This window comes from Pituophis catenifer, unplaced genomic scaffold (genome assembly GCF_029215685.1).
Source record: "Pituophis catenifer annectens isolate HBS135680 unplaced genomic scaffold, rPitCat1.0.hap2 SCAF_1, whole genome shotgun sequence".
Lineage (NCBI taxonomy): Eukaryota > Metazoa > Chordata > Lepidosauria > Squamata > Colubridae > Pituophis > Pituophis catenifer.
The window spans coordinates 8,396,926-8,685,283 of record NW_027256881.1 but is presented as its reverse complement, the minus strand read 5'-3'; the positions used below and the strand labels follow the sequence as shown (position 1 = coordinate 8,685,283).

The 288,358-nt window shown below is 43.2% G+C and overlaps 3 protein-coding genes across 4 annotated transcripts; 2 read left to right on the top strand and 1 right to left on the bottom strand.

Annotated features, from left to right (window-relative positions):
• Positions 1-23,941: 23,941 nt before the first annotated feature.
• Positions 23,942-58,755, top strand: CCDC92B (coiled-coil domain containing 92B). The gene is made up of 3 exons (XM_070945511.1): positions 23,942-24,071; positions 42,486-42,533; positions 58,001-58,755. The coding sequence occupies exons 1-3, from the start codon at positions 23,942-23,944 to the stop codon at positions 58,753-58,755; spliced, it is 933 nt and encodes a 310-aa protein (XP_070801612.1).
• A 36,413-nt stretch (positions 58,756-95,168) lies between these two features.
• Positions 95,169-204,610, top strand: CLUH (clustered mitochondria homolog). Of its 2 annotated transcripts, XM_070932056.1 has the most exons (26): positions 95,169-95,341; positions 137,251-137,435; positions 141,244-141,415; positions 143,848-143,991; positions 144,632-144,759; positions 150,366-150,520; positions 153,631-153,756; positions 155,116-155,263; positions 160,811-160,903; positions 163,926-164,620; positions 170,350-170,576; positions 172,587-172,691; positions 172,891-172,991; positions 175,328-175,480; positions 179,396-179,458; positions 180,939-181,183; positions 182,336-182,420; positions 184,377-184,530; positions 187,267-187,406; positions 188,551-188,631; positions 189,123-189,248; positions 195,420-195,541; positions 196,899-196,992; positions 199,162-199,296; positions 200,538-200,611; positions 202,949-204,610. In XM_070932056.1, the coding sequence occupies exons 1-26, from the start codon at positions 95,245-95,247 to the stop codon at positions 203,094-203,096; spliced, it is 3,996 nt and encodes a 1,331-aa protein (XP_070788157.1). In that variant the 5' UTR covers positions 95,169-95,244; the 3' UTR covers positions 203,097-204,610. The 2 variants fall into 2 exon arrangements, with proteins under 2 accessions (XP_070788157.1, XP_070788158.1); XM_070932057.1 differs by lacking the exon at positions 189,123-189,248.
• An 8,459-nt stretch (positions 204,611-213,069) lies between these two features.
• On the bottom strand, positions 213,070-283,044 carry PAFAH1B1 (platelet activating factor acetylhydrolase 1b regulatory subunit 1). Its single transcript, XM_070932055.1, has 11 exons — positions 282,570-283,044; positions 255,044-255,255; positions 241,837-241,921; positions 237,432-237,506; positions 235,072-235,278; positions 230,401-230,569; positions 227,597-227,699; positions 225,921-226,149; positions 219,835-219,936; positions 219,327-219,483; positions 213,070-216,399 (listed from the first exon to the last, which is right to left on the bottom strand). The coding sequence occupies exons 2-11, from the start codon at positions 255,073-255,075 to the stop codon at positions 216,326-216,328; spliced, it is 1,233 nt and encodes a 410-aa protein (XP_070788156.1). The 5' UTR covers positions 255,076-255,255; positions 282,570-283,044; the 3' UTR covers positions 213,070-216,325.
• Positions 283,045-288,358: the final 5,314 nt, after the last annotated feature.

Genomic DNA, 288,358 nt, shown 5'->3' with positions numbered 1-288,358 from the left:
AACTTTGAAGTGGATCCGAAGGACCACCGGCAACCAGTGCAGCTCGCGCAGGAGAGGTGTAACCCGGGAGTATCAGGAAGCTCCTGTAATAACCCGCGCGGCTGCATTCTGGACCAGTTGGAGCCTCCGGGTGCACCCCAAGGGCAGCCCCATGTAGAGGGCATTGCAGTAGTCCAGACGAGAGACTCGGAACTATGCCACTGGGGTCATGTGATTGGCATTTTCAACTTTCTCAGCTGACTTCCAACAAGCAGAATCAATGGGGGGGGGAGTGGATTCGTTTAATGACCATAAGATTCACTTCACAATTGCAATGATTCACTTAACAAAAAATAGCCAAAAAAAAGAGGGTGTGACTGACTTAACAATCATGTCACAGTAGTTCTATGAATTCTAACAGAAATTCTGATCCCAATTGTGGTTACAAGTTGAGGGCTATCTGTATGCAAACTCTATCTACCTCTGTGAAAGTTGTTACTTTTACCTCAGAACTGAAGGCGCAACTGCAGGCTTTTTTTTTAACGGCAGTTCGATTAATTTTGAGCACTCTCTATATCAGCAGTTTGTGTATCAGCCCTCCTGATTTTCTAGGCTCTGCTTCTGATCTGTCATTTTAAATATAGGCCTTTCTTTCCTCCATTTTTGTTTCTACATAGGACCTAGTTATCTTCGAGACCGCCTGCTGCTACCGACGGCCTCCCATCGACCCGTACGCTCCCACAGAGAGGGCCTCCTTGGGGTCCCATCAGCCAAACAATGCAGGCTGGTGACCCCCAGTGGGAGGGCCTTCTCTGTGGGGGCACCTACCCTCTGGAATCAGTTGCCCCCAGAGATAAGGAGAATCCAAGACCTCGGTGCCTTCCGCCGTGCCCTTAAAACCTTCTTTTTCCAGCAAGCTGGGCTGGCCTAACACTTTTTAAAATGTTTTTAATTGTTTGCTATTGTTTTTAATCATGGGGCCAAATTTATATATATATATTTTAATTGTATTTTAATGTTGTAGTTTATGTTTTTACTTGGCTGTTCACCGCCCTGAGTCCTCAGGGAGAAGGGCGGTATACAAATTTAAAAATAAATAGATAAAATAAATAAATAAATACATATTCCTACAGTCCATGTCTATATTGTATAGACTGCAGGCTGGACTTGGAGAGCTCTGGTGGTGCTTCAGTGATTGAATCCAACAGGATATTTACAGATTACATTAACAGAGTTGGAAGGGGCCTTGTAGGTCATCTAGTCTAACCCTCCCACCGGCCAAGCAAACCCTACACCATTTCAGACAAATGTCAGTCCAGTCTCTTCTTGAAAGCCTCCAGTGATGAAGCTCCCACAACTTCCGCAGGCAACTTCTGTTCCGTTGGTTGATTGTTCTCACTGTCAGAAAATTTCTCCTTATTTCCAGGTTGAATCTCTCCTTGTTCAGTTTCCATCCATTGTTCCTTGTCTGGCCTTCAGGTGCTTTGGAAAATAGCTTGACCCCCTTCCTCTCTGTGGCAGCCCCTCAAATATTGGAACACTGCTATCCTGTCTCCCCTGGTCCTTCGATCTCCTGTAACCGATCAGCTTTTGCTAAGTAGTAAAATAGCGCCTCTTAACAAAACTTAAGAAATGATCACTGCAAAAATGATGCTATCGCTTGACTGCCTGTGCCAAAGTAGCCAGCAATTTCTTGGATTGAGCATAAAAAAATCGGACCATCCCATCGTCCTGATTTATTTTTTTTTTAATCAGACTGTGTGGATACGGTACCACCAGTAAATCAAGATGATTTCCTGGTGGCCTCTTGTTCACACCCGAATCTGGCTTGAGCCTGCTTCTTTAAAAATCTACAGTTTGATCATCTGTGGAGAAAGGAGAGATTAATATGACAAACAGGCAGTTGAAATCTTTCACTCTTCAAAACGTTTTTTTTTTTAAGTGCCCAAACTAATCTTACCGTGGTGAAAACAAGTAGGATTTGGACACCACTTGAATTTCTCTATATTGCCACTAGGGGTCACCCTCACACCAAGAGTCCAGGATGCTGGACTACATGAAGGAGAAGATCAATTTTATAATAAACCATCAGAAACTTAACTATGCTGTTGGGAAAACACAGTGATGTCGTTTCTAAAAGCTTGTCCCACCTTGTTCCATCTAAACAGCTTTGCAAGGCGGTTCGAAGAAGAGTGGCGGTTTAAAACACGAAGAATGATTGCAGGAATTGGGTATATGGCTAGTTTAATGAAAAGAGGAACCAGGAGTGACATGATGACAGTAGTGGTGGGATTAAAATAATTTAACAACCGGTTCTTTGCCCTAATGACCAGCTGGGTAGGCGTGGCTCAGTGATCATGTGACCATGTGGGCATGGCCAACTCAACATCACTCACGTGGATGGGTGCTTCGCCTTAGCTGTTACAATGTAATAAGGGTTAAGCAGAGAGGCAGTTTCTATCAGCAGGGCAATAAAGATTAGGCTAGAAACACCACCAGAATGTTTCCTTCCTGCCTTCCTTACAGGATTAGCCCTGTAAAGTGGAAAAAGACCAAAATAAGATTTCTTCTCCAAACTGCTTAGAAAGTTAACAACCGGTTCTCCCGAATAGGTGCGAACTGGCTGAATCCCACCACTGGATGGCAGTGATCCAATATCTGAAGGGCTGCCACAAAGAAGCTACTCTCCAGAGCAGGGGTCTCCAACCTTGGCAACTGTAAGCCTGGCGGACTTCCAACTCCCAGAATTCCCCAGCCTTTGCTGGCTGGGGAATTCTGGGAGTTGAAGTCCGCCAGGCTTACAGTTGCCAAGGTTGGAGACCCCAAACAACCTAGAAATAAAGAGAAATTTCCTGACGATGAGAATAATTAATCAGTGGAACGACTTGCCTCCAGAAATTGTGGGTACTCCAACATTGGAGGTTAAGAAGAGAGTGAACAACCATTTGTATGAAATGTTATAGAGTTTCCTGCTTGAGCAGGGGGTTGGACTAGAAGACCTCCAAGGTTCTTTCCAACTTTGTTAATCTGTTATGGTTGTTGAGTCCAAAATAAGCTGCTGGTTTCTATCTATAAAGCCCTTTGTGGCTTGGCACCCAGGTTATTTACAAGAACAAGTATCATGCTGACTAGGGAATTCTAGGAGTTGAAGTCCACACGTCTTTGTGGCAAAGGTTGAGAAACACTTCTATATGACATCATAGCATCACAGATCAGTGGTTTAGGAAACCAGGAGGCTGTGAGTTCTAGTCCCACCTTAGACATTATAATCAACTGGGTGGCTTTGGGCCAATCACCAGGAGACAATGAGTTCTAGTCCTGCCTTAGGCATCATAGTCAACTGGGTGACTTTGGGCCAATCACCAGGAGATGCTGAGTTCTAGTCCTGCCTTAGGCATCATAGGTCAGTTGTTAAGGAAACCAGGAGACAGTGAGTTCTAATCCTGCCTTAGGCATCATAGTCAACTGGGTGACTTTGGGCCAATCACCAGGAGATGCTGAGTTCTAGTCCTGCCTTAGGCATCATAGGTCAGTCGTTAAGGAAACCAGGAGACAGTGAGTTCTAGTCCTGCCTTAGGCATCATAGGTCAGTCGTTAAGGAAACCAGGAGACAGTGAGTTCTAGTCCTGCCTTAGGCAACATAGGTCAGTCATTAAGGAAACCAGGAGACAGTGAGTTCTAGTCCTGCCTTAGGCATCATAGGTCAGTCGTTAAGGAAACCAGGAGACAGTGAGTTCTAGTCCTGCCTTAGGCATCATAGGTCAGTCGTTAAGAAAACCAGGAGACAGTGAGTTCTAGTCCCACCTTAGGCATCATAGTCAACTGGGTGACTTTGGGCCAATCACCAGGAGACGCTGAGTTCTAGTCCTGCCTTAGGCTCAAAAGCTGGCTGGGAGATTTTGCACCGGTCACTCTCTCTCGGCCCACCCCACCTCACAGGGTTATTGTTGTGGAGAAAATAGGAGGTGGAAGGAGCATTAGGTATGTTCTCCGCCTTGAGTTATTTCTAAAACTAATAAGGAGGGAGTACATAAATAAATCATAGAATTGAAAGGGGGCACATAGGCCATCAGATCATGGTACAACTTCTGCTCTCGGCAGGCATCAATAGCATCCAGACAGATTCTTGACTCTGCTTGAAGAAAGATTACCGCTCGCTGGTAATCGGATATTTATTTGTGCTCATGTTTTCATTTATTTCTTTTAGGCACTGAAAAAAAAAATCAATGAACAGCAATAAAAGAGCTTTGCATTGGGAAAGTTATGCTTCTCCGTTCAGCCTTTCCTTTCCACTTCCATTCACTCAAATTGATTCTTATTTATATTTTTCCCAGAAGAAAGGCACCACAAGGGCAAGGCAAGGCTGAAGAGAAGGAACATCTGGATCACAGGCCAGGCATGTAAGAGGCTAAGAATAGACACACACAGAGGAGAGTTTAGTCCTTTGGATCTGAACAGGCTTTCTCTGTTAGATGCGTGGACTTGAACTTCCCAAATTCCCAACCAGGACAGGATTGTTCTGAAAGTTGAACAATCACATGTCGGGAGTTTGTTCAGGCTAGGAAATTTTCTTCAGGCTAGAAAACAAAAAAAAGAAAGCTCAGCTGAGACATGCAAAGGAGCATGTATGCACATACAGTAGCGGCCAAAATTGTGGAAACCTTTTGGGAAAAGTGTATTTTCTAAAACTAGCTAATAACACCACTTTTGGGGGGGAGTACGATAGTACCATATAATTATGTATCAATGCAAAGATATGTAATCAAGAATGTAATGCAATAACTTTTATGAAGGATTTGCTATTAGATTAGCAGTTATAGTATAAAGAAGAAAAGTGAAACACGTAGAAAAAAATGAGATAGATGAAAATGATCACCATAGAAAAAACGAGATATACAAAAAGGATCACCATGTCCGTTAAGACTTAGTTAGGTAACCTTTAGCATGAATTATGGCCTTACAACATCTTCCCATGGAGTGAACCAAGTCTTTTAGTTCTGCAGCTCTTATAATGTTATTAACATCAGCTGCCTGCAATTACTGCAAGTTCAAATCTCACCAGGCTCAAGGTTGACTCAGCCTTCCATCCTTTCAAAGGTAGGTAAAATGAGGACCCAGATTGTGGGGGCAATAAGCTGACTTTGTATAAATATACAAAAGTATGAAGGCTATTGCTTAACGCACTGTAAGCCACCCTGAGTCTCCGGAGAAGGGCGGCATATAAATTAAATTTAAAAAAAAAATGTGAAACCAAGATTGAACAATTGCTTCTATTAACTGGGTTTTATTGCTGGGTCGTTCTGACTAACAAGTTTCTTTAGTTGGCTCCATAGATTTTCAGTTGGATTAAGGTCTGGGCTATTCCCAGGCCATTCCAGCAGTGGAATAGGATTATCTTGAAACTCCAAAAAAAAAAGTGGTGTTATTAGCCGTCAAACCTCAAAAATACACTTTTCCCAAAAGGTTTCCACAATTTTGGCCACTACTGTATACACAAAGACACATACATACATGCTGCCATTTGCCTAGGAACACCACCGTTGTATAATATCTTGTGTGAACATTTTCAGACTGTCCAGAACTCTTCATGTAGAAAGAATACTGCATTTTTGAAAAAGGACCGATCTCCTCTTGGTGATTTTATGGGCCCATTTATGTAGTTTGTTTGGCAGTAGCAGAGAACAGTTGCCCATTGGAAAAGAGGAGTAACAGAGACCCAATTGCAAAGGAAGGTGCATAAGGGTTTCAAACCTGACCATTTGAATGACAAAGCCCCCAACCCTTTGAGGGTTCCACCAGGAGTTGGAACAGATTAAGCCTTTCAACCCTTATGTTCCAATCTCTATGATCCTGACAGTGATTCACAGCCTTGCTGAAAACGATAAGGCAGGTGATTTATCACTCAAGCTAGCAGAGCTGGACCCCAACAGTTTTTTGTAAATTTTCCCATCAAATTTGGGGAAGAGAAATTGGACAGTGACAACCCCGCACGATCAGGGAAAAAGGGAACGTTTCCAACACCACCTCAATGACAAAAATTCCTCTTTTTTTTAAAGTAAGACTCTTTAAGTAAGACTCCTCCCTTTAAAGTAAGAGTCACGATCTTGACTGGAAAAAGTTTTTTTCCCCTGGACATTTCACAGAAACATGGGGGGAGCCAGGGAGGCTGTAGACAAGCCTTTCACACGAACACATGTAAGACCAGGCAGAAGCTGCCATACCTAAAAATGATGCGGGCACATAAGCACAGGGTTGGGATTCAGCCGGTTCAGACCAGTTTGGGCGAACCGGGTGATAATTTTACATCTAGTTCGCCGAACTGGTAGTTGCAAGGACTGGCTGGCCCCGCCCACACCGCCCCTCCCTTCCAGGAGTCTCCATGCAGCCTGTTTTGGATGCCAGGTAAGTGCAGCATCCATGCAGAGGATCTGGGAGGATGAAAAAATGGGCCTCCCGGAAGTTCTGGAAGTCTGGAAATGGGCCCGTTTCTGGGCTCAGGAGGGCCTCCAGAGCCCAGGGGAGGCTGTTTTCACCCTCCTGGAGGCTCAAGGAAAGCCTCCAGAGCCTGGGGAGGGTGAAAACGCCCCCCCCCCATGGTGCAGGAGGTCGAGTAGGCCACACCCACCATGGCCACGCCCACCCAGCAACCTGGCAGAGAACCAGTTGCTAAAATTTCTGAATCCCACCCCTGCATAAGCAGAGTGGCTGAACAGGAATCTTGTCTAAAAGATCCCTTCAGGAGATAGATAAGAAGGAACTAAGTCATTAAGGAAAGAAAGGAAAAATGTCACCTAAACCAGACAAAAGAAGCTGGGCCTGAGCAAGCGTGGGGAAAAAGGTAAAAGTAAAAGTTTCCTTGTCCAGTCGTATCCAACTCCAGGTGAAAGTTCTCATCTCTGTTTCTTGGAAGAGGGAACCAGCGTTGTCCGACAATTTTTCTGTGGTCATGTGGTCAGCATGGCTATACGCCAAAGGCGCATGAAACATTGTTACCTTCCCACCGAAGTGGTACCTATTTATCTACTCATGTTTGCATGCTTTCGAACTGCTAGGTGGGCAGGAGCTGGAGCAAGGAACGGGCGCTCAACCGTTGCTCAGTGCTCGAGTCTCAAACTCAGGCTCTCAGCTTTCCAGCTGGCAAGCTCTCAGCATCTTTAACCACTGCGCCATCTCATCCCCTTTTGCTCTTCCCAAATCCCATCAACAACTACCGGACTATAACAAGAGTAGCTGTAAAATCTTGTGGATCAACCAAGCAAGGGCTTTGGGGGATAAAAGGGATCCTGAAGCCCACCCAGTCTTTGAGCCCTCTTTGGATCCAGGCTTGGTGACTAATATCTGCCAGCCTACTTGAGGGTCAGCATGGATGAATGGGCTTGTGCGGGTGTGAATGAGCAAATGTATATACGTTAACTTGTAACCAATAAAGCTTTGCTATTATTTTAAATTCACTGGGTTTCCCTGTATTCTAAAGCAGAGTCCCCTAATGTTTCTGGCTTTGCGGACCGGCAGAGGGGAGGGGATGGTTTGTGCAAGCATCCGGCAAGCACATGCATGTGTGTACAGCTTCATTTGCACGAGCAGCGAGCAAGTACGCCTGCCACTCATGCAAATGGAGCGTGCATGCATGTGCTCGGCCACTGCTCACACAAGTCAGCATGCACATGCATGCACACGTTAACAGATGAACAGAGTTGGAAGGGACCTTGGAGATCTTCTAGTCCAACCCACTGCTTAGGCAGGAAACCCTACACCACTTCAGACAAATGGTTGTCCAACATCTTCTTAAGAACTTCCAGTGTTGGAGCATTCACAACTTCTGGAGGAAAATCGTTCCACTGATTAATTGTTCTAACTGTCAGGAAATTTCTCCTTAGTCTTGGTTGCTTCTCTCCTTGATTAGTTTCCACCCATTGCTTCTTGTCCTGCCCTCTAGTGCTTTGGAGAATAGCTTGACTCCCTCTTCTTTGTGGCAGCCCCTGAAATAATGGAACACTGCTGTCATGTCACTCCTAGTCCTTCTCTTCACTAGACTAGACATGCCCAGTTCCTGCAACCATTCATCGTATGTTTTAGCCTCCAGTCCCCTAATCTTCTTGATTGCTCTTCTCTGCACTTTTTCTAGAGCCTCAACATCTTTTTATAGTGTGGTGACCAAAACTGGATGCAGGATTCTAGGTGTGGTCTTACTAAGGCTTTATAGGGTGGTACCTCACTTGATCTTGATTGTATCCCTCTGTTAATGCAATTTAGGATTGCAGTGGCCTTTTTTTTTTTTTTCATGTTTTCTGGCTGTTACCACAGCCTAGTTGCAAACCCCTCATAGCATGTGATCCCATTGTGAATTGGTAGTAAAGGTAAGTAGAAGCCCTGGTTAAGGACTCAAGATGTTATGACCCATGGGTAAGGGCGTTAACCCCCTGGGTAGGGGGTTATGATCCCTGGATAAGGGGTTAGGACACCCTGCTGGGGTATTAAGACCCGTGAGTAAGGATCTAAGATTCTTTCCAACCAGATAATTCTATTATTCTTTGTTTTTATTATCCTATGATTCATCAGGATACTATGAGTAATGATTTAAGGCATTCTGGGTGTTAATAACCTTGGGCAGAGGGTTAATATCCCAGGGTGTTAATATTCCTGGATAGAGTATTAAGACATGTTGCGTGTTAGGTCATCCTAGGTTGGTTCCAAGGTCCCTTCCAATCCTATAATTCTATGTTCTTTGCTTATATGACTCTATGATTGACCGGGACATGAATCAATCACTAGAGTCATGCCCTCAACTTGGGCTTACAAAAGTATTATTATTATTATTATTATTATTATTATTATTATTATTATTAATCATATTTCTATGCCGCCCATTCTCCGAGGATTCTGGGCGGCTTACAACAATCGACAGTATACTAAATAGCATATTGCCCCTAACAATCTGGGTCCTCATTTTACCCACCTCAGAAGGATGGAAGGCTGAGTCAACCTTGAGCCTGGTGAGATTTGATCTGCTGATCTGCTGAACTAGCAGTCAGCTGAAGTAGCTGCAGTACAGCACTCTAACCACTGCGCCACCTCGATATATGGTTCTTTCATACTAACCTTCACACTGATTTCAACAATGTCAAACATGCATCCTTGGTATTAAAACATATGATGCATTCAAGGCTGAAAATACTGAACAGCTTTGTACAGTATTAAAGGATAGCATTCATGAGATCCCTGTCCACCAAAGACATTTTGGCTCAGCAGAGGGAAAGATGGATTGCAATGTAAAACATTTAGCAGGTTGTAGAAAATATTGCCGTATCGACTGCAATTTTTTGATCTTCCCATAGTAACTTAAGAGGGGTCTCAAGGAGAAAGAGAAGTGGGTCTCAAGCTTTAAATAGAGCTGGTTGAATTATTCATTGTCAATAAGAGGATTATGTTGAATAAATTATTCAAAATACCTCATACTCCCACCTGACTAGCTCTGTGAAGGTATGATTTAGCCAGTTTCATCAAGAACCTGAGAGATACTCTCAAAGAGGACGGGAACCGAGATATTTAAAGTCCATATCAAAGTTGCTCAAACATTATAACGAGAAATTTAACTGCACTTAGAATACAATCTATTCCTTTCCTCAAATGCAAACGCCAGGCTATTCCACAGTTCAGTGTGGCTTTGAACTAAGTGCAGACTTCTCTGTGCCAAGTACAAATAGCACAAGAGCGTATGGATGATGGTATTTTACCATGCCAAATGTCGCTTGAAGGAGACTGTGCATCCGGGTACAATGTTGAGCTAAGGGTGAGCTTGATTGGATCACTCCAAGGGTTTGCTGATGGAGAGCATTTTCAAATGCATCAGCACAAGGTCAAAAGTTGGCTTGGATTTTACTGTGTTCAAAACAGGAGGTTCACTACCAAGTCCAACTCATTGTGTGATTGAGAAGGAAGCACAGAAAATCTTGGTTGGTCTTTCCTTGTTAACCCCCATTGTTCCATTGATGTCATCACACTAAGGGGTGCATTTGATATACTGCAAGCTGAGAAAGCACTTATGTGTTTTGTATTACTGGTAATAATGTTGTCTTTTTAAAGTCTTCTAACAGCTGAAGGTAATAACCCTCACTCATGTTGGAATCTAAGGGTGTGTTTGTGTCATTTCTTCCTAGCATGATGTCTTTATTTACCCTAGAGACTGTTTCCAAGTCACAATATACACAGCAAAGCAGAAAGCGGAGGCCACTTTTTGTACAGTGTATCAATGTAAGCTATGGAAGCCTTGTCCAAAATTCAAGAAAAAGCAGGTAGAATAGTTTGTCCTCCTGAACCTGATATCATCCAGCTATCTGATACCACATCTCCCATCATACAAAACTGGCTTGGCCACACCCTGAATGACAGGTGTTGTTGTCTACTGCAGTGTTTCTCAACCTGGGCAATTTGAAGATGTGCGAATTTTAACTCCCAGAATTTCCCAGCCAGCATAGTTGAATGACGGGAGTTGTAGTCTATTGATGGGAGTTGTAGTCTACTGCAGTGTTTCTCAACCTGGGCAGTTTGAAGATGTGCAAACTTCAACTCCCAGAAGCTTCAACTATGATGGCTGAGGAATTCAGTAGACTACAATGCCCGTCAGTAGACTACAACTCCTGTCATTCAGCTATGCTGGCTGGGAAATTCTGGGAGTTGAAGTCCACACATCTTTAAACTGCCCAGGTTGAGAAACACTGCAGTAGACTACAACTCCCATCAATAGACTACAACTCCCGTCAATCAACTATGCTGGCTGGGAAATTCTGGGAGTTGAAGTCCACGCATCTTGAGAAATACTGGTCTACTGCAATAAATTTGGACGGCTGCAGATGAGGGGGAATAAGTTTTCAGTACCATAGACAGCTCCCATTAGACCATTAGCCAGTTTTGGACATCAGCTGAAAGATGAGTTATTCTCCTCCTTGCTGGTTTTTTTGTTTGTTTGTTTGTTTTGTTTTGTTTTGTTTTTATGTTCTAATCTGTTACTAGGCTATTTAGTTTTTCCTTTGCTATGCTTTCTCCTTTTCTTCCAAGAAGCTCAAAATAGCGTTAGTCATTTGGAAGCAACCTTTCCATCGCCTTTGGTTCACTGGATGTCGAAGAGGATTTCCATTCCAGCTGGCCATTAGGAGAGCTACCACATATTTTGCAGAAGTAGTGGATGCATTTGTTTTTCTGTTTTTTGTCCCCGTCCCTTCTATATATAAAGCTTACTCTGAAAGGTTGGGTAAACAAAATTAAGAAAGAAGCAATTGTCTTCACCACAACTGCCATGAAAGTATGGTAGGTTGCTTCCCCCTCCCCCCCATCATCAGTTCTTTAGCTGTGTGTGAAAGAGGAAAGTGAACTGAGTTCCTTATCACTAAATCACAGTGATGAGGGCGATCATTTTACATTCCTCAAATGGAGTAAGCTTGGCTACGATTGATACCCAGCAGAATTCCGTGGTTGTCTCTCAAAAGGACATTTTACTGACTTCAGTTGCATTTGCGCCCAAGTTAGTTCTATTTTTACAGATGATTGTGTAAGTTTCTGGGCTACACATATTTTTTTTTTATTGATCCACAATACCAAACCTTTCATCTTCCTTTTTAACAAAGATGTGATTCAGTTTTTGGCTGCCTGTACCCTCTGAAGGCAGCATGCCGCCTATCAATACCAATCACATAGGCAATCTTTTTTCCCATCTTGCAGTTGTATCAAATATGCACATGCCTATTAAATGGAGATCTGGTTAGGAGGAACTTAAATGCCAATGGGTGCAAGTTTTCTAAAGGTTCTTTTGGCAAATAGTCTGCTGCTACTTCTCTCTGCTTTGGGGGCATCTGGAAGACAAAGATTTCCTATTGTTATTTGACTGGTCAGATGGAAAGATTAGAAAGATGATTATACAATGCACAAATTCTGAATTTAAGCAACTTACAGGCTTTGTCCATGCAGGTCTTTTTACCAAGTCGGTTGCATTCCCACATCGTACAAAACTTGGTTTGTGTTGGTCTTAGTTGGTTAGAGTTTTGTGTGTGTGAGAGAGGAATATTGCATTCAGTTTTGGTCGCCACGATGTAAAAAAGATGTGGAGACTCTAGAAAGAGTGCAGAGAAGAGCAACAAAGATGATGAGGGGACTGGAAGCTAACACATACGAAGAACGGCTGCAGGAACTGGGTATGTCTAGTTTAATGAAAAGAAGGACATGATAGCAATCTTCCAATATCTCAGGGGCTGCCACAAAGAAGAGAGGGTTATTCTCCAAAGCACCCGAGGGCAAGACAAGAAGCAATGGGTGGAAACTAATCAAGGAGAGAAGCAATTTAGAACTAAGGGAAAATTGCCTGACAGTTAAAACAATTAATCAGTGGAACGACTTGCCTCCAGAAGTTGTGAATGCTCCAACACTGGAAGTTTTTAAGAAGATGTTAGATAACCATTTGTCTGAAGTGGTGTAAGGTTTCCTGCCTAAGCAGGGGGTTGGACTAGAAGACCTCCAAGGTCCCTTCCAACTCTGTTATCCTATTCTATTCTGGGGGGGGTAGATAGAGGGGGAGGGAGAGATGGGAGCTAATGAAACTCAGCCTATTTGGTTCACCAGATTATGCAAAACCAGGAACGGGGAGGTGTGGGGGCAACCAGGTTTAAATGGGTTAAGTCAACAACCCAAATGCGTGGATCTGGAAAGTGGGCAAATTGAGCAAGCGGCTTAATTGCGCTGCGTGAAGAAAACCTGAGAAAGGAAGAGAGAGGAAGGGAAGGTTGGATTTGGGCATTCCCAGATGCTTTTCACTAAGCTAGGCTCTTATCCAGCTCTGAGCTGAATCGGCAACCACACCAATGTATCACGTCGGGAGAGGCAGAGAGGGAGAGAGAGAGAGATGATCTCATCATCTCTGTCTTGTCAAGCGAATCCATCTCTCTCTCTCTCTCTCTCTCTCTCTCTTTTTCTCTCTCTCCATTCAACTCCTCCCTCCTTTCCAGTTTGCTGCTGCTGCTGCTGAAGCCAACCAGGGGCTGATCTCACCAGTTCCGGTCACGTTATTCTGTGTTTACGCCTTTGCTCCATCTCTCTCTCTCTCTCTTTCTCATCTGCTTCTCCTTCAACCGAGCAAGGCCGGCTGCAAAAGCATCTCCTCGACCCACCGCCTCCGTCTTTCCCCATCCCATCCTCGGAGGGGGGGAGAGGAGGGGAGGGAGAGGGGGTGGGGGGAGCTGGCCAACCATCAGCTGAGAGGCCGCAACTTTCAACCTGCTGTCCTTTTTACCCGTTGCACCAGGATGCTTTGAAGAAGGGGGGAGGGAGAGAGGGGGAGAAGAAGAAAAAACCAGCACACCAGCATCGGGTGGGAGGAGGGGGGGGGGTCTGTCTCCCTCTGCCTCCTCTGTGTTCACCCTCCCCCCCACCCTTCCTGGACTGTCAATCTTGGCGTACAGAGCGAAGGTGCTTGGATGGCCCTTGGAGGATCTCCAGAAGTCACCCTTGACTGTCCTGAAAGCTCCTTGGCTTGATGACCCCAAGTTGTGCCCCATCACATCTCGCTGTCGCCTCTTGATTTTGCACAGGTAAGCCCCAAGGGAAAAGGAGGAAGGGGGAAGAGAGGTGTGTGGATGATTTGGGGTGGGGGTGGGGGGGTGGGGCGAGATGAGTGGATTCAGGGGAGGAAAAGAAGAGCTAGCCTGCCCACTTAGAGATCTAAGATCTGTTTTGGAATAGAAGTGAAGGGATTTCAAGGAGGCAACCGCTGTGCTTCCTGATCTAGGAGAGTGATCACGTGATCAAAATCCAGCCTCTTGGCAACTGTAAATTTATATTTTGCTGATAAAGCGATAAAGGGAGACTAGTATAGATCTATTTCAAGCTTTTTAGCTTTCATCAGCTAGCCATACCCTTACTCGGATTCGAACTTGGGCTTCCTGCATGTTAGGCAGTTGAATTAACCTTCTGAGCCACAAGTTCTCCTCCCTTCATATATATATGACGGATGCAGTGTTTCCGGGGGGGGGGGGGTCAGGCGATCCTCTTTTGCAACCATCTGACGAGCAAAATCAATGGGGAAGTCAGATTCGCTTAAGCTTGGCTAGGTGGCTCGGTGGCCAAGACGCTGAGCTTGTCGATCAGAAAGGTCAGCGGTTCGGCGGTACGAATCCCTAGTACAGGTCTCCTGCATGAGCAGGGGGGGTTGGACTAGATGACCTCCAAGGTCCCTTCCAACTCTGTTACTGTTACTCGCTTAACAACCGTGTTAACTGACTTAAACCCACTGCGGTGGTTCCCTGAAGCAAGAAAGGTTGTAAAACAGGGCAGCAGAACTCCCTTAACAAAGGTCTCACTTAGCAACAGAAATGTTGGGATCAACTGTGGTCGTAAGTCGAGGACTACTTGAAACTCGTCTTCTCCTCCCTAGTGACAAATCAACGAAGATTTGCATTGCGTGGATTTAAGGACCAACTTGGGGGGTGGAACAGCAGGCTCCTAATGCAGGGAAGAAACACCTGAATCTCTACATCCAATTTCCCATTTGCCCCCCCCTTCCCCACTTTCCCTTCCCCTCCCAAAAAGTGCCCAGCTACAGTGAAGCAAACGCAGACTCTCTTGTGAAGCTGCCGCCTGCCTATTCTGGCTTGGAGATCCCACCGTCTGTCCTGGTTTGGGATTGTCGGCATTCTGTATTCCTGTTTATATATTCAAGTTTCAGCTGCGCACACCGCCCGGATCCAATAGAAGTTTAGCTGGGCAGATGAATCTCTTGCCGTTGGAGAAGAGGCTCCAAGAGCCTCGAGGGAACCATCCGGCTGAGTTGCCATGGCCGGGGGTGGGGGTGGGGGTGGGGGAAGGCTCCATAATGAAGGCTTCCTGTGAGCAGCTGCATTTAAATTCTGGGAAAGGAAACCCCTGGTGGGTCTAAAGAATGGAGACACTGATCCACAGCGCATCCGATACGATGAGCAATCTCACCATCTTTTAAACCTTCATCGTCAGAGTCTGTCTTTGCTGCAGCAAAGCCATTCATTCCCCCTACCCCACCCCCTTCTAGGATTTGTCTGCCTAGAGAAAGTAGAGGGGAAAAAACTGAGTATTTTTACTTTTCCCCCCCACCACCAAACCTACATCTCCCTGGAGACCCATGTCTCCACAGCGGTGTCCTTTTACAGTCCACATCAACCGGCAGCCAACAAAATCTGCATTTCTGAATCACAGAAGTTGCCTTCCCCTGATCTATCCCAAAGGTGCTTTTTTTTTCAAGAGGCAACTGCTGGACTTTCTGGGTTGTTGTTGTTTTTTTTTTGAAGAGGTTTTGCTTCTCATCCAAGAAGCTTCTTCAGCTCTGAAGAATTTGCATCCTTTTAGAGGGTCCTTGAAGCACTTGGAGGTTTATCTTGTGTCCTCAGGGTCCGTCAGCTGCAAATGTCCAGCAGAGAATATCAATCTTTCCATTCCCCACCGTCCAGGCAGAGCTGAAGAAGTAGGCTAAAAGTTGGGAGGCTGTGAGTTCTAACCCTGCCTTAGGCATGAAGTCAGCTGGAGGACCTAGGGCCAGTCACCCGCTCTCAGCCCTAGCAAGCAGGTAATGGCAAATGGAGCCTGGATAGCTCAGCAGACTAATGCATTGTAATTTAACTCCAGCTGTCTGCAATTAGTAAGTTTGAATCTTGCCAGGCTCAAGGTTGACTCAGCCTTCCATCCTTTCTAAGGTAGGTAAATTGAGGACCCAGTTTGTGGGGGCAATAAGATGACTTTGTAAAACATATACAAAAGTATGAAGGCTATTGCTTAACGCATTGTAAGCCGCCCTGAGTCTCCAGAGAAGGGCGGCATATAAATCAATTTAAAAAAAAAAAAACCCAATTTGGGAAAATGTTGGTAAGAAAACTGCAGGGATTAGTCCAGGCAATCCCCTGAAGTGAAAAATGACTTGAAAGCATGCATGGATATTGTACAAATGGGTCATCCACTGTACATTTTCCTTTCGTGTCAAGATGCCACTGTAGTCTAATGGCAAAAAAGGGAACTCTGTGGCCCTCTGACTATAACATGCTCAACTAGTTAGTCACCTAATCAATCAGGTCAAAATCAGGTCCTGTTTCAAGTTTCAAGTTTATTAGATTTCTATACCGCCCTTCTCCCGAAGGACCCAGGGCAGTGTACAGCCATATTAAAACACATAGATTTATAAAATTTAAAACCAAATTAAAATCAATACTATATAAAATTGGCCCGCAGATTTAAAACACACATACGCCCATAATAAAATTCATATTAGGCCAGTCCGGCTTGCTGGAACAGGAGGGTCTTTGTTTGAGCAGGGGGTTGGACTAGATGACCTCCAAGGTCCCTTACAACCTATTATTCTATGTTCTTAATTAGCAATTCCAACAGCATGCAAAGAACGGATGGTTCAAAATATATATATAGCTGCACTGGTTCCCAGTGGTCTTCCGGGTGCGCTTCAAGGTGTTGGTCATCACCTTTAAAGCGCTCCATGACATAGGACCTAGCTATCTTCGAGACCGCCTGCTGCTACCGACGACCTTCCATCGACCCGTGCGCTCCCACAGAGAGGGACTCCTCAGGGTGCCATCAGCCAAACAATGCAGGCTGGTGGCCCCCCAGGGGGAGGGCCTTCTCTGTGGGGGCTCCCACCCTCTGGAATCAGTTGCCCCCAGAGATAAGGAGAATCCAAGACCTCAGCGCCTTCCGCCCTGCCCTTAAAGCCCACTTTTTCCAAGTGGACAGCAAGCCGGGCTGTCTTAAGAAGAAATTTTTAAATGTTTTAATTGGTTTGTGTTTTTTAATTTTTGGGCCAAATTTATATATATTTTAATTGTTTTTTAATATTTGTATTTCATGTTCTTAATTCTGGCTGTCCTCAGGGAGAAGGGCGGTATATAAATTGGAAATAAAATAAAATAAGATAAGATAAGATAAGATAAGATAAGATAAGATAAAATAAAATAAAATAAAATAAAATAAAATAAAATAAAATAAAATAAAATAAAATAAAATAAAATAAAATAATAAAATAAAATAATATATATATATATATATATATCACTTTCTTGGTTCTGTGGAACCATGTTTCTCCAGAACGTCTCTTGAGTTTTTGTGTGAGGACAACATTCACAAGTCCCAATGACATCATATTAACCCCTTTATCGTTTGTTAGGGAAACGGCAGTAAGAGTAGCTCGGTTATTGCAGCTCCCCTGGGGTTTGAGAAATATGCTGTTCCGAGAGTTCTTGACAGAGAGTTCTGTCATAGAGAGACCTTCTTTTTTCAGCTGTTCTCTCTCGGCATCTCTTTTTCTTGGAGGTATAAATAGACACAATGCAAAGGCCTACGTAGAGTTTGCATAGTCTTTATAAAAGACTAGGTCCAGTGGTGAAATCCAAGTTTTTTTATTACCGGTTCTGTGGGCTTGGTGAGGCTTGGTGGGCGTGGCTTGGTGGGCATGGCAGGGGAAGGGTACTGCAAAATCTCAATTCCCTCCCCACTCCTGGGGGAAGGATATTGCAAAATCCCCATTTCCACCCCATTCCAGGGGAAGGATATTGCAAAATCCCCATTCCCTCCCCACTCCTGGGGAAAGGATATTGCAAAATCCCCATTCCCACCCCACTCCTGGGGGAAGGATATTGCAAAATCCCCATTCCCACCCCACTCCTGGGGGAAGGAGACTGTAAAATCTCCATTCCCACCCCACTCCTGGGAGAAGGATATTGCAAAATCCCCATTCCCTCCCCAATGCTTAACACATTGTAAGCTGCCCTGAGTCTCCAGAGAAGGGCGGAATATAAATTAAAGCCAAAAAGAAAAAAAAAAACACTCCTGGGGGAAGGATATTACAAAATCCCCATTCCCACCCCACTCTGGGGCCAGCCAGAGGTGGTATTTGCCGGTTCTCCGAACTACTCAAAATTTCCGCTACCGGTTCTCCAGAACCTGTCAGAACCTGCTGGATTTCACCCCTGACTGGGTCTGTTTGGAAGTTAAATTTCACCCTCTGGAGATTAGTTGGCTGCCTTAAAAGAATGGGGTCTATATAGGTAATCCTCAATTTACAACAGTTCATTTAGTGACAATTCAAAGTTACAACAGCACTGGAAAAAAAGTGACTGATGATCATTTTTTCACACTTACAACTGTTGTAGCATCCCCATGGTCATGTGATCAAAATTCAGGCACTTGGCAATTGGTTCATATTTATGATGGTTGCAGTGTCCTACTAGGGTTCATAGATGATCAGCTTTTGCGACCTTCTGACAAGCAAAGTTCAGTGGGGACGCCAGATTCACTTAACAATCAGGGTACTAACTTAAGAAATGCAATGATTCTCATAACACCTGTGGCAAGAAAGGTCATAAAACGGGGCAAAACTCACTTAACGACAGAAACGTTGGGCTCAATTGTGGTCATAACTCGAGGATTACCCGTATGTCCTCAGAGAGATTTTTGCCCATTTTTGCCTACAATACAAAATTTAATGCAATAATGAGAATATCCTGAGGGCTGGGCTGTTTCTGTGTTGATTTCTTTCAAACATTTTCCACCAGACCTGCCCAGTTTCAGGCAAACAGTTGAGCTGCTGAGCTTCAATATAGCTCTAAGATTATTTTAATTGAGTCACTTGAGCCTGCCCTATACCCAGGAGTACGAAACCTGGAATCTTTCAGAAGCTGATGCATAACCAGTGAGCAGGAATGCAAAGAGTTGTAACTGTAAAGGCTTACAAACCTTTGAGCGCATCTGTGGTGTGTGTGCAGGGGTGGGCTTCAAATATTGTAGCAAGGGGTTCTCTGCCCAGTTGCTGAGTGGGTGTGGCCATGGTGGGCGTCGCCTAGTCGGCCTCCTGCACCACGGCAGGGGTGGGGTCATTTTTGCCCTCCCCTGGCTCCTGAGGCTTTTCTCAAGTCTCCGGGAGGACGAAAATGGCCTCCCCAGGCTCCGGAGGCCCTCTGGCCTTCCTGAACTTCCGGTAGGCCCGTTTTTTGCCTTCCCCAAGCCTCTGCACATGCCCTGCACTTACCTGCATCCAAAACAGGCCGTGTGGGGGCTCCTGGGAGGGGTGGGCAGAGCCAGCCAGGAGTGGGATTTGGGGGTTCTCCGAACTGCACAGAATCTTAGCTAGATGTTCTCCGGAACCCCTGCGAACCCCCAACAGCCCACAACTGTGTGCGTGTATATTTGTGCATGTGTGCATGCGTCTACAGGTGTGTGATTCCAAGACACCTCAGGGGAACCAAATTCACTGGCAATTTTGTCCCACAAAGACAATCGAAATTCCTGCTGAAATCCAATGGAAGCCTAATTTGCGAGGGAACTCCTCAATTTACATTTATTTGTTTGTTTGTTTATTTACCCCTCTCACCGAGGAAGCAATTCTGGGCAGTTTACCAAGCGATAAAAAGATAATATAAAAATAAGATAAAGATAATATAAAACAATTAAAATTAAGGGGGAGTAAATAAGGACTAAACACCCTTAAAACTAAGAGAGACTAAATAGAGACTAAAAATCAAGAGGGTGGGTGACACAAAGGCGTGGGGAGTCTTCTCTTTACCCCATCAGTCACTCCTAGCATGTTAAGCTGATGCATAACCAGTGAGCAGGAATGCAAAGAGTTGTAACTGTAAAGGCTTACAAACCTTTGAGCGCATCTGTGGTGTGCGTGCAGGGATGGGCTTCAAATATTGTAGCAAGGGGCTCTCTGCCCAGTTGCTGAGTGGGCGTGGCCATGGTGGGCGTCGCCTAGTCGGCCTCCTGCACCACGATGGGAGGGGGGGCATTTTTGCCCTCCCCTGGCTCCTGAGGCTTTTCTCGAGCCTCCGGGAGGACGAAAACGGCCTCCCCAGGCTCCGGAGGCCCTCTGGCCTTCATGTGGAGCAGCAGCACTGGAACCCAGATCAGCCGGCAGAGTCAGGTTAGTCAGGCACAAATAACCAGGAACATTCGTGGAGTTCAAAGCGGAGAAAAGAGTTTATTATTGCTACTTCCAATACAAGAATCTAATCAACTAATGGTCAAAGCTCAATGGATGCTAGATAAGGGTCAATGGAATATATGTTGAACTTAGGTCTCTTGTGACAACGCAATGACTCTAAGCTGATGACACATTTAACCCCGCCTTCCAGTTCAGTCTATTCTCTTCCTAGAAGGTTTTAAGGCTCTTCCAGAAGGCCAGGAGAGCGGAGGTCAACCTCACCTCCAGCGGGAGAATATTCCAGAGGGCAGGGGCCACAGCAGAAAAGGCTCTTCTGCTGGACCACACCAGCCAAAATTATTTGACCAATGGGACCCCTACTATGCCTGTTCTGCTGGAGTGAATGGAACCCCTCCTATTTAGGTGAGAAAGCTCCTCATTCAGGTTCAGAAGTGTAGAAATGCCTTCGCCTTGCCTACTGGGTTCAATAAAATTAAAGAATGCTCCCCACCAGCGATATCCCTTGGTGAGAAAACTGAACTAAGCAAATATCCTGAATTTTGACAGGGGGGTTGCAGCCATTTCTGCAGAGGCACATTTCAGTGTCTTGGAGGTCTATTAACAATAATCAAGTTGGAAGGGACCTTAGAGGTCTTCTAGTTCAATCCCTGCTCAGGCAGGAAACCCTACATTATTTCAGACAAATGGTTATCCAACATCTTAAAAACTGTCAGTGTTGGAGCATTCACAACTTCTGGAAGCAAGTTGTTCCACTGATTAATTGTTCTCACTGTCAGGAAATTTCTCCTTAGTTCTAGGTTGCTTCTCTCCTTGATTAGTTTCCATCCATTGCTTCTTGTCCTTCCCTCAAGTGCTTTGGAGAATAGCTTGACTCCCTCTTCTTTGTAGCAGCTCCTGAGATATTGGAACACTGCTACCATGTCTCCCCTGGTCCTTCTTTTCATCAAACTAGACATACTAATGTTAGCTCATCCAGGACTCCCTGAAACAGACAGTTTGTTCTAATTTATAAAAAATATAAAAGAAAATTGGTACAGTTGGATGAAACCATCAAGGCTAGAAAGGTCCAACCCAGGGGTGGGCTTCAAAAATTTAACTCTGCCCGGTTGCTGGGTAGGCATGGCCTAGTCAGCCTCCTGTACCACAGTGGAGGAGGGGGTGTTTTTGCCCTCCCCAGGCTCTGTAGGCTTCCCTCGAGCCTCCGGGAGGGCAAAAATAGCCACCCCTGTGAAGTTTCCGAAAGATGCCCTAATTAATTCATGAGCCATGAGCCGAACTTCAAAAGAAATACAGTCATTTATTAGGAGCACCATTTTGGCAATATTCGGATGCAGTTAGAACTAATCCCACGTAGATTTACGTTCCCCTATGACCCTGTCTCTCCCCTGCTCTCTGGCCATGTCATAAATCACATTCTCCAATTAACCACTTTGGCTGGCTGTGAAATCCAACACCTTCCTTCTGATTGCGGTCAGGAAGAATGTATGGAATGCACTTCAGTTAGGGAAATCAATCAGCTCTATCAGTTCTCTATCCCTCCTGCTCATGGCAACTTGAAAGCTTTGCAAGTTGACACCCCAGGCTTCGGAGACCCTCTGGAGGCCAGAAATGGGCCCGTTTCCGACCTTCCAGAACTTCCGGTAGGCCCGTTTTTCGCCCTCCCTGAGCCTCCACATGCGCCCTGCACTTATCTGCATCAAAAACAGGCCGCGTGGGGACTCCTGGGAGGGGTGGGGTGGGCAGGGCCAGCCAGGAGTGGGATTTGGGGGTTCTCCGAACTGCACAGAATCTTAGCTAGAGGTTCTCCCGAACCCCCAGCAAACCCCCAGAAGCCCACCCCTGGTCCAACCTAAAAACAAGGAGAAATTTTCTGACCATTAAAACTATCAGTGGAAGGGCTTGCCTCCAGAATCTGTGGGTGCTCCAATGTTGGAGGTTTTCAAAAGAGACTGGGCAGCCAATTTCTATGGAATAGTACAGGGTCTCCTGCTCAAGCAGAGGTTTGGATTAGAAGACTTCCAAGGTCCCTTCCAAATTTAGAATTCTATGTTCTATGTTCTTTTTTTGCACAGGCTTTCAACCGCTGGTTTTAGCTGCTCATTTTAATAATTAACTCCTATTTTGCTAGGTTTTTCCATGACTGTTTTGTTATTCGACATTCAACATGTCCCCACTTTAAACGTCTTTTTGTTGTAAACCCCTGAAAGATTTGGGTAGTGCTCTGAACATCAAGTGAAATCAATAAAATTAATGACATGATTCTAGACGTCCTCAGACCTGAGTAGGCTGATCTCCTTCCGCTATTTTTATCCTCCTCCAGTCCATTTCCAGAACAGCAGCTCTCTTGCAGCACAAATAACCCAAAATCTTGTGGCCTTTTGAAAAAAAAAAAAATAACACATTAATTCCAGCAGAAGCTTTCATGGCATGTTAACCCACTTCATCGTAGGTTGGATGAAAGGGTTGGCAGTCCATGAAAATGTAGGACTTTACTTTGAGGTACCAGTAATGTATTTTTTCCACTCAAAACTAAAACTTATCCATGCAAGATCAGCAGCCTAGATTTTTAAGCCTCAAACTAGAACCAGAAATAGCCTGTGGCTCTGGCACAGCGATGGAGGTGTTCAGGAAAGAAAAAAGATTGGTAGAAATGAGGGGTGAAATCCAGCAGGTTCTGACCGGTTCTGGAGAACCGGTAGCGGAAATTTTGAGTAGTTCGGAGAACCGGCAAATACCACCTCTGGCTGGCCCCAGATTGGGGTGGGAATGGAGATTTTACAATATCCTTCTCCCAGGAGTGGGGAGGGAATAGGGATTTTGCAGTATCCTTCCCTTCCACGCCTACCAAGCCACGCCCACCAAGCAATGCCCACAGAACCAGTAGTAAAAAAAATTGGAATTCCACCACAGATAGGAATGCACGATAGATAGACATGATAGCAGAACTCTAGTATTTGAGAGGCAACCACAAAGAAGAGGGGGTCAATTTATTTTCCAAAGCATCAGAGGGCAGGTCAAGAAACAAAGGATGGAAACTAATCAGAGAGGGAAGCAACCCGGAATATAGGAGAAACTTCCGAACAGGACAATTAAGCAGTGGAACAGCTTGCCTTCTGAAGTTGTAGATGGCTAGTTTCTATTATTATGAAAAAGTAAAAAGTTGAGGGTAGATCTTAATGCCTTATTTTACTGTACTAAAGGAGTCGGAAATCAATACCCTTTTTTCCCCCTTGCTTTCCCCCACTATCCACTTCCCTTTTTCCTTTCCTAATTTACCTAATATTTGCTTTTGTATTCTTTTTGTATGTCATCTTATAAATTAATAAATCTATGAATGTAAAAAAGAAGTTGTAGATGCTTCATCACTGGAGGTTTTTAAGATGGGGCTGGACAGCCACTTGTCTGAAACGGTATAAGGTCTCCTGCTTGAGCAGGAGGTTGGACTAGAAGACCTCCAAGGTCCCTTCCAGCTCTATTCTGATTGGTTGAGGTTGATAATCAATCAATAGGAACCGAGGTGGTGCAGTGGTTAGAGTGCAGTACTACAGGCTATTTCTGCTGCCTGCTGGCTGCCTGCAATTTCGAATCTCACCAAGCTCAAGGTTGACTCAGCCTGCCATCCTTCCGAGGTCAGTAAAATGTCAGGGGCAATATGCTGACTCCGTAAACCGCTTAGAGAGGGCTGTAAAAGCACTGTGAAGTGGTATATAAGTCTAAGTGCTATTGCTATTGCAGGCTAACTCTGCCGACTGCCAGGAGTTCGATCTTGACCAGCTCAAGGTTGACTCAGGCTTCCATCCTTCCGAGGTGGGTAAAATGAGGACCCAGATTGTCAGGGGCAATATGCTGACTCTGTAAACAGAGAGGGCTGTAAAAGCACCGTGAAGCAGTGTATAAGTCTAAGTGCTATTGCTATATATTGATTGATAATGCAAGGTGAAAACCAGCAACTGCACAAGTTCACAAGTTCACCTCTGTTCCCTCCAGGCTTAGACTCTTCACTGTGTTGCGATGGAGACTTTGTCCCTGGAGCATCAGATCCAAAGCGTGCAAAGACACATCGCCTTCCTCAAAAAGGAGCAGATGAAACTTCTCCACGATTTGCATCTGGAGATCCTTCGCTTACAAAAATACTGCACAGGTGAGTCCCATATCTACAGGGTCCTCCAAGGAGGCAGAGATTTGAAGCCTTCAGCTCCATGGACTGAGAAGTAACTTGAAAAGATGGAGCCCCAGGCAGAGTGGCTCAGCGTAGCATTAATAAACTAAGGTCAGTCCTGCTCTGTCTTGAGTCTCCCAAATTTAGATGAGGTCAGCCTTCTGGTCCAGACAAGAAGCCCCTCCAAAAATACTACCCTGTTTCCCTGAAAATAAGACCCTGTCTTATATTTTTTTAAACCCTGAAATAAGCACTTGGCCTGATTGCCATGCACTCAAAAGCCCGATTGGGCTTATTCTCAGGGAATGTCTTATTTTGGGAAAAACAGAGTAGTTCTGTCTTTATTGTAAGATGACATTAACAAAATCTTGCAAATTTGAAAGTACAGCTCTCCCCCTCATCTTTACAATCCAAGAAATTAGGGAGGGTTCCCTCTAAGATGTTTGCCATGCATGATTCCTTCTGTGGGCTCAAATCAGTGGTGGTATTCAGCCAGTTCTATCTGGTTCAGGCAAACTGGTAGCGGCAGCTATGGGAGGCTCTGCTCACCCATCCGGACATCATCACGTCCCATTTCTGACACTCTGCACATGTGCAGAAAGCCCTGCACATACACGCATGAGCGCTCACATTTGTGAATCAGTAGCCAAGGTAAGTGAATACCATCCCTGTGTTGTGGCCCATCAGCGGCCTGTTAGTAGCTGATTCAGACAGCGAGGAGGTTGGTGTGGTGCTGCACTAGCAGCCTGTGCAGCTGGCACTCGAGTCAGACAATGAGGAGGCTGGAGAAGATGTGGTGCCAGAGGCGGGGATTCAGCCAGGGCCTTCAGAACCTCCAGAAGCTCCCATAAGTGAAGAGGAAGAAGAGGAGGAGCCTCTTCTCGATGCACGGGCGCGCAGAGCTGCCAAAAGGCAGGAGTGGCTCCTCAGGAGGAGGTCTCCTCAAGAGTAAGGCTTGGGGCTAATTGGCCACTCCCCTAGCCTATTTAAGGAAGGACAACAACTGATGCAATTTGCAGGAAACAACTTTGTTCATATTCCTTCGCGTCTTGAATCCAGAAACGTTTGATTCAGCTCTTGTTTCTCTCTTGTCAGTTTTCCTGCAAATTGCTTCTGAGCATTCTGCCAACCCCAATAAGATTACGGTTATCTAAAATACTGTGCCTCAGAATTGAGTTATTATTCTTTGGATTCTTGGCAGATGTTAATGAAGTTAAATTAACAGCCCTTGTTCAGAAAAGACTGATTTAAACTGTACTTGTGTTCGAACAACAACTAAGAAAGCGCATTAGTAGTCCTTAATTAGTAAACTAAGGTTTGTACGGACTTTGTGTGTGCTGCGTTCTTTGGGGTCCGTAGCTGGGGCAGAACACCCTGGCTCAGATGCCTCTTATCATTCCCTAGTCTGTGACTCTTCCTCCTTTCTCCCAAGCTTACTCACACTTACCATTACACTATAGAAGGGAGGCTTCTGGTTTTTAACATAATAACCCCGTAAGGCAGGGGTGTCAAACTGAAGGTCCAGGGGCCAGATCCAGCCTGTAGGGTGCTTAAATCTGGCCCGCAGGGTCGCCCTGGAAACAGTGAAGGACCAGCCCGTGGTGCTTCTGCCAGTGAAAATGGAGCTCAGGAGGGCTGCATACAGCGGCCCTCCCAAGCTCCGTTTTTGCTGGCAGTGGGTTGCAGCTGAAAATGGACCTCGGGAGCCTGTTTTCGCTAGCAGAGTGCTTGGGCCACCACAGGCCCAAGTGATGTTGATCTGGCCATGCCTCCCTGGCCATGCCTCCCCGCCCCACCCTTCTTGAGCTCTGATGTGGCCCTCAATGAAATTGAGTTTGACACCTCTGCCCTAAGGCTTTCACTGCAGGGGGAGTTGGATTTCTTGACATTGGTGCCACAATATTCCAGCATTGTCCAATAAGCCATTGCAATCTTCAACCTATGCTGTGTTCCCATAACATGCTGAACCATGTCAGTTAAAGGCCTAGCAGTTACATTTGCAAGAACGTGCTAAACTTTGGTGAGGATTAAAGTTGACTAAAGTTGATTGGTTGGTCAGCATGTTATACAAACCCAACCCATTTGGTTATTAGTTGACCCTTCCATGTATTGTATAGACACCCCCACACCCCATCAATTGGATTTAACTTTTCCCTGACCATATTAAGGAGGAATGCAACCAATGTAAGACTCATGGGTTCGATTCAACATGCCTTCATTACTGCTATAGCAGCTAACTAGGGAAAGAAACACTGGCCTGCATTCTATAGAACTGAAAGTGTTGAGAATAGAATAGAGTAGAGTAGAGTAGAGTAGAGTAGAGTAGAGTAGAGTAGAGTAGAGTAGAGTAGAGTAGAATAGAATAGAATAGAATAGAATAGAATAGAAGAATAGAGTAGAGTAGAGTAGAGTAGAGTAGAGTAGAATAGAATAGAATAGAATAGAATAGAATAGAATAGAATAGAATAGTAGAATAGAATAGAATAGAATAGAAAAGAGTAGAGTAGAGTAGAATAGAATAGAATAGAATAGAATAGAATAGAATAGAATAGAATAGAATAGAATAGAATAGAATAGAATAGAATAGAATTCTTTATTGGCCAAGTGTGATTGGACACACAAGGAATTTGTCTTGGTGCATACGCTCTCAGTGTACATAAAAGAAAAGATATGTTCATCAAGAATCATAAGGTACAACACTTAATGATAATCATAGGGTACAAATAAGCAATCAGGAAACAATATCAATATAAATCGTAAGGATACAAGCAACAAGATTACAGTCATACAGTCATAAGAAAACGCCACTGAAGCTTTTAATTTCAACATTAATGATTTATTTCCAGAATTTCCAGGAGCTGACATTCCAAAAATAACTTACTTATTATCTAATACTAGAACCTGGTCCATTATTAACCAGAACTTGCAAAGCAGGTCAGGATTGTGGGGTCCTTGGTGTTTTCTAAGCTTGGTTGGTCTCTTGCAAACAATTCATTATGAAACCAGAGAACATCATTTGTGCAGGTCAGAATTCCTAGAGCAAGGGGGCCCAACCTTGGCAGCTTTAAAACCTGCAGATTTCAACTCCCAGAATTCCCCAGCAAGCATGAGATGGAAAATAGTCAGGTCATGTGACACATATTGGTTGTTTATTTTTAGGGATTTGGTTTATTTCAGTGTTTCACAACCTTAGCAGCTTTTAAGATGTTTGGACTTCAATTCCCAGAATTCCCCAGCCAGGCTGGGGAATTCTGGGAGTTGAAGTCCACACATCTTAAAGCAGCTGAGGTTGAGAAACTCTGGTTTAGTTCATTATTTTAACAGATTTACATAATGTTTCCTTATGCTTCCCACTTCAAAACAATGAAAAATAATTATTCCACCCACTTTTTGCAGTTGCAGTCAGAAAGGAGTTCTGGTGGCTAAGTTGCCATTAGTTGACTCATTAGACAGCCATATTTTAAGTGACTTTCAGACTCACATGGAAGGTTGAAAAAGAAAGTGACTGCTTTAAAGAGATTCTGCAAGTTCCATGCATTATGAAGATACCTTTTCTCAATAGTTTCTTCTATGAGAGTAGATCCCCGGCCAGTAAAATCTGCTTAGTGCTGTCCAGGGTACTGAAGTTCCTCGTTTGGTCACGCCTGAAGCTGTCTTGATCATTGTTATTAGATTTTTAACCTGTTTTTTTATATATTTTGATCAACTCAAGGCAGTGAGCATACCTAATTTCCTGTCCCCTATTTTTCTCACAGCAACCTTATGAGATGGGTTGGGTTGGGTTGGGTTGGGTTGGGTTGGGTTGGGTTGGGTTGAGAGAGTGACTGGCTCAAAGTCACCCAGCTGGCTTTCATGCCTAAAGTGGAACTAGAACTCACCATCTCCTGGTGATTGTCCCAAAGTCATGCAACTGGATTTCATGTCTAAGGTGGGACTAGAATTTACCGTCTCCTGGTGATTGGCCCAAAGTCACCCATCTGGCTTTCATGTCTAAGGTGGGACTAGAACTCACCAACTCCTGGTGATTGGACCAAAGTCACCCAACTGGCTTTCATATCTAAGGTGCCAAAAAGGTTCTCCATCACTGGGATAGATGATAGATAGATAAGTAGGAGTAGATATATGATAGATAGGTAAATAGGAATAGATAGATAGATAGATAGATAGATAGATAGATAGATAGATAGATAGTTAGATAGATAGATAGATAGATGATGGATGGATAGAAAATAGATAGATAGATAGATAGATAGATAGATAGATAGATAGATAATAGAGATTAGAGATTAGAGATTAGAGAGAGAGATGTATATAGGTAGTCCTCGATTTACAAGTTTGTTTACTGATCGTTCAAATTATATAAAAAAAGTGAGATGGCCATTTTTCACACTTAACAACTATTGCAGCATTCCCATGATCACATGATCAAACCAGATGCTTAGCAACTGACAGTTGCAGTGTCCCGGGGTCACGTGATCCACTTTTGCGGCCTCCTGACGTGCAAAGTCAATGGGGAACCCAGCTTCACTTAGCAACCATGTTACTCACTTAACCATGGTAGTGATTTCTTTAACAACTGTGGCAAGAAAGGCCATAAAATGGGGCAAAACTCACTGAACAACTGTCTCACTTTAGCCACAGACATTTGGGGCTCCATTATGGTCACAAATCGAGGATTACTAATGTTTCCAATCGGATGCAGGCACCGTTCTTTGAAAAAATGAGGCAGGGGTGCCATTTTTCCCTTACTCAAGGCATTTTTCCCATCTGCAGTTTCTTTTTCTGGACCTGGCAAGCTGAGCATTTGCATCCCGTGATGCAGAAAGATGATTCCAATGTGCAAAGAAAATAATAATAATAAGTAAATACACAACTTCCTAATGCTTTCCCATTAGTTCAAAGGTACAGAAGCCACAGATTTCATACCGCAGCCATACACTAACCATCATCTTCATTTATTTATTTTATTTATTTTATTTATTTAATAAATAAAATCCGCCTTGGGTCTTTGGAGAAAGGCGGCATACAAGTTGAACAAATAAATAAAATAAATAAATATTTTATTTATTTTATTTATTTTGTCAAACATGTACAAGATAACAGGTATAAGTATAAACATGGAAAGGAAATGAGTACAAATAAATGGGGACAGTAGGACAGGGACGGTAGGCACGCTGGTGTGCTTATGCAACCCCCCCCTTTACGGACCGCTTAGAAATGGGGTGAGGTTCACGGTAGACAGTTGAAGGTTGAAGCTGTGAGGGTTTGAGGCTGTAACAAAGGAGTCGGGTAGAGCATTCCAGGCGTTGACCACTCTGTTGCCGAAGTTGTATTTTCTGCAATCGAGTTTGGAGCGGTTTACCTTGAGTTTGTATTGGTTGTTTGCCCAAGTATTATTGAGGTTGAAGCTGAAGAAGTCGTTGACAGGTAAGACATTGTAGCAGACAATTTTGTGTACTATGCTTAGGTCAGACCGTAGGCGGCATAGTTCCAGGTTGTCCAGGCCCAAAATTTTGAGCCTGGTGGCATAAGGGATTCTATTGTGTCTATTATGTTCTGTTATGTCATGCAGAAGAGTCTTTGTACAGACTCTTCTGCATGACATGTTATAATAAGTGTGAGTCATCCATTCATTTGGAAATCTAGCTTTTCAAAATAGATAGTGGAATGGAAGATTGTGGACGAGCCAAAACATGCTCTGAGCCCCTGTTTTGCCAAGGGTCGGGGCAGCGATCTGGTGCCCTGGGCAACTGGTTCTCTTGGATCCAGAGACAAAAAAAGCACAGCAGAAAATCAAGGGATTTTAAGCTTTATTGTGTGCTCAAACAGACAGATTTGAAAGCATAACCTAAAAAGCATACATACCAGTGGAGAAATTCAATTTTTTTTACTACCGGTCCTGTGGGTAGTGGCTTGGTGGGGTGGCGTGGCTTGGTGGGCATGGCAGGGGAAGGATACTGCAAAATCCCCATTCCCTTCCCACTCCAGGGAAGGGTACTGCAAAATCCCCATTCCCTCCCCACTCCAGGGGAAGGATACTGCAAAATCCCCATTCCCTTCCCACTCCAGGGGAAGGGTACTGCAAAATCCCCATTCCCTCCCCACTCTTGGGCCAGTCAGAGGTGGTATTTGCCGGTTCTCCAAACTACTCAAAATTTCCGCTACCAGTTCTCTAGAACCTGCTGGATTTCACCCTTGATACATACCAAGCGAGAGGATGCTCAAATTTCTTATAAGCTAGCTGCCAGGAACTCTTTAATAACGACAGCAGAGATTTCCTAAGGGCACCCAGTTTCCACAGTACAAATTGTCCTTGGCTTATGACCCCCAACTGACCTCAACATTTCTGTTGCTAAGCGAGGCAGTTGTTGAATGAGTTGCACCTCATTTTATGACCTTTCTTGCCAACATTATTAAGCGAATCACTGCAGTGGTTATGTGAAGCCTGCAGTTGTTAAGCGAACCTTTAAGTAAAGTCAATGAATTAAAGTCAATTATTAAAGTCAATTAAATAAAGCGGATCTTAAGGAAAATCAATGAATTCCCCCGTTGACTTCACTTGTCAGAAGCCAGCTGGGAAGGTTACAAATGGTGATCACATGACCCTGGGACACGAAAACCGTCCTACATACACGCTCGTTGCCAAGCATCCGAATTTTGATTATGTAACCCTAGGGATGCTGCAACAGTCGTAAGTGTGAAAACCGGTCAACAGTCACTTTTTTCAGTGTTGTTGTAACTTTGAACGGTCACTAAATGAATGGTTGTAAGTTGAGGACTACCTGTAAAGGGATTTTAAGCTTTATTATTAACTCAAGCAAATCAATTTAAAAGCATAACAGGAAAAGCATATGGTAGTGGCCAAAATTGTGGAAACCTTTTTGGGAAAAATGTATTTTTGAGGTTTGATGGCTAATGACACCACTTTTTGGGGGGGGGAGTTTCAAGATAATCGTATTCCACTGCTGGAATGGCCTGGGAATAGCCTTTTAATTTAACTATACAACCCCAGCTATCTCTAATCCCCCCTCCCTATCCCTCGCTCCAGCACTGGCTTCAGCCAGCCCAGCTTCAGGGTTGACATCTTAAATGAATCACTGCAGTTGTTCAGTTAGTGACCCGACGTCAGCGTCCCAGCACTGACATATAATAAAGGGAGGAGAAGCCTGAACTTTTGCCTGCTAAATCCCTTTGAAGATTCGGTCTCCTCAGAGATGGGGAGGGGGGAGACATTCCTGTGATCTGATGAAGAAGGAATCAGGAAAGTGACTTGGAAGATAGCCAATGAGAAGCAGAGAATTGGGGATCGGAAAGGGAGGGATTGGGGGGCAAAGGTCAGTACTGACTGTGAAAGAGTCAGGATCAGATTGCTGTGCTCGAATAAAGAGAAAATTTCCTTAAAGATCGGCAGTTTGGAAATTCATTTATTTTGAGATAGCATCGAAACCTTACACCCAGTTGTTATGTGAATCTGGCTTCCCCGTTTATTTATTTATTTATTTATTAGATTTTTATACCGCCCCCTCTCCCGAAGGACTCGGGGCGGTGCACAGCCAAAAGTTAAAAACATACAATATAAACTATTAAAATACGTTTAAAACAGAATTAAATCTACAATGGCTCCCCAATTTAAAATGCCTTACCCATACCCCTATAAAAAGACGAATTTAAAATTTAAAAATTTAAAATTCCCACATTTAAAAAGGGGGAAGATTTAGGCCAGGCCAGCTTGATAAAATAGAAAAGTCTTAAGCGCGCGGCGGAAGGTGCGCAGATCCGGGATCCTACGTATCTCCGGGGGGAGCTCGTTCCAAATTGTAGGTGCCCCCACAGAGAAGGCTCTCCCCCTAGGGGCCGACAGCCGACATTGTTTGGCCGACGGCACCCGGAGGAGCCCCTCTCTATGGGAGCGTACTGGCCGGTGGGAGGCTATTGGTGGTAGCAGGCGGTCCCGTAAATAACCAGGTCCTAAGCCATGGAGCGCTTTAAAGGTGATAACCAGAACCTTGAAGCGCACTCGGAAGACCACCGGGAGCCAGTGCAGCTCGCGCAGGAGAGGTGTCACATGGGAACTCCATGTCGCTCCCATCACCACCCGCGCGGCCGCACTCTGCGCCAGTTGGAGCCTCCGAGTGCACCTCAAGGGGAGCCCCATGTAGAGAGCGTTGCAGTAATCCAGACGAGAAGTAACGAGGGCATGAGTGACTGTGTGTAGGGAGTCCCGATCTAGATAGGGACGCAACTGGCGGATCAGGCGAACCTGATGAAAAATCCTCCCGGACACGGCCGTCACATGCTCTTCTAACGACAGCCGTGAATCCAGGAGGACACCCAAGTTGCGAGCCCTATCCGTGGGGGCCAATGATTCGCCCCCAATAGTCAGCGATGGCATTAGCTGACTATATCGGGACGTCGGAAACCACAGCCACTCAGTCTTGGATGGGTTGAGCCTGAGCCTGTTCCTCCCCATCCAGATCCGTACGGCCTCCAGGCACTGGGACATCACTTCAAGGGCATCGTTGGGGTGATCCGGGGTGGAGATGTACAACTGGGTGTCATCAGCGTACTGATGGTACTCCACCCCAAAACCACGGATGATCTCGCCCAGCGGCTTTACATAAATGTTGAACAAAAGGGGCGAGAGGACCGATCCCTGCGGCACCCCGCATATGAGGGGCCTCGGGGTCGACCTCTGCCCCCCTGTCAACACAGACTGCGACCGGTCGGAGAGAAAGGAGGAGAACCACCTTAGTACGGTGCCTCCCACCCCCAACTCTTCCAACCGGTGCAGCATGATACCATGGTCGATGGTATCAAAAGCCACTGAGAGATCTAACAGGACCAGGACAGAGGAGCAGCCCCTGTCCCGAGCCCTCCAGAGATCATCAACCAACGCGACCAATGCCGTTTCCGTGCTGTATCCAGGCCTGAAACCCGACTGGAACGGATCCAGATACGACACTTCATCCAGGTACTGGGGAAGCTGTCCCGCAACCACACTCTCAACAACCTTCGCCACAAAACGAAGGTTGGAGACTGGACGATAATTAGCCAATATTGCCGGGTCCAGGGAAGGCTTCTTGAGGAGGGGTCTCACCACCGCCTCCTTAAGGGCGGCGGGGAAGACACCCTCACCCAATGAAGCATTTATAATCCCCTGGAGCCAGCCTCGCGTCACCTCCCGGGAAGCCAGCACTAACCAGGAGGGACACGGGTCCAACAAACATGTGGTCGCGTTCAATCTACCCAGAATCCTGTCCACGTCATCTGGGGTCACAGGATCAAACTCATCCCAGATAACAGTCTCAAGACCTGCCTCCGTCACTCCCGCTGGATCTACCCAGTCGGAGTCCAGACCTTCCCGAATCTGAGTGATTTTGTCATACAGATACTGAACAAAGTCCTCAGCTCTTCCCTCCAAGGGGTCCTCCCGCGCTTCCTGGTGGAGCAGGGAGCGGGTCACCCTAAACAGGGCGGCCGGGCAATTATCTGATGACACAATAAGAGCAGCAAAATGCGTACATTTTGCTGCTTTTATCGCCACTAGGTAAGTCCTAATATGGGATCTAACCAGTGTCTGGTCCGATTCAGAAAGACTAGCTCTCCAACTACTCTCTAGGCGTCTTTTCCAGCGCTTCATCTCCCTCAGCTCCTCGGTAAACCAAGGAGCAAGGCGAGATCCGCGCCGGGTCAGAGGCCGCAAAGGCACGACTCGATCCAGGGCCCCAGCGGCCGCCCTATCCCAGGCGGCCACTAGGTCTCCAGTCGAGGCGTGAGCCAGAACCTCAGGAATTGACTTTGCTTGTCGGAAGATCACGAAAGGCGATCACACAGGACCTGCAACCGTCATAAATACAAGTCAGTTTCCCAGCATCTAAATGTTGGTCACTTGACCATGGGGAGGCTGCAACAGTTGTCAGGGTGAAAAACGGTCCTCAGTGCTATTCTAACTTTGAAGGGGCACTAAACAAACTGTTGTAAGTCAAGGACTACCTCTATGAATATATTCCGTTCCTTTCTTCTTTATTTAGCAAACAAAAGTGAAAGCAAGCAGGCTAGCTCAAAATCTAGGCTGCATAAATAGAGGGGTAGAATCAAGATCATGTGAAGTGTTAATACCACTTTATAATACCTCAGGGTGCCTTCGGCCAAATTATGTCAGCTGGCAACACCCAGGGGGAGGGCCTTCTCTGTGGGAGCCCCTGTCCTTTGGAATGAACTGCCCCCAGAAATTCGTAAAATCTCTGATCTCCGTGTATTTCACTGTGCCCTCAAAACCTTGTTGTTCCGCCAGGCTGGGCTATCAATGTAAAGATTTTAATTGGTTTTTAAATATGGGATTTTAAATTGAGGGGGGGTTTAAAATTGAGCCTATCATTTAATAATTTTAAATTTTGTCTGTCTTTGTGCTTTTAATCAGGCTGTACACTGCCCTGAGTCCTTCGGGAGAAGGGCGGTATAGAAATAAAATAAAATAAAATAAAATAAAATAAAATAAAATAAAATAAAATAAAATAAAATAAAATAAAATAAAATAAAATAAAATAAAATAAAATAAAATAAAATAAAATAAAATAATAAAATAAAATAAAATAAAATAAAATAAAATAAAATAAAATAATAAATATAATGCCTTGGTAAGGCCACACTTGGAATGCTGCATTCAGTTTTGGTTGCCACAATATAAAAAAGACATTGAGACTCTAGAAAGAGTGCAGAGAAGAGCAACAAAGTTGATTAGGGGACTGGAGGCTAAAACATATGAAAAAACGGTTGCAGGGACTGGGTATGTCTAGTTTAATGAAAGGAAGGACTAGGGGTGACATGATAGCAGTGTTCCAATATCTCAGGGGCTGCCACAAAGAAGAGGGAGTCAAGCTATTCTCCAAAGCACCTGAGGGTAGGACAAGAAGCAATGGGTGGAAACTAGTCAAGGAGAGAAGCAACCTAGAACTAAGGAGAAGTTTCCTGACAGTTAGAACAATTAATCAGTGGAACAACTTGCCTCCAGAAGTTGTGAATGCTCCAACACTGGAAGTTTTTAAGAAGATATTGGATAACCATTTGTCTGAAGTGGTGTAGGGTTTCCTGCCTAAGCAGGGGGTTGGACTAGAAGACCTCCAAGGCCCCTCCCAACTCTGTTATTCTATTCGAATCAGCTCTAAACTTCTACACTTTTCTTAATATGAGGGAAAAGTCAAAAAACGTGTCACTAAAACTCCTCCGGATAAGCATGGTCTTCCACATGGCCGCTTCCATCTCCTTATAGGAAAAGTGAAATGCACTTGAAATAATCACCGACCTAAACAGGTTACTAAGGAAATGCTTCAAGGATCTTTTGAAGTGGAGCCTCCTTTATGCCACTTGTCTTTGGTAAATCAATCTCCTTCTCTCTCTCCGGGGATAGCAATGGTTTTTGAATGGATTGCTAGAGAAAAGCTTCCCCCCCACCCACCCCCCAACTTTATGAAAGAAAATCACGGGAAACCTTTTGAGGACTCGTCCTTATTTGTATCAGTCGAGTGTTGTATTCAGTGCAGTAACATCATGCTTTAATTTCCATTACAGAGACAACACTGCCTCGCGGCAACTTACAACACAGGATTATATACTGATAAAGATGAGAAGGGCAGAGAAAAACGTATTTTGTCTGCCTTTTCGAGCACCTAAAGCAGGGGTCCTCAAACTTGGCAGCTTTAAGACTTGTGGACTACAACTCCCAGAATATTCCAGCCAGTTTAGCTGGCTGGAATATTCTGGGAGTTGTAGTCCACAAATCTTAAAGCTGCCAAGTTTGAAGACCTCTGATCTAAGGGCTGAGGATGGGAGAAGATCTTGGAAGTTGGGAGCAAACCTTTCTTAATCCTATCCTTAATCTCACTGGCATGCCCTTCCCCACCTCCAAATCATCATTTGGGGTATAGGGTCTCCTGTTGGACTAGAAGACCTCTAGAAGACAGTTAGAACAATGAATCAGTGGAATGACTTGCCTCCAGAAGTTGTGGATGCTCCAACACTGGAAGTTTTTAAGAAGATATTGGATAACTATGTGTCTGAAGTGGTCTAGGGTTTCCTGCCTAAGCGGGGTTGGACTAGAAGACCTCCAAGGTTCCTTCCACCCCAACCCTATTTTCTGCTCCTAGTTTTACTTTTAAAAAAGAAAAGTGAGTTACAATTTGCTCCTGGGAGGAGGGAGGAAGAAAACCAACAAAAGAGCACAAAATTCAGCAAATGCTGCTGCTAAATTAGTAGTAGTAAGGGGGGGGAGGAGGAGGAGGAGGAGGAGGAGGAGGAGGAGGAGGAGGAGGAGGAGGAGGAGGAGGAGGAGGAGGAGGAGGAGGAGGAATATTACATTGGTACATTGGGGGGCACATATGAGCATGCAATGGTGGTAAATGTGAGGACTGGTTGTAAGTCACATTTTTCAGCACCATCATAACTTTGAACCGTTGCTAGATAAAATGATTGTAAATTAAGGACTCCCTGAATTCTGTTCAGTCTTCTGAAAGATACTGCACCAACAATCAGACAGAACCAACCCAGTTTACATATTTTTCCTTCCAATGCTCCCCACCCCTCAAAAAAAAGAATAAAATAAATGCATCAATTACAACGGCACCGAGCTTTTTATCGTCCTGATATCTCCAGGTACCTGTTTTTTTCGGGGATAAAAGCACTATTAACCCATGTTGGAATGAGTCTTTTGGCGCAAATTAATCTGACATTTGCAGGGAAGAATTTGGCTCAGCTCCCATTCTCCATAAGGAGATGCAGGAAATTCGCGCTTTACTATTTCTTTTTATCCCATTATTTCTTAGATGCTGGATGAGTCTAGACGGTGCAATCTCAGAGGGGTAATTAGTGTGCATTAATTGTTGCCCCCGAACAAAGAAAAATGAGAGTCTTGGCTCACGAATCACAAGACTTGTTTTTTCCACCAGGAAACAATTGGCACGCTTGATATTTTAGGAACAAATAAACTGTGAAGGCTTGTTCTAATTGTACGATGAACGGTTGCAGAAACTAAGTATGTCTGGTCTCACAAAGAGATGGACGAGGGGTGACATGATAGCAGTCTTCCAACATTTGAGGGACTGTCCCAGGGATGGGTTCTAAATTTTTTTACTACCGGTTCTGTGGGCGTGGCTTATTTTGTGGGTGTGGCTTGGAGGTCATGTGACTAGGTGGGCGTGGCTAGCTGGTCAGAGTCATTTCTGGAAGGTCCTCGCACATACGACCTGACTCATTTGTTTGCTTTTAACACTGATCAGCTGCAGGACGGCCCTTTGAAGCCCCCCGGCAAGAGTTTAAACAGTTTTTTTCCCTCTAGTCATCAGCTGGGACTCAGGAGGCAGCAATAGATTGGGGGTGGGGCCAAATAAAAGGTAAGAATAACGTGGGGGGGGTGGGAGGGCGGGGGGGGGAGAACTGGTTCAGTGACGTCATATCGTCACCGCTACCGGCTCAGCCGAACCGGACCGAACCGGGAGGAACCCACCACTGGACTGTCCCAGAGAAGAAGGGGTCAACCTATTCTCCAAAGAATTTGAAGGCAGGACAGGAAGTAACAAAAATTTATCAGAGAGATCCAACCTAGAACTAAGGAGAAATTTCCTTACAATTAGAGCAATTCATTAAAAGTGTGGGTGCTCCTTCACTGGAGGTTTTCAAGAAGACGTTGGACAGCCATTTGCCTAAAATGATACAGGGTCCCCTGTTTCAGCAGGGGCTGGACTACGAGACCCTTGAGCAGGAGTGAAATGTAAAATTTGTTTCTACCGGTTCTGTGGGCATGGCTTGGGGGGGGGGGGGTAATGTGACGGTCGGCGTGGCCAACTTTTTTTTTTTTTAACTTTTCAAAGTATTTTTTCTAATGTTTTGAAAAGCCTCTGCCAATCAGGCAACTCAGCTGGGATCGTCAGAGACTTTTCAAAGCATTTTTTTTTAACCACCTCTTCAGCCAAGAGGTTGCAGAAAAAATTGCTTTGAAAAGCCTCTGATGATCCCAGCTGAGCCGCGTAATCATCAGAGGCTTTTTTTTTAACTTTTAAAAGCATTTTTTCGTCGAAAGAGGTTGTAGAAAAAATGCTTTTAAAAGTTTTTTTTTTTCAAAAAGCCTCTGATGATCATGCGGCTCAGCTGGGCATGGTGAGGGGGGGGGCGCGCAGGGATTTTTGCTACCGGTTCTCCAAACCACCCGCTGCCATCACTACCGGATCGAGCAATCCGGTCCGAACTGGGAGCATTTCACCCCTGCCCTTGAGGCCCCTTCCAACCTGTTATTCTATGTTCTATATTTCAGAAGAACCAGTGCGTGTTCTCTGGAAAGTGTACATCAAATACTGTACATACCAAACTACTTATCATGAATTTGCAGTATGTCATCACTTCTTTGGTAACTTGTAGCTTAGCATTTATTTTTTTTTAATTTTAATTTATCTGCCGCCCTTCTCCGGAGACTCAGGGCGGCTTACAATGCGTTAAGCAATAGCCTTCATACTTTTGTATATTTATACAAAGTCAGCTTATTGCCCCCACAATCTGGGTCCTCAATTTACCTACCTTAAAAAGGATGGAAGGCTGAGTCAACCTTGAGCCTGGCGAGATTCGAACCTGCAGTAATTGCAGGCAGCTGGTCTTAATAACAAGGTGCTTTAGACCACTGTACTACCAAGCTCATTTGGGGTGAAACCAATCACCAGTCTGTATAAACCATTGTTTCTGGCTCCAGGGGTGCTATTCAGCAGGTTCTGACCGGTTCTGGAGAACCGGTAGTGGACATTTTGAATAGTTCAGAGAACTGGCAAATACCACCTCTGGCTGGCCCAGAGTGGGGTGGGAATGGAGATTTTGCAATATCCTTCCCCCAGGAGAGAGGAGGGAATGGGGATTTTGCAGTATCCTTCCCCTGGAGTGGGGTGGGAATGGAGAATTGCAGTATCTTTCCCCTGCCACACCCACCAAGCCACGCCCACCAAGCCACGTCCACAGAACCAGTAGTAAAAAAAATACAAATAAGGAGATCCTCTTGTGTCTGGGAGGAAAAAAAAGATTTCCCAGCCTTTGCAAAAGAGAAAAAAGTGGTGCTTTTTAAAGAACACATCAGCTTGTTACAGCCAGGAGCAGGAAAGTTATGCCTAATTTAACATCAGGGTTTTGTTAATTTTCCCTCCGCTTGCACAATCAGAAGCCGTGAGAGGCTTTGCTCTCGCTTCAAGCCCTAAATACTTTAGTGAGAATGTTAGAAGATTGAGGATGAAAGATCCCTAAGAAAATTCTATTACAGGCAGTCCTCAACATACGACCACAATCAAGCCCAAATTTTATGTTGCTAAGTGAGAAACGTGTTAAGTGAGTTTTGCCCCATTTTAGGACTTTTCTTGCCACCGTTGTTAATTGCAGTTGTTAAATTAGTAGCACAGTCGTTAAGTAAATCTGGCTTCCCCGCTGCTTGTCGGAAGGTCACAAAAGGGGATCACGTGGCCCTGGCGGCACGGCGATTGTCATAAATATGAGTCAGTTGTCAAGCATCCAAATGTAAATCACGTGACCACGGGGATGCTGCAACGGCCGTAAGTGTGAAAAATGGTCATAAGTCCCTTTTTATCAGTGTCGTTGTAACTTCAAAATGGTCACGAAATGAACCGTTGGAAGTCGAGGACTACCTGTACTTGATTTATAAGTTTATAAAGGCAGAGGCAACTTGGAGTGGGATTCGGGGGTTCTCCGAATTGCACAGAATCTTAGCTAGAGGTTCTCTCGAACCACTGTGAACCCCCAGCGGCCCACCCCTGGGTATATTGATTCCAGGACATGTTTGCAGCAGATTTAGGCAGTGTTCTGCTGTCCAGATGTTGTGGGCTGCAATACCCAAAGCATTTTAGAGGGCCTCATGGTATTAATAAAAACCTCTGGATAGCAATAGGTCAGTGGTGAAATCTAAAATTTGTTACTACCGGTTCTGTGGGCGTGGCTTGGTGGGGTGGTGGTAATGTGACTGGGTGGGCGTGGACAATTTTTTTTTTTCACTTTTAAAACCATTTTTTCTACAACCTCTTTGGCGAAAAGGTTGTAAAAAAATGCTTTCAAAAGGCTCTGACGATCCCAGCTGAGTTGCCTGATCAGCAGAGGCTTTTTTAAAAAGCCTCTGTGGATCAGGCAACTCAGCTGGGATCGTCAGAGGCATTTAAAAGAAAAAAAGGGGTTTTTTCCTTTTAAAAGCCTTTGATGATCCCAGCTGAGCCATGTGATCATCAGAGGCTTTTTTTTTTTACTTTTAAAAGCATTTTTTCGGCCGAAGAGGTTGTAAAAAAAATGCTTTTAAAAGTTAAAAAAAAAGCCTCTGATGATTGTGCGGCTCAGCTGGGCATGGGTGGGGGCAGGGATTTTTGCTACAGAGTCTCCGAACCACCCGCCTCCATCGCTACCGGATCAGGTGATCCGGTCCGAACCAGGAGCATTTCACCTCTGCAGTAGATTCACTTATTGCCTATGTGGAATAAGATGCTTGATTATTACTGAAACTGGTATAACAGAATGTGTGCTTGTTACAGCTTTAGTCTGGCAAGATTCTGTCCATTAGGTTAAAACAAAGGATTGGACTGGATTGGATCTTACTGTCTCACCTTTGGGTTTCAGTCTGACAACCATCCCGTTGAACAAAAAATCTTGATTGATTGATTGATTGATTGATTGATTGATTGATTGAATTTGATGCATATTTACAACATGTCTGCCTGTCTTGTTTCATTATTTTTGCAGTGCCAAAGTGGAAACGATCCCCTCCTAGAAACTTCTCTGTTATAGCCCTTAATTAAAACCAGTTTACAAACCTCTAAAGTGAAGCCACTCAATTAAAAGCTCTTAATTAAAACCTGTTTACAGCAGCCCACTGAAACCATTTAATTAAAAGGTCTTAATTAAACCCATTAAATAAACCCAATAAACCCAACCTGACTAAGTCAAGAGAATCCCTAAAAGTTTGCATTTGAAGCCATAAAACCTTTGCAACGCAAAACATAGGCAGCATTACTATCCTAGTTATGACGTAACAGAAACCATGCAGTAACAGATTTAGTTTCTGTTTAGAACAGGAGATCCTGATCTTTTTGTACCATGGATTCCATTCCAAGTCTAATGAAATCGATCAGATCCCTTCTCAGAAAAACATCTCAAATATATAATTTTTATCAGAGATTTTTACATAAGTAAAAGATAAGCATGAAGTCATGCAAAGTCATAGCAAGAAAAAGGAAAGAAAACCTAAAAGAAGAAAGTGCTAAAAGTAGAATAGAATAGAATAGAATAGAATAGAATAGAATAGAATAGAATAGAATAGAATAGAATAGAATAGAACAGAACAGAACAGAACAGAACAGAACAGAATAGAATTTTATTGGCCAAGTGTGATTGGACACACAAGGAATTTGTCTTGGTGCATACACTCTCATTGTACATAAAAGAAAAGATACACTCATCAAGAATCATAAGGTACAACACTTAATGATAGTCATAGGGAACAAATAAGCAATCAGGAAACAATATCAATATAAATCGTAAGGATACAAGCAACAAAGTTACAGTCATACAGTCATAAGTGGGAGGAGATGGATGATGGGAATGATGAGAAGATTAATAGTAATGCAGACTTAGTGAATAGTTTGACAGTGTTGAGGGAATTATTTGTTAAAGCAGAGTGATGGCGTTTGGGGAAAAACTGTCCTTGTGTCTAGTTGTTCTGGTGTGCAGTGCTCTATAGCGTCGTTTTGAGGGTAGGAGTTGAAACAGTTTATGTCCAGGATGTGAGGGGTCTGTAGATACTTTCACAGCCCTCTTTTGACTCGTGCAGTATACAGGTTCTCAATGGAAGGCAGGTTGGTAGTAATTGTTTTTTCTGCAGTAATTTAGTAATATAAGTAATATAAATAACAAAAAAAGATATATAAATAAACTATTTCCAAGCTGCTTTATACAGTAGTAATTACAAACTTTAAGGCTACATACGATTCTCTTCTTATATTCAACCCCTTTTAATCAGTACATCCATAAATCACATTTTTTTCCCCATTTTCAGCAAAAAAATCCATATGAAGTTTCCAGTCTTTTATCAACGTACTTGTTTTCTTATCGCTGACCAAACAGTCAATTTTGCCATTTCAGCAAATTCAGAATAGAACTTAGGGATTTTGGCACACGATTTTCAGTTCTGGCTTTGCACTCCTGCAAAACACTTGATATCTAATAAACTGTCTATCTTTCTCATCTAACAGAACAAAGGATCGGTTTCATTTAGAGGCTTAAATTGTGGCCGGTCTGACAAGTCCTTGCATAATAAACAATCTCTTAATAAACAGTAAAGGAATTTAACCTTCCTGCTTCATTCTCTTTTTCATTTAGAATTGACCCATGATCTGGAAGTGAAAGAGTTGGAAGCCAGACAGCAAGGTAAGTGAGAAGATAATTCCCCCCCTTTTTTAAACTGAACTAACAAACATAAACTAGGAATAATATACTACGATCTACACATGCATTGAATCCCAATATGAAAAAGATATTTGAAGTTTGATTGGATCCAGCATGGCTCTTCTTGAAATTATACTAGCAGTTGAGCTGTCTACAATACTCCCTCTTAACCTAACAAGGTGGATGTGAAGCAGAGGTGGGTTTCAGCAGGTTCTGACCAGTTCTGAAGAACCGGTAGCGGAAATTTTGAGTAGTTCGGAGAACCGGTAGTAAAAATTCTGACTGGCCCCGCCCCCATCTATTCTCTGCCTCCCAAGTCCCAGCTGATCAGGAGGAAATGGGGATTTTGCAGTAACCTTTCCCTGGATTGGGGAGGGAATGGGGATTTTGCAGTATCCTTCCCCTGCCGCACCCATCAAGCCACGCCCACAGAAACGGTAGTAAAAAAATTTGAAACCCACCACTGATGTGAAGATGGAAAAGAGAGAAGAACCTGGGTGTTCAGTAAATTGTAAGAGCAACAGTAGTTCCAGCTTGATTTGTTTTTTAAAAATACATTTTACTAACTAAAGCAGGGGTCTCCAATCTTGGCAACTTTAAGACTTGTGGACTTGTGGACTTCAACTCCCAGAGTTCTTCAGCCAGCTTTGCTTTGCTGGCTGAGGAACTCTGGAATTTGAAGTCCACAAGTCTTAAAATTGCTAAGGTTAGATAACAGATAACAGTAACAGAGTTGGAAGGGACCTTGGAGGTCATCTAGTCCAACCCCCTGCTCACACAGGAGACCTGTACTAGGGATTCGAACCGCTGAACTGCCAACCTTTCTGATCAACAAACTCAGTGTCTTAGCCACTGAGCCTAACCCTAACCCCAACCCTAACCCTGAACAACAGGAGGGAAAGGAATTATTAAGGGAGTCAAACTGAGGAATCCTTAGTCTTTTCTTTTCTTTTCTTTTCTTTTCTTTTCTTTTCTTTTCTTTTCTTTTCTTTTCTTTTCTTTTCTTTTCTTTTCTTTCTTTCTTTCTTTCTTTCTTTTTTTTTGCTTTAATTTATATGCTGCCCTTCTCTGGAGACTCAGGGTGGCTTACAATGCATTAAGCAATAGCCTTCATACTTTTGTATATTTATACAAAGTCAGTTTATTGCCCCCACAATCTGGGTCCTCATTTCACCTACCTTTGAAAGGATGGAAGGCTGAGTCAACCTTGAGCCTGGTGAGATTTGAACTTGCAGTAATTGCAAGCAGCAGATGTTAATAACAGTGCTTTAACAGTGCTTGTTTTCTTGCAGACATTTCATTACCCAAAGTAGGTAACATCATCAGTAAGTGAGGTTTGCTGTCCATTTATATTCTAGTCTAGTGGCTTGCCCTGTTGGTGCGGTGGTTGTGGTCTTAGAGATTCTTTGGTTGGGCTGTTTACTGTTGGCTTCTTTGGCAGTTTCTTAATTGGGCTATTGTTTGCTTGATTGTTGGTCTGACTCCCAGTTGCCTTTCTCCTTCCTCTCTTGCTCCACTGAATGATCTCTTTCATTCAAGTCTCCAGTTGAAAGTAGCCGGCAGAGGGTGCCAAATGAGCAGGCATGAGTGATATTGTTCAGCTGGCTTCTTTGCTCACAGCATCTTCCCCAGACTTGGAGCGATTCCCAGTTGAACATTGTCCTGTCCTGGCATCTGGTTTTGCCTAGTTTCGTGGGTTTTTTTCCAGTGGCGTGAAATTGTGACCTAGTCTGAATGAAGCCTAAGCAAGCCGGCATTGCCGCTTTCAAAATCATCTCAAAATCTTCCCTCCTGCTCAGCGGTGGGTTTCAGATTAGGTTACTATCGGTTCGCCCTGCGCGCGCATGCTCGCTTTGTGCGTGCATGCGCCCAGTTGATGCACGTGCCTGCCTTCATCACATGCGCCCAGCCTTCCGCGCATGCACATGGCCTCAAAAATATGCCTCAGTAGGATGGCATAGAGCTGGGGCAAGCCCGCCCGCAATTTCTGCTACCAGTTCGGGCAAACCAGTCTGAACCAGCTGAATACCACCTCTGCTCCTGCTGTAGTGTTATAATGGGAAAAAAATGTAGCCCAGCTCTATGATCCATTGAGGGCATGTACAATTTGAAGAGCTATCATTGATGAAATGTTATTTTGGGTGAGTCCTAGAATCCAGGATTCTGAGGGTGACCTTGGTGGCTTGGGGGGCTTGGGGAAGAAACCACAGTCAGGTAGTGCATTCCAGGCATTGACCACTCTGTTGCTGAAGTCATAGGAGCCTTGGTGGTGCAGCGGACTAAAGTGCTGTTAAGTAGCACTTAGCTGCCACCTGCTTGCAATTACTGCGAGTTCAAATCTCACCAGGCTCAAGGTTGACTCAGCCTTCCATCTTTCCGAGGTAGGTAAAATGAGGACCCAGATTGTGGGGGCAATAAGCTGACTTTGTATAAAAAAGAACACCGCTTGGGGGGGGGGGCAAAAGCCCTACTAAGCAGGTATATACAAAAAGTATGACGGCTATTGCTTAACGCATTGTAAGCCGCCCTGAGTCTCCAGAGAAGGGCGGCATATAAATCGAGCCAATAAATAAATAAACAATAAATAAGTCGTATTTTCTGCAATCGAGTTTGGAGCGGTTTACCTTAAGTTTGTGTCTAGTGTGTGCTCGGGTATTGTTGCGGTTGAAGCTGAAGTAATCATTGACAGGTAGGACATTGTAGCAGATAATTTTATGTACTACACTTAGGTCAGACCGAAGGCGGCGTAGTTCTAAATTGTCTAAGCCCAAAATTTCAAGTCTGGTGGCATAAGGTATTCTGTTATGAACAGAGGAGTGGAGGACTCTTCTCGTGAAATATCTCTGAAATATGCAGTGCGGGTTCCAGACAGATGAGCTGTATTCAAGAATTGGTCTAGCAAATGTTTTGTATGCTCTAGTTCAGTGATGGCTAACCTTTTTGCCGTCGCGTGCCAAAAGCGGGGGGAATGCGGGTGTGTGTGTCATGTATGCATATGCCCACACCCATAATTCAATGCCCCCCCATGTCCTGCCCCCTGCACATGCACGTGTGACCCCCCCCAGCACTCAAAAAGGTTACCGGTAGGCCCTTTTTCGCCCTCCCCAGGCTTCAGAGGCTTTCTTGGAGCCTGGGGAGGGCAAAAACGGCCTACCCCATGCCCCTGGAGGCCGTCCAGAGGCCGGAAACAGCCCGTTTCCTGACTTCCGGTGGGACCAGAAGGCCTGAAAATCAGCTGGCCGGTATGCGCATGCGTGCTGGAGCTGAGCTAGGGCAACGCTTGCATGCTAACAGATATGGTTCCGTGTGCCACCTGTGGCACGCGTGCCATAGGTTCGCCATCCTGGCTCTAGTTAGTAGTACAATATTACCAGAGAAGAAGCTATGCAAGATTAGATTAACAACTCTTAATGCTTTTTTGGCAATGTTGTTACAGTGGGCTCTGGGCTTAGATTTTTAGAAATGAGTACTCCAAGGTCCTTTATTTATTTATTTGTTTGTTTATTTATTTAATTTAATTTATATACCGCCCTACTCCCGAAGGACTCAGGGCGGTGAACAGCCAAACAGTAAAAATACATAGATACAAAATTTAAAAAACAAAGTAAAAACGAATTAAACAAATTTGGCCCAAACGTATTAAAACCCCAATCATTTAAAAACCAATTAAAATTTATATAATTAAAAAGAGGGAAAAGATTAGGCCAGGCCCGCCTGATGGAATAAAAAGGTCTTTAGAGCGCGGCGGAAGGTGCGCAGATCCAGGATCCTCCGTATCTCTGGGGGGAGCTCGTTCCAGATAGTAGGTGCCCCCACAGAGAAGGCTCTCCCCCTAGGGGCCGCCAGTCGACATTGTTTGGCCGACGGCACCCTGAGGAGCCCCTCTCTATGAGAGCGTACTGGCCGGTGGGAGGCTATTGGTGGTAGTAGGCAGTCCCGTAAATAACCAGGTCCTAAGCCATGGAGCGCTCTAAAGGTGGTAACCAAAACCTTGAAGTGCACCCGGAAGACCACCGGGAGCCAGTGCAGCTCGCGCAGGAGAGGTGTCACATGGGAGCGCCATGTCGCTCCCATTACCACCCTCGCCTTAACAGAATGAGGGTCGTCTACGAGGTCATAGATGCCATATGATCATCAAGCACTTCAGGAAGCATACAAAAGTTACTGTATATAAACAGGAGGGAAAGTCCACCCTCACTAGCATTGATGATGTTATCTAGTTGGGTAATGAAATATCTGCAAGAAAACCACCAAGTTCAGGGAGCACCAAGGACACCACAGTGAGAGTTTCCAATCATCTATTAAATGCAGTTGGTGTAATTTTAATTGTATTTACTTTCTGGCTTTTTTTTTCTATGGATGTATGTCATCCAAAGTCACATTTGTCTCAGTTGATTAGCCATATAAATGTCATATGTAAATAAATAAATCATTTGTATTATTACTTTTTCTTCCAAAGAAGAATAAATATCTTGACTCAAGCAGTACAGCATTCGTAAACAGCGTCCTAAAACATATCTTCCTGTCACAAGAAAAACAAACAAAATTAAGTTTTTGTTAACAGCATATTTATTTAGTCATATTTCGTAGATTCATTTGCAAGATTTATAAACTGTTCAATCCCTTAATGGCACTGGAAGGCACACAGTACAACAAGACAATTAAAACATCCATTCAAGCAGACCTGAAATCATAACAGACATAATACAGAAATTAAATCAGTAGCTTTAAAATGGAGGAAGAAGGAAACTTGGTTCAGCTCAGGGGTGAAATGCTCCCGGTTTGGACCGGATCACCCGATCCGGTAGTGATGGAGGCGGGTGGTTCGGAGAACCGGTAGCAAAAATCCCTGCCCCCAACCCCCCATGCCCAGCTGAGCTGCACAATCATCAGAGGCTTTTTTTTTTACTTTTAAAAGCATTTTTTCTACAACGTCTTCAGCCGTAAAAATGCTTTTAAAAGTAAAAAAAAAAAAAAAGCCTCTGATGATCGCTCAGCTCAGCTGGGATCGTCAAAAGGTTTTAAAAGCATTTTTTCTACAACCTCTTCAGATGTTGTAGAAAAAAATGCTTTTAAAAGCCTCTGATGATCCCAGTTGCCTGATTGGCAGAGGCTTTTTTTCTTTTAAAAGCCTCTGATGATCCAAGCTGAATTGCCTGATCGTCAGAGGCATTTAAAAGGAAAAAAGCCTCTGCTGATCAGGCAACTGAGCTGGGATCGTCAGAGCCTTTTGAAAGCATTTTTTTACAACCCCTTCGCTGAAGAGGTTGTAGAAAAAATGGTTTTAAAAGTAAAAAAAAAAAAAATTGGCCACGCCCACCCAGTCACATTATCCCCCCCTCCACCAAGCCATGCCCACAGAACCGGTAGTAACAAATTTTAGATTTCACCACTGGTTCAGCTTCAGTGGTCATTTGTTTCCAAATACAAGTAGCCCTCGACTTACAACAGTTCATTTAGTGACCGTTCAAAGTTCGACGGCACAGATAAAAATGACTTATGACCATTTTTCAGACTTACGAGCCTTGCAGCATCCCCATGGTCATGTGATCAAAATTCAGAGGGTTAGCAACTGACTCATATTTATGTGTCCCAGGTTCCAGTGTCCCAGGGTCGCCCTTTTGCGACCTTCTGACAAGCAAAGTCAGTGGGGAAGCCAGGTTCACTTAACAACCGTGTTACTAACTTAAACAACTGCAGTGATTCACGTAACACCTGTGGCAAGAAAGGTTGTAAAATGGCCCAAAATTCGTTTAACGAATGTTTCACCTAGCAACAGAAATTTTGGGCTCAATTGTGGTCGTAAGTCAAGGACTACCAGTATTTAAGGTATTGTATCAGGGGTGAAATGCTACCGGTTCGCACCGGTTCAAGTGAATCGGTAACGGTGGCAGCGTGAGGCTCCGCCCACCCGGCCGGACGTCATTACTTCCTGGTTTTAACCAGGAAGTAAGCTGTTTTTTACCTTCTGCGCATACGCAGAAGGCTTTGCGCATGCGCAGAGGGTCTAAAATCGCACATGACGCACACACGTGTGCACTTCTGAACCAGTAGGGAAGGTAAGTAGATTTCACCCCTGTATTGTATGCAGTGGTGGGATTCAGCCAGTTCGCACCACTTCGGGAGAACCGGTTGTTAACTTTCTGAGCAGTTTGGCAAAGAACTTGTTGGAAGAAATCATTAGGGCAAAGAACCAGTTGTTAAATTACTTGAATCCCACCACTGATTGTATGTATGTATGAGCTGCAGTGGCACAGTGGTTAGAATGCAGTACTGCAGGCTACTTCTGATGACTGCCGGCTGCCAGCAGTTTGGCAGATCGAATCTCACCAGGTTCACCATCATGGATATAAGGTCTCCTGCTTGAGCAGGGGGTTGGACTAGAAGACCTCCAAGGTACCTTCCAGCTCTGTTCTGATTGGTTGAGGTTGATAATCAATCAATAGGAACCGAGGTGGCGCAGTGGTTAGAGTGCAGTACTGCAGGCTATTTCTGCTGCCTGCCGGCTGCCTGCAATTTGGCAGTTCGAATCTCACCAAGCTCAAGGTTGACTCAGCCTGCCATCCTTCCAAAGTCAGTAAAATGTCGGGGGCAATATGCTGACTCCGTAAACCGCTTAGAGAGGGCTGTAAAAGCACTGTGAAGCAGTATATAAGTCTAAGTGCTATTGCTATTGCAGGCTAACTCTGCTAACTGCCAGGAGTTCGATCTTGACCATCTCAAGGTTGACTCAGCTTTCCATCCTTCCAAGGTGGGTAAAATGAGGACCCAGATTGTTGGGGGCAATAGGCTGACTCTTTAAACCGTTTAGAGAGGGCAGTAAGGCACTGTGAAACGGTATATAAGTCTAAGTGCTATTGCTATTGCTATTCAAGGGCTACCCCACAAAAAGACTTTGCAAAAGTCTGTGCTTGAGATTGCCTGCACATTGAAGCAAGATGTTTCTCTTCCAGGTAGAGATGTCCCAAATTTATCAGCCAAAGCTGCAATAAAACCATGCACACACACACACACACACACACACACACACATACATATAGCATCTCCACCATAGTTGTTCTGCGCAGCTCCTATGTCAGTGCCAGATGCAGTAAGAGTCTTAATTGCCAACCTCTTTTTCAAGGTGGGCAGCCATCCAGAACAGATCTCTCTCTCTCTCTCTCTCTCTCTCTCTCTCTCTCTCTCTCACTCTCCAAACAAACAGGGAGCAGCTCGGAGCAAAAACAAAACTGAATTCCATTTCCTGTTACATTTGCATTATCTTCAAATACATTTCACGAAACAGTAGCCCTCCAATCATGTAGTCAGTCTTTTTTTCTCTCTCTCTTGGGTTGCAAGAAATTACAACGTAGGAACCATGCCCAGTGCTTCAGAAGATTATAATGAAGCCCCAGATCAACCTTGGCAACTTTAAGATGTGTGGACTTCAACTTTAAGATACGTGGACTTCAACTCCCAGAATTCTCCAGCCAGCTGGCTGGAGAATTCTGGGAGTTGAAGTCCACGCATCTTAAAAGTTGCTAAAATTGAGAAACGCTGCCCTGCACCTTCCTATTAATATATTTCTGTTTTCTGTTGTTAAGAATTAGAAATCAAATGAGAGATCAAAGCTAATGAACCCTGGGAGGGGATCTGAACGATGGGGGTCTCGAGGTTTCAACTGCACTCCACAAAGCCGTGGTTTTATTTGGGCATGCAAGGTTCCACCCTCAGCCTCGGGGCAAAAGGCGAGGCTGTTAGTGCAGCAAAGGAAGCGTGGAGAGCATCAGATGAATGGAATGCTGATGGAAGGCAGTGTTAGCAAGAGAAATGGCAGCATCCCAAGGAAGCTACCTCTGGCCACGCCTGGGAGAACACGCCTGGCTGATAAAAACATATCCAGTTGGTACCGCCTTGCCGACTTCAGCTGCTCTTTTAAGCTTCTTGGGTCAGAACAGAACATAATAACAGAGTTGGAAGGGACCTTGGAGATCTTCAAGTCCAACCCCCTGTTCAAGCGGGAGACCCTATACCAGTGATGGTGAACCTTTTCGGCACCGAATGCCGAAAAGAGAGCGTACGTGCGTCTGGGCCGCAACTTGGAAGAGGAGTTGTCCAGGGTGCATGCGCACGCCTGAAAATGAACTTCCGGTTTCAGCTACTGAACTTCCGGTTTCAGCCAGCTACACTTCCGGGTTTCTGGTGTGCATGCACGTGCGACGATCAACTAACCGGCGCGCATGCTAATGCAAGAAAATGGAAGACCAGCTCTTCCAGTTTCCGGCACTACCATATGCAAAAAGCCCAGCTGATCATTGCATGCGCATGTGTGCCAGAAACCCGGAAGAGGAACAGGCAATGCCGCGCGTACCAGGCAACATGGCTTCATGTGCCACTTCAGACACACATGCCATAGGTTTGCCAACATGGCCCTATACCATTCCAGACAAGTGGCTGTCCAGTCTCTTCTTAAAAGCCTCCAGTGATGGAGCACCCACAACTTCCAAAGGCAAGCTATTCCACTGGTTAATTGTTCTCACTCTTTAGGGAATTTCTCCTTAGTTTTAGGTTGCTGACTTCCAGAAGTGGTAGAAATTGGACGCTAGGTTGCCATCTCAGACTTCTGATCCTCGAGACTCCATTCTTCAAGCTTCTGTACCTGGCTCAATAGTAGTAACTGTGAGAAGGATCTTGGAGTTCTAGTGGACAACCACTTAAATGGGAGCCAGCAGTGTGCTGCAGCTGCCAAAAAAGCCAAGGCAGTCCAAGGTTGCCTCCACAGAGGGATAGAATCGAATGAAGGCAAATATACGCGTCCCAGGATGATGTTTCAGAATCTAATCTGGGTCGGTCACCAGGACCAGAGGTTTAGGCTTCCAAGCTTTCAGACTTCTGCTGGAGCCCATCCTCGGGGACCTTCTCTCTCTCCAGAATGTGTGTGCAGATGTGTGGATAGAATCCAGATCACATGAAGTCAGTGGTGGGATTCTACCGGTTCAGACCGGTTCGGGAGAACCGGTAGTTCCCACTTCCTGCCGAGAGTGAACCGGTTCTCAGTTGCTGTGAAAGTGGCCCGCCTGCCCACCCCCGGGTTATACTGACCTTTATTTCTGACCTTCTGAAGCCCAGCTGATCAGGCACGGCAGATTGAATTGGGTCTCCTCAGCTGTTTTCCTTGCTCCTTTCCTTGTTTGCAACACGAAAGTTCAATTTTAAGGAAACTGCACACGCGCGCAGTGCCCATTTGGTGCACGCACGAGCGCAGCGAGATAGCATGCGCAAAGCGCGCACTCAGACAACCGGTTGTTCAACTGGTGGGATCCCACCCCTGCATGAAGTGTTGGTACCACTTTATAATGCCTTGGTAAGGCCACATTTGGAATATTGCATCCAGTTTTGGTTGCCACTATAAAAAAAAGATGTTGAGACACTAGAAAGAGTGCAAAGAGCAACAAAGAGCCTTGGTAGTACAGTGGTTTAAAGCACCCTGTTATTAACACAGCTGCCTGCAATTACTGCAGGTTCGAATCTCACCAGGCTCAAGGTTGACTCAGCCTTCCATCCTTTCTAAGGTAGGTTAAATGAGGACCCAGTTTGTGGGGGCAATAAGCTGACTTTGTATAAATATACAAAAGTATGAAGGCTATTGCTTAATGCATTGTAAGCTGCCCTGAGTCTCCAGAGAAGGGCGGCATATAAATCAAATTTAAAAAAAAAAGATGATTAAGTGACTGGAGACTAAAACATATAAATAACGGTTGCTGGAATTGGGTATGACTAGTTTAATGAAAAGAAGGACTAGGGGTGACATGATAGCAGTGTTCCAATATTTGAGGGGGGCTGCCACAAAGAAGAGGAGGTCAAACTATTCTCCAAAGCAGCTAAAGGCAGAATAAGAAGTAATGGAGGGAAACTACCGTATTTTTCAGAGTATAAGACACACCTTTTTCTCCCCTAAAAGAGGGTGAAAATTTGGGTGTGTCTTATACACTGAATGGAGCTCCACCCAGCCTCTGAAACGGAGGTTTCAGAAGCTGAAAAAAGCCTCTGAAATCTCTGTTTGAGAGGCTGAAAAAAAAGCCTCTGAAATGGAGGTTTCAGAGGCTGAAAAAAAAGCAAGGCACAGAACTCACAACCAACAAACCTGTTGCTAAAGTTCACCTCTAGGAACAGCTGATTGGGGATATTCCGATCCACCTCCAATCAGCTTTTTTCTTATTTTCCTCCCCAAAAACTAAGGTGCGTTTTATACTCCGGTGCATCTTATAGTCTGAAAAATACGGTAATTAAGGAGAGAACCAACCTGGATATAAATTGACAGTGAGAACAATTAATCAATGGAAGAGCTTGCTTCCAGATATTGTGGGTGCTTTTACTCTGGATGATTTTAAGAAGAGATTGGCCAACCATTTGTCTGATACGTTTTAGGGTTTCCTGCTTGAGCAGGGGGTTAGACTAGAAGACCTCCAAGGTCCCTTCCAAGTTCCAACTCTGTTATTTTGTTATGGTATTTTGGGCATATGATGACAGAATGACTCAGCATTGTGTTAAATAAGTTCCTAAATTGGGCCTGTTAGGCTTAAAGAGAAAGGAGAATAAAGGATGAATCAGCATATTTATTCTTTTGCTGACATCTTTAGAAATGGCTGACTCACTGGACAAGCCTTCCCTTGGGAAAAGTTTTTATCTTCCACCCTTAACAGCTCTGTGGTTTCTTAACTTACATCATTTCTTCTGGGCCTTTCCTGCCTGTTTTCTTCTGACACGGTGAAAAGTGTCTTTGTACAGTTGTTGAAATCATTCTTTTATGGGTCCCTACATCATAAGTAATAACAAGTAATCATAATAAGTAATCATAAGAGGGACACGGTGGCTCAGTGGCTAAGACGCTGAGCTTGTCGATCGAAAGGTCGGCAGTTCAGCGGTTCGAATCCCTAGCGCCGCGTAACGGGGTGAGCTCCCGTTCCTTGTCCCAGCTTCTGCCAACCTAGCAGTTCGAAAGCACGTAAAAAATGCAAGTAGGAAAATAGGGACCCCCTTTGGTGGGAAGGTAACGGCGTTCTGTGTGCCTTTGGTGTTGAGTCATGTCGGCCACATGACCACGGAGATGTCTTCGGATAGCGCTGGCTCTTCGGCTTTGAAACGGAGATGAGCACCGCCCCCTAGAGTCAGGAACGACTAGCACGTATTTATCTTTACCTTTTTACATCGTAAGGGAAGAACTGGTGTCATTATGTGGTTGGGTGAACAAGAATATGTTAAGAAAGGAGGAAGGGAGGTTACAGACTGAAACATCATTTGGGCAAGTTTGAGCAAAGATAAATTCTGCGGCATGGATATAAATGCAGAAATGTGGCCTGTGGATTAGAAAGCCTTTTTTAAAAATGAAAAAAAAAAGGTAGCATGATAGATCTCTGCCTAGCTCTTGGATCTGCAGTCTGGACATGTTCCAGCTCACTTTTATCATACATGAAACAGTTTTTCTGGTTTGGCTACAGCTGTCTTTAAATTTGAGGGCTCCAACCTTGGGAACTTTATGACTGGTGGACTTCAACTCCCAGAATTTTCCAGCCAGCCATGATAGCTGAGGAATTCTGGGAGTTGAAGTCCATAAGTCATAAAATGGCGAAGGTTGGAGAACCCTGCTTTCAATGATTGAGAATTAAGAGGGAGGCGCTATTTCTAAATAGGCTTAACAGAACTTCCAAAGATTTTTTTTTAAGGAGAGGGAAAAAATGGAAGATTATCAACAACATTACTACAAACAAGATAAATTTATCAAGAAAAGATTGAGTTTTGATCTGATTTTTAATTTGGATAGCTTATGGAATTCAACCATAAAATTGTTGTGGTCTGCCGGCAGCCTGCGGAGCTGACAGCAGAGTCAGACAGTGAGGAGGCTGGGGAGGAACATGGGCCAGTCCTGGAGTCTGGGGAAGGCTCAGACAAGGGCTCTGCGTTGAAGGCAGAGATGGGGCCAGGGCCATCTGGGAGTTATGTGCTGACTCCAGAGCCTCCAGAGTCTGACGTCAGTGAGGCAGAGGAACAGGGGGAGCCTGTTCCCAGTGCGCGCATGCGCAGAGCTGCCAGAAGGCAAGAACAGTTAAGACAAAAGGGGCGACTCGGGAGTAAGGCTTGGAGATGATTGGCCCCTCCCATAAGACATAAAGGTGGAGCAAAGGGACATGAGCCTCTGCAGGAAGCAACTTTGTTGGTTCTGGTCAGTTTAAATTCTGAAGCTCCATTTTGACTCTGTGCTCCATATGGCCTTGCAAAGCTAATTGCCAATTAGGTCTTTGGTAGTGTGTCAAGGGAGATAAAGATGGATGCTTATCAGCCTTATCCCGAAGGATTGTGGCAGACTTCTGTTGGACTCTTTACAAACTATTTGTGACTCATTACGGGCTGTGAATGAACATAATTCACAGCCATTGAAATAAAAAGAGGGTTTGGGGGACTTATCGTGTGCTTTTTACTGTCTCAGGAAGCCTAGATCAGACCAAAAATATTCTAGGTGAAATTTTAGATAGTTCAAACAGATTGTGTACTTTCTTAGTAGTCTGGATGTTCATGATCGTTGGTAGTGTGTGGGTGGGTGTGTATGTATACATGCATGCACATTGTGTTGTGGTCCACCAGAAGCCTGTGGAGCTGGCAGCGGAGTCAGACAGCGATGAGGCTGAGGAAAAACATGGACCAGTCCTGGAGGCTGGGGAAGGCCCGGATGAGGGCTCTGTGTCGGAGGCAGAGATGGGGCCAGGGCCATCGGGGAGTGATGCCCGGACTTCGGAGCCTCCAAAGGCTGACAGTAGAGAGGCAGAGGAACAGGAGGAGCCTGTGCCTAGTGCATGTATGAGAAGAGCTGCCAGAAGGCAAGAGCAGCTAAAGCAGAGAGGACAACTCGGGAGTAGGGCCAAGAGATAATTGGCCCCTCCCATAAGGCTTAAAAGACCAGCAACGGCTCTAGGCCTCTTTGCCAGAAAATAACTGTTGAGAGATTTGCTTCGTGTATGGATGTATTTCTTGTCAGCGTCTTCTGTTCCTGAACTGTTTCCAAGAAAAGCCTTTGGCAGTTTGCCTAATTATCCCAAGGTCAGAGATAAACTGAAGAATGGTGTTTTGAGGACTTTGCTTTCATTTAATTTGGAATACGCTGAGAATGAGTTAATTCTCAGCTGTTTTAATAAAATCTGTTTGTTTTTTGGAACTGTTTTGCATTTAATATTAACTACGTGGGCCTGGGTCACAACACATGGTTTGGGTTACTTAAATTGCTAATCTTTGAATACAGAATGAAATGTGTAATCCATTGGAAATTCAGATTTTGCCTCATACCCTACATGCCAAATCTTAAGAAGCAAATATTGAAATATCCTGAAATGCACTCATTCCTTAGTCCAAGAGTAAAACAATTGTATATTTAAACAATATCTTTATCTATGCTTTATGGATTTAAAATACAGGTAGTTTGTTACAACAGTTCGTTTAGTGACAGTTTGAAGTTACAACGGCACTGAAAAAAGTGACTTATGACCATTTTTTCACACTTATGACTGTTGCACATCCTCATACAACACATGATTTATATTCGTATGCTTGACAACTGACTCATACTTATGACGGTTGCAGTGTCCCATGGTCATGTGATTCCCTTTTGCAACCTTCCGACAAGCAAAGTTCATGGGGAAACCAAATTCACTTAACAACCAAGTTACTAATTTAGCAACTAATTTAACAAGAAAAGTCGTAAAATGGGGCAAAACTCACTTAACAAATTTCTCATTTAGCAACATGAATTCTGGGCTCAATTGTGGTCGTAAGTGGAGGACTACCTGTATACATGGGAATCATTTAAAATTGGCTAAAAGATTTGATCATCGCACCATAGTTAAGATCTTGTGAAGTTTTGTGCCAGAATGTTGAGCTCTTGCGAAACACCATAGGATTACACCCAAATTCAAGGGAGATATTACTGGAATGGTCAGAGTTCACGTGAGCTTTCAAACAAGAATATATATTTTTTTAAAAAACTAACAATTTTTCATGCTGGTTTTCAGCATTCACACGAACAAATGCAGGGTAAGATGGTCAAAATCTCACCAGCTTTGAGAAATTCACGAGACTTCAGGCTGGTTGCAAGTTACATGCCATCATTCAATAGTGATTCCAGAAGACGTTGTCACACACCAAAGTGTGGATTTCTTGGTGCTCCCTGAGCTTTGTTGTTTTCTTGCAGACTAGATGACATCATCAGTTTAGAATTTAGAATAGAATAGAGATGGAAGAGACCTTGGAGATCTTCTAGTCCAGCCCCCTGCTCAAGCAGGAGAACCTATACCCGTGATGGTGAACCTATGGCACGCATGCCACAGGTGGCACTCGGAGCCATATCTGTGGGCATGCAAGCGTTGCCCTAGCTCAGCTCCAGTGTGCATGCGCACGCCGGCCAACTGATTTTCGGGCCTTCCGGGCCCACCGGAACTCAGGAAAAGGGCCATTTCTGGCCTCCAGAGGGCCTCCGGGCGGGTGGGGAAGGCCGTTTTCACCCTCCCCAGGCTCCAAGAAAGCCTCTGGAGCCTGGGGAGGGTGAAAAACAGGGCTACCAGGCCCACCAGTAACCTTTTTGCCGTCGTGTGCCAAAAGCGGGGGGGAGCGCGAAGGGGGGGGTCGCATGTGCATATGTGGGGGGGCAGGGGGAATTGAATTATGGATGTGGGCACACACGTGTGCGACCCCCCCCGCACTCCCCCCACTTTTGGCACGCGACAGCAAAAAGGTTCGCCATCACGGACCTATACCATTTCAGCAACCAAGTTACATCAACCAAGCTCAGAGAGCACCAAGAACCACACAGTTCAACCTTGAGCTACAAATACTGTACAGGTAGTTCTCGACTTACAACCACAATGGAGCTCAACATCATTGTTGCTAAGTGAGACAGTTAAGTGAATTTTGCCCCGTTTTATAACCTTATTGCCACAGTTGTGTAAAGCTCCATACCAGTCAGTCCCTAATCCTGAAGGTGAGGGTTATCTATGATCTACAGGTAATCCTCAATGTACAACCACAACAGAGCCCAACATTTCTGTTGCTAAGCAAGACAGTTGTTAAGTGAATCTGGCTTCCCCTATGACTGCTTGTCAGAAAGCAGTCATAGCATGATCCCGGGACCCTGCAACCGTCATAAGTACATGCCAGTTTCCAAGTGTTTGAATTTTGATCACCTGATCATGGGATGCTGCGAGTGACTACGGCGATGCTGTAAATGTGAAAAACAGTCATAAGTCACTTTTTTCAGTGCCATTGTAACTTTGAATGGTCACTCAACGAATGGTTGTAAGTCCAGGATTATCTGTATTCAGTGTTAAAGGTTGTCAATCCCTACCTGAGACCCTAATATTCGATGAACGTTTGTGGTGAATTTTGTATTCAAATCTGTTCTTTTGTCTTTCGTTTCTCGCTTGCATTAGACGTAATAGACCAGGAACTGGAAGAAAAGTGCAAAATCATGGAAGCCCGATTGAAAGAGAAAGAGAAGAACAATTTGGAATTGCACAAGGAGCTGAGGCATAAAGAGAGCTTGGTGGCCGCCCTCCGATCCAACCTGAGGAACAAAGAAAGGAAGTTCTTGGAAGAGCTCAAGAGGAGAAGCCACCGAGTAACCGTTCTTAACACGGAGCTGCAGAAACAGACGGAGGCGGCCGCTTACCTCTCCTTCCAGCTTCATTCAAACAAACAGAAACTTCACAGTACCCGGCAGAAAAGCACCGGCCTGCCCGAGAAACTCCCAGAAAAACCCTCCGTCCCCCAACCCAGCGCTGAGACTAGGCCCAAAAAAAGGACTCAGAAGTCTCACACCCGTCGGCAAGCGAGCACCGCTTTCCACTGCAAAGGCGCCTTCAAGGACATTGTGGCTCGCGAACGGCTCAGCAGTTTCGAAGACCTTGAACCCATGCCCGACCCGGCTCTCTTTTTGTACACCACGCGACCCCGGCCTCCGTCCCGTCGCCAGAAAACAGAGCATAGCACATCGGATTTGTCCTCCAAGGAAGGGCCCGAGCAAGGCAACCGGAAGGGCGCTTGGAAAAAGTCTTTTCAGCAACTCGCCGAAGAACCTGCAGGAGCTGCGAATAATGTCAGGACTTTGGGCCACCGTCGGCCGCCATCTTCCAAAGGGGAAACACGGAAGCAAAAGAGCACCAGCGCTCACCCCGCAAAAGACTGAAGGACTAGAGAGAAAGTTATGGCACCCTTTTGAAGTAGTTTGTCTATAGGAGCCACTGACCTGTCTTGAGCACATCTGTCTTATCAAGACCCACGGGGCAGGGAATACTCCACTCCTAAAGCCATTGAGATGCCATCATCTTGGACTGTTACCTTTGCTTCAACTACCAACGTGCTGTAGCTGTGCATCTCCTGGGAATGGCGTCAGCAGGAGTGGACTGACCCAACACCAGGAGGGCCCTGGAGTTATTGGCTGTAGTTATGATAAGCAACCTTGCTCCATAATTTGGCGGAAAAGGGTTCCGTAAAGGGAACTTCAAGTTTTTGTGCCTTCCTTGCTGGTTGTGGGTTTCATTTTTATTTTTTTTTTAACTCTGATGGAAGCTTTACCCTCGGCATTCGGGGATCTGTCTTTCATCAACAAGAACGAAAGTCAGTATCGGGTTTCCCCTAAATTGAACGGGTCCCTCTCTGTTGGATGTGGTTTGGTTTAATTTGAGATTGCCATGCTTAGAATACCATCCATTGCTGGAGAAGATAGCCAGAAAGGGTGAATGTCAGGGTCTGAGGGGAAAAAAATGGCTTTTCTAAGGATATTGATTGATGGGTTGAATTTATTTGCAGCCCATCTCATAACAAAACAATTCTGGGCAGCAAATAAATAGAAAGAAAGAAAGGATTGGGTATTTTGGAATCTCTGTTTTGAGCAAAGCAGGGATGTGTAATCTCAGGCCTAAGGTTACAATAGTTGTGAAAACCTTCGATGTCACTGCTCGCCATGCCACCAGGTTGTAACTCTTACAGCGGCTGAAATGGGAAATGATTAAAGCCATGGAGAAGAAATCGTACGAATTGTGTGTAATGCCGTAAATTAAAATGAGTTAAAGCGGAATATAAATTTATCTAAATTGACTTTACTTTGGGGATTTGCCTCTCCCAACAACCCCACCCCCCCAGTTTTTAATTCTCTCCCCTTTTTTACAATGCAGCCACATTCAAAAACGAAGGGCAGCCCTTGGACCAAAAACTATTGGGCATCCCTAATTTGTAGCAAAATACAGGCAGCCCTCGACTTATGACCACAATTGAGCACAAAATTTCTGTCGTTCAGTGGAGACATGTGTTAAGTGAGTTTTGCCCCGTTTTACAGCTTTTCTTGCCACCGTTGTTAAGTGAATCACTGCCGTTGTTATGTTAGTCACACGGTTGTTAAATGCATCCGGCTGCCCTTGTTTGTCGGAAGGTCACAAAAGGGGATCACATGACCCTGGGACACTGCAACCGTCATAAATATGAACCCGTTGCCAATTTTGATCATATGATCAAAAATGGGGATGCTGCAACAGTTCTAAGTGTGAAAAAAACGGTCATAAGTCATTTTTTTTTCAGTGCCGTTGTGACTTTGAACGGTCATTAAATGAAGTGCTGTAAGTCGAGGACTATCTGTATTCTAAGGGGGACTTTAGTTAAAAAACATAGGGAATCTGAGTATTGGGAATTGCCTTCCCAGTCCTCCCATTCACCATTCCCTATTCTCCGTAGAAATTTCCTCACAGGTCTTCCTAAAATGGCTCTGAATCATTGTTTCACAATAATGACAGGGTTTTAAATGACCAGATACTGAGCATTGTTTTAGCTTGGTGGTCGAAATTCTTGTTTCCCTTGCCACCCTTGGGTGTTGGTATCTTCTAATTCAGGGGTCTCTCCAACCTTGGCAACTTTAAGACTTGTGGACTTCAACTCCCAGAGTTCCTCAGCCAGCTTTGCTTTGCTGGCTGAGGAATTCTGGGAGTTGAAGTCCACAAGTCTTAAAGTTGCCAAGGTTGGAGACCCCAGTTCTAATTCATATCTATCTTTTCCAACTCTGCACTTTGCAAAGCATTGGGGGAGCAGTTCTCTCAACTGCACAATCCGAGTGATGGAAATTTGGCTGGAATTTGGTTGGAGGATTGTTGATAATATGTATGTAAATAAGCTTATAGGTAGTCCTCATTTTACGACCGCAGTTGGGACCAGAGTTTCCATTGTTAAGCAAGATGATTGTTAAGTGAGTCGCACTAGATTTTATGATCCTTTTTTTTTTTTTGCCACGGGTGTTAAGCAAACCACAGCAGTTGTTAAGGGAATCATGTGGTCGTTAAGTTTGCTTGTCTGAAGCCCACCAGGAAAGGTTGCAAGTGGCCATGCCGTGATCCCAGATCTCTGCAACCATCGTAAATGACGTGCCTGTTGCTAACCTCCCACATTTCGATCACCCGAGTGTGGGGATGCTACGACGGTCGTATGTTGAGGACCGATTTTAATTCACTTTTTGCAGTGCCGTTGTAACTTTGAACGGTCACTAAATGCATGGTTCTAAGTCAAGGGCTACCTGTGTGCGGAGGAGAAGTGGTAACTAGTGAAATTGCACAGAATTTGGGAAAAGTGAATGTAGAAGAAGCGATGAGCTTCGTTCTTGGGGTTTGAGATTTGTTTTTTTTTTTTTTTTAAATGTCTGAATGACAATCAAGATCGACAGAAGGATATGCTGTCAGTCTTTGTTTATAAGGATGAAGGAGCAACCGCTCATTATTATTAATATTGGTTCCTTGAACAGCCAGATGTTTAGACTGGGTTTGGCATTTTTATCCACCTATCGAGTCCTTCCCAAAGGCCTGGGATAGCACTGATGTGGATGTTTTATGGTCTTATCATTATTATTATTATTATCAAATTTATTTGCTGCCCATCTCGTGGTTCAAGAGGACTCTGAACCTGTCAAGCCAAGAAAGACTAAAAATAAGTCTATACCAGGGGTGCCAAACTCAATTTCATTGACGGCCAAATCAGGGGTTGTGTTTGACCTCGGGGGGCATGGCCAGCTCGACATCACTCATCATGCCACTTGTGTCAGGGGTACCTGTGGTGGCCCGAGCATGCTGCCAGCAAAAACAGAGCTCAGGAGGGCCCTTTTCGCTGTGCAGAGGGTTGCAGGAGGCCAGTGCAGCCGTGTGCAGCCCTCCCAAGCTCCGTTTTCACTGGCAGAGGTACCACGGGCTGGTACTTCGCTGCTTTTTTTTTTTTTTAATTTGATTTATATGCCGCCCTTCTCCGGAGACTCAGGGCGGCTTACAATGCGTTAAGCAATAGCCTTCATATTTTTGTATATTTTATACAAAGTCAGCTTATTGCCCCCACAAACTGGGTCCTCATTTCACCTACCTTAGAAAGGATGGAAGGTTGAGTCGATCTTGAGCCTTGGAGAGATTCGAACCAGCAGTAATTGCAGGCAGCTGTGTTAATAACAGGGTGCTTAGACCACTGTACCATCAAGGCTCTGCTTGCAGGCCAGCCCCGTGGGCCAGATCTAAGCACCCCATGGGCCGGATTCAGCCTGCCAGCCTTGAGTTTGACACCCCTGGTCTATACTGTAAGAATAGAATCATAAGGTGCATTTCCTTTGTCTTCTTCCAAACTGGTGCAATCTGAGGCCGTAATCCCAAGTGCTCTTAGCCTGTAGATTTCTATATAGCTTCCTCTAACGTGGGAACAAAGAGAAAACTAGAAGATATGATTGATTGAAAGAAGGAAGGAAATCACTGAAACATGAGTTGAGTCTGCAACAAAAATGTGTACAAAAGTGTAGAGTGGAGTTTCTTAACCTAGGCCACTTTAAGAGGAGTGGACTTCAACTCCCATGGCTGGCTGGGGAATTCTGGGAGTTGAAGTCCACTCATCTTGAAGTGTTGTGGCCCCCTGGCAGCCAGCAGAGCTGGCAGCAGAGTTGGACAGTGAGGAGGCTGGGGAGGAATATGGGCTAGTCCTGGGGGCTGGGGAAAGCTCGGACGAGGGCTCTGCGTTGGAGGCAGAGAGGAAACTAGACAGCAGTGAGGCAGAGGAACAGCTGGAGCCTGCTCCCAGTGTGCGCATGCACAGAGCTGCCAGAAGACAAGAACAACTAAGAAAGCAGGGTCGACGTAGGAGTAAAGCCACACCTTGGAGGTGATTGGCCCCTCCCATAACAAACAAAAGAGGAGCAAACGGGGAGTGGGGTTTTGCAGGAAACAATTCGTTCAGTCGGTCGTTTCAAGAGTGGGAAGATCTGTCCGTGACTCTGTGCCAAGTTTTGCCTTGCACTGCGTTTGGAAACTGGCAGCTTTCCAAGCAAGATAAGGTCTGTGTTGATAAATATTCCTCTGAAAGACTGTTTGCCAGGCCTTGCTGACTGTGAATGAATGGAATTCACAGTCATGTAAATAAAAGGGGTTAAGACTCTGCTTCCTGCTTTTTAAGGGAGCCTAGGTCAGAACATAAAAGTGGTCAAGGTTGAGAAACATCTGTCCCCAACCTCTGGGGCTTGGTGGCTTGGCTAGGGGAGAGGGGAACTGCAAGTGGCGAGCCAGCACACACACGCATGCACATGAAGCTCGACTGCAAATGGAGCTGCATGTACATGCACATGTATGCCAGTTCACCACTCGCACGAGTCAAACTGCATGCATGCATGTGTGCCAGCCTGCCGCTTGGACAAGTCGAGCTGTGCACACACGTGTGTGTGCCAGCCCACAGTCCAGTTGCAAATAGGCCATGGACTGGTAGTGGGCTGCGGCCCAGGTGTTGGGACCCCTGGTATAGAGCATTCCTGTTGACAATTCCTGCCAGCCAATCATCTATGTCCTGTTCCAGTATACCCCATTCACATTACCTTCCTCTACAGTCTTTATTTGGGCAATACAAGGGTGTGAATTATTGTATTATTATTATTTACTGTGTTGTTATTATTAGTAGTACCGTGTTCCCTGAAAATAAGACCCTGTCTTATTTTCAGGGGAGATGTCGTCCACTGACTCACCTCACTTGCGTGTATCGCCCCCAGCCTCCTTTTCACTGTCAGAGGCCTTCAGGAACTTCTGTGGCTGGCAAGTCTTTTCTGAAGGCCTCTGCAGCAATAACAGAACTCTGGATGGATCCGGAGCTCTGTTATCGGCTGCAGAGACCATCAGGAAAGCCTTGCCAGCTGCAGAAGAAATGGGCCAGCAAGGCAGCTGTCGGAGTGTGGAAGGCCTGGCTATAACTGTCCGAAGGTAAGTAGTAGGGCAGCTCCACCCCACCCACATCCCCACCCCAGCTTAATTTTTACCTGTGTATCCTGGAGTGGGAGGGGGTCTTAATTAGGGCTTATTTTGGGGGGTAGGGCTTATATTAGGCACACATGTAAAAATTCAAGCTAGGACTTACTTTCAGGGTAGGTTGTATTTTCGGGGAAACACAAGTAGTAGCAATAGCAGTAGTAGTAGAGGTAGTCCTTGACTTACAACCATGGTTGGGAGCAAAATTTCCAGAATTGCTTAGTGCATTGTAAGCCGCCCTGAGTCTCCAGAGAAGGGCGGCATATAAATCAAATTAAAATAAATAAATAAATTTAAAAAAAAAAGATGGAAAGTGAGTTGCACCCAATTTTACAACCTTTTTGGCCACACTTGTTAAGCAAATCACTACAATTGCTAAGTGAATCCTCCAGTTGTTAAACAAATCTGGCTTCCCCTCCTTTGACCTTATTTGTTGGAAGCTGGCTGGGAAAGTCACAAATGGTGATCACATGACCATGGAATGCTGCAACTGTCGTGAACACGTGCCCATCGCCAAGCACCCACATTCTGATCATGTGTCCAAAGGCGTGTTAACAATGGTTGTAAGTGTGAGGGTGGGCATAAATTATTTTTTTTCAGTGCCGTTGTAACTTTGAACGGTGTCTAAACTTATGGTTGTAAGACAGTGGTGGACTGCTGCCGGTTCAGACTGGTTCGGGTGAACCAGTAGTTCCAACCAGCAGCTGGCCCCACCCACCTGCCCTGGCGCTATCACGTCCTATATAATCACCGGTTTTTCAATGCCGCGCACATGCACAGAAGGCACTCATATTTTCGGTTCCGGGCGACCCGGTTGTTACAACCAGCAGCAGCCCACCACTGTTGTAAGTCAAGGATTAATTTCTTCAAACCGTAGGCTTCTTTAAACCGGTTAAAGTGCATAAGTATCACTATTTTGATCACACAAGGACTGGGTTCAGGAACTGAATATTCCAATTAGTCTGTTGTAGTTTCTAAAAAGGTTAAATCATGGCAACTGGACCAAAGTTTCTTAAACTGAGACATTTTGTTACTCATCCAGAAAACATTGAGTGCATTCAATTGCGACAAGTACTAATAGCAATACCTTTCTTTCTTTTCAGTTTAAATCAATTGAACAGGCTCTTTTTACAGATATATCTATCACTTTTTAGAAGACCACTGAATATATATTTAATAGCAACTCCAGAGTCCTTCCCTCTCCTCTAAAAACGCTGGCAGTGATGTCTCAAACCCATGGTTAGAGCCATGCAAAATTCAACATAATCCTAATCCGACGGGATTAAGATGCTATTGAAAGCCTAATTTATTACATTATGTTGAGAGGATCCCAACCCTGATTCTCAGTTGTATGACCTGGACATAATAACGGGATCTTGCAGTACCTTTTCTCCAACTTATGCCAATTTCCTGATGTGTGTAGATTTTAGTTCCTTGAATTCCCCAACGAGCATACCGTTGCTAATAATTCTGGGAGTTGGAATCCACCCACTTAGAAGTCCACCTACTTAGAAGTTGTCCAGTTTGGAAAATATTACTATATAGGCTTGAGAAAGGAAGCAAACTTTAGAAAGAAAGCAAATGAAAAAGAAATAAGATTGAATAACAGAATTACAGCGTTAGAAGGGACCTTGGAGGTCTTCTAGTCCAGCCCTCTGCTCAAGCAGGAGACCCTATACCCAGGACGACAAACCTATGGCACACGTGCCACAGGTGGCACGTGGAGCCATATCGGTGGGCACACGAACTCAGCTCCGCCAGCTGATTTTCAGACCTTCTGGGCCCACTAGAAGTAGGAAAACAGGCTGTTTCCTGCCTCCAGAGGCCCTGGGGGTGGGTGGGGAAGGCCCATTTTTTGCTCTCCCCAGGCTCCAGAGCCTCTCTAGGAGCCTGGGGAGGGCGAAAACGGCCTTCCCATCCCACCCCCCGAGGCCCTCCGGAGGCCGGAAACGGCCCATTTACCAACTTACCAGAAGTCGGCAAACGGGCCATTTCCGGCCTCCGGAGGGCTTCTGGTGGGGGGGTGGAGAAGGCCATTTTCGCCCTCCCCAGGTTCATAGAGAGGCTCTGGAGCCTGGGTAAGCAAAAAACGGGCCTACCAGGCCCACTGTGCCATTGCATGCCAAAAGTGGGACGAGCATAGGGGGGTCCCTAGAAGGCAAGACAAGAAACAATGGATGGAAACTAATCAAGGAGAGAAGCACCCTAGAGCTAAGGAGAAATTTCCTAACAGTGAGGACAATTAACCAGTGGAACGACTTGCCTTCAGAAGTTGTGGGTGCTCCGTCATTGGAGGCTTTTAAGAAGGAACTTGACAGCTATCCTGTCTGGAATGGTATAGGGCAGTGATGTCGAACCTTTTAGGCACAGAGTGCCCAAACCAGAGGGCATGCGCTCCAGAGCGCCAGAAACCCGACGACCAGCTGGCCAGTGCATGTGCGTGCGTCGGAAACCCGATGACCAGCTGGCTGAGCTGGGGTGACAGTGCGCATGCCCACAGAGACGGCTCTGCGTGCCATTGGTTCACCATCATGGATATAGGGTCTCCTGCTTGAGCAGGAGGTTGGACTAGAAGACCTCCAAGGTCCCTTCCAACTCTGTTAGTCTATGTCAGTGATGGCTATCCTTTTTGCCGTCACGTGCCAAAAGCGGGGGGGGAGCGCGAGGTGGTCGTGCGTGCATGTGCCCACACCCATAATTCAATGCGCCCCACCTCCCATGCATGCGCGCGTGACACCCACCGACCCCCACTCCCCCCGCTTTTGGCACACGATAACATGGTGGGCCCGGAAGATCCGTTTTTCACTCTCCCCAGGCTCTAGAGCCTTTCTAGGAGCCTGGGGAGGGCGAAAATGGCCTTCCCTACCCCCCCGGAGGCCCTCCGTTTCCCAACTTTTGGTCCCACCGGAGCTGAGCTAGGGCAATGCTCACGTGCCGACCGATATGGCTCCCCATGTCACCTGTGGCACGCGTGCCATAGGTTCGCCATCACGGGTCTATGTTCTGTAATTTCTTTCCTTCCTTCATTCAACAAACTCTAGGTGGCAGGCTACTTCTAAAAGCAATAATGAGAATTTAACATGTTTTTACAGCCAAGGGGAAGGGGGGAAGACTATGCATGCTTCTCCAGGTTTTAACGTCATGCTCAGAAGGTCTGTATTTCACTTTAAGGACTTTAATGGTGATTCCGAAAAGCCCTCTAACGAGTGGAGGGAAAGAGAAGAGTCAATATATCACAGAGATAATGAGAGTCCGTTAACAGTGAGCATGCTTTCTGTGGGGTTGTTTTGTTTTGTTTTGTCTCTCAGGGTTCATGGGAGGTTGAAGTGAGTTGAAAATGGAAAAACGAGCCTCTAAATAAGAAATAAAATAAGCTTTTCAGACGTCTCTATTTCGTCAGGCAGCAAGTGACACCGCACTCTTAGACAATTAGGCTGGAATTCAGATTGAAGGAGTAAGAGGCACCAGGCCAAGATATATGATAGGAGGGGGAAGAAATATCCTGAAAATAAGATGTCTCTTTTCAAAAATCAGTGGAGGAATTAAGATACCCCTGACTTAAACTCAAGGCACATGAGCTGGATCAAGGAGTGCTGTGGGGCCACCCTGGAAACAGCGAAGGACTGGCCTGGGGTGCCTCTGCCAGCGAAAATGGAGCTCGGGGGAGGCTGCAGGAGGCTGCGATGGCCTCCTGCAACCCTCTACCAGTGAGAACAGGGTGTGTGTGAGGGCGCATGTGCGCCCCCAGGCTCCATTTTTACTGGCATAGGGCTATCAAAACAAACTAAAAACAAAACAAAAGGAGCCATGTTTTCCCTTTTGCATCTAAGTATGCAAGAAGGGAAAGGAGAAAGGAGAAAGAGCCAAGGTGGCGCAGTGGTTAAGAGTGCAGTACTGCAGCTACTTCAGCTGACTGCTAGTTCAGCAGATCGGCGGATCAAATCTCACCGGCTCAAGGTTGACTCAGCCTTCCATCCTTCTGAGGTGGGTAAAATGAGGACCCAGATTGTTGGGGGCAAGATGCTATTTAGTATACTGTCGATTGTTGTAAGCCGCCCAGAGTCCTCGGAGAGCGGGCGGCATAGAAATATGAATAATAAAATAAAATAATAAAATAAATAAAGGGAAAGAGGAAAGACAAAGAAAAGGAAGGAAAGATGGGAAGAGAGCAAGGAAGGAAAAACAAGGAAAGAGGGGATGGAAGAAGAAAGGAGAATGAAGAGGGAAGGAAACAGAAGAGAAGGAAGGAAGGAGATTATAATGAGAGTAGGGGAGAGTGGAAGTCCTGCCTTAGCATTTGGCCACCACAGGAGCCCCCCTGACACGAGTCCCGTGTCATGCCCACCTTGGCCACCCCCCACCCACCCCCTAACCCTCCGAAGTCAAAACAACTCTGATGCGACCCTCAATAAAATCGAGTTTGACACCCCTGAGTTAAGTCAAGGAGATATCATTAGAGTTTGTTCTCTGGAGATGGAAAAGAAAACGTATGTAAATAAAAATGCCCCCCAAAATTTTCAGGTATCCAGATTTTTGAAAATGAAAGAATGTAAAGATGGGAGGGAATCATATATGACGTCTCTACATGGGGACCTTCTGAAAGACGTTATCACGGTTTACGTTCAATTGAGTTGTTTACGGGGACAATTCAGTGAAGTGTCCCGAGGAGGCAAATATAGAATATTTTTTATTTATTTATTTATTTATTTATTTATTTATTTATTTATTTATTATATTTATTATATTTATTATATTTATATACCGCCCCCTCTCCCGAGGGACTCGGGGCGGTGAACAGCCAGCAAATAAAATACATGGATACAAAATTTAAAACAATATTAAAATCCAATTAAATCAATTTGGCCCATAGTTAAAAACCCTATATTAAAACCCCTAATTTTTTTAAAACAATTCTTTTTAAAAAGAGTAGGTCAGGCCAGCCCGGCTTGATGAAACAAAAACATCTTTAGGGCAGTTCGGAAAGCACGAAGGTCAGGGATCCGCCGTATTTCTGGGGGCAATTCATTCCAGAGAGTAGGTGCCCCCATAGAGAATGCTCTCCCCCTGGGGACCGCCAGCCTCCATTGTCTGGCCGACGGCACCCTGAGGAGGCCCTCTCTGTGGGAGCGTACTGGTCGGTAGGAGGCTACCGGTGGCAGAAGACGGTCTTGTAAGTATCCGGGTCCTAAGCCATGGAGTGCTCTAAAGGTGGTAACCAATAACAGGTAGTCCCCGACTCACGACCAGAATTGGGGACCAGAACTGTTATGCGAATCACTGTAGTCGTTAAGTGAATCGAGTGGTCGTCAAGCGAATCCGGGTTCCCCCGTTGACTTTGCATGTCGGAAAGGTTGCAGGTGGTGAATCCGTGGGCCCTGGACTCTGCAACGGTCACAAATACCTGCCCTTTGCCAAGTGCCTGAATTATGACCATGTGACCCAGGGGTGGGTTCTACTTACCTTTACTACCAGTTTGCAACGGGATCGCACAACTGTTGTAAGTAAACGACTACCTGTAATAGATCATATAGTATGTATGTGGTTCAAAACAGCATGGCCTTTTTTAGTTAACAGAAGGAAATTTTATTTTATTTATCAAATGTTGTCAACGCATAGATTTTCTAAGCACCATCCAAGATTTTTTGGCATGGCCCCAATGTACCAATAACCACTGGGACCACCACGGCCAGTTTTTGCCATAATCTATAGTAAAATTTATTATTATTATGGCTCATCACACAGTCAAACAGATCTTGAGACTGGATTTGGCACTTTTATCTACCTATCAAATCCTTCCTAAGAACCTGAACTAGGCAGGCGAGTTCTTATTATTATTTCCAATTTCACCAATCATGGGTCACAGTCAATATTAGCTAATTTTCTGCTTTAGGCTTCAAACTCAGCCTGAGGCTTGGGAATCATAAAAGTAGCATCTACCGGTAGCAAAAACACTGTTGTTGTTTACACTGTGGGCTGTTTTTAAGATGTTCCAGATTTAGGCAAGTCCATTCCTATCTACATCCTTCTGTTATCGCACCTAACACCAATCATAATAATAATACCTCCAAAATGAAAATAAATTTCCCAAGCTTATCAGAGGTTTCCTATACCTCATTTGCCTTTTAACTACTGTAAGGGGAAACTGCAAAAACCATGTTGCTAAATGTGGGCATTTTACTTTCCCATTTTGATATTGCAGACCGGGGAAAGGTAGGCTTCAGAAAAAGCACCGGAAACATGCTGGAGAGGCATGTGGCTCACAGCCCTGGATTCCCTCCATCTGTTTTTAATCATTGGCCAAGAAAAGGAATACTATGGAAGTCTTGAATTATTGCATAACAATAATACTATTAGGCGATAGAGATTTTCTTATGCGCCTGCCTATCCATTTGCTTGCTATTCAATTCCTTAACACCCCTCAAGCAGAGGTCTTGACGCAATCCCAAAGTCCCTGTGATTCAAAGTGTGGCTGACACTTTGGCGAGGGAGGGGGGTTGCTGCGCATGCCCAGGGAAGGTTTTTCCAATTGCATGGCCACAGCTGAGCTCAGAATGGCACCGCTTTGGCCCGCATGACGCTCCATGTTTAAACCAGAAACCACAGAGAATGCAAGATGGCTTGGTTCATTTCAGAGCAGCGAGTTTAAACGAAATTTGTTTCAAGCAATCTAGCTTTTGTTGAACATATATATATATATATATATATATATATATATATATATATATATATAAAGAGAGAGAGAGAGAGAGAGAGAGAGAGAGTCCTTGACTTACGACTACAATGGAGCCCAAAGTTTCTGTGGCTAAATGAAATATTTAAGTGAATTTTGCCCCGTTTTACAGCTTTTCTTGCCACTGTTATTAAGTGAATCACTGCAGTTATTAAGTTAGTAACACAGTTGTTAAATAAATCTGGCTTCCCCGTTGGTCGCAAAAGGGAATCACATTTATTTATTAATTTATTGGTTCAATTTATATGCCGCCCTTCTCCGGAGACTCAGGGCGGCTTACAATGCATTAAGCAATAGCCTTCATACTTTTGTATATACCTGCTTAGTAGGGCTTTCGGGCCCCCCTAAGCGGTGTTCTTTTTTATACAAAGTCAGCTTATTGCCCCCACAATCCGGGTCCTCATTTTACCTACCTCGGAAGGATGGAAGGCTGAGTCAACCTTGAGCCTGATGAGATTCAAACTTGCAGTAATTGCAGGCAGCTGGTGCTACTTAACAGCGCTTTAGTCTGCTGCGCCAGCAAGGCTCTTGGTGACCCCGGGACACTGCAACGGTCATATATATGAGTCGGTTGCTAAGCATCCTAATTTTGATTCTTTGACTATGGGGATGCTGTAATGGTTGTAAGTGTGAAAAACAGTTATAAGCCGTTGTAACTTTGGTCACTAAATGAACTGTTGTAAGTCAAGGACAACCTGTATACACATATACACACAAACATAAAAATGAGTGTGTGCAGGGTGTATGTATTTGTGTATGTCTGTGTGTGTGTATACACATATATATTGTGTATGTATGCAAGTATACACATACACACACACACACACACACACACACACTATATATATATATATATATATATATATATATATATATATATATATATATATTGTATTTCTAGAAATACAATACATGCTCACTGTTTCCACATTTTTAATTCAAGAGGTCCCTGCATCTGAAGGAATAATACATAAACACACCTGATGAAATGCAGAATATCTCATAGCTGTGGATGGATGTCATATGGACTTTTTTGTGTAAACCACAATATTTACAAGATATTTTTACAATGATTTTCCCCCGCTACTTTCTGTCATAAGTTCCCTATGAAATAAGTATAAATAGTTGGTAGAATATACGTAATTATTTACATAGACATGTCTGTGTATGCGCAAACACGACATACACATGCATATCCTTATACTGTATTGACATTTATCAGGGAACGTACCAAATGAAATCAGTCATGCTTTGTATAAAAAAAAAAAAGACCAATGTTTCTGTGTGAAATTATCTTGTATCTTCTGGAAGACAGAAGCGAAGCAGAGCAATAACTTGTTGTTGAACCAAAATGTCATGTTTGATTTGCACATATCAGCTGGATCTGGGCTGTAGCTTAACCTCACAAGGACTTTGGCTTCCCGCCTTGTGTCTTTTGTCTCTGCCCTAGAATTGTACCACCAGCGTTGTACAGGTAATCCTCGACTTACAACCATAGTTAGGACCAGAAATTTTTGTTACTAAGCAAGGCAGTCGTTAAATCCAATTTTACGACGTTTTGTTGCCACGGTTGTTAAGCAAATCGCTACTGTTGTTAAGTGAATCATGCAGTCAGTAAGCACATCCGGCCTCCCCCATTGACTTTGCTTGTCCAAAGCCAGCTGGGAAGGCCGTAAAACGGTCATCATGTGACCCCAGGATGCTGCAACCATCATAAAATGCATGCCAGGTGCCATTTTGAATTTTGATCATGTGACTGCAGGGACTCTGTGATGGCTGTAAGTGTGAGGTTGTAAGGCACTTTTTTCCAATGCTGTTGTAACCTTGAACGGTCACTAAATGAATGGTTATAAATCGAGGGCTACCTGTACTTGTTCTTCATATTAGTTGCAAGTTTCCACCCCTGAAAATGCTCTTTGTTTTCTTCTTCCATCATATCTGTGTCAAGCATTTAACGTCTTTTAAGAATTGTTCTTAAAATGTACCTAAAAGGGAAATTAGGGAGGGGTTATGTCCAGTCCCTGGGAGAATCCTTTCTTTGTGTCTGTGTAACGTAACCAATGATGATGTACAACAGGAGGACATAAATTGAGATGCACAAGCCTCTGGACATGACCCTTTAGTACAGCTGCTGGAAGTCTCCGAAAGTTCCTACCTATTTTCAATATTTCACGTGTAGGAAGTGAGAAATTTCAAAAGACCAAATTCCTATCTGGAGCATTATCATACTCATTATACTTAATTTCAATTAAATTTTATGTGTAAACAAACTAAAAAGACCATGTCGTTTTTATTCCGGCTCTTGTTCACTACTTTATGCTGTAAATTCCTCAGGCTTACCTCTACATAGAAATCGTTTTCATCTAATCGGTCTCTTCCCAAAAGAAAAAGACTGGATAAACTGACAAAAGCAAGAGCTTGTCTTTGTCTCGAGGACAGAGAATTTTCTCCCCTGTTTGAGGATCCGGGGTGAAATCCAACAGGTTCTGGAGAACCAGTAGGGAAGATTTTGAGCAGTTCGGAGAACCGGTAGAGGAAATTTTGAGTAGATCGGAGAACCGACAAATACCACCTCTGGCTGGCCCAGAGTTGGGTGGGAATGGAGATTTTGCAGTATCCTTCCCCTGCACTGTTGAGGATGACAACATCAAACAGGACAGGACCATATATTCCAACAAGTTTCACATTGTGAACTCCTTCCTGGAATGGGGAAGTTCTCCTTAGCCTGATCTATGCAATCCACCTTCCTGACAGACAGGGATAGATGCTCTATCATTTCCTCATTTCATGAGCCACTCATCTTGGAAGGATGAGGGGAGGAAATGAGAATCACTGATCTAAACAATCAGTTGCCCAAACTTTGCCTGCAAGATGCCACTAACTGGATTTTGCTGTGGAATTCTAGGAGTTAAAGTCCACTCATCTTAAAGTGGCCAAGGTTGAAAAAAACACTGGCTTAGAGCACTAGATGGAGGCGTCGCTGAATGAGGCACGTCCACAATTCCATGCAACGCCTCCATTGGAATGTCTCATGCATAGGAATTGCATTAGAAAGACGAAGCTTCCTGCAGCACATTACATCTGGCACATAACTCCTCCCTCGCATGGATATACTTAGTTGAAAACCAATGAAACCACTTCCGTGTGAAGAGACCTTTTACATAAATTTAGAGCTGCCTTTGACAATAATTAAGTACCGGTAATTTTTAACGAGCTTCCCTCCCCATTTCAGTAATATCCCCCCTCCCCCCAGGGAAACACTTGTGCATTCATCAACTTTGCAGCTCAGCATTTATTTATCTATTTTTTTAAAAAAAATGATTTATATGCCGCCCTTCTCCGGAGACTCAGGGCGGCTTACAATAAGTTAAGCAATAGCCTTCATACTTTTTGTATATTTATACAAAGTCAGCTTATTTCCCCCACAATCCGGGTCCTCATTTTACCTACTTTAGAAAGGATGGAAGGCTGAGTCAACCTTGAGCCTGGTGAGATTTGAACTTGCAGTAATTGCAGGTAGCTGATGTTCATAACAGTGCTTTAGTCTGCTGCGCTACCAGGCTCTTTTTATTATTATTATGACAGTATACACACCAAACGAGATGACCATGCTGGATTTCATATCCCAAATCACTAGTCGAACACTTCCCAAGCGTTTAGGACTATGTGATGTATTGGCGGATTATGCGAGCAGATCCCAGTAAAGTGGCCTTCTGCAGCTGACCAGTGGTGAACTTGTCAGTGCCAATTGTTTTTAAGTGCTTGCCTAGGTCTTTAGGCACAGCACCCAGTGTGCCAAGTACCACTGGGACCACCTGCACTGGTTTATGCCAGAGTCTCTGCAGTTCGATTCTTAAGTCCTGATATCTGGTGACTTTTTCAAGTTGTTTCTCGTCGATTCTGCTGTCACCAGGTATGGCAATGTCAACGATCCACACTTTTTTCTTCTCCACTTTCCTTCTCTTTTTCTTCTCCACTCCATTAGTATTATTATTATTATTATTATTATTATTATTATTATTATTATTATTATTATTATTATTATTATTTATTGGATAATCTTTAGTGAGATTCACAGCCTTTGAGGCTGGTTAATAGCTCAGCAGCTCGAGTCCTAACCAAGGACCTAGGAACTGTTATTATTATTATTATTATTATTATTATTATTATTATTATTATTATTATTATTATTATTATTTATTGGTATTTTACTGACATTTATTTTGCATTAATTTCAAACAGGTGAAATTAATATCCATTTGTTCTTTGGAGAATGTGGTTAGCTCAGTTCCCTTTAGCCAGCTGCCTGTTCTCCAGACATGCTGGACTACTGCACCTGATCCGCAAGCTGGGATAAGCCTAGATTACAATTACAACGCAACAGCCAACCTTATTCCGTTCTTTCATTGGCCCCAGGTTTGAATGGGATTGTCATTTAAGAAGATGTTTTGCTGAGTCACTTCTTCTGACCACAGGCCAAATTTGCAGGACAGCCCTTGCCAAGAAAGGCGGGCGAGGAGGATGTACACACACCTTTTTTACTGTACGCTACAAGTTCGGGCTGGTTCTTTGTGTCAGCAAGTGATAGCAACAGAACTGTAGCCATAATAGGGAAGAAGAGACTTGTAAAAAGAACAGAACAGAGCCTTAACAGATTAACAGAGTTGGAAGGGACTTATAGATCATCTAGTAGTCCAACCCCACCCCTCAAGCAGGAGACCCTACCCCATTTCTGACAAATGGCAGTCCAATCTTTTCTTGAAAGGCTCAAGTGATGAAGCTCCCACAACTTCTGAAGGCAACTTCTGTTCCATTGGTTGATTGTTCTGTCAGAAAGTTCCTCATTTCTAGATTGAATCTCTCCTTGGTCAGTTTCCATCCATTATTTCTTGTCTGGCCTTCAGCTGCTTTGGAAAATAGCTTGACGCCCTCCTCTCTGTGGCAGCCCCTCAAATATTGGAATATGTCTCCCCTGGTCCTTCTCTTCACTAGACTAGCCATGCTCAGTTTCTGTAACCGTTTTATTTATTTATTTATTTTATTTTATTTGTATACCGCCCTTCTCCAACAGGACTCAGGGTGGTGAACAGCCATGGTAAAACACAACATATAAAATTTAAAAGCAGTTTTAAAAACATTAAATAATTTTGGCCATCAATTTAAAACAACCCAGTTAAAAACCAATTTCAAATGAAAACCGCAAGGATGGGATCAAGCCAGCCCGGCTAGATGAAATAGATGTGTTTTCAGGGACCGACGAAAAGTCCGGAGGTCTGGTATCGTGCATATCTCTGGGGGTAGGTCGTTCCAGAGGGCAGGTGCCGCCACAGAGAAGGCTCTCCCCCTGGGGGTCACCAACGGACATTGTCTGGCCGACGGCACCCTAAGAAGGCCCTTTCTGTGCGAGCGAACTGGCCAGTGGGAGGCTATTGGCGGCAGAAGGCGGTCTCGTAGATACCCCGGCCCTAAGCCATGGAGCACTTTAAAAGTGGTCACCAACACCTTGAAGCACACCCGGAAGATCACAGAAAGCCAGTGCAGCTCGCGCAGGAGAGGTGTCACATGGGAGCGCCCCGTCGCTCCCATAATCCCCCGCGCGGCCGCATTCTGGACCAACTGGAGCCTCCGGGTGCACCCCAAGGGGAGCCCCATGTAGAGAGCATTGCAGTAATCCAGGCAAGAACCGTTCTTCATATGTGTCCCGTAATCAACCTGGTTGCTCTTCTCTGCACTTTTTCTAGAGTCTCAACATCTTTTTTATAGTGTGGTGACCAAAACTGGATCCAGTACTTTTCAAAAGAGGCTTGCTGTCCAGCTTTCTAACCACTGGATGCAGAGATATACAAGTAGTCTTTGACTTACATCCTCGATTGAGACCAGAATTTCCATTGCTAAGCAAGGCAGTTGTTATGTGAGTCACACCCAATTTTACAAACTTTTTTTGCCACGGTTGTTAAGCAAATCACTTAACTTTTTAGTGAGTCCCCTTAAGTGAATCCAGCTTCGCCCATTGACTCAGTTTGTTGGAAGCCAGATGGGAAGATGATATATGGTGATCACCTGACCCTGGGATGCTGCAATTGTTGTGAATACATGTTGGTTGTCAAACACTCAGTTTTGATCACTTGACTGTGGAGATGCTGCCACAAGTCATAAGCACTGGATGAAAGTCACTTTTTTCAGTGGCGTGGTAACTTCAAATTGTCACTAAATGAAGGGTTGTAAGTCAAGGACTACTTGTACAGCAACTCAGAATATCCACAAAGAAGGAGTCAAAAGAGTCAAAATGGTGGCCACAAACATACAAGTGAAGTCCCACTCCCATTTTTTACATTCAATCACATGATTCTGGCTTCCAATTTGACTTTTTGAGAAGGCGCTGCAGATACCCTTGCTGCTACTGAGACAGTGGGAAACCATTTGGTCTAGTGGTTAAGGCACCAAGCTAGAATCCAGGTGACTGTGAGTTCTAGTCCAGCCTTAGGCATGAAAGCCAGCTGGGCCAATCACCAGAAAATAAAAACTATTTTCTGAATAGTTTTTATCCCAGAGCTATAATTACACTCAACAATGAACTAAAGGGCCACCATCAGTGAGCTGTTGGACAGCATTACTTGGTCTGTTGTGTGGATGTTTGGGTGGTTTAGGGGTGGGGAATTGTGGTGGGTGGAGGGGTGTTTGGCAGGGGTGGGTTCTAAATTTTTTTACTACCGGTTCTGTGGGCGTGGCTTATTTTGTGGGTGTGGCTTGGAGGTCATGTGACTAGGTGGGCATGGCTAGCTGGTCAGAGTCATTTCTGGAAGGTCCTCGCACATACGACCCGACTCATTTGTTTGCTTTTAACACTGATCAGCTGTAGGACGGCCCTTTGAAGCCCCACGGCAAGAGTTTAAACAGTTTTTTTTTCCCTCTAGTCATCAGCTGGGACTCAGGGGGCAGCAATAGATTGGGGGTGGGACCAAATAAAAGGTAAGAATAACGTGGGGGGTGGGGGGGGTGGGAGGACGGGGGAGGAAGAACCGGTTCGGTGACGTCATATCGTCACCACTACTTGCTCGGCCGAACCGGACCGAACCGGGAGGAACCCACCACTGGTGTTTGGGGATTGTTATGTGTGTTGGACCTGGTCTTTGGGTGTTAAGTGAATTTCGTTGTATGGGTATACTGTGTATACACGTACAATGACAATAAAGTTATTATTATTAGCAGGAGACGAGATCTAGTCCTGCTTTAGACATGAAAGTGGGCTTGATGATTTTGAGCCAATCACCAGGAGACTGTGAGTTCTAGTCCCACCTTAGGCACAAAAGTCAGGTGAGTGATTTTGGGCCAGTCACTCTGTCTCAGTCCAACCCACCTCACGGGGTTGTTGTTTCAGGGAAAATAGGAGGAAGGAGGAGTATTAGATACGTTCACCACCTTGAGTTATTTATAAAAATAATAAAGGCAGGATGAAAATAAATAAATAAAAATAAACTGGGGAGCTTTCTCATGGATAAGAGAGATGAGGGGAAAGTCTCATTTTCTGTTTTACTTTCCCAAAAACCTGGAAAGACAATGCCTATTATAATTAGAAAATTTTGCATCTTTTATAAATGTTTATTTTGTCTCCTGGATCAGCTGATCAGATTTGTTGGCTAGTCCCCAAAGTCTAACATTATGAGAAACAAAAGTGGGAAGAGTGTTCTCCTTGGCCCAATCTTTTCTAAACCAGTGCCCTTCAGGTGTGTTTGTTTATTTATTTATTTATTAGATTTTTAAAATCCCACCTTTATTGCTTTGTAAGTAACTCCAGGTGGCAAACATACATAATACTGGTATTCTTTCCTCCTCTGATTTTCTCCACAACAACAACGCTGTGAGGTGAGTTACATCCAGAATTGTAAATAATTAGGAATACTGGGAGTCGTAGTCCCAACATATGCAGAGGGTTTTGCTCTAGCCATCAATCATCTGATTTATTTCCAGCACATAGAGATGTTTCAGTTTTCTGCTGTGCAAAACTGAGCTGCAGATTGGTCACTGAATTCTGACATCATACCAAAGAACCCTGATGACAAAGACAAATAGAAAGTGGACAAGTGGCAGATAAGTCATCCAAGCTCAACTCTTTTCCTAAAACAAGAGTCAGTACCATTTACTGTGGTACCATACCCAGTATATATTGTTCGTAATTGGTTCGTATATGGTTCGTAATCTTGGCGTCCTCCTTGATTCTCGGCTGTCCGTAGTGGAACATCTGACGGCCGTGACAAGGGGGGCTTTTGCACAGGTTCGCCTGGTGCGCCAGTTACGTCCTTTCCTAGACAGGGATGCCCTCCATACAGTCACTCATGCTCTCATTATTTCTCGCCTGGATTACTCCAATGCCCTCTACATGGGGCTGCCCTTGGGGTGCACCCGGAGGCTCCAGCTGGTCCAGAATGCGGCCTCGCGGGTTGTTATGGGAACTTCTCGTTACTCCCGTGTGACACCTCTCCTGAGCGAGCTGCACTGGCTGCCGGTTGTTCTTCATGGCATGGGCCCGAGATACTTGCAGGACCACCTCCTACCGGCCTCCCACCGCCCTGTGCAGTCACATAGGGCTGCCCTCCTCCGGGTACCATCGGCCAGACAATGTCGGCTGGTGGCCCCCAGGGTGAGGGCATTCTCAGTGGCCGCACCAACTCTCTGGAATGAGTTACCCATCGGGCTCCGGACGGCCCCCGACCTCCGCACTTTCCGCACCGACCTGAAGACATGACTGTTTCAGCGAATTCCCTGATCTACTACAAGATTTTATTTTGTTGGGGTTTTATATTGGCTGTTTTTAGGGTTTCTATTGTTATATGTTTTAATTCTGTATGCTGCCCCGAGTCCTATGGGAAGAGGGCAGCATATAAATTTAATAAAAATAAATAAAAATAAATATTGCACATCCAGATAAACCAGGGTCTTCTGGAATAGCTCTGTGGCTATAAATCAACCAACAGATTTAGGAGAACTTGGCTATGGTCCTCCACAACGCCTAGAGCGGTGTTCCTCAGCCTTGGCAACTGTAAGATGTGTGAGCTGCCTGAGGAATTCTGGGAGCTGAAGTCCATACATCTGAAAGTTGCCAAGATTGAGAGAGAATTCTCTAGGAGAGGGCATATCCCAGAATACTCTGAGGCAGTGTATGCTCTGTCTTACACATTAGCAAAAAAAATCAGAACATCAAATACAAACTGTTCTGCCCCAGCTCCGTATCCCAAGGAGTGTGACACACACAAAGCTCCAAAAACTCCGTTTAATACAAACAGACCCCTTTCAAAATGCAGGCTTTCAGTGCAAATGTCCTTATCAGCCTACTATGAATTATAGAGAATAAACAAAGTTCGACAACGGTTGGCAACCAGCCCAGAAACCAAGATGTAACAAGAAACTCACTCTCAAAATGCTCTGCGTAGTAATTAAACATTGTTTCCAGCAGCGTTTGCTATCTGTTACCGAACTTAAATAGGCTAAGGGAGTGGCCAATTAGCCCCAAGCCTTACTCTCGAGGAGACTTCCTCCTGAGTAGCCCTGCGTGCTCGAGCATTGAGAAGAGGCTCCTCCATTTCACTCTCTTCACTCGAAGGAGCCTCTGGAGGTTCTGAAGGCCCTGACTGAGTCTTTGCCTCTGGTACCACATCCTCTTCAGCTTCCTCGCTGTCTGACTCAAGCACCGGCTGCACAGGCTGCTGGCGCGACACCACACCAGCCTCCTCGTCGTTGGGATCAGCCACAATCCGTGCAGGCCGCTGGCGGGCCACAACACAAACAGGGCAGATACGACCTCGTAGACGACCCTCATTTTGTCAAGGACCTTGGAGTACTCATCTCAAATGATCTAAGTGCCAGAGCTCAGTGCAACAACGTTGCCAAATGCATTAAGAGTTGTAAACCTAATCTTGGAAAGCTTCTTCTCCGGAAATATTGTACTGCAAACTAGGGCATACAAAACCTTTGCTAGACCAATTCTCGAATACAACTCATCTGCCTGGAACCCGCACTGTATATCCAGTGGTGGGATTCAAGTAATTTAACAACCAGTTCTCTGCCCTAATGATTTCTTCCAACAACCAGTTTGCCAAACTGCTCAGAAAGTTAACAACCGGTTCTCCCAAAGTGGTGCGAACTGGCTGAATCCCACCACTGTGTATATCGAACATTAATACAATTGAGCGAATCCAGAGATATTTCACAAGACGTGTCCTCCACTCCTCTGCTCACAGCAGAATACCTTATGTCACCAGGCTTGAAATTTTGGGATTAGACAATTTAGAACTACGCCGCCTTCTGTCTGACCTAAGCGTAGTACACTAAATTATCTGCTACAATGTCCTACCTGTCAATGACTACTTCAGCTTCAACCACAACAATACACGTGCATGCAATATAGATACAAACTTAAGGTAAACTGCTCCAAACTCGATTGCATAAAATACGACTTCAGTAACAGAGTGGTTAATGCCTGGAATGCACTGCCTGCCTCTGTGATTTCTTCCCCAAATTCCCAAAACTTTAACCTTAGACTGTCTACTGTTGACCTCACCCCATTCCTAAGAGGTCTGTAAGGGGCGTGCATAAGTGTACCAACGTGCCTACCATCCCTGTCCTACCGTCCCATTTATTCATATCCTTATCCTGTATTCATAATCATGTTATATCTGTTATTTTATACATGTTTGACAAATCAATTAAATAAATAAATAAATAAATAAATAAATAAATAAATAAATAAATAAATAAATAAATAAGTGTTTCTCAATCCAGGCCACTAAAACATTCATGCTGGCTGGGGAATTCTGGGAGTTGAAGTCCACATGTCTTAAAGTCACTTCTGTGAGAAACACTGCTTTAGGTGTGTTGCTGATGAGATCACCAACCTCACAAGTGAAGAGGAGCTGTTCTTGCTGTCGTGTTTTAATTTGCCCCAGCATTTCCACCTACCCATCCCTGCATAAATCCTCTGAGTTTTGAGAAGCGTGCCTCCTGATGCTGCTAAACTTTATCTGGATGCGTTTCTCAGATTACCGGTAATTACTTTCAAAAATATACAGAAGAACCTCTCTTTTGGACATGTCTGTTCTTGTCAATCATTCACCCTGAAATGCCAAGATTAAGTCTGATCTGCAGAGATCCCAGAAATGAAATAAGGGGAGAGAAAGTTTATTCCATCGCTGTCCTTGAGAATCTATTCTCATTTTCCTTGCGTCAAAACACCATCTTGGGGGAAATAAGATAAACTGCTGATTCATTCAGAACTTTTCTTGTGTGCTACCAGACTCTGCAAGACCATCTCATCCGGACTACACAATACATTTAAATCACTTTAAATTTTGTCTTAGAGAAATGCAAACTCTCACATAGGTCCCTCTTTAGACTATAGTTAATGTTACTTTACATGCAAACAACTCCCTTTTTATGACTCTCTAATTCCTTAATTCGGGGTAGAGTCAGGGCGATATGAGGTTATTTCACAAACCCTGCACTGAGTGGAATTAGTAGTACAATTAATAAAATTCTCTTGTAGTTCTTATGCATTCCCTATTGTTCTGCCTCATTACACCCTGGACCTCTGCCCTCAAGATTTGTCTGGAGGGCACCACAACATCAAAACTGTAGCTAGAATTCAGCACACAGGAAATACCTCTATATTTTCTTGCTGTTTTAATTAAGATGAACAAAAGCCAAACAGGTCAGCATTGGAATTTCACATCAATATGGAGGAAGGACCAGCCAATTCCACCACACCTGAAGGTAGCAAGCGAAACTGGGTGTGTAAGAAAGCTTCCAACAATAGAGAAATTGCTGGGGTGGAGCACCTATCCTGAGAATACAGAATATAGAATAACAGAGTTGGAAAGGATCTCGGAGGTCTTCTAGCTCAACCCCCTGTTCGGGCAGGAGACTATACCATTCCAGACAAATGGTTGTCCAATCTCTTCTTAAAACCTCCAGTGATGGAGCACCCATAACTTCTAGCTATCAGCCGTTCCACTGATTAATTGTTCTTAATGTCAGGAGATTTCTCCTTAGTATTATTTCTTGTCCTGTTCTCAGATGCTTTGGAGAATACATCAACCCTCCTCTTCTTTGTGACATCCCCTCAAATCCTGGAAGACTGCTATCATGTCACCCATAATCCTTCTCTTCATTAGACTAGACATACCCAGTTCCTACAACCGTTCACAGTACGCTTAAGCCTCCATCCCCCTAATCATCTTTGTTGCTCTTCTCTGCTTTTTCTCTGGTGAGATGCATTGAATCAGGGACATCACCTCCTGTTCGTGTCAGGGGCATCACTTAATGCGCTTAGCCAGTGAAAGAATTAGCCAGTGAACATCACCATTGCCCAGGGAACACCTATGGGGTCTCCTTTCATATCCCTGGAAGGAGCTGGAGCAAATGACGGGAGCTCACCCTGAAATGCAGCAGCTCTCGGGTTTCAAACATGGAACTTTGCTAACTTCCAACACAGCATTCTAATCACATGAGCCACCATGCTCCATCAGGGGCATAATTTGTTGGAACACCATTCTAAGCAAGTGCTTATTGGAAAGGATGGAAGCTACCAACAAAAAGACTTTTAATCTACAGACATTCTGGTCAGTTGTTCTCGTTTTGGACAAGCAGTAGCATCCAAATTATCCTGAGGCATGATGGTATGGCATAGATACAGTTGAGTGTAGATTTCTCTGCAGTTTTTGTATCTCTCTTAGGTTCCAGTTATCTAGATCATCCTACAGTGTAGTCCTCAGTTTGAAGCCACCATCTATTGGAAGGACTGTCAAAGGACAAGCCTTTATTTAATGGCCTGACAATGACCCATCAACTTTTAATAGCATCACAAGTACCATCAAATTGCAATTTTCTCCGCACCAGAGCATACTATGTTTCTGTTCAAATGGTAATTATAAATCTGTATTTAAACTAGAGATGGTGTACCACTCATCTGGCCTACCAGCCAAGCCCATCTGGCTTGCAAAGTCTTGAATTAAATCCTTCTCTTTATCAGGTCTTAAACTCAACCAGACTAGGAAACCAAAATCATGCAATACATTTATTATAAAGTTATGGTAACAGAAAGTGGTAGTATTCAAAAAATTTTATTACCAGTTCTGTGGGCATAGCTTGGTGGACATGGCATGGCTTGGTGGGCGTGGCTTGGTGGGCGTGGCAGGGGAAGGATACTGTAAAATCTCCATTCCCTCCCCACTCCAGGGAAAGGTTACTGCAAAATCCCCATTTCTTCCCAATCAACTGGGATTTGGGAGGCAGAGAATAGATGGGGGCGGGGCCAGTCAGAGGTGGTATTTCCCGGTTCTCCGAACTACTCAAAATTTCCGCTACCGGTTCTCCACAACTGGTCAGAACCTGCTGAATACCATCTCTGATACAGAATCTTGCCAATCTGAATGTGCCCCCTTCTTAAAACAAGGGAAGGTTTTGTCTGAGACGCTTACTTGGGTTACAGTTTTACCCAGACTCAGATTTCTTTTATCTGACCCTTGTCTTGATAGTGACTCTTCCTCCTGTTCCTCAAGGTTACTATTTCTTCTCATTATATGTGCATCTCTGAGTGAGGGTGCCTTTCCTGCGGCCTTGAAAGAGGCGGTAGTGAGGCCCCTCCTCAAGAAGCCTTCCCTGGACCCGGCTGAATTAGCCAACTACCGTCCGGTCTCCAACCTTCGTTTTGTGGCGAAGGTTGTTGAGAGCGTGGTGGCACGACAGCTTCCCCAGCACCTGGATGAAGCTATCTATCTGGACCCATACCAGTCGGGCTTCAGGCAGGGGTACAGCACAGAAACGGCATTGGTCGCGTTGGTGGATGATCTCTGGAGGGCTCGGGACAGGGGTTGCTCCTCTGTCCTAGTCCTATTAGATCTCTCAGCAGCTTTTGATACCATCGACCATGGTATCATGCTGCAGCGGTTGAGGGGGTTAGGAATAGGGGGCACCATTCTGCGGTGGTTCTCCTCCTTCCTCTCCGACCGCTCGCAGTTTGTGTTGGCAGGGGGACAGAGGTCGACCTCGAGGCGCCTCGCATGGGGAGTGCCACAAGGGTCGGTCCTCTCGCCCCTTCTGTTCAACATTTATGTGAAGCCACTGGGTGAGATCATCTGTGGTTTTGAGGTGAAGTGTCATCTGTACGCTGATGATACTCAGCTGTACATCTCCACCCCAGACCACCCCAATGATGCCCTTGATGTGATGTCTCGCTGCCTGGAGGCCGTGCGTGTCTGGATGGGGAGGAACAGGCTCAGATTCAACCCTTCCAAGACCGAGTGGCTGTGGCTTCCGGCGTCCCAATATAGTCAGCAGGTGCCATCTTTGCCCCACACAGAGAGGGCTCGCAATCTGGGTGTCCTCCTGGATGCACGGCTGTCTTTAGAAGAGCATATGACGGCCGTGGCCAGGGGGGCCTTTTATCAGGTTCACCTGATTCGCCAGTTGCAGCCCTTTCTGGACCGGGACGCCTTGCACACGGTCACTCACGCCCTTGTCACCTCCTGGCCGGACTATTGTAATGCTCTCTACATGGGGCTCCCCTTGAAGAGCACTCGGAGGCTCCAACTGGTCCAGAAGGCGGCCGTGCGGGTGGTTATGGGCGCAACTTGTTGTGCCCATGTGACACCCCTCCTGCGTGAGCTGCACTGGCTCCCAGTGGTCTTCCAAGTGCAATTCAAGGTGTTGGTCACCACCTTTAAAGCGCCCCATGGCATAGCACCCGGGTACCTTCGAGACCGACTTCTGCCACCAATAGCCTCCCACCGGCCAGTTCGCTCTCACAGAGAGGGTCTCCTCAGGGTGCCATTGGCCAAGTTATGTCGGCTGGCGACACCCAGAGGGAGGGCCTTCTCTGTGGGAGCTCCAGCCCTGTGGAATGAACTGCCCCCGGAAATGCGTAAGATCTCCGACCTCCGGGTATTTTGCTGTGCACTCAAGACCCTGTTGTTCCGCCAGGCTGGGCTATCAACATAATAATTTTAAATTGGGTGTTTTAAATTTCTGGGGTTTTAAATCGAGCCGAATTATTTAATAATTTTAAATTATTTTAATTGATGTTTGTTTTGTGCTTTTGATAGGCTGTACACCGCCCTGAGTCCTTCGGGAGAAGGGCGGTATAGAAATAACATCATTTATATACATACATACATACATACATACATATATATATGCAAACCAAGAATCAGACGAGGAAGAGAAGGATTGGTATCTGCTAACTCATCCAACGATTTTTAGACACACTTTTCATCTCCATGCAAAAGATCTAGACAACATTAGCAACAGCAGGGAAGTAGGGCAGGGAAGTAAAATAGTTGCTGATGTGATTCTTAAAGGTCCTGATGTTTCCTGGCCCACATACATAAGCCTACACAATGCTTCTACGCATAAATTACACCAATGCAAATACAATGCACATAAATAAACATGGGCCACTTTCATGAGTTACATCATGTTGAACTAGATGACCTCTGAGGTCCCTTCCAGCACTACGATTCTATGTCTATTTCTATAGGGGCATGGCGGCCAATGGTTAAGTTGCTGACTTGTCGACAGGAAGGTTGGTAGTTTGAAACCCAAGAACTGCATAAGCTCCCATTCCTTGCTCCAGCTCCTGCCAAACTAGCAATTCAAAAGCATGCAAATAGGTAAATAGGTACCAGTGGGAAGGTAATGGTGTTCTGTGCAACCTTGGTATATACAGGTAGTCTCTTCACTTATTTTCCCGGCCCCATCTCTGGCATGCCAAGGCCCAGTGCCAGTCCACAGACCGGGGGTTGGGGACCCCTGCCTTAGAGCAATGTCTCTCAATCTTGGGAATTTTAAGATGTGTGGACTTCAACTCCCAGAATTCCTCAGACAGCAATGTTTAAAATTTCCAAGGTTCAGTCCTGCCTTAGAGGACTGAAAATCAGGATTCTATAACATTGGAAATATATTTATTTATTTTGCCCAGTTAGGCTTCTCAGTTGTTTCGATTACCACTGACACTAAATGGCTTAGATGCCCACGTCAGACTCAGCCAAAGAACAATCTAGAACCCATATACAGGTAGTCCTCAATTTACAATCAAAATTGAGCCCAACATTTCTATCACTAAGGGAGACAGTTGTTAAGTGAGCTTTGCCCCACTTTACAACTTTTCCTGCCACAGTTGTTAAGTGAATCCCTGCAGCTGTTAAGGTAGTCACACGGTTGTTAAGTGAATCTGGCTTCCTGCTTGTCAGAAGGCCTCAAAAGAGGGATCATGTGACCCTAGGACACTGCAATAATCATAAATATGTGTCAGCTGCATGCCAGGTGGCATTTTGAATTTTGATCATGTGACTGCAGGGTCCCTGTGATGGCTGTGATATGAGTCAGTTGCCAAGCATCCAAATTTTGATCACTTGACCAGGGGATGTGAAAAACGGACAGAAGTCACTTTTTTCAGTGTCGTCGTTGTAACTTTGAATGGTCACTAAACAAATAGCAATAGCTTTTAGACTTATATACTGCTTCATAGTGCTTTACAGCCCTCTCTAAGCGGTTTACAGAGTCAGCCTGTTGCTCCCAACAATCTGGTCCTTCATTTTACCAACCTTGGAAAGATGGAAAGCAGAATCAACCTTGAGCCGATGAGAATCGAACTGCTGGCAGTTGGCAGAATTAGCCTGCAATACTGCATTCTATCAACTGTGCCACCACGGCTCTTAATGGTTGTAAGTTGAGGACTACCTGTAGTCATGCTGGCCACATGACCACGCAAAGGGTCTTCGGATAACACTGGCTCCTTCAGCTAAGAAACAGAGATGAGCACTGCCCCATAGAGTCGGGTGCGACTGGAAGGAGGAATCTTTTACCTCAGGGGTGTCAAACTTAAGGTGACCAGACGTCCCGCTTTTGGCGGGACAGTCCCGCTTTTGAGCAATTTGTCCCGCGTCCCGCGGCGTTTCAAAAAAGTCCCGATTTTTCTTGAGCCCCAGCTGATGGCTAGAAGAAAAAAAAACTGTTTAAACTCTTGCCCGGGGCTTCAAAGGGCCGCCCTACAGGCAATCAGTGTAAAGCAGTTTTTTTTTTCCCCTAGCTAAGCTTCAGAACCGAAACCGAAACCGAAACCAGGGTCTTTGGTGCAGCGTGACAAAATGAGGCAGAGAGAGATTTATTTTTATTTTTATTTTTCCTCCCCAAAAAAGGTAGGTGAAAAACTGCAAACAATGGGAAATTTAGGAGGAGACTTCAAGATTTTAAAACACAAAGGAAAAAAAGCTGTATTTAACTAGGGAATTGTAATAATTGAGATACTATTAATTGTATATTGTGTTGAAAGCAGAAATGGTTAAGTTGTGGTTCGGAGGAATATATGGGAGAAATTATTTGGTTTATTATTATTGGTAAATATAATTAATTGATTTGTAAGAAATTGGATTGCATGGAAATAATTGGAATATTCATGTTCATATTGATTAATATACAAAAAAGATAGTTTTATAACTAATTGATTTATATTAAAATGTTGAATTTGTATCAAACAACTGTATTATATAATTACATAATTAAACAATGTGAGGATGGATATAAAAATAGATGATAATGGGAAGGGGTATAATATAGAATAGAAGGGAAAAATTGAATTTGATTAAGATTAGAGATGAGGATGAAGGGTAATATTGGTTTTTTAAAAAAATAGATGAGGAATAAATATGGCAAAAAGGAAATATAGAAATTGTAAATTTAATTGAAATGACTAAACGCTGTTTAAATTTGTGAACCAGCCAAATATTCTGTTCAAAGAAAATACATTGTATGTTTGTATGTGTGTTTCTAATTATTGCTATTTATTCATATTTGTTCTCTTTTATTCTTTAAAGTTTAACAATTCATTCTTTATCTTAATATCTTTATATTTGCTTGGGGTTGGCTTTCTTCCCTTTCATCTTTTTTATTGTACAGCAATCTTTCTCCTCAAACCTACCGCCTCTCTCTTTTCTTTCCTTCTTACTTTCTCTTCCCCCCACCCTCTTTTTCTCCTCCCTACTTCCTCTTTCTTTCTCCTTCTCCTCCTCTCTTCCTCCCTCTCTTACCCTCACTCCTACTCTAATTTCCATTCCTTCATCCCTCTCTATTGCTGTAATCCTTTAATGCATATGGACTACTCAGAGGGCTGAAAAAGTTATTTTTGACTGGTCCTCACACTTTTGACTAGTCCTCGAACTTATGACTGTCCTCACATTTTACATTTTTGCCCTATCTTGTCATCATGGTGAAGAGAAGCAGTTGTGAAATGAGTGACATGGTTGTTAAGAATGCTGCATGGGCATAAATGTGAGGATGGTCATAAGTGTGAGGACCAGTCAAAAGTGCGAGGACCTGTCAGAAATGACTTTTTTCAGCTCTCTGGTTAGTCCTTTTGTGCATATGGATTACTCAGAGGGCTGAAAAAGTTATTTTTGACTGGTCCTCGCACTTTTGACCAGTCCTCGAACTTACGACTGTCCTCACATTTTACATTTTTGCCCTATCTTGTCATTATGGTGAAGAGAAGCAGTTGTGAAATGAGTGACATGGTTGTTAAGAATGCTGCACGGGCATAAATGTGAGGATGGTCATAAGTATGAGGACCAGTCAAAAGTGTGAGGACCTGTCAGAAATGACTTTTTTCAGCCCTCTGAGTAGTCCCTATACACATAGCCATGGCCACCCGGTCACATGACCAGCTAGCCACGCCCACCCAGCCACATGGCCTCCAAGCCACGCCCACACAATAAGCCACGCCCACAATGGTGTCCCTCTTACCAATGTTAAAATCTGTTCACCTTACCCTATACACATAGCCATGGCCACCCGGTCACATGACCAGCTAGCCACGCCCACCCAGTCACATGACCAGCTAGCCACGCCCACAAAATAAGCCACGCCCACAATGTCCCTCTTTACCAATGTTAAAATCTGGTCACCTTAGTCAAACTCGATTTCATTGAGGGCCACATCAGGGTTGTGTTTGACCTTGGGGGGCTGGGGTGAGCGTTGCCAGCTCGACGTCACTCGTGTCGGGGACGCCGAGCACTCTGCCAGTGAAAACAGGCTCCCAAGCTCCATTTTCGGCTTCGACGGCCTCCTGCAACCCTCTGTCAGTGAAAACGGAGCTTGGAAGAGCCAGCCACGGCCCTCACAAGCTCCATTTTCGGCTGCAATGGCCTCTTACAACCCTCTGCTAGCGAAAATGGAACTCAGGGGGCCACACGCAGCCCTCCCAAGCTCCATTTTTGCTGGCAGAGGCTCTACGGGCCGGTCCTTCACTGTTTTCAGGGCAGCTCGGCAGGCCAGATCTAAGCCGCGAGGCCTTGAGTTTGACACCCGTTTTATCTTTACTGTGTCTTTGCCCATATCTATGTCTTCTTTTAGGACTCAACTCTCTGAAACTCTCCAGAGCCCAGTGGCTTTTCGGTGCTCCCCAAAGCCACAGCATTACTATAGGACTCCCTTGTTAACACAGATTTTGTGCAATGTTCATGCAACCATGGGATTGTAGAAGTATAATTAGAAGGACTGTTCTTGTAATGTTTTCAGAAGGTTGTCCTAAGGAGTGCTGGTTCTGCTAGATACAGACTGCTGGTTTCAAGAATCTTTGCTTTAAACAGATTCCTCTCTCCCAAAGATCAAAAGGCAAGCTTAGTGACTAACCTCCCTCCTATTTAATTGATAAGCAATCAAATGACAGGAGAGAAGAGGCATTGAAAACATTGCAATCAAATTGGTCTGGTTAGCAGGACTGAATACTCTGTCAACAAAGATCAGCTGGGCTTTTGAACTGGGTTGCACTTCTATCTTTGATGGAGGGATCAGCTTACTTTTCTTTGAGGTTGTCCAATGACATAAAAGGGGGGAGGGAATAATCACTTGAGTGTTCACTGAACTAGGGCTGCATAACATCTTGGTTTACGTAGGTAGAACCTGGCTAAAGAGACATACACATAAAACCTACGAAAAAGAAAGAAAAACAAATATATATACAACATAAAATGTCTGACAGGCCTGAAAGCGATGATTAGAGATTTCATCCCACCATGGCCATTTAACATCTTTTTTCAACATAGGAAAAACCCTGATTGCAAAAATATCACACATTTATACCTATGAATTAAAAGGAATATATATATTCACTATATATATAGTGAAAGAATGGGAAAATTTGACATTACCCACTACGGTTGGTGAAATTGATGGATTTTGCTGAAATGGCTAGATTTGACTTCTACAATGCGAGAAAAGATGTTTATCCACATTTATTGCTGACAGAAAACTTTTTTTGCATAAAAATGGAGGGGGGAATGAACGTGATTTATGATTTTGGGGATAGATTATAAAAATAAAAGCAATATGATGTAACTTTAGAGAGGTTAAAATTCCGTGCATTCAAATGTATAACTGCTATGAATAATGTTGGATATTATATTGGAATAATAATATTGGAATACTACTTCTTTATAGCATCTTTCTTTCCCCTTTTTTCAATTTTTTTTCCATTTCTTACACTTTTAGCGCTTTCTTTAATTTCTTTCTTTTTTTTCTTTCTCGCTTTATATTAGTTTGTGTTTATTTTTTCATTCTTGTTTAATAATTTTAGTAAACAAATACAGTAAAAACACCAAAATATTTTTTCTTTCTCAGTCATAGAGGAAATACGAGAGGCAACGTAACAGAGCAGACAGAGACTAGGTGTGGAAAATGGGACACTTCCTCTCCATAATCATCTTTTCTTCTGGAATGTTCTGCGTCTTATCTACTATTCCAGATGGGGAAAAATAACTTTCTGTTAACCTATTCCATAGTGCTTGGGTTATTTGTTATTTATTTCCTTAGATGGCTTATGCAGGTAGCCCTTGACTTACAACCATTCATTTAGTGACTTTTCAAAGTTACAATGGCACTGAAAAAAGTAACTGATGACCAGTTTGCACGCTTACGACCATTGCAGTATCCCCACTGTCACATTATTCAAATTTTTGGCAACTGGCATGTATTCGTGACAGTTGTAGCGTCTCAGGATCATAAGAGCTTCAGTTGTGACCTTCCCAGCCGACTTTCAACAAGTAAGTCAATAGGGGAAACTGGATTTGCTTAACAGTTGTGTGATTCACTTAACAACCATGGCAAATAAAGGTTGTAAAATTGTAAAATCAGGCACAACTCACTTAACAGCCTTCCTTAGCAACAGAAACTCTGGTCCTAATTGTGGTTATAAGTCAAGGACTACCTGTAAATCCACAATGATCAACCACCCCTGAGTTGGGGTTGGGATTAAAAGCAATTTATTATACATTTTATGCCCATAGTGCAAGGAATGGCAGCACTTGATCTACCCAATGTTGTGGAACTTTATCAGCAATAGCTAGCATGAGGGAGAGATGGTACTTGTAGTTCAGCATCTGGAACAGTGTTTCTCAAATTTGGCAACTTCTGGTGAAACTGCATCCAGTTTTGATCACCACGTTACAAAAAAAAAAAGTTGAGACTTTGGGGAAAAGTGCAAAGAAGGGCAACTAAGATGATTAAAGGCCTGGAGAGTAAAACATATGAAGAACAGTTGCAGAAATTGGGAATGGCTACTGTAGAGAAAAGAAGAACAAGGGGAGGACATGATAGCAGTAGTCCAGGGGGTTTGAGGGGCTGCCACAAAGAAGAGCCGGTCAACATATTTTCCAAAGCACCAGAAGGCAAGACAAGAAAAAATGGATGGAAATTAATCAAGGAAAGAAGCAACCTAGAATAAAGGAGAAACTTCCTAACAGTGAGATTTATTTATTTATTTATTTATTTATTTGCTTTAATTTATATGCCGCCCTTCTCCGGAGACTCAGGGTGGCTTACAATGCGTTAAGCAATAGCCTTCATACTTTTGTATATTTATACAAAGTCATCTTATTGCCCCCACAATCTGGGTCCTTATTTCACCTACCTTTAAAAGGATGGAAGGCTGAGTCAACCTTGAGCCTGGTGAGATTTGAACTTGCAGTAATTGCAAGGAGCAGATGTTAATCTGTTAATAACAATGCTTTAGTCCACTGTACTACAGGCTCTTTCATTTATTTATTTATTTATATTTATATTTAAATTTATATACCGCCCTTCTCCCGAAGGACTCAGGGCAGTGAACAGCCAAAGGTAAAAAACATAGAATACAGAAATTTAAAAGCAGTTTAAAATATATTAAACAATTTGGCCCAACAATTAAAATACCCCATTTAAAATTAAAATTAAACAATTGGAGAAGTTAGGCCAGCCCGTCTTGTTGAAATAAAAAATCCTGAGGGCCTGGCGGAAGGTACGTAAATCCAAAATCGTTTGTATCTCCGGGGGGAGCTTGTTCCAGACGGCAGGTGCTCCCACAGAGAAAGCTCTCCTCCTGGGGGTCGCCAGTCGATATTGTTTGACTGACGGCACCCTGAGGAGCCCCTCTCTGAGGGAGCGTACTGGCCGGTGGGAGGCTCTCGGTGGCAGAAGGCGGTCTCGTAGATATCCCGGTCCTAAGGCATGGAGCGCTCTAACACCTTGAATCGCACCCGGAGGACCACCGGGAGCCAGTGCAGCTCACGCAGGAGAGGTGTTACATGGGAGCGCCATGACGCTCCCATAATCACCCGCACGGCTGCATTCTGGACCAGTTGGAGCCTCCGGGTGCTCTTCAAGGGGAGCCCCATGTAGAGAGCCCCATTACAGTAGTCCAGGCGGGAAGTGACGAGGGCATGAGTGACCGTGCGCAAGGAGTCCCGATCCAGAAAGGGATGCAATTGGCGAATCAGGTGAACCTGATAGAAAGCCCCCCTGGCCACGGCCGTCACATGTTCTTATAAGGACAGCTGTGCATCCAGGAGGACACCCAAGTTGCGAGCCCTCTCCGTGGGGGCCAATGACTCACCTGCAATAGTCAGAGATGGCACCAACTGACTATATCAGGACGCCGGGAGCCACAGCCACTCGGTCTTGGATGGGTTGAGCCTGAGCCTGTTTCTCCCCATCCAGATCTGCACAGCCTCCAGACACCGGGACATCACGTCAAGGGCATCATTGGAACAGAAATTGCCTTCAGAAGTTGTAGGTGCTTCATCACTGGAGGCTTTTAAGAAGAGACTGTATAGCCACTTGTCTGAAATGGTGTAGTGTCGACTGCTTAAGCAGGGGGGTTGGGCTAGAAGACCTCCAAGGTCCCTTCCAGCTCTATTGTGATTGACTGAACTTTAAAACACGTGGATTTCAACTCTTCAGAATTCCTCAGTCAGTCAGTTGAAACCTATGTCTTAAAGCTGCCAAAATTGAGAAACATTGATCTGGATGATCACACATTGCTACTGTCAGAAAGGAAGCAAATTTGGCTGAGCTAGTCTGGACTTGGAAACAAAGCAAGTTCATACTTGGATGGGGAACTAATTGGAAATCACAGAACTGTACACTAGGCTTAGAAACTGGAGGGGAAAACTCAGAACAAGAGGGACATGACACACTGTTGCCAAGAAAATGATGTAAATTTGTCCAGAGCTCCTATCTTTATTGTTTTTATAAATAACTCAAGGCAGCCAACGTATTTTCTCACAACAACCCTGTGAGGTGGGTTGGGCTGAGAGTGAGTAACTGGCCCTTAGTCACCCAGCCCATTTTTCATGCCTAAAGTGGAACTAGAATTCCCAGTCTCCTCCTTTCTAATCACTATACCAAACTCAAGGAGATTAAATGAATGTCTTGCCACAATTAAGTGAATCACTGAAGTTATAAAATTAGTAACATGGTTTCCCCATTAAGTTTGCTTCTTAGAAGATCACAAAAGGTGATCACATGATCCTGGACACTGCAACCATCAGAAATACATGGAAACATGCCAGTTGCCAAGCATTCTGAATCTTGATCCACGTGAGCATGGGGAACTGCAGCAATGGTCGTTAAGTGTGCAAAGCGGTCATAGCTCACTTTTTTCAATGCCTTGTAACTTCAAACGGTCACTACATGAGTGGTCATAAATTGAAAACTATCTATCGCAGTTTCTCATCCGGCCCTATCAAGAGGTGTGAACTTGAGCTCCCAGAATTCTCGGGGAACCCTCTCCTCTACATCAGAGGTCTCCAACCTTGGCAACTTTAAGCCTGCAGGACTTCAACTCCCAGAATTCCCCAGCCAGCAAACGGGTCACTACATGAGTGGTTGTAAATTGAAAACTATATGTATCGCAGTTTCTCATCCGGCCCTATCAAGAGGTGTGAACTTCAGCTCCCAAAATTCTCAGGGAACCCTATCCTCTACATCAGGGGGTCTCCAACCTTGGCAACTTTAAGCCTGCAGGACTTCAACTCCCAGAATTCCCCAGCCAGCTTTGCTCTACATCAGCTCTCTGCCCCTTTAAGGTACTGAGAAGCTTTCCCCGGCAAAAACGCAATGAATTTTGCCCCCGGCCGGCCACCGTCGGGCTCGATGGGCGAGGCTTCCGTGACAGGCGGGGGTGAGAGGGCGGGGCCAGCGGCCGAGGGCGGCGTGTCAGGGGTCGGAGCGGCCGCCGAGGTGAAGTGTCGGACCACGTGGGGCTGCGACGGGCTCGACTGTCCTTCCAGCGGCAGCGCAGCAGGGCCGGGCGGCGGTAGAAGAGCGCGAGAGGCGGCGGCGGCGGCGGCCGGCCATGGTCATTAAAGCGGACGAGATGACTCCTGCGGGAGGAGCGGCGGCGGAACAGCCCAGCCAGAGCGCCGGCAAGGACCCGCCGAGGGAACCCGCAGGTGGGCGAGAAAGCGGGCGGTGGTTGTCGGAGGATCCGGGGTGTTGATCCGAGGAGAGAGCCCCGTCCCGTTTCACCTTCCCTGCCTTCGGTCGGAGCGATCCCTCGGTTTGCTCCTGCGCCCGATCCTCACCCCGTCTCCCCCCCCCTCCCCACTTGGCGAGGTAGCTATCCTGGAATAAACTCCCTCGGTGTATAGTGTATGTGGGGGGGGGGTGTCCTGCGGGGGTCTTTTCTCCCACCCACCCGACACGGGCGATGCATTCCTGGGGAGTTTCTTAACCAGGTGGGAAATCACTCGCTTGCCGTCTTTTAAAGAGGGGAAGCCGTTGGGTTAGGATTTGAAACGTGGAGGTGGGGTTGGGGGGGGAGTGAAGCAGGCAAAGGGGCCTCTCTTTGCTGCCCCCCTTTTCTCGAGCTCCCTTACATTTGGGAAGGAAAAGGATTTCCTGGGGGCTCAGCTTCGGGATCATCTTCTCTTGCTCTTCTTGGCTGACCCGGGGCCTGTATTTTCTCCCTGCCTTTTAACCTTGCACGAAGCCAACCCAAGGTTGCACTTTTCATGGTTAGAGAGAGAGGGAGAGAGCCTTTGACTTTTGTTGGGTAGGTAAGTAAAAGATTGCAGGGTTGATTGAGACTTGGGCGGGCTGCAGGCTGCGCACCTAGATGGGGTGGGGAAGGGTTGGGAAGGAGTGAGATCTACTCCTGAGTAAGATCTCCTAGGTCTGTTTTTGGGGAAATGAGAGCAAGGGAAAGGAGCCTCCTCTTTGCTTTCTCTTCCCAACGTGAGCTAATCCTCTCTCTTGATTCCTCTCTTTCCACCGTGCAAGTCAAGTTTATGGAGCTGTTTCAATCCTGATATGTTTTGCAGGGTGCAGGTGAAGCAATCGTAGCCACAATAACTTTAACCTAAAAAAAAAAAAAAAATTCAAGAGATTGTGCAAAGGGAACAATAGTTTGCTCTTATTGCGGCCAGCCTGACACCCCCCCCCACCCCCCCAATCCTCAAAGCACATTAACCCAGACTTCTAATGCAGCAGATTTACTGAGTTTTCCATTTTAGGCAATTTTACTCAGGTGTAAGCCTCCAAGAATATGCTCTCGAAGGTTTAAACCCTTGGTGTAAGTTGGTTAGCGTGCAAGTGAAGGCTTAAGGGTATTTACATATTTGCATGACCAGAGGCTTTTGGAATAAGGTGGCCATAGCAAATAATAGTAATGATGCCTGTGATTTTTATTTTTTATTTTGCAGGTAGGATACTGTTGCTTTGTTGTGTGTGCTTTCTCTGCGTTTTAAAGCGATAAATGAGCCTGCATGCTTTAAGAATATAGAATGGATTAATTTTGGGGCCTGGAGCTTCCCCGTGTGATCAATCCTCTTTATTCTTCTGTCCTTCATATATGGAGGAAAGCGAGTGAAAAAGTAGGGTTTACCTGAACTGTACTACTCCTCTTTTACCTACATTATGAGTAGTTTTTGCGTGTTGCCCTTCTTGCATACGGGGGTTTATTCTTGCATGATTTTTTTTCTGGGGATAAACCCACTTTTACTGGTTACTGTCAGACAGTAGTGTGGTGTGTATAACATATATGTACACTCCTCTGTATCCAGAAAGATGGTCTTGAAGGGTAGTAGTGACCTTTGTCCGGCTTCCATTCGCTTCCCCCACTCCTCGCATGGCTTCCAGGAGGCCGGTTCTGCTCTGTAAATGTTGTGACCCCTATGTAACCTTCTGGGATAAAGAGCTTTCCTAGGACTCTCGGCTTGCAAAGGCCTAGCCCTGCGGAAACGGCTAACCTGTGTTTAATGTCCTCCAGATGCATGGGATCTCACAAACCCTTGACCATGCTGGCTGGCCCTGAGGGCTTATGGGAGTTGAAGTCCAAAACATAGAGGCCTCTTGGTTACGCGCTTCTAATCTAGGTTTGCGATTTTAGCGCTACTCTCGGTGAAAGAGTATACAATTTCTTCCACAAAGAAAAGCTATCCAGGATTTCAGCTCTCCTTTCCTCAGAAAATGCTGATTTGAATGAATTTTAGGAGTTTCTGTCCTTTGAACACCTCCAGATCCAATTTGAGTCTGCTTTTGCAAGGCACAGGCTCCTCACTACAGAACTAGGCCTCTGTTATGCATAGTTCTTCATCCAATGTACATATTTTGCAGGGGAATTCACAGTCTCCTTTCCCTCAAAATGCTTTATATATGTGTAGGCAGTGTCTCTAATCCAGCATTAGCATGGTAACATTTGTGGGGGTGCTAGGTGTCTCTTGATATTCCTTGTACTACCCTTTCCCTACCTTTCCAGGTGAGCTGTGCCTACAACTCACTGTAGAATTCCTCACCAGGTAGTCTTCAACTTACGATCACAATTGAGGACAAAATTTCAGTTGCTAAGCAAGACAGTTTAAGTGAGTTGCACCCCATTTTACGATCTTTTTTTCCCCCAGTCATTGAATGAATCATGCGATCTTTAAGCAAAATTGGCTTCCCCCATTGACTTTGTTTGTCGGAAATAGGCTTGGAAGGTGATCACGTGACCATGAGGAAGCCACTTTTTCCAGTGTTGTAACTTCAGTCACTAAGCAAATGGTTGTAAATCAAGGATTACCTGTATATAATCTAAATGCATCTGGAGTGCATCAGTAAACAAAGGTTTACAACATTGGAGGATGGCAACGTTATTTTGAAGGTGCTGTTTAGAAACTGTACATTTGGTCTGCTGCTATCTGACATAATAGTGCATTCTTGTAACTTATGAGAAACCATAACAAGGGCATACCCCTTCAAACAGTAAGACTTTCTTATCAAATCTGCTTCTCTCTGGTTCCCCGCTGACAGCCCCTTTCTTTATCTGAATATCTTTTTCTTCTTAAAGAGATTAGAAGATTCCAATCTGGACCAACTTCCTTTTGGATATGTCTTCCTGCACGATTATTTTCACATGCTGTTCTAAACCACAATTTGCATAAGCATGGTTCATTTAATAAACCGTGGTTGGCTGGGTTCACACATACTATGTCATAAAGCGTGGATCACCAGCCCCAAGGGATGGGTTGCAAATTATGCTACTGAAAGTCCCCAAAATACATTATAATTTAAGACACTCAGCCTCTGGAGGGGGATTATGTAGAATTTTCTCTCACCCTTTCATATCCAAACATTCTGCTCTCTAATCTACTCCTTTAAATACTTTCATCTTGATGTAAATGATTACTTCAAGAAAAAACTGATAGTTAGTCTTTGGGTGTGGTTTGCTATCAAAACCAAAGATCTACTAAGCATCCAATTTCCTGTAATGGCTAACCAGAATGGAAAATCGCAGAGAAAAATGTGAAAATAGAAAGTTTGTAGTATCTTGAGATAGACTGTCTTGGTATTTGGAGGTTCTGCTTGAATTGGTATCGTGTATACTGCATGCTACTATGCAGCATATAAAAGATAGAACTAGATTTAACTGTTGAGGACTGGAAGACGATAAAGTAGAGCTTGATGTATTTGAAGAATGGGTTTTTTTGCATAGTCAGCTTACCAGTAGTGTTCAGTTTTTATATTTGGAGGAATTCCTCGGCTCAGAATTCATTAAGACAGCAAATATGTAAAGGTAGTCCTCGACTTATGACTACAATTGAGACCAAAATTTCTGTTACTAAGCAAGACATTTGTTAAGTGAGTTTTGCCCCACTTTACAGTCTTCCATGTCATAATTGTTAAGTGAATCACTGCAGTTGTTAAGTTACTACATGATTGTTAAGTGAATCTGGCTTCCCCATTGACACTTGTCAGAAAATTGCAAAAGATGGTCATATAACCCCAGGACACTGCAACCACCATAAATGTGAACCAATTGCCAAGCATCTGAATTTTGATGGTCATAAGTATGAAAACCGGTTACTTTTTTCTGTGCCATTGTAACTTTGAACTGTCACTAAATGAATGGTTGCAAGTCAAGGACTACCTGTATTGTGGTAAAACATCATTAAATACCAGTCTTGCAGTCAAGCAAAGTGACTTTATCTTGTTTGCCCCTTCTTGGTTCTTTCACTTGCTTTTGTAGCTCCTTTCCCCTCTATACCTCTATTGATTGGAGCAATGTTTCTCAAACTTTGCAATGTTAAGATGTGGGAACTTCAACTCGCAGAATCTCCCATCAAGCATGCTGGCTGAGGAATTTTGGGAGATGAAGTCCACATATCTTAAACGTTTTCCAAGGTTGAGAAGCGCTGGAATAGAGATTTGACTGGCACATAAAAATAAACTCCGTATATGCTGAGAAATCGCAACCTAACCGTAGATTTCTGTTGACACATCATACTTGGAAGAGTTGAAATCTGGACACTAACGATATTGAGTCGTAAAACATGATTTATTCGGTGACCCCCATTTTTACATTCACTGTAAGCTGAAACAGCTACATTATTTGCATGATTAATGTAGTTCATTTGGTTGTAGCTTCTTGTATTGTATATGACTCAATTCATTTGGTGCTTCCGCTCCCCATGAACCAGGGTTATAACAAACCTTGGAGCAGCATGTATCATACTTAAGTCTTAATACCCAGACTGAGATAATGAGGAAATATTCTCCGTATTTGCATGCTTGAAATAACACTGCCTTTATGGGAAGGGAATAAGGGGAATTATACTATTCACCCACAGAAACAGAAACCATATTGTGTCTCTTCACAACCCCCATCTCACACATTCCCAAGTTTTTATATTATTATTATTATTATTATTATTATTATTATTATTATTATTATTATTAATTATTGACATTACAAGGCACTTTAAACTGTGTAACTTTTGAGGAAGACGGGTCTCCTTAATCACCTTTGGCGATTTCAATCTACACTAAAATGGCCGGATCAGATGCAATGGGACTGCTTTGTTCATAAAAATGTATAACACATCCCTTCGGCTCTCACAAATCTCTCCTTCACAACTTACAAATTCTACAGAATATCTCTTTGGCTCTCTTTCACATTATTTGTGAAAGGTTTGTGGAGGGGGTTGGGGGCAGGAAAGAAAGGCCTGAAATTGGCACATGGGTGTGTGTGTGTTAGATTAACTCCACATGTTGGGCAGAGGTGAACAGTTTCTGGATTAGTTTTTTTCTTCTTGGTGTGTTTGTTATGTGGCGCATTAGTGTCTTAGGTTGCATTGTATAAGAGTGCATTCTTTTATGCCTGTAACACTGGAAAAGCAAGCTACCTCTTTGGTTCTCTGCTAAAATGGATTACAGCCCCCTTTGTAGATCTCTATAAATTCCGCCTTCCACACTGCTTTTTGCAAGGAGTTAATGCTAACTGACTCCCCTTTCTCTCAGCCAATCATTTATGATCCTGGGAAGTTTTGAAAGCAGGAGAAAGTGTTAAGAAGGCAAAGGCGTTGGCCTCTTCCTGCTGCCAAGACTTAATCGGGCACCCTCTTCCCCTCCCTTTTTTCCACAACAGGGCTGGGAAGGTGGATAGAAGAGCCAAACACTTACCTATTGGATGTTGGTTGCACTAAATTAATCCAGAGAAGGAGCAGTCAGTGCTAACGTTCACACGTTGCTCCGTACCAGGGATCTCCAACCTTGGCAACTTTAAGCCTGGAGGACTTCAACTCTCTATATTCCCCAGCCAGCAAAGCTTCTGGGGAGTTGAAGTCTGCCAGGCTTAAAGTTACCAAGGTTGTAAACCCCTGCGCCATACAATCGTATCATAACCTTAGTTTTGGCTTAGTCTCTAGTTTAATGAACTGAGTGGTGAAGTTTGTAAGTCATGGCTTAGCAATGGTAGTAAATTGCAGGAGCCAAGAGTTTGCGGTTTCAGGAATACAGGTAGTCCTTGACTTACAAGCATTCATTTAGTGACCGTTCAAAATTACAACGGCACTGTAAAAAGTGTCTTTTGACCATTTTTCACACTTAAGGACCGTTGCAGCATCCCCGTGGTCACGTGATAAAAATTCAGCCGCTTGGCCGCTGGCATGTATTTATGACGGTTGCAGTGTCCCGGTGTTATTCGATCAACTTTTGTAACTTTCCCAGCCAGCTTCCAACAAGCAAAGGCACTCTGGTAAAGAGAGGCACTCAATGACCGCATGATTCGCTTAACAACTGTGGCAAAAAAAAGGGTGGTCGAGTGGAGCAAAACTCCCTTAACAATTGTTTTGCTTAGCGATGGAAATTTTGGGCTCGGTTGTGGTCGTTAAGTCAAGGACCACCTATGTCAGTGATGGCTAACCTTTTTGCCATCGTGTGCCGGGGTGTGTGTGTCACGCGTGTGCATGTCCACACCCATAATTCTATGCGCCCTGCCTCCACGCATGCACGCACGACCCTCCCCCCCCCCCGCTCCCCACACTCCTGGCATGGTAGGCCCATTTTTTGCTCTCCCCAGCCTCCAGAGCCTTTCTAGGAGTCTGGGGAGGGCGAAAACGGGCCTTCCCCACCACTCCCTGAGGTCCTCCGGAGGCAGGAAACAGCCTGTTTCCCTACTTCTGGTGGGCCCAGAAGGCCCGAAAACCAGCTGGCCGGCATGCGCATGCATGCTGGATCTGAGCTTGCGTGCCCACCGGTATGGCTATGCATGCCACAGGTTCGCCATCACGGACCTATGTTGTAAATCGAAGAACAAAATATGTTTTACCACAATGTACAGGTAGTCCTCGACGTACAATAACAACTGAGCCCAACATTTTGGTTGTTCAGTGAAACATTTGTTAAGTGAGTTTTGCCCCATTTTACAACTTTTCTTGCCACAGTTGTTAAGTGCAGTTGATCAGATACTAACACGGTAAAGTGAACCTTGCTTCCCCATTGACTTTGCTTGTCAGAAGGTTGCAAAGTCTGACCACATGACCTTGGGACACAGGATTGGTCATAAGTATCAACCGGTTGCCAAGCATCTGAATTTGGATCACGTGATCATGGGGATGCTACAAAGGTCGTAAGTGTGAAAAAATGATCATAAGTCACTTCTTTCAGGCAGCAAGCAATCATATGATTGCATTTTGGGCCCTTGGCATCAGGCGTGCATTTATGACCATTTGCTGCATCCCATAATTTTTGATGTTTTTTTTTCCACCAGTTCCAGAAACTTTCTGGCCTTTTACTTCTAATTTCTGGTAAAAAATGCCTTTGGGGAAGATGGACTCACTTCATGACCATAGTATTGAGTTAATGTGCACTGTAAAAAAAAAAAAAAAAGACTAGAAAAATCAGGTTGAACATGTGATGATCCACCAAATGGCCACTCGATTTATGGCTGTAATTCTGGGCTCAATTCTAGTTGTGATTCAAAGATAACATGCAGTTATCACACGCCTGGCTCACAAAAGAGAAGACAAGGAAAGGAGGTGAACTGATTGCTTGCCTTCAACATTAGATGAACTGCAGATTATACATTTTGGTTAAAAAGAGGTACATTCAGCACCATGAAGGCTTTCTATTAAAGTTCTGAGTAGATCGCAAAAAGTCAGACTGTTCAAATGTAATCATTCGATTCAGATCCTCCCCAAGTTCTCACCTCTGTCCATCTTCCATATCACAGCACGTTTTACACATAATACTGTGATCTCCATTTATCTTGGCTGTTTGTCCAACATACACCTGACTTGATTTAATGGTGTACTGAAAGTACATCAAGGGAAAACTCAATTTATTAGAAGTGAGATAGAGGTACTGACCGTGGTATTAAATTTTAATGGCGCAAACAGAAACAAATTCTGTCTGTTTGCACAGCCTCAATGTGTGTATATATATATGGGCAGTCCTCGATTTACAACAGTTCATTTAGTGCCCATTCAGTGACGACACTGAAAAAAGTGGCCATTTTTCAGACTTGCAGCATCCTCATGGTCACATGATCGAAATTCGGATGCTTGGCAACTGGTTCATATATATGACGGTTGCAGCGTCCCAGGGTCCTGTGATCACTTTTTTGCAACCTCCTGACAAGCAAAGTCAATGGGGAAGCTAGGTTACTAACTTAACAACTGCAATGATTAACTTATCAGCTGTGGCAAGAAAAATGGTAAAATGGGGCAAAGCTCACTTAACAAATGTCTCACATAGCAACATAAATGTTGGGCCCAACAGTCGTAAATCAAGGACTACCTGTATTAAGATCAGGAGTGAAATCCAGCAGGTTCTGACAGGTTCTGGAGAACCGGTAGCGGAAATTTTGAGCAGTTTGGAGAATTGGCAAATGCCACCTCTGGCTGATCCCAGAATGGGGTGGGAATGGAGATTTTGCAATATCATTCCCCCAGGAGTGGGGAGGGAATGGGGATTTTCAGTATCCTTCCCCTGGAGTGGGGTGGGAATGGGGATTTTGCAGTATCCTGCCACGCCCACCAAGCCACGCCCACAGAACCGGTAGTAAAAAAAATTGGATTTCACCACTGATTAAGATGTTAGCGGTTTGGTGTTTTAATGGCAAAAGAATTGATAGTGTGTTCTTCATACCTTTCAATATCTGTTGCTTGATTAGTAAATATCACAGTAGTTACTACACAGAGCACTAATGTCATGGAAGTCAAGAAATTGTGGTGGTTTGATCTTTCATATGTCATAAATGAGAACAGTCAAAGGTGAGGGGTTTTACAGTCCAATCTTGCAGGAATAGCCATTTTTAAACTTTGACTATGGGTGGCCCTCGACTTTACCACAGTTGGGACCAAAACTTTGTTTCTAAGCAAGGTGGCTGTTAAGTGAGCCGTGCCCCATTTTACAACCTTTCCGGCCACAGTTGTTAAGTGAATCATGAAGTTGTTAAAGCAAAATTTGTGAATTTGACATTGTGAATGCTCCAACACTGAAGTTTCTAAGAAGAGATTGGACATTTCGTTTGTCTGAAATGGTACAGGATTTCCTATTGAGCAGTGGGCTGGACTAGAAGACCTCCAAGGTCCCTTTCAACTCTGTCATTCCGTTCTATTCTAAATCCAGCTTCTCCCATTGGCTTTGCTTATTGGAAGCAGGCTGGGAAGATCACAAATTTATTTATTGTTTTGTTTATTGGTTCGATTTATATGCCGCCCTTCTCCGGAGACTCAGGGCGGCTTACAATGCATTAAGCAATAGCGTTCATACTTTTGTATATACCTGCTTAGTAGGGCTTTCGCCCCCCCCCCAAGCGGTGTTCTTTTTTTTATACAAAATCAGCTTATTGCCCCCACAATCCGGGTGCTCATTTTACCTACCTCGAAAGGATGGAAGGCTGAGTCAGCCTTGAGCCTGGTGAGATTTGAACTTGCAGTAATTGCAGGCAGCTGCTGTTATTTAACAGCACTTTAGTCTGCTGCGCCACCAAGGCTCTTATGGCAATAAGGTGACTCTAGGAATCAATACTGCTGCAAGTCAATTTTTCAGTGCTGCTATAACCTTGAACTGTTCCTAAATGAGTGATTGTAAGTCAAGGACTAATGTATCTTGGTTTAGTGTAATGATAAGGAATGTAAGAATGCTTTTTAATCCAGGATGTCCTTTAAACCCACATTCAATAAAACATTATTATCATAAATTTGCTTAGCACACTTTGGAAAACCAAGTCTTCATGTAAATTTGAGCATATCTTCTACTCTATACAATGCAAGATACCAGTGTTATAAATAATACCAGATTATTAGGGTTAAAGTATAGGATGAAGGCAGTCTTTTAAGTTAATGACCTGGTTAAGGCATATAAGTTTATCTTCCATTTCAACAATCTCTTTTCTATTGGATCAGGATATTAACGTGTGCAAGAGCATGCGAACTGAATGTATCTTAACTCAGAAGAAAACGAACAGAGAAAAATGTGGGGGGGATATGTATGTATGGGGGGGGGGGTGTCCTATTATCTGATTATTTGTAAACAGCTGGCTTTAACAAGGATTGCAAGTCCTAACAGCTACTTGGAAATAATCTTTTTATTTAAAACACTGACCTTTATATGACATTTCTTCTTTGGCCCCCCCAAAGCTAATCTGCCCACATCTTACCTCCTTCCACTTATGGAATATAATTCTCTGTCCATTTGACAATTCCTTTCCTTAAACAAATCTCTGTTCTCACTGACTTTTGAAACATAACTACAGACTACGACCACAGTTGGAACAAGCATTTCCATGGCTAAGCAAGGGGGTTAAAGAGAAAAGGCAAAAAGCTGCTAACCCCTGTTCTTGTACAATCTGCCAGTGGGCATGGCTAAAACGAGTCGCGAATGATCGGAACAAAAACTCAGTGAAGGGACCCACGTAGTCTTTTACCTCTGCAAAACCACCTGCTAGTGACTGCCAAGATAGGTTCAGATTACTGTTGCTGATGGGTTTTAGAGGGATTTGGGTCTTATCAGTCTGAGCAACATCAGTTCTTCACGCCAGCACAGCTTATCCATTAAAGAGCCCCTGGCTGGCCTCTCAGATCAGCCTAAAGCTGAGCCACACGAATCCTGGACGAGATCTAAAAAAAGTTAAGCAGGGTCAGACCTGGTTAATACTGGGATGGGAGACCACCAGGAAATTCCACTGCTGTAGCTTAGATTGGAAAGCTGTAAAAATATCATGTAAAGAAGGCCGTTGGCTAAGTACCGTATTTTTTGCACTATAAGATGCTCTAGACTATAAGACGCTCCAGACTATAAGATACACCTAATTTTTGGGGAGGAAAACAAGAAAAAAAAAATCTGTCTCTGCCTCCCAGCAATTTGCCTCCTAACAGCAAACAGCCTGGTCAGCTTCAGCACAGCCTGATTTAGCACAAGCAACTGATTGGCGGTTGGATTGGCCTCTCAAAATATTGCCAATCAGCTGTTCCAGGCTGCAGGGATCACCTCCGTGCGCCCCATTTTTGGCTTTCACGCATCCCATTTTCGGCCTCCACACGTCCCATTTTTGGTCCATTCCAGGTGGCAGAGATCGCCATCCCCTGGAACAGGCCAAAAATGGGATGTGTGGAGGCCAAAAACAGGACGTGCGGAGGCCAAAAATGGGGCACGTGGAGGTGATGATAGGCGGCGGCAGCGATGGGCAGCGTCGATCCCTGCAGCCTGGAACAGACTGAAAACGGGGCGCACAGAGGCCGAAAACGGGGGGCGTGGTGGCAATGGGTGGTGATGATCCCCGCAGCCTGGAACAGCTGATTAGCGATATTCCGGGAGGCCAATCCAACTGCCAATCAGCTGCTCGTGCTAAATCAGGCTGTGCTGAAGCTGACCAGGCAGTTTGCTGCAAGGAGGCAAATTGCTGGGAGGCAGAAGTCAAAGGGTGGGGGCCGGCAGGTGGGCAGGGCTTTGGCAACATTCACTCTATAAGATGCACAGACATTTCCACCCACTTTTTTGGGGGGGAGGGTAAGTGTGTCTTATAGTGCAGAAAATACGGTACTTGAGTACTGTCAGCAAGAAAACAATGTGAATGTGACCATGAATCCAGACAGACACAAGTAGTCAGGCCTTTGTAAAACTGTATTTTATCAAATGAATTTAGTAGGTGTTGGTTACCACCTTTAAAGCGCTCCATGGCATTGGACCTGGATACTTTCGAGACCGTCTTCTGCCACCAGTAGCCTCCCACCGGCCAGTTCGCTCCCACAGAGAGGGTCTCCTCAGGGTGCCATCGGCCAAATTATGTCGGCTGGCGATACCTAGGGGGAGGGCCTTCTCTGTGGGAGCCCCTGCCCTTTGGAATGAACTGCCCCCAGAAATTCGTAAAATCTCTGATCTCCGTGTATTTTGCTGTGTCCTCAAAACCATGTTATTCCGCCAGGCTGTGGGCTATCAATGTAAAGATTTTAATTGGTTTTAAATGGGATTTTAAATTTGGGGTTTTATAAATTGGGCCTATTATTTAATAATTTTAATTATTTTTAAATTTTGTCTGTCTTTGTGTTTTTAATTAGGCTGTACACCGCCCTGAGTCCTTCGGGAGAAGGGCGGTATAGAAATAAAATTAATAAATTAATTAATAAAATAAATACTTTCCATTTGATCTGCCGGAGTAATTTGCCTGTGACAACTTGCAAATGCTGAATGTGATTCAGTATAAGGCAGTTTTTAAGCTAGGGGAGATCATGTCCTTTAGCGACACTTCAAAATTTCAATGGACCCTGAAAAAGGGACTTATGGCCTGAATTTGAAGTTCCATTCCCGTCCCCCAGTTATATAACTAAATTTTGGGTACTTGATTATCAGCCTGAATTTACGATAATTTGCAATGTACTCACAGTCATGGCAATTTACAACTTTTTTCCGGAAACCAGCATTTACTTCTGGTTTCAAAAAAAAGCATACTATAGTGAATAATGGGTTTACTTAACAACCATGGCGTTTGCTTATGGACCACTGTATTTGCTTTATGACCACTGTGTCCACTTGCCAACCGCTGCAAAAAAGATCATAAAATCAGGGGTGATGGCCCACCTTACAACCACCATGACTTTTGACCAAAATTGCAGGTTTAATTATGGTCATAAGTCTACCTATAAATAACTACATATTGTAGTTTATCCAGGACTATTGAAGAACTAACAGTTGTGTGAAATGTTAAGCCTGTTTAGTTTAAACCTTGGATTGGGGGATTGTTTTCGTTTTATCCTGATGTACCAACCCAACCCATCTGGTCAGTTATATGAATCAGTGCTTTGTGATCATTGCAGAAAATCCCATCAGTTTGGCAAGCAAGGTGAGAATGCTGTGTGAACACAACAAAATCCTGTGGACTGCATGCAGTTCTTGCCTGGGTTCCTAGCTTGGCCCATGAATGAATCCTATTTGTGAACTCACCAGTTGTGACTTCTTCAGGAAACCTGACCAAGCAAACCATGATTTAGCAAACAATGGAAGCCCAATCATTGCCACACAGCAGTTTAAACTTAATCTTAAAAGAGCTTAGCATGTTGTATGAATCAGTGGTGAAATCTAAAATTTGTTACTACCGGTTCTGTGGGCGTGGCTTGGTGGGGGGGGTAATGTGACTGGGTGGGCATGGCCAATTTTTTAAAAAAACTTTTAAAACCATTTTTTCTACAACCCCTTCAGCGAAGGCTTTTTTAAAAAAAAGCCTCTGCCGATCAGGCAACTCAGCTGGGATCCTCAGAGGCTTTTAAAGCATCTGAAGAGGTGGTAGAAAAAATGCTTTTAAAAGCCTTTGAGGATCCCAGCTGAGCCGCGCGATCATCAGAGGCTTATTTTTTTTACTTTTAAAAGCATTTTTTTGGCCAAAGAGGTTGTAGAAAAAAATGCTTTTAAAAGTAAAAAAAAAAAAAGCCTCTGATGATTCTGTGGCTCAGCTGGGTATGGCGGGGGCAGGGATTCTCCGAACCACCCACCTCCATCGCTACCGGATCAGGCGATCCGGTCTGAACTGGGAGCATTTCACCCCTGGTATGAATGAATTTGCTAGGACCCAAAAGTGCTTTTTTTCAAGAGGCAACTGGACTTTCTGGTTTTTCTTTGAAGATGTTTTGCTTCTCATCCAAGAAGCTTCTTCAGCTCTGACTGGATAATGGGAAATGGAAGGATTTATATTCCTTGCAGACAGTTGGTCATTTGCATTCTTTTTGTGGGTAGTTGAAGCACTTGGACCCTCAACTATTCTCAGAAAGGATGCAAATGACCAGGTATCTGCAAGGAATATAAATCCTTCCATTCCCCATTATCCAGTTAGAGCTGAAGAAGCTTCTTGGATGAGAAGCGAAACGTCTTCAAAAGAAAAAGACAAGAAAGTCCATTTGCCTCTTGAAAAAAGCACTTTTGGGACAACCATGACCTGGATGACTGGGAATCTCTACAGAATTTGCTAGGACTTTACCTGGTCTGACACTCTCCAAGTACAGCTTACCTCATAGTAATCCTGGGTACCAGTAATCTTCGATTTACAGCCATTTGTTTAATGACCAAAGTTCCAACGGCACTGAAAAAGTGACTCACGACTGTTTTTCACACTTACAACCATTGCAGCATCGCCATAGTCACGTGATCAAAATTCAGATGCTTGGCAACTGATATATATATTTATGACGGTTGCAGTGTCCCGACCTTTTGCGAGGTGCTGACAAGCCAAATCAATGGGGAAGCCAATTTCACTTTACAGCTGTGTTCCTGACTTAACAACTGCAGTGATTCACTTAACAATCCTTCAATCTTGGTTTCACATTATAACAGCTGCGGAACTAAAAGACTTGGTTCGCTCCATGGGAAGATGTTGTAAGGCCATCATTTAGGCTAAAGGTTACCCAACTAAGTATTAATGGACATGGTGATCATTTTTGCATATCTCATTTTTTCTATAGTGATAATTTTTGTATATCTTGTTTTTTCTACGTGTTTCACTTTTCTTTTTTACTGTAACTACTATTCTAATAGCAAAACCTTCATAAAAGTTACTACATTACATTCTTGATTAAATTATATTTCCATTGATATATAATTTTATAGTACTACTCCCCAAAAAAGTGATGTTATTAGCTAGCTTTAGAAAATACTCTTTTCCTAAAAGGTTTCCACAATTTTGGCCATTACTGTAGAAATCGACATGAGTATTCATTTGCAAAAAAGAAGTGCAATTCGCTTGGTACCGTGTTTCCCCGAAAATAAGACCCTGCCTTACATTTTTTTGAACCCTGAAATAAGCATTTGGCCTTGCCATGCGCTCAAAAGCCCAATTGGGCTTATTATCAGGGGATGTCTTATTTTGGGGAAAACAGGGTATATTTTTCTTGAGAAGAGGCAGGAAACCCCCTTAAGACTTCAACAGATGTGGATGTAAATTAACCCAGAGACCAGGGGACATTTGAGATGTTCAGCCTCCTTTCCTTATCTGATTGTGCACACAGTTGGGGAAGAAAATCTTTGTCCATTCCAGGAATGATAATCCTAACACCAAGGAGTCTAGCAGATGTTTTGAAAAATAACCTCCAGTACTTCGAACAGATTGGGAAATTGTTGTAATAAATTGTCACAACATTGCTGGGATTAGGGAAGAGAGAAGCATTGAGGATTGCAAGTGGTGAACAGGAGAGAATAATACAGGTAGTCCTCGGCTTACAATGGTCCATTTAGTGACTGTTCAAAGTTACAACAGAAGTGAAAAAAAAGTGACATGACCGTTTTTCACACTTACAACCTTTGTAGCATCGTTGTGATCAAGTTGATCAAAATTCAGATGTTTGGCAACTGACTCATTCATACTTAGGACCGTAATGGTAATCCAGGCCTTGGCGAGCACAAATCAATGAGTTAAGGCTGGGTTCAAACGCCAATCTGCTCTGCAAAGGCAGCCCTTGGGTCCAAGGGGGGCAGGCAATGCAGTTGATGGGGGAACTGCAATACATGTGTATTTGGCATTGGGTAAGGCGGGCAGGGAGGGGGAGAAGGTCGTCTGAAGTTTGGTGGGTATATGTTGTAGGAAGAAATATCCTTCTGGGTTTTGCTCCAAGTGGGGAAAAAGACACTGGAAACATGGAGACTGCTTGGAAAGATGGTTTAATGGTGGACAGGATCACATGACTTGAGTTCCTGAACAGAAAAAAGAGGCAAGATACAGCGAGTCCCAAGGTTTTATGCTTTCTCTGGCTTTGAACTTCCTGGGGCCCAGAAAGAGTATCCTGATTGGTTGTCAGACTCCCAGGGGGTGGGGGACTTAGCTGGCCTTGCTGGCTGATGTAATCTTCCGAGGTGCCATGTGGTGAGTTTCTGTCCTAGATGGGTCCCATTGTGTTAGTTTCTGTGGCTATTGTGTTGCAGATTATGGCCCATTAACAAAGGTATGTGGTGGGGAGGCAGGAAGCTGCTTGTCTTTTAAAACATGTTTCTCCATTTCTCATCCAGGGAAATATAATATTCTGCCTTTTTAATATTTCCTAAAATATTTCATTCTTCCAGGAAAGGGGTGGGTGCTAACTTCCTACAATGTCTATGGAGATTCTCAATCATCCAGGTCATGGTTGCCCCAAAGGTGCTTTTTTCAAGAGGCAACTGGACTAGGCGGCTCCCTAGGAGGCTCAGGGGCTAAGATGCTGAGCTTGTCGATCAGAAAGGTCAGCAGTTCGAATCCCTAGTATAGGTCTCCTGTGTGAGCAGGGGGTTGGACTAGATGACCTTCAAGGTACCTTCCGACTGTGTTGCTGTTACTTTCTGGGTTTTCTTAGAAGACGTTTCGCTTCTCATCCAAGAAGCTTCTTCAGCTCTGACTGGAATATAAATATAAATGGAATATAAATCCTTCCATTCCTCCCCATCCAGTCAAGAGCTGAAGAAGCTTCTTGGATGAGAAGCGAAACGTCTTCAAAAGAAAAAGACAAAAAACAAAGTCCAGTTGCCTCTTATTAAAAAAAGCACCTTTGGGTCCTAGCAAATTCATTCCTACAACATGCTAAGCTTGTTTAAGATTTTAAGTTTAAACTGCTGCATGGCAAAGACTGGGCTTCCATGGTTTGCTTAATCATGGTTTGCTTAGTCAGGTTTCCTGAATAAGCCAGAATTGGGTAGGTAATACTTTGCCTGCTTTCAGAGGGAAAAGGGTGGGTGGGGGGGGGATCGCACGTTCAGACTAGCCCTGTGTGCAAATTGCAACGGCCCGACCTCTCTGGCTGGTTTCTCCTCCTCCTCCTCTTTTCCCCCCTCCCCTCCCGTCTCCTTTCCACCACCTCCTCCCTTCAAGGTCACCTTCACCGGGGTGCAAGTCCTGCGCAGCCAATCCGGACGGAGTGGGCGGGCTCATTTAAGATCGCAGGGTTCCTTTTAGGAAGGTGTCCTTTTGTATATGTACCTTTTAAGGGGGGGAGGGGGGAAGGAAGGATCCCCAACCCCGACCCGTCTCATCGTTCAAATAGATGTAACTCTCTTTCCCGCCCCCCCCCCCGTCCGCGACGCATGTCGTAAAAACCGCCCCCCCCCTCCCGGGATTGGGAATTGGGAGCGCGTGCGGGGGAATCCCGATGCCCTTGGGCGCGCGCCCGGTCTGGAGCGGGAGGGGGGGTGGGCGGAGCAGGAATGCCTCCTTTGCTCCTCCCTCCCTTCCCCGCGCACGTGGCCGCTTCTCTGTCAGGGAATATTCCACCCTTGGCAACAGTGGCTCCGCCCCCCCCCCCGCGTTGCCCGGAGAGACATTTAAAGCGACAGGCGCTATTTTATTTTTTATTTTATTTTGTTTTATTTTATTTCATTTCATTTCATTATTTTATTTTATTTTATTTTATTTTATTTTATTTTATTTTATTTTATTTTATTTTATTTTATTTTATTTTATTTCTTCTTCTTTTTCTTCCTGCATTATGTGGGCGTCCAAGTCACAGCAACAGTCGGCAAAGGATGCACCTCTTGCGTTCTGGTTAGTTTACGGGCATGGGGTAGCTGCCGCGAAACCATGAGGCGTTATGGAGCGTACAAAGATGCCTCTCTCAGTTTGCTGGTTGCACGCTGTCGGTCCTTGATTTGCAACGGTTCATTTAGTGACCGTTCAAGAGCACTTGGGGGAAAAAGGGACTTCTTATGACCGTTTTTCACACTTGCCACTGTTGCGGCATCCCCGTGGTTCACTTCACGTGATCAGAATTCGGACGCTTGGCAACGGACTCGTATTTATGACGGTTGCGGTGTCCCTCGATCATGTGATCCCCTTTTGGTGACCTTCTGACAGGCAAAAGTCAAGGGGAAAGCCAGATTCGCATTACTAACTTAACGACTGTGGCCGGACAGGGCGTAAAATGGGGCAAAACTCACTTAACAAATCGTCTTACTAACTTAACTGTGGCCAGACAGGTCGTAAAATGGGGCAAAACTCACTTAACAAACCATCTTACTAACTTAACTGTGGCCAGACAAGGTTGTAAAATGTAAAACTCACTTAATAAATGTCTTGCTTAGCAATGGACATATTGGGGTCCATTGTGGTGACAAGTCGAGGACTTGCCTGCATTATGAAGCAATTGATTAATGATCACTTTGATAAAGAGTGTTGTGATAAAATGAAAGGGGATGTTAGATGTATTTATGTATGCCACCTTCAGTTAGGGAAGGCAATTCTTTTTAATTTAAACAAAAACCAAAAAAAAATGAGGTGTGAACTGTCATGCTACAGAACCAGGCCACCACCTTATTTTATATTTCCAAGAATGTACAAATATAACAAAGTGAACAAGATGCTCTTCTCCTCTCCACACACTGCTGCTTGAAACATAAATCTGATTTATGACTCCAAGGACTCCAAGGATTGTTTTTCTGCTACATGCATGAATGTTTTCAAATCTCACCTTTGTTTTCTGAATTTAGCCTGCTTTAATTGTTAAATTAGAAGATTTGGGTGGAGACAGACCCTATTGCAGGACTGGAATCACTGCATGTTATTTAATAAACTAAGGAAAATGCATTGATTGAGATGAGGGAAGCCCCAATTAGAGGAAGAAATCCAGGCGGTTCTCATTTAACTATCAGTTGCTTCCCCAAAGGTGCTTTTTTTTTTCTTCAAGAGGCAACTGGACTTTCTGGTTTTTCTTTGTAGATGTTTCACTTCTCATCCAAGAAGCTTCTTCACCTCTTAGAAGAAGAAGAAGAAGCTTCTTGGATGAGAAGCGAAATGTCTTCAAAGAAAAACCAGAAAATCCAGTTGCCTCTTGAAAAAACACCTTTGGGACAACTATGACCTGGATGACTGAGAATCTCCATAGACATTTACCAGTTGCTATGTTTCAAGTTATGACCGACCTCTCCACAGCAACTTATGTTTGGGTTTTTGAGTTGTGCGTTGGCCTCTCCATCACATGATCGTATTTTGGCTGCTTGGCAACCAGCTTGCATGTATACCAATTGCAGTGTCCGATAGTTACACAATTGTGATTTCTTTTGTGGGTTTTTTTTTTTTTTGCCAGTTTGCAACAAAAAAAAATGCCCATTGAGTAAAAGGGCTTTGCGTAAGGACTTTGCCATTCACATAATGATTGCTGCAGAAGAGTTCATAAAATTGGCCATGATCATTTCGTGACCTGCTTAATGACCCCTAATTGCAACCATAGTTTTGGGCTCAATTACAGTCCCGAGTTGAGGACTAGAATACCTGTATGGCAAATCTGTCAAGAGTTTTCACATCTGAGGTGCCTCCCCGTTTAAATCTGCGGAGTCTTAATCTGTTTAAGCCTGGGTTTTAAATTCAGAATACAACTTTACAGTTTTTTCTTTTGGGACCGTGCATTGTTCCAGTTCAAGATTTCCAAATTTCTGTGTGTGGCATCGGCAACAAGTTAGTTTTTTTCTGGGTTATATAGGGGGCATTGAAAACTTCAATAGGGCTCACCTATTTAAAATGTGATGACTTTTCAAAACTCTCCCTCTGTTGCCTCACTGTATCTCCTGAGTTTTATTTACTCTGCCTAGAAGTATTTTGAAAGGGAATGGTAGCTTGGTGGTTTTGCAGTTCCTCCCCTGGAACTGCTCAGATTGTTTTATATGTTTTATTTTACATATGACCTGACAAATGCAAACACATATGATCTGAAGCAAAAATTCAAACAATGACAAAGTGCAGGCAGTCTATTTTTTCATTTTCGGTGGAAATTACTTTGTTCTTCATTCTTAGTGTTACAGAAGTGGAGGAAAAGAAGACAATTGTGGATTGAGGAAATGGAAAAGGCTGCCCAGAAGTATTCTGGTTGCCTTAAGCAAAGCTCACTCTCAATCTTCCCATCTTCGGAAGAGATGGCAATAATTGTGGCTTGCTTTGCAGAAGGCTTCCCTGATCAGATGCAGTGTTGGGATTGCCAAAAGCTCCATTAGCTGGGAATTGGGGTTGGTACATATACAGAGGGGACTAGGATAGAGAAGGTCTGTGTAGGATTACCGAAAGATAGAACGGTATGGTAAGTATGGCATGCTAGGAATAAAATGGAAAACTTCCCCTGGAATTGCCGAACCCCAGTTTTGTCAGTTGCAACCATCGGCAACATTTTGGAATTTGCAGCCTGGATTTTTTTTTTCCAGGGTGGTAACTAGAGATTGAATATGGGATCATCTGTGTACAAGGATGCTTTCCAGACAGGGGCATGTACAGATAGAGCTCAGTTTACAGCCATTCATTAAAAGTTACAATGGCACTGGAAAAAAGTAATTTATGGCAGCTTTTCACACTTAGCAATCATTGCAACACCCCCCCCCATGGTCATGTGATCAAAATTTGGAGGCTTGGCCACTGGTTCAGATTTATGATGATTGCAGTGTCCCCAGGGTCATGTGATCCCCTTTTGCGACCTTCTGGCGAGCAAAGTCAATGGGGAAGCCAGATTCACTTAACAATTGTATCGCTAACTTAACAATTGCAATGATTTACTGTACTTGATAATTGCAGCAAGAAGGGTCATAAAATGGGGCAAAACTCACTTAACAACTATCTCGCTTAGCAAAATAAATTTTGGATCCAGTTGGATTTGGTCATAATTCGAGGTCTACTTGTAATGCCTTATGGAACCCAACTCCAGATAGGATAGGATAGGATAGGATAGGATAGGATAGGATAGGATAGGATAGGATAGGATAGGATTGGATAGGATTGGATTGGATTGGATTGGATTGGATTGGATTGGATTGGATTGGATTGGATTGTAATTGGAAGGGACCTTGGAGGTCTTCTAGTCCAACCCCCTGCTCAAGCAAGAAACACTGTACCATATCAGTCTCCTCTTAAAAGCCTCCAGTGATAGAGCACCCAAAACTTCTGGAGGCAATTTGTTCCACTGATCGATTGTTCTAACTGTTAGGAAATTTCTTCTTAGTTCTAGGTTGCTTCTCTCCTTGATTAGTTTCCATCCATTGCTTCTTGTCCTGGCCTCAGTGATTAGCCATAATGGTTTGTAAAATAGGTTCAGATGCCCTGATGTATCTTTACCTGCAAAGATCAGAACTGTGCAAACTATTTTCTGTGATATTCTATGGAAGTAAAAGTTGAAGAAGCAAAACGGAAAAAAATATTGAGACTTTTGAACTTTGGTGTTAGAGAAGACCCCTGAGAATACCATGGATAGCCAAAAAACCCCCCAAACAAATGGATCATTGAACAAAATTAACTCGAGTTCTCAGTTGAGGCCCAGCTAGACCCCCTGCAATTTGCATACTGAGCAAATAGGTCAACAGATGATGCTGTTAATATGGCTGTGCACTACATCCTACAATATCTTGAATCTTCAAAGACCTAAGCAAGGGTCCTCTTTGTAGACTTTAGTTCAGCATTCAACACCATCGTTCCAGACATTCTTCTAACTAAGCTAAACCAGCTAGCGGTACATGAACACACTTGTAAGTGGATCATAAGCTTCCTAACAGACAGGAAGTAGCAGGTGAAGCTAAGCAGAATCACATCAGATACAATTAGCACAGGGCCCCCCCCAAGGTTGTGTGCTCTCTCCACTTCTCTCTATATCCCAATGACTGCATCTCAAATCTGTTAAACTACTGAAGTTCGCAGATGACACAACAGTGATCGGTCTCATTCGAGACAATGATGAATCCGCATACAGACGGGAGGTTGAACAACTAATCTCCTGGTGCGACCAGAACAATCTGGAACTGAATGCACTCAAAACCGTAGAAATGGTGGTAGACTTTAGGAGAAACCCTCCCTTACTACCACCTCTCACAATAGACAGCACAGTATCAACAGTAGAGACCTTCAAATTTCTAGGTCCTACCATATCTCAAGACCTAAAATGGACATCAAACATCAAAAACGTCATCAAAAAAGCACAACAAAGAATGTTATTCTGTATTCTATCTTAAAGTTGTCAAGGTTAAGAAACACTACATTATGCCAAGAGACAGCTCTGATGCTGGGAAAGATGGAAGGAAAGAGAAGATGATGTCTGTGGAGATTCTCAGTCATTCAGGTCATGGTTGTCCCAAAGATGCTTTTTCAGAAAGCAACAGGACTTTTCTTTGAAGGCATTTGGCTTCTCATCCAAGACGCTTCTTCACCTCTGACTGGATGGTGGGGAATGGAATATAAATCCTTCCATTCCCCACTATCCAGGCAGAGCTGAAGAAGCGTCTTGGATGAGAAGCCAAATGTCTTCAAAGGAAAAGAACGAAGTCCAGTTGACTCCTGAAAAAAGCACCTTTGGGAAAAGAGAAGAAGAGGACAACCAAGAGCAAGGTGGATGGACTCAATTACAGCAGTGACAAGTGCTTCATTAGAAGACCTGAAAGGACCAGGTTCTGGAGAAGGTCTAGGGAAGTCAGTCAGAGTCAACTTGATGGCACATAATCAGTAGCAGTCATGAGCTGAGTATTAATTCTGCACGGTGCATTCATTCTGATTCTTTAAATCACCTTAAGAAGGCTTAAGAATTGCTCCCACCCAGCCAGCAACAACATCTCCACTTCCCTAGATAAGCTTTTGGAAAATAGCATAATGAAAGCCGAAATGTGACTCATGCTTCATCATTGCACACAGAAATCCAATTTAAAATGCATTTCCCAGTCGCTCCGTTTTCCCACTTTATTCTCCTAGAACAGGTCTGGAGGGGGGAAAAAATAAACAAGAGGCATCCTTCCTTGCAGATTTTTTTTAACGGCATTTTTCTTCCAACCCTCCACCATTTGCATAAAAAAAAAAAAAAAAACCAGCTGCAGAAGGAGTTCAAAGCATCTGTTTCTGTCTCAACCTGTTCAGAACGAGATCTGCCTGGAAGGGAAATAGCCCAAAAAATAACTTTGCCAGGAGTTTTTGGCTACTGTAATGGAGACTGTTGAGACATGTTGGGGATATTCAACTTCTTATTTTAGAGTGATAGGAAGCCCCGTTGTCGGATTTTTTTTTTCCAGCCATTGGGATTAGAAGGGATTTTGAGGTGTGCAAGGAGGAAGGTGACGCAAAGCTGCAAGTTGTCAAACCCTGTTTGGAAATGGGGGAGAAAAAAAAAAAAACACCCCACCAATCTCTCCACCATCTCTTTAAATCTTCATGGAATATATTATAAGGTGCTAACAAGCTGATGTCAGCATAATAGGATCCAGGAGAACTACATCTCTAGGGTGTTTTCTTTTGCCCTTGCATCACAGATGAGCAGATGTCTCCTTCATATTAAGGACTGGGTTTGGTGGGGTAAAAGTGCACACTTGTTTACACCAACCCGTACCAAGGCAGTGTAGTTTGCGGTGTGTGGCAACCTACGCATGGAAACTATTCCTGAGGTTCCCAAAGCGGAGCGCCATCCAAGGAGATGTCTTGGTTCGCCTCTCCCAATCCTTGCAGGATTTGAACCCTTGCAAATGAATAAAAAGGAAAATCTTTGGCCCATCTGCAAGAAGGTAGGGGGGTGGAAAATTGGGGCTTGGGGGGGGAGACATGGGGTGGGGGTTTCCCCCCCAGGATATATGGGTCTTCAGATGTCCACCTGTAATGCAGTTGGTAGTTTTTGCTGAGTAGAGCAAATTGTTGGATTGAATAGGGAATCATAAAATCGTAGAGGGGAAGGGACCTTTAGAGGTCTTCCAGTCCAACCCCATGCCCAAGGCAGGAATCCTTATACTATCCTGGCCAAATGGTTGTCCAATCTTTTCTTGAAAACCTCCAATGATGAATCACCCACAAGTCCAGGAGGCAAGCTGTCCAATTGATCAATTGTTCTCATTGTCAGGAAATTTGCCCTTGACTGTGCTCTGTATCACGGCCACAACTGAATGGCTGTGAGAGATTGAGAAGTTTGAATATTGTAAAATTTAGCTTTCTGGGCCTTCACATTTGGTCAAAGGCCATGTGGTTGGCAGTTCCACTTAGACATCCCTAAAATACAGGTAGTCCTCGACTTATGACCACAATTGAGCCCAACAAGACAGTTGTTAAGAGGGTTTTGCTCCATTTTATGACTTTTCTTGCCATAGTTGCTAAGTGAATCACCACAGTTGTTAAGTTAGTAACATGGTTGTTAAGTGAATGTAGTTTATCCATTGACTGTGCTTGTCAGAAGATTGCAAAAAAAATAATCACATGATTCTGGAACACTGCTACCGTCATAAATATGAGTCACTTGCCAAATGTCTGGATTTTGATTACTTGATCATGGGGATGCTGTAACGGTTGTAAAATGGAAATTTTACGTGAAAATTTTACGTAAACTTTTCACATAAAAAAGTGAAAAATGTCACTTTTTTCAGTGCCATTGTAACTTTGAGCAGTCACTAAATGAACTGTTGTAAGTTGAGGACTACCTGTCAGTTGAGGTTCCTCATATTAAACCTTGAAGGTGCTTTTTGTTGCTAAGTGAAACATTCGTTAAGTGAATTTTCCTCCATTTTACAACCTATCTTGCCATAATTGTTAAGTGAATCACAATTGTTAAATTAGTAACGCGGTTGTTAAGTGAATCTGGTTTTTCCATTGACTTGTCAGAAGGTTGCAAAAGGGGAATGACATGACCTGGGACACTACAATGGTTATAAATGTGAGTCAGTTTCCAAGCGTCTGAATTTTGATCACATGACCACAGGGGTGCTGCAACGGTCATAAGTGTGAAAAACGGTCATAAGTCACTTTTTACAGTGCCATTATAACTTTGAACGGTCACTAAGTGAATAGTTGTAAGTCGAGGACTACCTGTAGTACTGTTTATATCAGGGGTCCCCAAACTTGGCAGCTTTAAGGCTTGTGGACTTCAACTCCCAGAATTCTCCAGCCAGCTATGCTATGAATTCTGGGAGTTGAAGTCCTCAAGTCTTAAAGCTGCCAAGTTTGAAGACCTCTGGATTATATACTGGCTTTCAACCTCCCCTCACCCCAAATAGTTCAGTAAACTTATAAATACTGTGAAGAATATCGGAAGCTATACATTTTATTTTTTCTTTCTTTTCCATGTTTCCTTAACTTTTCTTGCACTTTTTGCTTTTTCTTTGCTTTCTTTCTCTTTTTCCTCCCTTACTTTATATTAATTTATATTTCATGGACTAAGATAAGACTCCACCTCTTCCCCATGTGCATTTTGTTCCCTTCGTCCCCATCTTTGTCAATTTTAAACCAGTTTACTATTGATTGTTATATGAAAATATTGGGTTTTTTTTTTAATTCATTGTAAGCTGCCTAGAGTCACCTCTAGCAAGATGGATAGCATATAAGTTTAATAAAAATATTAGTTTAGTAGTAATATTTGTTGCTCTCTTCTTTTTTTAATGTTTCAATACAAATGATAAACAAGATGGTAGACAGAATCTGGCTAAAGTACAGCCGTGTTTTGAAAATGTGCAGACTTCAACTCCCAGAATTCCCCAGCCAGCATCAACTAAAAACAGGAAATCACTGGAAAAAAGCTGGAAAATTTCACACTAGTTTTATTTGCAGCTCAGACAAACCAAGCTTGACATAAGCCTTGCATGACTGCAACTTCTAAACAAATTATGGTTGCCATGCCATTTGCTGTTTGGCATGATTTTAGTTCCATATTGGGAATTGAGTTCTATACATCGTAAAGTTGCCAAGTTTGAGGAATAGCGACTTCACGACGATCTGGATTGGGCCCAGCACTTTTAAGTATTTGTAGAAACTGAACACAAAAAGGTCTGAATCTTCTCGCGAAAAAATTGCGCACTTGGGCTGTTGCCTGAAAAGGCCAGATTTGGGGTTTTCACAAGTCATATTTTCCACTCCGGTGATATTCAGAGCGTAGCATATTTAGATTATCCTGACTTGCAAGCAGGGCTATGAAGCAATGTTTAACTGCAATTGTTCAAGGTGTTAATCTTCCTAAGGTGGCTCATAATTACCTCACAATCTTAAACCCTTAATACATAACATCAGAATTCATAATAGCATCTAGGGTGGATTTGATTTAAATCGAGTTGATTTAAATCATGATTTAAATCACTAGTAAAAAGACTTGATTTAAATCAACTCGATCTAAATCATAATTTTTAAAGAGCAACTGTCATCTCTGCTACTCCTTTGACCCACTATTGACTCACCGATAGTCCCAGTGTTGCAGAATATACAGCCTTGTGCTACATAACTAAGCTCCATTTCATGCTGAATAAACTAAATTATTTATGTATCTTAAATAGAAAACTATCTTACGATAGACTTTTACCCCAAAAGTTTTTTATTAAAATAAATTCAATAAAAATAAAAAAAAATCTGATTTAAATCAAAAAAATCCATTTTTTTTATTTTTTTAAAAAAAATCATTGATTTTTATCCACCCTGATAGCATCAATACTATCTGAAATCTTCTGAAAAGCTACTACTGTGGTCAGCACCAGAGGCGGCAAGGGTGGGGGGGATCGGGATGGACCGCAGGAAAATCGAGACGGTGGGCCGGAACAGGCGGGCGGCCACGGGTGGCTTGTCTTCACATGGTGGCACCAGCAGCAGATGGAGGCAGAGGTGCAGTGGGGGAAGGCAGGCGATCCAGACGTACCACGCAGGCTGCAGGCAAGCCAAGAAACACAAAGTCAAGCCTTCCACAGCTGGCCGGCCAGCCGACTACTCTTGCCCACCGACTCTCACGACCCATGTAGCATGTCCAGATTGTGTGCCCCTCTGCCTCTGCTGCTCGGACAGGTAATCAACTCACCTGTGCTCTGTGGGCTGCGCAGCCCCAGGGGGCACCGAGCAAGGGACTGGCAGGCTGCAACTGTTGCTGGACAATGGCGGCTCCCACATGTTTGCAGCCTTTTGTGCGCGCACTGGGAGGGGCACCCAGCTGGGCTGCTCACCTTGATAACGTGTTTCCCTGAAAATAAGCCCTAATGCTTATTTTGGAGGCCCAAAAAATATAAGACCGGGGTCTTATTTTCGGGGAAACATGGTAATAGTACATATAATCCTTACTTTACAACCATTCGTTTAGCAACTGCTCAAAATATACTGAACAGTAGCCAAAAATAGTGGTTTATGATAAGTTCTCACACTTATGACCATTACAGCATCCCCCACATGATCAAAACTCAGGTGCTGGGCAACTGGCATGTGTTTGTGACAGTTGCAGCATCCCTGGGGTCATGGGATTATGCCTTTTGGGACCTTCCGACTAGCAAAGTCAATGGGGGATGCTGGATTCACTAACAGTCTCAAGAGCCTTGGTGGCACAGCAGACTAAAGTGCTTTTAAGTAGCACCAGCTGCCTGCAATTACTGCAAGTTCGAATCTCACCAGGCTCAAGGCTGACTCAGCCTTCCATCCTTTCGAGGTAGGTAAAATGAGGACCCGGATTGTGGGGGCAATAAGCTGACTTTGTATAAAAAAAAACACCGCTTAGGGGGGGCCAAAAGCCCTACTAAGCAGGTATATACAAAAGTATGAAGGCTATTGTTTAACGCATTGTAAGCCGCCCTGAGTCTCCGGAGAAGGGCGTCATATAAATCAAACCAATAAAATAAATGATTCACAGAATAACTGCAGTGATTCACTTAACAACCACGGCAGAACCATCGTAAAATCAGGCACAATTCACTCCCCAACTGCCTTGCTTAGCAACTGAAATTCTGTTCCCAATTGTGGTCATAAGTCGAGGGCTACCTGTTAGATGGCTTTCACATATATATTGTGGAGAGAGCAAACACGGAACACCTTTTGATACAAATATGACGACTCCCCACACACACCCCAACATACGTTTGAATGACTTAATATTAACTGTGTAATGTGCTTTCCCTGAGGCAAAATTAATTTACCACGCTGCACGTACGATGGCAGTTCTGGAAAACAGCCAAGAAAAAGAGATCCATGCCTAGATGACTTTTTCGTTCAACCCATCCCATACCTCCCCGCGTTATGGCTGTCAATCAACTGGGGTAACCAGCGATACCGGTTTTTCTGCTTTGAATGGCTGAGGATTGAGCTGGGCTGAGAAGACAGGAAGTGTTAAATGCACAGCTTCTATTAAAATGCAGGGAATATACCCATTAATTATTTAAACAGCCTCAGGAGGCTGATTAAGTCGCATTGGTAGATTCTCAGGCAAAATCTATTCAGCAATTGACACTTCTTAAATATTCCAATCCATTTTTCCACTTTCGTTTGGGTTTGTTGGTTAAGACAAGATGCCAAAATCTCCTGGTGAAACTAGTTAAATGCTTAGGGTGGGGTGGGAACTGACTAGCAAACTCCAGTTTTAAAATTCCCTTGATCAACCCTTTCAGTGGAGGTTGATGGCAGGGGTATATGCCCCAAATAAAATTTATAATGAGGAAGAAATGCTTTGTGTTCTCACAAAGCTGTGATTCCTTATTGGAAGTTTTTGAAAAAATTGTCATTAAATGTACATCCTCCATATCCTAAAGAACATTAGAATCTAAACTGAACTTTTGATAAATTAAGTATAATATGTATTTTGTAGTAAATTAAGGTGACATACTGCATAAAAGATACATAAGGATTTTTTGTTCCAAATTGAGATCTTTGATAAGAAAGATGGTTCAGGAAAATGTCCAATTAAAGCAAAGCTTTGCTCGAAGACAATTAAGGGTTTAAGCTATTAAAATAGTAATTGTACCACACCCAAAATCTTTATGTATAATGGATGCATAGTTTGAGGGAAGTATTTACTGAACACAAATGACAGTCTGGAATCTGTCTGTTTTGATTAATGTTATGTTCACATATTTTAATAAGTAATAAGTGTATTTTTAGAAAACGGGAATCTTCAGATAAATACAACGGTGGATTCTTTTTTTCCCTTCAAATGAAGCATCTTCCTTAGTATGTGATCAAATCCATGACTGTATGTAGTCAGTGCTCAATAAACACGGAACAACATTTTCAGTAATGCATTTTAAGAGCCCCAAGAACCATTGCTTTTTCGACATCTTGCCATTGCATTGGGAAAAGAGAACAGTCAAACTGTTACTCTCAAAAAAAAAAATCATGTAAATGCTTAATATTTATTTTCATCTGCTATTTTCAGTGCCTCTTAAAAGTTGTGAGACTGTGCTTAAGCTTAGACCGGTGTTTCAAAAATGGCAACTTTAATATGTGTGGACTTCAACTCCCAGAATTTCCCAGGCAGCATGAGGCCCTAAAGGAAAACTAGAGTTCGTGGTCTCTTGGTTTTTTAGTTCAGCATCTTCTCTGCTTCACCAAATTGGCTCTCAAAATATTAGCAGATGATTGTTATCCTAAGTGAAGAGGAACTAAAGAGCCTCTAGATCAGTGTTTCTCAACCTTGGTAGCTTGAAGATGGGTGGACTTCAACTCCCAGAATCCCCCAGCCAGCAGTGCTGGTGGAGTCCACTCATCTTCAAGCTTCCAAGATTGAGAAACACTGTTCTAGATGCTGGTGAAGAAGGAGAGTGCAAAAGTTGGCTTGAAACTCAAAATTAAGAAAACTAAGATCATGGCATCTGGCCCTCTCAATTCCTGGCAAATAGATGGGGAAGAAATGGAGGCAGTGACAGATTTTATTTTCCTGGGCTCCAAGATCACTGCAGATGGGGACTGCAGCCAAGAAATTAAAAGACGCTTGCTCCTGGGGAGGAAAACTATGGCAAATCTAGACAGCATAGTAAAAAGCAGAGACACCCTGCCAACAAAAGTGCGTATAATCAAGGCTATGGCTTTCCCAGTTGCAATGTATGGCTGTGAAAGTTGGACCATAAGGAAGACTGAGTGCCAAAGAATTGAGGCCTTTGAACTCTGGTGCTGGAGAAGACTCCTGCGAGTCCCTTGGACTGCAAGGCGATCAAACCGGTGAGTCCTAGAGGAGATCCACCCTGACTGTTCTTTAGAAGGCCAGATCCTGAAGATGAAACTCAAATACTTTGGCCACCTAATGAGAAAGAAGGACTCACTGGAGAAGAGCCTAATGCTGGGAAAGATTGAGGGCAAAAGAATGGGATGACAGAGAACGAGGTGGCTGGATAGAGTCACTGAAGCAGTCGGTGTGAGATTAAATAGACTCCAGAGGATGGTAGAGTACAGGAAGGCCTGGAGGAACGTTGTCCATGGGGTCGCGATGGGTCGGACATGACTTAAAATTGATTTTAAAAGGGGGGAAAAAAAAAGAACAGGAAGATTCTAAAAAAAACCCAAGAGATTTGGCTTGACTCAACCTACTTATGTGATTACTGGATTTCTTTGCAAGGCTCTTCATTGTTCAGCTCCAAAAAAACACAAAAAATCTTACGAAGCTCTAACGTTGGGAAAGGTAGAAGCAAAGAGAAGAGGCCACCAGCAGAGAAGGTGGATGGACTCAGTTACAGAGGCGATGGGCGAACCATTTCTCGACCTGTGTCTTCAAATCCAAAGTACAGTATCTTGTTTTGCCACCTGGATACATAAACCTTGCACATTTTCCTCGGCAAACCATTAAAGATAAAAAGGGAGAGACACGGACTATATGTGTTCTCATCCATGGCCTCTATGGGTAGTTCTCCACTTATGACCACAGTTGAGCCCAAAATTTCCGTTGCTAAGCAAGACAGTTGGGGAATGAATTGCACCTGATTTTACGATGGTTCTGCCATGGTTGTTAAGTGAATCACTGCGGTTCTTGAGTTAGTAACACGGTTGTTAAAGTGAATCCAGCTTCCCCATTGACTTTGCTTGTCAGAAGGTTGCAAAAGATGATCACATGCCCCCAGGATATTGCAATCGTCATAAATATGAGCTAGTTGCCAAGCAGCCAAATTTTGAACACGTGACTATGGAGGTGCTGCAATGGTCATAAGTGTGGAAAATGATCATAAGTCACTTTTTCAGTTCAAATGGTCAATAAATGAACAGTTGTAACTCAAGGACTACCTATATTTCCAACCTATAGTTCAAAGCACAGAGTGCAGGATTATCCCCAATATCAACCACTAATATTTTCCACAAAGGTTACTGAAGATGTAACGGAAATTGATGAGACTCAACCTTCTTCAGTCGGTCCCTCTAAGTATGTTGGGACAACACCTATCCTCCAGCTTGGCTAGGAGGCATCTGGATGAAGAAGGCTGGTCAGATGACCCTTGGCCAGAGAGATGAAAGAAAGCCCCTCTCTTAAAGGATGCTTCCTGCAAGTCGATTCCTGGGCAAGTTACCGGTTTAGCTGGTTGAGATGAAAGCCTAACATAGCAGAGTGTGGCCCTGTCACCTTCCTTGTATTCCTCCAATTGACCATGAATTTATGGAATTCATATAAGAGAAGGCTGGAGCCCAGTTGTTAAAGTACCATACTTTTCGGAGTATAAGACTCACTCCCCCCCCCAAAAAAAGAGGGTTGAAATGTTGGCGCGTCTTATACACCGAATACAGCCATTTTTTGCCTCCTGAAACCCTGCCCCATGCATCCCGTTTTCACCAAAAACAGGCCCGTTTTTTGCAAAAACGGGGCCTGCAGAAGGTTTGAGAGGCCTGCAGAGTGCTCCTGGGGGCTGAGGAGGGCAAAAACGCGACACACGGGGGGTTTGGGAGGCCAAAAACGGGCCCGTTTTTTTTGCAAAAATAGGGACTTTGTTACCCTCCCCAGCCCCCAGGAGCACTCTGCAGGCCCCCCAAACATTCTGCACACCTCGCTTTCGCTAAAAACGGGCCCGTTTTTGGCTTCCCAACCCCCCATGCATCAGGTTTTTGCCTTCCCCAGCCTCCAGGAGCACTCTGCAGGCCCCCCAAACCCTCTGCAGGCCCCGGTTTTGCAAAAAATGGGACACACAGAGGGTTTGGGAGGCCTGCAGAATGCTCCTGGGGACCGGGGAGGGCAAAAACTTTTTTTTTTCATGTATACCTCTTTGAAATCTTGGTGCGTCTTATACTCCAGTGTGTCATATAGTCTGAAAAATATAGTGGGTTTCTGTGTGTGGAAAAGTACAGGCAGTCCTCAATGTATAGCTACAATTGAGCTCAAAATTCCTTTTGCTAAGCCACACAGTTGTTAAATGCCTCATTTTACGACCTTTTTTGGCAGAGTTTTGCTGCAGTTGTTAAGTTGGTAACACCGTTGTTAAATGAATCTGGCTTTCCCGCTGACTTGACTTGTCAGAAGGTCACCAGAGGTGATCACATGACCCCAGGAGACTGCAACCGTCATAAATATCAGTCAGTTACCGAGTGTCCGGATTTTGATCACATGGCCACGGGGATACTGCAATTGTCGTAAGTGTGAAAAAGGGTCGTGTCACTTTTTTCAGTGCCGTTGTAACTTTGAACCGTCACTAAAATGGTTATAAGTTGAGGATTATCTGTACATTATTTTGTGGTTGTAAAGGGAAACATTGTATCCTGGACCTGATGCCCTGCATTTGAGGCAAAAGATTATTCAGAATTTTTAGATTGCTAAGCGAGGCAGTTGTTAAATCAGTCACACCCAGTTTTACAACTTTTATTACCACCGTTGTTAAGTGAATCACTGCAGTTGTTAAGTGAATCCAGCTTCCCCCATTGATTTTGCCCATTGGAAGCCGGCTGGGAAGGTTCAGAAAAGGCTGGTCACATGACCCTGGGATACTACAACCTTCCTAAGTACATGCCAGTGCCCGAATTTTGATCACGTGACCCTAGAGATGCGGTATCTAACATAAGTGCAAGGACATAAGTCACTTTTTTTCCCAGTGCTGCTGTTACTTTGAGTGGTTGCTTAATGAACGGTTATAAATCGAGGACTACCTATAATGCCTTTTCTGTTCATCCATTTGGTACAGATAAACATTAGGATATCTTAATATGAGGTCCTAATTGACTGGCTTTTCTCATTCTTCCCATTTCCTTGTTTAAAAACCTAGCCAAGTTGGAGCCCTTCAGTCTATATAACCTTTGTTGTGTGAGTCCTGAGCCTGTGCCTTGGGTTTTTATTTATGGCTGGCTTGGAAGCTGCCACAACAGTTCTTCTTGCAAATATTTACGGTAGGTTGAACTGAAATGCAGTTTTTGGTTTCTTTGCTGTCCAGAATAATGAGAGAAAACGAATCGATGTCTGCATGCATCAGGTCCTAGATTGGCCTTAGACAAAATACTTTGCAGGAACCTGTTTTTGTGCAGAGCAAAGAATGGAAAGCTAGCCAAAGGTTTCCAGTTTGTTGTTTGCTAAAAAGAAGAACCAGTCCAGCACTTGCTTGAACAGGGAGCACTTTGTGCTTTGCTTACTAAATAGTTCTAGTTTCCATATCATTATTTCCTTTAGGATTGGAGAATTCCAGCTTCCAGTTTGAAAATGTTTTAAGAATTCCTTGACTGAAAGTACAGGTAGTCCTCAAGTTATGACTGCAGTTGAGCCCAAAATTTAGGTTGTTAAGGGAGACATTTGTTAAGTGAGGTTTTTTTGCCCCATTTTATGATCTTTCTTGCCACAGTTGTTAAGCGAGGAACATGGTTGCTAAGTGAATCTGGCTTCCCCATTGACTTTGCTTATCAGCAGGTCGCAAAAGGGGATCACATGACCATGGCATATGGCAACCGTCATAAATCTGAACCAGCTGCCAAGCACTCAAATTTGATCACAGGACCACAGGGACACTGTGAAAAATGTAAGTCAAGGACTACCTGTATTGTTTTACACACAGATTAAACCACTAACGCAGAGAGCGTCTGTCGTGGTTTATTCTACAGGTAGTAGGCCTTGATTTACAACTGTAAGGGGCCTGCCCATATGCTCCTAAATCATGACATTTGTAAAGCAGGTAACCCACATGTCTGATCTTGATTTTACAATTTGTTTTGCAACGGTCATTAAATGAATGCTGCAGTTGTTAAAGGAAAGCTGCGGTTGTTAGTTGAACCCATGGTTCGCTCTGGGATATTTTTGCCAAAAACCAGAAGTAAATTTGGTTTATGGCAAAAACATCATAAATTGCAGTCACTTGACCGTGGGATGCTGCAAACAGCTGTAAATGAAAGCTGGGTGTCTGAGCACCTGAAATTCAGCCATGTGATCACAGTGGGGTGGCCCGGCCATCAGAACTTCAGAACCAGGTTGCAAGGCCTTTTTCCAGGGTCTGTCGTCATTTCAAACTGTCACCAAGCAACCAGTCATACGTCAAGGACTGCCTGTAGTTTCTCTTTTGTGTGGAATTGTCTGGAAATTCTCAGTCATCCAGGTCATGGTTGCCTCAAAGGTGCTTTTTCAAAAGGCAACTGGACTTCCTTTATTTTGCTTTGAAGGCTAATTGGTTAGAACTAAGGCCTTCTCTCTTCCCTATCAACCTGCCAGAACCAATGAAGCTTCTTGGGTGAGAAGTGAAACAAAGGAAGTCCAGTTAGTTGCTTTTTGAAAAAGCACCTTTGAGACAATCATGGGGAAATTGCTTTTTGGCCGATTGCTACTTAGGGCTTCTCCAATCTGATATTTCAGCATCATGGGGGGATTTTATCAGACAAAAATTCTGCCCTCTTGTTAGTGTTTTCTGTGGTTCTAGGGCAGTGATGGCTAACCTTTTTGCCGTCGGGTGCCAAAAGTGGGGGGAGCGTGGGGGGGTCATGTGCACGCGTGCCCACACCCATAATTCAATGGCCCCATGCTTGCACACGCGACCCCCCCACACTCCCCCCGTTTTTGGCATGTGACGGCAAAAAGGTTAACAGTGGACTTGGTAGGCCTGTTTTTCACCCTCCCCAGGCTCCAGAGGCTTTCTTGGAGCCTGGGAAGGGCAAAAACAGCCTTCCCCCCCACCCTCCAGAAGCTGAAAACAGCTCGTTTCCCGACAACTGGTGGGCCCGGAAGGCCCGAAAATCAGCTGGCCGGCGGGCATATGCATTCTGGAGCTCAGCTAGGGTAATGCTCATGTGCCCACAGATATGGCTCCGCGTGCCACAGGTTCACCATCACAGTTCTAGGGAATCTGTCAGAGATCCAGATCGGGAATGGTGCCTTTGAAATTCAGGTCACTAGAAAAGAGAGATGCCTGGAGATTGTTTTCAAAGGGATTGTAGTGAAAATCTCAGTGAGGCCTTTGATAATGGGTAGACACTGGATATACAGGTAAGTCCTTGATTTATGACCACAATTGAGACCAATATTTCTGTTAAGTCAGACACTTGTTAAGTGAGCTTTGCCCCATTTTACGACTTTTCTTGCCACAGTTAAGTGAATCACTGCAGGTGCTAAGTTAGTAACACGGTTGTTAAGTGAATTCGGCTTCCCCATTGACTTTGCTTATCAGAAGGTCGCAAAAGGGGATTACATGACCCCTGGGAGAGTGCAAATGTCATAAATGTGAGTCAGTTGCCAAGCGGCTGAATTTTGATTATGTGACCATTGGGATGCTGCGGTGGTCATAAGTGTGAAAATGGCCGTAAGTCACTTTTTTCAATGCTGTTGTAACTTCAAACAGTCACTAAATGAGCTGTTGTAAGTCAAAAACTCTACTGGTCTGTTCCAACAAGCTTGGGGATTTTATGTTGTGTATGTTCCTTCTATTGTCAGGAGTGAGACTTGATGTAAAGCAGGTCAGACTAAGCAACAAAAGTAGATTCTTCTTTGTATAAATGTTTGGTCTTTTAAGCAGGGGGTGATGCACAGACCCAAACACTCTAAACTGTCCCAGTTCAGTTGCCTAAGAATAATTTCTGATTCAGCTCTCTTGGACTGGGTTCACAAGCACATCAAGTTTATCGGTCTCATCAAAGTTAGCTTGTTGGGCAAACACTACAAGTGTGTGGAAACTCACATACAGAGACCAGTATGTGCTGTTTGATTGCTAGCATCCACTCCAAATTAAACTAGGAGCCATTAGGACACTACATCAGAGGGTAGAAAACATCCCCATCTCTAGGAATGCCCAAAAGAAGAAAAACAGGCACCGGAGGGCAGCTCTTAAAGCTTGCAGAGTATTCAAATTGGGCAATGGTAAATTCAATTTTTTTTACTATCGGTTCTGTGGGCATGGCTTGGTGGGCGTGGCAGGGGAAGGATACTGCAAAATCTCCCTTCCCACCCCATTCCAGGGGAAGGATACTGCAAAATCTCCCTTCCCACCCCACTCCAGGGGAAGGATACTACAAAATCTCCATTCCCACCCCACTCTGGAACCAGCCAGAGGTAGTGTTTGCTAGTTCTCCGAACTACTCAAAATTTCCGCTACCGGTTCTCCAGAACCTGTCAGAACCTGCTGGATTTCACCCCTGAAATTGGGCCTTTATAAGGAAAGAGAAGGGATGTGGTGCTTCAGTGGCTAAGACGCTGAGCTTGTCGATCGAAAGGTCGGCAGTTCAGCAGTTTGAATCCCTAGTGCCGTGTAAAGGGGTGAGCTCCCGTTACTTGTCCCAGCTTCTGCCAACCTAGCAGTTCGAAAGCACGTAAAAAATGCAAGTAGAAAAAATAGGGACCACCTTTGGTGGGAAGGTAACAGGGTTCCGACTACCTGGCTCTTCGGCTTTGAAACGGAGATGAGCACTGCCCCCTAGATTTGGGAACAACTAGCACATATGTGTGAGGGGAACCTTTACCTTTAAGGAAAGAGAAGAAGAGGATAACTAGCAGCAAGGTGGACAGATTTAGTTACATGAAAGTTGAGTTCACCATAGATAGACTTGAAGGATGAGGTTAGGGACAGGTTATCATGGAGAAAATCTATCTAGATAGTCGCTAGAAGTCAACACCAATTTTATGACACTGTCTAGATCAGAGATGGGGAACTATGTCACCTTTAGGACTTGTGGACTTCAACTCCCAGAATTCCTGAACCAGCATGGAAGCATTCATTGGAGGAATTCTGGGAGTTGAAGTCCACAAGTCATAAAACGGCCATAGTTCCCTAGGTAGATGCTAAAAGTCAGCACCCACTATCATCATCATTACCGTCAACATTAGTCCATCTTGGTAAAGAAGCAGAAGGGAATCTCTTCAAAGAGACAGGCCATTGACAGTACTGTGGGAATGCAAAATTAGGTTCATTCATCTTCCTCTCGTTTGTTCCAGCCTTCTGATTTTCTGGGTAAAAAACCCGGGAAGCCAGACATAAGATTAAAATGGATCAGACTAAGAAGGAATGCAGTACAGGTAGTCCTTGACTTACAACAGTTCATTTAATGACCATTTGAAGTTACAATGGCACTGAAAAAAGTGACTTATGACCATTGTTCACGCTTACGACCTTTACAGTGTCCCCATGGTCACACGATCAGAATGCAAATGCCTGGCAATGGACTCATATTTATGACGGTTGTAGTGTCCCAGGGTCATGTGACGACCATTCGCGACCTTCTGACAAGCAAAGTCGATGGGGAAGCCAAATTCACTTAACAACCATGTTCCTAACTTAACAACTGCCATGATTCACTTAATCGCTGGGCAAGAAAGGTGGTAAAATGAGGCAAAACCCACTTAACAAATGTCTCACTTAGCAACGGAAAGTTTGAGCTCAATTGTGGTCGTAAGTTGAGGACTTACCTGTATACTACAGCAAAAGAAGAGCAGAAAATGTTTAGCAGTCTGTGCGTAGTTCAAATTATAATTTAGACCACGTACCACACACAAACTGCTGCTCTCGGCACAGAATCTGAAAGAGGAATGTTCTGGAATGCACAACGTGCGGCTCCAGAGCAGCCTTGCCCCCTCCCTGTCTTCCTTGGCGAGGATTAACATGGCATTCTTTCCTTTGCCACCCTGCTGGCTTGATCTTTTATCCTTCCTTTTCTTGTAAGGAATTTGGTCTCCTTCCGAAAACGAGATTCCTTTGGGTAAGTAAGGCCGAGAGAGGCGGCCTGTAGTTCAAAGCCATCTGTCACGGGGCTTATACAGAGATTGAATTTGGAATTACTCTTAAAAAAACCCCAAAGATTACGACGTCATAGACTGGAAACGTTGAAAGGAACCGCGAAGATCATCTAGACCAGGGGCAGGGAAATGATGACCCTTTTATGAATGACTTGTGGATCTCAATGGCTGCTTCAGTGCTTCCATGCTGGCTCAGGAGTTCTGGGAGTTGGAGTCCGCGAGTCATAAAGGGCCCATCGTTCCCCACTTCTGATCTAGGCCAGGGGTCTCCAACAGGGGTAAAATCCAGCAGGTTCTGACAGGTTCTGGAGAACCAGTAGCGGAAATTTTGAGTAGTTCAGAGAACCGGCAAATATCACCTCTAGCTGGCCCCAGAGTGGGGTCAGAATGGAGATTTTGCAATATCCTTCCCCCAGGAGGGGGGAGGGAATGGGGATTTTGCAGTACCCTTTCCCTGGAGTAGGGTGGGAATGGGGATTTTGCAGTATCCTTCCCCCAGGAGTGAGGAGGGAATGGAGATTTTGCAATATCCTTCCCCTGCCACGCCCACCAAGCCACACCACGCCCACCAAGCCACGCCCACAGAACCGGTAGTAAAAAAAATTGGATTTCACCACTGATCTCCAACCTTAGCAACTTTAAGACTTGTGGACTTCAACTCCCAGAATTCCTCAGCCAGCAAAGCTGGCTGAGGAATTCTGGGAGTTGAAGTCCACAAGTCTTAAAGTTGCTAAGGTTGGAGACCCCTGATCTAGACGAGGGGTCTGCAACCTTAAACACTCAAAGAGCCATTTGGACCCATTTCCCACAGAAAAAAAAAACACCGGGAGCCACAAAACCCTTCCCGTGCCTGACTATTTCTTGAGCGGCCACAAAACTAGCATATGTAGTTGAATTAAAAGTTCTGTTTTCTTCTGAAACTTTTCTTTTCTTGGATTTATCCATGGTTGGCCTACCGGGGGTTGAAAAGCTCAATAAATCATGTGCCGGCGGGTGTCGCACATGGCGGTTGTGACGCATATTTTGAGTGACGGAGCTGCAGCAGAGGGGTGAGAGAGCCACATGCGGCTCCAGAGCCGCAGGTTGCTGACCCCTGATCTAGACCAACCCTCCATCTGGGGCAAGAATCCACTACTACTGCACGGATGGCCATCTGGTCTCTGAGCATGGATTGAGTTTGAAAAAAGAAATTGTTTTCTTTACAATGGAAAGAATATGCCACATGACACCCAGAGGTTGCTTTGAGGAAGACAGGGTTGGGTTTTGGGGTTGCTTGCTGTTCGTGCGTCTTGGCAGGAAACAGGTTAAAAGCTACATCAGGGGTCTGTCTACACCCGTTTTCGGCTTTAATTAAAAGAGGATGATTCAAGCCGAACTGAATTAGGTGATTTGTTTTCTCCTGTGCCTCTTTTTTACTCTGCTTCTTCCTCCATTAACTGCCATGTTGCCTCCTTTCTCTGAAATACGTTTCCCCAGGCAAAAAAAATTTTTTTTTAAAAAAAGTATGAGTCATTTAGGCGAGGAAAAATGCTAAGAAGAAGAAAAAAAAAAGATTGGTGTAATAAATCAATTTCTTCTAAGCATTCACACGCAAGAGCAAAAAAAAAAAAAAAAGCAAAAGATGTTAACTTAGGGCCTATTACAGATGGTCCTCGACTTACGACCACAATTGAGCTCAATATTTATGTTGTTAAGCGAGACATTGGTTAATGTCTCCCTTGTTGAGTTTTGCCCCATTTTATGACCTTTCTTGCCCCAGTTCTTAAGTGAATCTTCAGTTGTTAAGTTAATAAGGGCCCAGCAGAGATTATACTACATGAGACTTCTCAGGAAACAACAACTGGTTGAAAAACTGCTGGTGACCTTCTACCGCTGCATCATAGAGAGTATTTTAACTTACTACACCTGTGTCTGGTTTGCCAATTGCACAGTGGCAGATAGGACAGCACTCCAGAGGGTCAACGTCATTGCCCAGAGGATCATTGGTTACCCTTTCCCCTCTTTGGAAGAGCTTTCTAGCTCCCGCTGCCTTAAGACAGTTCAAAACATTCTTAAAGAGCCATCTCATCCTGAGCACCCCTTTTTTTTTGAACTATTACCATCTGGCAGATGGTACAGGTCAATAAAAAACAAGGACAAATAGGCTGAAAAACAGCTTCTATCCCAGGGCAATAACCATACTGAATTCTACGGTATAGTAGAATTCGGGTTTTCAATATCAATTATATAGAATGTAAAGGATGTGTGTTTGGGTTTTTATTTTTATAGTTCTAATGTACACCGAAGACGGCATTTATTTTTGTTAATTAAATTTGCAATGTAAATTTGCATTACTTTATTGCAATGACAATAAAGTAAACTATAAACTATAGTAACAAGGCTGTTAAGTGAATCTGGGTTTCTCATTGACTTTGCTTGTCAGAAGGTCGCAAAAGGGGGTCACATGATCCTGGGACACTGTGACCGTCATAAATACGAACCAATTGTCAAGCCTCTGAATTTTGGTCATATGACTATGGGGATTCTGCGATGGTCATAAGTCTGAAAAACGATCATATCTCACATTTTTCAGTGCCGTTGTAACTTGGAACAGTCGCTAAACGAACTGTTGTAAGTCAAGGACTACCTGTATTGTTTTGGAATGCCTTCTGTTTAAAGTAGAAATTTGAGTAGCTTAATGCTCCCTCTTGCTGAAAGCAAATTGATTTGCCACCTCTCCTTCTTCCTCCCATCTCCCATTTTTTTTCTTCTCTTCCTTCTCCTCTTCTTCCTTCCTTTCTTCCTCCCTCTCTCCTCAAATTACACCCCAGTATGACCTCATTTTGACCTAGAGGCAAGAATCTCAAATCCTGAGCTGCTTTATGAAAGGGCACAATTAGTCATCCCGCGTTCCCAAATAATTTCTGAGCCCTAAATGCTGATCTGAGAGGCAGAATAGTAGAGTGAGTATTATTCAAGTTGGGTCAGGTCACTTAAATCCTATAAATGATTGCGGTTATTTGCATCTGTGGTGAGCCATACTTGGTGGGGTGAGAAAAACGGGTAAGATGAGGATCCGGTAAGAAATTTGGCAGTGATCATTCATTGTGTATTATAAATTTAATGGACAGAGTTAAATGTGTTTCCCACAAACCCCCAAAGGCTTTCTTGAAGAGGGCAGAACGCAGATCGTAACCTTCTGATAAACGTCCAGGTAACTTAGATCACAAATTATTGTAATAATTCTCATGACTAGAACAATTCCAAAACAGCTGTTTTTATTACTAGACTATCAGAACCAAAGAAAATGTTGTCTGAAATTGAACCTGTTAATGTAACATATAAAAAAGAGAAAATTGTGGGGGTTTTTTTCCAATTGTTTTTAGGGCAGCCGTTCTGAAAATGTGGCTTCAGAAGTCCCCAGAAGTTTTCATGGGGTCCACGAAGTCAAATATTTTAAAATATCCCAAGTTTTAATTTCTAATACAGTAAATCTTGACAGATGTAGTCCATATAAACCAGAGTTCTGTGGGATGCTCAAGCATTTTTAAGAACCTAAAAGGCGTGGGAGAAGGAGTGGCAGAACCTAGCAGTGGGCAGAGTCAAAAAAGGAATCGGTCTAGAATCCTTACATAGCCACAAGTGGACTAAATCTAAACTCCCTTAAATCCCATGGACCATTAGCTAATTCCAAGAGATGCTAATCATTAGTTGAGAAGATTCCTGTGCGTAGGCTGTTTAGCAATAAATCAATTTAATTCACAGGTGTCAAACTCGCAACGTCACGTGACGTATCACAATGTTTTTTCCCTTCGCGGAGCTGGGGTTGGTGCGGCCTGTGTGTGACGCATCCGGCCTGCGGGCCGACAGTTTGACACCCCTGGTTGAATTGGACCTTCACCTGTGGAACTGATCTTTCTCACCTGACAAAGGGGTCCCGAGATCAAAATGTTTGAGGACCAGTGCTTTAAGGCATCCTTTCTGCAGGGCAGTCCTGGTCTAAAGCAGGGATGTCAAACTCACATTGTCACGGCGGCGTCATGTGACATATTGGGACTTCCCCCCCCCTTCATTAAACCGGGCATGGGCGTGGCCAGTGTGTGACACATCTGGCCCACGGGCCAGGAGTTTGACAGCCCTGGTCTAAAGCAAGAATGGGCAACTATCTCATAACCTGTGACTTTAATTCCCAGAATTCCTGAGTCAGCATGGCTGAGTCAGGAATTCTGGGAGTTGAAGTGCACAGGCTGTAAAGTTGACATAATGGCCCACCTCTGGTCTAAAGTTCATTGCTATGGGCGATTAGCACCCGGGCTATTCAAGGGCTCTAGATAGCTATAAACCATCTTTTTCTTCTTTCCCATGACCAGAAGTGCACCCTTCCACCATCGCTCTCATGAACGGGGACAGCTTGCACGAGAACGGCAAGGAGGAGACCAGGCAAAATGAACATGAAGATCCAAACCATACAGACGACCAAGAGGTCATTGTCATCCAGGACACTGGTTTCACAGTTAAAGTCCATGCGCCGGCGGTAGAACCCTTTCCCCTACAAGTGAGTATTTCTGCAAAGCCGTTTGGTCTAACTTTCTCTGCAAGTCCCCAAACCCTGATGCCAGTTTACTTAGCAATTGTTGCCTCAGATTCCTCTTCCCCATCCTGATGCCCTCCAGATGCATAGGAACCACGGACGCCAAATTTCCTATCCAGATGCGTTGGCATTTCCTGATGAAATCTCATTTGAGATGGGATTCTGAATTGATCCAGAACTAGGCTTTGAATTTAGACTACATTAGATTAACAGAGTTGGAAGGGACCTTGTAGGTCATCTAGTCCAACCCCCCGCCCAAGCAGGAGACCCTACACCATTTCTGACAAATGGTCCAATCTCTCCTTGAAAGCCTCCAGTGATGAAGCTCCCACGACATCCGAAGGCAACTTCTGTTCCATTGGTTGATTGTTCTTACTGTTAGGAAAATTCTCCTTATTTCTATGTTGAATCTCTCTCCTTGATCAGTTTCCATCCATTATTCCTGGTCTGGCCTTCAGGTGCCTTAGAAAATTGCTTGACCCCTTCCTCTCTGTGGCAGCTCCTCAAATATTGGAACACTGCTATCATGTCACCCCCTGGTCCTTCTCTTCACTAGACTAGCCATGCCCAGTTCCTGCAACCGTTCATCGTATATTTTAGCCTCTAGTCCCCTAATCATCTTTATTGCTTTTCTCTGCACTCTTTCTAGAATCTCAACATCTTTTTTATAGTGGTGACCAAAACTGGATGCAGTATTCTAGGTGTGGTCAATTTGTTGCATAGCTACTTGCTGATCCATGTGGAGTAATTACAGAATAAATGAAGCTTTAATTATCTATGGAGATTCTTAATCATCCAGGTCCTGGTTGTCCCAAAGGTGCTTTTACCAAAAGGCAACTGGACTTTCTTCTTGGGGTTTTTTTTTTCGTTTGAAAACCTTTTGCTTCTCCTTCAAGAAGCTGCTTCAGTTCTATTTAGCTTTCTCCTAAAGAAGGCTTCTACTTAATTTTTTCAGGTGTTCTTCAAAGAAAATGTATGAAAATGTATCCCACCTACAGCATGGTGGACCATTAAATACACAAACCCTCTCTGGGTAACTCAGTAATCTTGCCAGATCCACACTTCGCTTTCATCTCTTTCCTCTTTTAAGGACTGGAAACAATCTGAAAAGCCCAGGCTTCTGCAGATGTTGGCTTCTTTGACAATTCTGTTTACACAATCTTCTGCAGCTTGGCCAAAGTTCAAATAAGTGAGCAAAGAAAGTAAATAATTCTCCCCCGGGGGTTAAATTCTTCTAGAGCAGTGTTGGAACTGATTGAATGCATTTTTATTAGAAAAACAAGAAAGGCTGCATTTGGATGGAGTGACATATTGAGGATTTTCTATAGGGTAGGTTTTAGAGGAGAGATTGAGGCACACATAAACATGCTGGCTGGGGAATTCTGGGAGTTGAAGTCCACACATCCTAAAAGTTGCCAAGGTTGAAAAACACTAGCGTAGACTATTCTGAAAGAGAACCACTTTGGGACAGTGGTTAAGGCAGCAGGCTAGAAACCGGGAGACTGTGAGTGCTAGTCCTGCCTTAGCCACAAAGCCAACTGGGGAATCTTGAGCCAGTCATTCTCTCTCAGCCCTAGGAAGCAAGCAATGGAAAACAGCTTCTGAAACCTTGCCAAGAAAACTCCAGGGTCTAGTCTAGACATGAGTCAACACTGACTCAAAGACACACGCACAAACTAAACCCATTCTGTGAGAAAGTTTATTCACACTGTGTTAAACCATAGTTTGATTAATAAATCATTAAATGGCGAGGTCCACTAACAGATGAAGCCCATAAAACCGTAACAGCCAAGTACATATAACATTATAAGAGCCCTGGTGGCGCAGTGGTCAGAGGACAATACTGCAGGCTACTTCTGCTGACTGCCAGCTGACTGCAATTTGGCAGTTCGAATTTCACCAGGCTCAAAGTTAACTCAGCCTTCCATCCTTCCAAGGTCGGTAAAATAAGGACCCAAAATTGTTGGGGGCCGTAGGCTGACTCTGTAAACTGCTTAAAGAGGGCTGTAAAACACTGTGAATTGGTATATAAGTCTTAAATGCTGTTGCTATTATAGGCAAAGGGTAAACAAAATGCCTTACACCTTAGCAGGAGAGTCAGACATGTTTTAAAGCCGTTTACTGTAACTTTGCAGAGTTTAAGTATTTTGGGGGCCAAAGTATTGCAAGGTCTCTCATAAACACAGATATTGCAAGCTTTGACTGTTTATTTTGGCCATTATGGCCAGTGGATAATATCTAGATCTATTGTGGCCTACTTGTAGCAAAATGTATGAACCAAGCCAGACTAGTAGTTTGACTTGAATGTCCAGAGGAGCCAAATCAAGCCATCTTATGTATCCTTCTCCACCTCATTTTATTTATTTGTTCAACTTGTATGCCGCCTTTCTCCGAAGACTCAAGGCGGCTTACAATGCATTTAAAAACCATATACAAAAACATTAAAAATTAAAACATTAAAAACAATTAAAGCCCATTCAAACCATTCATGGCCGGATCTCGCCAGATCGTAACAGCGAGATCAACGGCCCCAGGCCTGCCGGAAAAGCCAGGTCTTCACCGCTTTTCGGAAGGCAATAGGGTGGGGATGGTCCAGACCTCAGGAGGTAACTGGTTCCAGAGAGACGGGGCAGCCACAGAGAAGCCCTCCCCCGCGGGTCCGCCAGCCGGCACTGTTTAGCTGACGGGACCCGGAGGAGACCAACTCTGTGGGATCTTACCAGTCGATGGGAGCTATGCAGTAGAAGGCGGTCTCGAAGATAACCTGGCCCTGAGCCATGTAGAGCTTTAAAGGTAAGAACCAACACCTTGAATTGTGACCATAGACCAATAGGGAGCCAGTGCAGCTCAAGGAGAATTGGTGTAATGTGGGTGTACCTAGGTGCACCCACGACAGCTCACGCGGCTGCGTTCTGGACCAACTGTAGTCTCCAAACACTTTTCAAGGGTAGCCCCATGTAGAGCGTGTTGCAATAATCTAACCGTGAGGTGACAAGGGCATGAGTGACTGTGAGGAGAGCCTCCTGATCCAAGTAGGGTCGCAATTGGTGCACCAGGCGAACCTGTGCAAAGGTCCCCCTAGCCGACAGCTGACAGATGTTGTTCTAATCTTAGCTGTGAGTCTAGGAGGACACCCAAATTGCGAGCCCATTCTGAGGGGGACAATTTCTCCCCCCCCCCCCGAACCAAGTTGAACAAATAATATAAATCAAGCCATCTTATGTATCCTTCTCCACCTCATTTTCCAGATCCAAAATCTGGTGATCTTCATTTACACAAAGGAAGGAATTATGTTCCTCTTTGTGCATTTAGGATTCTGCCTCTTCCGTAGGATTTGGGATGAAGTCCATATCTCTTCCTGTTCCTGCTTTCTGAATTAACGTGATTATTCCTTAAGCTTTTTATTTATTATTATTATTTTTGACTGTTGCTTTCAAAGAAAGTGTTTTATTTTAATATTCCCCCTTTTCTCCAAGAAGTTTATTATTCAACCATGTGGCTGAGGAATTTTGGACTTGAAGTCCACCTATCTTAAAGTTGCTGTGCTTGAGAAACACTGGCTTAGTGAATGGCTTACCACTGCACTTTTTAAAAACTTGGGTTTTATCCCTCATTTTTGAAGAGTACATCTGACTTCAATATGCGTTTTACTTTAAGTGCATCAATTGTATGTTTTGAAAACTCTTTTCACATGCCCTGTAAAAATCCTAAAGGAGAACTGAGGACAGTTGTGACCCTTCTCTCTTCTCTTGTCTGTTCCCTGCTCTGCAAGGTGTCTCCCCAAGAGATGGTTCAAGAGATCCACCAAGTTTTGATGGACCGCGAGGATACCTGTCACCGAACGTGTTTCTCTCTGCAGTTAGATGGCAATGTTCTCGATAACTTTGCTGAATTGAAGACCATTGAAGGCTTACAAGAAGATTCAGTATTAAAGGTAGTTGAAGGTAAGAACTGATATACAAGGAGTAGCTGAAGGCAAGAGTTGCTATCTAGAGCTGTGGTGGCGAAGCTATGGCACGCGTGCCACAGGTGGCACAAGACCCCTCTGTGTGGGCATGCATATGGTCGCCCCAGCACAGACAAAATGCTGCCAGACACGCACCGAAACAAGCGATGGGCAGAACAGGGCTCTGATTGGTGGATGCGGTTTCGTTTTGCGTCTCCCGTTTAAGTTGATAGACGGGCCTGTTTGCGAATGGTCCCGGCTCCTTTCCTTCTGTTTCGAAAAACCCTCCCCGGCCTTTCACTTTCCCTACCCCCGATTCCCTCCTGTAGTTGTCATTTGTTTGCCTTCTTTCAAAAATTACACAGATACACAAGCAAATAACCTGTGTGTTGATGAGACCTAATTACAAAGAATGGTGTGTGTGTGTGTGTGTGTGTGTGTGTGTGTGTGTAAGACTAGACTAGAGGGATCTTGCACACCGCTCTCTAACTCTGGAGCAATAACCGATCCCTCGCTGCCCACCTCCTTGCCCCGTGCTTGGTCCCCTTGGTGTGTTCTTTTCCTGTGGCAGGATTGTCTCAGATCATGTGCAGAGTGCCTTCGTGTGCAGAGTGCCTTTCAAATCAACCCCTGCAAATTTCAGCCCTTACCAGAGTAATAGAAAAGTCCTTCCTAGGAAGAAAACTGGAACTATTTCTCCTGGGTATTCTGGAAGGGAAAATGGGAAAAAATATACAATATATCATAGTACACATACGGTGAGTAGAATTGTGATAGCACAAAATTGGAAACAACCAGATATCCCTCTGGACCAAATTATAATTAAAAAAATATATGAATGTGCAGAAATGAACAGATTATCGATAGAGATGAAAGAGAGGGAGGACTCCGAGTTCTATTTAATATGGAATAAATGGTATTCCTGGCTGGAGAGTAAACATAAAACTTAAGGGATACTTTTGTTATGAGATCAAATTGTAAATAGAAGTTAAGATAATGTAAACAAGGATGTAAGTTTAAGATAGAGATTTTGTGTAAAGAGGTTAAATAGGTTAGAGATACCGATGCAGAAAAGTTGTTACTAGTATTGAAAATTGGATACGTTTGTCTTTGTTTATATTTTTTGTGTGTGTCTTGTTTTTTGTGTATTATGTTTCTTTTTCTACTGTGTATTTTAATCTTTGGAAATTTAATAAACATTTTTTTAAAAAAAGAAAAGAAAAGTCCTTCCTAAGAATTCAGTTAGCCATTTATCTCTAGATGGTGTCTTCCAGATATGGTTGATTCCAAGCATGTTGACTTGGAATTTGGGGGGATTTTGATGTATCTGGATAGACTATTTTAAAGAAGGTTGCTGTAACATCTGGTGCCGGAGGACTCAAGCATCCAGATGTTCCTCTTAATTTTCAAAAGATGGAATTGATCAAGAAAATCCTTAAAGATATGTAAGACTCAGGAGAAGACAGTGTAAAAAGAACAAAAAATGGAGACGTTGCATTTCTTAGATTCCAGCAGCTTGTAACTGCACCTGCACTATAGTTTTAAAGACATTCCGTGCAGAATATATTTTATTAAGTAACTTTGTATTTGTAACTTACAACATTAAGTGGAGTATTAACTTCAGTTGTTGCTCAATTGAAGCTGGTGAACCCAACATTTTTAATTTTGTCCATTTTAATGCTTCTTTTGGATATTGCAGTTAAGTATCCTAAGGCATGATTTTTTATTTTTTTTTAGTGTAAGTAAAAAGATTAGGGTATAAGTCTAATAAAGAAGAGAGCTGAATACAGCTTAAGTTTTCAACTTAAGACTGTAATGGAACCTGCCAATTATGGTCATAAGTCACGACAGATGTAAAACGGGCCATCGTATGACTGACCCAATTTTATGACTCTTTTTGTGGCGGTTGTTAAATGAATGCCAGGGTTGTTAAGCGAATCTATTGTTCATTATGGGACATTTTTGCCCAAAGCACATTAATTGTCATGTGACAACGGGATAATGCAAATTACTGTAAAAGAGGGGCCACTTGCCAAGTGCCCAAAAGGCAGTCACATGATCTTGCATGGGCTGGCCATCAGAACTGCTGATCAGAACTGATCAGAACTGCCATCAGCTGCTGTGGCCTAGAGGTGGAGCTCTTGCCTCACAATCAGGAGGTTGTGAGTTTGATCCTAGGTAGAGGCAGATATAGGGTCTCATGCTTGGGCAGGGGGTTGGACTAGATGACCTGCAAGGTCCCTTCCAACTCTGTTAATCTGTTAAAATTTTGGAACTGGGTTGTAAATACCTTTTGGGGGGGGGGCAGTCCTTCGTAATTTCAAATAGTTGCTAAGCTACTGGTCATAAGATGACAGTTATCTGTAATGATTTTTGTTTTTTTGTTTTTTACTTTTGTCTACTCCTCTACATACTTGAAAACCTTCCCAGAGCCATATACAGTTCGAGAAGCTCGGATACACGTCCGTCACGTCCGGGATCTCCTCAAGAGCCTTGATCCGTCAGATGCCTTCAATGGTGTTGACTGCAACTCGCTGTCATTCCTCAGCGTCTTCACCGATGGGGACCTTGGAGGTATTGAGAAATATGGGGCGCTTGTGCAAGTGGGAGGGAAATGTCTTGCTTAGTCTCTGGAGCTTCTCAAACATTTAGGTCGTGGTTGTCCCAGTTCTAAGATAGAAATGAAGAAGCTTCTTGGATGAGAAGCAAAACATTTTCAAGGGGAAAAAGCCAAGAAAGTTCACCCAAAGAGGCAACTGGACTTTCTGGTTTTTCTTTGAAGACGTTTCGCTTCTCATCCAAGAAGTGTCTTCAGCCTCAAGAGCTTTCTTTCTAAGGGCCAACTTTTCAATCTCTTCTTGGAATAGCAATAGCACTTATATACCGCTTCATAGTGCTTTTACAGCCCTCTCTAAGCGGTTTACAGAGTCAACATATTGCCCCCCCCAACAATCTGGGTCCTCATTTTACCAACCTCAGAAGGATGGAAGACTGAGCCAATCTTGACCCTGGTAAGATTTGAACTGTCAAACTGTAGCTAGCAGTCAGCTGAAGTAGCCTGCAGTGCTGCACTCTAACCACTGTGCCACCTTGACTGAATTGGACCACAGATGATGAGATAAATTAATTTGTTCTCTCTTCTAAATTCACCTGCTGGGTCTTGATGATGTTAATTTTTTTTTTAATCTCTCCTCCTCCCATGTTTTAATTCTAGAGAGCGGCAAGAGGAAGAAGAAGGGTACAGAAATGGAGCAGATTGACTGCACCCCTCCAGAGCACATCTTACCCGGGAGCAAAGAGAGGCCTCTGTGCCCTCTTCAGCCTCAGAATAGAGACTGGAAGGTAGCATCCGTAGATCTGCAAATGGGAAGCTGATCATCTCTTCTAGCACTTGTTCAAAATGCCTCTTTCCACTCACCTGTCTCCTCCCAGATAAACCCCACCTTTATTATCCCATGCCAAGGAAGCCCAACAAAGAGGCAGGCATTGCTTGGTCAACTGCATTGTGGGTATTTCCTATGTAAATTCCAAAGGAGGGGGAAAAACATTGAAACACTACCAATGGGACTGGTCCATACGGTAATGTTATTTATGTGTATTGCGTTTGTTGTTGTTGTTTTTTTGCTGATGGAGCGGGAGAGAGGGAAGGAAGGACAGAGAGAAAGAAAAAGAGAAAGAGACTGAAATGGAAGTAGAAAGCCAAATAACCCCACCTCCAAATGCAAGATTTATTTTCCTTCTAAAAATACAGGAAGCCACTAAACAAGAAAGCCACTAAGTAACTAAGCCACTAAGAAGCCAGGTAGTAGTAGCCCTTGTTTAGTGACCACTCGTCGTTTTGCCAAGGGTCTGAGCAGTGATTGGGTACCCAGGCCAATTTGTTCTTTTGGATCCAGAGAGGACATATAAAGGGATTTTAAGGGATTTCATTGTTACCTCAAGCAAACAAATTTAAAAACATAACCTAAAAAGCACATATACCATGAAAGTTGATATCCAGATCTCTTATAAGTTTCTTTAAAAAAAAAAAAAGTTGGCCACGCCCACCCAGTCACATTACCCCCCCACCAAGCCACACCCACAGAACCAGTAGTAACAAATTTTACATTTCACCACTATAACAACCCCAAGGTTTTTATCAAAATCAGGCACCTTGTGTCCCTGTTGTGGTGAGGAGACTGCAAGATCTGATCTTGGCTGGCTGGCACATGATTCTGGAATGGGAATCGAAAGTCAGAGACTTCCACAATAAGAAAAGCTTTGCAGCTTCATGACGGTTCCTTTATTCAATAAACCAGAATTTTAAAAAGCAGTTTATCTCAGAATGAGCTCTAAACATCTAGACTTTTAATTTAAAGGAGAAACCAAAATATGTCACTAAGCTCCTCGAAATAACAATGGTTTTCCACATTGCCACTACACTCCTTTAGTGACTGTTCAGCAGAGGTGGTATTCAGCCGGCTTGGACCGGTTCATCTGAACCGGTAGCAGAGATCTCGGGTGGGCCCGCAAGCTCCCTTTCAATGAGAAGGAGCTGCAAGGAATGAAGAGCAGAGTTTTACAGTCAGGTCCAGAAATATTGGAACATCGACACAATTCTAACATATTTGGCTCTATACACCACCACAATGGAGTTGGAATGAAACAAACACAATGTGCGTTAACTGCAGACTGTCAGCTTTAATTTGAGGGTATGTACATCCAACTCAGGTGAACGGTGTAGGACTTACAGCAGTTTGTATATGTGCCTCCCACTTGTTAAGGGATCAAAAGTAATGGGACAATTGGCTTCTCAGCTGTTCCATGGCCAGGTGTGTGATATTCCCTCATTACCCCAATTACAATGTGCAGATAAAAGGCCCAGAGTTCATTTCAAGTGTGCTATTTGCATTTGGAATCTGTTGGTGTCAACTCTCAAGATGAGATCCAAAGAGCTGTCACTATCAGTGAAGCAAGCCATCATTAGGCTGAAGAAACAAAACAAACCCATCAGAGAGATAGCAAGAACATTAGGCGTGGCCAAAACAACTGTTTGAAACATTCTCAAAAAGAAGGAATGCACCAGTGAGCTCAGCAACACCAAAAGACCTGGGAGACCATGGAAAACAAGTGTGGTGGATGACCGAAGAATTCTTTCCCTGGTGAAGAAAACACCCTTCACAACAGTTGGCCAGATCAAGAACACTCTCCAGGAGGTAGGTGTATGTGTGTCAAAGTCAACAATCAAGAGAAGACTTCACCAGAGTGAATACAGAGGGTTCACCACAAGATGTAAACCATTGGTGAGCTTCAAAAACAGGAAGGCCAGATTAGAGTTTGCCAAACAACATCTAACAAAGCCTTCACAGTTCTGGAACAAGATCCTATGGACAGATGAGACCAAGATCAACTTGTACCAGAGTGATGGGAAGAGAAGAGTATGGAGAAGGAAAGGAATTGCTCATGATCCTAAGCATACCACCTCATCAGTGAAGCATGGTGGTGGTAGTGTCATGGCGTGGGCATGTATGGCTGCCAATGGAACTGGTTCTCTTGTATTTATTGATGATGTGACTGCTGACAAAAGCAGCAGAATGAATTCTGAAGTGTTTTGGGCAATATTATCTGCTCACATTCAGCCAAATGCTGCAGAACTCATTGGACGGCACTTCACAGTGCAGATGGACAATGACCCAAAGCATACTGCAAAAGCAACCAAAGAGTTTTTGAAGGGACAGAAGTGGAATGTTATGCAATGGCCAAGTCAATCACCTGACCTGAATCCCATTGAGCATGGATTTCACTTGCTGAAGACAAAACTGAAGAGAAAATGCCCCAAGAACAAGCAGGAACTGAAGACAGTTGCAGTAGAGGCCTGGCAGAGCATCACCAGGGATGAAACCCAGCGTCTGGTGATGTCTATGCGTTCCAGACTTCAGGCTGTGATTGACTGCAAAGGATTTGCAACCAAGTATTAAGAAGGGAAAGTTTGATTTATGATTATTATTCTGTCCCATTACTTTTGGTCCCTTAACAAGTGGGAGGCACATATGCAAACTGCTGTAAGTCCTACACCGTTCATCTGAGTTGGATGTACATACCCTCAAATTAAAGCTGACAGTCTGCAGTTAACGCACATTGTGTTTGTTTCATTCCAACTCCATTGTGGTGGTGTATAGAGCCAAAGATGTTAGAATTGTGTCGCTGTCCCAATATTTCTGGACCTGACTGCATATAGAATAGAATAACAGAGTTGGAAGGGACCTTGGAGATCTTCTAGTCTAACCCCCTGCTCAAGCAGGAAACCCTACACCACTTCAGACAAATGGTTTATCCAATATCTTCTTTAAAACTTCCAGTGTTGGAGCATTCACAACTTCTGCAGGCAAGTTGTTCCACTGATTAATTGTTCTAACTGTCAGGAAATTTCTCCTTAGTTCTAGGTTGCTTCTCTCCTTGATTAGTTTCCACCCATTGCTGCTTCTCCTGCCCTCAGGTGCTTTGGAGAACAGCTTGACTCCCTCTTCTTTGTGGTAGCCCCTGAGATATTAGATCACTGCTATCATGTCTCCCCTAGATCTTCTTTTCATAAGACTAGACATACCCAGTTCCTGCAACCGTTTTTCATATGTTTTAGCCTCCAGTCTCCTAATCATCTTTGTTGGCCCTTCTCTGCACTCTTTCTAGAGTCCCAACATCTTTTTTACATCATGGCAACCAAAACTGGATGCAGTATTCCAAGTGTGGCCTTACCAAGGCATTATAAAGTGGTATTAACACTTCACGTGATCTTGATTCTATTCCACTGTTTATGCAGCCTAGAACTGTTTGACTTATTTGGCAGCTGCTGCACACTGCTGGCTCATATTTAAATGATTATCCACTTTGCTTGCATCAAAGTCATTTCGAGTTCAGATCTCTTTCTGCAACCCTAGAACCTTTCTCTTTCCAGTTGGAGATGCAGATACATTTGAGGAGTGTCACTTTTTGGAGGTTTCGTGGTCGCTTTCTCCGAAATCATCTTTTTCTGGTTGCCTCTGTGATTCTACCCATCCTAGGAAAAATCTCTGGATTTTACTGCAGGACAAAAGATCCCAAGTCTGTTTCAGGAAAATAATACGGGTTAACAATTTTCTGGATCCAAGTACCTTCCCAGAAAAGAGGCTGTTAATTATTCCTCTGCAATCGGTCACTAGATGGAACAAAGTCCAGAGCTGCTTCTCTGTTACATTTAAACCATTTTTCTACTATGATGCCACCAAGACTATATGAAGCATAAACACATTCACAACAGTTAAGCAGGAAAGTGGTTTATTGCATTGCACTAAATATAATATGCAGATAATCCTTGATTTTTGACTATAATTGGGACCAGAATTACCAGTGCTAAGCAAGGCAGATGTTGAGTGAGTCATGTGCAATTGTATGATCTTTCTTCCCACAATTGTTAAGGAAGTCACTGCAGTTGTTAAGTGGATCTCTTGGTTGTTAAGCAAATCTAGCTTCCTTCATTGTCTTTGCTTGTCGGAAGCCAGCTGGGAAGGCCACAGACAGTAATCACATAACACCACGGGTGGGATTCAGCTGGTTCGTACTGGTTCGGCGCACCAGTAGTTGTGACCTGCAGGTGGGCCTGCCCATCTACCCGGCGCTATGCTGTCCTATTTAGCTGCGTTTTTTAAGCCACACATATATGTGCAAGCGCACATGTGCGAGCAAAGCACATGCACAGAAGGCTGTGTGCACGCGCAGAAGGCGCACGCTCACATTTTCAGTGCTGGGGCAAACCAGTTGTTAAATTATGTGAATCCCGCCTCTGCATAACACCTAGGACACTGCAGCTGTCATAAATGTATCTGGTTCCTAAGCAGCCAAATTTTGAGGACATGACACGGGATTCTACAATCATCATAGGTGTGAGGACCGGTCATAAAGTCACTTTTTTTTTTTAGTACTGTTGTAACTTGGAACAGTCACTAAACAAAGTTGTAAGTCAAAGACTACCTTTAATTTGCAGTTTGTAAACTCTGGTTTGACATGATATATGATGAATCTCTTCATTCCAATCAAATCATAGTTTAGGGCAGGGGTCAGCAACCCGTGGCTCTGGAGCCACATGTGGCTCTTTCATCCCTCTGTTGTGGCTCCCTGTCGCCAGTCGGTGCCACAATTTTGAGAGGACCTTCCGGTTGGGGAGGGGGGGAAAGCACGGCGCACCAGGAGACTATGGCAAGGGGCGGGTTTTCCGGTCGGCTCCACAATTGATAGGGCTTTCAGTTAGGACAGGTAAAAGAAAAAGGATGCCACTCTATGAGGAGACTCTATGGTAGGGAAACCGGACTTCCGGTCGGCTCCAGAATTGAACGGGGAGCTTCCGGTTAGAACCTTTGTGGCTCCTGGTGTTTTCTTTTCTGTGGGAAACGGGTCCAAATGGCTCTTCGAGTGTTTAAAGTTGCCGATCCCTGGTTTAGAGAAATGAGTAAACCCACACAGTAACCATCTCAAACTATTGTGCTCTGATACAACGCATAATAATATCAAAGGCCACATTAGAGGTGTGGATGAATGAAGAATTCTGGGAGTTGGAGTCTGTGGTGTTGAGAAACAGTAGTCTAAAATTTGAGGCTTTGGAAAAATGATTGAGAATAGAAAGACAAGTAAAGACAAAGATAATTTGGGAATGTATAGGAATTCTTGCTGCTCTCCCTATGTAAGGAGTAATATACCAACTGGGAGCTTTGGAATTCACCATTTTAATTTAGAAGAATGTGGCTGGAATGCAGATCCTTGAGTTATTAACTACTAAAAGGAGACAGAAACCACAAAGCCATTGATTGATTGATTGATTATTTGAATTGTTTGCATGATGCTTTTTTTTAATAAAGACACTCCCAAGAGGGAATGTAAATCTGTGGCTCTTATTCACCTTTAAATTTTCTCCCTTTATCTCTTCCCATAACCCCCCTAAGCCTCTGCAGTGCCTAAAAGTCCTAACTATGAGTGGCTGGAATCCACCACCTGGCAATCGCAAGATGCACGGAGATCTCATGTACTTGTATGTCATCACGGTAGAAGATCGACATGTCAGCATTACCGCATCCACCCGAGGTTTCTACCTCAATCAGTAAGTAGCTAAACATCTGGCTTTTTTTCTCCGCCCCCCCCCCCCCCCCTCTTGTCAAATGCCAAATGTTTTGTTTTTAATGCCGGCCTCTCAGAGCCTCATTTTGGGGTCAATTCCATTTTGGGGACAGTCTGTCCCTCTTTTTTGGGTGCACAGTGTGCTTTGAACAGATGGCTTCTCTTTGATTTTGGGAGACAGTCTGTATATTAAGTTCACACTGTATGTAGAATTTGCCATTTCTGATGATTTTTCTATTTGAAATTGGAAAGTCCAATATCATATATATTTTATATCATTTATATATTGCTCCTGCGTTTCATTCATAATGCTTATGCGTATATCACATGCTGCTCATTGATAGAGGTATGAGGGCTGCACCAAAAGGACAGTGCAGGGTTTGGGTGATCTTTTTGAAAGAAAGGGGGGGAAATGGCATTTTAAGAGATAAAATGGGTTTCTTGTGCATCTGCAATACCAAAGATGCCTATTTTTTTTTTCCTTTAAACCAACCTCCACATTTGGGCCCAATTGGATTTTGGGTGGGACTTGGGCCACAAAATGAATGCTAGTAGGTTGCATAGAGATCCTATAGCAATAGCACTTACACTTATATACCGCTTCATAGTGCTTCACAGCCCTCTCTAAGTGGTTCACAGAGTCAGCCTATTGCCCCCAACAGTCTGGGTCCTCATTTGACCCACCTCGGAAGGTTGGAAGGCTGAGTCAACCTTGAGCCTGGTGAGATTCGATCTGCCAAACTGCTGGCAGCCGGTGATCAGCAGAAGTAACCTGCAATAGTGCACTCTAACCACTGCACTATCGCTGTATCACCATCTGTCAGGGTTCCAAGGAACACCCCCAACAAAATAAAGCTCTGAGGCCTGAGGTTCCTCAAAGTTCCAATTTATTAGAGATGTCATGTTGGCACACCTGGGAAAACCCGAATCTGAAAGCTTCCAGGTTTTCCCCACCCAGCTAGCAGTTCACAGCCCTGCCCCATACCCACAAGTTCATCACATTGTCCAATCAACTCTTCACACGCCACCAGATACTATCTTCAGGCAGTCTCCATCAGACGCAGGCAAAAGTCCTTGAATACGGAATGTTGTTATGACTAACTTTCTACCGCTCCAACAACAACCATCTCCCAACTTCCCCAGCTAAAATATGTGGCAGTTAAGAAGCAAAAAAAGAAAATTGTCTTCCAAACCTGACACCATCTTTGTCAGTGGTGGGTTCCTCCCGGTTTGGCCCGGTTCTCCCGAGCTGGTAGCAGTGACAATATGACATCACCGAACTGGTTCCGCCCCCCCCATGCCCCCCCCCCGTGTTATTCTTACCTTTTATTTGGCCCCACCCTTAATCTATTGCTGCCTCCTGAGTCCCAGCTGATGGCTAGAGGGAAAAAAACTGTTTAAACTCTTGCCGCGGGCTTCAAAGGGCCGCCCTACAGCTGATCAGTGTTAAAAGAAAACAAATGAGTAGACCAGTGCCTGCAAAAATACATGAGTAGATTAGTGCCTGCAAAAATAAATGGGTAGACCAGTGCCTGCAAAAAATAAATGGGTAGACTGGTACAGTTCTGCAAGCAGTTAAAAGCCTGGTAGACCAGTACCTCTGCTAAATCCTAAAGAATTGTCACATGACCATCAAGCCACGCCCACAAAATAAGCCACGCCCACAGAACCGGTAGTAAAAAAATTTAGAACCCACCCCTAGTGTACCCCCAAGTAGAGGAAGCAGGGGCAGGCAAAGAGAGCATCAGCTTTTGACATACAGATAGTCCTAGACTTACAACCTGTTGCTTTAGCGACTGTTCCAAATTACAATCGACCCGAAAATGGGGATTACAATCTGGATCCAAAGTTCTAACAGTCAGGCCCTCTCCATGGTCACACAACCAAACTTCAGGCGTTTGGCAACATGGGACATATTTATTGCCATTTGCAGCGTCCCTTGGTCACATGACAATGTTTTACAATGGTTTGGCTCAAAACTGACACTTCCGGGGTTTTTGCGAAAACCGTTCCCCTAGTGCAGGGGTCCGCAACCACCAGGCCATGGCCCACTACCAGGCCATGGCCTGTTCAGAACCAGGCCATGTGAGCAGTTGACTGGCGCATGAGCGTGCGTGCCACTTGACTTGTTCAAGTGACAGGTTGGTGTGCACACGCACCAGCCCGCTGTTTATGCGGGCCGGTTCCCCTCTCCCCATCCTCCCCATCAGACCTCCAAGCTGTACAGAACCATTGGTTTCTTCAACAACTGTAACATTCGCTTAATGACTGCTGCATTCACTTTATGACTGCTGCATTTGCTTAACAATAACTGCAAAAAAGGCCACAAAATCGTGACTGATCCATTTGATGACCGTCGTGACATACAAGCATAATAGAGTCTGGCCATTTCTATGGCAAGGACTACTCATATACCCAAAGAGCCAGGGGACTGACTGGAGAAGCTCCAAGCCCAAAGAGTGTTGACCATGGATCTGTTTTTGGAGGACATGGGGTGTTCCACTTGAATCCTGAACTTCCAAGCTGTGCAATGTACCGTATTTTTCGGACTGTAAGACGCACTTTTTTGACTCCCAAAAGGGGGTGAAAATGTCTGTGCATCTTATAGACCAAATATTGCCGAAGCCCCGCCCACCCACCAGCCATTTTTTGGCCTCCACACACCATGTTTTCAGGCCTCTTTTTTTTTTTTTTTTTTTTTTGGAAAAAACAGGCCCAAAAAAAGCCCCAGAAACAGGCCAAAAAAAGATTGGAAAAGGGCCAAAAAAACCTTTTTGTTGTTGTTTTCCTCTTCTAAATTTAGGTGTGCCTTATAGTCCAAAAATTACGGTAGTACTTCTTTACAGAGAGGTCAGTTTGGCAATCACAAGCAGATTAGTGGGACCTGGTTCTCCATGTGAAACCTTGTGATTTGAAGAGTTAAATTGATGAGGCGCCACATATCTAGCCTGTTACATCCAGAATCAAATCTGGGGTTGACTTCTGGTTTGCTGAATGACTTGGTGACTGTTTTTCTCGCTTTGCCTGGGTAAAAGTTAGGCTGTTGCTAGCTGTGGCGTTGCCACTAAACGTCTTTGTGTTCCTTCCTTGCAGGTCCACAGCTTATAACTTCAGCCCTAAACCTGCTAATCCCAGCTTCCTCAGCCATTCCCTGGTAGAGCTCCTGAACCAAATTAGCCCCACTTTCAAAAGAAATTTTGCAGCTCTGCAGAAGAAACGGTAATTTTTCTCTACAATGCATCTCTCTCTCTCTCTCTCTCTCTCTCTCTCTCTCTCTCTCTCTCTCTCTCTCTCTCTCTCTCTCTCCCTCTCCCCCTCCCTCCCGTCATTTTTTCATATTTTTTTTTCATTCTTTGTGTTACAAGCATTTTAAGGACGCACAATTTATTATTTATCAGATGTTTATCCCTGCCTTCATTAGTAACTCAAGGCACTGCACATACTTGTTACTCCTTCCTTCTCCTATTTTCCCCACAACAACAACAACAATCCTGTGAGGTAGGCTGGGTTGAGAGAGAATAGCTCTCCCAGCCAGTTTTCATGGCTAAAATAGGATTAGCTCTCCCAGCCAGTTTTCATGGCTAAGATAGGATTAGAATTTATAGACCAATACCTTACATGAAACTGGCTTTGTTTATTTTTTTTACATATTTCTTTGTAATCCTTGCTTTTTGCTAGTAGAGCACCCAAAGCAAATAACATTTTTAAAAAAAAACAGTGTAAATACTTAACATCTCATTTCAAAAGCCACATTGAAAAAGCCTACCTGGAGAATTATTATTATTATTATTATTATTATTATTATTATTATTATTATTATTATTATTATTACATGTATGTGGCAGAATCATTTGATGGCATACAGCTCTTGATGGCATACAACAATCAAGTACAGTAAATACTTCCACAATCAGCTCTGCTGGCTGGGGAATTCTGGGAATTGAAGTCTACACATCATCCAGCGGCCAAGGTTGAGAAACACTGTCCATAATGATCTAGAACAGGGGTGTCAAACTCAAGGCTGCTTAGATCTGGCCTGCGGAACTGCCCTGGAAACAGCAAAGGACCAGCCTGCGGTGCCTCTGCCAGCGAAAAATGAGCTCGTGAGGGCCCCGGGCAGCCCTCCTGGGCTCCGTTTTCAGCTGCGACGGTCTCCTGCAGCCCTCTGCCAGCGAAAATGGAGCTTGGGAGGGCCGCCTGTGGCGCTCCCAAGCTCCATTTTCGCTAACAGAGCACTAGCAAAACAAACTACCAGCAAAAGCGATCACACTTGATCACACGAGTGATGTTGAACTGGCCACGCCCACCCCTGCCCCCTGAGGCCCAACACAACCCCAATGCAGCCCTCAATGAAATCGAGTCTGACACCCCTGAAATAGATAACAAAACATCCACAGTAAACGGAAAGAAAAGCAGGATTTCTAAAAGAGGGACCTCACAGCAGAGTTACCACAACTTTTAATTCCATTTTTTTAAAAAATACGTTTATCTTAGTTTGGAATGTGTAGACTTGGGGGGGCCGGCGGGAGTCTGTTTTAGAATAGTGGTAATAATGTGTTTCATTTTATTCCAAACCAGGGTCCAGAGGCACCCACTAGAGAGAATATCCACCCCCTTCCAAGTATACGCGTGGACAGCTCCTCTAGCTGATCACGTCATGGATTGTGTGAGAGCAGAAGATGCTTACACCTCTAGACTGGGCTACGAAGAACATATCCCGGGACAGGTAAAGACACACTGGGCTTTGTGGAATTCTTCATTGGCTTTTACAGTTGGTCTCTACGTTCCATTTATTCTTACCATCCGTGAGGCACCTTTTGTTCTGACCCAGCTCCCCAAACACGACAAACCCTCTGAAGTGAACTCAGAAGATTCCTTTATTAGGAGTGCCGGCAGCCCCGTCTCTCACAGGTTGACAAGTCCGTCAGGCAGGGAGATGAATAGTTGTCTACCACATCTATTCATTTCTGTCCCCTGCCTTTTATCCCCAGAGCTAGGGTGGGGCCTCGCTAGCAGCAATGGCTCTTCCTTCCCCAGGATCGTCCCACAGCTTTCCACTGTTCTCCCCTTCTCAATTCAAATCTTTATTGTCAGTGCACAACGTATGTACAATGCGATTGGTTGAGCTCCCTCAGTGCACACACCTCCAACACAATACAACTCACAGTGAAGACAGAAAATCCCTAACCCAATAAATCATATTAACAAAACACCCAGTTCTGTTGCACCAGTGTGAATATGTTACACGTTGCACCGGCCCTGCAGTCCATCATACTACGTAGTTATGATGTTATTTCTCATTCAGGAATCTGGCAGCCCACGGATAAAAAACTGTTCTTCAGCCTGTTTGTGCGGCTGGCTATGCTTCTATATCTCCTTCCCGATGGTAGGAGGGTAAAGATGTGATGACCAGGGTGAGAGTCGTCCCTGAGAATTTTCCTCACTCTTCTAAGGCAACGAGCCTTAGCGATCTCATCTAGTGGTATCAGGGGACGGCCCATGATGTTTTGTGCTGTGCTTACCACCCTCTGTAATGTTTTTCTATCCGTGGCTGTCAGACCAGCATGCCATACTGTGATGCAATAAGTGGGGATTCTTTCTATTGTGGACCAGTAAAAGGTGGTCATCAGTTGTTCTTCCACCCTTCTGCACAGCCGCACGTCAGGCACTGGACCCAGCTGTTCCTCCTCTTCCTCATCAGCCACCTCCAGACCTGGGGGCTGTCCATCTGAGATGGCCCAGGCTCCGCCTCTGTCTCTCTCTCTCTCTCTCTCTCTGCCAGCTCCATTCCCTCTTCCCCGTCAGAGCTCTCAGGTTGCCTTGATGTTGGCCCTAACTCCCACGCTGCTGCCTCCTCCTCATCTGATTCGGCTGCTGGAGGGGCCGGCAACCGATAGGCCACAACACTTTTTAAGTCTCATGGGGGTTGAGGGGCGGGAATTACTTTGAGAACCAAATGTCTTGAGGCCTGATGAGACCAAAGGAAAACTGATAACCTCTGGTCAGTTTCTTGTTTCTACTATAATTAAAGATCAGAAGGAGAAAAGGAGGAAGAAATGACAAACTGAAGACAGGCCTGTGAAAAGTAGAGCAGTCAATCATAGCAAAAAACAAAGAGCTGATGAATAGATGGGCTCTTCACATCTCTCTGAACAAAGAGTGGATGGGAGATTGTCCACAAGTGATAGTTGTTCCTCTCTAGAACACTACAAAACAAAAATAAGTTTTGAGCACTGGGAGACAAAGTAATAGCCCTCTTGTTCAAACCATGGTTGGCATCTTAAAAGGACACTAGATTTGTGTCAGGTTTCGATGCTATCTCAAAATAAATGAATTTCCAAACTGCCGATCTTTGAGGAAATTTTCTCTTTATTGAGCACGGCGATCTGATCCTGGGTTTTTTCGTGGTCAGTACTGACCTTTACCCCTCAATCCCTCCTTTTCCGATCCCCAATTCTCTGCTTCTCATTGGCCATCTTCCAAGCCACTTTCCTCATCTCTTCTTCGTCAGATCACAGGAATGTCTCCCCCCCTCCCATCTTCGAGGAGACAGAATCTTCAAAGGGATTTAGTAGGCAAAAGTTCAAGCTTCTCCTCTCTTTATATATGTCAGTGCTGGGACGCTGACATCTTGCATACTTACTTTCCCAATCCCATTCAGAAATTGCTTACTAACTATTTCTCAGCTATTAGAAACCTTTGGAGAGACAGATATGAAAACACTAGTAATTCAATCCTTAATGAAAGGAATTCTAACTACAAGATTTAGACCTTAAAAAAGAAATTGAAATAAACAGCAAAAAGCTATTTTTAATTTTAGAAAGTTATAAATGAATTAAGGGTCCAAATAAATTTGAAATAAGATTTTTTAAATTAATTATAATGAATACTTCCTGTGGGAAAGTTAAATTGTTTTGATTTAAAATAATAATAATAAGATTTTAAAAATTGGACACTAGAGGGAACTAAAAATTTCAATTAAAGAAGAGCACCCAAATATGATTAACAGTTACAAACTGATGTAAAATATTCTTAACACTGGAAATATTGAATTTTAAAAAATTGAGTCAAAAATTAATATTAACAATGTCAACAGCGATATTTGCCTCAAGGAATAGACCAAATAATGTTAGAAAAGAGGCACAGGTTTTACCTGACAAAGACTGAGTGACAGGCTACAAGAATTACATGAACAAAGATTCTACAAAGACATACAAAAGAAACTACATGATTATTTTAATAACTAAAAGGGACATGCAATAAACCAAGAGAGTGACCTGGATAATTTTTCTATATTCCACTTACAAAAGAGAGTTGTTAAAACTTTGAAGATTCTCATGAGAAGGGATAAAGAAGAAATGAAAATAAATCAAGTCCTATGACATTGTTTGGGTGGACTAAAGATTAGGATTGTTCAAAGTAAAAGGAACAATAAAAAGTTGGTTTTTTGGATCAAGCTTAAAATAGCTATGCAGTTATTTCTGATAACTCTTAATGGACTTTTGCTGATACCAGAACTGAAATTCTGATAATGTATGGATTTGTTTATAGATATAGAGTTTCTCCATAATAGACAAAAAAGAGAATAGAATAGAATAGCAGAGTTGGAAGGGACCTTGGAGGTCTTCTAGTCCAACCCCCTGCTCAGGCAGGAGACCCTAAACCATTTCTGACAAATGTAGCAGTCCAATCTCTTCTTTAAAACTTCCAGTGTTGAAGCATTCACAACTTCTGGAGGCAAGTTGTTCCACTGGTTCATTGTTCTAACTGTCAGGAAATTTCTCCTTATTTCTAAGTTGCTTCTCTCCTTAATTAGTTTCCACCCATTGCTTCTTGTCCTGCCCTCAGGTCCTCTGGAGAATAGCTTGACTCCCTCTTCTTTGTGGCAGCCCCTGAGATATTGGAACACTTTTCATCAGACTAGAAATCACCTAGTTCCCGCAAACAAAGAGAACCACAAGCGAAGCAATGTTGTCATTCCATAAGTTGCAGGAATATCTGAAAAGTTCAGGAGGATTTTCAACCAACACGTCATCTGTGCACACTTTAAACCCAAGAATACATTAAAGCAGAAGTTTGTCCACCCCAAGAATAAAACACCCAGATACAAACTGAGCAATGTGATAGATTCAATACAATGCAATGAGACACATGCAGAATATATATTGGGGAAACAAAACAATCACTTCACAAACCTATGATACAACACAGGAGAAAAAAAACCCATCGTGATAAGATTCAGGAGTCCATCTGCATCTAAAATACAAAGATTGTTCTTTTGAAGACAGCAAAGTCCACATTCTGTACAGAGATGACCACTGGTTTGAAATAACAGTAGCACTTAGACTTCTATACCGCTTCACAGTGCTTTACAGCCTTCTCTAAGTGGTTTACAGAGTCAACAAATTGCCCCCAACAATCTAGGTCCTCATTTTACTGACCTTGGAAAGATGGAAGGCTGAGTCAACCTTAAACTGGTCAGAATCGAAATGCTGGCAGTCAGCCTGCAATATTGCATTCTAACCACTGCACCACCAGGGCTCAGAAAGAGGGATTAAAGAAGTTATCTATGTGAAAATTGAACAGCACTCTCAACGGGGGGAGGGGGGGTGGGGAGGGGGGGATTCGACACCACTTACCTCTTGTTTAGACACAATCCTTTCAGCAGTCCCAAGAAGATTCCACACCCATTTGCACTCTGATTCAGGTGACCCTGAGGATACATACAGATAATTTCCAGAGGTCTCAACGACTCTCAGAGAGCTAACAACTGACCTTCTGAGTGCTAACGACCAGATGACTGCAAAGGATATAAATCCCTCCATTCCCCACCATTCAGTCAGAACTGAAGAAGCTTCTTGGAAGAGAAGCAAAATGTTTTCAAGGGAAAAAAACCAAGAAACTCCATTTGCCTTTTCCCAAAAGCACCTTGGAGACAACCATGACTCGGGTGATTGAGAATCTCCATAGACAAAAAAAAAAGTGCAGTTTTACTAAAATAAATATTTTAGTTTTGAACTGTTTCATCTGTTTATTTTGACACACATTAACAGCTCTTTGCAGTCTTGAAAGGTGCTTTTAATGTATGATTTAAGGTTGTAATTCAGCTCCGTTTCACTTTAAGGTCTTTGTTTAAGTGCTTGTTATGTCTCCTTCCATTTAGTCAAGAGCTTTGAGAAGCCCTTTTAGGGACTAAAACCTCATTTTTTTACAGAAAAAAGAAAAGTGTACTGATCCTTTAAAGTCACTTAGCGAATAAGAGTACATTATGTGGTTCACACCCCATAAATAATTGTTTTAACAAACCTCAGTTAGCAGACATTTTCACGTTTGGATACTACTCACATTTAATACCATTTGTTGTTGCTGATATATTCTTGATTTTTTTTTTTCATCTTCGTTCAGCTGTGTCATTTGTGTCAGTTTACAGCAACGCAAATTATATAAATCAATGCAAATTGAATTTAAATGGCATATATTACCCGCTCTCTTCAAATCACATTAAACTATTTACTGTAGTATTTTTAGGAGCTGCTAAATTATGTTTACACACAAGGTTAATAAGGTAGATGCAAAAAAAATCAGTTCCCGCCTTCTTAAAATAAAAGCTGCTCTGTGAGAGAGATGGGATTTCCCCACCCCCCGCCTAAATTTGATATATAAATAAAAAAACGAATAAAAAGCTCATGACTGTTCTCTTGCAAATGAGCCACGTGCCCAGTTTTACTGCTGAGAAGCCACCATTTCTTGATCCATTTGAACTGGCAAGGCACAGATAATCCTGGTTAATACGGTAGAATGAAATGCAGTAGCTCAGCTGAAAAAGGAAACGTGGTTTCAAAAAGCCAGAAACTTTCAGTGAACCGAAGAGAATAGCAGATGGCCGTGTTCTGTATTTCTGCCCAATGTTGGAAAGTTGCAGAGGTGGGCTTCGCATACTGTTAACAACCGGTTCGCCCAGCACCAGAAATGTGAGCAAGCATACATGCGGTGTCACAAAACACGGCAATTCATGTGCGCCATCAGCACACGCGTGCAACGTCAAACAACACAGCAATTCCCTCGTGTGCGCCGTCCACACATTTGTGCGGCATCACAAAACACTGCGATATAGGACGGGATTGTGCCCAGGCGGGTAGGTGGGCCCACTTGCAGGTCGCTACTACCGGTTCGCCCGAGCTGGCCCGAACCGGCTGAATCCCACCTCTGGAAAGTTGGTGTCTTTGTGTGCTTGCATTTAATACAGTTAGTCTCTTCCCTGATCTCCTTTCAGACCAGAGATTGGAATGAAGAATTGCAGACAACCCGAGAACTGCCACGCAAAAATCTGCCGGAAAGATTGTTGAGGGAGCGAGCGATCTTTAAGGTAAATTTCAAACCCTGCAGGGAAATAGACAAAATCCAGAAAGACACAGCAATAACAAACACAAGCACAGGTTTCTAGTCCTTATCATTCTAAAGGATGAAACCCAAGTTAAATTTTACTTTTGTGCTCAATGCTAAATGAGAACTTGCTAATTGTCTCCTAGGCTGCTTTTCAGCAGGAGCATGGAGTCTGGTTTAAGGCAAGACGCAGAAGTAGAATTGCCAGTTATACAAGATAAATTTGCTTCCTTTGGTCAATAATTAAAGTTTACAGGACTAATCCTTTCCCTAAAATCGGTTGAAATAAGCCACTGGATTGCTGAAAGCAAAGGTAAATTGCAAAAGGTTGGGTACTCCTTGCATAAGAGGTGACCGCAGCTGTTTTAGTCCCAAACCTCTCAGATTCTCATTAAGAAAGAGATCACAGGTTAGCGGTCAAAGGTTTGCTGTTTGTAATTTGGCATACCAAAAGTTCTAAGGTTAATCCTTAGCTTCCCTAGTTAAATTCCAGATAATGGGAGATGCAAATTGTCCGTCTGACTAAAGGTGATAGAGAAGAATATCTACTTTAGCATCAGAACTGCTACTTTGTCCAAAGTTCAGTCAATAATATCTCCAGGAAGACTTGGGGGGTGGGTGGGGGGGGGAGGAGGATACTAATGGCCACTGCCAGTCAAGGTAGGTCAAGAATTGGCAGCCTAAAACTACTAGAATTAGAAGAATTGGCAGCCTAAATCTATGGGATTACAACTTTTACACAACCTTGTTTAGACTATGCTGGTTGGAATAGGTGGAAGGTGAAGTTATATACATCTGGAAGCTAACAGATGTAGTATTACCGTGTTTCCCCGAAAATAAGACCTCCCGGGATAATAAGCCCTCTCCCGAAAACAAGACCTCCCCAAAAATATTTAAACGCATGCACAGCCGGTCCCCGCCATTTCCTCTGGTTAGGGAGACAGAGCTGGAAATCAGGTAAGACGGCAAAAGGAGCCCCGTCTTGCTCCACGTGCCCCAAAATAATGACCTCCCCAAAAATAAGGCCAAGCGCTTGTTTCAGGGTTCAAAAAAATATAAGACAGGGTCTTATTTTCAGGGAAACACAGTAAATTGGTTCAGTCTTTCTCAATCCTGGCAACTTTAAGATGTGTGGACTTCAATTCCCAGAATTCCCCAGCCAGCATAGTAGAAGTTCATCCACAGCCAGAATTCTGAGATTAGAAGTCCATGTATCTTACAGTAGCCAGGGTTGGGAAGCACTGAGGTGAATCACAACAACTTCTAAATTCCGATTGTTGATGCAGTGAATGATTTAGTGTCCTTCAGTTAGCACCAGAGCCTTAGTTCCTGATTCTATATATCGGAGGCCTAAAATGTAAACGATAAGAAAAAGCGAAATTAGGTTGGTCCCTTTATTTTTTTTAAAAAAAAGTTATTTCATGATAGTATGTTTTCTGTTATATTCTGCAGCTTGACAGGATGGAATCTAAGAAAAAAGCTTTCCCCTTTTTGTTGTGATCTTGGTATATCTTGGAGGATTCCTTTTTTATGTTGTGTTTTTTTTTTAAAATGTACAATGACCAAAATGAAAAAAAAAAACCAAACTTACGAATGCAAATAAATAAAAGCAGGTATAAAAAAAATGCAGTATAAGCAAAGAATTGTTGTGGGAAAAATAGATATCGCCATGATCAAAAATACAGCTGAGATTAAAAGAAGGGAGGGGAGGAGGAAAGGAAAGAGGGGAGGGGAAAGGAGAGGAGAGGAGAGGAAAGGAAAGGAAAGGAAGAGGAGAGGAAAGGAAAGGAAAGGAAAGGAGAGGAGAAGAAAGGAAAGGAGAGGAGAGAAAAGGAAAGGAAAGAAGAGGAAAGGAAAGGAGGAGAGGAGAGGAGAGGAGAGGAGGCAGGGTAGGCCATGGAAATGATTAGGTTTTTGCATGCAATAGTTCTACTCCAGGTGGGCAACTGTGAAAACATTTCATTCATTTTTGCAACCAAAAACAAATCTGACCAAGCACTACTAGTCAATCTAAAAAAGAGGGGGGATTGAGAACCCACCATCAGACGTGATCTTCTGTGTCATCTGGAATGTGTTCACCGTTTGAGCCCTCGCTTCGTGAGTAGGGGAGAGTTGAACAAGGCTGGGAAAGGCAGGGAAACGATCGCAGGCGAGAGTCAGGTGAATGAGCTGGCAGCTTCTCTCACGAAGGGCAATTTAGCCCAGGTGGCCAGGAGCCTGGGAAGAAACTTTTCCTTCAAAGAGCTTCAGCCTTAATTATAAGGGAAGCTGGGAAAGTGATCCCAGCGTTTGCAAGAAGCTATATTCTCCCTAGCCTAGCATTAAAGGAGCTTTGCCAAAATCATGTGCAGTTCTGGCTTGCTTAATCTTGTCCAGGTGCATGGGATTTGACAGTGTGCTGCGCAGATGTGGGCTCTGGGACCAGTGTGCAAATCCAGCGTTTTTGATTGATAGCAGTCACCCAGGTTCTGTAACAGAGCATTTTCCAATGAAGTCCTTTTTAAGCAAAAGCAGAAGGGTTGGGTTATACAGATAGTCCTCAACTTACGACCACAATCGAGCCCAAAATTTCTGCTGCTAAGCAAGACAGCTCTTAAGTGAATTTTGCAACCTTTTTACGACTTTTCTTGCCACATTTGTTAAGCGAATCACTGCAGTTGTTAAGTTAATAACCTGTTTGTTAAGTGAATCTGGCTTCCCCATTGACTTTGCTTGTCAGAAGGTTACAAAAAGGGATCACATGACCCTGGGACACTGCAACCGTCATAAGTACAAGTCAGTTGCCAAGCAACCAAATTTTGATCACGTGACCATGGGGATACTGCAACCGTCATGTGAAAAACAGTCCTAAGTCACTTTTTTCAGTGCCGTTGCAACTTCCATTGGTCATTAAATGAAGGAGGAGCACCTGTACTTGGAAACAGACATGCAGAATACTTGACTAAAGTAAGGAATGTGACCGCTCTTGCAATCTAGTCATCCTTTGACTGTTTCACCCTTCTCAGGTTCACAGTGACTTCACCGCAGCGGCTACCAGAGGTGCGATGGCCGTCATCGATGGCAACGTGATGGCTATCAATCCGAGCGAGGAAACCAAGATGCAGATGTTTATCTGGAACAACATCTTCTTCAGCTTAGGTTTTGACGTCCGGGACCACTATAAGGACTTTGGAGGAGATGTGGCCGCTTACGTGGCCCCAACCAATGACCTCAATGGGGTCCGGACATACAATGCTGTGGACATTGAAGGACTATACACCCTGGGCACAGTGGTGGTGGACTACCGAGGGTACCGGGTGACGGCTCAGTCCATCATTCCAGGCATTCTGGAACGGGAGCAAGAACAGAGTGTCATCTACGGCTCCATAGACTTTGGCAAGACAGTTGTCTCCCACCCCAAGTATCTGGAGCTGCTGGAGAAAACCAGCCGGCCGTTGAAGATCCAGAAACACCTGGTACTCAACGACAAGAGCGAGGAGGTGGAGTTGTGTTCTTCTGTGGAATGCAAGGGGATCATTGGCAACGATGGGCGTCATTACATCCTTGACTTGCTCCGCACTTTTCCCCCCGACCTGAATTTTCTGCCGGTGGAGGGGGAAGAAATGCCAGAAGAATGTCAGAAGATGGGCTTCCCCAAGCAACACCGGCACAAGCTTTGTTGTCTCCGGCAAGAGTTGGTTGATGCCTTTGTGGAACATAGGTGAATCACCTTGGTATTTCTTTCTCCTTCGCTCCCTGAGTTTGCTCCCCTCTTACTACAGGTAGTCATCGGCTTACTACCACAGTTGAGACCAAAATTTCCATTTCTAAGCACGACGGTTCTTGAGTGAATTTTGCCCCCATTTTACAACCTTCCTTGCCACAGTTGTTAAGTGAATCACTACAGTTAAGTTAGTACAGGTAGCCCTCGACTTACAACAGTTCATTTAGGGACCGTTCAAAATTGAAACGTCATTGAAAAAAGCGACATGACCATTATCCACATTTACAACCGTTGCAGCGTTCCTCACGGTCATGTGATCAAAATTCAGCTGCTTGACAAACTGATTCATACTTATGACGGTCACAATGTCCCGGGATCATGCGATCACCTTTTGCGACCTTCTGACTAGCAAAGTCAATGAGGAAGCCAGATTCATTTAACAACTGTATTACTAACTTAACAACTGCAGTGATTCACTTAGCAACTGTGGCAGGAAAGATTGTAAAATGGGGCAAAACTCACAAAATGTCTCACTTGGCAACAGAAATTTTGGGCTCAGTGGAGTTGATGACTACCTCATGCAAGATCACGGCCTCCCAGAAGCTTCCAGTCTCTGCGCGAAAAGCGTTTGCAAGCCAATGGGAGAGTTGAAGCAATGCGATTTCATTGCCCCAAAGTTTTGTCAGCTTGTAAATGCTTTTCGCGCCCAGACTGTAAGCAGGCAAAGAACCCGCGGCAAAGAGGCTGAACAGGAGACAGCTCGCTAGATCTTCACAACGTAAGTGACCTTACGCGGTAGGATGGGGAGGGGAACAATTGTGGGGACCCCAGGGGAGGAGCATGAGGTATCTCAGTGGGTCAGGGGAGGCTTTGGGTGGTCTGAAGTAGGTAGCCTGTTCCATCGCTGGGTCCCCATGGTCTTCCCCACCCTGACATACCTCATGTGCACGTAATAACTTGTGAATGACTCAATTAGCGAATGCGTGGGTGAAAACAGGGAGTGATCATGTTCGTTTGATGTGATTCACTGCAACGAATCCTCGGGTTACGAATGTAATGGGCAGGCTCCATGACATTCATAACTTGAGGATTAACCATATAATACTTTATTTATTTATTATTAATTAAATGTGTTTTAATATTAGTAGCTTGGGTTGGTAGTTGGGCTATTGGTTTGAGCTCCAAGCTTGGCAGTTTGGTTGCAAACATTTCGTCACCATTCGAGGAGACATCATCAGTGCGCTTTGAGTTGTGCTCGTCTATCAGAACACTGCATCTCATAAAAAGGTATTTAAAGACCAGTATTCTGACAGACAAGCACAATTCAAAGCGCACTGACTATGTTTCCTCAAATGGTGATGAAACGTTTGCAACCAAATTGCCAAGCTCGGAGCTCAAACCAACAGCCTAATTATTAATTAAACTTGTATGCTGCCCATCTCGTCAGAGGGCGGCTCCAGGCAGCTTACAGAAATTCAGTTCATACACACTTTGAAACATTAAAATAAGGATCGTAAGTTTAAAATTTCAATTAAAAGAAAACTAAGCAGGAAGGAAAGGGTGGGGTGTTTTCTATCAGCCACCTCCCAAGTGCCACAACCCTGTTGGGGCCTGCAGGTTAGTTGGCACAAGGTTTTCTTCATGGCCTTTAAGAAGCTTTCAATTTTATTTGAAGGAAAGTTCAGTTTAATATATTGGTAAGCTTACTTTCCACCACTCAGGATTTCCCACAAAACGTCAAGACATCTATCAATTCCAGTACCAGTGTAATTTTGTTGAGGTATTGAACATGGACCAAAGAATTCCAGTACCAGATCCCCATTCAGCAAGGAGACTAGCTTAATGAATAATCAGATCAAGTGAAGTCCTAACAGTTGTGTGGCTTATGTTAACCACAGTTCTTTGGTGACTTAGCAGATTGTGTGAATTCAGTCATTTTTGTTCGCCGAGGGCTGCATCTGTTGCACAAATCTTGACAATGGGTTATTTCAAATATTAAATGCATTGTCAGAAAATAGCCGGCTTCTCAGTCTGGCCTACCCTCCCAAAAGAATTGTGGCAAACAAATTAAGAAAGACCTCCCTTGAGCTCTCGGAGGAAAGAGGTAATAAAAATGTAACCGCTGAATAATAAATAATAATTTACTACATACTTGGCATGTTGGACCTCCAAGGCATTCTGTTTCAACATGAAGGGAAGATGTCTGTGGAGATTCTCAGTCATCCAGGTCCTGGTTGTCCCAAAGGTGCTTTTTTTTCAAGAGGCAACTGGACTTTCTGGTTTTTCTTTGAAGACATTTCACTTCTCATCCAAGAAGCTTCTTCAACTCTGTACGGGAGTAGAAGAAGATCTAGGAATCCAGATTCCTCCTTTGAGTTTTCTGTTGTCCTTGTTGCTCTTTGCTGGAGTTCACCCAATGTCCCAAACCCTGAATCTAGGCTAGCGAACATGCTGTGCCTAAAATAAACTGAATCATAGCTTAAAGCCACGCATAGCCAATGCAGCATGTTCAATCTCCCAATCTCATTTTAACCTGGTGTAGTTTATTATGATGAACCTAGTTACAGGTAGTGATCGACTTACAACACAAATGGAACCAGAATTTCCATTGCTAAGCAAGGAAGTTATTAGGAGAGTCACAACCGATTTTATGAACCTTTTTTGCCACAGTTGTTAAGCTAATCATTGCAGTTGTTAAGTGAATCAGGCGGTCATTAAGCGAATCCGACTCATCCCATTGTCTTCACTTGTAGGAAACTGACTAGGAAGGTTGCAAATGGCAATCAAATGACTCCCCCGAATGCTGCAGCCATTGTAAATACATGCCAGTTGCCAAATGCCCAAATTTTGATCACGTGACAATGAGGATGCTGCAGGGGTCATAAGTGCGAAGTCATAAGTAACTTTCTTCAGCAATCTTGAAGAGTCGCTAAATGAATGGTTGTAACTTGAGGACAACCTGTATTCTCCTTAATTAGGAGTTGCAGGTGATGGTTGAGGTTCTGTTTGGGTACATCTTGTGATTGTGCAACATGCTAACTGTTCAGAGATCTTAAGGAGCCATTTCTATTCCGAAAAGATTTCTTGCCTTAAATATCAGTTGAAGCTTCCTGGAACCTCACAAAACAATTAAATTTTAAAGTCATTAACTCAAAAGATAATTAAAAAACAACCTAAGAGGGAAAAAAAAACCCCACCAGAAATACTTTATTTTACAGGTTTCACCTCTGTGTATTTACATTAATAACTTCATAGAAAAGGGAGGAAATATGAAACTGCTAATTAAAATTTTTGTTTGTTTTATTAGATTTATATAAAATGTATTTATATAATGTATATGCTTTACTGATACCTCATTCCAAAGGCAGCGTACAAAACATCTATTACCAACAACATTTAAGGTCATAGATTAAAATCAACCAGTGTTTCTTAAACACAAAACATTTTCATATATAACACTTTCCAAAATTAAAGGCTCCAGATTTGTTAGCAAAATTTCCTCTGCAAAGCTCTAAACTTAACCATCTCAAATTGATCCCGGTTGTCTATTCTAGCAAGGTTTCTTTTTATGACTTTTCCCATAAATTAAAGGCATTCTGGCCTGCAACTGAATATAAATTGGTTGTTGGTCAAAATAAGATAAACCAATATACAGAGCTGCACTTCTGTATTTTTGAAACAACATTTTTAAAACTATTCTGTGAAAGGAGGGGGAACTAAAATAATTCTAAGCCTTAAAATGTTAACTCTGAACATTTGTGCACAGTATTTCTGGAAAATTCAGGAACAAGAAGAGGCAGGTTCATTGCCCCTGAAAGTATCAAGAAAGCTGGAATCTCAGAGGTCCATTTGCACATCTGGCTTGGGTATTAGCAGACAGTTTCATTTTCTAAATTCAACTGGCACAAATGGATCTTTTTTTTAAAAAAAACCACTAGTAAGCAAGCAAAAGCAATCGTCTAGATTGGATGTGATTTCTGTGCTGCATCATACTGTGCTGTACCTTTTCAGGGGCATCTGTGACTCTTGGTCAGAAAAGTCCAGCTATAAATGATACGATCAAAGCCACGCCTCCTTTGGACACACTTAAAAGGGGACGTGGCTTCATTCGTGCAGGTGCAGCAGCCATTTTGAGGTGGTTCTTTTTTCTTTCTATTTTTTTAACGCCTGCTGTTAAATCCATTTGTAAAATTGGCAGTTAAAAGCCTCCGGTTCCAGAAATGTTTCTCCATTCATTCCTGTCTTCACAAACAGCTTTTTTTTTTTTCCAGTTGCATCAGTTAAACATCAAAATCTTACTCTTGCAGCTGGGAAGTGGCCCAAGGGGCTAAGAAATTCATGCTCCAGTGAGCGTAGGGAAAAGCCACACCAAATAATGGAGCATGGGTGTGACAAACAGGTTGGAGACAAAGAATACCTTGTTTTAAGCAGTCGGTTGCCTGCAAGAGCAGAGAATCTGGGTCTAAAAGGTGGGAGAGTCAGCGAAGATACGTTGCTTCTACACTTCTGAAATGTTTATTACATGGAAGCAAAATCCTTCCATAATTTGAATATAGGAAAAAGCAGATTTTATTTCAAACTTATTTTCAGAAAAACGAGGGGCCGTAGAGTTCCTTACTAATTAGTCCTCAACTTACAATAATTGGTTTAATGACCGTTCGAAGTTACAACGGCACTGGAAAAAGTGACTTATGATCCTTTGTCACACTTAACGACCGTTGCAGCATCCCCATGGTCGGTCAAAATTCAGACGCTTGGCAACTGACTAATACTTACGACCGTTGCCGTGTCCCAAGGTCATATGGTCACTTTCTGCAACTTTATGATAAGCAAAGTCAATGGGGAAGCCAGATTCACCTAACCAACTCAATTGTGTTACTAATTAAAGCACTGCGGTGATTCACCTTTGTTTTATATATCCTTTTAAATAAGAGATGTTCTGGTTTGTCGTGTTCAGAAGTACCCTAAAAACAGTGAGGGTCTGTTTGCTGTGGATTTTTAGAAAAACTAAGAAATTGCACCTCCAAGTTTTAATTGCTTTGATCCTGAAAATCTGCAGCTTGATTTTGGGCCGGCTTCTCCATTTCCCCACCCCAAAAAAGGTGCATCTGTGTGTATTTTTCAGGGAAATGGAAGGATCTTGTGTTGCTTATTCCCATCCTTACAATTTTTGCAGAGTTACAAAATCATTAGTTCAGCCGCTTTCTGTGATGCCTTTGTAGGCTCCTAAGACGCTGAGCTTGTCGATCAAAAGGGCGGGAGTTCAGTGGGTCAAATCCCTAGGGCCGCATAATGGAGTGAGCTCCCGTTACTTGTCCCAGCTTCTGCCAACCTAGCAGTTCGAAAGCACATAAAAAATGCAAGTAGAAAAATAGGGACCACCTTTGGTGGGAAGGTAATAGTGTTTCATGCGCCTTTGGTATTTAGTCATGCCGGCCACATGACCATGGAGACGTCTTCAGACAGCGCTGGCTCTTCGGTTTTGAAACGGAGATGAGCACCGCCCCCTAGAATCGGGAATGACTAGCACATATGTGCAAGGGGAACCTTTACCTTTTTAATGTTCTCCAGAAACTCCTGGTCCCTCATGCCTCAATATGCCCTGTCATCACAACAATAAAACAGACCGTTAAAAACAAAGTCCATGATAAAATTGACAAAAAATCCAATAAAACCCCATTCAGTTCTATAAACTTTTCTTCTTCTTCTTCCCCCATCTACAATAGGTATCTTATGTTCATGAAGTTGGCTGCTCTGCAGTTAATGCAGCAAAAGGCGAACAAGCCAAGTAGCCCCTCGGTGGGAAACGGCAGCAGCCCTACAACTTTTCCAGAGAACGGGGTGGAAGACAAGGAGACCTCTCTACTAGAAGACGGCAAGATGGAAGATAGTACTCCTGGTCTAGAGCAGGTGAAAGAGCTCACAGAGACCATCGCATCAGATGACGGAGCAGGTATCAACTCTCGTGGTGGGAATCCATTCCAATGTTCTCTATTTTCACATGCTAGGTGGTTTTATTTATGGTTAGATTTACATCCTGTTTTTCATACAGGAGCTCAAGGTGGCATATGTACCATGTTTCCCCGAAAATAAGACCCTGTCTTATATTTTTTTGAACCCCGAAATAAGCGCTTGGCCTTATTTTCGGGGAGGTCTTATTATTTTGGGGCATGTGGAGCAAGATGGTGCTCCTCTTGCTATCTTACCTGATTTCCAGCTCTGCATTTGAATATTTTCTGGGGGAGGTTTATTTTAGTGCACGGGCTCAAAAGCCTGTTTGGGCTTATTATCAGCGGATGTCTTATTTTCGGGGAAACAGGGTAGTAGTCCCTCCTTCCATTTTCCACCCAGGAGAACCTTATAAGTAGGGGTGGGCTTCAAAAATTTTAGCAAGGGGTACTCTGCACAGTTGCTGGGTGGGCGTGGCCATGGTGGGCGTGGCCTAGTCAGCCTCCCGCACTACAGCAGGGTGGTGGTGTTTGCCCACCCCGGGCTCCGGAGGCCCTTCCCGAACTTCTGGTAGGCCCATTTTTCGCCATCCGTGAGCCTCCGCGCGTGCACTACACTTATCTGCATCCAAAACGGGCCGCGTGGGGACTCCTGGGAGGGAAGGGGCAGGGTGGGCAGGATCAGCCAGGAGTGGGATTTGGGGGTTCTTTGAACTGCATAGAATCTTAGCTAGAGGTTCTCCCGAACCCCTGCGAATCCCCAGCAGCCCACCCCTGCTTATAAGGTAGGTTGAATTGAGAGAGAACAACTGACCCACAGTTGCTCTATGAGAGTCCATTTATTTTATTTATTTCATTTTATTTCGAATTTATATACCGCACCTTCTCCCGAGGGACTCAGGGCGGTGTACAGCCAGATAAAAACATACAATACAAACATTAAAAACAATTAAAAGGATATATATTAATTTGGCTCCAATTTAAGATAACAAACCAATTAAAAATATTTTAAAAATATGTTAAAAAATATGTTAAGCCAGCCTGGCTTGCTGAAAAAAAGTTTTAAGGGCACGGTGGAAGGCACCGAGGTCTTGATTCTCCTTATCTCTGGGGGCAGCTGATTCCAGAGGGTAGGTGCCCCTACAGAGAAGGCCCTCCCCCTGGGGGTCACCAGCCTACATTGTTTGGCTGATGGCACCCCGAGGAGGCCCTCTCTGTGGGAGCCCATAGGTTGGTGGGAGGCCATCGGTAGCAGCAGGCGGTCTCGAAGATAACTAGGTCCTATGCCATGGAGCGCTTTAAAGGTGGTAACCAACACCTTGAAGCGTACCCGGAAGACCACTGGGAGCCAGTGCAGCTCACGCAGGAGCGGTGTTATGTGGGAGTGCCAGGTGGCTCCCGTGATTACCCACGCGGCCGCATTCTGGACCAGTTGGAGCCTCCGGGTGCTCCTCAAGGGGAGCCCCATGTAGAGAGTGTTGCAGTAGTCCAGGCGCGAGGTGACGAGGGCGTGGGTGACTGTGCACAGGGAATCCTGATCAAGAAAGGGCCGCAACTGGCCCTTTCATGGCTGAGGGATGGACTAGAACTGGGTTCTTCTCAGTCCCAGTGAGATACCTTCAGGTCATAAATGTGGGTCTCCAGTCCTAGTCTAGGTCGTTCACCATAGCCTCACCCTGACTCTTGGAATGAGAGAGAGAGAGAGAGGCACAAATTCACCAGGTGCTTTGATGCTGTGGGGGAAACTACACCCTGGACCACTCCATTCCTAGTTCAGTTGGACCACCTGGGCTCTGGGACTGAGAGAAATTGAGTACTTGTGTTTCCCATGTCTGCAGTATTTATTTTGGGGGGGGGGGGCAGCAGGTCCACAAAAAGCAACAATTTTCCTCAAATTGGATCACGCCATAAACTTTGAGAACGATTTGCTTACGGATGCACCTTGATTTTCAATTTAATGTCTGTAAACGTTTCTCGGACCCTGATTCACATCATGTTCTCTTTTTCTCACACAGTGGACCCCAAAAGCAGAGAGGTGATTCAGAATGCTTGCAAGGCTGTTGGCTCCATCAGTAACACGTCCTTCGATATACGGTTTAATCCAGATATCTTCTCTCCAGGTGAGGATCGTGTTTGAGGTGGATTGGGATTTTCCAACAGGTCCTAGTCTTTGCTACCTTTGCTGTCAATCTCAACAGCCCAGCCTTGAACTGAGGGTGGGATTTGGTGCAGTTTGCAGATGGGGGGACAGGAGTGGTTTGCTTCGGTCTAATCTGAAAGAGGGAGGGGAAAAAAACCCACAATCTGCTTATCTCCCAGGTGTCCGCTTTCCAGAGTCCAGCAAAGAGCAAATTCAGGATCAAAAGAGATTACTGAAGGATGCAGCTGCTTTTCTAGTATCGTATCAAATTCCAGGCTTGGTGAGTGAACATTCGAAAGGTTAAGGAACAGACATGGGAAAGCAACATGGTTAAGAGGGTGGGGAGAAAACAAATACAAGGCCCACCTGGAGCTTGCAAATGAGGTCTGATATGCATAATGATACACATGTCTAACAAGATTTGATATTCCCAATTTCTTCAAGAGGAAATGAAATTAATTCCACCACATACTTCTGCTAAAACCTTCAGTTACAAATAGATACTTCACTGCAATATATGCTCCAATCTCATCACAAAAGCAATATAGCACAAGCACTTAGACTTATATACCGCTTTACAGTGCTTTACAGCCCTCTCTAAGCGGTTTACAGAATCAGCCTATTGCCTCCCACCTCAGAAGGATGGAAGGCTGAATCAAATCTTGAGCTAGTCAGGATCGAACGGCTGGCAGTTTGTTTGTTTGTTTGTTTATTGGTTCGATTTATATGCCGCCCTTCTCTGGAGACTCAGGGCGGCTTACAATGCATTAAGCAATAGCCTTCATACTTTTGGATATACCTGCTTAGTAAGGCTTTCGCCCCCCCCCAAGCGGTGTTCTTTTTTTTAATACAAAGACAGCTTATTGCCCCCACAAACCCGGTCCTCATTTTACCTATCTCGAAAGGATGGAAGGCTGAGTCAACCTTGAGTCTGGTGAGATTTGAACTTGCAGTAATTGCAGGCAGCTGGTGCTACTTAACAGCACTTTAGTCTGCTGCGCCACCAAGGCTTTTACTAGAGCCTTGTAAGAGCCTTGTACAAGAGCCTTGTTAGCAGAGTTAGCCTGTAATACTGCATTCTAACCACTACGCCACCATGGCTCTTATATTTAATATATTTAATCACTGTATATAAAAACAGAAATGAGTAGTATTGATATGGGTAATAATTACTTTGCATCTTGTTAAATATCCTGAAAGAATAATATGATAGACTAAACCAGACTCCCTCGTCCTGTGCATTTTCCAGATGTATAAACTCCAACTCCCAGAATTCTCAGCAATGGCCACCATGTTGGCAGGAGAATTCTGGGAGCTGAAGGTGACATGGCTGGAAAGCATCCAAGTTGGGTAAAGGAGGGACAAACCAAACCATAGCTATGTAATAAGAAGCCAACAGCAATGATTCTGCATCAGATCTGAAAGTTTTACACCAAGGAGGAAGAAAAACTGTCTTCCTCTTCTCTGCATCTTCTTTCCTTCCACTTCAAAGTTACAATCCTACTTTATTATTCCCCGGTGATTGACTGGGTTGAAGGATGTGTGTTCAGAAGCTTAATTTGAATATTCTGTGGTTGCTAAGCTGCTTATTTGGGGGAGGTTTTAAATCCCCTCCTCTTTTGTGGATGATCTGATATAAAAAGCTGACTTTGGCCTGTCCTCTGAGTCAGGGATTGGCAACTTGTGACACTCATCCTCATTTCAGAAGGCCATTGCAGTGGATTAGAACCTTCATCAGTAGCCTCATGGTTGAGGAACAGGAAAAGAAAAGAGTTATTGTTGAACTGTGGAGTTGGAGGAGGCCACTAGGATCCTCTAGTCCAGGGGTCTCCAACCTTGGAGAGTTGTGGACTTCAACTCTCATGCTGGCTGAGGAATTCTGGGAGTTGAAGTCCACAAGTCTTAAAAGTGGCCAAGGTTGGAGACCCCTGCTCTTGTCCATCCCAACAATGGAGAGGGAAAATAGAATAGAATATAATTCTTTATTGTCCAAGCGTGATTGGACACACAAGGAATTTGTCTCTGGTGTACGAGAGTGTACAAGACAAGCAACAAGTGATAAATCATTATCATAATCCTAAAATACAACCATCATCAATCCTAAAATACAGGTAGTTGTCAACTTACGACCACAATTGAGCCCAAAATTTATCTTGTTAAGAAATTTGTTGAGTGAGTTTTGCCCCATTTTAGACTTTCCTTGCCACAGTTGTTAAGTGAATCGCCTAGATAGGTGGATGTTCAGTTTCTTCTTAATAGCAATAGAACTTAGATTTATATACCGCTTCACAATGCTTCACAGCCCACTCTAAGCAGTTTACAGAGTCAGCATATTGCCCTCCAACAATCTGGGTCCTAATTTTACCGACCTCGGAAGGATGGAAGGCCGAGTCAACCTTGAGCCTGGTGAGATTTGAACTGCTAAATTGTAGGCAGCAGGCAGCCGGCAGGCAGCAGAAGTAGTCTGCAATACTGCACTCTAACCACTGCGCCACCATGGCTTAAGAACCTCCAGAGATGGAAAGAGGAGACAGGAAGCGGTTGGCCCCACCCTGTACTGCCTTGCTGTTCTCCAACAGAGACTTTTCCACTCTTCAATTTTATTTTCTTTTGAAGGTCAAGGACTGCCTCGACCACACCATGTTGCCAATGGATGGCACCACCTTAGCAGAAGCCATGCATCAGCGGGGTATCAACATGCGCTATCTGGGGAAAGTGGTCACCTTCATCCTGGAGACTCCCGCCCAGAATCAACTTGATCACATTTATGTAAGCCTTCTGGTTTTTCCCACTTGTCATCTAATTAATTAAACCAAACGTATATGGCCATCCAACTCCTATACGGATGCATCCAGGCAGCTTAAAATGTTAAAAATTCACAATGTGAGAACCCATAAAACCATCCCTTCCCTACGGCAGCAGCAACATAACCATATCGACCTTGGCTCCATCACCATTTGTGGTCCCCAAGTAAATCCTATGTCTTTGAGTGCATTCCGAAAGGCAGAAGAGGGTGGGAATCAATCATACCTCGGGGGGGTGGGGTGGGGGGAATAATTTTCCACGGAGAAGGGGCCACCACTGAGAGGGCTTTTTTCGTGGTCTCACTAGATGTACATTCCTAATTGATGGGGCCCACAAGATACCCTGCCTTCCTGTCCTGGTGAGCCAGGTGGATGAAATAGGGGAGAAGTAGCCTTTCAAATAGACTGGACCAGGGGTGGGATTGAAAAATTTTAGCAACCGGTTCTCTGCCTGGTTGCTGGGGGGGGCGTGGCCTACTCGACCTCCTGCACCATGCCGGGGGTGGGGGCGTTTTCGCCCTCCCCAGGCTCTGGAGACTTTCCTAGAGCCTCCGGGAGGGCAAAAGCGGCCTCCCCCGGGCCCATTTCCAGACTTCCGGGAGGCCCATTTTTCACCTTCCCAGAACCTCTGCGCGGCCCCTGCACTTACCTCACATTCAAAATGGGCTGCCTGGAGACTCCTGGGAGGGGTGGGGTGGGGTGGGGCCAGCCAATCCTTGCAATTACCGATTCGCCCGAACCGGTGTAAACCGGCTGAATCCCACCCCTGGACTGGACCCAAGCCATGTAGGGCTTTAAAAGTGATAACCAATACCTTGGATTGTACCTGGAAGCTGATTGACAGCCAATTCAGCACCCGCAAAAGTGATGACACATGCACAAGTCTAGGCTTGTGCAAAACTGTTCAGGCTACTGCATACTGAACCATCTGAAGCTTCCAGATACTCTTCAAAGGCAGCCCCATGTAGAGTGCCTCACAATTTTATTTTATTTATTTTATTTATTTTATTAGATTTCTATACTGCCCTACTCCCGAAGGACTCAGGGTGGTGAACAGCCACAGAATAAAACACATAAATACAAAAATTTAAAATAGAATAAAACGAATTAAATAATTTGGCTGAGACAAATTTAAAATACCCAATAATTTAAAAACAAATTAAAATTTACATTTAAAAGGGGAGAAGGTTTAGGCCAGGCCAGCTTGATAAAATAAGAAAGTCTTGAGCGCGCGACGGAAGGTGCGCAGATCCGGGATCCTCCGTATCTCCGGGGGGAGCTCGTTCCAGATTGTAGGTGCCCCCACAGAGAAGGCTCTCCCCCTAGGGGCCGCCAGTCGACATTGTTTGGCCGACGGCACCCGGAGGAGCCCCTCTCTATGGGAGCATACTGGCCGGTGGGAGGCTATTGGTGGTAGCAGGCGATCCCGTAGATAACCAGATCCTAAGCCATGGAGCGCAATAACCCAGACAGGAAGTCACAATAACCCAGACAGGAAGTCACAATAACCCAGACAGGAAGTTACTAGGGCATGGGTGACAGTGAGAAGGGCACGTTGGTCCAGGAATGGGCATAACTGGTGCACAACTTGTAGTTATGCGAAAGCCCTCCTAGCTACAACAGCCATCTTTTTAACTATTGCTGTCATGGGGATAATTTACCCCAATTGTGTTTCTTCTCCACCTGATGGCTTGTTGTCTATGGAGATTCTCAGCCATCCAGGTCATGATTATCCCAAAGATGATTTTTCAAGAGGCATTTGGACTTTCTTGGTTTTTCTTTGAAGACATTTCCCATCTCATCCAAGAAGCTTCTTCAGCTCTGACTGGATGGTGGGGAATGGAATATAAATATAAATGGAATATAAATCCTTCCATTCTCCACCATCCAGTCAGAGCTGAAGAAGCTTCTTGGATGAGAAGCGAAACATCTTCAAAGAAAAACTAAGAAAGTCCAGTTGCCTCTTGAAAAAAAGCACCTTTGGGACACCTGATGGCTTCCACATAAAAATAAAGGTTTTCCTGGTTAGAGATTGGTGGGTTGATAACAGTGGCTCAGGAACCATAGAGAACATCTCTCTCTTGTTATGGCTTCCTTACTATTTGAAACTGCAGAGCTTAAGGCTGGCATTTTGATCTGCAAAGCAAGAAGAAGGTTGAAAAGCTCTTGAAGGAATCTGCAGATCCTCTGAGATCCAGAGAAACTCAGAGAACACAGATGGATTTTGCTACCTCCAGTGTAGCCAAATAGATTAATGTGTTGCACAGGGTTGTCAGATGGAGCCTTCATATTCAGCAGCAGTTTACCTCTGAATACGTTAAGAAACAAGAACAGTCATATTGCCTGACTAACTTGCATGCTAAGATTGATGGGAAGGGATGCGGTGGCTCAGTGGCTAAGATGCTGAGCTTGTCGATCGAAAGGTCGGCAGTTCAGCAGTTCGAATCCCTAGTGCCGCATAACGGGGTGAGCTCCCGTTACTTGTCCCAGCTTCTGCCAACCTAGCAGTTCGAAAGCACATAAAAAATGCAAGTAGAAAAATAGGGACCACCTTTGGTGGGAAGGTAACTGCGTTCTGTGCGCCTTTGGCGTTTAGTCATGCCAGCCACATGACCATAGAGATGTCTTCGGACAGCGCTGGCTCTTCGGCTTTGAAACGGAGATGAGCACCGCCCCCTAGAGTAGGGAAAGACTAGCACGTCTGTGTGAGGGGAACCTTTACTTTAAGGCAGTGTTTCTCAACCTTGGAAGCTTGAAGATGGGTGGACTTCAACTCCCAGAATCCCCCAGCCAGCGTTGCTGGCTGGGGGATTCTGGGAGTTGAAGTCCACCCATCTTCAAGCTACCAAGGCTGAGAAACACTGCTTTAAGGTTTATGGGAATTGTAATCAAACCCCATCTAGATTGGATTCTCATCGAGTGCAACCTTGAAAGTTTTCAACAAGACTCTGTTTAGAAGTTCACACCAAGCAGTTTGTCTCAACACACAGATTGTAATCACACGCTGGTTACCAAATGAATCTATTTTTTTTTTTAGATTTCCCCAAAACTTGAATCATCAATTTAACCCAAAGCCTAGGTTTGCACAGTATGCTAACCTAGAAAAACAAATCAAGGTTAAAACTAATTATGCAGATACCTCCACTGTGTTTTTAATTGCTCTGGGAAAGTGTGCGGCGTGAACACAGCCCGTAGGGTAACTTGAGTCTCCATTCAGTGATGCTATGAAAATAGCAAAGGCAAGCAGGATTTGGGCTGAAAAGCTCCATTAAGAAAGCCAGTTTGGTGTGGCGGTGAAAGCACCAGGCTAGAAACCAGGAAAGTGTGAGTTCTACTCCATGACTTTATCATGAAAGCCAGCTGGGTGTCTATGGGCCAGTCACTCACTCTCTCTCTCTCAGCCCAATTCACCTCACAAGGTTTATCGTTGTGAGGCAAAATAAGAGAAGGAAGGAGCATTTTTTTGCCACCTTAAATTATTTATAAAAACAATAAAGGTGGGAGGAAAAAAATCTAAAAGGAATAAAATAAAAATTGGGTCTTTTGAAACTGTCAATTGCAGAACACCTAATTTAGAAAAGCCACCAGTCTCAAACGGGGAGTAGTTTTTGTGACTCCTGCAGCCTGGGACTTCTACCATTCTTTCTTTAGGGAAAGCCATACGTTTCCCGAATTTCGAGCCAACCTGAGCGGTGCCTAAGGAATTCTGGGAGATGTAGTTCTAACATACCAGTTGAGCCCCAAATCAAGAATCCAGAATTATTTCTGTCTTTTGAGAGAAAGAATGCCAAGCAAGATCATATGTAGAACTGGAGAAGTTTTGTTTTAATAGGCCAGCCCTATCCTTTTATAATAACTGCTTTTGTTCTTTGGAATACAGAAAATAGGAATCACGGAACTGATCACTCGGTCAGCCAAGCACATCTTCAAGATATACCTGCAGGTATGAATTGGGTTATCTGGCTCTGAATGTCATCACTTGCTGCCCTTTCCTTAGCATGATTATCTCCCCCCACCCACCCACCCTCCCCAGTCTCCTTCCTTGAACTAAGAGAAGCCATTTCCTCATTAGGCCCTTGGGACTGTTGCCTAGCAACTGGAAATGCAATCTCATTAGGACCTAAAATAGGTACAGGCCTCTGTGCGGGGGTGGGGGGAGGGAGTCCCTCTTGATGGCTGCAGCAACATTTGCATGAATGTGTGCGCGCATCTGTTGCAAAGATTTCTCACCCAGGTCCCCATCTTCCCTGGTGCTTCCTCTTTGAAAAGCAAAGGAAAGGGGGAAAAAAACAGATGAAGGTTGTGGATTCTGCAGCGATGTTTTTGGCACAGCTGAAAAAAAAAGTCGCTCCTTGAGTAAAGGGGACATTTAGCCAGCATTCTTGGTTAGCCAGATCTCGGGACACTGTGCAACCTTGTTTTGGATTTCTTTCTGGAATAAAGACACTTTGCTAAAAATGTGTTTTTTTTTTTGTTTGTTTTTTTTTGCATGCTAACTCTTGACTCCCAAATACCCCCGCACATTTATGTGTGGATGGAACACTTTCTAAGCCAGTGTCTCATCTACAAACCAGGTTCCCCAATTGTTGAGCGTGGTTTACAACTGTCAAATTCGCGGTCTGCGGGCCACACGCTGGCCACACTCACGCCTGGTTTAGCAAAGGGGGGGGAAAGTCGCGATATGTCACATGATGACACCATGATAATGCGAGTTTGACACACACACCCACAGACAGACACACAGACACACCCCGGTTTACAGTATAACACCTCTGTTAGGGTTTTGGGGTTTTTTTGCACTAGCTCTTTTAATAGTGCAGAAGAAAAGCAGTCCGTTTGGTTTAGTGGTTAAGGCACCAGACTAGAAAGCAAGAGACTATGAGTTCAAGTCCCACTTTAGCCATGAAAGTCAGCTGGGTGACTTTGGGCCCACCCCTCTCTCTCAGCTCAACCCACCCCAGAGGGTTGCTGTTGTGGGGAAAATAAGAGGAAGGTGTGTGTTGGGATCTGTTTGCCACCTTGAGTTATTTGTAAAATATAAGGAAGACGGGATGCAAATAAATACACCCGAGGTGGGATTCAGCCGGTTCGGACAAACCATTAGCTCTGACGATCAGCTGAGAGTGAACCGGTTCGCTCCGACAATCAGCTGGGCCCACTCGCCTGCCCCTGCACTATACTGACCTATATTTCCTTTGTTTGAAGCCCAGCTGATAGGTGGATTGCTGTGAAGCACTTGCTCAATGAACCGGTTGTTACACCGGTTGAATCCCACCACTGAATACACCCCCCCCCAATAATAATAGTTATATAGCATAGTCCTCAACTTCTGACTGTAATTAGGAATGGAATTTGGTTTGCTAAGCAATGTGGTCATTAAATGAATCCTAAACCAGCCCTGGTTCTTCTCTTTTCCCCTGCAGGGAGTGGAGCTCTCAGGGTTATCGGCTGCCATCAGTCACTTCCTCAACTGCTTCCTAAGCTCCTTCCCTAACCCCGTGGGTCACCTTCCTGCCGACGAGCTGGTCTCCCGGAAGAAGAACAAGAGGAGGAAAAACCGGAACTTGGGCACCGCCGACAACACCGCCTGGGCTGCGATGAGTCCCCAGGAGCTGTGGAAGAACATTTGCTCCGAAGCCAAGAGTTACTTCGACTTTGGTCTGGAAATGTGAGTGGAGAATTAAAGGTCGCAATCCAGTTTGATTTAGAGACCAAGCCAGCAGTGCCCGATTTGAGATCTCAATGCCTTTGGGTATTTTATAGGTGTTTTAATTAGAGGTAATCCTGGAAGTGACGGCCACAATTGAGCCCAAAATTTCTGTTGCTTAAACGAGAGAGTTGTTAAGTGAAATTTGCCTCGTTTTAATGAGCTGTCTTCTCACAGTTGTTAAGTGAATCTAGCTTCCCCATTGGCTTTGTCAGAAGGTTGCAAAAGGACATTGCAACGGTCATAAATACATGCCAGTTGCCAAGCAGTTGAATTTTGATCACATGACCCTGGGGTTGCTGCAACGGTCCTAAGTGTGAAAAATGGTCATAAGTCACTTCATCAGTGCCGTAAGAACATCCCCTTAATTTAGGATTAACATCTTTCTGGAGACTTTGGGAGAAGTTAGGAAGCTTTCTAAAAATAAGGCAAGCAGCGATCCTCGAGAAGGGTTTTTTGGCAGGGACAACTGACTCTGAAAACCCCACCACCATCATTAGGAAATGGGAAGAGCCCCTTAGCAAGGTCATCTCATTTAAATGTAAGCCGCCCAGAGTTGCTTTGCAAAGTGAGAGGAGCAGCAGATAAATTTAATAAAATCAAAGTTCCCGTTGATGCAGCTTTCTGTCCCACCAACATTTGTTGAAATTACTGTGCCGAAAAATGCAAATTTTTCAACTTGGCCAAAGTTCTTTGCCAGCATTGTCACTTTTATGTGCTGATCTTCCATTCTGCAAGGACTGGGATCTGAGCTAGATGTAAGTCTGGATCGCTTTTTTTCAGCATTGTCATTGTCATACTTTTGAATAGTCTAAATGAATGGTCATAAGTCGAGGACTACTAATACCGAGAAGTTGGGAAAAAAACATCCTACCCTGTTTTCCCCAAAATAAGACCTAACCAGAGAATAAGCCCTCTTTTGGAGCAAAAATTAATATAAGATCCGCTCTTATTTTCAGGGGGGAAATGGTAGAAATAGCCAAACTGCTTCTATACTGTTGCTACTGAATTGGATCTCAAAGTAGCATCTTTACCTTAATTGAGGAGATCGTCGATCCATTTGATCTGCTTAGTTGTCTGCTTCTTCCTCCTGACTTCTGTTTCCTTTTGCAGTGAAAGTATTGATCAAGCAGTAGAAATGTACAACCTACAGAAGATTACCCTCTTGCGGGAGATTTCTCTCAAAACTGGAATTCAGGTGAGATTGGCATGCATAAATCATTGCTCTGCTCTCCACACCTCACTTCTTCAACCTAATTCAAAGGAACCCAGTAAAGTGCTAATATTTCATGCCCAGGGTCACCTTTTCAACCGGCTCAGTGTGCAATTCTCCAGCCAGCATAGTTAACTGTGGCAGAGTTTTGATGTCAGGGTTCCAAGTAATAGACCCATAGCAAGCAAAACTCCGAGGCAGGTAGATTCCTCAAAGAATAACTTTATTGGATATATCATATAGGCGCTGATCTGGTGAAAACCGACTCTGAAGGTTCCCATGGGTTTTCACCTAATTAAAAGTAAAAGTTTTTCATTTTCTCGAAACAATCAGTCACATAGTCCAATCATGACTCTGTCTGGTTGCCTGGTGACATTGTTCCTCCTTCCTCTGACCAGGTTTGAGAATGTCCTTGGTTCCCAAGAGAAAGTATTTTATTTTGGCTACAAAGTCCCAACTATCTCAGATACCCCCCTCCCTTATCCCTCAGCTCCAGTGTGGCAACACTGAAGCTCCAAGATGACTTCAGTCAGGTCAGCTTCAGGGCTGACATTTGAAGTCCACGGGATGATGGAAAGCTTCCTTAGGTTGTCTCCTTAGGATCCGTCTGCCTGATTTGGGTGGAGACAATAATGAGATTATTTAGAATTCTTTTATACCAAGCCCAACGTTAGTGGACTCTTGAGTGGTGCACAGCATAAATCAGAAACATCACAAAATATAACAAGTGTAAAAGAATTGCCCTATTTTGGGCAAATCCTGTTCAAAGACCATCTTTTGGGCCTTCTAGAATAAGAGCAGGTTCAAGTCCAGCCAGATCTCCAAGGGAAGACTATTCCCAGGTGTGAAAGCTTTCACTGAAAAACCCTCATGTGCAAATGGGGATTCTCAAAAGATCTTTTAGACCAGCGTTTCTCAAACTGAACAGCTTTAAGATGGGTGGGATTCGACTCCCAGAATTCCCCAGCCAACGTGGAATTAATTAAAGGGAATGAAAGTGCTTTTAGTTCAGAGGGCTGCTATTGTTTGTGTCCATCAGGCCCAAGAAACCAAGTACGACATGAGGAATTACTACAGAGTAGTTTCTTTATTGTTGCTTAGGAATCTTGCCAGACTAAAACACTTCTCTGCAGAACTATTACATTACCAATTTTGCATCCAATTTTGATCACCAAAATATAAAAAAGATGTTGAGATGCTAGAAAGAATGCAGAGAAGAGCAACAATGATGATTAGGGAGCTGGAGGCTAAAACATATGAGGAACGGTTGCAAGAATTGGGTATGTCTAGTGAAAAGAAGAACTGGGGTGACATGATAGCAATGTTCCAATATTTGAGGGTCTGCCATAAAATAGAGGTGATTTAACCTATTTTCCAAAGCACCTGAAGGCAGGACTAATGGAGGGAAAGTAATCAAGCAGAGAAGCAACCTAGAACAAGCAGTAGAACAACTTGTGAGTGCTCCATCACTAGAGGCTTTTTAGAAGAGATTGGACAACTCTTTGTCTAAAATGGTATAGAGTCTCCTGCTTGAGCAGAGGGTTGGACTAGAAGACTTCTAAGATCCCTTCCAATTCTGTTACCTGTGAACTGCTAGAGCAGAGGTCTTGAACCTTGGCAACTTTAAGACGTGTGGACTTCAATTCCCAGAATTCTGGGAGTTGAAGTCCACACGTCTTAAAGTTGCCAAGGTTCGAGACCCCTGTGCTAGAGGGTATCTGCTTCCACCCTCTTTCTGCATTCCAAGAAGTCCAAGCTATGTTGTCTCTTTACTCCCTGGGAAAGTGCCCTTCCCTCTTGAAAATCTGGACTACCTTCCAGCACAGCGTCCAGAACAGCCCTACAGAACAGCTAAAGGTGATCTCCTAGAGGTCCTTTTCCATATTGTCTTCCTTTGGACATCAGGAAAGCATAGAAAATTTGGGCTTTTGTGCATTTCAGATCCTGCTGAAAGAATATAACTTTGATAACCGTCACAAGCCAACGTTCACCGAGGAGGACATCCTCAACATTTTCCCCGTTGTGAAACACGTCAACCCCAAAGCTTCGGATGCGTTCCACTTCTTCCAGAGTGGGCAGGCAAAAGTTCAACAAGGTGTGAACTCCTGATGGAATCCTCTTCCAAGCTTCACATGGGAAAGGAACAGTCAGTGGTGGGAGAAGGTTGCTGATTAAATCTGATGTTGGTTCCTTTTGAAATGAGTAAGGTACCATTTTTCCCTAAGTTCAGTTCCAGGGATATATAGGCAGGGGTGAAACCCAGCAGGTTCTGACAGGTTCTGGAGAACCGGTAGCGGAAATTATGAGTAGTTCGGAGAACCAGCAAATATCACCTCTGGCTGGCCCCAGAGTGGGATGGGAATGGAGATTTTGCAATATCCTTCCCCCAGGAGTGGGGAGGGGATGGGGATTTTGCACTATCCTTCCCCTGGAGGGGGGTGGGAATGGAGATTTTGCAATATTTAAACATTTTAAATAAACATTTCTATTCCAACAAGCTGGTCTGGCCTAACTCTCCCTTTTTAATTGGCTTTTAAACTGGCTTTTAAATTGGGTTTTAAACCTCTTTAGATAAATTTGGATGTTTTTAAACTTTGAGCCTAAATTACTTAATCTGTTTCTTAATAGTTTTTAACTTCTATATGTATTTGTATTTATTATGGCTGTTCACCGCCCTGAGTCCTTCGGGAGTAGGGCGGTATACAAATATGAAAATAAATAAATAAATAAATAAAATATCCTTCCCCCAGGAGTGGGGAGGGGATGAGGATTTTGCAATATCCTTCCCCTGGAGTGGAGTGGGAATGGAGATTTTTCAATATCCTTCCCCCAGGAGTGGTGTGGGAATGGGGATTTTGCAGTATCCTCCTGGAGTGGGGTGGGAATTGAGATTTTGCAGTATCCTTCCCCTACCACACCCACCACCTACCACATCCACAGAACCGGTAGTAAAAAAAATTTGGATTTCACCGCTGTATATAGGCCTCAAGGATTCAATTCTTTTGTCCCAAAGGTGCTTTTTCAAGAGGCAACTGGACTTTCTTGTTTTTCTTTTGAAGACGTTTCGCTTCTCATCCAAGAAGCTTCTTCAGCTCTGACTGGATGGAGGGGAATTGAAGGTTTTATACTCCTTGCAGGAAGCTGATCATTTGCATTCTTTTAGTGAGTCATTGAGGCCACCTGGAGGTTTATCTATTTCATCAGGGTCGCCTGAATGGCGCAAATGGGTGTGGAGCCCTTCTTGGAACTGTTGAAAGGATTGTATTGTAGACTAGAGATAGATGATGTCGTATCCCTCCGCTTCTGTCAACAGAGACCTCTCAAATGAGGGGCAGGGCTATGACATCTATCTCCGGGCTACAACACGATCCTTTCAACAGTTACAAGAAGGCTCCACATCCACTCAGGTGATCCTGAGAACACAAATAAACCTCCAAGTGGCCTCAACAACTCTCTAAAACAGTGTTTCTCAACCTTGGTAGCTTGAAGATGGATGGACTTCAACTCCCAGAATCCTCCAGCCAGCAGCGCTGGCTGGGGGATTCTGGGAGTTGAAGTCCACCCATCTTCAAGCTACCAAGGTTGAGAAACACTGCTCTAAAATAATCCAAATGACCAGCTGTCTGCAAGGAGTATTAAATCCTTCCATTCCCCACCAATCCAGTCAGAGCTGAAGAAGCTTCTTGAATGAGAAGCAAAACATCTTCAAAGAAAAACAAGAAAGTTCAATTGCCTCCTGAAAAAGCACCTTTGGGACAGCCATGACCAGGATGACTGAGACTCTCCGTAGAAAGAATCAATCATTTATTTTATAATTTAAGGCACCAGGTTAGAAAACAGCAGACTGTGAATTAGGCCTGAAAGTCAGCTGGGTGACTTTTAAGTCAGTCAGTCAGTCTCCCTCGCTCAACCCAAGCCATCTCATAAGGTTGTTGTTGTTGTAGGGAAAATAGGAGGAGAAAGGAGTATTAGGTATGTTAGCTGCCCTGAGTTATTTATAAAAATAATAAAGGCAGGAAAATAAATAAACGAATGTGCTAAAGTGGGCATGGGGAAACTCTGATCTTCCAGATGCTGCTGAAATTCAGCATTTCTCACAGCTGCATCTATGGGGAATTTTGTTCCCCACAGAATTAGTCGGAAGTTTTGAGTTATTGAGCCTTATAACCTGGGTATAAACTAAGGGTTAAAAAAAAAACCGTTGAGGAAGCTCTTAAACCAGGTTTGCAAACAACAAATCTCCTCTTTTAAATGCCCAGCTGTCATTAGCTGGCTGAACCAGGTTATCTATCCACTGCCATAAAGATTAGGAACGTGGATTTAAAATGAGCAATAAGAAGAAATTGATTTGGGTGGAGTCAGTAATGAGGTTAAATTATTTAGAATTCTTTTATACCAAGCCCAACATTAGTGGACTCCTGAGTGGTGCACAGCATAAATCAGAAACATCACAAAATATAACAAGTGTAAAAGAATTGCCCTATTTTGGGCAAATCCTGTTCAAAGACCATCTTTTGGGCCTTCTAGAATAAGAGCAGGTTCAAGGCCAGCCAGATCTCCAAGGGAAGACTATTCCCAGGTGTGAAAGCTTTCACTGAAAAACCCTCATGTGCAAATGGGGATTCTCAAAAGATCTTTTAGACCAGCGTTTCTCAAACTGAACAGCTTTAAGATGGGTGGGCTTCGACTCCCAGAATTCCCTAGCCAAGGTCAAAGTGTTACTTCTTAGAAAAAATGGATCTGCAAACGGGCAGAGAGCTTTCTGCAACTCCGCACATGAGGTTTAGGGTCTTAAGGGAAGGGGATCTTATTTTTCCATCTCTCCCCTAAGGTTTCTTGAAAGAGGGTTGTGAATTAATCAGCGAAGCCTTAAACCTGTTTAACAACGTGTACGGCGCGATGCACGTGGAGATCTGTGCCTGCCTTCGGCTGCTGGCGCGCCTGAACTACATCATGGGGGATTATTCAGAGGTACGGAGAAACAGGAATCTGAGTCTGCTCAAAGCATCTGTTTATATCCTACGTAATCGTTAAGAGCCTTGGCAAATCAAGACAAACACGTACAGCTGGTTTTGCATACCTGGCAGAGGGTTCTAATGATAGATGGGCTTTCCCGCTTAGCATTAGTCGGAAGACATTGCCACAACTTGCAGCATCCATAATTCATGCGCTTTTAACAAATGTTTCCTTCTGTTCTGCCTACCGTACTTCTTAAACCAGGGGTGTCAAACTCAAGGCTTAGATCTGGCCCACGGGGCCGCCCTGGAAATAGCAAAGGACCGGCCCGCGGTGCCTCTGCCAGTGAAAATGGAGCTGGGGAGGGCCACAAGCCAAGCTCCATTTTCGCTGGCAGAAGGTTGCAGGAGACTGTGGCAGCCGAAAACGGAACCTAGTTTGGTGATGAAACGTCTGAGGAAAACAACCAAATTCTCAGAACACCAAGGACTCCACATGGCAAGCTATGTACAAGTCCTGGTCACCGCAACCTTAAAAGGATATTGCGGAGTTGGAAAAGTTGCAGAATAAAGCAGATAAAATATCCAAGAAACCAAAGCAGTGTTTTACCTACAAGAAAATACTACAATGTTGGGGAATGAATGTGGGGAGGAGTAGCTTTGAATTTCTGGAAGTAAAGTATCCTGCGGAGGTGTCCATTTTCGGCCAAGCTCCGTTTTCACTGGCAGAGGGTTGCAGGAGGCCATCATGGCCGAAAACAGAGCTTGGGGGCCCGTTTTCGCTGGCAGAGCACTCGGGCCACCACAGAAGTGGTGGGTTGCCCCCGGTTCGGACCAGTTCGCAAGAACCGGTAGTAAAACCGGTGGAAGGCCATTGCGAACCGGTGGTAAAGGTAAGTAGAACCCACCCCTTCACCACAGGCACCCCCAACACTAGTGACGTCAAGCTGGCCACTCCCACCCCGGCCCCCGAGGTCAAACACAACCCTGATGCGGCCCTCAATGAAATCGAGTTTGACACCTCTGATCTAGAGGTTTACAGCAGCTGAAACCACACTCTGAGCTACAGCTTCCCCTGCGCAAAATGGGAGCGTTCCGATAAATGCCAGCCACAAGAGCTAATTTAGTTTTTCCCCAACTGCATTTTCTTCTTTTTTTAGGCCTTAAGCAATCAACAGAAAGCGGTGCTAATGAGTGAAAGGGTCCTGGGCATTGAGCATCCCAACACAATCCAAGAATATGTAAGTAGCATAACAAAGGAGGGGAGGGCCGCTGGGAAGAAGTTGGTTGCTTTCTGTCCCTTTTGTAGCGGAGATCTAAAAAGATTCGATCCACCACAAGCACAAAGTCCAGAAGTGGTTTCCAAGTAGAAATAAAAGTTTTGCATTTTTTTTTCCTTTGATCAAAGCAGTCATTGAACTCCATCAATGAAACTTTGCTTTTGGGTTTTACCAACTAGATAGGTTCGTTGTTGTTAAAATGGCAAGTTTATATTATTATGTAACAGTAAAAAGTTGAGGATGCTATTATCTTATCCTATTGCACCAAAGGGAGTCGGAAATCAATGCCTTTTCCTTTGTCCTACACTTTTTCCTCTCTTATTTTCCTACTATTTTCCTTGGTATTTTTGTATTTTATATAATAAACCAATAAAAAAAAAAAGATTCGATCAAGAGGATACCCTAGTGGATCAGCCGTTGTGCGTCTGAGCATCTTTCCCCTTCCTTTTCAGATGCATCTTGCTTTGTACTGCTTTGCAAACAGCCAGTTGTCCACCGCACTCAATCTACTGTACCGCGCACGCTACCTCATGCTGTTGGCATTTGGGGAGGACCACCCAGAGATGGCCCTTTTGGATGTAAGTCGCCTCTTCAGCTTTGCTGATGCTCTGAAAAACATGGATCTTTTTTCCCACCTTTTGATGCTGATGGGGTTTGTGGTCTTAAGAGGGAAAGTTCCCCTAGAGCAGGGATGGACCGGATGCACCATGGGGTGCTGAAGGCCTGTGCCAGATGCTTAAATCTGGCCCACAGGGCCGGCCTAGAAATAGCAAAGGATCGGGACACAGTGCCTCTGGCAGCCAAAATGGGGCATGGGGGGAGGGGTGCGTGCAGCCCCCCCCACCCACCTCGTTTTTGGCCTGAACAGCAGTGCTGAGTTTCTACCAGTTCACCCCGGTTCGGGCAAACTGGTAGTGGCGACAGCGGGAGCTTCCACCCACCCACCCAGATGTCATCAAAAACGCTTTGCGCATGCGCAGAAGTGCTGCATGTTTGTGAAGTGAGCGCTCGCTAGCACTACCAATAGCAAACCGGTAGAGCCGGATTTTGAAACCAGCCTCCTCCAGCAGTCTGCCAGCCACAAGGGGGCCACCTGCAGCACCCCCCGTACCCCGTTTTGGCCGGCAAAGTGCTGCAGGAGGCATCCATCCTGTCTCCTCCATCACCACTCCTCCGGTCGGCCCGTAGAGGAGAACTACAGTGTTGATCTGGCCCTCGAAGAAATCCAATTTGACACCCCTGCCCTAGAGACTAGGCTACATTTGCAGCCTCAGGCTTCAGTTTTGTTGTAACGGTGGATTTTTTGAACAAGGCTTTATTGCCTGACTCACATCTTACCGAGCCATTAAGTGTGATTTGCAAATCACAGTGGCTAAGGGTACTCACGGCATTAATTCAAGTAGGGCTAGTCCTCAACTTACGACCACGATTGCGCCCAGGATTTATGTCGCTAAGCGAGAAATTCGTTAGGTGGGTTTTGCCCCATTTTACGACCTTTTCTTGCCACCTTTGTTAAGTGAATCACTGCAGTTGTTAAATTAGTAACACGGTTGTTCAGGGAATCTGGCTTCCTCATGGACTTTGCTTGTCAGAAGGTCGCCAAAGGGAATCACATGATCCCAGGGACACTGCAACCGTGATAAAGGTGAGCCTATTGCCAAACATGTTAGAGTTTGTTGCAGCAATCACATCCAGAAAAGCACACACAGGTAACTAATTCAGCAAGATTCATTAACTTCTCTTTATATATAATATAACACATGAAATAAGTATACAATACCAATGGTAGGCTCTTCCAACGTGGTAGAGAGTACAAGCAGACAAAGACAGAGGAGAGAACAGATTTCAGTTTCAGTTCAGCAGACCAGTTTAGTTTACTTCCTTTTGCACAGACTCAGAGTTACAGAGCTAAACCACGCCCAGGCTCCAAACTGTTTCGGTTTCCAAACGGCCCTCATTGGCTGACTTAGTTGCTATGCCTATTCATTGGCTGACCTTGTTACCATGCCTTCCCAGTCATGAGCTCTCATACACACTGACAAAATGTCTGAATTTTGATCATGTAACCAAAATGGTACAACCAGGGCTGAAATCCAGCAGGTTCTGACAGGTTCTGTAGAACCGGTAGCAGAAATTTTGAGTAGTTCGGAGAACCGGCAAATACAACCTCTGGCTGGCCCCAGAGTGGGGTGGGAATGGGGATTTTGCAGTATCCTTCCCCTGCCATGCCTACCAAGCCACGCCCACAGAACCGGTAGTAAAAAAAAAAATTAAATTTCACCACTGGCTACAACGGTCATAAGCGTGACAAACGGTCATAAGTCACTTTTTTCAGTGCTGTTGTAACTTCGAATGGCCACTAAGCAAACTGTTGTAAATCGAAGACTACCTGTATATCCATAACCACAGCCGACAGAAATCTTTGCCTTTTAATCAAATTTTGTGAGTTGGAAAAGATGTGACTGGGTTCCGGATTTTCTCTTTCTCATCCTTAGTTTTTCCTTTTCTCACTGAAAACAAATCTGTTTTGAAAAACTAGACGTTTAAAATAAAGGGAACTGAAAAGGGAAACAACAGGAGAGAGGGGAAGGAGTAGCGAGAGATGAAGGGAGAGGAGAGGAGAGGAGAGGAGAGGAGAGGAGAGGAGGGGAGGGGAGGGGAGGAGAGGAGAGGAGAAAGAAGAAAGGGAAAGGGAGGGGAAAGAGGAGCAGAGGAGGTTAGAAGGAGAGAAGAAGAGAGGAGTGGGGGAAGAGAAAGGGAAGTAGGAAAGAAGGAGACGAAGAACGAAGGAAGTAGGAGAAGAAAGAGGAAGGAAGAGAAGGGGAGGAGAAGTAAAGGTAAAGGGTAAAAGAGCAGTCCCGAAAAAGTAAAAATGAAAAATGAAAGTTAAAAGAAAAGATGAATGAAAAATGATGGAAATGACTGTACATGTAAACGTGTTTATGAGAAATAAAAATAAAAAACTTTTTAAAAAGAAATAAATAAAATAAAGGGATTAAAAACCCTGAGCTTTACTACGAAAGGCTCTTCTGCAGATTCTCAGATGCGAAGGATGCGTTGTGCCCAGTGGGTAGGAAATTATGCAGTCCCCAAGCCCCTTTTTTTAACAGGCACCAAAACTCTAAATGTTGTTAGTATATTGTAGTTTTGATGCAGTGGAAGGAGGGAGACCATTAACTAAATAACTGGAAAAAAGTCAGAATAACAGTTAGAAGGGACCTTAGAGCAGGGGTCTCCGACTTTGGCAACAGAGTTGAAGTCCACAACTCTTAAAGTTGCCAAGGTCGGAGGCCCCTGCCTTAGAGGTCCAACCCCCTGCTCAGGCAGGAAACCCTACACCACTTCAGACAAATGGTGGTCCAATCTCTTCTTAAAAACTTCCAGAGTTGGAGCATTCACAACTTCTGGAGGCAAGTTGTTCCACTGATTAATTGTTTTAACTGTCAGGAAATTTCTTCTTAGTTCTAGGTTGCTTCTCTCCTTGATTAGTTTCCCTCCATTGCTTCTTGTCCTACCTTCAGGTGCTTTGGAAAATAGATTGAGTCTATCTTCTTTGTGGCAGCCCCTTAGGTAAAAGGTAAAGGTTCCTCTCGCACATATGTGCTAGTCATTCACGTCTCTAGGGGGTGGTGCTCATCTCAGTTCCAAAGCCGAAGAGCCAGCGCTGTCCGAAGACGTCTCCGTGGTCATGTACCCGGCATGACTAAACACCAAAGGCGCACAGAACACTGTTACCTTCCCACCAAAGGTGGTCCCTATTTTTTCACTTGCATTTTTTTATGTGCTTTCGAACTGCTAGGTTGGCAGAAGCTGGGACAAGGAACGGGAGCTCACTCCGTTACGCGGCGCTAGGGATTCGAACCGCTGAACTGCCGACCTTTCGATCGACAAGCTCAGCGTCTTAGCCACTGAGCCACCGTGTCCCCTCGATAGCCCCTTAGACACTGCTATTATGTCTCCCCTAGTCCTTCGTTAGACTAGACATGCCCAATTCCAGCAACCGTTCTTCGAGTGTTTTATGCTCCAGTCCAGTCCCCTAATGATCTTCGTTGCTCTTCTTTGCACTCTTGATTTTAATTTAAGCGTTGAAATGTACATGAAATTAAACAAAAGGTGTTTTTTTTCCCTTACTTCTGTACCCATTATTTTCAGAGCGCAGCCTGTAGCCTTCTCAAAGGTTGTGCAACCTCCTTGTGGGGGGTAAACAAATGGAATAAAGTCACATGGTCTGCCAAAGCTTCAATCTAGGTCAATCAATACAATGGATGTGTGTGCAGATTTCAAACTATGCCTAAATACATAAAGCATTTATGGCTTAACTGCTAAGACAGTAGCTGGATTCCCGTATCACTCAGGGCTCTCACAGTACAGTTAGTCCTCAACTTACAACACTTAGTGACCGTTCAAAGTTACAACGTCACTGAAAAAAGTTACTTATAACCAGAGGTGAAATCCAGCAGGTTCTGACCAGTTCTGGAGAACCGGTAGCAGAAACTTTGAGTAGTTTGGAGAACCGGCAAATACCACCTCTGACTGGCCCCGCCCCCATCTATTCTTTGTCTCCCGAGTCCCAGCTGATCGGAAGGAAATGGGGATTTTGCAGTAACCTTCCCCTCGATTGGGGAGGAAATGGGGATTTTGCAGTAACCGTCCCCTGGAGTGGGGTGGGAATGGAGATTTTACAGTATCCTTCCCCTGCCACGCCCACCAAGCCACACCCACAGAACCGGTAGTAAAAAAATTTGAATCCCACCACTGCTTATAACTGTTTTCCACAGTTACAAGCTTTGCAGCTTCCCCATGGTCCAGTGATCAAAATTCAGATTAGTATTAGTATTAGTATTTATTAAATTTTTATACCGCCCCCTCTCCCGAAGGACTCGGGGCGGTGAACAGCCAGAATTAAAAACACACAATACAAATATTAAAATACATTAAAACAAAATTAAACTATCTTTGGCTTCTCCAATTTAAAACCCCTTACCCATAAAATTTACCCAATTAAAAATTTAACCCAGCTGCCTGGTAACTGGTTCATACTTATGACCGTTGCAGCATCCCAGGGTCATGTGATCACTTTTTGCAACTTTCTCACAAGCAAAGTCAATGGGGAAGCCAGATTCACTTAACTAACTAACTTATTGCTAACTTATCAACTGTAGTGATTCACTTATTCCCTAACGACAGCAAGGAATGTCATAAAATACAACAAAACTCACTTGACAAATTCTTTAACAACATCGATTTTGGGCTCAATTGTGGTTGTAAATTGAGGACTACCTGTACACTGAACCAAATGCACTGGTCTTAACTCACTGAATTGCAATAGGGCAAAGTTAAGGTTAAACCTAGGCCAGGCATGCATACAGGTAGCCCTTTGCTTACAGCCCCAATGGCACCCAAAATTTCTGTTGGTAAGTAAGACAGTTCTTAAGTGAACTTTGCAACCTTTTTACGACTTTTCTTGCCACATTTGTTAAGTGAATCACTGCAGTTGTTAAGTGAATCTGGCTTCCCCGTTCGACTTTGCTTATCAGAAGGTCGCAAAAAGTGATCATATGACCCTGGGACAGTGCAACTGCCATAAGTACATGCCAGTTGCCAAGTGTTTGAATTTTGATCATATGATATGGGGATGCTGCAACAGTCCCAAGTCACTGAAAAACAGTCATAAGTCACTTTTTTCAGTGCCGTTGTAACTTCAAACGGTCACTAAACAAGCTGTTGTAAATCAAGGTCTGCCTGTATTTTGTGAATGAAGCAGCTAAATATTGAAACCAGCTTGGTTAATCCTGATGTATAAGCAGAACTTAAAAATTGGAAAATGTTGGGCCGGAAATAATAGGGTCAGATTGCAAATGCTTTGTTCAATCTTTGATCTTGAATCCAAAGCTGGTGTTTTATATAAGAAGTCCTCGACTTACAACCATTTGTTTACCGTCTGTTTGAAGTCACAGGAGCACTGAAAAATAATTTGTGACCAATCCTCACACTTAACAATTGTTGCAGCATCCCCACAGTCATGTGATCAAGCTTCGGGTGCTTGGCAACTGGCATGTACTTATGACAGTTGCACTGTCTTGGGATCATGTGATCACCTTTTGCAACCTTCCCCACAGCCTTCCAACAAGCAAAGTCAATGGGGGAAGCCAGATTCGCTTAACGACCATATGATTCATTTAACTGCAGCGATTCACTTAATAACCACGACCAAAAAAAAAGGTCCTAAAATTGGGCGCCACTCACTTGAGAACTACCTTATTCAGCGACGGAATTTATGATCCCAAATACAGTCGGTTTCAAGTTGCCATGAGCAGGAGGGAGGGAGAATTGATAAAGCTGATTGATTTCCCTAACTGAAGCAACATTCCATAGATGCTTTCTTACCACAATCAGTAGGAGGGTGTTGGATTTCACAGCCAGCCAAAGTGGTTAATTGGAGAATGTGATTTATGACATGGCCAGGGAGGAGGGGAGAGACAGGGTCATAGGGGAACGTAAATCTATGTGGGATTAGTTCTAACTGCATCCGAATATTGCTGCTCCTAATAAATGACTGTATTTCTTTTGAAGTTTGGCTTATGGCTCATGAATTAATTAGGGCATCTTTCGGAAACTTCACAGTCAGAAGTCAAGGACTACCTGTATGTTGAGATGGGTGTCTTCGATGGTCCTTTTACCCTTCTGTGATCTGTATATAGAAAAGTTTGCCCCGTTTGGTCTAACTGGCACATGATCTTCATCCCTAGAACAATATTGGCCTGGTCCTTCACGGAGTTATGGAATATGACCTCTCACTGCGATTCCTGGAGAACGCGCTTGTGATCAACTCCAAGTTCCACGGGGCCAAGTCCCTAAAAGTTGCACTGAGGTGAGATTCTCCCTCTTCCCAATAGCGTCAACAGGTGGCAACAGAACATCCATCCTCTGTAGAAACTTGCATGAATCTATTCAGGGTATGCCAGCAACATGTAAAGGTAACTGTGAAACTGAAAGTATTCAAGAATTACTGTTCAAACACACACACACGAGAGAGAGAGAGAGAGACAAATGGACACTTGGACAAAATGTTGCCGTGTGGGATGTCCTTGTTGTAGATTTCCAATAATCTCATTCCATTTGGTAGTTTCCCTTCTTTGTAAATCATCTAATGCAGTGTTTCTCAACCTTGGCCGCCGGACGATGTGTGGACTTCAACTCTCAGAATTCCCCAGCCAGCTCTGCTGGCTGGGGAATTCTGGGAGTTGAAGTCCACACATCGTCCGGCGGCCAAGGTTGAGAAACACTGATCTAACGTATTTTCCTAAACACTAAAGGGGAACCAAAGTCTTCTCTTTATAGATACCTATAGAAAATGCTGCAGAAGGCAAGAATTATGTACTTTTATATTTTTTATATTTTTACAAATAAAACAGTGAACAGATCCCATCATACCTTCCTCCTATTTTACAACAATCCCGTACGGTGGGCTGGGCTGAGAGAGAGGGACCAGCCCAAAGTCACCCAGCTGGCTTTCCTGCATAAGATGGGACTAGAACGCCCATCTCCTGGTGATTGGCCCAAAGTTACCTTTCAAGGCCTCATAGGCTCCTGGTGATTGGCCCAAAGCCACCTTTCATGCCTAAGCAGGGACTAGAACTCACAGTCTCTTAATGATTGGCTCAAAGTCACCCAGCCACCTTTCATGGTTAAGGCAGGACTTGAACTCACAGTCTGTTAGTGAATGGCTCAAAGTCACCCAGTTAGCTTGCAAGAGGTTTGAACTCACGGTTTCTTGCTTTCTAGTCTGGTGCCTTAACCATTAGACCAGAGGTCGGCAACCTTAAACACTCAAAGAGCCACAAAAGCCCTAACCGGAAGCCCCCCATTCAATTCTGGAGCCAATCGGAAGTCTGGTTCCCCCCACCATATTGTCTCCTCCTAGCACTGCATTTTTTCCCACTACCTATCCTAACTGAAAACCCTATCGATTGTGGAACTGACTGACGACAGGGAGCTGCAGCAGAGGGATGAAAGAGCCACATGCGGCTCCAGAGCTGCAGGTTGCCGACCCCTGCACTAGACCAAATTGGCTCTTAAGTATGCTAAGTAGGTTACCTCTAAGAGATGCTAAGTATCCACTTTTCCACTCCAGGCAGTTTTGCACTTCTCATTGTCTCACACACACTTTTCTTCCAGCGATGCGTAGAAACTTTTTCCCATCTTCCGTTCTTTTCTCTGTCTTTCAGCCATCACTTGGTAGCCCGTGTCTATGAGAGTAAAGCTGAATTTCGGTCAGCTCTGCAGCACGAGAAAGAAGGCTACACAATTTATAAAAACCAGGTTGGATTTTGTTTTTTGTTTTTCCTTACTTGGCTTAATAGAGCGAGTGTCTTCCATCCTTTCAAAACTAATCTGCAAGTTACTAAGTAACGTAATTTGAAAGTGGTTGTTCTACCAGGCTTATTCGCAAAGAGACGAGATCCAGTCATTGTTCTGACCTAGACCTCCTGAGTCAGTAAAACACACGAGTAGTCCCAAAAACCTCTTTAATTTCAACAGCTGTGAATTCTGTTCATTCACAGATGAGTCCCAAATAGTTGTAAAGAGTCCTTCGGGATAAAGCTGATAATCACCCACCTTTATCTCCCTTGACACGCTGCCAGAGGCCTAATTGGCAAAGCCACACGGAGTCCAGAATCAAACAGAGCTTCAGACTCTAAACTGAACAGAATTAACAACATTGCTTCCTGCAAAGGGCCCACATGCCTTTGCTCCTCTTTTAAGTCTTATGGGAGGGGCCAATCATCTCCAAGCCCTACTCCCAAGTTGTCCCTTTTGTTTTAACTGTTCTTGCCTTCTGGCAGCTCTGCGCATGCGCACACTGGGAACAGGCTCCTCCTGTTCCTCTGCCTCGCTGAGGTCCAGCTCCGGAGGCAGCACGTACCTCCCAGATGGCCCTTTCTCTGTAGAGCCCTCATCAGAGCCTTCCCCAGACTCCAGGACTGGCCCATGTTCTTCCCCAACCTCCTCACTGTCTGACTGTGCTGCCAGCTCCGCAGGCCGTTGGTGGACCACAACAGTCACAGAATATTCACAATGGGGAGGGGTGGGAGTGGTGGAGAAACAGGGAAATGATGTAGGAGTACATTGGGCATCCGGTAGCAAAGACCCCATACAAATTGTGTAGTTAACACTTGTTAAGGAGGGTGGGGGCTCAAGCGGGCGGGCCGCTAAGCAGGAGTTTAGCAAGCCCCTGTTCGAGACCCGTGTGCTGCTGTGGGGCGAGGTTGAGCTCTCATCCTTCGCTCCAGCTCCTTCCGGGGGGACATGAAAGGAGTCTCCCAACTGGGCGTCCCCAGGGCAAGAGTGATGTCACCAGCTAATCCTTTCAACCGAGAAGTGCCTTGGTGCTTCTGACACAAACACGGGCCTGGTGGCTCAGCAGACTAATAGCATTGTGATTAACACCAGCTGCCTGCAATTACTGTAAGTTCAAATCTCACCAGGCTCAAGGTTGACTCAGCCTTCCATCCTTTCTAAGGTAGGTAAATTGAGGACCCAGATTGTGGGGGCAATAAGCTGACTTTGTATAAATATACAAAAGAATGAAGGCTATTGCTTAACGCATTGTAAGCCGCCCTGAGTCTCCGGAGAAGGGCGGCATATAAATCAATTTTTTAAAAAAAATGTGCAAAAAAAAAAAAAGCACTTGTTTAAATGTTAGGATCTGTGGATAGCCTATTTTCTAGCCGAGTGGGATTTCTTACTCTTTTAAGCCTGTTCTGTGAAAACTTTGAAAAGAAAACAGGCAGGCCCTTTCCCAACATGTACTTTCTTCATGCTGTACTGAAACATTAGTAGTTGGACAACTTGGAGATCTCTTAGATCAACAGTTCCATAGGAGGGTGGGGCCACAGCCGAGAAGGTTCTCTTCCTAGACTCCGCCAGTCAAACTTCTTTAACCGGCAGCATCCTCAATATACCCTCCCTCCCTGCCCAGGTGGGATGTGTCGATTAATTGAGACAAGATGGTTCCTCAGATAACTTGGTCTCATGCCATGAAGGGCTTTAAAGGTAATAACCAACATCTTAAATTGGACCAGAAGCAAACTGGCACTCAGTGCAGCTTCCTTGGCAGAGATGTTACATGCACAACCAAAACTGAGCCCTTGTGGCACGGTGGTTAGAATGCAGTATTGCAGGTTAACTCTGCCCACCGCCAGGAGTTCGATCCTGACCAATTCAAGGTTGACTCCATCCTTCCAAAGTTGATAAAATGAGGACCCAGATTGTTGGGGACCATGTGCTGACTCTGTAAACCTCTTAGAGAGGACTGTAAAGAACGGTGAAGCGGTATATAAGTCTAAGGGCTATTGTTATTGCCCGTGCCGCTGCATTCTGCACCAGCTGCAGCTTCTGGATTCTTTTCGATGGTAGCCCCATGTAGAGCTCATTGCAGTTGATTTCCTCTTAATTTCTCTTTGATGCATGTGTGTCTTTTCTGTCTAGCTTGGTGAGCATCATGAGAAGACCAAAGAAAGCTCGGAGTACTTGAAATATTTGACTCAACAAGCTGTGGCCCTCCAACGCACAATGAATGAGATCTACAAAAACGGATCCAATGCCAACATTATGCCCTTGAAAGTGAGTTGCTGAAAGTTGTCCCCTATCACAGGGATCCCCACCTCCCCGATCCGTGGACCGGGTCCAGCACCGGGTCCGTGGCATGCCAAAAACCGGTCCGTGCAAACAAGTGAAATCCCATCGAAGGGATACAGGCAGTACATAAAACGACGCCTCCTCTGGTCCATGGAGAAATCTCTCTCTATGGAACTGGTCCCTGGTGCCCAAAAGGTTGGGGGAGGCACTGCCCTATCAGGGATGTCGGAGATGGACCTCCCCAATCTCTCCCCTTCCTCTCCCATTTTCAGAGTGGAGTGGCCAGCCTAGTTTTGGAAAGTAACCTGTGCAATGTACTTCAATAAGTTTGTCCAGTTAATTTTTTTAAGCTGGAAGAGTCCATGTTGGTTGCAGCCCCTTCTTGACTAGTCTCGCCAACATCTCGTGTGCTTCAAGATGTTGCCCAATCACATCTGGTCTCTAGAGTCCCACAATATTGCAAAATCAAATTTGAGGACAGAGTGTTCTTTTTCAGTAAGGAGTGGTGCGGTGGCCCAGAGGTGGAGCTCTCGTCTCACAATCAGGAGGCTGTGAGTTTGATCCTAGGTAGAGGCAGCTATTTCTCTCTCTGGGCACACTGAGAATATATCTGCTGAACGAAACTCTGCATTGGCGACAGGAAAGGCATCCGGCCATTAAAACACTCTGCTAGCTGCATTCAGTTGCCCAGGCTCCACCCCACAAGGGATTATAGGGTCAATAAATGATTATGATGATGAATGTTATTTTTCAGTAGCATCACTTTCCTTAAATAAAAATTAAGAGATGCACGAAGCATTTCTTAGATATATTATTTCACATTTATTTTGCCTTAACTATTGGAAATTTTTTTAAAAAATGGGCTTCAGATTTTTGCAAGAACATCCCTACCATGCACCCTTGCATCTTTTTGGGGGAAGAAGAAATCAGTTGAAAGACTTTGAAGATAGATTAGTTAGTTTGTTGGCTCAGCGGGGATTTGAACACAGCTCCCTTCTCCAAAACAAAATTTAATTCATGCTTTTGTCCCAAAGGTGCTTTCCAAAAGGCCAGTGGATTTTTGTGTGTGTGTTTGTTTTTCTTCTAAAACATTTTGCTTCTCATCCAGGAAGCTTCTTCAGTTCTGAGTTAGAACTGAAGAAGCTTCTTGGATGAGGAGTCAAATGTGAATTGGGGTTGTCATCTTTTCTTAATGTGGCACTAAATCCAGTTTGTTCACATCCTAGTTCACAGCTCCCAGCATGGCCAGCGTCTTAGAGCAGCTGAATATTATCAATGGAATCCTTTTCATTCCACTAAGGTAAGGAATCCTGACACTCGCTGCCTAATGTTGCTTCACTTCAGGCCAAATAGCAGACACAGTTCTCTTGAGGAGGCTTCTGTAATGTTTGCAAGTTGTATGTATGGGCATGGGTGGGATTCAGCCGGTTCGGACTGGTTTGGGCGAACTGGATGTTAATTTTACATCTGGTTTGGCGAACTGGTAATTGCAAGGACTGACTGAGCCCGCCCGCCCCACCCCGCCCCTCCCAGGAGTCCCCATGCGGCCCATTTTGGATGCCAGGTAAGTGCAGGGCCTGGGTGGAGGCTCTGGGAGGGCGAAAAACAGACCTACAGGAATTCCGGAAACAGTCCCATTTCCAGCCTCTGGAAGGCCTCCAGAGCCCAGGGAAGGCCATTTTCACCCTCCCAGAGGCTCAACAAAAGCCTCTGGAGCCTGGGGAGGGCAAAAAACAAGCCTACCGGAAGTACCAGTGGAAGCCGTTTTTGCTTTCCCGGAAGCTCAAGGAAAGCCTCTGGAGCCTGGGGAGGGCGAAAACACCACCACCACCACCTGCTGTGGTGCAGGAAGCCGACTAGGCCACGCCCCCAAGGCCATGCCCACCCAGCAACCGGGCAGAGAATCGGTTGCTAAAATTTTTCAGTCCCACCCCTGTGTAAAGGGGTGGAAGTCGGGCAGAGAGAAATAATTCTCTCTGCCCGACTGTCATGTTTTTACTCGCTTGAATTTTGCCTTAAAATTTTCCCCCTGCTTCTCTTCCAAACACCCCTTGTCCTGTATCTGCTTTCAGCCTCTGTTTCTAACTTGTAAACCGTGGTAGACTTTCCCAGGATGCCGTTGAGTTTATCAGTTAAAATAAAAGCATATCTTGAGGCTTTTTTTTTTTTTACTACACACACAGCTCATTTGTACAAAATTCTGCTGCTAGATATTGATTGGCCACCATAAATAACATTTTTATGAGTTTCAACGTACGTGATCAGTAGAGTGAGAAGATCTCACCTCCACTCCATTTATATATTGGTTCCTATTTTGCCCAGGTTTTATTAACTTTTAATGCTCATTTTTTTCCTGTTTTGACATTTTAACATTTTTATATTGCTATTTTTATGATGTGAACTGCCCAGAGTAGCTCGACTTTGGCATATAAATTGAATAAGTAAATCTGTCTATTTATCTCTATCATCTCTATCTGTGATGGTGAACCTATGGCAGAGCCCTCTCTGCGGGCACGCCACCCATCGCCCCAGCCCAGCTCCACTGCCCATTTGGTCTTCGGGTCTCTGCCGCGCATGCGCAGGGGACAGGGCCTTCCCCAATCTCCACAGTTTCTCCCCCCAGCATGACCTTTCTCCTCCATTTCTGCCGCCCATGTCTTCCCCAATCTCCGCAGGTTCCACCCTCCGCAGGTGCCTCTTCATGGCAGAAATGCAGGAGAAAGCTAGGATGCGCTGGGGGGAGAAACTGAGGAGATCGGGGAAGGCACAGACAGCAAAAATGCAGAACCAACCTGGAAGCCAAAACGGGGGCCGGGGGGCACGTGTGCGGGGAACTGGGGGCAGGGCACATATACGGGGGCGCTCACATTGCATTTTGGGGATTGGGGCACGTGTGTGTGCATTTGCACGCACATGTGCGCGCTTTGGGCACTCGGCACCAAAAAGGTTAACCATCACTGATCTATATCATCTATTATCTATCTACCATCTATCTGTCTATCATCTATCTATTTCTCTCTATCATATCTATCTATCTATCTATCTATCTACAGTATCTATCTATTAGCTATCATCTATCTCAGGGGTGCCAAAACTCTCAACCCACGGGCCAGATGCGTCACGCGCTGGCCACGCCCAGCTTAGCGAAGGGGAACAAAATCCGCGATGTCATGTGATGACGCAAGTTTGACACCCCTGATCTATCTAAAAGAAATAGAATAGAATTAGAATTAGAATTAGAATTAAGAATAGGAATAGAATAGGAATAGAACAGAACAGAACAGAACAGAACAGAATAACAGAGTTGGAAGGGACCTTGGAGGTCTTCTAGTCCAACCCCCTGCTTAGGCAGGAAACCCTACACCACTGTTTCCTTCATCTTTAGGTACGGCAGCTTAGGCCTAGTCTTACAATGCCCAAGTTGACCCTGGTGGCCTTCTGCATTTCAGGCTGATAGTCTTTCTGGCCAAAAAACATCCCCTCAGATTCTTGCTTTTAAGGAAGGGAAGACGGCCTAGCTTCCTTGGGTGCACCGAGTCCAAAATCATCCCTCTTCCTTCTGATAATAGCCTCCGAATGGGAGCTTCCCACAGAAGGAATAAATTCCCTTTTTTTTGCTGCTTTTCTCTTTCCACAGCCAAAAAGATTTAGAGAGCCTTAAGGCCGAGGTACAGAGACGGCAGCAGCTGCAAGAATCCTTCCGGAGCAGCGATCAGCCGGAGACCGAAGAGAAAACCCCCGAAGAGGAAGACCGAAGCCAGCCCATCTGTCCCAACACCCCTTAGAGCGTTAAAAGAGCTTTTTAGTTCACTGGTCCTCACCACAGAATTTGCCCCAGGTGGTTCAAACCTCACCCTGGGACAATTTTGGCAATGTTGTTTGTTTCTGGGGAGGGATATTTTTTTTTTCATTTTTTGTTTTGTTTTGTGTTTGATTTGCACTGGTACAATGAATTATACAATGCAAAAGAACAAAATTCTGAGAAGTGAAGTCTACCTGTCTCTAACCTACCACCCGCAGGCATCTCAGGTGGTGGAACAGCAAAAGCTCTGTGCCCAAAACGGCCCAACTAGAGTAGACCGAGGATGCCGCATCGAGGTGGCGAGAGAGGAAGAAGAGGGGCAGGAGATGTATGTTGCGTGTATGCGTGTGCGTGTGAGTGTATCATCCATCCATTTCTACTGTGTACATAAGAGATTTAATTCCAAGTGAGGGATAATATAGTATTTCTCAGGTCATTTTTATGTTGACTTTAAAAAAAACAAAAAGACATTTAACTTTGCAAAAAAAAATTTGGCCATCACCCCACCGCTATTGATTTTAGAGTGTATTTTTTTTTCCTTTCTTCCCCTTCTTTCTTCCTGCCTTTAAGCCTCAGCCCCTTAAACACTGTTTAGGTGTCTGCAACATTATAAATATTATATATTAAATATGAATTCAGCCATATTTTTATCTGAATATCAATTTTTTTAAAAAAAAGCCCAAATGGATTTGGTACGGAAGAGACAAACTTTCGTGGCACGTAAAATCCCCCCCTCCCCTCCCCTCCCCTCCCCGCTCATATTTAGGAAGGAAAAAGCCACGGTGTTCCATTCAGGTGCCACGTTTAGCTTTATTTTAGGGGAGGGCCAAAAAAAAACAAAAAACAAAACCGGGAGCATTTTATTATTTTGGTTTGCAACTTTTGTCCCATCCCAGGAAAAAAGAAGAGAGTGCCTAAATCAATTCCTTCGGGTATACACAAGATGGAATAAGATTAAAAACGTCCCAAAGAAAGTAACAGGAAACCGGAATGTTAAAACTCACTTTCAATATTGGTTGAATCAAGGTGTCCCCTTCCCCCTCCCAAGCATTTGCAAGTGAATGGTCAAACCTGGAGCCCAGAGTGATGGGAACGAGAGTGCCACTGACTTCCACTGACCCGCCACTGAGTTCCAGGGCTTGGGAAGGGCTGATCATCTCGTACCACCCTCGAAATCTGTCAACTTCCCCATCACCGCACTTGTCCCACCCCACCTCCTCAGTGCCTGTGTGCTCTCCCTGCCCCCCCCTCCCATTCCAGAGGAGGGGGGACAATTGGCACAAAAGGAAACCCACTTGCCCAGAGCATCCTTGGAACAGAGGGTGGGATTGGGAAGTGGGTGGGAGAATGGAACAGTGGACACATGCAACCAAGAATACCATCCATGGAGTGGGGGAAAAAAAAAAACAATTGCCCCAGCAGTAGAATCGAATCAATCAATGTCTCTTTTATTTCTAAGGTTTATCTGTGAATGTATTAAAAACCAAGAATCATGAATCTAATGCTGCATCTGCTTTCATTTTTCTTCTCTCTGTGTGAAGCCACATATTTCCACCAGGTAGAGAAGTACAGGACTGACGTGTGTTGTTGGGGGGGGGGCAGGCTATCACTCTTCTCGTAGCTTTGCCTTGGGGCCAGTCCTGCTTTCCAAAAAAGCGACCACCAGTGATGAAGACGGAGACCTCTCCCCACTGTGGATCCTTTTGGGTTTTTTAGGGCAGGGGTGTCAAACTTGTGTCACGTGACATATTGCGACCTCCCCCCTTCACTAAAAGGGTGGGCGTGGCCAGCATGTGACACATCCGGCCCGCGGGCCACAAGTTTGACCCCTGTTGTAGGGCAGGGGTCAGCAACCCGTGGCTCTGGAGCCGCATGTGGCTCTTTCATCCTTCTGCTGCGGCTCCCTGTTGCTGGTCGGCTCCATAATTGATAGGGCTTTCGGTTAGGACAGGTAGAGGAAAAAGGACGCTGTGCTAGGAGGAGACTATGGTGGGGGAACCGGACTTCTGATCAGCAGAGGAAAAAGGATGCCATGCTAGGAGGAGACTATGGTGGGGGAACTGGACTTTTGGTCGGCTTCAGAATTGAACGGGGGCTTCCAGTTAGGACCTTTGTGGCTCTTTGAGTATTTAAGGTTGCAGACCCCTGTTCTAGGGGAACAAAAGAAATGGGACACTTCTGCCAAGGAGCAGCATCCATCTTTGCCCACACTACAAATGCTTTGTTGTGGACAGGTAAAATTATGCTGTTCAGAGTTGTCAAACTCCATGGGTACCTTGTTGACATATTAGGCCAGAAAAGGTCTCTGCCCTGCCCCAAAGTCCAATAAGAAGAGCGTTTAGACGATGCCATAATCCAGCACTTCTCAACCGTGGCCACTTGAGGATGTGTGGACTTCAACTCCCAGAATTCTGTTGGCATGAAGCCCACACATCAAGTAACCACGGTTGAGGATAGACACTGCAGCCGTCATAAATGTTAGTTGCCAAGCATCTCAATTTTGATCAGATGACTAATGGTTGTGTGAAAAAAATGGTAATAAGTCACTTGTTTCAGTGCCATTGTGATTTTTGAACAGTCACTAAAAGAACTGTTGTAAGTCAAGGACTTCCTGTAATCCTCAATTGTCCATTCTGCTTAAAGCAGAATCCACTCTATGTGGCAGTGAATTAAGATTTTTTGGGGCTTTCTGAAACGAACTGAAAAGTAGTAGAGAGAGGGTCAAACTTCTGTTTTGCACTCTCCTAATTGCACTTCATTTTCCAATGTTATTTACTGGCGGGAGGGAATTTGGCTTTCCAGCTTACAGTAGTGGCCAAAATTGTGGAAACCTTTTGGGAAAAGTGTATTTTCTAAAACTAGCTAATAACACCACTTTTTTTTTGGAGGAGTAGCATAAAATTATATATCAATGGAAAGATAATTTGATCAAGAATGTCATGCAATAACTTTTATGAAGGATTTGCTATTAGAATAGCAGTTACAGTATAAAGAAGAAAAGTGAAACATGTAGAAAAAATGAGATATACAAAAATTATCACCATAGAAAAAATGAGATATACAAAAATTATCCCCATGTCAGTTAATACTTAGTTGGGTAACCTTTAGCATGAATGACGGCCTTACAACGCCTTCCCATGGAGTGAACTAAGTCTTTTAGTTCTGCAGCTGTTCTAATGTGAAACCAAGATTGAATGATTACTTCTATTAACTGGATTTTATTGCTGGGTCGCTTCCGACTAAGAAGTTTCTTTAGTCGGCTTCATAGATTTTCAATTGGGTGAAGGTCTGGGCTATTCCAAGGCCATTCCAGCAGTGGAATAAGATTATCTTGAAACTCAAAAAAAAAAAGGTGTTATTAGCCATCAAACCTCAAAAATACACTTTTCCCAAAGGTTTCCACAATTTTGGCCACTCTTGCATGTACCATCCTATATTCTGTGGAAGATCTGGAAATAGTCTGCTCAAGAGTCACTCCCAACTACAAGATTGGTGGCAAATACATTTGATGATCATAAAATAGTCTGAGATGGCCAATTTGCCAGTTTCACATTTGTGGGTTTGTGATGGCCTTGTGGAAGAGCAACAGATGTTGGATGCTATAGAAAAATAGGACACAAATTCTGGGAAGAATTTTCAGGAGAATTTGATTGAAGGGGGAAAGTGCACACTTCTCTTTGGGAACATTTGGATCCATCTTTAATATTGGGGTGCTGGTGGAGGCCTTTCTAGCAATATTTTCCATGTTGGCTGATTTTACTTTTCACATGATTGCAATCTGGCTAACAACATGGCATTTGTTGGCGGTGCAGTAGTTAGAATGCAGTAGTATTGCAGGCTGACTCTGCCAACTGCTAGCAGTTCGATTATGACAGGCTCAAGGTGGACTCAGCCTTCCATCTTTCTGAGATCGGGTAAAAGGAGGACCCAGATTGTTGGGGGTAAAATGCCAACTAAACCACTTAAAGAGGGCTGTAAAGCACTATGAAGCGGTATATAAGTCTAAGTGTTATTGCTGCTACTATTTGTTTTTTCTTCCAGAACAGAGGAATAAAGTATTTGATTCCATTTGCAAGTTTATTTATTTATTTATTTATTTATTAGATTTTTATACCGCCCCCTCTCCCGAAGGACTCGGGGCGGTGCACAGCCAAAGGTTAAAAACATACAATATAAACTATTAAAATACGTTTAAAACAAAATTAAATCTACAATGGCTCCCCAATTTAAAATGCCTTACCCATACCCCTATAAAAAAGACGAATTTAAAATTTAAAAATTTAAAATTCCCACATTTAAAAAGGGGGAAGATTTAGGCCAGGCCAGCTTGATAAAATAGAAAAGTCTTAAGCGCGCGGCGGAAGGTGCGCAGATCCGGGATCCTACGTATCTCCGGTGGGAGCTCGTTCCAAATCGTAGGTGCCCCCACAGAGAAGGCTCTCCCCCTAGGGGCCGACAGCCGACATTGTTTGGCCGACGGCACCCGGAGGAGCCCCTCTCTATGGGAGCGTACTGGCCGGTGGGAGGCTATTGGTGGTAGCAGGCGGTCCCGTAAATAACCAGGTCCTAAGCCATGTTCCATTAAGTGCCAAACATGAGTTTGGAGTTTACATTCTCTCCCCCCCCTTAGGATTTCAAATGATGGTGGAGTCAAATCTATCCAATTTGCCTTCACTAGGACTGCAGCCGTCATGCTATTTTATTTCTTTGATTAGAGTCAACCTTTTCCAACACGCAGTTACAGCTAGAAGTATCTACCTCAGGTCACTGGATCTGGGACCTATGTAATATGCAATGTCAGAACATTTGTCTAGAGGCCATTTTATAACACGAAAAAACTCCTCTTTGAAGACTGTAGGTGTTTAAATGATTTTGTTGCACTAGTGTAGGTAGTCCTTGATATATGACCATAATGGAGGTCTGCCCGTTGTGGGCATTATGTCATAAAGTTGTAAAACAGGTCAGTGACATGACTGATCTAATTTTATCTTTTTTGTTAAGAAAACCAATGCTTTGCTACGGCCGCACAAAAAGCCAGCAATAACCATCATAAAATGCAGAGGTGTGACCCAGGGGTGCTATTCAGCAGATTCTGGAGAACCGGTAGCAGAAATTTTGAGTAGTTTGGAGAACCGGCAAATACCACCTCTGTCTGGCCCCAGAGTGGGGTGGGAATGGAGATTTTGTATTATCCTTCCCCCAGAGTGGGGTGGGAATGGAGATTTTGTAATATCCTTCCCCCAGAAGTGGAGAAGGAATGGAGATTTTGTAGTATCCTTCCCCTGCCACGCCCACAGAACTGGTAGTAAAAAAAATCGAATTCCACCACTGGTGTGACCTTAGGATACTGCAAATGGCTGAATTGTGGCCGAGTGCCCAAATTTCAGCCATCTGACCGTAAAGTGGGTCCAATTGTCGGAACTTTGAATCCCGGTTGTAAGCCCTATTTTTCTGGTTGGTTGTACTTTCGAATAGCGGCTGAACAACTGGTTGTAAATTGAGGACAACCTGTAAGAGCCAGTCACTCCCAAATGTTCTTTGCTTATTATTGGGAAGGTGGGGGGGGAGGGAAGGGAAGTCAACAGCTTGAAGAGAGATACATACACCATGCTGTCTACGCTACACAGCCTAATGGTTTATTCAGAAATGATTATTCCAAAATGAATGTTACCTTATTTATAAAATTGGTGGTAATCAAAAGTTACCATTTCCTGATGTAGAAAATTAAGGCAAAGTGTGTGTGTCTAGGAAAAACCAATTTATTGGAGGAGACTATATGGGAGAATCGATACTAATTAGGTTAATTAAATGGTGTCTGCTCCAATTAACACCGTAATTCATTTGGGTTAGTTTAATTTAGGTCAAATCGCTGCTCTGAGGCTTTCCACTAGGATTTAAAATGAATTCCATTTATTCCTGCTAACCGTTAACCTTGCAGACATGGAGATCTGTTTCACATCCAGATAACAGATGCCTGTGCAATTCCTCCGACATGCCCAGTCTTGCTTAGCAGATTCATCAAGCCACAAGTGTGTTCTCTCTGTGATCTAAGCCCTGGAACAAACCCTTGTAGCCATGTGTGCTAGTGGTTAACACATGGATTTGCACAACTTAAACCTGAAGTTCAGACTTGCCTTGAGAGTTGCATGCCTTCTGGTATCGAGTGGCTTTAACTCCATGTGTTGGGATCATATATTGGAAAACCATGGAGTTCATAACCTCCGTATCAGAATAGTAAGAGTTGAAAGGGATCTTGGGAGATCTTCTAGTCCAACCCCCTGCTCGAGCAGAGGACCCCATACCGTTCTGGACAAATGGCTGTCCAATCTCTTCTTACAAAAACTTCCAGTGATGGAGCCCCCACTTCTGAAGGTAAACCATTCACTGTGTAGCAACCATAAATGCTCAGGTAAATGCTCATTCTCCACGATTGTATCGTTATCTGTGTTGCATCTGGCTTGTTGCTCTGGTCCACCTAAGATTTACTGGCCTGGGATATCTGCAGGGCAGGACCCATTGATTGAGTAGGCACTGCCCCTAAGGGGAGCAACATTGAGCTCTCTGAGCCTCTTGCTACACCTGGATGGACAGTGTAAAATCATGGCCAAAAGCATTTTTCGCCCAGCTTCAGCAGGTACACCAATTGCAGCCCTTCCAAGATTATACCTTGATCATCCCACAGAATTCTGGCATATTTCCATGGGGTTGTTTTTGAAATTCACTTGGACCTTACGACTGATCTGAAATGCAGCCATCTTCGCCGACCTACTTCAGCTATTGCCTCCATCCTGCGGGATATACCAATTCTCATTAAACTCTGGGTGCAATCCAAGGTGTTAATTTTTTCTCTTAAAACCCCATCAATGGCCTGGGGCCCTCGGGATTGCTTCCTCCAGCCTTGTCCAAGGAATTCCTCCCAGAAGTTGTGTGCGATTCTCTTTAATTTTGCAAGATGACCAGCACTGAATCTAGAATCATTTTTTCTGATTCTGGTTTCCATGCGTGCTCCAAAATAGCTTTCTTCTGGCCACCAGGCTGGTCCCCTTGTGGGATATCCTTCCAAAACAAAGACTTCTCCTGGAGAAGGTGTGGGAGAAGGTGTGTCACCTGTAAACCACATTTTATTTTGTAGTTGTTTATCTGGTATTATGGAGTATATAGCCGCTTCCAATCTCTGAATACAGGTTATCATTTTAGCACAGATGTCTTCTTGTGGTTTGTGTTGCTGTAGGTTATTGTTAAGTCTGACAGACGTGACCATAGATAAATAATCTATTTATCACTAGGGCCTGGAGGCAACCGCTTGTCAATCTCTCTCATATACAACATCCATACATCTCTCTCAGCGAGAATCTTTCTCTCATCATTCTCTCAAATGGATCCTATTACATCTCAGCGCTGGCCAGATGGCCGATTCCAGTTTTACTTTGAAAGGATCTGTCGGTTGCTCCCTGCAATAAAAAACCTAGTAAAACCAAAATCTACTACTCAGCCTCCAAGGAGACTGCTTTCTAAGCCCCTTTCCCATCCATCTTGTTTTTCCTCAGCTCTAGTGTGGAACTTGGTCTTGCTATAGGCATTCAATCATTTAACACAGAAATGCAGGCCTCTCTTTGCAGGTTCAACACTAACCTGGTGGTAGTGGGAACCCCTGGAGGGGGCAACTATTACTAGGGAAAGGCCATTTATTTATAATTGATTAGATTGCTAATGTTGCCTTTTTTGTCACGAGCAAGGCAGCGTAGATAGCACTGGCTTCCCAATTCCCCCTCTCCCCTCTACAACCTTGCTACCTCTTGTGCTGGGACAGTGACTAAGCCAAAATCACCCAGGTAATTCCCCACAGCTGAGGGTAAACTTGAAGTAAATATAAAAATACTGTGTAGAAATACAGAAAGCTCGTACCTCACCCTATATTTCACTAAACACAAGTGTTGAAATGTTCCTGGCCCCAGCAATTTAATCATTATGTCTCTTCAATTCCTGCTACAGGGATTATATCCAGTGACATCACAGCTATGATTACAGGTAGTCCTCAATTTACGACTGCAATTGAGCCTAGAATTATGGTTGTATGTCACTGTGGTCATAATTTGTGATGCCTGTGACTGTAAGTAATTTTCTGGCCTGTTTTGTTAAGCGAATCCATTCATTTGAATTGGCATCTTTTTTGCCAGAAACCAGCAAAAATCATTGCAAATTGCAGTCACACCGATCCCAAAAAGTCATGATCGAGTACAGAATGCCCCAACCGGTTATAAAACTGACCTGAGTCTGACATGCAGATATATGACCTTGAGTGGTCTCATTTACAACAGCTGCAGTGGGCTTTACAGCACCTGTTCTGTGGTGGTGTAACTGTGGTTGTGAAACAACCAATCATTAAGCAAGGACTACCTGTAAAGTTCTTAGCATTTCTGGAGGCTTAAGGGGCAATTTGTGCTTATTTCAAAGGCAGTTTAGCATAGTAGTGAAGGTGCTGGACTATAAACTGGGAGAGTGTGACCTGTAGTTCTCCCTCAGGAATGAAAGTTGGTTGTGTCCCTCTCTCAGCCCAACCCATCTAATGGGGGCCGTTGTAAGGAAAATAGGAGGCAGAATCATATTTTTTTTATGACCCTATAATCCCTTGCTTAGGTGGCATCGAGCGACTAAATGGAGCTGAGCATTTACTGGCTGGATGCCCTTCCTGGCGCCTACGTGGAGTTCACAGCAGATATTTTCTCTTTGCACCCTGCTAGAGAAAACATCCGTTGCTGCCTAGGATTGAACTCTCAACCTTCCAAGTTGGAAGGGCAGCATCTTCACCACTAGGCCACCACGCTGCTCAGGCAGGATCATTATATAATGGTGGGATAATGATGACGATGATCACCACTATCACCTTCTCCAAAGGCCTCCTATGTGCTACTTCAATCCTCTTTGTGCAGAAGAATCAAATTTCAGCAGCCCAGATAGGGAAGGCGCACATGGGCTCAATTTTCCACCCTAAAGATGAAGCCAATGTTGATGCCTGATGCCAAAGGTGGCATTCTCGATCCCGTCAACTCTGGCCTCCCTCGGAGGGCGGTGTGTAAATAAAAACGACAAGAGTGAAGAGGAGTTCCTTTTCTGATGGCAAGGAAGTGTGTGCAGCCCAAACTCATCAGCCGCCTGCCTGTCCCAAGCCTTGTCATTCTCTCCCCTCCATTAACCAACCACACAACTTTACAGCTCAGATCAATATTGTCCTCTACATTGACACTCGAGACCATTTACATCTGCTTTTTTCCCCTTATGGCAAGCACGGATGGCAAGCCGTAAACTCATCCAATCTTTTCTGCACCTAAACAAAAGAGAAACACGTTTAGTTTTATATTCATTTAATAGTTTACCAATTGGTACAATAAGATTTTTGTTTTAATATGCAGAAAACATGAATAAATTTTGTTTTACACAGTCTGAGAGCAACAAATCTTACTGTAAAACACAGAGCAGTATTATATACATTCCTTTACTGATTTTTTGTTTTTTGTTTTTTTTATTTTAATCGTGTCAATATCTTCAGTTAACTCCTACATTCTGGGGGGTGAGGAAAAACGTTCTCCAATAGCAATTTCTACATCGCTCTTACTGGATTAAAGAGAGAGAGAGAGAGAGAGACTTGTGTCTTCTTGTCAGTGTCAAACTTCTAAAACATGGACAATTTTTGCTAATTACTTCCAGAAAGAACTTTGGAAAAATTCAAAGGATGTGCTTAGGACAAGAAAGCAGTTACAAGGACAGAGGGGAAAAAAAAAAAGGAAGGGGAACCAACTTAATATCCAGTTGTGACTTGCTAAATCCAGTTCCACATTTTTTTTTAAAAAAAAATCAACCTTATCCTATTTCCTCCCCAATCACTTTTGCTAACTTTATACACCATCATCAATAGAGATTTATAGTAACTAGTACCTTGGGCATTTTTTAAAAAAAAAAAATTACATAACTGTGAAGTCATCAACAGAGAAGTCATTCTCTCTTTCTCAAAATTCGGTCCATTTTACATTCCAAACGGCATTTCAGGATTTTCAAGCCACAACTGTGTGCCAAACCCAACGCAAAATATTATCGTTTTTAAATAGCTTTCAATGGATCGGGTTGTGGAGTCACGGGAACAGAGGAACGAGAAAAGGCTGTTTAAGGATGAATTTGACCGACTCCTTCGACTGACATAAAGAAAGGTAAGAGGCAAAACAGAAAGAGCAGCAGACAGAACAGACCTGGAAAGAGATACGGGAGATCGGGGGAAGGAGATAGTGAAGCAATCGCCAAAGCTTTCAAAAGACTACAGTGCTCCACAGCTCTTGACAACTTGCTAGCAACTAGTATTTTGTGGGTTTTTTTTTTAAGTTTTTTCTTTATTAGTGCTCTGGGCACATCATTGGTCACACCACACACCAAAGTAGGACGGCTTTTAAAACAAAAAAAAAAAAAGAAAAAGTGTAAAGTGCAGATTGCTCCAAGACTTGAGTCAAGAGTATCCAATTTTGGCAACTCTAAAAAGACCTGTGGGCTTCAACTCCCAGAATTCCCCAGCCAGCATGGCTGGCTGGGGAATTCTGGGAGTTGAAGTCCCCATGTTTTAAAGTTGCCAAAATTGGACACCCTGACTTAAGTTTTTGGATTGTGTTCAAACCACCACCACCAAAAAAAAAAAAAAAAACCTAAAATAAAAGTTTGCACTTTTTTCAGGTGAAAGAACCAAAAAAAACCCAAAAAACTAACCTAACCCTGGATCTAGGATTTTTCACGGGCAGAGTCTCAGCTCCTGCAGTTCTGGAATGGTTCAAGAAAAACTGCTTGCAACTGAACAGACACACAGAACTGTCCGTACAGAAATCTGGCGTTTTGTAGCCACTTTGCCCATGATCGAAATGACCAAATGCTTCAACAGTGAACTTTTTTCCCCCTCACTCAGTGTTGTGTTGAAAAATGCGGCTTAGTTAACTAGTTAAACCCACAACCATCCCTGAGAATGCTTACTGACGATGGACTATTAATTAAGGGGCAAATTTGCAAGTTCCTTTCCCCCTAAATAAATTGGGGGAGGGGGGGGAGAAACTATTTGGCCTCAATTTCTATTTGCTGTTTTGGTAGAAAAACACAATAGTGGTAAGCTCCCATTAGTAAGGTACCCTTGTTTCACTGATTATGCAAAGACAGTTACTTCCACTTAAAAAAAAAAAAAAAAACCATTAGAGTCACTACATCTGGCCAAGAAATATTTTTCAGCTGTTAGCAGGAATTGTTACACGCTCAAAAAAACCAGAGCCATCGCTTTAAAATAGAAAACCTCCAATATCCAAGGTCTACAAGCAGGAAGTTCTTATTGACCACAAAATGACAGGATCACGTCCTGCCACTATTCTCGAGCTACCTTTGGTCACCTAGTTCCTGGATAAGAAACCCAAATGCCCTCAACACACACACAACACACACAGAAAAAAAAATCAACGGGGTGAACCAATGTTTGTGATGAAACCTTCTTTTCTCTTGGCATGCATTTCAAATCCTCCACTGTTTCTGTGACTTGGGTTTAAAGGGACGCTTTTTGTTTCTTTGTTAAATAAGTCATAGAACAAATAAAATCAAATAACCATTTCTTTTAAAATAGGTCCAACTGGCAGCTTGCTACATTAGTAAGTAGCGGATTTGGGAGTAGAAAAAGCTATGCCTGATCAGTTCAGATTAGACTTTATGGGGAGTAAAAGAGCAGTTGACCCATAATGCATAATAGGGTAAGTACATCTATTAGGAGATCGACATTAGGGACAATTTTTCTTCCAATTTTCCATATTGAAATAGGACTGTAGCCCATATTTCCTCAAGAATAGGTTGGGGGGCTTTAAAGGAACAAAATGTGGTTGTGAAATGATCTAGATCAGTGTTTTTCAATCTTAAATCACTTTAAGATGAGTGGACTTCAGCTCCCAGAATCCTCCAGCCAGCATAGCAAAGCTGGCTGGGGAATTCTGGAAGCTGAAGTGCACTCATCTTAAAGTGGCTAAGGTTGAGAAATGCTGATCTAAAAACTTGCAAGTTATCAGTTAGCATGTAACTGTTTTTCATTTGCTGTAACAGGAATTTTTGTAGTACTGTAAGAGCTTGCTACGTTCTCCACAAAACATTCCAAAATCTGGGACTGCTTGCTTTGAGAAGTTACTAAGTGGAAAAAGGATGGGAGTAAAGTATTGTCCCACTTAATAAACCTCCAGCAGCTTTTGGGGGATTTGGGAAGAGGGGGGAAGAGGGGTGATGGCTTTCCCTACCGTTGGCTTTGCACGAAACTGAAACCATAATCAAAACCAACCGAGAAGACGGCGTTGGCTGAACCCTCTGGAGTCAACTGGGAGATTCACATCTGACTGCTCCAAGTGGTAGCTAAGGAAGAGCAATGCTAGCAGCCTCCTATAATGGGTTTTGCGTAAAGCGTCAAATGTTAGAACGCAAGGATGTCGTGACAACCAAATTGGGAAGGGGAAAAAAAAAATACACACACATCATACCAAGGTTCTCTTCCTATTTTGCAGCCTGTTAGTATGAACATACTAACTTTCTTCTTCTTCTTTTAAACGCGATAGGAAACCAAAATAAATATATATCCTATTGATTTGGCAAATACCATGACGGGGGGGAAAAAAACCAGAAATTTTATTTGTTTCCATTAATTACATTTAAGATTCTAAGTTGCAGCTTTGTTTTAAATCTAGTATCTTTAGATTTCTTAAGCATACTTAAGTGATGTTACAGAGATACGTGTTTCTGAAATAACCCTCCCGCCCCCGCCCCCAAAAAGAATCCCCGTTATGAGTCACTTAGTAAATAGGCACCACCAACAGTAGAGTCGGGGATTCAGCTTATCCAGTACAGAATGATTTTGCTGTCACCAGTTTAAGTGCCCCTAATTCAACCAACCGGCTTCTGCCTTCTTAGGTCTGATGTGACCAATGCCAGCCCAAATTCTTAAACCTATGGTACTTCTAGACAACGTATGTAAATTTACAGTATACAATTTGGATTCACCATGCATGAATACTTTGTGTGTAACATTTAATAAGCTCAATCTACATCCAGAATAATTTACATGAAAGGACAATATTTATTTTAAACAGAGCTCAATGGGTAACCATGGTATCCGAGTGCATCCAGAGGGAGAGGGAGGGGAGGGAGGGGGGTCAGATGTAAATCCAATCAACGGCACTCCCAGACTTTTACTGTTTGATCTACGCTGCCGGTGACCACATAGGGCGCTGTCTTGTGGAAATCTGCAAGGAAGAAGGGGAAAAAGAAAAGGGAGAAAAAAAAAAAGCTAGTATGCATAGGGTAATTCTATGGAAATTGAATTTAAAAGATTATAAACTGATATCACTTGGACTGTGATCCAACGCCTCATATCTGCATGACATTAGGATTAGGTCAGGCAATTTTTAAAAAATACTGAATAAAATGAAATGTCATTTCTTATATAAAACATTAATCAATGTTTAATTAAATTAATAACAAGTAACATCCTAAAGCAGGGGTCTCCAACCTTGGCAACTTTAAGACTTGTGGACTTCAACTCCCAGAATTCCTCAGCCAGCAAAGCTTTGTTGACTGTGGAATTCTGGGAGCTGAAGTCCACATATCTTAAAAGGTTGAGGAACTATCCCAGAGATGTATGTCTATGGAGATGCTCAGTCATCCAGGTCATGGTTGTCCCGAAGGTGCTTTTTCAAGAGGCAACTGGACTTTCTGGTTTTTCTTTGAAGGCGTTTCGTTTCTCATCCAAGAAGCTTCTCCAGCTCTGACTGGATGGTGGGGAATGGAAGGATTTATATTCCATTTATAACTATAATGAAGAGGCTTCTTGGATGAGAAGCGAAAAGCCTTCAAAGAAAAACCAGAAAGTCCAGTCGCCTCTTGAAAAAGTACCTTTGGGTGTCCCAGAGATGGCATTTCTTCACTGTTCTTCACTTCCAGGTTTAGAGATTTGAAGTCAATCCATTAAGGTGGAGGCCATGGCCTTACCAATAAAGTAATGTTTAGACGCTCCGTTCAAATTTAGTTAAACAAGAACAAGTGAGAATGCAGGCATCTTCTGTTTTAAGTTTTGATCAGCTCTTACAAGTATAGCCAGCCGCATACAGGCTGAAGAACAGTTTTTATCCGTGGGCTGTCAGACTCCTGAATGAGAAATAACATCATAACTACGTAGTATGATGGACTGCAGGACCTGTGCAATGTGTAACATGTTCACACTGGTGCAATAGGACTGGGTGTTTTGTTAATATGATTTATTGGGTTAGGGATTTTCTGTCTTCACTGTGAGTCGTATTGTGTTGGGGTGCACTGAGGAAGGTCAACCAATCTCATTGGACATATGTTGTGCACTGACAATAAAGATTTGAAATTTGAGATACAAGCTCTGTGGTGGACCCTAAGCAATTCATATTTATTGTAAGGTTCTTTGGATTGCAGATGCTACTGCCAACTTATGTATCAAATGCTACAAATCAAACAAATGGCACATGAGACACACAAGGCTGATGCTAATGCAAGTTTCTTTCTTCCTATCATGGTTCCCAACAGTTAGCATTCCTTTTCTGAAGCAACAGATAAAGAAATGCTTCCTCCCAGGAACTTACTCTTCCAGCCTTAAGACTTCTGGAGATGAAACACCAGTCTGCCCTATGTACGGTATTCCAAGAATGCTATGGGCAGAGCAAGTACCAGATTGCAGAGTAACAAGGGTTGCAAGGGACCTCGGAGGTCTTCTAGTCCAACCCCCTGTTCAAGCAGGAGACCCTATACCAGGGGTGTCAAACTCAATTTCATTGAGGGCCGCATCAGGGTTGTGTTTGACCTTGGTGGGCCGGGGTGGGCGTGGCCAGCTCAACATCACTGATGTCGGGAGCGCCTGTGGTAGCCCAAGCGCTCTTCCAGCCAAATGGGCTCCTGAGCTCTGTTTTCAGCTGCGACGGCCTCCTGCAACCCTCTACCAGCGAAAACAGAGTTCAGGAGGACTGCACGTTTTCACTGGCAAAGGCACTGCAAGCCGATCCTTCGCTGTTTCCTGGGCAGCCCCGCAGGCCAAATCTAAGCATTCCATGGGCCACATCCGGTCCCCGGGCCTTGAGCGTGGCACCCCTGCGCTGTACCATTTCAGACAAATGCTTGTCCAATCTCTTCTAAGAAACCTCCAGTGTTGGGGCATCAATTGATCCAGGGGAAAAAAAATGAAGCTCAAACCCTTTGGCCACCAAATGAGAAGAGAGGACTCACTGAAAAAGTTCTTGATGCTGAGAAAGATGGAAGGCAAAAGGAGAAGGGGACAGTGGAGGATGAGATGGTTAGACAGCGTCACTCAACGCAGTGGGCACAGATCTGGGCAGACTCGAGGAAGACAGCGTAGGACAGGGGAGCCTGGCATGCTATGGCCCATGGGCTCGCCAAGTTGGACACAATTTAGCGATGGAACAACAACAACTAGGGGGAAAAAATAAAGGCTGTTCTCCTGAGGTGATGATCAGCAAGAGCAACTCCCTCTATGAGCATGCAGAATGAGCTGAGGTAAAATGACTGTCAAGATAAGCAAAAAGGAGGGAGGGTGGGAACCTGTGTTTAATAGGTATGGAGATGATTAAAGAAATAACTGGAATTTCCTTGCACCAGCGACAGATTACAGGTAGTCCTCGACTTACAACCACAATTCAGCCCAACATTTCTGTCATTAAGTAAAAACACTGGTTAAGTGAATGTTGCCCTTTTTTACGGCCTTTCTCGCCACAGTTGTTAAGTTAGTATCAATGCCTGTTAAGTGAACCTGGCTTCCTCATTGACTTTACTTATCAGAAGGTCACAAAAGGGGGAATTACGTGACCCTGCGACATTGCAACCGTTATAAGTATGAGTCGGTCGCCCGGCAGATGAATTTTGATCACGTGACTGTAAAAAAAACGACCCTAAGTCACTTTTTTCAGTGCCGTTGTAACTTTGAACGGTCACTAAATGAACTGTTGTAAGTCGAGGACTACCTGTATTGAGGGAGGCAAGTTGACTTGATGGGCTATTTGTTGATGCATTTGCCATGAGTCAATCAAATGACTGTTATTTGGTTGAGATGTGATGGGTTCAATGTACAAGCCCAGCTCCCAGTCACGGAGGAAGGCTAGTGGCACACGCTACCAGCACACTTAATGCATATACATACCCAACGAGGTAACAAAATGTTCATGCGCGTTAAGAGTCTTCATGCATCTTTTGTTCTTGTAGTCCCAGACACGCAAGGTCTTGTCATCGGCACAGCTCAAAATAAATTTACCACCAGAGTGGAACAGGACACCACGTACCCAGTTATCATGGCCCACCTTTTAAGTGAAAATAGAAAAAGCCCAAAGTCACATGCAGATCACAGATGGGATATCTGGATAGGAAGAACACAAATCTGATTCCAGAGTTCAAACCATGTTGCTCCTTGCCCCCAAATTGGCTCTAGGCTAGAATTAACAGCATGTTGAGTTTCTTGGGTGGAAATGGTAACCTGTTTTTCTGTTCTTCCTTCAAGCTCTCCCAATTCTATTTATTCTGATGTGTGCAGTTGGATTCCTCAGAGAACGCCTGAGCTCACCCCGTAAGAAGCACAAATCTATTCCCTCATGTAGCAACTAGGCAGAGTTGCAAAGCAGATGAACAGAGAAAAGGATATTCAGGGAACTTACAAGGGTCATAAGGCACATGCCAGTACTAATGTCCCACATCTTAATGGTCTTGTCTCTAGATCCAGAAAGCAGGAAAGGCCCAGGCTTACCACTCTTCTTAGTCTACAGGGGTAGGAAAAAAAAGAGAGAAATAATCTGTAAAAATTAAGATAATTCTGTATGAAGAAGTAAGTAAACAATGTGGAGACTTATGTGAAGCTCGAAATATTTTCCCTTTTGAGATATCCAGAATGAATACAACCTGAATGCAGGAATAGCAAACTGTCTCCCAACAGATATGCACACAAACCTTTGGGTAAGTCAACATTGCTCTAATGTGTCCTAAATTAGATGTCATTGCAGCTTATGTTGAAAGCATAAGGACGTTCTTTGGTGAGAATTGATAGCATTTATTCAATTATTGCAATCACAGAAAAGGGGCAAAAGGCCAGGCTAACTTCGTATGTTCTACATCCTTGCCCATCATGGCTGCCGGGATCCAGCAGAGATGGTTGGGTTTGATTGGACTGGCCTCAGCAGATGTAAATATGCCTTTTGCTTGTCTGAATGTATTATTACATAAACCGTAAACTGATTACCTTGAAGTGACACAAAAATATGTGTGTGTGTGTCTGAGAGAGAGAGAGGGAGGGAGGGAGAGGGGGAACAAGAGAGTGAGAGCAAGAGAGAGAAGGAACGAGAGAAAGAGGGAACAATAAAGGGAGAGAGAGAGAGAGAGAGAGAGAGAGAGAGAGAGAGAGAGAGAGAGAGAGAGAGAACAAGAGGGAGAGAGAGAGAGAGAGAACAAGAGGGAGAGGGAGAGGGAGAGGGAGAGAGAGAGAGAGAGAGAGAGAAAACAAGAGAGGGAACAAGAGAGAGAGAACAAGAGAGAAAGCAGGTGCCTGCACACAACCTACAGTCTTAATTTTCTTGAGATTTTACCTCAGCAATTTTTGGCACCGCTGACCATGAAACTTTACTACAACAGCTCAGAGAGTTAGGAAATATAGGTTTGGTTCATGGAAGTTTTATTCCTATGTGCAGGACCCTCCTCAGAGAGTTTCTAATGGGAGATTTCGCTTGAGTTGTCTATCCACAACCACTGGAAGTGACTGTCTGGAGATTGTGTCACCACCATGAGATTCAAGTCAATCTCTTTTCTAATGAATCTTGCACCTTTCTAAACCAGAGATCAGAAAGTTTCAGACCCAGGGATAGACAGAAGTGTGCTCTATCGCTTCTTCCAAAGGAAGACATGCATAACTGGGTGCTTTCCTTGACTTTAATCTGTCACTAGAAGGAGAGTTGCCCTCCATGGTAAGGAGAATCTATATCAAGCTTCAGTGCTCAAGATATAGAATGCCTGGACCGAATAATTGCCTGTTATTTATTTTGCTTTTCTGTTTTATTGAATGGAATTTTGTTCTTTTTTTATCTTTGCTATGTTCATTGTTGTTTTTTTCATGATGGTTGCATGTAGGACTTTCTTATTATTCGCCTGCAAACTGCTCAAGGCTCCTCTGGGAGGAACAGAGGCAGAGAAATAAAATAAAAAACAACAGAGCTACTTAAGGTTCAGCCAATGAACACAAATCATCAATTCGGGGGGAAAAAAACCAACCCAGCAAATCTGTCCAATTTAACAAAATATGGCTCCATTGTAAACTTCTGTGGAGAGTCCCCCCCCCCTTTTTTTTTTTACTTAATGAACTGATAACTCTGTCTTTATTGATTGGGGGTTGTTTTCATTAACAGAGAAGACCTGCTAAGGAAAATGATTCTAGAACTGAGAGGAAGATGGTTTGAAGATGTCTCACAGCCACACTAGATATTATAATTTGCCAGTGTAAGAATTGCTGTATTTGGGGGTTTTGCCTTCCAGTTAGTGGAAGAACCTGACTTGAATAACTCAAGAGTCCCAAAAATAAACAGAATGTAGTAATTCACTCCATGTTTTCTCATCAAGTATGATATAATCCTTGACTCTGGTGTCCTCAGGTGGGTTAGATCCACAACACGCAAAATATCTGACAGCATGATGTTGAGAGGATTTTCCATTTCTCTTCAAATATATCTTTCTCCCTTCAGCTTTTTAACATCCAACTTGAAGAGTTGTGGTCAATTTTAGGGTAACTACTTGGGGATTTCTTTTCAGCTGATCTAAAAATAATATGCTTTCGATCGATTACATCTGAAACAACTCCAGCACCAGAATGGAGCGGTTCCTCTGCTCAGACATAAGGGTGAAGGTATCATTTGTATCATCTTCCATTCATCAATGGTAAGGCCTCCTGAATTTGCCTCCTTTTCTATCCTCAAGGATCCATTTCATTTAGAACAGGGGTGTCAAACTCGATTTCATTGAGGGCCGCATCAGGGTTGTGTTTAACCTCGGGGGGCCAGGGTGGGCGTGACCAGCTCGACGTCACTCGTGTCAGGAGCACCTGTGGTGGCCCAAGCACTCTGCCAGCGAAAACAAGCTCCCGAGCTCCGTTTCTGTCTGCAACGGCCTCCTGCAACCCTCTTCCTTGTGGCGCGGCCCGCCCGAGCTCCGTTTTCACTGGCCGAGGGTTGCAAGCGGCTGTAGCAGCCAGAAACAGAGCTCGGGAGCCCATTTTCGCTGGCAGAGGCACCATAGGCCGGTTCTTCACTGTTTCCAGGCCAGTCCTGTGAGCCAGATTTAAGCACCCTGCAGGCCGAATCCATCCCGTGGGCCTTGAGTTTGACACCCCTGATTTAGAGGTTCACAATAACCGATTAAGAAGCTTCTTTAAGATAACATGTAGAACATGTAGAAATCCAGAATAAATAGGACATGAAACATTAAAGACACTTAAGTAGCAACCAGGTCATTATCGTTGGCATGCTGGAGCGTGCCTGGGGCACCTTACCATATGATTTATTCTTAAATGTCAGAGATAAAAACAGAACTTCAGACAGAAGGCTACTTTTTAAAATCAACCTTCCACAAGTTGGGTTCCCTGCAGAAATGTTTGCAATGCTAACTGGGAATTTTTTCAAAGGAGAGTCTCAAATTAGAGGATCCACCCTGGGGAAGGCTGATTTATATTCAGCCAAAATATGAGCTTTGCTATAACATTAAGTTCTCTCCCCACCCCCCCTCGTGACTGTTGGGCCCCCTTAAAAGCAAAGCTGGAATAAGGTCTTAGTAAACAGATATTGGGAATCTAACATTTTCTTCAGCCCTGGAGGCTGTTGGTTATCATTCCAGAATTGAGCCAGCACAGGCCTTGGGAAAATAAATAAGGTCAGCTGAGAGAAATGACCACAATAGGAATGCATGGATATCCTTTTTTAGAGATTGAAAAAGTTTCAATCCTGATCACAATAAAGGCAAACTGCTGGTTAATCCTTTTATGCTGCCATTCTAAATTTTTAAACAAAGGAAAATCTAATATTTATTTTATTATTATTTATTTTATTATTTTATTTTATTATTCATATTTCTATGCTGCCCACTCTCCAAGGACTCTGGGCAGCTTACACCAAAGACAGTATACTAAATAGCATATTGCCCCCAACAATCTGGGTCCTCATTTTACCCACCTCGGAAGGATGGAGGGCTGAGTCAACCTTGAGCCGGTGAGATTTGATCTGCTGATCTGCTGAACTAGCAGTCAGCTGAAGTAGCTGCAGTACTGCACTCTAACCACTGCGCCACCTCGGCTCATTAAATGACCCAAAAGTGCTTTTCTCCTTGGTTTTTCTCCTTCAAAACATTTTGCCTCTCATCCAAGAAGCTTCTTCAGTTTGGTGTTTTGGAAAAGCACCTTTGGGACAAAAATGACCTGGATGATTGAGAATCTCCACACTCATTTAAGTAAACGAATTTTCGCAGAGGAGCTGGCATGGATAGGAATTGAACCCAGAAGCCTCCTCTGCGTGGCTTGCCCCCAGAGGAAAAGGAAGGAAGGAAGGAAGGAAGGAAGGAAGGAAGGAAGGAAGGAAGGAAGGAAGGAAGGAAGGAAGGAAGGAAGGAAGGAAGGAAGGAAGGAAAGAAGGAAAGATGGTGATGGTACTGTAGGATGGGTTAGGATGGTGAGAGATGCATTACAAAAATGAACTTCACCCACTGCTTACATCTGCTGTAGAAAATGCACTGCAATGCAGTTATGGTTCCCTAGGAGTGTAGTCAGATTCCCAGGCCAAGCAGCAATTAACCCAAAATTTACTAATGTGACCAGCTATTGCTACATTTACCCACTTTAACCATATCCACAAGAGTCAGCTGCCTGAGATGGGCGGCTGTTGAAATCAAACAAACAAACAAATAAAACCCCACCCTTTTGGTCCTTCTCCTACCAAGCTCTTTGCCTTCATGCCCTATTAAGTGCGAGGCTGGGGCTACCATAATGTGGTTTATTCACTTGGAAGCAGCAATGGCTCCCTTGCACTGACTTCCAAGGGACTGGAAAGCAAAATGAAGAGCTTCTGCCGTAGATCTTGTGCGACATGGGGAGTGTAGGTCATTTATTTTATGATTCTGAGCCTCGTACTCAAGGCCCTTAGTATGCTATAGCCAGAGGGCCTACTCAGAATCTCCTTAGAGGCATTCCATTCCATTTTATTTATACTTCACTGAAATGCTAAGCTAAAAACCAAAGGACAGATAGTGTTAACAATCCCTCTGCTGCCCAAATGACCAACTGTCACTGTTCTATATTTGAATTTAGTCATTTACTATCTTTATAATCTTAATTGTTGAGTCCAAGAAAGGAGACAGACAGATTATGGGATAATTCATATAGCTTTTATAGGTGGTGACAAGTTTGTTTGTTTGTTTGTTTGTTTGTTTGTTTGTTTGTTTGTTTGTTTTTTTCTGGGGGTCTTGTGCCTATTTTGTTAACCATGGGCTATGGTTGAAAGTAGGGAATTACAAATGATTTTGAATAAACATTGATACCACCCCATTTTTTTCTACAGAAGAAAATAATGAAAATGAAAAAAATTCCATCACTTACCTTAAAGCAATAGCAATCTCCCAAAGTAGCAGGATTGTGCCCAGTTTTCCCCAGTTTGATGCTATTTATTCCCTTAAATCAGAGGTGGGGAACTATAGCCCCTTTATGACTTATGGACTTCAATTCCCAGCATGGCTGGCTCAGGAATTCTGGGAGTTAAAGTCCACAAGTCATAAATGGATAATATTTCCCCATCCCTGCTCTAAATGTTTTAGACCTACAGCTTCCACAATTCCTCAATGAGATTATACAATTATATTCTAATGCATCATAGTACAGGTAGTCCTCAATTTATGACCATTTGCTTAACGAAGGTTTAACGTTACAACAGTCTAGAAAAAGTGATTCCTGATTCGTCCTCAAAGTTACAACTGTCAACACTCTTGTGATTGCAATTTGGTTGCTTGGCAACCGGCTTACATTTACGACAGTTGCAGCATCTTGAGGTCATGTGATCATGAACTGCAACCTTCCCAGCTGGCTTCCAACAAAGCAAAGTCAATTTGGAAAGCTGGATTCATTTAACTGGTATGCAATTCACTTAATGACCACATGATTTGTTTAATGGCCACGGTAACAGTGGTAGTAAAATCAGGTCTGGTCATATAATCACTCATTCTATGACTGTACCAATGTATAAGAGGAATTCCAGTCCCAGTTAAGGTCTTAAGTCAAGGACTACCTGTATGATTCACAAAAATGTATTCAGACAATTTGATATCACACAATCCTGCTTGCAATGGAAAACCTTTACCATATAACATAACATAACATAACATAACATAACATAACATAACATAACATAACATAACATAACATAACATAACATAACATAACATAACATAACATAACCATATCAGAACAGAACAGAACAGAACAGAACAGAACAGAACAGAACAGAACAGAACAGAAATTACTTTATTGGCCAAGTGTGATTGGACACACAAGGAATTTGTCTCTGGTGGATAAGCTCACGGTGTACATATAAACAGCAAGTAATAGGTCATAGTCATATAGAGAAGATAAAGAAGATTTCCCTTGGAATAAAATCCAAAGCACGTCAAATTCTCAAGTGGAAAAGTTTGCCAAACCAGTATGGATGTTTCTCTAAGTGGAATCCCTTACCTCAGATCCTGTAGCTTCCAATACGGTGGAATAAGAGCTCTCGGGAGCCCAGGAAATACACTCTACTACATGCTCATGTTCTCTAAGTTCAGCTTTGCACTCCTTTGTTGCTACCACCCAGACACGCACCGTCTGGTCATTAGAACAGCTGGCAATCAGCGTGCCATCCTGGTTAGGCCGTACCATGCGGACCCATTCTCGATGCCCCGTGAAAGTCTTCACACAGTAGCTGTTCACAGGAAAGAAAACATGTCTCATCAATACAAGATTGCTACAGAAAATGGAACCAATAAAACGGATGGTCTGAGAACAATTCAGGTGACTGCAGGATTTTTTTTCAAGAGCTAACCTGTAGTCTTGCCAACTTAAGTTTAGAAATTATTGTTATTAAACTGGGTTGGGAAGATTACGGGAATTTTGAATAAGCAGGCACCAAGGCAATGGGGATGGGGAGAGAAGTTGCAAGAAATAAAGATCTGAGTAGGGACATAAAATGGTGTCAGAGGTTTTCCAGATAGCCACCAATATCAGACCAATCCTACAGAAAGTATCCAAAACCCGACACTGAAGAAAGGCGGGAAAACTGAGATCACTTTCCTTGCATGTCTAAAGAAATGTATGTATCACACTTCCCCTGTTCCTGGGCTACAGCATATGAGACAAATGAAAAGAAACTAGGCTTACATAAGACAAATACAAAGTTATTAAATCGGTGTTGAGTAACCTAGCAACGCAGGTTGAAGCCAACACCTGGTTGTTGTGCGGAATGCCAAGGGCCATATTTTAAAATTGAGACAGCAGGATGAAGTACAAAGCCAAGTGATTTCAACGTTAAGCTGAATTAACACGAACACTCTCCATTACACTGGATGTTTTTTCCCTCCGATTTACAAAGTACAAGGTTTTCAGACATTACATTAAATCAATACGTTTTTCAGCCATGAACAGAATTTCAGTATCACAGTGGCTTTAAAAAAAAAGGGGGAGGGGAATGTCACCATACAGCATACATTCCATACATTCATAGAGACAACTTGTCTTTATTTCTCACTTGTTCATCTCTGTGCTAAAATATAATAGCCACACTGGCTACGGATACTGGTCTCTTCCTAGTAAATAACCTTCTGCTTAAGGGGAAATAATACAACAGGAATCCATGTTATGAAACATTGGAAAGGGTGTGACTAAAGGTGAGTGTACACTATGTTGTCTCCAGGAACAAACAGAGACCCTGTGTGTGGTATCACACAATCAATATGGAAGTTTGTATTGGCAAAGTTTGTATTTGCCTTCTGATATTCCAGGAGAACCAGGAAAGCCATGAACAGGTTGGCACATATTTTAAATAGACTTGGTTGTGTTGTGGCCTAACCCACCACAGGTCAGTCATGTGTTGATGGTCATCATCTACTAATTGAGCAACCAAAGAAAACTCCGAATTTTCCTCTGATGAACAGCTTTGTTGGTTCTGCATCAGACTGGTCTTCCCAATTGCCTGCCTCTTGATCCTGTTAACTTAAGAGACGCTAAGAATTCAATCTGAGTTTTTCTTTATGAAATGCCGTTTTTCCACTACCAAGCCCATGGTTCCTCTATAACGTTCATCTCATTTCCAAAAAGGCATGTCTAAAGATGCATAGTTTCACCTTCATATAAATGTATCTGCAAGCTCTTACCCTGTTTGAATTTCCCACATTTTGATGGTTTTATCCCTCGAAGCAGATACTATATAATCCCCATTGGGCATGATGGCTACTGAAGAAACATTATGATCATGTCCTAGAGGGGGGGGGGAAAAAAAAGAAAGCACACATTATGTTCCCTCGTGACTTTATCGCAATGTATGTGAATACTGTTATTAAATTCACCCCTTCACACAATTCTGTATGGCACCCAAGTGCCAAACTGGGTGCCCTCCAGATGTGCCAGTTTATAACTGCCATCAATCTCAGTCAGAATGCTGCCATATGGTAATCCTCAAGAGTCAAACAAGATGGGATGCTGAAAAAAAAAACACATATTTTGCAATTGCCTGGCTATTATATAGAATGATTTGTTGCACAGCTTCTGAGGAATAATTGTGGTATGCTAATTAAACCTCAAGAATACACATTTTCACCTACTCTGAGCAAGGAGCCACATCCCTTGCGGCTGTAACCTTGCAGATATTGAAAGAATCTGGAAATAGCAAGGGAGTGGCTTTGTGCCAGAATCCCCAAGTATTTTAAATCAAAGAAAGATTGCTATAGAAATTTTTAAAAAAAAGGAGAAATGGCATCCTTGATTTCAGGCAACCTATTAAAAAAAACCCTTGTTTTTTTCCCCCCAGTCCTCAAGACCATCTATTCTTTGACTCTGTAATCAAAGCTACGTCATCTGAATGGGTGCCGGGGAAGATGGTTGTATTTTTTTTTTAATAGCAAAAATTGATTGTCACATTCAGAAAAGGTCACTGCAGAACTGAAAGGGAGGCTGAAAGAGGGAAGCTGAATAATCACGGGCTGGCAACCCCAAAAAGGACACAGCACTGCAGACTTTTAATGTGGGAAGGAAGATTACTGAAATACAAAAAATTATGCATGACGCTAAAAGTTATTGGCATTTTCTAAGCTTGGGGGGGGGGGTGTTTCCCCTGAAGACATTTAATTATCAGGCTAGGTCCGTGATGGCGAACCTATGGCACGGGTGCCACAGGTGGCATGCGGAGCTGTATCTGTGGTCACACAAGTGTTGCCCTACTCAGCTCCAGCGCGCATATGCGCACCGGCCAGCTAATTTTCGGGCCTTCTGGGCCCAGCTGAAGTCAGGAAATGGGCTGTTTCCAGCCTCTGGAGGGCCTCCCGGGTGGGGGAGGGAAGGCCATTTTTGCCTTCCCCAGGCTCCAAGAAAGACTCTGGAGCCTGGGGAGGGCAGAAAACAGGCCTACCGGGCCCACCGGGCCATCACGTGCCAAAAGTGGGGGTAGCATGGGGGGTCACATGCGCATGTGCGGAGGGTGGGGCACATTGAATTATGGGTATGGGCACATGCATGCGCGAACCCCCCGCATGATCTCCACTTTTGGCACATGACAGCCAAAAGGTTAGCCATCACTGGGCTAGGTAATATCATTAGTGCATAGAAGAGAGAAATCTTAGCAGTTGCTCATGCTGACTAAGGCTGGCAGGAATTGGGTTAAAATCACAACACTTGGAGGGTAACAGTCTTCAGTTTTCACTCATTAATCCCCAGAGAGGAAGTTTGTAGATATGAGCCACCATTTTTAGCTGCTCTTTTTGAAAAGTAACAAACATTTTCTGCCTCTAGGCTAGAAACACAGCTACTCAACTTCTTCCAGAAGCCATAAACTTGTTTTCAGAAACATGTTCTGCCTACTGGGGCTCTTTAAAGACACAGTCAGGAAGCAAAAAAAAAAAAAAAAATCTCTGAATGCCTCTGTTCTGAAATGGAGAACAGGCAAGTTTTTGATTCAAAGGATTGAAGAGAGAAACAATTTCTTTGCTTTTGAATACATCACAATAGCAAAAATGAACCAAAATGGAGGCTTCCCGTGGTGACTGAGTTGCAATGGCATCATATAGTAAACAAACAGTAAGCCTTTTGCGCCCACTCAACGTATTATATTGCACGAAACCTGTAACATTTTAATACTAGTAGAGTACAGCAAAGTTAAATTGTAAGCAGCCAGTAGTAAGAAACGAAATACATCGGGCAACATAGCAGATTAAAGACAAAAATGGTTAACATATGTGTGAACTGGATCACAGCACTTCCAGGGCTGTGAGTCATGTCTCCCCATGTTGTGGTTCACCCTAGAAAACAACCTGCTAATATACTAGAATGGAGATTAGGACAAAACTATGGCGTTCATGCAGTGATGGGATTCAGCTGGTTCGGGCAAACCGGTTGTTAAATTGCTGGCTGGCCCCACCCCTACCCCCGCCCCTTCCAGGAGTCTCCATGCGCCCCATTTTGGCTCCCAGGAGGCTGCAGGGAGGCCTACTAGGCCCAAAGCGGGGCGCGGCGTGGGCCCCCCCGCAACCCGTTTTTGCTCCCAGGAGGCTGCAGGAAGACCTACTAGGACCAAAACAGGGGGGTGAGGTGCCCCCCCCACGGCCCATTTTTGCTCCCAGGGAAATGCAGGAGGCCGAGTGCTGTCTGTCACACCCCTGGCCATGCCCACCCAGCCGGTCATTAGGTCAGAGAACCGGTTGTTAAATTATTTGAATCCCACCACTTCATTCACGTGAAGGAGATACTACTGCGTGGAAAAGCTTTTAAGGATATGAGTTCTCCTACCTGCTGCACAAAACGCTCCAATGCATGGGTATCAAGCTGTATATAAGAACTAAGCCTTGGGACGAATATCTTGAATGTGATGTCTTCTTGTTCACAACGTCATCAGAAGAGAGAAGAGGTATAACCTAGTTTTTTAATTTCATCTTACTATGGCTAATGGTTTTTTTAAACAATGCCTTACCATGCATGGTTCTGATGCACTCAAAGCCTTGGAAATCCCATAGCTTAATGGTCATATCTGCAGAACAAGAGGCCAGTAGCTTGCCACTATGGTCGAAGGAAATATCCTGCACAGAATCTGTGTGGCCTTTCAGGGTGCGTTCAAAATCACCTGTCTCATAATCCCATACCTAGGAATTAGACAAAGAAATTGGTAAATATGTATTTCCAACAAACTATTTTGTTCCCCGCATTTGCTTCAAAAGTACAGGTAGCCCTCGACTTACAACCATTCGTTTAGTGACCATTCAAAGTTACAATGACACTGAAAAAGGGAATTTATGACCATTTTTCACATTACTGACCGTTGCAGCATCCCCATGGTCAGATGATCAACATCTGGATGCTCGGCAGCTGGTTGATATTTTTGATGGTTGCAGTGTCCTGGGGTCATGTGATTGTTTTTGGGACCTTCTGACACACAAAGTCAATAGGGAACCAAATTCACTTAACAACTGTGTTTCTAACTTAACACTTTCAGCGATTCGCTGAACAACTGTAGCAACAAAGGCCGTAAAATGGAGAAAAACTCACTTAACAACCGTCTTGCTTAGCAACAAAAATTTTGGACTCAATTGTTGTCAGAAGTCGAGGATTATAGTAACCTTTTAAAATATTATTTTAATACCATTTGTTAATCAATGTGTATGCCATCTCAATCATGAAAAGATTCTAAATACAGTATCATCAAGTAAATAAATAAAAGTAACAAAAGGGACAAAATTAAGATTAAAACAAATGGCGCACCTCAAGGAAGGCAACTAAACAAACATACTGGCAATGAACCAGCAACAGGAACATACTGCTTATACTGTATACCAAGCCTGTCAAAAAGCCATTATTTATGGCTTTATAAACGCCCAACAGAGTTATAGCTACTTAGATAGCTGCGTTTTGAACCACTTGTAGCTTGGTCAAGGGTAGTCCCTAGTACAACATGTTGCAACAGTCCATATAGGTAGGTGGGTACTAAGGCATGAGGGACTGCAAGAGGGCTTCCTAGTTAAGTAGGCAGTAATATAAATGTGAGAAATAAATAAAAAGGGATATGATTGGTACAGAAGATGAATGTATGCAAAGGCCCTCCTTGTCATGGCTGCCCTTTCCTCATAGAGCTGGAGACAAAAGTCGGGAAGAACCACCACAACTGCATACCAGTTCTTTCCCAGACAATGTAAATCCCTTCTAGAACTGAAGATGGCAAAATAACAGTGACTGGCAGGTCCCTGAAACTCAGGCTATCTAGTCTTCCTAGAGTTCACCCCAAGCTTCTCATCCACAGCCGTAACCAGACACTAGGACAGGGCTTCTACAGCATTGCTTACTTGGCTAAGGACCAAGATATAGAACTGGGTATGATTGGCATACTGATGGAACCAAATCCCATGCCAGCAGATAACTTCACCCAGTGGTTTCAGGCAGATGCTGAATAAAAATGGAGAGAGTGTCGAATTCTGTGGGATCTCACAAAACAAACGCCTTGGATCTTTTCCAAAGAGCAAAGCCCTGGATTTTTCCCCCCTCCGAATAACACCAATTAGAAACTTGCCCAAAGGAAGGAGAAACACAACAAAATAGAGCCATCCCCCGAAATATCCAGAGACCATCCAGAAGGACACCATAACCCAGGGGTGTCAAATTGGCGGACCGCAGCCAGATGAGTCACATGCAGGCCACGCCCATTCCAGTTCCGCGAAGGGGGAAAAAAAAAACATTGTGATACATCATGTAACATCAACGTGACATGGCAAGTTTGACACCCGTGTCATAACCAATAGTATCAAATGCTACGGAAAAATCAAGCAGGACCACTCTTGGACACCCCCCCCCCAAAAAAAAATCATATATTCAGACTTAGATAATTCTCTTCTTCCAGAGTTCTTTGGAGTTATTGCATAAAATGCGTACCACATTCTCCATAATCTTCCCCCAAAAGGAAAGACTGGAAACAGATAAAAAGAAATTCCACCAATGCTAGGTCAAGTGATGGTTCCTTGAGGAGACAGTAGATCACTGCTTCCTAGTAAGCCAAGCAGCCAACTCAAGGATGAATTACCCAACATCTGAAGCCAATAGTTGGTCACTTCTCACAGGGTCTTAAATTTATCAGGAGGGACAAGGATCTAATACGCAGGTGACAATGCTGACATCCCCCAAAACTCCAACCAGTTCCTCGAAATTTAATAGTAGGGAGAAGATTCTTTTTGGTAGAAAAAAAGAGGGACACTAAGATATGCTTAAAAAGGTTAACAACTTCTCAAGTTAGATTTAGGTTTATTCCCCAAGAATTAAAAGCAACTCGTTGTTTGCAAGCAATACTTGCAAACATATATGCATATATGAGAGAATAAATGTTTAGTGCTGCTATTCCATTTTGGCATGTCAATTCACATACGTGCATTTTGCAGGAACATATGAGATTCCCGTCACCTCCAAAAGCAGAGAAACACCGTCAGCTAAAAATATAAATGGTTGAATCTCTATAGCGCACGTAAGAAGCAAAAAAAGAGGCAGTTTCCTGTCATGATGTTTTTACCCAGTTTCTCTTGTGCTTTTTTATGTTCCAGTCTCAGGAGCTATACTAGTAAGAACTCTTGAAGCCACAAAGACATAACAAAAGTTGTTTTTTTAAAGCACTCTTAACAATTCAATGGTTCGGAGGGATGCATTATGTAATTTCTTCAAAAAAAAAAATCATACAGCTTTACTCTGGAAGCACATAAAGCATCTCAGCCTTTTATTTATTTGTATGCCATTCATTACGGAAGACTCTAGGCAAGTAACAATCAGAAACATCTCTGAGCCACTTCCCACCCCACAAAAAAAAATCCACCCATAAAATAAACAAATACGGTATCGTAATTATACAAAAAAGAAAAATGTACAAAATATACATCTGTCAAATTCAAATATTCAATCACAGCATGCCTTCTTCCTGAGCCGTGTGTGTGTGTGTGTGTGTGTGTGTGTGTGTGTGTGTGTTTGCGTGTGTCGGGGGGGGGGGAAATCAGATCTTAAATCCTCTCCAGAAACTTAGAAGAGAAGCAGCAGGCTAGGGAAGGACTTCCAGAGAATTCCTCAACTTGCAACAGTTCGTTTAGTGACCATTCCAAGTTAAAATGGCACCCAAAAAAAAGTGACTTATGGCCACAACTGTTGTAGCATCCCCATGGCCATGTGGTCAAAATTTGGACGCTTGGCAACTGACTCAATTTATGAAGGTTTCAGTGTCCCCGGGTCACGTGATCACCTCTGACGACCTTCTGACAACCAAAGTCAATGGGGAAGCCAGATTTACTTTACAACCAGATTGCTAACTTAACAATTGCAATGATTCACTTAAAAAGAAAGGCAAGGAAGATCCTGAAATGGGGCAAAATTCACGTAATAACCGCCTTGCTTAGCAACATAAATTTTGGGCTCAATTGTGGTCGTAAGTCAGGGACTACCTGTATAATGGTAATTTTTATTAGGTTAAAAACAATGGAGATTATTGGATTAAAAAAAAGTCCTCATCCTACATGTCTCTATTATAGTCTTTAAGTGATGGAGCCCAGATGCATGCTAGCCACCTTGATGACAATTGGGTTTTGTTTTGTTTTGTTTTGTTTTGTTTTGTTTTGTTTTGTTTTGTTTTGTTTTGTTTTTAGAACAAATCTGCTTAGAAGGAAGTGATTGGGTTCTAAGTGATTTGTTCTAAAAACAAAACAAAGCTCTAATTCTCATCAAGATGTCCAACCTGCATCTGGGCTCCATCACTTTTAAGACTACAACAGACACACATAGGATGAGGGTTTTTTTAATCCAATAATATCCATTGTTTCTACCTAATTTAAAGTAGCATAATAAGCTAGGGGTGAAGTTAGTCTTCCCCATGGCCTTCTTCTATTCTAGAAAGAAGAAATAATAATTAGTAGTAGAAATGTAAACAATTGGGGGAATGAATGCATTTTTATTGCTTATTTTATTGCTTTTCTCCCATCATTTTCAAAATTCTTTTCAACTCTAGATTGAGAACCAGGCATAATGAGATTCAAGATTAGGTAAGTGTTCATATAAACTAGTTCCCATCCCTTGCCTGTTACAACCAAACATGATGTGTTCTTGTTATTTTAGTCAATTGGGACAATAAAAAAAAAGAAATTAATCTTAAGGTCCATCTTTTGATGACTTGCATTTTCTCCAGAAGAGAAAAAAAATCTGGAGAAAGTCACAAAATACAAACACCTGCAAATAGAAATAGAATTACTTTGGGAAAAGACAGAAAAGCAAATACAGTATCAAGAGTAACAGGGCCTTGGGTACAATCCCAAAACATCTGGAGCATCCCTTGAACTCTGTCGGCATTGACAAAAATCACCACCGGTCAATTGCAAAAGGCAGTTTACGTGGAAGAGTTTACATCCTGCAACATCACCTTTAGAACCATCAAACAATTTCCATATCCCAGGTCTTTGGAAAGGACTCAAAAGGTGGATAAAAATGCTAAATCAAGCCTAAATAGCTGACTGTGTGACCAACAATAAAAAAAATGTATCAAAGGACCTGCAGTCATTATTCAACCATACTGGCTTTGCACCAGATATTTGCTTAACACAATAACAATAGAGTGTACAGATTATGACGGTCCTACCTTTATTGTAGCATCCTCTGAAGCAGAGACCATAACACTGAAAACTGGATGGAAAATTACTCTTGTGACTGGACTTCTGTGCCCACTTAATGCGTACTTTTCTGGAGGACGGGGAATCCATTCTTTAGGATCTCGCTTCTGACCAAGAGGCCCACCTGATGTAAATTCTTCTTTAGCTTCATTTAATTTGGATTCTAATTCCATAACCTAAGTTTCCAGAGAGTCAAAAGAGAGAGAGTTAGGAAAGGGTACACTGTGTTTAAAAAAAACTCAAATCCTATCCTTTTTCAACAGGTTTAGGAATGAGAAAATTGTGTTAATGAATGAATGAATGTCAGGCTTTATTTTTTTCTGATATTCTTTTTTTATTTAATTTTTATTTACACATTTCACTTGTTAACTTTATTTATGTAAACATAAGCCAGCCAGAGTTGGGTTTTATCAGAGAGATAGAGATGCCCTGTAAGTACCTATATACATACAAATCTACTAAAAGGCCTCAGGGAATAATTACAGAACAGTGATCTCCAAATGTATACTGTATACCAAACTTCCTCAACTTACTGTTCTTGAAACATAGTGGATTACAAACCACTTAATTTGCAAACATCACAACAAAAGAAATTAGGGGATTAATAGTACAACTTGTATGGAAGGTATTGGTTGAGGAAAGTCTGTTATATGCAGTTATGAAGTTGTATAATATAGTTTTCTAAAAGGAACTCAACAAAACTCCACCTCTGCCTGGTTACTTTGAATCAATTCAGTCTTTTTTTTTTTTTTAAATAATACTGAGACAAAATAAATCCAACTTTAGCTGAGTAATACCAGTAAAAAATTTACCATTTTCCCTTAAATATTACTGGATATTTCCATTTGTTATGCCATCTTCAATTGCAAGCTTTTTCCTTCAAATCCTTCAGGTTAGTTTGATTAAATTTTTGAATATCAATAAATCAATAAATTTGAAAGCTAGAGAAATTCATTTTTTCTGTAAATTCCCATTATCGCTTTCGATTTGTTCAACCAATGTGTGCAGGTATGAGGGGGTTGTACAAACAAATACACAGACACACACGCAAACATTTATATTTTATAAAAAGAAAAAAAATCATGTCCTGCTGGTTTAACTTTCCAAAGTCATATGCACTTAATCTTGGAACCATTGCACATTATTAAGAATAAAGTATTTTCACACTGCTTTTAAGTTAAAAGTCCTGGAAAAGATATCCAGTACCACTGTATTGGAACCATAATGCTAATCAGCATATTAGGCCAAATAAACAAGATTAAAGGTCTTTTTTCAGAATATGCATCCGAATATGAGCCACAGTGGCACAATAGTTAGAGTGCAGTATTGCAGGCTACTTCTGCTGACTGTTGGCTGCTTGTAATTTGGCAGTTCAAATCTCACCAGGCTCAAGGTTGACTCAGCCTTCCATCCTTCCAAGGGTGGGTAAAATGAGGACCCAAATTGTTGGGGGGCAAGATGCTGACTCTGTAAACCGCTTAGAGAGGGCTGTAAAGCACTGTGAAGCCGTATATAAGTCTAAGTGCTATTGCTATTAGGTAGGTTTGCAACCTTGACTTACCTACAAAGTAATAAAGATGGCGGTGTGGATCTAATAAATAATTTAAAAAATAATTTATAGGACATTCAGTACCCAAGGATTTTAAAAATCTGTTTTGTTTACTGCAGTCCAAAGATGGTCTTGCCCATCATACATACATACATACATACATACATACATACAATACATACAATACATACATACATATATGTAGTGCAATAACGGTGATTACAAAATACTGGAATAATGAAGTATTTGGATAGTGCATCAGAACTAATTGCATAATTATTGAATATCTGAATTACTTCTATATTGAAACAATGAATTAATATATGTTTTTATACCAAGAGGGGTTTTTTTGGGGGGGGGACGGACTACTCTACGTCAATGTTACTTTCTGAATAGCTATCTACAACAAATGTCAAAGGTTCTCATTCTACAGAATTTATATAGTTATAAACAAGTAAAAGCTCTACTTGCTGTAATTTCATAAATAATTTAAACACAGGTCATACACCGTCTTCCTCCACTTTTCCCCACCAACAACCCTGAGGTGGGTTAGGCTGAAAAAAGAGGACTGGTCCAAACTCACCCAACTGGCTTTCATGCCTAAAGCAAGATTAGAATTCACAGTCTCCTGCTTTCTAGCCTGGTATCTTAACCACTAGACCAAACTAAATATTAAGATTAAAGCAGTAACTAAGAAGTATAAACGGCTCTTCAAAATTTTTATTTCAGATCTCAGCACATTTTTTTCTCAGTAACATACCAATTTAAGTTTCTACTTACTTTCTTTTGTAATCTTATAACTGATGTCCATTTTTTTTCCAAGAGCCCAGCATATTTCTTATCTAATTCTTCATTCTGGGGGAAAAAAAGGAGATTAAAGTCATTAAACAAATCAAAACTTTTTTAGGAACATTTCCCTCATGCTTGGTTTGTCTTCTTCAAGAAGAGAGGAAGAACAACTTCAGGTTTCATAAAAATGTGGAACTTAATGAAGAATCACTACAAACCTATTTCTCTGGTTGGAAAGTCTAGGTAAAATAAAAGTGGTATGACTTGATAAACTTAGATGTCAGTCAATACCAAGTTTGCTAGTTTTTTTGTAAATGATTTGTAACACTATCACCCTCCAGGAGTTATGGGGATTGAGAAGTACTGTATTTTTCAGAGTATAAGACGCTCCCGACTATAAGACGCACCTACCTTTTTGGGGAAGGAAAACAGGGGGAAAAAATCTGCCTTTGCCTCCCAGCATCCATCCGGTATTCATCTGGCCCATTTACTGAGGCCCATTCAGCGCTTCCGCAGCCCATTCACCACAGCCATTCGCCGCTACCGCCCATTCGTGCGGCCTGTTTGCTGCCGCCTGTTCATCACCACCACCGCCCGTTCACCACAGCCCATTCACCGCCGCTGATCCCCGCCACCTGGAACCAGCCAAAAATGCAACACGCGGAGGCCAATATCAGGGCGTGCGGAGGCAGAAAACAGCCAGCAGGTGGGGGCCGACAGGTGGGTGAGGCTTCGGCAATATTCGGTGTACACAATTTTCACCCACTTTGGGGGGGGGGGGAGTACGTCTTATACTCCGAAAAGTATGTGCTGATCTGTCACACAAATATAAGATCTACCTAACTCAGCCATTTTTCCTGCAGCAGGCAATCAGAAGTCTCTCTGAAAAACTCTAAATAACTCTCTAGATTATTTTCCCAGATACAATTTTTCAGGGGCAGACAGCCTGAATTATTATCTAGATGAAAATCAACACATGTCATGGCAGCAAGTCTTATTCTGATCCACACTGCAGAAAAATAAAACGGTCACCAGTGTGCCTTAAGAATGTAGCTACTAAGAAGCTCCCGTAGATAAATCTGATGAATAACAGGTTAGTTAAGACTATAGGCAGATTATATAAAATATGCCTAATCCATAGATACAAATGCTTATTTCAGTTGGGGTAAGCAAACAGGAGGTGTTACAGTAGTTTAAAAACACTAACAAATTGTCTATTACCAATAAACTTTCTTGAATCTCAATCCATATTATCAGATGCATGGAGTATTTTCCTGGGAATTAGATGGGTAAGAGCGTTAGGGAGAGAGAGAAGGAAGATAGCTATAAAAAGCAAGGTCAAATGAAAAATGAAATGTAGAAAGTACAGTCAGCAAAAATTACCCACAGATAATGGTCATTAACAGTTACTGGGTGTGAAGCACACAGTCTTGAATCAATGAGCTGATTAAAATATGCACCGCAGTATGAAAACCTGGTCTCTGTATTACTGGGGAGCAGTATTGAAATCTCTCAATGTTTCTAACTCAGCTGTTTTGAGATGGAAATACTTATTTTTTTATTCCTTTAAGAATAAAGGAATAGTAAGAATATAGTAATATTCTTATATAGTAAGAATAAAGGATTAGTAAGAATAAATAGTAAGAATAAAGGAATAGTAAGAATTCCTTTAAGAATAGTAGCTATTGTTTGATTTTTTTAAAAAATATTTTAAATTCACTCATTCATTCTTTACTGAATTCACACTCTTCTGGCTTCTCTTTTATTCTCTCATAAGGAGAGAACGCCTCCCTCGTGGTTGAATAACAAATATTTAGCATATTCAGATTCTCCTTTTTACCTTCTGGGGAAAAATATTTAATGAGATTGATGGATAAAGCGGCACTCCTCTCATCAAGCACTGTTTTCAATTACACAAACAACGAGATTACAATAGGACTTTATCTGAATGAAATTTAGGGAAATGAAATTGGAGCCTCAAGTGAGTATTTTGGTAAGGAAAATGAAATTTGATGTTTTCACAGTCTGAGATTAACATGTATTTAAATTGCATGTAGTCTTGAGTTGTCTAAAGATCTGACATATTTCCAGATCATACTGGAAGGTGAATGGAATGCCTTAATATTTAAAAAAAAAAGGTTAATTTATGTAGGATGGTATTCTACATTGCTTAGGCTTTTTTTTTAAATCTAAAGTATTTTATTGTAGAAAACCAATCAATGAGATACATTTATAGAATAATAAGTGTCTTCTAAAAAGTATATATTAGTATACAATATTAAACACAAAACATTAAGACAAACTTGTATTAGAAAACATATTTCACAGAATACAATATAGTGTGGAAGCATATCGGATGAACTTTAAATAAAAAGAAAAGCTGAAGTAATTTACCATTTATTTATTTATAAAGCTATCTTTTCTGCTATACTGATGTACTACTGCAATTTCTTCAGTATATAATCTTCCAAAAAGGCCAAGAGGAAGAGATGAAATGGGAAGCAGACAACTGTAAGATCTTCACATTCCAGAAGTAAAAATAACATTAATGGAAAGATGGCCTGGTTTTACTGACAGAAATTGCTCAAAGGGCCTGAAACTGTTTATCATTATTGATAAAGTCAGAAAACAGAACTTATAATTAGGAAATTTATATCTGCGCACACCAATTTTCTTTGCATCTTTACAAGTTGTTTTGAAAAAAGAAAAAACAGGTTTGATACTCCAGCAAATCTAACAGTTGTGTACAAGAATATTCTCTATCAGAATCTTATATTTATGTCATTCTAAAATTAATGAGTAGTCTATTGTAAAGGTAAAGGTTCCCCTCGCACATATGTGCTAGTCGTTCCCGACTCTAGGGGGTGGTGCTCATCTCCGTTTCAAAGCCAAAGAGACAGCACTGTCTGAAGACGTCTCAGTGGTCATGTGGCCGGCATGACTAAACGGCAAAGGCGCACAGAACACTGTTACCTTCCCACCAAAGGTGATTCCTATTTTTCTACTTGCATTTTTTACATGCTTTCAAACTGCTAGGTTGGCAGAAGCTGGGACAAGTAATGGGAGCTCACCCCGTTAAGCAGCACTAGGGATTTGAATCGCTGAACTGCCGACCTTTCAATCGACAAGCTCAGCATCTTAGCCACTGAGCCACCGCGTCCCATAGTCTATTGTAGATGCCACTAATGTGCCACTATTAAACTAATCCGTCATTTGAGGAATGATCCAAACCATTGAAGAAACTATTTTACATTCAAATCTTTAAACAAAAAACAGAAAAATCATTTTTTAACTTTCATTGTTAAGGATAAAACATTTTAATTATTTTTATTTATTATTATAGTTACATGCTGCTTATTTAATTGATTACAGTGACTTTGATTTCCAAACATGTTGTTAATATAGACAGAACTATCCATATTGAATGAAGTCCTGTGAAGATGTGGGCTGGATTATAAATTTCTTTCTAATGTAAAGTAGTGGAAAGCAGACAAAGATGTTTTAAATAATCACACATTAAGTACAGATTAATAGACAGCTTAATTGGTATTGTTTTGCATTTTAAACAAAGACTTTGAAGGACAACTGCTGAATATTTTGCATAACTATTTATAATCTTTTCATTAAAAAAAAACAAAAAATGAAGTTATAGAGAACTGACAAATGAGATTTGCTGTTTTCTCCTGAAAACAGCAATAAAAGGAAATTTTAAAGAATACTGAGAATTGTATTGAAATGCCCCAGATAAATCTATACCTTAATCCAGCTCCAATATTATGAGATTTTGCAGTAGGGTTGATTGGGAAAAAAAGTGTTGAATAGACAAAGATAGCCAGTTATATTACACTGGAAGTAGCTAAACATTTTTTCCTTATTTTTGTCTAGTATCTGAAACGAAGGGATATGAGAAGTTTGAATATGGTAATATAAACATCCTTGATTATTCCTGTTTTAGGCACTGTCTAAAAACACCTATTTGGTCATGTTAATTTTTCCCATTCTATAACTCTGTCTAGTTAGTTTAATGGCTTATTTTTTTTATCCTATAGCAGTTTTCACATTATTCTTGCAATTCACTTCATTATTTAAATAAATGAAAACTGTTATACAGATACTTTAAATGCACTTATTTATCATTATACATGTATTTTGAATGCTCGTACTTATTCTGCCTCAAGGTGAGGGATATTATTTCAACAAAGCCTGCCCAGAATCTATCAACATGCAGCTATAACTTTCAAAATCTGATTCAATTCATCATTAATGCTAAGGGTAACACTAAGACTATAGGACATTATACTATACTGGGGCGGAGGACTGTTGACACTATATGACCACTGATAAGAGACTGAGGGAAGAATTATCCCCCTAGCTGGAATATGAGAAATATACTCACCACATCAAGTTCTGCCTCCTTTTTAAAAACAGAGTATGCCTCTTCATAGCCGTTAGAACGAAGATAATCTGCTATCGCTCGATTTCTAAATGGAGAGATTTGGTTCACAGATTAACATTACAGGAATTCTGAATAGTTATCTCCAATACCTGCTCTACCAGAACCAACATGGAGACAAAACTGTCCCCTTTTGTTCTGAAAGGGAAATTATGACTCATTGCGATCCGCATGTATATTTCTCACAGTTCTGTGCAACATAAAACTTATCTTATAGTCAGAGGTGGGTTTCAGCAGGTTCTGACCAGTTCTGAAGAACCGGTAGCGGAAATTTTGAGTAGTTCGGAGAACCAGTAAATACCACCTCTGACTGGCCCCGCCCCCATTTATTCTCTGTCCCAGCTGATCGGGAGGAAATGGGATTTTGCAGTAACCTTCCCCTGGAGTGGGGTGGGAATGGAGATTTAACAGAATCCTTCCCCTGCCATGCCTACCATGCCACACCCACCAAGCCACGGCCACAGAACCATTAGTAAAAAAATTTGAATCCCACCACTGCTTACAGTATATTTATTAGTAGTAGCAGTAATTATTTTGTTAGAAAAGAAAGGAAATCAGTCTTTGCCAGAACTTGTCAGAGGTTTCTGGCATCTGTTTCTTCTGTCATCCTGGACTGCTTTACAGAGTTAGGAGTGTTAGATACATGCCTAAATTCTATGCAGTGGAGGGAAGAATTTTGGACTTCCTACTTATTTTAACATCTGCCCAAAATTACCTTCTAAGGGAGAGGGGTGGCATTAAAAAAGTAATGAATAGAATAAAAAAATAAATCCACAGGTAAGTAATTGTAAGGGGGTGGCAGACCTCCTGGAGTTAACATTGCATGTGTCAAGAAGATTCAGTTACACTTCTTTTCTTTCTTAAACCCCACTGTGGCAAATGGAAATCCTGAATAAATTCCTGGAATTAAAAACGGGCTGCATGAAAGCCAGCAATGTAAAACCTAAATCAGGTTTTGAAAGGATGATGGTACAGATAGTCCTCATTTCAGTGGTGAAATTCAAATTTTTTTACTACCGGTTCGGTGGGCGTGGCTTGGTGGGCATGGTATGGTGTGGCTTCATGGGCGTGGCAGGGGAAGGATATTGCAAAATCTCCATTCCCACCCAACTCTGGGGCCAGCCAGAGCTGGCTGGCCCCAGCTAATTAAATATGGCAGCACATGCTCAGGTGACATTCCATTGACTTCCATAATTGGCAGGCTGCCTATAGAACGTCTGACTCTCATAGACTGAATTCACTGGTAGTTTCAGAGGCACAGCATCTTCAGCTAATCTTAATGGAGGGTGTTTGGGAATGTTATCTTTGAAGACCTTGGGTCCTAGGCTGTTTAAAGTTGAATAGACTCTTATTACCATTTTAGATTCAACATGAAATCAGGAGTCATGCAGAGTTTATTTGCTTGTTCCAAGATGTCATATGCAGTAGGGGTGTGTGTGCGTGTGTGTGTGTGAGAGAGGGGGGGGGAGGGAGGGAGGGAGAGAGGGAGGAGGAGCTTTCAAACAAGTTCTGGATTTAGCAAGGCAGTTTTGTTCAACAAGGATGTTTCTTCTTGGCAAAAATATTGCCGTATACAATGAAGAAAACCGTTCTGCTAGCTTGATGACTCAGCCTTCCATCCTTCCGAGGTCGATAAATTAAGGACCCAGATTGTTGGGGGCAAGTTGCTGACTCTGTAAACCGCTTAGAGAGGGCTGTAAAGCACTATGAAGCGGTATAGAAGTCTTAAGCGCTATTGCTGTTAATGGTCTCTCAGTAGTAATCAAAGGGTTAGTTGATGGTCAGTTAATTGCTGATCAGGTTGCTGTCCTGGTTCAATAAACCATGTAATGCCATTTCATTTTGGTCACAGCCTGCCTGCCATCATAGCCCTTTTGGAGAATCGGTGTCTTTTGTCCTTATTACTTCAGCCTGCTTTTACCAGCAAATCCTTTGGAATAGAAAAAGCTTCTTGTTTAGACTACAGAATGGACGTTGTCTTACCTGAACGTCCCTTTTCTGAGTGCTGTGAACACTATCCATGGTTGGCTGGGTTAGTTCCTTTAGCTTTGACAACAACTGAGTGAGAGCTAATTTCCCTTTCCTGTAGCTAACCACACCCACATCTCATGATTCCCCAGTCTGACACGAAGGTGCAGCAAACTGCACACTATGAGGTAAAACAATTAACTTTATTAACAACAATAACCAGCAACAAAAACCAAAACAAGGCAGGAAGCCAAACTAGGGAGGGAATGGATAGTGTTCGCAGCACTCAGAAAAAGGACATTCAGGTAAGACAATGTCCATTTTCCTGAGCGCTGCTCCCACTATCCATGGCTGGGATATACCAAAGCTCAACCTCAAGGGTGGGAAGTTGACTGCCCCCCAGTGTCCCTGTCCAATAACACTTTTTGTAGCACCCGACGACCAAAGATGTCTCAGCCGAGGCATAAGCATCTATCTTGTTGTGGCGAATGAATGGGGAAACCGACGACCAGATCGCCACCCTGCAAATCTCCACCACCGACGCCTGTATCGCCCAGGCCACAGATGTGGCCGCGCTACGGGTGGAATGTGGCAAGATCCTACCCGGCAACGGTTTGGAGTTCAAGTCATATGCCAAAGCGATGCAGACTTTGATCCACCAGCCAACCGTGGAGGCTGAAATCTTCAGACCCATTGAGGCGGGGTTGAACGAGACGAGAAGTGCCTCCATCCGCCGAAAGGAAGCCGTCCGTCGAATGTAATGGTGAACGGCGCACCGTACGTCGAGGGTGTGCCATTTCTTCTCCCGGTGGTCACGAGGAGCCAGGCAAAAATCCAGCAAGATAAACTTTTGGGCCCGGTGAAACCACGAGTTCACCTTTGGAATAAAGGAGGGGTCTAGGCGTAGAATCACCGTGCTTTCTCTAAAAATACAGAGGTCCTTCATAACCAATAGGGCCGCTAGTTTTGATACCCTCCTGCCGGAGTTAATAGCCAAGAGGAAGGCCACCTTGAAGGACAAGTATTTTAGTGCAACCGACCCCAAAGGTTCAAAGGGGGGACCCGTTAAAGCCCGCAGAACCAGAGGCAGATCCCACGTCGGGTAGCAGTGTACTGTGGAAGGGTGCAAGTTCGCAGCGCCATGCAGGAAGCCTCTGATCCACGGGTGGAGTGAAAGCGATTGGTATGGTGGGCATGTGATCACTGTTGACAGTGCCGCCGTCTCACGACGCAGTGTAGCAGGGGCCAAACCCTTTTCTAGTCCGGATTGAAGAAATCCAAGGATGTTGTGTACTGTTGCAGAAGCAGGATCCACATGGTGGCTCGAGCACCAGCTGCAGAACGCCCGCCACGAGGCCTCATAAATACGAGCCATTGAGGGATGTCTTGCCGCTTGCATGGTACCTATGACCTTATCAGACAGGTTGTCCTTTTTCAACTTGACCCATTCAAATGCCAGACGGCCAACTGGAGCCACTGAGGATCTGGATGACAGACAGCCCCTTGTGACAGCGATATCGGGTGTGGTGGAATCACCCACGGTTGGATTACGGATAACGCCACGAGGTCGGCATACCACGGTCTTCGAGGCCAGTTGGGAGCCACTAGAAGCAGGTTGGCCCTTTCGGCCAGCAACTTCCGGATGAGGCGAGGCAGGAGTGGAATCGGTGGAAAGGCATACAGCAGACCGCCGGGCCATCTGCAGCGAAGGGTGTCGTGATCCTCCGCCTGTGGAGATGGGTAGCGAGACACAAAACGGGGCAGTTGGGTGTTGGTTGGAGTTGCGAATAGGTCCACTACCGGAGTCCCGAAGTGGGCAGAGAGCTCCCGAAATAGGCAGGGGTGTAGTTGCCACTCTGCTGGATCTATCTGTTCCCGGCTGAGCCAATCCGCCCTGACATTGGTCGTCCCTGCGATATGGTCCGCCTTGATCGAGAGTAAGTGTTTCTCTGCCCCACTGAATAGGGCCTATGACTTGGACATCAGAGCCCAAGATCTCGTCCCCCCCCTCTGTTCACATGTGCCTTGGCCGAGATATTGTCTGTGAAGATCAAGATGTGATGACCCTCCACTGTCATCTGAAATTGAAGTACAGCCAGTCTGATTGCCCGAAGCTCCAGGAGATTGATGCTGCTGCGTTGTTCGCACGGCGACCACTGGCCCTGAGCTACTAGATTGCGCAGGTGCGCCCCCCATCCCTGAAGACTTGCGTCAGATGTAAGGACTAGTCTGTCCGGTTCCAAAAAGTTGCAGCCCCTGAGAAGGGAGGGAGATGATCACGAACTGAGGGAAAGCCGAACCTGAGGAGGTAGGAATACTTCGAGCCTCGAGCTGGACTTGCCCGCCCGTTGAAAGGGAAGCAGGAACCATTGTAAGGAACAAGAATGCCTGCGTGCCCACAGTACGATGTTGAAACAGGATACCATCTTTCCGAGTAGACACGACAACTGGAGTAAGGGAACTTTCCATCGCTACAGGACCTGCTGGATTAGTTCGTGCATGCTCCAAACCCTTTCCGAAGACAGGTACACCTGGCCCTTGATTGAGTCTATCACTGCCCCCAAGTGAAGGAGCCGGGTGGAAGGAACCAGGTGACTTTTCTCGAAGTTGATTGTGACGCCATGATCTTGGAAGGTCTTCAGTACAAGGTCCATGTCCCTGACTGCCTGGTCCTGCATTGACGAGAGGACCAGGATGTCGTCGAGATAACAGAGAATTCGGACCGACAGTGGTCTGAGCGTTGCTGCTTGGTGAAGGTGCGGGGTGCTGAAGAGAGAGCAAAGGGCATTGCACAGTATTGGAAGTGCTGACCCGTGTATTCGAACCTCAGGTATTGTCTGTGGTCTGGATGGATGGGAACGTGTAAGTAAGCTTCCCGCAGATCGACTGACTGGAGAAGGTCTCCTTGTCTCACTCCGGCTAGAATAGACCAGAGAGAGTGGATTTTGAATCTGCGGTAGCAGACCGCCCGGTTCAGCTGTTTTAGGTTTAAAGTGCTTCTCCAACCCCTGGAAGACTTGGGTACCAGGAACAGGATCAAGTAAAAGCCGGATTGATGTTGGCTCAGAGGCACTGATTCTATGGCTCTGATGCTTAAGAGGTGTGATATTTCCTGAGTCATCAGGAGCTTCAGCTCTGGAGACGATGGAATTGGGCAGCGCAGACGGAGGGCGTCCAATAAATTCTATGGAGAGCCCTGATGAAGTCGTGTGCTGCACCCACGAATCTTCGGTTGACAGGGCCCATTTTTGGTGGAAGAGGCGGAGTCTCCTGCCAAAGGGGCCCGAGGACCGAGCGTCACTTCCCCCTCCGAGGTGGTTTGAATCCAGCTCCGCAAAGGGGCCTCTTTGACTGCTGGTTGCGACCACAGTCGCGGAACTGTTGTCTGTCTTGATAGCGGTCGCCACCATGAAACTGGGCACACTGAGAGGAGGACCCACTGGGTCCTGAGCCAGCACGAAAGGGCTGCCGTTGAGAGTATGGGGTGTAACGGCGTTCTGGGCATCGGTATGAAGATGGCAGCACCTTCCTCTTGTCCTTGTCCTCGATCAGGACGGGATCTAAGGCCGCCCCAAATAAATTGGGCGCTTTGTACGGTGCTGCAGCCAGCTTCCATTTTGCTTTAAGGTCAGTTTTCCAGTGACGCAGCCAAAACAGTCTCTGAGATGTAACCGTGGAGGCGAGGGCTCTCGAGGCAAATCTCGCCGAATTCAGAGAGGCATCAGCCGAATATTCAGTGGCTGCAACGATTTTATTTATGTCTTGGTGCAGTCTAGTATCCTCAGGCGGAAGTCGTTCCTGCAGTTGTCGCAGCCAGATCAAGGACGCTCGATTGAAAAAGGACGTAGCTGTTGCTGATCTGATGGCCCAAGCCACTGCTTGGTGCGACTTGCGAAATGCCAATTCCGCTCGCTTTTCTTCTGCCTTGAGGCCATCCAGGGCATCTGTAGATATCACCGAGGTAGCCGATAGGTCTGCAACTGGCTGATCCATGGAAGGCAAGGCCAATAGCTCCTCCAGTTCAGGAGCTGAGCAGTAAAGTTTCTTGTCCTGGGAACTGGGTGTGGTTAAAGAACCTGGTTGACCCCAGGGTGTCTGAATTACATCCGTGAACAGCTGTGGGCAGGGAATAACGTCTTTCCTCGGTTCCGCAGTTCTGAAGAGGGCATCGTGAGGTCCTGCTGGGTCATGAGCGGATGACTTATCCTCCCCAGGTAGTCCCAAATTAGTCGTCAGACGAGCCTTGTGAAATAGTGACTTGAACAAGGTCGGTCGAAACAGTCCATTAAAAGACGGAGTATCAGGAATCATACCCTCGTCTTCCGAGAGCTCCATGTCCTCCGGGCATTCCTCCACTTGATCTGAATCCTCAGACGAGACTTCCTGACCTTGAGACGTTTGTGGATGAGGCTGTGATTGCTCTTGTGCCCCTTGGGCGCCCCCTGGCTGATACGGAAGCTGCAAAGCTTGCTGCATACCTGCAGCCAGGAGAGATGATAATGCTGATGAAAACATGGCTTGAAAGTCCAGTTGAGGAGCGGGTAAGCACCCTTCTGGAGCTCGGAGGCCAGATGCCGTCGGGGTAAATGTTGCCTCCGCCTGACGGCGATGAGACACGGAAGCGCTCGCCAGTGAAACATCTGGCATAGAGTGAGAAACTCCTTTTGCTCTGAGTAGTGGGTATCCCGTTCCAGCTTGGACAGGGGACGGCTGGTTTAAAGGAAGTGCGCCCGGGTCCTCCGAGTCTGGGCCTGCCTCCTCTGGTGCAGCAATAGCTGCCCTTGAACTGCTCTTGACCGGCGTGGGGCAAGTTGCCACTGCCCTCTGTGCCTTGGCGCATTGGCGCTCTAGGGCCTTGTGGCGCCTTAGAGCATCCTTTTCTTGCCCCACTGGCGCCTTGTCCACACCTGTTCTGCGGCTGGGATACTCCGACCACTTCCCCGCTGGTTTATTAGAGGTCCTGGATGATTTGCGTGGCAGACTCGCCTCAGACTCCAAATCAGATGACAAGAGGGGAGTCTGCCATGCCTGTCACGGCCTGAAGCACATGAATGACTTGTAGGCTGAGCAAGAGACTAGCGACTTGAGGCGGCAAAATGAGGCCCCGGATAACTGGCAACTACCACTGTGGTTGCCTGAAAGTAATCCTGAGCGGCCAGGCAAGAAACCAACCGAGCAGGCCAATGGAGGGCTGTAAGCTGTTCAAAGGCCTCCATTCGCTAAACCGCTGTAATGAGGAGGCTCTCCGTCTCCTAACATCTCTCTTGCGGCTCGACAATCCCTTCGATGGCAGCCGGAAGCAGTCTTAGCTCAAGAGGGAAGCTGGCCGATCATGGACTCCCAAAATGGCGGCCCGAAGGTCTGTCAAAATGGTGGCGCCCTTGGCGCGAGTCTGCTGATGGCGGGCACAAAGCTGCGGATTCGTAATGGTGGCCCGAAGGTCCGACCAGATGCTGCACTGCCTAAGCGGTAGGTTCGTATCGCTTCTCCCTCATAGGCCGATAGCCCGCTCTCTCCACGCCCGCTAGCTTCAGGGAAGAGCGGCGTCCCGATTACTCACGCCCCATGTGCGCTCACAATGGCGGTCCGAAACTTCAAAGCCGCCCGAGCCTAGGATGAAACGGCGCGATGGCGGGGTGGTCGCTGGGCTCCGCTCGTCCTCTGACGTCTAGTTAGAGCAACCGGACCCGCCCTAAAGGGAACGGAGACCAGCTGCTGTTGAAGATTTCGTGTATGAAGGCGTGGGCGGCCCGGAGCTCCAGGCGCGCCTCACAGCTGATAGAGAAAAAAAAAAAAAAACTTCGCTTCTCGTAGCCGCAAGTAAAGAAATAATCAAAAATAACAATAAAACCTATTAGGATCCCAAGGAAAGGGAAAAGGGGAAAAAAATTGGAAAAAATCCCACTAGCTCAAATAGTCACTTCAGTGTTTGTCAGCAACTGAGTGAAGACTGGGGAATCATGGGATGTGGGTGTGGCTAGCTATAGGAAAGGGAAATTAGCTCTCACTCTGTTGTTGTCAAAGCTGAAGGAACTAACCCAGCCAGCCATGGATAGTGGGAGCAGCGCTCAGGAAAATAGCAATATGCATCCCTTAAATCAGTGGTGGAATTCAAATTTTTTTACTACCGATTCTGTGGGCGAGGCTTGGTGGGCGTGGTGTGCATGGCAAGGGAAGGATACTGCAAAATCCCCATTCCCACCCCACTCTGAGGCCAGCCAGAGGTGGTATTTGCCAGTTCTCCAAACTACTCAAAATTTCCGCTGGATATAGACAGATCTCTTAGATCTGATATTGCCTGATATTTGCAGCTGGAATAAGACAAAATTGCAACATTGATATTTTGGACCAGCTCAGGTTTTCAATCAGTTTGTTGTACTGCAGCAAACTGATGTAAGAGAATGATTAGAAGCAGAGGCCCCTAAGACTAATAATCTCAGTTATCAAGGAAAAAGAGCTGTGCCAGAGCTGCTATTTGGGAATACAGGAGAGATTCTTGGATCTGAATCTGCTGAATCAAGGAAGATCCTGGCCTCTGTGTCTCATTAATGAGCTTACTCACTAATTAGAAACCTCGCCTTCTACATACCACTTCTGGTTGGCCCCAGAGTGGGGTGGGAATGGAGATTTTGCAATATCCTTCTCCCAGGAGTGGAGTGGGAATGGGGATTTTGCAGTATCCTTCCCCTGCCATGCCCACCAAGCCACGCCCAAGCCACGCCCACAGAACCGGTAGTAAAAAAATTTGAATTCCACCATTGATGTAAGGGATGCATATTGCTATTCTGTAGTCTAAACAAGAAGCTTTTTCTATTCCAAAGGATTTGTTGGTAAAAGCTGGTAAAAGCAGGCTGAAGTAATAAGGACAAAAGACACCGATTCTCCAAAAGGACTATGATGGCAGGCAGGCTGTGACCAAAATGAAATGGCATTACATGGTTTATTGAACCAGGACAGCAACCTGATCAGCAATTAACTGGCCATTAACTAACCCTTTGATTATTACTGAGAGACTATCAACAATACCGCTTCATATTGCTTTACAGCCCTCTCTAAGCGGTTTACAGAGTCAGCAACTTGCCCCCAATAATCTGGGTCCTCATTTTATTGACCTCGGAAGGATGGAAGGCTGAGTCATCAAGCTAGCAGAACGGTTTTCTTCATTGTATACGGCAATATTTTTGCCAAGAAGTAACATCCTTGTTGAACAAAACTGCCTTGCTAAATCCAGAACTTGTTTGAAAGCTCCTCCTCCCTCCCTCCCTCCCTCCCTCCCCCCCCTCTCTCTCTCACACACACACCCCTACTACATATGACATCTTGGAACAAGCAAATAAACTCTGCATAACTCCTGATTTCATGTTGAATCTAAAACGGTAATAAGAGTCTATTCAACTTTAAATAGCCTAGGACCCAAGGTCTTCAAAGATAACATTCCCAAACACCCTCCATTAAGATTAGCTGAAGATGCTGTGCCTCTGAAACTACCAGTGAATTCAGTCTATAAGAGTCAGACGTTCTATAGGCAGCCTGCCAATTATGGAAGTCAATGGAATGTCACCTGAGCATGTGCTGCCATATTTAATTAGCTGGAAGACTGTCAGATGCCTTCTCAAGTAGTATTGTCCCAGTTTACAAAGTCTTGCCACTAAATCATTCAACCTGGCACCTCCTTTGTGGTTCTCTTGGTAGCAGACCAAGAAAGTTTCTCCTTTTTTAAAGCCACTTCAGGTATAGAATTATGTGACAATGTAAACAGCATGTAACACCATGTTTAGTTATAATATAACTATTGCATATAAATCGCAATAAATAAATAAATAAATAAATAAATAATCCTTGTAAGGTATGTAAGGTGGTAAACCACCTCCTGATGTGTTGGCTAAGGGTCAAGATGACTAGGCATTGTAAGAGTTGTAGTCCTATATATCTGGACTATATTAGATAGGAGAAGCCAACACATAGCTACAGGTAGTCCTCGGCTTACAACAGTTCATTAAATGACCATTCAAAGTTACAACATCACTGAAAAAAGTGACCTATGACTGTTTTTTACACTTATAACCATTGTAGCATCCCCATGGTTATGTGATTTACATTTGGATCCTTGACAACTGATTCACATTTATGACGGTTGCAATGTCACAGAGCCAGATTCACTTAACAACCATAATTTAACAAGTGCAATGATTTGCTTAACAAATGTGGCAAGAAAAGCCGTAAAACGGGGCAAAACTCACAAATTTCTCACTTAACAATGTGAATGTTGGACTCAATTATGGTCGTAAGTTGAGGACCTGTACCTGTACTATGTTAAATAGAGCTATCCATTCTCGAACACTGTCATGCTAAAAATACTTTTAGGAATTTTGTGAGCTATTCATCAAAAAGATGATTAAGATAAGGTTGGTGTAATGTGATGAATTAACTGTGACATTGAAATGCCACTGAGGTAGCACTGCAATACTATGCAATAGTCAGCATCACTTCTTGGAGCCTTCCCCAGCCATTCATCATGCTGGCAGAGGCAGCTTGGTGGTGGAAGCCCAACACACCCTGAAGACATAAAATATGGGGAAGGCTGAGTTTCTGATCTGTTCCCATGACATGACCAACCTCATTCATGTGCAAAGTTAATGTGAAGTGGATGAGGAAAAGAAAAAGGATCCTGGATCAATTCATGCTACATGGGTTTAGACTAATGCTCCTGAAGTACAGAAGTGCTGTAGCCAGAATGTTCTCCATTCTTTATTTTAAAAAAACAGGCACTCCACCTTTCTAGCTACAATCAAGGTCAATCGAGATGGCTTGCAATAAAAGAATTGAAAGTCTGCAGGTGAACACAGCACTGACAAATATTAACACAGCAGTAGGCATACGACACCATTCAGAATAGGAGTTGAGGAAAGTGAAAGACTGCATTACTACAATGCACACATACTTGGGAACGCTGCAGAAGCAAATTCTGTAATATTATTTCTAGCATAGAAGATGCCTCAATCAGTCAACATTATTTTCTTCTGTCAATAGTTGATGAAAGTTGCGGGACCGCCTTCTGCCACCGATAGCCTCCCACCGACCAGTACGCTCCCACAGAGAGGGACTCCTCAGGGTGCCGTCAGCCAGGCAATGTTGGCTGGTGACCCCCAGGGGGAGGGCCTTCTCTGTAGCAGCTCCTGCCCTCTAGAACAATTTGCCCCCGGAGATAAGAAGGATATCAGATCTCCGGGTCTTTCACCATGCCTTGAAAACTTTTCTTTTCCATCAAGCAGGGCTGGCATGAAACCCCCCCCCCCTTTTTTTTTTTTTTAGTTTTTTAGTTTTTTAGCTTTTAATCTGTCAATGGGTTTTAATTCGAATTGTTTTTAAATTTGGGCCAAAGTATGTAATTCTTTTAATAATTTTAAATTTTGTATTGGTATGTGTTTTAGTTCTGGCTGTGCACCGCCCTGAGTCCATTAGGAGAAGGGCAGTATACAAATTGAAATAAATAAATAAATAATAAATAAATAAATAAATAAATAAATAAATAAATAAATAAATAAATAAATAAATAAATAAATAAATAAATAAATAAATAAATAAATACTCGGCTTACTTTAATGAGCAGATAGTCTTGGATGGAACTTACCAATACAGGGTGGATAAAAATCAATGATTTTTTTAAAAAAATCAAAAAAAAATCAGATTTTTTTGATTTAAATCGGATTTTTTTGATTTAAATCGATTTTTTTGATTTTTATTGAATTTATTTTAATAAAAAACTTTTGGGGTAAAAATCTATCGTAAGATAGTTTTCTATTTAAGATACATAAATAATTTTGTTTATTCAGCATGAAATGGAGCTTAGTTATGTAGTATGAGGTTGTATATTCTGCAACACTGGGACTATCGGTGAGTCAACAGTGGGTCAAAGGAGTAGCAGAGATGACAGTTGCTCTTTAAAAATTATGATTTAAATCGAGTTGATTTAAATCAAGCCTTTTTACTAGTGATTTAAATCATGATTTAAATTGTGATTTAAATCAAATCCGCCCTGTACCAATACATTCAACAAGACTGCGTGGAGGGATTGTTCTGCATTGTTGTTCAATCATAGCACCGAACAGTATAGTGTGTTCCCTCTGGATCCATAACTAAAGCTATGAGTCAGCCATAGCCACTTGAAGGCTCAGACAGCTGCTTCATCATAAACCCAGAGACCTTGGGAGGACCTCAAGCAGCTACTTCAAAAGCCACTTCCAGAGGAACACTTACTCGGTTACAAAATGAACTTACTTTTAAGGCATAGTAAAACATACACAATGAAATCACAGCCTTGGGGGGATTAATAAATCAATTAAATGAACATGCTGTAATAGAAGCTATTCTCAAAATATATGAAATCATCTTGATCTTTTACTACGACCTTAGATAGATACAGTAAATGTGCTGAGTTTCTTCCATTAATTTTGATGAAGAAGGAAGCCAGTCCTTATACCTTTTCTCCAAATGTTTACGTCTTCAAGTGATTCCTTTATTTTGCTCACGTTTTGCACCATTCCTTTTCTGGAATTGAAGTATATTACACTAACTCGGTTTAATTCTGAGTGAACATGTTCTGTATCCAGCCAACTATGTTTAATAAACCATGGTTAAAAAAAGAGCTAACAATGAATGTGTGTGAACAAGGATATGCCCATAACTGGGCATCGTAGCAAATTAAAACTCCTTTCAGTAATTTGCCAAATGTGTGATTATCTCACATTTATTATGAATAACCCCAGCATATCTTAATATGGTTCAAATTTCCTCAAGCTTTTGGATGGAAGCATAAGGCAGCTTGACATCCTCCAACTTTATGAGCATGAATTCCTAGAATTCTTGAGATATAATAAATACGATCTTTATTAAGAATTCTGGAAGCTGTTTACACATTTAGAGTGAGTCCAGGTTTGGGAAGATTGCTTTAAAATGTGCTGCTCCCTCTCTCTTGCCATCCTATGTCTAGTCACTTCCCCATATGAAACCAGATATTAGAATTTGGAAGCAGTCTGATGTGCTTTGTTCCTTACGAATTGTCACCATTGTCACTTTTCTTTATTGTCAAATTGTTGCTTTGTGTTTAGCAGTAGGTGTTAATTCAACAAGATAAAACTTGACCTAAATTCAATGTTAAAATTTGATACTCTCAAGTACTCACAGCTCATCTCGTTGCCTCTGTGACAGCACCATTGTGGCTGTGATGTCTGGTTAACGTGATCCAGCTGTCTCCTCTGCGTCAAGCTCCTTTGACTTTTTGTGATACACAATTCAGTCTGCCACAAAGTGGCTTCAACCCAAAAGACAAGGCGTTGCCACAGGTAAACACTAGCAAATAGGCAGGATGCATTCAACAATGAAGAGTCATTCCATCTAGAAAACGAAAAGAAAAACAATAGTATTTTGTAGAATGTGTCAGTTATATATAGCTTTTTCAATTTGAGAATAAAATAAGCAGACATTTTAAGTGCTACATATAATTTTAGCTTAAAGAGTACCATCTCCCAAAAAAGGTTTCCCCTACATTTCTACTAGCAGGTATTTTTAATTTGTCAGAAAAAAAAAAATGTATACAAAAGAATAATTGCATAATTACTTTCTTGTATTCTTAATTTATTTAATTTAATTCTTAATTTAAATATAGATTAAACCAAACTTGGTTTGTTCTGCTTCCCCCGTATTTTACCAGCAGCCCCAATGCCTTAAAAATTCAGCTACACAAATTAGAAAACATCCATGTTTGTCATTTGTTAGATCGGTTGTTTGTCCTAAGATAAAATGCCCATTAAAATCATATTATGCAGAATAGAACTAGCCTTCCCCTTTAAACATCTCAAATTATTTAAATAAAATTTAGAAAGCAATGGTATCACTGACACTACAGTATATAAAATCATAGGCTACAATTAGCCAATCAAAGATTACTGAATTAGAATCATTGGCCACAGAAAAATAATCTGCTGAAATTCTTCAATTAACATACCTGGCTATATCATATGGGATTATTTTGAATAGAATCTTCACAGGAGAATTTTATTATCTACTGTCTTTATTGGGAATGAACGTTACCAAATCCAGCAAGCTAACTATATATTTTATACTACAGTGAATTCTAGATCTCATCAACTTTTCTTGATGGTTCAGAACTAATATTTGGTATATTTAATATAGGATAATATTCAAAGAAGAATACAAGGAGCAAGAAAGTATTTTATTTTTTAAAAAAATCTCAATTTAAGTATTTGTGTCATTGGAAAATGTTCACTGAATTTTTAACCCTAGAAGGAACTTCTGTAAAATTAAATAGTTTGTTCCAATGTATGACACTTTTGAAAATCTAAGTATTAAAAACAAGCAGAAAACTCAAGAAACTACAAAAAAGTAAACATTTAACATATTTTGTCTACTTCTTTTTTTATTAGTATTCTATTAGTATAAAATGAACAGGGCTATAAGCAATTTTGTGTAATGCTGCAGACACACACAATTTGGTGTCAGGAAATAACAGTCTCTGGGAGAAATATAGTTTAAAGGAATGCCAGTTCAAGCAATCTTTGCCATGTCTCCCTTCCCTATTCATTCCAGGATACTCCAATAACTTTTTAAAAGCTATCCAATAAAAGAGTTTCAAATGCAAGGTTAGGACAATATAACAGAATACAGAAATAGAAGGGACCTTAAAGGTCTTCTAGTCCAACCCCCTCCTGGAGCAGGAAACCCTATAAAATTTCAAATGGTTGTCCAATCTCTTCTAAAAAACCTTCAATTTTGGAGTACCCACAACTTCTGGAGGCAAGCTGCTCCACTGATTTAATTAATCTAATGAATTGATTAGTTTTACACAAGTAGGATGATATTTATTTAATAGTATTAAATAGTATTAAATACCTTCTTATTAAAGTAGAACGGATAGACCCTGGGCTACTATTCTGTTCATTAGATATTGCACATTCAACCGCTGAACAATTTTAACATGTTCTGACAAAGCCTTCCAAGTTTTGAGATTTCTAAAATCATTTTTTCCAAATTTCTTTTATTCCTCAAATATGAGAAAATAACACATTTTCAGACTGACCCACCCCAAATGGATGCATTGAGAAAGTTAAGAGGCATGGCAATTATCCATTCCAATTTACGTTGAAGACATTTCTCAACTGGCACTATTCTGCAGCTATGGTTCTTAGAGAGCAAATAAATTGCTTTTCAACAATGAATTGCAGCTACAGTGAAGAAAATCAAGTACGGCTAATATGTAAACAGCTATGCCATTACTATGCATTATTTGGGCGCAACCATTGGGCTCTGCAGCACTCTCCGATCCTCAAGCCAGATGGCAACGCCAAGTCTTCAGGCTCTTACAGAAGGCCATCAAGGCCGGGGCCAGACAAACCTTTGGGGGGGGGGGGAATGATGTTCCATACAGTGGATGCAGCAACAGAAAAGGCTCTCTTTCTGGAGCCCACCAGATAAAACTCTCTAATGGACCTGCAACAAAGTATCTTCTGCCAGAATCATTCAGCTGGTAGATGCCACTGGGAAGAGTAGGGGTGCCTCAAATTTATAATTTAAAGATGGGGAGAAGAAAAGAATGATGCCTATTTGAAGATATAATCCACAGTATAGGGAGGGACGCGGTGGCTCAGTGATTAAGACGCTGAGCTTGTCGATCGAAAGGTCGACACCCTAGTGTCAATCGAATCCCTAGTGCCGCGTAATGGAGTGAGCTCCCGTTACGTGTCCCAGCTTCTGCCAACCTAGCAGTTCGAAAGCACGTAAAAAATGCAAGTAGAAAAATAGGGAACACCTTTGGTGGGATGGTAACAGCGTTCCGTGCGCTTTCCGGGCGTTTAGTCATGCCGGACACATGCCGATCACAGAGATGTCTTCAGACAGCGCTGGCTCTTTGGCTTTGAAACGGAGATGAGCACCGCCCCCTAGAGTCGGGAATGACTAGCACCTATGTGCAAGGGGAACCTTTACTTTTACCTTATAGGATTCCACACCAAATCTGAAGACAAAAGGAAGCAACTGCCTAGAATAAATATTGTGCTTTATACTAAATCACATTAGTTGTTTCTTGCTTAGGCACTTGGCAATAATTTGAATCTTCTGGGAGGCAGGGAATAGTATTTGGAGAAGTAAACTCACTCATGATTTCTAAAATTCCTCTCTAATTTCTTAGTGGCAATTTTTCCTTTGTGATAATGAGTTACATAAACATCGTCTCTAAACATTTTAATGTAAATAACAAAAGTTAAAAATAAAGTTTTTTAAAAAATCTAAAAGTACAGCTGGTCCTTGATTTATTGAGACCAACATTTCTGTTGTTGAAACATTTATTACGTGAATTTAGCCCCCATTTTATGACCTTTCTTGCCACAGTTATTAAGTGAATCACTGCAGTTGTTAAATTAGTGACACAATTGTTAAGTAAATCTGGCTTCCCCTTTGGCTTTGCTTGTCAGAAGGTCACAAAAGGTGATCACATGATCCTGGGATACTGCAACCATCATAAATATGAATCAGTTGCCAAGAATCTGAATTTTGATCATGTGACCATGGGGATGCTGCAACGGTCGTAGGTGTGAAAACTGATCATGTCTCTTTTTTTCAGTGCTGTTGTAAACAGTCACTAAATGAATTGTTGTAAGTCGAGGGCTACCTGTACCTTAATCTAAAGAAAATAGTCATGGTTATTCCAAGCTTTCTTCATTACAGAGACATTGTTTTAGCCAGGGCAATTAGGAGCTATGCTGTTATTGCTACAATCTTAAGAATTTATTAATAGTTTTTCAAAATCTTTGCCTAAGAATAAATCCATAATGTCAATTAATAAAAGTTTAAACAATTCTTTCTTGCCTCTATGCTGTTCTATCACAAATTATGACGTGGCCCTCTCCCAATATTGTTGAACTTCAAATTCTCAGTATATTCAGCAATGATTGCAGTATTTGGGATTGCTGAAAACTGCCATTCAATTATATCTGGAGGACCAGAGGTTCCTCACATCTATAGTTGAATATCCAGAATTTTCTGTGAGCTTTTCCTCAACATACAGGGGATTTTCAGAGATTAGATTTAATCAACATTTACTTCCCTCCCAAATTCTAAACACATACACCTGACATTAATTTCGAAACCTTAATGGAATTTTACATATCAAAGTCACGCTTACAGCATTGCACTGAATGTTCTAACAAGAAAAAGATGTAATGAACTATATGTTTGTTTATATATGCTAGTATATAAATATGCTAGAGGCTAATTAGTCTAAGTTTTCCTCTTGCATAATTATCAAGCCTGTTTAATTTTATGATTCTCTTTCTGGCCAAGAAGTCCTAATCAATGTTCCCTCCTCATCTTTCAACTGTCCACTGTAGTTACCATTGGAAAACTTTAATAAAATAATCTTTATCACAAAGATGTCAAATAACTTTAAAACCTTGTAACTCCCATGTGCAAATTCTTAACCATCAATAATTACCGTACACTCTTATGGCTCTGACAATGAATTAAAATGCTCAGACACAGCCTTAATTCGTAGTCTGTTTCCTATGACAGGTAATCAACTTATTGTCCAGGAAAAAGTTAGGTACTTTCTCAAATACCAAAAATGCATAGTTTACCCAAACTGAAAACACAATGCAAGATCAATTTACCAGATCTTGATGCAACAAACTTCTCAAGCACTTGACTAAGTTTCTGCTGTGATTTACATCTTTGCATAATTATACTATTACATAAGTCAGTTTATTTGCAGGAGAGCATCATTATGCAGATGACATCCTCACAGGAAAGATGTAAGGGGTCATTTAGGCAAATAAACTCCAATCCCTACTTCATCCAAATAAAAGCATCTATGATGGATGGATGGCCCCAATTTATGTCTCAGCACTTCTGGTAAAAGGGGCTTACTATCTTCTTTAGAATCTTCTCAGGTACCAATATCAAGCTGACAAGTCCACTGTGGGTTCTGTGGTGCTCTGCGAACTTGGTGGTGGTGGTGGTTTGAAGACATTTCATTACCAAACAAGGTAACAACATCAGTCCTAATCCCCATATCTTCCTTTCTGCTCTTTAAAGATATCATCTTCTTCCAGTTATCTCTAGAATTCTCAATGATAATGCACACATTCCTTCAATGCCCAGGATGCAATTCATCTGATTCTGAACATTTAAATTCATTCAAAATAAATGGATATTTTGTGTTTCTGATAACAATATTTAATCCTACCCTTTAATCCTGCTCTTTACAACTGCTGCATTGCAATTATAAGAGTCATCCCACCAGACCTCAAGTATATTGACTGCATTATATTTGCCTTCTTGCACTAAGAAATCCAGCTCACCTGATTTCTCACACTGAGCGTAGTAGGCATGTCGGCAGCAAAGGCCATGAGCTTTATGAGCCTATGTCCTTTTGGATTTTTCACTGAGTAGTTTAATAGGCTCCATTTCAGCAACATTTCTACTTCTTTTAATAGTGCACAGGTCTCCGATATCTTCCCTTTAGGGTTTTCATCTGCAATCTCATTCAGCCTTCTTCAAGCTACTTCGGCCAAAATACATTTTTATTAGTATTTTACCCTATGCCAAGAGCCCACCTTCCTGGTAAAAGGACCCTAGAAACCAATTCTTCCCAAGATTTAAAAAAAATGATTTACAGGAAGTCCGTGATTTACAACAGTTCATTTAGTGGCTGTTCAAAGTTACAACGGCACTGAAAAAAGTGACTTTATGACCATTTTTCACAATTATGGCCTCTGCAGCATCCCCTGGTCATGTGATTTACATTCAGACCCTTGACAACTGGGTTCATATTTAGAATGGTTGCAGGGTCCCGGGGGTCATGTGATCCCCTTTTGTGACCTTCTGACAAGCCAAGTCAATGGGGGAGCCAGATTCACTTAACAACCATGTTACTAAGTTAACAACTGCAGTGTTTCACTTAACAAATGTGGCAAGTAAAGTCGTAAAATAGGGCAAATCTCACTTAATGGGTTTCTCACTTAACAACATCAATTCTAGGCTCAATTGTGGTCGTAAGTCGAGGACTACCTTTATTTTCTTTTTTCTTCCCATTTCCAGTCCTATTCCTATTCCATAGTCCTATTCCTATTCCAGTCCTATTCCTATTCCATGGTGTGGAAGGACAGATTAAAACATCCCACGAAGGCCCCAGCTCCAACTTTTTAAGTTTGGATACAAGGATATCTGGTCTTTGCAATAATTTCATGCGGACCAACCAAATTGGCTGTGAGTCCACTTAATATGTCTCGGAAAGTAATTTGTTACACCCCTGATCCATGATCCTGGCAAGCATCATATTTTACGAAGTGGATGGATCTGGTTGGTGTGCTTATTTCAGTTCCTCATTATACTAGTTTGCCCTCCTTCAATGTCTTTATTGTATAGTATACATCTATTCTCTGTATTCATGATAGTGAATTTCATGTTAAGTTTTTATCCCACCTAAAGTCTTAGAGGAATGCTAGCATATTTAATTGGTAAAAACCCAATTTCAGATTAGTCGTTAAGTATTTTGCAATATTCTCTAATGCATTTTTTGCCAATCACCTGTAGCATTTGATCAACAAAGAAACGGCTTTTAAAAATATAAACATATCCCTCTTTACTACAAAAAGGTTGTGATATCAAATTTATTTTTTTAAAAAATATGTTAAAATGCTACTCATTGTAATTGCATTAAGATGCTATTTTGTGAATAGTAAAAAAAAAAGTTCAAAACCATCCTACAACTATTTTATCAAAACACAGCAAATTAAATTTGACATATCTAAGTATGTAATATATGTAATGTTAATAACAACCTTGCTCTGATAAGCCATGCCTCATTTCCTTTAAAGCTAGGCAATTACTAGTTTTAGTAGTGGTGAATCACTTGTGAGATGGGCAAGCTATTTGATAAATACATACATATTAACTCTTGAATGATTTAAAAGTTATTTTATATTTCATTTTCCTCTTCTGATTTTTTATTAGCAGGCAAGAAAGTAAAACAAAGGAATCAGTACAATAAGTCTTAACATTGTATGGACTTCAAAGCTCTTTTTACTATGTATTTTATATATTGTACTCCTCACAAACAGTCAAATCTTGGGCTGCCATCACTGTCATTCTTTTGTTATTTGTTTGTGTATAAGCAAGGTTTCATTAGCACTGCAGTTTGTTCATTTATCGCTCATCTTCATCTACTGGTACTTCATTATCTGGAGGAACTGAACATATAGAATAGTTGGAGCACAATCATAACTGAAATAATCATCTTAAATCCTGAACTTTAATTATTCCAATATTAAGGATTGGAATAAGCTTGTCATTTCATGCTTTATGCCAAGAAATCCAATTGGTTAATGCTTTCAGGAGAATGGGGAAGAAGAGTGAACGACTACAAGACATGGGAAGCAAGAAAAGGTTGCCTAAATGCTTACTGGAAATTTTAACTTTGGAATACTCCCAGTTAAAAAGATTCATCATCTGACTCTCCAAGCAACCTTTCTGGTAATGTATTGCACCTACTGGAATTATTATTTAAAATTTCCCAGGATTCTGGTCTTATTTATATTTGTGTCCTTGTTCATTTATTCAATTTACCAACTAACTACTCAACTAATATGTAAAACATTCCATTACAGAGAATTCAGATTGCTTTGAAATTGGTCCAACGTTAAATATATGCATTTCAAGATTTCAAGATTGGACCAATTCCAAAACATTCAAAATGGTTAATTCCAGAACTGGAATCCTCTATATCAGGGGTCTCCAACCTTGGCCACTTAAAGTGGCCAAGGTTGGAGACCCCTGCTCTATATTGCCTGGTCAACCTTTTCTGGCTTCAGAACTTAAAGACAGTCAAGTCTGGCTAGTACTAGGATGGAAGACCTCCAGGGCTTTACAACCTCTGAGATCTTAGGCTGTACAAAAAAGTTGGGAAACAAAAAACCCTTTCCTAAAAGGTGACAGCGTTTATACACTGTTGTCCAGAAAACCACTTTACTTTATAGTTAATACATCGCTATGACACTATTTCCAGCAGTGTGTAGAAACAAAAAACAAAGTAAGACTTGGACTGTCTGTGCAACCAATTATTACTTCTGTGTTCACTGTGCAGATCAACATTGGCTTAACATTATAGGGTGGTAGTTTTCAACGTTTTCTTCACCATGGACCCCCTTTAAATACCTTTTGTGGCCATGGACCAGCAAAATTTAAGTTAAGATTTAAATACCCTGTTTCCTCGAAAATAAGACTCAACTGGAAAATAAGTCCTAGCATGATTTTTCAGGATACTCGTAATATAAGCCCTACCCCCCAAAATAAGCCCCAGTTAAGATTGTCAGCCGGATGGGTGCATTTAGTACTGTATTTTCCCCAAAATAAGACCTAACTAGAAAATAAGCTCTAATACATCTTTTGGAGCAAAAATATAAGACCCGGTCTTATTTTTGGGGAAACACGGTAACAACATTCCTTCAAGCCTTTGCGGATTCCCTGTGATGACATTGCAGCCCTCCAGGGGGCCATGAACCACAGTTTGAGAACCACTGTTATAGGGCAGTGATGGCGAACCTCTCTGTGGGCACGCGAGCCGTCACCACCTGCTCTTCCGGGTTCTGGCACGCATCTTCATGTGAAAACCAGCTCTCCTGCGCACATGCACGGGCTGGACCCGGGGAGAGAGCAGGTGGCCGGTGCACATGTGTGCGCCGGATAGCTGGTCTTCACGCGAAAACCAGCAGCAGCAGCTCCAAAAATGAACTTTGAGTCTCCCCTGTCCACCTCTCTCCCCGCGCCACCGGCTTCCTCCGGACTTCTGACTCAGGGGTAAAGAAAGCACCCAAATTGGAGCCTTTCTCTTGCTGCGTTCACACGATCCTCCAGGTCAAACCCAACAGCCACGACGTTCCCACTTAACAGGCAAGGTCTGAACAAAGAAACCAGAAGCGGGTGGTGGGAAGGATCAGCCCAATTTCTATAACCCACTGGAAACAGCACTGGATTCCCACAACCACAAACGGATTGCGTGAGTCAGAAAGAGCGCGTTTTGCGGGCTCGCAGTGCTTGGCTTTTAAGGGCCAGTTGACTCCATGGCGAATTTGCTTCTCTTGCCTTGTTACAGATACACACACACATATAAACAAACACGATCCCAGTCCGCCAGAGAGCCTGACCCGAGCCAACTCGGCCCAAGACCCGCTTTCGATTGCCGGCCTTGAGAAGGCACCCGCCCGCTGCGCCCCTGCGAAGCCAGTTTTCCGCTTGCTCACATCCACGTGGATTTGTTGGGGAGAGCGCACTATATTAGGACAGGCAGGCTGGCAGGCGATCCGGCACGCTCATGGGAAGGAGGCGAAGGCAGTGTGCCAGCGCCACCCAGAGCCAAAAAGGAGGTCCCCGCAGTTGGCTTGAACCCGTGAGCGGCGGCTGAGGTGGCAGCCACTTCAGAAGGACAAAGGCAGAGGCAGGCGAGCGAGCAGTCTTGCCTGCCTGCTCAGTGGCATAGCGTGCCCCCGAGTTTTGCTTCTCAGCAAGGAGCTTCCCCGCTCAGGAAGCCTTTTCCAGGAAGCCAGCGAGGCAGGGAGAGGGCCGGACAGGGGAGATTTAAAGTTCCTCTTCGGAGCTGCTGCTGCTGGTGGTTTTTGCACGAAACCAGCATGCATACTGGCCACCTGCTCTCTTCCAGTTTCCGGTGCTGCGCCCCAGCATGTTCCGGTTTTGGCACTCACTGCCAAAAAGGTTCCCCATCACTGTTATAGGGGATAGTCCTATAACTAACTGGCAACAATTCTCTGTATACAGTCATGAACATTTAGTATTTGTTTTGAAGACATTTTATAAAGTTTGCAGGTTCTACTTCAAAGTGTTTTCTTAAAAGATTCCATGCAGTATAATATCATTTCCAAGTTTGGCCTTTATTTATATCATGACATTAATACATCTCTACAGGTAAGCCCTGTTGTAGTATAGACTCTTCTATCAAAATTACACGCATTTACTGGTTTATTTTGTAGGTAATTTTGATTGTTGTCTCATCTGCATATTTGCTATTCTTTAAATTGCCAGGAAATGGTCTAAAAATCCATAATGCGGCAACCTTCCTGAAGCTAAGATCTTGGGTCTTGTGAGTGAATGTTACAATTTTTTCATAAATCCCAGACAGCATTACATGTAAGTCCTCAATTTACAACCATTGTTAGGCAAGTCATGATGGCATTGAAAACGGTGATTTATGACAAATTTATGACAAATTCTCAAATGTACGACCCTCACAGCATCCCTACAACCTCCCCAGCCAAAAAAAAACGCGGGGGGGGGGGGGAAGACTTTTATTTAAAGCAATAAAACCCAAGATCATAAAAGCAGAAAAATAGAGTTTAAAAAAAAAAATCACGTGAACAAATAAAAATGATTAAAAACACACTGTAAAGAACTGCCTGTTGGCAAGCAACATGCAGCCATACTTTCATGTATCTTACTATAGTATTATTCCATTATATCTTTCAAAATGAAAACCTAAAACATGAATATTTAGGACAAGTGATACAATGAAACTTATTTCTATGTATGCATGCTCAGAATTGTGCTGTAGACAGTTAATAGTTCCTAAAAACTCAGTAATTATGTATAAATGCTACAGATGTATATTAATAAAAGAATGGGTTGAAACTAAGTATTTATTTTTAAAAAAACTACTGTAGGATTTGTCAATTGTAGCTTATATTCGGATCTTGGATTCTAAGCTTTAAAAAAACAGCTGTGTTTACTCACATGAATGTAACAGCTGAAGTTTCTCTTCACCCCTTCTATCCATTTTCTTCAACATGCTTAAAAGAGCATAATTTCCAGTTAAAATCTCTACCTAATCAACTGATTTACATTAATCAAATGGGAATAAATTCTGGAATGGTGACTTTCACTAAAATTATTCATAATTAGAAAGAGTATAGTTAGTCCTTGACTTATAACAGTTCATTTAGAGACCATTCAAAGTTACAACAGAACTGAGAATAGTGACTGTTTTACACACAACCTTTTCAGCATCCCTATGGTCATATGATCAAAATTCAGAGGCTTGGCAACTGATTCATATTTATGACGATGGAGTTACTAACTTAACAACTGCGGCAATTCACTTTTCAACAGTGGCAAGAAAGGTCGTAAAATGGGGCAAAACTCACTTAACAAATGTCTCACTTAACAAAAGAAATTGTAGGGGTTAAGTACGGTCCTACGTTGAGTACTACCCGTATTCCTAGATTTATCTAACTATAATAAAGATTAAGAGTGATCAGAAGAACAGAAAAGTGAGAGATCAAAAATGGGGTTAATTCACTTTTTTTAAAAAAAGAATCATTTTTCATAATACAGTATAGAAAAGGAAAAATATTGAGGTGTTGGTGTTTTATATACAGTTCTGTCACTTTACTAGCTCTGTCTTCTTTATTACATTACTAATTACACAAACTGAAACCAAGCAGATGTTTTGGAGATCAGAAATATAAAAGTTTACTTTTTTAAAAAAAATGGAAATTTGTTGGAAAATTGAAATCTATACAATATTCACTTTTACATCATTGTAAAGCCATATTGTTTAATAAAATCTTCCTTATATAACTGGTTGAGCTTTATAGCAAAGAAAACTGCAAAGAATAATACAGATTCGTATTATTCTTTACAATACAGATTTGTAGACTGAATTTGCTTTAAAATGTTAATATTTATTAAAAATAAAGTTACAAGCTTTAAAAGCTTAAGGAACGAACACACACAGATGTATCTTTTGCAAACATGTGGAGGCAACTATTTCATTTGAACTCAGAAAAAACACATTAGAGCAAAACAAAAAAGATATTATTTAGGGTTATAACTGTATCAAGCAGATACTAAAAAGCACAATTTTTTCAGGGAAATTTGAACCACCTGAAACGCTGTAATCAACAGCTCCTGAATTTGAAATACTGCCCATCAGCAATTTGTACCTCCTCTAATCCTTATCATGTCATGTAAGGTTGCCTATATTTATAAAGCTTCTGATTTTCATGTTAATTTATTTGACATTTTCAAATATAGACTTGTCAAATCTCAATAATTTAACATAAATTAAAAAGGAAATAATGGGAAATATTTCAGAATTCATTTTTCCAATTGCTTAGAAAATAACTATAGTTGAACTATATTTCCCATAATCACTAAAATAGCCAGTGAAAAAGATGATTTTAAAGATTACCGATAGAGTGTCTACTTAATTCAAGAGCATCAACAACACCGGATAAATATGCAGAGGCCATAAGGCATTATTCTTTCATTCAGTTTTTTTGTACAAAATGAGCTAAATGATATTCCCTTCAGCAAGTAATGTATACACTGTATCTATTTATAGCATTTATAGACCACTTTAAGTCATCCACATAACAGCAACATGGTAACATAAAAGAGCAATTATTTCTAATGATATTAAGTAATCGGACACCAAGTATCTTTGTAGAAGTCATAATCCCTGGAGATCCTCTGAAGAAGCTAAGTTTTTAGCAAGCTTTTGAAAGGTGGTTAGGGAGCCACTCTTCCTTGGGTGGGGAGATTATTCCAAATAAGGAAAACTCCCCCCAAAATGAACCTCTTTGTATCACATCCCAAAACAGTCAGAAGCTTCCGCAAGTATTCTCTGTTCACTCAGACTGGATACTTAGAGACGAGATGGAAAAGGCACGCCTGGAGATATCCAGGCCCTGAGCCATATAAGAATTTATAGGGACAGCCCTCATTTTTATTTGCACTTGGGAACACAAAGGTAGCCAAAGCAGCTCCCATGGCAACAGGATGTACGTGGCTGTAATTAGCATGCGCATACAGGCTACTGCAGTTTTCACCAGTTGAACTTTATGGGTGGTCTCCAAGGAGGGCTCATATAACTAAATTACAGTAATCCAAACAAGAGATGACAAGGCACAAGAGACGATCAGGAGTGCCTCCTGTTTCCATAAGGTTGCAACAGATGCATCAGTCTAAATTGGTAAAAACCCTCCTGGCCATAGTCTGCCCCACCCGCCTGCTTTATTAGCCTGAGTAATGAGTCCAGGACAACTTCTAACCTTACAATCCATCAAGCGTCAAAGTTGGTATAATTTCAGAATCACCAGATTTCTGGATTTGTGGTAATCCAGTTCCTGCCCTGCTGTTAGCCAAGGCTGGCCCTGGACAATGTTACGTATTTGGGAAATGATGCCCATCTACAATAGGTAAAGGTTCCCCTCACACATATGTGCTAGTCATTCCCGACTCTAGGGGGCAGTGCTCATCTCCGTTTCAAAGCCGAAGAGCCAGCGCTGTCCGAAGACATCTCCGTGGTCATGTGGCCGGCATGACTAAACGCCAAAGGCGCACGGAACGCTGTTACCTTCCCACCAAAGGTGGTCCCTATTTTTCTACTTGCATTTTTTACACGCTTTTGAAATGCTAGTTTGGCAGAAGCTGGGACAAGTAACAGGACCTCACCCCGTTATGCGGCACTAGGGATTCGAACCGCTGAACTGCCAACCTTTTGATCAACACTCTCAGCGTCTTAGCCACTGAGCAACCCGTCCCTCTCCTTCTACAATAATCAGAACCTAATTCAAGTATTGTCTTCATTTCTGGGCAACATGCTTTAGAGCAATTATCCCCAACCCCCACTCCCCGGTCCATGGACCGGCACTGGGCCATGGCATGCCAGCCAACAGGGCTGCACAAACAAGCAAAGCCCCATCCGTAGGATGCAGGCAGGACACAAAACCACACACACACACACACACACACACACACACACACACACACACACACCCAGTCCCTGGAAAAACCTCTCTCCACAGAACCGGTCCCTGATGCCCAAAAGGTTGGGAGGGCCACAGCTTTAGAGGATGATTCAGATAATCTGGGACAAGTTTGTAGAAGGGCAACAAAGATGTTAGAAAGACAGAAATTAATCACAGTGGGGTTGATTACCCAGAGTGATGGTAGGTGGTCTTTCATTGCATGAGTTCAAACAGCAGTTGAATGGCCACCTACTGTAAATCTGGTTTTCGGTACAAAAAGAGGGCTCGGGATTGATGACCTATACAGAGCTATAGATAGATCTATAGATGCTTCCAAATCTATGATTTTATGAGACTCCAGACAGTGTCTTCATTCTCATTTGATGCAGAAGATAGGAAAAGCCCTGTTGGTCCAGGATTGTGATGGAAAATCAATGCAGGATAAAATTCCAGTTGTATTTTAAGGCAAAATTCAATAATCCTTTTTTTATATATAGAAGTAATATTGCCACAAATTAAACACTCCTTTAAAAAACACTTGCTTGTAGATTTTCCCCCAGAGGTAGCATTTCCTCAGCTGAAACATCAAATGTCTATAAAACAATAGGAATATCAAAGGGGTGGGGAAGGATGGTGAGTTGACAAATATTTACCAAGTTCTACATTTAAGATATGGTTTTTAATATAGATATTTCTCAATTTATGACCACAACTAAACTAAGGGAGGCGGTCAGGTGAGTGACCTCCAATTTTATGACCATTTAAGTGAATCACATGGTTTTTAAGCAAATCCAGCTTCCCCCATTGACTTGCTTAAGTTAGAAGCCAGCTGGGAAGGTTGCAAATGGCAATCACATAGTTTTGGGTTGCAGCCGTTGTGAATACATGCCAATTGCCAAGCACCAAAATTCTGATCATGTGAGCTTGGGGATACTGCAGAGTTGTAAATGCAATTTTTTTTCAATGCCAGTGTAACTTCAAACAGTCACTAAACAGATGGTTTAGGACTAATTGTAACTGGAAAAGATTTGTATTTAATCAGTTGTTATCTAAAGAGAATTGCCATTTCTTTGTCCTCATCATCCATACTACCTAATGGATACAAAAAAACAACAACCCTTCTCTTTGTACCAGTAATAAAGAAAACCAGCATGATGCAGCTGTTTAGCTGCTGGATTAGGAGTGTGGGAACCCATCCACAGGTGTGTGACCTTGAGCCAGTTACAATTTCTGTAACCAGGAGGTTGTGTGGAAGAATAGGAAGAAGCACTATGTCCTCCATCACGAGCACCTAAAAGAAAGGTGGAATATAAATTTAATAAATAAAAAACACCAAACATTTTGCATAGAAATCAATAAGAATCTCTTTGATTTCCTTTATCACAATGGAAGTTACTGTGTTTTTAAGTCCAATGGAGTAATAATATAGCTATAAAATTACAGGTCAGCCCTGGTGTGCCTGGCGGCCCGAGGCTGCCATTCCAGCAGGAACTGAGACGCCGAGACTGCCTTTCCCGGTGAGCGCAACGCCCACCGCATGCTACACCCACCGGACCCATGCCAGACCGACGGCTGGATGGGCGAGGACAAGACAGACCCAGCCGACCCATTGCTGATGAAATCACTACTGAATAGCTGTGAGGCGGCCACACGGCTGAGACGCGGGTGGATGCCTGCATGCCTACGCACTGGGTGTGGCTGGCGTTTGGACTCTGCTAGGTTCCCTGCTTGGTTTCGCTTGACCTGCCTTGTAGAAGCGTGAGGGGTGGGGCGCGCACGTGGGTGGCTGGGCGGGGCTGGGGAAAGATTTAAATGATGGGGAGGGAACTGGGTGGTTAATCCTGACTTTGTACTTCAGTTGATGAACGTCAATTCGTGCCGGGCATTTGTGAGGGAGATAAACCATTACAACCCAGGACTGTGTTCTTTTGTGTTTTCCTCATGCTTTACCGGAACCTGACATTACACAGATAGAAGGCCTCTACTGAAGGAAGATTATATATACACATTTCTAAGCAATTAATCCATTTTATATAGATCACATGCCTCGAAGTATATACATAACAGTACCTAATGTTCGTCATGCTAGGATTTTCTCGATTCATTGAGGAAGGAAGATTAACACTCCCTTTTAAATCTGCTAGCAAGTCCCATAATTCAGGACTACTACATAGCTCACTCATCTGGATCAACTGAATTAATGGGATTGGCTATAGAATAATAAAATGTCTTGCTTTGGAGAATATAAACCACCAGGTTGGTCGCCCTGGAGCAGCCTTCTTGAACTGTGTGAGTTGCAATGCCCAATAACCTAGCCCATATATACAAAGCATGTACAAGTTGAGATAATAAGAAGTATGGCCCAGCACATCTGGAAAGAACCAGGTTGAAGAAAGTTGAACTAGACAGAACTACAGCATTATCACCAGAATTATTTTATGAAGTTTGACGCTGTTTGAACATCCCTCCATTATAAATTGCAATTATAGTGTTGTGACCTAGGCTCACTTAGTCATTACAAGACACAATTAGTCCCAAACAAAACTATTTTATTATAACAGCTGAGAATTACTTCATTCCCAGCTTAGTCCAAATTAATTCCAAGACGAGTCCTTCAGAAAAAGTCCTTCAGGCTTATCACAAACCTTTATCTTCTTTGGCACCCTGCCAAAGGCCTTTCTTGGCAAAGCCCCAGGAAGTTCAGAAACAAGAAATGCCAACTGGAAACAGATTTAGCAACGTTGCTTTCCTACAAAGAGCCCAAGAGACTTTGCTGCTCTTTTAAGCCTTATGGGAGGGGCCAATCATCTCCTGGCCTTACTCCTGAGTCGTCCCTTTTGCTTTAGCTGCTCTTGCCTCCTGGCAGCTCTGCTGTCCGACTCTGGAGGCTCTAGAGTCTGCGCATCACTCTCAGATGGCCCTGGCTCCATCTCTGCCTCTGACGCAGAGCCCTCGTCCGGGCCTTCCCCACGCTCCAGGACTGGCCCATGGTCCTCCCCAGCCTCCTCCCTGTCCAATTCCACTGCCAGCTCCACAGGCTGCTGGTAGACCACAACATATAGTCACTAGTGTGACTAAAGCTCAAAAAGGCACTGAAGGAAAAGTCTAGTTTCAACAGTATTTTTATTTAACAATGACCAAAAATTTGCTCTAGATCATCATACATACATTTTTTTAAAAATGGTCAATAATCACTCCCATTTGGACTACTGTAATGGGTTCTACAGGGGCTGCCCTTGAAGAGTATCCAGGAGCTTCAGCTGTTTCAAAACACAGTGACCTGCAGTTTTGAGCAAGCCCAGATTTGTGCAGGTGTTATCTCTTTTGTGGGAGCTGCGTTGACTGTCAATTTGCTTCAGATGCAATTCAAGGTGCTGGTTATCACTTTTGAAGTTCTATATGACTTGGGCCAGTTATTTGAAGGACTGCCTCTCCCCCAATAATGTCTACTGAACCCACAAGAGTGGGAAGGCAGGGCTTGTTGTACCCCACCTTGAAGCTTTTCCAGAGGACTCTGAAGACATGGTTCTGTCAGCAGACCTGGGAACTCAGGTTGATACGGAGAGCCAATTAAGTGGCTGGTTTGATTGTGTTTGTTATCAGTATGGTATGTGTGTGCTTTAGATATTTTATACTGGGGTTAGGAACTGGGTCACACAAGCAAAGCACACACACACAGTCTCTGGAAAAAGTGGTCTCCATGAAACCGGTCCCTGGCACCCAAAAGATTGGGCCCTGCTGTTTTATACTATGGATTTTTAATGTTCTAAGCCATTCAGAATCAGTGTGAGTTGGGTGACTATATATACCTGTTTAATAAATATATAAATAAACACAGGAAAGAAAATTTGATTGCATTAATCACTGATCACCAAGTAGAATATTTTAATCAGTCTCCTCATATAGGATGTTCAGTTGTAAAGATGGACATGTTTAATAATCACGATCTCTCTCTTCAGGCATTGCAGTTTTTCAAATATTAATAAAGTATTTCTATTCATGTTTGTCAAAAGGAACTTTTTTCATTATAAATACATTTACCCCCACAGAGGGGGCTCGCAACTTGGGTGTCCTCCTGGACTCACGGCTGTCTTTAGAAGAGCATATGACGGCCGTGGCCAGGGGGGCTTTTTATCAGGCTCGCCTGATACGCCAGTTGCGCCCCTTTCTGAGTCGGGATTTATGCACAGTCACTCATGCTCTCGTCACTTCTCGCCTAGACTACGCTAACGCTTTCTACATGGGGCTCCCCTTGAGGAGCACCCGGAGGCTCCAACTGGTCCAGAATGCGGCCGCGCGGGTGATTACGGGAGCGACATGGCGCTCCCATATAACACCTCTCCTGCGCGAGCTGCACTGGCTCCCGGTGGTCTTCCAGGTACGCTTCAAGGTGTTGGTTCTCACCTTTAAAGCGCTCCATGGCTTAGGGACAGGGTATTTACGAGACCGCCTGCTACTACCGATAACCCCCCACCGGCCAATACGCTCTCACAGAGAGGGCCTCCTCAGGGTGCCGTCGGCTGGCGGCCCTCAGGGGGAGGGCCTTCTCTGTGGGAGCACCTGACCTCTGGAACGAGCTACCTCCCGGAATACGGCTGATTCCGGATCTCCGCACTTTCTGTAAGGCCCTGAAGACGTTTTTATTTCAACAAGCCGGCCTGGCCTGAATAGGTTTTAAAGGTTTTTAATTGTATTGCTAGGGGTTTTAAATTGGGGTGGCCGTTTAATTTAATTTATTCTTAATTATTTTAACTTTTATATTGCATGTTATTTTAATTCTCGGCTGTTCACCGCCCTGAGTCCCTTCGGGGAGAAGGGCGGGATATAAATTAATTAAATAAATAAATAAATAAATAAATAAATAAATAAATAAATAAATAAATAAATTTATCAAATTCGAATCTCGCCAAGGCTCAAGGTTGACTCAGCCTTCCATCCTTTCTAAGGTAGGTAAATTGAGGACCCAGTTGTGGGGGCAATAAGCTGACTTTGTATAAAATATACAAAAGGATGAAGGCTATTGCTGAGCACATTGTAAGCCGCCCTGAGTCTTCGGAGAAGGGCGGCATATAAATCAAATTAAAAATAAATAAATAAATAAATAAATAAATAAATAAATAAATAAATAAATAAATAAATAAATAAATTTAATACATCTCTATACTGTTCTTCCCACAAGGAACTCAGCATTGCTCTTCATCTTCTGGCAGCTCTATGTGGTAAAGCTGATATACTGTGGTTTAATGAAAACATCAGATTAAATTTAGTTTATATTAACTACAGAGACAGAAATCCATTTCTCAGATTAGAAATAAGCATGACTATCAAGAAACACAGATACATCTTCTTGTGGAGAAACATTTGTATCCAGAAAAATTGTGAAAAGGTAATTTTGTGATGCAATTCTATCCCCCATTTTATGCAATAAAAATATATGGATCTGCACCTTCCACCTTGAAGTAATTGATATTGGTTGGCATCTTTGTATGTGCATAGAAATATGCAATACAGTCAGGGTGGATTTGATTTAAATCAAGTCATTTAAATCACTACTAAAAATGCTTGATTAAAATCAACTCAATTTAAATAATTTTTAAAGAGCAACAGTCATCTCTGTCCCGCAGCGGCTCCTCCTCTGACCCACTGTTGACTCATCGACAGTCCCATTCACTTCAAGGGGATGGCTTGTAATGCGGCAGTGACACAACAAGGTGAGGGATGTGGCAGGCAACAGGTGAGTGGATGCCCGTTAACAGGCGCTGCCATGATGGATCTGAAATAACAGGTGCTCTTTAAATACAAGGACTCATTCTTGCTGGTAGTTAGAATCTATAATATTATTATTTGCAAACAAAATGATGGTTTCCAATTTAGCTTGCAGAGTTTGGATTCATTGAATGAGTTTACCAAAAATGTAAATATTGCAGAATATACAGCCTCATGCTAGATAACTAAGCTCCATTTCATGCTGAATAAACTAAATTATTAATGTATCTTAAATAGAAAACTATTAGGTAGATTTTTACTTGAAAAGCATTTTATTAAAATAAATTTGATAAAAATAAAAAAAATCTGATTTAAATTAAAAAATTCATTTTAAATTTTAAAAATCTGATTTTGATTTTTTTTAAAAAATCATTTTTATCCACCCTGAATACAGTACACGTAGAGAATGACCAATCCCTTATCCTTCAATTTAGTAATTAATATAATTTGAACAATTATGCCTATCCTATTCTTTTAATAGACAATACAACATAAATTTCATTACCATAGTTATTACATGACTAATCTTGGATGTAAACATTCTTAGTTCTGCTTTTGTTCTCATTAAGTGAAGCTTCATTTTTATTAATCAAGTCTCAGAGACTCCTAGAGAGTATTTATTTTTCTTCTTGTATAACATAATGACTGCCTAGGTTAGGCCAACATGAGCTAATCTGGAACCTCACCTTAATTATCAATACTATGCATATGCTACATCACTAGACAGGATAATTTTAGGTTAATAAACAACTTCCAAAATAGAAACTCAAGTCCACAGCATTTACCAATGTCCATCTGATTAAAGGACATAATAATCTTGAATTTATTAGAACATCTGTGATATGCATTTTTTTTTACTTATTTCATAAGAAGTTAAGTAGAGTTCCAGTCTGGTAACATACAAGATAAAAGGACATAACCTGACTATTCTATTCTGATATATTATCATTTTTCATTTCTCATTAATCATTCTAGGTTTGAATCTACCATCCCCACTGTAAAATATTAAGTGGCTAATTTGTAAACAGTGTTAGACTAAGGTACTTTTAAAAAGGGAAGCATTTAATAATATTGAAGATCAAATAAACATTTTCAGATCTTTCCAGAAGGCAAGCATTTTTAATCACAAGCTCTTACATGTTATTCTTCTTTTAGAATTCGGTAGACAATTTTTAAGTCTTGGGACAGTAATTAACGGATTGTATTAAAAATGGTAAGCAAAGATAAACCGTAAAATTAAGTAATGGTTACTTCATACAAAATTTGGCTTTTTGTTTTATTCTCTACAAAGTCTTACATCATCTCTCAATCCCCAGATTACAATAGTACAATTTGACCTTCTAGTGAGAAAGCTCCATATAAAATAATTTAGAAAGCACTACTAGCTGTACTTATGACCTATCTTACAGAGCTGCTTCAAAGGAAAAGATGAATCATACAGATTTAGAATAGTTCCCAAGAAACTGAATTAAAATTACCTAAGAATATAGCATCACACACACCATATATATATTTTGATAATAATTAGGATCCATTCTTTCATTAGGGGCAGTGCTCCATACTTGAATATCAGCATATAATTAAGTCATGTGGTATCATTTCTACCTAATATCCAAGATAAGGTTATTATAGTAAAGCTAGTTAATCAGGACATCTACAACCTTTGTTCCTTATTTGCCATGTGTCACATCACAAATAATCTACCTATCAGAAAGGATGGGGGGGAGAGAGTTCAACTTTGTGTTTCTCTGAGTGCGAGTGCCTTAGGCCAGTTAAAAGAGAATCCATGCAATTATTCTGCATGAATTGGCACCCATGAAAAAGTATTCAGATGAAATTTATTAATGAATTGTAAAAAAAACAGTAACCTGTGTAACGTAAGAGTTAGTATATTTTAAACATCTAATCAGACCAAAACATTTAAAATATGTATCAGTTAAAAATGTCTAAAACAAAACCAGAGAAAAGACAGAATAATCAATTGTAAAACCATCCACGTATATAGTAAACACAAGGAAAAACAATACCTGAGCAGAGGGAGGCATAATTAAGGCATATTATGGAGACATCACAGGGATACATACTGTCATCCACATTAAAATCCTTGGCCTTTAAGTGCTATATGAGAGGCTGCACTTCAAAGTAATGTGTGCACCCAGGACAAAAACAATTTAAAAATATTTTTATGGATTTTTCAAAAAATCTAAATTGAACTTAGTATTTTAGATAAGGTTTTAAGAAAAGTTATAAGAGTTCAAATGTAAAATTATGATCATAACTTCTAAATATAATCTTTTATTTGCTACCATGGAGACTTACTGGTAGTAACTAAACACTCTAAAAATGCAAAAGAAAGGAACAGTGTAGTAACATTTATTTATTTATTTTTAAATTTTGTTAGGCGCCCATCTTACCACAGGTTAACTTTGGACAGCTTATTAAAAAGACAAAATTATACAAAACCTATGCAAAATGCAGTACAATTAATAGTTTAATATCTGGTGATGGTCGTTATTGTGTAACAATACACAATATTGCAAAAACATCATCAAATACCTACAGTAAATAAATAAGATGATTCAGGCCTTAATGATGCCACAAATATGTAGATAACAAATTACTGCAATATGGTGCATACCTTCTGAAAACAAAACCTACAAATAACTTCAGATAAGAGAAAGATATAGACAGCATTCATGTTACACCAAACAAAAATAAACTCTTACTATCAATCATTACAGAATCTCCCTGTAGTGAATAAATTGTGCTTAGAGATTTAAATCAAATCTACTCTTGACAGAAACTGAGTTTTTTATTTACGTAACTTAATTATTTATTTAGAAAATTTAAAAGGCACCCACTTCTTTAACAGCTGTCTTTTCCAATTTAATTTAAATAGTTAATTCAATTACTCTTTAGCATATATTTAATAGTTTTTCCCCCCCTTCTGCCACATTAAGATTACAAATTGGTAACAACTTTTGGAGATCTCTGGGGGCTGCATCCAAAGCACATGGTTGCCTGGCAGCCTGAGGTTGTCTACTGCATAATAGAGAAAATAAAAAGTACAACTTAAATATTGCATCTAAAGAAAGTGTGTTGGACCAAAGGAAATAATCTGTGATCAAATATGGAATATTTGAAATTGTAATACTTTTTTAAAAAATGATTTTCCATCGTATTTAATAAATCTCTAATTCCTTTTTTGCCCACCCATGCACACTTTTTTCTTGTCAAGCTCAATAAGGGAGAATACAAATCTCAAGGTCAATGTGCTTTGTTATCTTAGTGTTATCCTCTGGTGTGGGGCATCCTAGCAAACACCTCCCCCACCCCACCCCACAAGCCATTGATTAGTAAATATTCCACAACAGATTTTACAACTTACTTACTGATCAATTATACTTTATATTGATAAGAATCAAATTATTTGGCTTGGTCTAAAATAGTCTATGTATTTTCACCTTAAGGACTGAATTTTCCATGACAAGGATTGAATTTCAATTAAAAAATACACCATCCTTCATTAGGCAAGTATAAAGAAAAAAGAAATATTATGTTTACCATTCCATTGCCCACACCCTGCATTTGGCCATCCTTTTTTAAATTGTGTGAAACATTAGCAACCAGCACCTAAAATTACTATCTCATGACTACACTCAATTCAGTCACGACGGACGAGGCATAGCTGCAGTTCTGCTACCTACTAGCATGTGTGAGTCAATGAAAGTACAAACTGACAATATGGAAATATGACATATTCTTTATGTAAATAACATTTTGATCTTTAATTTCATACTGAATTACTTAACATCAGGTGAACAAGTGAAGAAAAAAAAAATCCAGGCCAATTTTGAGAAGGCTGCTCAGACAATATCCCTGCTTTCTAACAGTGGCCGGTCACTTTAATGCCAGACAAATCAAGATCCACCCTAAAGGAGGAAAAAAATAAATACAGAATCCTATGTTCATCTGATTTCTGCATCACTAGACTCCTCCCTAAAGAACAGACTTCATTGTTACTGCAATTACTATTCCCTCCACCGGGCAAAAACACAAGCAGAAGGGGGAACGCTGTGAAAGGGTATCTAGCTGTGTTTCACAGCTTCTGCCTTACTCCACCCAGTTTCTCCTTCGCTCAAAGGCTGTACTCTCCCTCCACAAACACAATCCAACCGAACAAGAGCAACAAAAACATTCCTGACGAACTAGCTTTCTGATGAAAGAAGCCACGGTTAAAAATGTTTTCTTTGTTCAGCATCTCAGTTATTACAAGAATATTCTGAACGACTTTGAATATAGCTGGGTATCTTCTCTGACAATTTAATTAGATGCATTTAGTAATAAATCTGAAAATGGAGATCAATCCCACTTTTCACACTTACTGTGTGTGCATACGCACTGACTGGTACAACCTACAAATATATTTCTACAAGGAGATGCTGCTCCACATGTTAAAGAATTTCAGAAAGATGTATACGCAAACAGGTTAGTGTACCAAGAAAATTGCTGTTTGAGCAGTTAAGAGAGGGAAGAAGGGGAATCCTAAAATTATACTGATAGATTTTAGTGACCAACTAGAAAATTAATTGCCAAATAAGTTAAACTGCAACAATCAAATTCTACTGCAGCATTAGCAAGACAGTTTTTTGCTATCAAGGCAAGGCAAGTGCAATAGTATTAATATATTCATATTTTATAAAAGCTGCAGGCCACACCAACTCTTCCCCAGAGGTCAGGAATGAAAGACACCACAGAACGTAATATTTAAAAAGCCCCTTTTTGAACAAGTTCTAAGGAAAAAGATCCTTTACCAATATTATTATCTCCCCTTCCCCTTACACAATCAAAGCAGGGGTTTGTTTTGTTTTGTTTTTAAAAAAGAACCACTGAATCTTTAAAATAGTAGCAATAAAACACTAGACCCAAACGAGTGGAATCTCATCTCCCTATTCTTTATCTTCCACTACATCCTCCTCCCATTTTTGCTGCGGTTCAATCTGAAGCTTTGAGCCACCTCCTATCAATGATTTTTCTCTTGCTCAGTCACTGCAGGGAGACGGGTGGGAAAAAGGGCCTCTTGTTGGAAGACCAGATTAGAGCTGTCAGACTGCTCTGTATTTTGAAATCCTCAGGCCCTTTATTACAGCACAACAATACATTAACCTTTAGCTCTTCTGTTTATTTGCTTAAACAGTTATGCCACCTTGCAAACAATCAATCTCCTCCCATTTTTAAGAAAGGAAGAAGTTAATAAACAAAAACAAGAGGATGGGTGAAAAAGGAACATCCTTTCTTAACCAGACCACCCTTCTTTATTTGGCTTGTAACAGTCACCTTAGTTTAAACACCTCAATGTTCGTTTATTGCTAAGTCACCATGAGAAAAACCCTAGCAGGAAACCCAGACAGCCAAGTAAGAGAGGTGATGGTAAACACACAGAGAAGACCCCTTAAAAATACAGAGCTAGATACGGTACTGCAGCATGCTGGGTCTATGGGCTGGGAAACAAAGCTAATGGAAACACTGGGCTGAAAAAAAAATTAACAGACTATGTGGAGGAGGAAAATAGGAAGGCGAGACTAAATTACAGGCTGGCAAAGTATGGAACTGGAGCATTGGGAGTGGAAGATGCAGGAAAAACGGGCTGAGTGACAACGGATAGAGTCATGGTAGGTGTAGGTCTGATTATTTGGAATTTATAAGAAAACTGGAGCAACACATAATAAAGATATGTCAAAAAAAAAATAAGGGGCTACTTGGGAAAGGTTGCATACTAGTTTAAGGAAGCTGGGAATAGCTGACTATAATAGCTGTCTCCGCTGATGCACTAAGGTGCGCTTACTGTGCTAGGAGTTAAAAAACGCCAATGCCGGGAAGCAAAAAGGCCTAGAAGCAGAGCAGTGAAATATGATTTCAGAGTGACAAAGCAGTTGCAAGATGAAAAATAAATAAATAAAAAGCACTGGGAACAGATGAAGCAGAAAGGCTGTAGGGATGGAAAACAGAGGATATTGGCAAATTAAGTCCCCAAAGGTAAGCGAGTAAGGGGATTCTGAGAGGAAATAGTGGAAAATGGCCATATCTTACTACTTAATTAGGTAAAGAAAGAAGAGGTGTGTACAGAATGGGAGGAGAAATGCAGTTAAATAGGATTGTATGTGATACAATTGAGGGACTTAAGGAATGGAAAAGGAAACAAATTACACACAGTATATTTAGGCTGAAGTGGAATTCTGGGTGAATGCAAAACATGTTCCAAGTTACATCAGAATATATGATATAAAATATAAGTCTCTCTCTCAAACCTTGGAAACCTTTTAAAAGAAGATAATAGCTATCTGTTAAAAGGGTTATATACTGATAAAGGACGACTTTTAGGTTACATGTTACCTATAATAGGAAGCAAGATAAGGAGAAAGGGGCTGTTACAAAGGATAAGATGTATCCTCACATACACATACTATACTGTCTAAAGAAAGGCAGAAACTGAGAGACCCTTGTCAAATTCCTTGTCAAAAAGGTATATAGGAGAATGATAAGGGATATTTAAACCCCAGGAGCGACAAGGGACATCTACAATCCTATTCAAAAAGTCACTTGTCTACCTCTCTTTTAAAAAAACAGATAAAATGAAAGAGAAAATAACCTTTATCCCATTACAGACTGAAAAAGGGCACTCTACTAGACACCTATGCATATGGGTCATGACACTCATCTACACCTTATTGAAAGGCTGATAGATGGAAGCAAGATATAACTCATCCCGAAGAGATGGGGTCAGTGGTAGAGAAGAGCCAGATGGAATAAAAAAATGTGGAAGCTGCTTTGTGTAGAGAAGAGAGATGCACAGAAAGCTTTAAAAAAAAAAGAGCTGCTGTCTTTGATATGAAGGAAATGAGGGAAAATAAAAGGTCTGGTCAATAAAGAGCAGAGAAAGCAAAAAAAAAATAATGTGAAAAAGGACTGAAGGGAGAAGGAAACATAGGCAGGGTAAGACAAACAGAGAAGAGGAGGCTGGAGGATGAAGGGATGGTGCATGTAGGATGAATGAAGAGAGAAAGATGTAAGTAAGAGAGGCTGGGAAAGGGGAAAATAAGTCTGTTTAAGACAAAAAGATATGTGGCAGCACAAGAAGGGGGGGGAACCCCATCCCCCCACACAAAAACCTTAACCCCCTTTTCCAAGCTTCCCTCACCCAGCCAGGCTTTTCCTGACTTGCAGAGTCACCCAGAGAAAAAAGAGGGAGGCTGGGAAGTGGGCCAATAAGGCCAGAACAAACAGGAGAAGTGGGGGGGGGGGGAGAGAAATCAGAAGCAAAGAAGAATTATAGAGCCCATCAACCATTGCAGAGCTCTCTTGAAAGGCAGGGAAGATAACCCGGGTTTGGCTGGTTTTTGTTTTTTGTGTGTTTTTGTGAAGACCCGAGACAAGGAGGCTCTCTCCCTCAGGCTGATCGGGAGTTGTTCTAGTCCAAAAGCATCCCTCCTCGCCCAGCCAGCCGGGAATGCGGGGCCGAGGGGAGGCGGCGTGCAAAAGGAGAGGGGGGGGGAAGGGACGCCCGTCGGCAAATGACAGCAGGGAGAGAAAAGGCGAGCCCGGCGAAAGAGGAGGGGGGAGAAGCCCCCCCCATCACCGAGTGCGCGCGACCTCCAGTCGCTCCCCCACCACCACACACACACACACCCAATCCCGACACCCCCCCTCCCCTCCCCGCCGCCACCGAGTCAATGACGGTACCTCCAGGTCGCTGCGATCCGGGGAGGATGGAGCGCAGGCGTCGAGCCGCCGGGTTGGAGGGGGCGTCTGAACCCTCCGCTTCCACCCCCCCTCTCCACGCATGGCGGTGAGGGGCAAAAAGGGGGGGGTGCCGAGCGGAGCCCCCTCTCCTCCTCCCGCCCCTTCCTTCCCCCCACCCCAACGGGCGCGGCGGCCATTTTGAGAGCGAGCTGGAAAGCAGCGGGCGAGGGAGGAGCGGCCGCCGGGGCCTACCGCCTCAAAGCCCGGGGAGAAGCGGAGCCCGACGCCCCGCCAGCTTCCTTTCCAACCCCCCCACATACACATATACCCAACCTGCCGCCGCCCCTCCCTCAGGACTGAGGCCGGCCTTACCCGAGGAGCCGCTGCTGCTGCTGGTGGTGGTGGTGGTGCTGTTGCTGCTGCTGCCTGCGAGGCCGCTCCCATCCACCGGCTCGGGCTTGCTGCGTGTGTGGCGAACTGGCGGTTTCGGCCCCTCCCGCGAGGTGAGGAGGAGCAGCGGCGGCTTCGCCCCGGCAGAGGAGGGGTCTCGGGGCCCCCCTCCTCGCTCTCTTTTTACCGGCTTGTGTGGAGAAAGAAGATGGAGGAGGGGAGGGGTGGAGCAAAGGCGGCAAGCGGCGGCTTCGTCGAAGGAGGTGGCGGTGATGATGGTGGTGGTGGTAGTGGTGGTGGTGCTGGCCTTCTTCGTCTTTCTCCTCCTCGCGGCGGCGACAACGACTGGCTTTTCCGCCCCGGCCGTGTCAGTGGCGCCCCGGCCGCCAGGAAGGAAGGAGGGAGGGAGCCGGAGCGAGAAAGGCGAAGGAGGGAGCAGGCTCGGCCCGCTTCAAGCACTGCGCATGTGCGGGGAGGGGAGGGGACGGGAGGCAGGACACCATCTTGGGGAAGCTAAAGCGCCCCGCCTCCCGGCATGCCCTGCGCGGACTCCACTCCCGGCAGCCCGCGCGGCCTGTTTCTCTCAGGCGGTCGCTCCCGCTGCTGCGTCTCGGTTGCTCCTTCTGTTCAACCGTCTAAAAATAAAATAAGCAGCTTTATAACTCAGCGCCGTTCATTATCCTTATCTTTTGAAAACCATAGCCTTTTTCCCTTGGTTTGTATCCTCGAGATACGTCGGGACTTCAAATCCCAGAATTCCTAGCTAATGCGGCTTTGCTGACCAGAGTTACAGGAGGGTCCAGTCTGGTACAATGTGGAAGGCAAGCAGACTGGTGGAAGATGGGCAGCCCCCGAGCATGTTCATCCTCCTCTTCCTCTTTATTTCCTTCAGTCTGTTCGATTTACAGGAACATGGAAATAGCCAGTCCTGAAATAAAAAGTGCACAGTGGCCAATCCCTATTGAAACAAGCTGGAAAGAAAACAGGTACAGGTATTGGAAGAGGACCAGAGAGAAGCCTGGGTTAAAACTCCCCAGCCAGTCGTGAAAGGCTGCATCATAAAGACCAAAGTCCAGTTGCCTTTTGAAAAAAAAGTACCTTTGGGAGGATACGGTTTGTGTGTCGCTTTAAACCCAAGATTCGTTTAAACTTGGGTTTTAAATCTTGGCTTAAAGCAAGGCATGAATTCTGGAAGTTGAAGTCCCACAGATCTTGCAAGTTGCTAATGTAGGAAGTTAGCACCCACCCCTCTCCTAGAAGAATGAAATATTAAAAAGGAAATTTTTTTTTTGAAGAAAAAAATTTATTTTATAAACAAAACATAAAACAAATCCATCATCCATTACAATTGCAAACAGTGTGTCAGTCGGTTACAAATCTTTTGTGCTTCATCCCCATATTATTAAAAAAAGGAAATATTAAAAAAGCAGAACCAATCTCATTGTACATATGTTGTGCATTGACAATAAAGATTTGAAATTTGAAATATACCTCCCTAGATGAGAAATGGAGAAACATGTTTTTAAGCAGGAAGCAGACTTGCTCTTAATAGCCTCCACACACTCAATTGCCCACAGCAGTTGTCAGCACTTAACAGATAAAGAGATAGCATAAGCAAATGCCCTCACCCAAGATCCAACAACGATAGGATTAGCCCTCTACCCATCTAGCAACAGAACTCATCACATGGCCCCTGGGGGAGATTACATCACCCAGCAAGATTCAACCAAGCTTGGGACTCAAAAGACAATTTACAAAGTCCTTTGCATGGCCCCATGGGAACAACCAATCAGAACACAAGCTCAAATTCAAAGCCCAACAGAGGGCATAAAACCCTTTTTCACCCAAGATCTCCAAGGCATGTGTTCCTTTTCATCAATAAACCTTCTTTCCAAGCAACTTCCATGAATCCAGTGTCTTTTTCCCCACTTGGAACTGAATCCAGAAGGATATTTCTTCCAACACAAACTACAGTGGTTGGGTTTTGCAGTAAAACTAGATACTGTAAACTAGAATTTGAAAGTGTTGGTATCAATACTGCTATTAACCTGCCATTATATTTCCATCTCCCATACGGACATTTGCTTATGAGTAAATACTACTATATTTAGAACAATAGGATATTTATGAAAAATTATATGGCTGTCCAACTCACTCTCTGTGACTCTGGGCAGCTTGCAAAGATAAAAACTTAATATAAAACTATAAACAGCAATATCCTTCCCTCCGCTCCTCCCCTCCACAACAGTTAATCAAATATGTGACTTGATGAGCTCCATCCCAATCTGGCTTCCCCAGGTCTGTTGGCAAAGCCAGGTCTTCAGGTTCTTGCAAAAGAGTGTGTGTGGGGGGGTGTCAATCTTATTTCTGATGTTCTACAAGGAAGAAGCCATCACAGAGAAGATCCCTCTTGGTCCCATTAGATGCACCTATTTAGGAGAAGAGACCTGCAGCATTCCTTGCCTCCCTGCTCTGATAGGTCAGGTAAATGTAACCTGGAGAAGATAGCCCTTCAAATAACCTGGTCCCAAGCCATGTATGACTTTAAAGGTGACAACCAGCACTGTAAACTGGACTCGGAAGCAAATCCGCAGCCAATGCAGCTCCTGCAGAAGAGATGACTCATTTGCACAAGTAGGCCTGAAGAAAACCATGCAGGCCGCTTGCCTTTTATACTCCAAAATCAGGATTAGGTTAGCCATCTTAATTATTCATAATTAACTGTTACTTAATTGTGATATCTACTATTTTGTGTTTTTATGTGTGTGTGTGCACACGTATATGTGTAAGCCGACATAATTTAACTATCAGAAATAAATACATTAATTAAAGCATGTATATAAATTATTCAAGAGGGTCCCCAGGAAGATTGCATAGTAAAATAAAATGCACATTGACGCAAAATGTTAAAATTGATCACAAGTTTAGCAACATAAACTCTTGAAATCATTAAAGAGGCTTGCCAAAATATAGAATATGACCCTAGTGAGCTTAAAATCTGGCATGTGACACTAAGATAACACAGGAAAGTAGAAGGCAAGATTGAGATAAAACTGCTTTACAGTATAATCTTTTTGTAGACTATTTAAAAAATTACAAAAACAAGGCAAGCTCTGCCAGGTTGTTTCAGTCTTAACAGATAACACACTAAAAGAAAATTGGATAGGGAAGGTAGAAAAAAAGAATAAAAGTTAATTATGAATCAAAATAGAAGCAGTGACAAAGTTATCTTTTCCGCTATCATTTAATATTCTTCTATCTATACAGCAACAGGTGATTAGTAACAAAGCTTCAGTCAACTTTTAGGTTTACAACAAAACATAATTATATTTTATTGTGTTGACTTTGTAAACCGCTTAGAGAGGGCTGTAAAGCACTCTGAAGCGGTATATAAGTGCTATTGCTATTGCTATTCACTATTATACTTCTCCACTCACACATTTTCAAAGCCACTGTAAAATTTTTGAAACTTGTTATACATATATGTTGGCCTTTGGCAAGGCATTAAAACTAGATTTTTGTCATCAAGTCTAGGGCCTGAAAGTGTGGATGAAATCATTGTCTGGTTATATTGATCGTGTAATTATTCATGGCTGTTATTTTATGCTGTCTCGTTTTTTGTTTTTAATCACTAGTTGTGTTTTCACTTATTCTTATTTTGTTTTAATTGTTAGTCTGGCCAAGAAACAGGAAATTTGAGTTCTACCTTAGGCATGAAAGCTGGCTGAGTGACTTTGGGCCAGTCACTCACTCTCAGCCCAACCCACCACACAGGATTGTTGAGCAGGAATGAGTATAGTGATTGTTTGTTACTTTGAGTTACTTATAAAAATAAAAATGGGATAGAAAAATCTAATAAATAAATACATATGTGATTGGCTGCCTCATAAATTTACTACATAAATAAACTCATCAAATGACCACAGTATCTGTAGTTTTGTGATTGTGTCAAAATATACAATAAGAAACTCTTAGTTTATATTACTATGGAAAAAATTCCACCTCTGCAATCTGGAAAAAGGAAAAGTGGAAAGGGGGATCTTATTTTTAACAAGGGCAGAGCCAAAGTGGAAAGGAATCAAATCAGTTACTCTTTTTCTTTCATATCTTGCTTTTTCCATGTCCTCCCTCCCTCTCTTTATTTGCTTACTTATAAATATAGGGGGGGTGGGGCTGCCTCTAAGTAAGTGTTGACCCCTGGCAACTGCCTGAACAAGTCCCTGCAGTTTTCTTGGCAAGATTTCCAAAATGGTTTGCCATTGCCTGTTTCCTGGTGCGAAGACTGATTGACTGGCCCAAGGTCACCGGGCTGGCTTTGTGCCCAGAGTGGAACTAGAATTCACAGTCTCCCAGTTTCTAGACAGCTGCCTTAACCACTACACTAATCTGGCTTTCATATTTATTTAGCTAGCTACATTTATACCACGTCTTCCCTTCAGGAGCAAAAACCATCCATCTTTTTGGATATTAATTTCTGATGTACTATTCCCTTTTTTTTTTTAAATTAAATTTATATGCCGCCCTTCTCCGGAGACTCAGGGCGGCTTACAATGCGTTAAGCAATAGCCTTCATCCTTTTGTATATTTATACAAAGTCAGCTTATTGCCCCCACAACTGGGTCTTCAATTTACCTACCTTAGAAAGGATGGAAGGCTGAGTCAACCTTGAGCCTGGGGAGATTTGAACATGCAATAATTGCAGACAGCTGAATGTTAATAACAGGCTTTTAGTCTGTTGAGCTATCCAGGCTCTTTGTGTTCCTTTGTCACTGTTGATTTTATTCTATTATTTTATTTCTATTCTGTTTGCACTCCTTTCCTTTCTTTTTAATGTATGCCGCCTAGAGAGATAGCTGGCAAATAAATTTAAGAAATAAATAGTCTTGGAAGAAATGTCCATCTGGGTTCAGTTCCAAGTAGGGAGAAAAACAGTGGAACCATGGAGGCTGTTTGGAAAGATGGTTTAATGGTGGACAGGACCACATGGGTTTTTTGGGCCCTGGGCAAAAAGATAGATAGATAGATAGATAGATAGATAGATAGATGGATGGATGGATGGATGGATGGATGGATGGATGGATGGATGGATGGATGTCAGCCCCAGTCCTATGACGGTACTTGGGGCTGCCATTCGTGTGGGGATTGCCATTCCGCTGCTGCACTTTCGCCAACAACCCTTCTTGTGTGCCTGCTCCCCTGGGTCATCAGCCCCAAGGCATGCCTCTCACTTCAACTTCCCAGCCGCATGCTAGATGACGCCAGAGTCATGCACTGAAGCAGTTTATCAATCTTTATCACTTTAAGAAAAGACGGAGCAGCATGGAACAACTGAAGTGGCTTGTGATGGATTGGGGAGGGAAAGGGAGGATTTGGGTTAATGGGATAATTGAGCGATTGCACTGGGGTGGAGCTGAATGGTGCTTAAAAAGGTGATGGGGAGCACGGAGCGTCAGCTCCAACAAAGATTCCTTTCTGTAACACTTTAAGGTGGTCAGTTAGTACCGATATCAGGGTAAATAAACGGTTACTGCTTTTGCGTGCTGAGGTTTATTTTTCCAGTCTTTACAGAACCTGACAATAGATAGATAGATAGATAGATAGATAGATAGATAGATAGATAGATAGATAGATAATGTATCCTCTCTTGAGCCCCACCTTAGAGCTTTCTGTTCCTGTGTAAGGGCAGGTATCTTGATTGGTTGTCAGACTCCCATGGGGCCATGCATGGGTAACTTTGTAGGTTGTCTAGAGTCCCAGGCTTGGTTGAATCT

Coding starts and splice junctions, on each gene's coding strand:
- CCDC92B (XM_070945511.1), top strand. CDS start 23,942: ATGGAGACTTTGTCCCTGGAGCATCAGATCCAAAGCGTGCAAAGACAC. Junction 24,072..42,485: donor CTTACAAAAATACTGCACAG/GTGAGTCCCATA, acceptor TTTTTCATTTAG/AATTGACCCATGATCTGGAA. Junction 42,534..58,000: donor GTTGGAAGCCAGACAGCAAG/GTAAGTGAGAAG, acceptor CGCTTGCATTAG/ACGTAATAGACCAGGAACTG.
- CLUH (XM_070932056.1), top strand. CDS start 95,245: ATGGTCATTAAAGCGGACGAGATGACTCCTGCGGGAGGAGCGGCGGCG. Junction 170,577..172,586: donor CGCATCAGATGACGGAGCAG/GTATCAACTCTC, acceptor TTTCTCACACAG/TGGACCCCAAAAGCAGAGAG. Junction 189,249..195,419: donor CAGAGATGGCCCTTTTGGAT/GTAAGTCGCCTC, acceptor CTTCATCCCTAG/AACAATATTGGCCTGGTCCT.
- PAFAH1B1 (XM_070932055.1), bottom strand. CDS start 255,075: ATGGTGCTGTCACAGAGGCAACGAGATGAGCT. Junction 230,570..235,071: donor CAGAGGATGCTACAATAAAG/GTAGGACCGTCA, acceptor TCTAATTCCTAG/GTATGGGATTATGAGACAGG. Junction 216,400..219,326: donor ACATTTTGTTACCTCGTTGG/GTATGTATATGC, acceptor TCTTCCTTGCAG/ATTTCCACAAGACAGCGCCC.